Below are 272,273 nucleotides of genomic sequence, written 5' to 3'. Positions count from 1 at the left end.
CAATTATACTGGTCTATAATAGGGATGCACCGATACCACTTTTTTGAAAACGAGTACGAGTACGAGTACTTGCAGTTCAGTACTCGCCGATACCGATACCGAGTACTTAATAAAAACATGATTTAAATTTACAGGTAACAGCTTAAGCCATATAATTTAACAAAAAACAAACAAACAAGGGACTAGTTTGGAATTAAGAACATTTATTTAAAATGAAAAGCATGTTGTATGCAACATATTACAGAATAAATAATTATAAAAAAACAAAATTTAATTTTAAATTTGTTCGTCTGTTTCTCTGTTTAGAAGTCTCACTAGCACAGTCACAGCTGGGATGACATCAGAGGCTAGTGCGTCGTAGCTGCTCACTTTTTTAGTTAGTTCCTCAAAGGGGGCGAGGACGGCAACAGTCGTCTCCATAAGAACCCATTGGTGAGTGGTGAGATAGTCAGGGAGTTCATGCTCGGACACCCCCAGCACTCGCTTTTGCTCTATGAGGGACTGGAGCATGTAATACATGCTGTTTCAGCGCGTCTGTACGTCCTGCTGCAGTCTCTTTATTGGCTGGTTGAGCTGTCCCTGAATTTCCTCGAGGCGGGAGTAGGCTAAGGCGGAATGTTTAAAATGCCCAACTATTTTCCGCTCCACTGCTATAGCATCAGCTATGCTCCTCTGTGCTAATAAGCCCACGTGAATAGCCAGTTGGAGCGTGTGCGCGACACACGGCAGACTTGGGAGCCCTGCGTCATTCATGGCTTTAATCATGTTTTTGGCATTGTCACGAAGCATAACATGTACTGATGTTTTATGTATACTCCATGTCTGGAGCATTTCCTCAAACACATGCGCTATAGCCTGGCTGGTGTGCGAGCCGCGGAATTGTTTGGCATGTAATATGGCTCGTTGCGGTGTGAAACTTTCGTCTATCCACTGGGAGGTTAGGCTAATTAGCGACACGGGGCTAACACTGCTTGTCCAAATATCCGTGGTGAAACTAAACGCAGAGGAGGCTTGCAGTAGGCTGTGGATATGTTTTTTCACGGACTCGTGTAGTTTAGGCAGCTCCGTGTCAGTCATGTAGTGACGGCTTGGGACATCATATCTGGGCTCCAGAACATGGAGGAGACGCAGGAATCCAACATTTTCTACCTCCGAGAGTGGCTGGTCACTCAATGCAATGTACTTGATAATTGCCTGTGTTATTTTCACAGCACGTGGATTGTCTCTGGACATTTTCTCTCGTCTTGCAAGAGTTTGCTGCAGCGTGGATTATGTTGGTTTAGAAGTGTGGGTAAACTCTTTGTACTCGTTGTCGTGTTGGGATTTTAGGTGCTTGATTAAATTGCTTGTGTTAAATGCGCTACCTTTTGAGCCTCCTCTGGACAATTTCGCTGAGCACAATTTGCAGTCCGCCTTTGTTTTGTCGTCTTCATTCACTTTGAAATAGTTCCACACAGCTGACATGCCTCGCCTTCTCCCCCGCTCTGAGCTGCAGCCGGGACCTGGGGGCGGGCACTCGGTGCCTGCGATTAACCCCTTACACGCCGCTCAAACATAGACATTTCTCAGACCGTGGTATCGGTTCCCGGTATCGGGGAACTTTTAACGAGTACGAGTACTTTAGAAAATTTGGTATCGAGGCCGATACCAGATACCGGTATCGGTGCATCCCTAGTCTATAATTATTAAAACTATGTCTGTCTCCTGATTTATAAAGAGGGATAACTTTTGCCACTTTCACTCGGTCAGGAAATACACGCGTATAAAATGAGAGATTAAAAATATAACAGAGAGGTTTGATTATACAATCCAAGGTCTTTTTTACGATGACCATGTCTAACCCATCACAATCAGTGGATGTCTTGTTTTTAGATTTTGCTACAATAGCTATGATTTCTTTTTCAGTGATTTCCCCTAAAAACATAGACTGTACGACTCTGCTATCTCCTTTCCATTCATCATTCCATTCTGAATCATCCTGTTTTCTAATTAGGTTTGCCAGGTTAGGCCCAATATTCACAAAAACAAAAAAATTCATTTACCACTTCATTCATATCACTTACAACCTTATTTTTCTTATTAAAGTAAGTAGGTAAATTTAAAGATATATATTTATTACCCAATACGTTTTTTTTTTTAAAGATATTCCACGTAGACTTAATATTATTTTTGTTTTTGTAAAATAATTTTTAGGTTTAGGGCTGGAATACATGGCTGGAACGTGTGTTACCGTGGGACCGTCATTCCACTGGAAATCATCAATAACCGTACCATAACAACGCAGAAGGTCACCTTTCATGTTCCTCAGGAATGCCACGGGAGGTGACAAAACGCCCCGGGAGTGAGAACGGGCTCGTCCAGATGAACAGAATCAACTTTTTATGAAAGTCTAATGTTTATCAGTACATTACAGGAAATAATGAACTTTATCACAATATGCTAATTTTTTGAGAAGGACCTGTAGTGTTATATTTAAGTCTGGTCTTTCACATTTATTTTGAAATGCAGCTACTAAAATTATTGCAGTTTTATATCACATGTATTGCTTTTTAAAAAGGTCATTTAAATGACATTGTGTTTTGATTTGTTTATTATTTATTTGCAGGGCTATTGCTGTCTGTGTCTGTATTTTGGTTTTGTATTTCTAGATCTTGGTCCCATATGTTCCCTCTGTTTTGAAGTCAGTCATGTCCCTCTGTGAAGCCTGTGTCCTTGAGTCTGTGTACTTCCTGTTTTACTTTGGGTAGTCGTCAGTCTGTGTGCATCAGGATCTGTTTTGCTCTCCTCCGACTCGTCTTTGTAATTAGTGTCAGCTGTGTCTCCCAGGTGTTTGCTCTTTGTATTCTCAGTTTAGTTCAGTTTGTATACAGCAATAAAGCTGTTTTTCAGTTCACTTTCCGCCTCCGTGAGTCTGCATATTGGGTCCTTTTAATGCCTGCCTGCACACAGCCATGACACTAAGCTTTACTGAGAATGGTCCAAAAAATAGAAGCTATCCAGCGAGCAGCAGTTCTCTGTGTGAAAATACATTGTTGGTCATGTATGTGAAGTTGCCAAGTCTGCAGCAACTGTCTAATATTTTCATTTCAAAATAGTGAAGAAAATATCTGAGGAATGTTTCCTTGTTAAAGCTATGCTACAAAGAATAACTATTTTAACCATTTTAAATAGCAGCCTTACCTCAGGTGTAGTTCTAACGAATTTCAAAGATGCAATTGTGCAACCACTTCTTAAGAAACCTGGGCTAGATACAAATGCTGTTGAAAACTTTAGACCAATATCTAAGCTGCCATTTTTATCTAAAGTCTTGGAAAAAATTGTATATGACCAATTGATCCTGTACTTGAATGCGCAAAATGTTCAGGAGATTTTCCAATCTGGTTTTAAAGTAATGCATAGCACTGAATCAGCACTTTTAAGCATTTTTAATGATATATTTTTATCATGTGATTCTGGTGAAAGTGTCATTCTTATTTTACACGCTGCATTTGACACTAGACCATGAAATTTTAATCTCATGTTTGGAGCTGTGTTGGTATAACAGGTGTGGCTCTGAAATGGTTCAGATCTTACTTAACAAATCGAACCTTTTCAGTTTGCTTAGGAAACTGTCTGTCCTCCCGTGCTCCATTGTCTCTTGGAGTAAATGGCCTGTATTTGTATAGCGCTTTACTTAGTCCCTATGGACCCCAAAGTGCTTAGGTACCACAGGGTTCCATTCTGGGCACTATCCTGTTTTCGCTTTATTTACTTCCCTTGGGCTCAGTTTTTAGGAAACACAGACTCTCTTTCACTGTTATGCAGATGACTGCCAGATTTATGTTCCTCTTAAAAAAAAAGATGGGTCGTCTGTAAATCGCTTGCAAATATGTCTGGAGGACATCAAGTCGTGGTTGGCGCTAAACTTTCTTTGTTTTAATGATTCTAAAACTGAAGTAATGGTGTTCAGACCTGCCTCCACTGGTGTTCCGTGCGTTAATTTGCAATCCCTGAAATCATTTTGTAAACCAGAGATTGTATATCTGGGTTTTAAAATGGATCCTGAACTTAAGCTTGAAAGCCAGATCGGGTTGGTTGTGAGGTCTAGTTTCTTTCATCTGAGGCAGCTGGCCAAAATTAAGTACTTTCTTGCGCGACGGGAATTTGAAACAGTAATCCATGCCTTTGTAACCGTTCAGCTGGATTACTGTAATTCTCTTTATTTTGGGGTGAGTCGATCTTCTGTTTTTCAAATGCAGTTCAGAATGCTGCTGCACGTCTGTTAACTGGCGCTGTAGATGCGAGCATATCACCCCAGTTTTATATTCACTTTATTGGCTGCCTGTGCATAGGATCCATTTTAAGCTGCTTTTATTTGTTTTTAAATGTTTGTCCAATGCTGCCCCTCTGTACCTCTCTGAGCTTCTTCATCCATTCATACCTTCCTGGTCCCTCAGGTCGGCAGACCAGCTCCTCTTGAGTGTGTCCAGGACAAATCGTAAGCTGACAGGGGATCGGGCGTTTGCTGTGGCAGCACCAAAATTGTGGAATGAGTTGCTTTTACATGTTAGACAGGCACCTTCCTTATCTGTTTTTAAATCACGTCTTAAAACATATTTATTTACCTTGGCTTTCAGCACAGCAGGACTTGATGTCTCTTAATATGTTTCTTATTAATTATATTATTTTTTTTAATTTTAAGGTATTCTATATATAACTGTTTTCTCTTTGTTTTATATTTGTAGGACTTTGGTCAACATTGTTGGATGTAAAGTGTGTTATAAAAAAAGATGCTATGCTATGCTAAAGGCAGTTCTGGAGGAAAAAAGGGGTCCATCCGATTAGTAGCAAGGTGAACCTAATAAAGTGGCCAGTGTAATAGTAATGGCTTGTTTGTAAAAGCCAAAAATAAAACGATTTCAGCATTGTGCATTGTAATGTTTGGGTCTCCAAATGATAATGAAGAAGATTTATTTTGCATGTATAACTGCGTATCCAATTCTTGGTTGAGGGATGGTGGATTTAGGCCAGCTTTCATAGAACACAGTTTTGTCAATTCTTGTCTGTACAAGTGGACATCACACAAAAAGAAACAGTTTTGGTGTGTTTTCTACTAGTTGGGATGACTCTGGAAGAATATGCTGACAACATGTTTTTGACAGTTTTTGGATATTTGCTCGCTAAGTAAGACATTTTCCAAAATTAAAAAGAAAAAAAAAGTGAATTCCATGGTGTTTATGAGTGTATTGTTTTGTATGGTAATATATTGTTAAAGTTCATTTTAAGGGTTTCTCAATTGTTTCGTGTTCTTGTATTAAAATGTAAGTTTAATGAAAACAACTCAAAAGCAAAAACCAAAATGATTATCACTGTATGAAGACAGTTAAATAGTGAAACATATATTATGCAAAGAATTATGTGGTACGTACTTAGTAATTACTTGGGCTTCTACAATATTTAAAATCATTTTTCTTTCCCTGTAAAATACCTAGAAGTTAGGCAAGATTAAGTAACTCCATAATACGGCCCGCACCTCAGAAAGTACAAGGTACTTACAGTGTAATTGTTTCAAGGTTTCAGCACTTTTTTGACCACAAATTGCACGTAAAAGCAGGGTACTCACACCTTAGTGGCAGGTTTTACAGTGTACTTGCTTCACTGATTCTTGTAAAAACCAGACTTGTTGCCCATAAATTACATAGCGTGCTTGCCCCTTATTTACAGGTCATGTCATGTCAAGTGTTATCAATCCTGTGACCAACTTAAGTCATGAAAACATAACAGCCATTGCACACCAACCAAAACTGCTATAGAAAGCCATCATAACGGTAACATCTCCTGGGTCTAGGTGCGATTTCCTCCTCTGGGGGCGAGGGTATCTTGATCTGGGGTATAGAGTATGTTTGGGAGGTGTGATTGTGTGCAATGTCCATTTGTGTCTGTCTTTACGTTAGGTGAGTGCTGAGTATTTGTATATGTGTGCATGAGGGTAGGAATGCATGTTTGTGTCTGTGTGTGCCTGTTTGTCTGTGTCTATATGTCAGGTCGGATCTCGGAGTCCACCTCTCTGGCACCATCTCAGACCCTCCAAAGTATGGAAGCCTTTTTCCCCTCACCACACTCCCTGCTGGTGGCTGATGGTATCCGGTGCTGGGCGCTCAGGTATATACCGGCTAGATGGCGGGACCTGACGCCTGTGGCTCAGTCGGGCCTCTTCTGGGGTGCGGGGGCCCTCAGGCCTCTGGCTTCTGGGCCTATGGCTCGGTTCATTCTGGCATAGCTGGGAGGGTTCCAGGAGGGTGGCACGAACGGCCCTCCGGTGGTCCTCCTTGGGCTCTCGCACTCTGGAGCCTCTGGATGTCTGGGGCCTTGATCTCCTCCATCCCTGCTTCATGCCCTGGGGGACGGGGCTATGGCTCCCTACACGCTCTAGCAGACCGTTACGTGGAGAAACCTTTTTAATACAAGCACGCTGATCCACACAGGTGTTCACTGTTCATAGACACAAACTACACCTTTCTTGGTTGCTCCTTCAATGCACATTACTGTCGGTCCTGCGTGCTGCACAGCAACATTCAGTATTTAGTATTTACTGTTATTTACTGTTAGCTAGATTAATGCGATGGTGTTGTGTTTATTATGTTGCTTTTTTTTTGCTTGTTTTTTTTCTCTTTTTCGTTCTCTCAACAAGTGATTCAGGAGATTTTTCTCGTTTTAAGTGCCCTTTCTCACTGTCCCTCTTCCACTCAGTTTTTCATTAAAATAAAACTATACTTATGAAGTTTTGGTACTATCTTGCTGTGTTTTAAAATATTATGTGTAAATGACATATCCACACTTTTTTATTTTCAATGGGTACACAGTAACCATAACGCATTATAATTTTGATAAATATTCAGTAGTAAATTACTTTACAAGCAAGTTTCCCTAAATCTGACATCTTCACTATCCTCCCTACCATACTGTATTTTCAGTGTCTGAAGTAATATTTTTATATTTTGTAATATTTTTCCCAAAATATTGACTCAAAAAGTGTCTGTTGCAAAATAAAACCAAAGTTTAATGTAAACAAAAAGACGGTTTGAAGGTGCCCGTCCCTGACAAGGATCAAGGCAGCATAGGACAATGTTTCGCATTCTCATAAAAAATACAGGTGGCAAGTAAAGTTCAACAGTTTCATGATTCCTTAAAACCATCTTTCCTTTTTTTTTCACCCCATACTAGAAAAATCCACAGACAGTTTTCAAATTTCACCCTATGGCTCTTGGAACAAAGTCACTTATAAAGAAATAATGATTTTTCACCTCTCCAGTTGCTTATTATCCAGGCCCCGTAGAGTATCATGACCCAAAAGACATAACGGGGTATTTTTGCTGCAGTAAAATGCCAAAACAGACTAAATTTGACCTATTTTCATGTTTTGGGAGAAATTTAAAGTTTTAAAAGGTTTATTTACAGAATTAATATTTTTGATGAATAGGAGGTGAGCACCTGGGCAGGAACTATTTCCATCAGGAGTACTCAGGACGGGTCTGCTGTGAGGGAGGCATATTATTAGTGAGGGCGAGCAAGCAAACGTTTGCAAAAGCAATGAGATAAGAAAGTGAAAGAGGCAGAAGAAACTCAATATTTAACCATTTTGTGTAAAGAAGAGAATCTATTAACAAGAAAAAATTGTAGTATATTAGATAGATTTGGTTCAGTCCACTGCAGTGCAGTACCTGTAATGCCTACATGATCTAATCAGTGTAATAAAATATTATGTTTGCAAAACTTGTTAAAAAAAAGTATATATTTACAAGTTATATACTATTGCATTTAAACTTGTGAAAATTATTAGTTAAACATGTGCATGGTTTTTACAGTAAGAAAAACTTCTTGTTTTCTGTGTAATTTCCACAATTGTTTTTATTAAGAATCATACTGTATTTTGAAATCACTTTATAGGCAAATCTGGCACTTTTACTGAGTCTGGCATTATCACTACCCTTCCTATACAGTACCTTTAGCATCTGAAGAAATATTTTAATATTTTCCCCAAAATACTGACTCAAAAAGTGTGTTACAAAACAAAAAAGTAATGTAAATAAAAAGATGGCGTGAAGGTGACAAGCCCCTAACTCAGAGGCAGCACCGGTCCATGTGTACATTCCTTAGTGACATACTTTAGTTTCAGTTTCAAATAACTGTTTTTATCCCCATGGGACAATTAAGAACAACATATACAGGTAAACAGATTCATACAAAGCGTGGTGTATAAATGCCAGGGATTGAAATAGGTAAATGTACAAGTTTCAATATTAATATCTACAAGAACATGTGAGTGCAGCACTATGGACAATCCCTACTGAGGCCATCATTGAAACCAACCAGTTGACATACAGCACAGCAGTAGTGATCAGTGAGATTCTTGTCTACAAGTTGAGCCACAGCCACAAGGAGCAACACTAACTATTGTAGCTGCAGAAAGGTGCAGTGAAGAAGGAGCCTAAGAAGTACAGCAAGCTGCCTATACCTAAGCCTTAGAATCTGCCAAACAAAGACTCACAGCCTTTGCCAGCCGCTTGAACAGGTATACCAGAGACCTAAAAGGCAAGAGAAAAAAACAGCTCTACTCCACTGAACCATCTAAAGTATACTCCCAGGGGCAGGTGAACAATATGAAAACAGCCCAACCAAAGCTGGAGACAGAGCAATACTGGAAGAGCAAATGGGAGAAGATTCAAGATTAAAGGACAGAGACAATACAAAGTGGAATGTGCAGTAGGTATTGAATATCAGTTTCAAGAGAAGCATGCAACTCATAATGGAAATGCTTAGTGGCTAGTGGATCTAAAAGTAGACCACAGTAACTTCTTTGTACAGGGTCCAGTAACCATTACAGTGGCAGACAGCCAAGACAGGGTCTTCAGTATGAAGAGTTCGACAGCACTGTGCCCTCACATTAGTCACGCTTACTGGCTGAAGAAGCTTGCTGCACTCCATGAGCAAATGGCAACACAAATAAACCAGCTGCTAGTCAACAAAAGACACCCAGAAAGGCTAACTGAAGGCTAGACAGTCATGATCCCCAAGGAATACCAGAAGAGACTAGTCCCATCCAAATGCTGTCTGATAACCTGCCTCCGTACCACATGGAAGCTCCTGTCAGGTGTCATAGTGACTAAGATGAACAGTCAATAAATCTGTAGGGAATAAAATGGAATTGGCAGGAACAACAGCGAAGCGAAACACCCGTTACTTCCTGTTCCCAAAAAATAGTGGATTCTATTCATCTGGACATGGCAGTGGGAGAAACGTTTCAATACTCATCCAAGTGACTTCTTCAATCTGAGAAATAGAATCCACTTTTTGGAGATTTCCTTACCCAGATGATTGAGCATGCATCAAGACCAGCTACTGGTAGACAGAGCAGTCACCCGAGGCTGTAAAAACAGATTGACCAACAAGTGCACCTCCCAAATGACTGCAAGAAAGCCTATGACTCAGTAACCCCCCAGATGTATCCTTGAATGCCTCCTATACAGGATCAACAGGGAACAGAAGTCAAGAGCTCAATAAGGATGTGGCAAACAATACTAGAGGCCAACTTCCAGCCATTAGCACAAGTCACAATGAAGTGCAGGATCTACCAAGGAGATGCTCTATCCCCATTGCTGTTCTGCATAGGCCTGAATGCCCTCAGCCAGATCATTGACAAGACTGGCTACAGATACTCACTACAGAATGGACTTGAGGTGTAGTCAGATGGTGACAAAGAAGTTGTCACCATCAAAGAAGTTAGTTATGCTGCAATAGGTGTAGGCTGCTGGGGGATTCCCAAGATGCTGTGTATTTCTTCTTTAGTCACCTTTCTCATTCACTATGTCTTAATAGACCTTTCACCAAAGTGCTTACTCATAGGGGGTCAAATGATTGTTGGATTTTTGTTTGTATGTATTATTGTAGGGTTTGCCTTACAATATAAAGTGACTTGAAGTGACTGTTGTTGTGATTTGGTGCTGTATAAATAAAAATTTAATTGAGTTTCTCCCATATTGCGTTATCTTCGTCTGCTCCCTGTTACATCCAGAATTTAATTTACAGACAAGGTTCACATATGCCTCACATACAAGGTTTTGAATAATTAGGCCCCATCTTGTCCTTAACATGTTATAGTACTGTATCACCCCAATAGAGCACTTTGCTCTAATAATTTGATAAATGGACTGGTTCTAGGATTTTTTTACTCCCACCGAGTGCCCAAAAAACATTATAAGTGCTTTCTGTCTAACATCCACACTATGATGGCTGTTTTGGGGTGAAACTTGTGGTAAGTAGCAGATGGGGATCAAACCACTAGCCATCCGATTAGTAGCTTTCTGCTCTACCTACTGAGCTTAATCACTTACTACCCATTGCTTACTTCTTGTTCCTGGGATATATATTATTTAAAATACCTTACAATATTATGCACCTTGAGGCAATTGTTGCTGTGAATTGCCACCATATTAATAAAACTGAATTGGAACATAGAACAGTGAGACACTTTGTATTGAAAATCTTAGCTTTATTGAATTAGTTTGTTCCAGTTTACAAGGGTTAACAAGCTGTCATTGCCTGATTTGAAAGAAGTCTATAAAAACAATAAAGATAATTATCTTGTTGTCCGGATTTTAATTCATATGAGCTTTATTAAAGAAATCAACAAAAATTCACATTTACATTTGTTTTACATCATCTACCAGTAGAAGATATCGACTCACACAGTGCTCTATCTTTACTTAAAAGAAAAACAATAGTTTCCAAATACTTTAAGTTATAAATTCTTCTGGTCTTCGAGTATTGTGTTTACCTTCTCCATTAGTTTTTCAACCTGATCAGAACCTGATTTGTTGTTCTCAAAGAGAACACACCTGTTTCCACACTTTTCAACCATTTTCTTCAGATCAGGTTGACAAGAATGAAGAAAATCCTCCAAACCAATTCCTGCCTGCTGCAAGTCGTTTCCTCGGGTGAACAGGATGATTGTTTGTCCACTGACTTCACTCCCAAAATCTTCTTCTAACTTTTCCATTATGTCTCTTTCACCATCTGTAAATCTGCTCACATGCATCACAAGTACATACACACATGGTCCTGACTCACAGAGTTCTTTGCATCTATTCATATGTTTGTTCCTAACTGATGACCCAATCTCATCATCAAAGATATCTGGGGTATCAATCACACGTACATGTAAGTCATTGATCTTAGTTTGTCCATTCTGGCACTTTGTGGTGACCGGCTTTGAACTGGGTCTAGATATGAAGTGTTTCTTTCCAAGGATGGTGTTCCCACTGGCACTCTTTCCGGTCCCAGCCGCTCCCAAAAGAACAAAGTTCACTGTAGTGCCAGTGTGTCTTCCTGCATAGATGACCAATAATAATGTAAATGAAAAATCTTATTATGCTACATAATGCTTTATATACAGGAGTGCACATAAGTGGTCCGCAGATAGGAAGTTGCAACGCGACTTTCTGGAGGAGGACAGACATTTGTTTAGAACTCTTAAATATGTCGAAGAAGCAAGCTCCTTTAAGCAATTACTTTGGTGTTCCTCCACCTCCAAAGAAATGTCAGAAGGAGTCCAAACCGCAAAAGAAGCGCATATTTTTGGAAAAGTGGTTGCAGGAGGTGAGCTGGCTTCAAACAAATGATGAACGCACAGAGATTTGGTGCAGAATATGCCGTGAAAATCCCACTCTAGCGGACAAAAACAGTGCCTTTTATATGTACGCAAACGGGCGTTGCAACTTCTTATCTTGTGCGAGTCTTTTATTTTGACAGCAAATGCGCACCTGCGGACCACTTATGTGCAGCCCTGTTTATATAGTACTTAAAAGAGATTGTGGTTTACCTGTCTTTGCTTCATCAGTGTGCTGTCTTCGTATACAGTGTAATCCATGGGCCCAACAACTAGTTAGTGACAGCAAAAATACAAATTCACCTGGAAGCTGGATCTTGTTTGAAGTTATTACTATAATTGTATGCACACATTTCAAAGCATCACTATAAACTACATTTATAAAATATTTCATAGCATGTATGTACGCTATGCAAAGACACTATTCTCACAATTAGATTTAACATTTAAGCCAAATCAAAAGTGTTCCACTTTAAGCTTTACCTCATATTGGCTGCCACCAGTTGTCTGTCTTTAGTCACATTGCTTCTGTCTTGCACTCTGCTGAAAAAGCTTCCCATGATGCAGGATTTAAACGAATAATCTGTGGGGGTTTATATGTCAATGCCAGTACAACTCTGAACTCTTCACTTTTGTTTATGCTAATGTAACAATTTAGTATGTCTCAGTTTACTTCAGAAGCTTTTTGAGATAACTCAGATAAATCTTAAATCTATAGTTAACAATGCTCTCTTAAGAGAGTTATCATGACAGATGTAAAAATATTTTTTTCTATAAGAAATCAGAAACCTTTTCTCTCATTACTAAATTAAAACTGTTTTCTTTTAATTGCTACAAAACAAAGACCATACAAGGACAACTTACAGTGAGTGGCAGTTCTTTGGTCTGTTGAAGCAAAACTCTGTGTGACACTGTCTAAAGTCTGCAGACTCTGCTGTTCTCTGACTATAAAATACTGGAGAAGGCGTGTCATCTGTTGAGCTATAAAAAGCAACATGTTGCAGAGCAGTTTTAACATTCATCTCTCAGCTGTGCAGTGACAACGGTGAAAAACATGGCTTTAATTCCAGCAGGTAAGACTTATTATTAATCATTGTTTTTTAAATTGTTTTCCCAAAGTGTGAAAATTTCTCAGTTTCACTTTGGTTCTTGTTACACCCTTCTCTATATGGGTTAAATCATAGTAGTGAATTGTGTTTCAGGTCCTGATTTGAGGATTGTGACGATTGGAAAAACTGGTGTGGGCAAGAGTGCTGTTGGGAACACCATCCTGGGATATGAGCGTTTCAGATCTTGTCCTTTATCTGTATCAGTGACTGAGTTCTGTCAAAAAGCTTGGGTACAGTGGGGAAAGAGAGTAGTTAGCGTTGTAGACACACCAGGGATCCTGGACACCTCAAAATCAGATGAGTTCATCAAAAGTGAAATCGTCAAATGTGTTGAAGTCTCCTGTCCCGGTCCTCATGTGTTCCTGTTGGTCATCCAAATTGGCCGATTCACAAGAGAAGAGAAAAACTCAGTGGAAGCCCTGCAGGAGCTGTTTGGCCCCGAGGCAAACCGGTACATGATTGTGCTCTTCACCCGTGGTGGTGATCTTGGAAGCACAACCATAGAGCAGTATGTACGTGACGCTGAGCCAGGGCTTAAACGCATCATCCAAAGCTGTGGAAACAGGTACCACGTCTTTGACAACACCAGCAGCGACAGAAAGCAGTTGGTGGAGCTCATCAAGAAGATCGACAAAATGGTGTCAGCAAATAAGGGCACGCACTACACAGACGCCATGTTTCAAGAGGTGGAGGAAGCACGCAAAAAGGGAGTAACACTGCAGCAGTATAGGTTCACTGAGTCTTTGTGTAAACGTATCAAACTTTTTCGCATCATTCTTGGGAAAGATTAAACTGTTGTGGTTAATTGTAATTATTCTATTCTAATCAGGGCAGCTTTTATACCTACATGAAATATACAGTTTGTTCATGATGACACACATTGTGTAGGATCAATTGATGTTTATTTCCCATAAAGAAATAATAAAATAAACTATTATTGATTATGTGAGTTTATCTTTTGACTTTGAAGAAGAACGTATTTAAAAGTGAAATAATGATCATATAATCATCATCATTATATGATATTCATAATATAAGCTGTGCTATTAAAGTATTTATTGTCTCTGTTGCATCTATTCTGATTTGTATATGGGTATCAAACAGGGGCGATTTTAGCCCATTTAAAGCACCCCCAAAGATTTCTTACTTTTTTTTGACAATATTTGCTGTTTGTGTGACACACTATTAAAAATATAAAAAGCATACAGTACTTGGTTGAGACGGAACATTTTAACAACAAAAGTATAGATAACCCCTCCCCCCTCCCAAAATGGTTTGTTCCAGCTCAGCTACTCTGGCTCTAGGGTCGTTGCTGCCAGAGCGATGGTAGCTGAGACGCAGCGGAGCGGAGGTGGAGTGGCTGGATTAAAACAGGACATATTAGCAGCATTTAACCTTCAGTTACTCTTTATGTAGTTAGATAGGAGTCATGTTTCTTTTTAGCTGAAAAACCTTACACCCAGGTAACCTGCTGTGTTGAAAACGTGTTTTCCCAATGATGTTTGCTATCCTACAATCCGTCCTACTCTGTAGTAAATTCAGCGACATTTGACCGTCCTGTTGCTCCCACTGAAATGTATACAGCCTATTTAAAATCTAAAACTTAAAATTGTCCGTAGCCTGCTGTTGTTACCACTGTCCTGTTTGAAATGGATACTAACTAGCTAACTGACTGAATGCCCATTAACCTTATAACTCCTGTTGTGTGTGTGTGTGTGTGTGTGTGTGTGTGTGTTTGTGTACAGAGAGACAGCCAGGTTCATGATGGATATAAGGAAGTTTTTTCAAAAACAGGAGTCACATTCAGGTAAAAGTGTAAGAACAAATGATCCGTCAATCAAGGATAATGTTGGATCAGTGTTTCAATATTTTATATCTTTTATTAGATGTTCATGTGGTTTGGTTATTTGCCTTTTGGTTGAAAGTACACTGAGAGAGGACTTTTCGTTAGTGATCTTAATAATTTTTTTTCATATTAATGTAATTTTTTCATCTAATTGAATACAATCTATTTGTGTATGATTGTCAGTCCAAAGAGGGAGAGAGGAAAGAGGGGAACGTGAGGAGAAAGTACAAGGTCAGCAAGAACCAGGTAAGAAAACAAACAGGGAATAGTGACAGGCAAAACAGAAACTATTAAACTGACGAAGAGAAAAAACCTGATTTTACTCATACAGTCTGGAAGTTGTGTTCTCCCTATATTAAAGCTGCTATACAGAATCTGCAAAGCAAACTGGGTTGAAACATTTTTAACCCTCTTTAACAACATTCGACATAACATTATCATTAATTGGGGAGATTAAAATTAATGATATATTTTTATGTGATTCAGCCACAACTCTACTAAAACCTCAGCCAGTAATAGGTAGGCCAACTTTTGGACCGTCCAGTTGTCTGTATGACTGCCGCATACAGACTTATGCGGCAGAGAAACACTTATCAGTGTTTCTCAAACTTTTTACAGTGTGTACCACCTCAGAAAAATGTCAAGCTCTCCCAGGTACCACTATGAGAGCATGAAACTCATAAATCTTACAACACAAAATTAGTATTATTAAATTAGTCAAATTAGTATCTGCAGTAAAGATTTTTTCATACATTGTATACATTCTACCACAGGCAAAGTTGCCTCCATTTTTATAGTTTTTTATTAATATTTTGTAATAATTTATTCTGTTTTGGGAGTGTTTTTTATGTATCTGTATTATATTATACATAGATATTAAAAGTGAATCTCTGTCCAAATGCACTCAGTTTACTTCTTACTCACTATGAGCATCATTTAAATAACCTTTATCAGATTTGATGGTTTTGTTACAGACTTCTCAAAAAAGTGTTTTGCCTTTCTTTCTCAAATGTGGGGATTAAATTGTGTTAAAATGTACAAAATGGTGATGTCATGTTTTGTGACGAGGACCCAGGCACAAAGAGACTTGATGAATTTAAGAATCTTATGATTTAATAAAGAAATTTGCAGATTTGCACAGAGAGGGTAAAATTATGATGACTGATAGCGGAGATGAAGACAACAGACGACGAGGACAGGGAGGAACAGGGGTTTAAATGCACCAAGGAGACAGTCAGAGAGAACTCGGGACAACTGGAGACATTTAAGGATGCAGGGACTGACAGAGACAGGGAAGAAGTCTCATCGTAACGAGTAAAGTTTATCTTGCCTGGCTGGGCAGCTCTCTGGGTGCTCAGCACCCCCAAAGCTCTGATCCTAGAATCGCCCCTGGTATCAAATCATGATGGTTATGTCTAAGATGAAAGATTTAGTCAATTAAATATTTTATGTATGCCTACATTTCTGATCTTTTAGAACCCAGGCTGCGAACCCCTCTCGCAGCCTGAGATCATCTAATCAAAGGCTGCTGGTAGTCCCACGAACACGTTTTAAGACCAGAGGTGATAGATCTTTTAGAGCGGTGGCCCCCAGGTTGTGGAATGCTCTCCCTCCATCATTACATTGCCTTGACTGTATTTATTCTTTTAAAAAGTAGCTTAAGACTCATTTATTTAGATTGGCTTTTAATTAAATTTGTACTGTATGTTTGATTTTTGTTGTATTTTATGTATTTCGGTTTTTATATTACTGTGAAGCACTTTGTGGTTTTTATCCTGTGAAGTGCTATATAAATTGAATTGAATTAAAATTGAATTGAATGTAAATGGGAACTGTGGATTGTTGTCTGATTTTAAAAAAAATATGAATTCAGTTTCTAATGAGAAGTTTTTTATTTTGGGTCTGGTCTGCTCTGGCTGTTTGTATTAAAACATATTATGAAAAGTTATCTTTAGGCTCATTATTATTTGACAATTATTCATTTAAAGCTTCTAGCCTAATAAAAACCTATAATCACAACACTTTCATCAGTTATTTCTGATTCTAAGACACTGTCAGAACACAACTGTTATGTTCTAAGTCTAAGCATGCATTGAAAGCAACAAGAAATTGGCCCCCACTTAAACACCACCCAAGAAAGAGCTCAAACAGTAGTACCTTTTAAAGTGATAAGCAGCCATTTATTTGCTTCAGCAGTGAGCAATGCCAAAAATGCTAAACAAAACTCCCTAAAGGTCTCTATGTTTTCTTAAAAACAAAAGAAATCCAACCGAAAAACAATTCACTTACCTAACGGCCTAAATGAAAAACAGGAGTAAACTTAATCAACAAAAATGACTTCTCACGCCTCCTAGGCCACTGCAGTGAACAATATATAAACAGTGAAAAAAAAGGTACACAAATGCTACTTTACAAATCTATTTAATGATAATAATAATGATAATAATTATTCAAATCTATTTACAACTAATTACAAGATCAAGGCTCTAACGCAGGGGTCAGCAACCCTGGGCACGCATGCCAGTTTGTTTGTTTGGTGGTGGCTATGGTGGAGCTTCCACAGAGGCCAGCAGGTGGATGAGGGAGAGGGGAGGCAGGAGGAGGAGAGACCCGAGGCGGCCAGTTTAGGTGGAGTTTATTTTCGTTGTGCTGATTTTTTACAGTCAGTTACAATAACTCGTACTGCGTACTAGCTAGCATGACAGAGTTTCTATACAGCTGGGTGGGTGCTATGATGTTACTGCTAGTGAATTTTATTTTATTCATAAGGTTAGTTGGTAGAGTTGCCAACCGTCCCGTAAAAAACGGAATCGTCCCGCATTCAGAGAAATTATTACACATTTCGCATTGAGCTGAAAAGGAACATATTTGTTTGTCCCGTACTTCAGCTAGAATGGAAAAAGACACAAAGCTGGAGTTCTTCTGTGTCTTTACACTGTCAGCTGCCTCTTCTCTCATTCTCTCCCCTCTCTCTCCTGTTGCTACTTCAATCATGAAACTGATCAATGATCAGCTAATCGACTTTTCTCTCTTGTTTGTTTATCGCCCACTTTGCGCCAGAAAGAGAAAACCAGCGGATGTCGGCTAAACAACAGCAGCACATTTAAGCTTGATCAGCTGTTAGAATTTATTTAATATTATTCTCTAGTATCACCTGATGTTTGCTGGAGCCACAGCTGTAAAAGCTGCTGGTCATGATATCGGTTTGGTTATCTGGTGAGAGGGAAACATGAAGATGAAACCAGGAGATGTCCTTACTGAATCATCAGAGCTGAACAGGTGATGGAGAAACAGGTTTACCTTTTAGGTGACATGAATGAGTTGAAGGGGATTTATGAACTGTTTCTTAGAGACAAATAACACCAGGATCTTTTTCTATGTAGCTGACAGCTGGTAACTGTGCAGGAGCGGGTCTAGCAAAGTTTTGCCAGGGGGGCCAGGTAGGGCATTAACAAGGAAAGGGGGGGGCGGCACAAAGAAATACTTTTCTTTCTTATTCTCATTTAAAATGTCTGGCTTTTATTAAATAATTATGTGAAGCTTACAACCAAATTTTTTATCTGACGTAAAATGTATAGAAATCATACATATATGGTAAATGGGCCTGCATTTGTATAGCGCTTTACTTAATCCCTAAGGACCCCAAAGCGCTTCACACTACATTCAGTCATCCACACATTCACACACAGGTGATGGCAAGCTACATTGTAGCCACAGCTGCCCTGGGGCGCACTAACAGAGGGGTTAGTATCTTGCCCAAGGATATTTGGCATGCAGCCCAGAGAAGCCTGGGATCAAACCATCGACCTTCTGGTTAGTGGCTGACCTGCTCTGCCACCTGAGCTACAGCCACCCCATATACCAACAAGATAGCATACATCACTGCCACAACAGTGTTTGTTTTCATTCAAAGGCTTTATGGCTTTAATACCTGATGGGCCGGTCTCTAGTCAAAATGCCTGGGCCGAGTTTTTGTCCCAGTCCAGCCCTGGGCACAACACACAGTGAATTAATCTGAGAAGGTTCATTAAAAAATAAATGGCGGTGTACATCACAAATAGCTTGCATAGACACATTAGTTGTGCCGCTTCTTAATGACAGTATCTTACCTAACAACCCCAACTACCAGATTCAACTTGTAATTGGCTAAAAATAACTTAGCCTACCGGTGAGAGGGACGTTGCTAGCTGGCAGTTTTTTCAAGCGATGTTGAAATTTCCACATTCCGACACCTCAATGTCTGAGCTGAGCTGTCCGCTCAGCGCAGCATCAGCACCACGGAAATACACGGATACATCCATAGACTCGAGACAGAATTCACAATGGGTTTTCGGGACTTTCAGGTGTATGGACCAATGTTTTCTTTTCTAATCAAACCAGAAAGCTTTAATGAGCAGCTGGATTTGTCTCGCATTAACTGCCTGGACACAGAGGACATCGAAATGCAGCTGATTGAACTGAAAAGGTCGACTCTGTTGGGGTCAAACACAACTACAGACGCAGCTGGAATCCACAGCTGTGCGTGTTCATGGAGCTTGCATTTTCACCTGCTGGACATCACTACCTGACAAGTTTAACTGTCTTCAGAACATTGGAGAGGTCTTATTGACAGTATTTGGCTCTACATATCTGTGTGAGCAGATTTTCTCTCACATGAAGGGTGTCCTCAGGTGGCTGTCTGAATGCTGGACACTTGGAGACCTGTGTCTCTGAGTGCGAGAGGCGAGATCACATTAACATGTGTATCTCTGTATTAACAAACTTGCCATATTGGCCCAGTTTATCTTTCTTATTATATCATTGTTGTGAGGAGACCATAAATAGCATTTGCATTTTCTGTTGTACAGTTCATTTGCTGTTATGGAGTTCTTGTTATGGATAAAAAGTGTCCTTTTTTTTTTTCAAAATAGCTGATAATTATTCGTTTATAGGTACCAACATCTGCGAACAAATATAATTCTATAATGTTTTTCTATATAGTGTGTAACTGTTAGTATAGAGCGTTATTAAATTTATTGCTAATGCAATTATATGACACATTGATTTCTGAGGAAATTTTAGATGGCACTCGTCATCAGAAAGGTTGCCTACCCCTGCTCTAACGCCCCACACACACATTGGGTTATACATCAGGGCACGCAAAATTTCAAAATCCCTGGTAGCCCAGGGTAGGGTTCTGATGGGGTCTTCCTTAAAATTAATGGTCCCAGTAACAAAGGCGCTTGTCGACTCAGAAATTGAGGGAAACTCACGACACACCCGGCAGAACATTATGTTATTTAGCTTACCATATTCCAACCACAGAAATTCTTTTGTCCATGAAACCAAAAAATCTGCATTTTCTTTTTGCCTCATATTCTGATTTGTCATAACTTTTCAGTTTTGTGATCGGCTTTTCTTTGGCTGTCCCTTCTTCACCGTGATCTATCTTATTTGGCTCTGCAGAACTAAAATACCAGCATAAATCCTGCTGCTTTCACACACGTACTTACATAACAGTCAGCGATTCTCTGCGCAATCAACCTCTATGACATGTTTAAGCTTGCTGCGGGAGATTTCACTTGTCACGTTTGAATAGTAAGCTAACGATTGATAAGACGATGCCAGAGGAATTGGTGCGCAATTAATCTGTCACTCACCAATCAGTACTGCCGCTCTCTATATACAGTTCGCGCGATCGCAAAGTGAAAGTGAAAGCAAAAAACAAGCGCAAATTCAAACGTGATTTCAATATGTCACATATTGACAGTGGCTTGGGTCTACTCCAATCAAAGTGGGAGGGAGGAGTCAAAGAAAGAGTTGCCTCGATCAGAGCCAAAGACTATGATCCTGCCAAACCAGCTGACGGAAGATGACAACAAAGCCCTTGGCCTTGGCTACACCATCAATGATGACAAACTTCATGTCATGGTTGCAGTGAACTTTTCAAAGAAAAGGAGGAAAATGCGCCTTGGTCAAGACCTGCTCAGAGAAGAAGTCGGAGAGCAAACACCTGATCCACTAACCAGGCGAGAACTGCTAAGCCAAGTCTCCGGCCTATATGACCCACTCGGTCTTGTGACGCCTGTCAAACAGAAGGATGCCATCCTGGTAAGGAGAGCTTTCCAAGAAGCAAAAGTAAAGTACCGCCTCGAAGACACATGGGACGCAGCCTTGTCTGAAGGTCTCCGAGAAGACGCCATAAAGCTTCTGGAAGAGTATGCTGACCGGAAGAAACTGCATTTTACTAGAGCCCTGACTCCACCAGATCCTTGTGCAGAGCCCAGTGCCATCACGTTCTCTGATGGCAGTGAACACGCATATGGCGCAGTGATGTACCTTCGCTGGAGCTGCAGCCATAGTGTCATCGTGAGACTAGTAGAGTCTAAAGCCAAACTGACGCCTCTCAACCATAAAGGCGATCCTGTTAAAGCAGAGATTTGTGGCGCCGTCTTTGCTGCCCGTCTGAAGACCTACTTCCAGAGACACTGCAGAATCCAGGTCAAAAAATGGTACCACCTCGTCGACAGCCAGACAGTCTTGGGTGCAATCCAGCGTGAGAGCTGTGGTTTCCAGACCTTCTTCGCAAACCGCGTTGGTGAAATCCAGAGTAGCACTGATGTCCAAGATTGGTGGTGGGTTCCCGGGTCAGCAAACATTGCAGACATTCTCACCAGAGGGGCCAGTCCAAATGCCCTAACCGAGGACTCCAAGTGGCAGTCGGGTCCAAAGTTTCTCCAACTTCCTGAAGATGAGTGGCTGAAGAAATCTGCCGGAGAAGTCGCTGCCCAAGCTCGAGAAAAGGTCACAAAGCTACAGAAAAAGACTTTTGTTGCGGTCCTTACCAGAATCCACATGAAGGCAGCTCAGGACTCAGCACACGTAGAGTCGAGAAGACCACTGGCAGGAGTAGCAACCCAACAGCTAATCGACGAAAGGCGATTCAGCAACCTGAGAAGGCTGATTGGGACCGTGGCGTGGGTCTGGAGGGTTGCCAAAAAGTTCATGAGATCCATAACCAGAGACCAAGAAAAGTGGGAGGTAGTACCATCTTCGGGTGTCCTCACAGTCAGTGAGAGACGAGATGCTTTTCGAGACCTTTGCCTAGCAGCACAAGAGGGCATCAACTTCCCAAGCACCACAACAGACAGACTAGTCGTTTACAGAGACCAAACAAGTGGACTTCTAGTTTGTGGTGGCAGAATCCAGACCTTCAAAGAAGACCGCAAAGCCGTTCCCCTTCTACCATTCCAAGCCTGGTTATCCACCCTCCTTGCCAGAGAAGCACACAGCGAGGGACATGACGGAGTGGCAGGAACCTTACTGCGGATGAGAATGAAGGCTTGGGTTGTCAGAGGAAGAATTATTAAGCCAGGGACCAGCCCACCTGAGTGCGATCTTTCCAGGCAGTGCTGAGCAAAGATCGAGTGGGAGGTGTCGCGCTGACCTAGTAGGTGTGGCTGTTGCTCTTCTCTTTCTCCTCCTGCCCACTACCTGCTCTGTGCTGCTGCTGATAGACCTTGTGTGCAATCTATAACTAAGTGCGGCCTGGTGTGCACCGCTCCGCCAGGTGAGCTGAATTAGAGAAATCAAGGGCGGGCGTGCCTAGTAGATCTTAAAATGCATGCAGCAGTCATTTGACCCGTGTGCGACATACTGAGAGGACAGCAAACAAAGCACAATCCACTTTCCACTGTGAGGAAGACTTTGAACTAGACGGGCTATCGGTTTTTCACCTAGCCTAGCTACCTATCTAACTACCTTACTGACTGCATGAGCCTGAAACTGGTCAAAAATAAATTTGAGTGAAATTCAAAGTCTGGTCTTTTTCAAGTGTGGGCACCTCACAGACAGAGAACACTTGACAGATACCAATGACATAATTACCCAGCTGCATTTGCGAAAGAACGCAAAAGCATGGACACATATTTTTCCTTCCTATGATAGCCCGCAGGGCTCAGATGGATTTTGGTAGCCCCACTGGAAAAATCGCTAGGGGCTAGCTATTTTGCGAGGTCTGTACATACTAATTTGCCAAGCTCTCAGACAAAGACACGCTAAGTAACACTCGAAACACGGGCTATTTGTTGAGTGGTGGAGACCGGGAGAGAGGGGGCCAAGTACTTCTTCTTCTTCTTCTTCTTGTAAGTATGATACATTACCGCCACCACTGGTATGGCGTGTGGAGAGGAATCACACTCAAAAAACAACAACAACAACAAAAAAACCTACTTCATATCCTTCCAAACAATCTTCCTTCTCTCAAAAACTGAAACAAAGCCCGACTCCTTTTGCAAAAACTTAATAAGATCCAATTTCATGTTAATGTTACTGAGACTGTGGACCAGTCTCGTCTCTACCTTATACTTCCGACACTGCAAAATAACATGCTCCAAAGTTTCCTCCTCTCCACAATAGTCACATTGCCCTGAATTATGTTTCCCTGTCAAGAATAGTGTAGAATTCAATCCTGTATGCCCAAATCTCAGTCTTGACACCACCACCTGCTCTCGCCCACTCCTTCCGGTGGCTCTCCTCACTCCCACCCCCCTTTGAATTTTATATAACCACCTTCCCCTCCTTTCTTCCTCCCACTGTTTCTGCCATCTACCCCTCATTTCTAGCTTAATAATACTCTTAACTTCCGCTTGACCAAAACTCACCGCCAGATCAACTATCCTATGATTAGTAGTTTCGCCTGCTTCATTCCCCCTTACCCCATAGTGAGCCAGGACCCATACAAACACTACTGACAGACCCATCATATGTATTCTGAAAAGAGATTGCTGGATCTCTATTAAAATATCTGATCTACCTTCCGAATGACCGTTCTGTAGAGTGACCAAGGCTGCTCTTGAATCTGAACAAATAATTAACTCTTCCACCCACTGAACTGCTAATAGAATTGCTGTAATTTCTCCTGTAAACACAGACAATCCATCATTTATCCTCTTCCCAATTTCTACTATAAAATCCGGAATTACTACTGCTACCCCCACTTGACTAGCTGGATTCTTTGAAGCATCCGTATATATTTGCACATACCCACAATACTGTTCAATATAACCCTGAACTGAATTTGAGTCTAGACCGCCTGCTCTATCCTTACTCTTCTGGTACAATAATGCAAAATCTACAGCTGCTTCAGGAAGTATCCATGGAGGAATTGCACTCGCTGACATATATCTGAGGGGGCCAGGTAGCTGTCATCTGGTGGTTAAATAGTGGGGGTGATCAACCAATTATCCAATCCCAGGACAGGAACAAAATCCACCCAACAGCTCAACAGGTACGCCCAGGTGTCCATCCCCTAAGAAAGAAAAGGAAAAACCCGCAGCCATCGTATGGTGGGAGGAGTCACACATAAAAGACAAACACTGACAGCATTGAATCATAGCAATGTTCAACCGCTTCAATCATTATTATTTTTTTGCCGGTGTGAATTTTAGATGACAGGTATTGACAGGTTTCTAATTATCCATCTATGTACATAAAGATCACTCTAACATTGTCATAGACCGGCTGTGTGCATGCAGGTGAGGACCCAAATGCAAAGTTCATGGGAGCAGGACGTGAATTCAAATACACAACTTTATTGCTGGGAAAAAGGAAAATGGTGAAAACTAAACTAGGTAAATACTTATGGCGTTATTTTTGTGCCACTATTCTGACCGCACGTAAAAAAAATTGGAGCGCACGTAAAAAACATTTGCAGGTGCAAGTGTTGCATTTTGAGGAGAAATTTATTTTGAGCGAAGAAAAGCTAAATTTGAGTGAACAAAATTCATTGCTGCATGCAAAAAATGTATTTCAGTGTTTGCTATTATCCATACACACACACAATAGCAGCCCCTCTCGCTCAGTTTTTGCATTTGCGCTTGCTCGCAATGTGTTGCTTGCGCTCTCAACATTTCTGCCCATGCATGCTGTTACGGTCGCTGACCTCTGGTGGCTCTCCCTCTGTGAGAGTTTTTTTCTCCTTTTCTTGTGTTGCAGGTCTGCCTCATGAGCCACAGCTGAGGTGTGTTCCAGCTCGTCAGCCACGGCATATAGTCTGCCATCCTAAACTGCCACACCCCTGCCATTTCCCCCAGGCCTTTGTGTGTGTGTGTGTGTGTGTGTGTGTGTGTGTGTGTGTGTGTGTGTGTGTGTGTGTGTGTGTGTGTGTGTGTGTGTGTGTGTGTGTGTGTGTGTGTGTGTGTGTGTGTGTGTGTGTGTGTGAGAGAGTGTGTGAGAGAGTGTGTGAGAGAGAGTGTGTGTGTGTGTGAGTGAGAGAGAGAACTTAAGCTTGGTGAAACTTTGGTTTTCTTTCTTTTATTGTAAGCAAAGGTGTGCCCTTACTGTGTTAATTAGTTCATCGTTGTGGAAGCAGGTAGGGGTTCTCTGCCATTTTTGTTTCAACTGTTTTCTCCTGTTTTTGGTTAGACAGGGAGCTCAGCCATTGTATTTTGTTTTGGTTAGAGAGTTCTTGGTTTGATTTTTAGCTAAAGGGGTGTTTTGTTTGTTGTTTTGGCCTTGGAGACCCTGAAGAAAAGAGCTTCCCTGTGTTTATTTTTTACTGTAGTAGTTTTGGGCAATAAATCATGTTTAATGACATCTATTTTCCAGTAGTTCATGTTTTCTTTTTCACTTTGTGTTACTCCCACCCCAGTCAACACTTTGTTTTTAAGTGGGGAGTAACATAAGTGGGGGCTCGTCCGGGATTAATTTTGGATATGGCACAGTTTAGCCTGGGTGATTTTATAGCTAAGCCTGCATTAGACCAGCTTGATGCATGTAGGAAGGAGGATTTATGTGCTGTTGCTGCGCATTATGAAGTCCCTGTGGCTAAGTCCATGAAGAAGAGCGAGTTAAAGTCTCTTGTTGTCAGTGGGTTGGTTGGGAAAGGTGTGTTCCCTTTGGACGTGGACTCGGGGGATGCCGCGTCAGTCCTTGAAACCTCTGATCAGCCTGAGGTTTGTGCTGAAGAGGGGGCGGGGACACCTACAGTGGTCAAACCAGGTGGGGGAAAGCCACCAGCCTCTCTTCCACAGTTTGAGCCCTTCTCTGTCGAATCCAGTAATCCCAGTGTTGGTGCACGCTTAAAGGTACGTTTGGCTCGTCTTGAACTTGAAGCCAAAGAAAGGGAACGTAAGGATGAGCTTGAGTTCAAGCTAAAGTGTTGGCTGCTAGAAGCTGAGACATCTATTTGGTTGCGTCAGCTGGAGTTGGAAGCTAACAAATTGTCTCCTGAGCCCTCTGCTCCACCTTCAGTGAAGGATGAAGATAACATTAGTAATCCTTCAGATAATTCTCCCCCTGCTTCTGTACCTCCGACATTTGATGTAGGCAAAAACATTGCCCTAGTTCCACCATTCAGGGAGACTGAGGTGGAGGCCTTTTTTAATGCGTTTGAGCGCATTGCTATGGCCTTACATTGGCCCAAGGAGGTTTGGTCCCTTTTGCTTCAGTGCAAATTAATTGGTAAAGCACAGGAAGTATGCACAGCTCTCACTATTGAGGACAGTCTTGTGTATGACAATGTCAAAAGTGCTATACTCAGAGTCTATGAGTTGGTGCCTGAAGCTTACAGGCAGCGTTTCAGGACCCTGAGGAAATCCACTGCTCAAACATTTCTTGAGTTTGCAAGGTAAAAAGGGATACTATTTGATAGGTGGTGTCAAGCAAGCAAAGTTTCAGAGTTTAACGCACTGCGTGAACTGGTATTGTTGGAGGAATTCAAAAACTGTGTTCCTGAGCGTACAGTGCTGTACCTGAATGAACAAAAAGTTGCCACTTTGCAAGAGGCAGCTGTCCTGGCAGAAGAATTTGCTTTGACGCACAAAAGCGTGTTTGTGGGAACATCTGAATCACCCTATCATGAACAAATGAAAAAGGGCACAAAGCCGCACCCTCAACAACTTAGGGGTTCCTCGGGTTCCAAGTCTGATAGACAATGTTTTTACTGTCACAAAGTGGGGCATATAGTTTCTGAGTGTTTGGCTCTTAAACATAAACAGGTGCCCCAGCAATCAAAACAAGCTAAAGGGGTTGGCCTAGTCAAGTCGCTAAACTGCCCCTCTCATGTGACCACGAGTGAACCTGATAAGTGTTTTAAACCCTTCATTTTTGATGGTTTTGTCTCCTTAACAGGGTTCCCTGGGGATCAGAAGCCCGTGAGAATACTGAGGGACACGGGTGGCTCAAAATCATTTCTATTGGCCGATGTTTTGCCAGTCAGTGATGAGTCATCTTGTAACGCGAGTACAATAGTGCAAGGTATTGGGCTGGCCTACATACCTGCACCATTACATTGTGTTCATGTGCAGTCGAAGTTAGCCTCTGGTTTTTTTCAAGGTTGCGGTGAGAAACTCGTTTCCTGTTCAGGGTGTTGAGTTTATAATGGGAAATGATATTGCTGGGGACAAGGTACTCCCTGTTCCTAAAGTGGTGGATAAACCCAGCTGTATCCCAGAAGAGGATGAGCTGTTGAAATCCCACCCTGATGTGTTTTCTGTCAGTGTTCTTACCAGGTCACAAGCTCGTAAGCTGGAGGAAGTGAACTTGAGTGAGGCTGTTCTTGGATCTGTTCTAGCTGGGGACAGAGAGCCGGCTGCTAGCCCTTCTAAACCAGCACTCAATAACCAGGGTCTGACTACTCTGTCTGAGGTTCTTCCTTTGCCAGTCTCACGTGAGTGTTTGAGCCATGCTCAGGAAAAGGATGAGTCACTCGCTAAGTGTTTTAAGGAGGTAAGCGAGTTAACAAACAATAAAAAGGCACACAGGTTTTATCTTGAGGATTGGTTACTGCTAAGGAAATGGGTCTCAAGACCTGCATTACAGCAGGAAGGAGGTGATGAGGGTTTGGGGGGGTGGTACGCCAAATAGTCATTCCTAGGGATTACCGCGGTGGCATATTGCAGCTTGCGCATGAACACCCATGGTCAGGTCATTTAGGAATCACTAAAACCTATGACCGCGTTCTTCAGCACTTTTTCTGGCCAGGTCTGAAGAAAGACGTTGCCAAGTTCTGCAAAACATGCCAGGTTTGCCAAATTGTGGGTAAACCTAATCAGACGGTGCCACCTGCTCCTCTTAAACCCATCCCGGTAGTTGGGGAGCCTTTTGAGCGTGTTTTAGTGGACTGTGTGGGTCCTCTACCCAGAACAAAAGCGGGTAATCAGTTCCTCTTGACAATCATGTGTGCCACAACCCGTTTTCCTGAAGCCATACCACTTCGAAAAATCACCGCTCCCACTGTAATTAAGGCTCTACTTAAATTCTTTTCAACATTTGGTCTGCCTAGAGTTGTTCAAACTGACCAAGGCAGCAATTTTCAGTCAAAACTGTTCAAGCAGACTTTACAATCACTTGATATCAAACACATCCCTTCCAGCCCTTACCACCCCCAGTCACAAGGTGCACTAGAAAGATGGCACCAGACCATAAAGTTGATGATGCGAAAATATTGTCTGGTGACTGACAAGAACTGGGATGAGGGACTGCCATTTCTACTGTTTGCAGCTCGTGAAGCAAAACAGGAGTCCCTTGGTTTCAGCCCTGCTGAACTAGTTTTTGGGCATAGTGTGAGAGGGCCACTAAAAGCTCTAAAAGAACAGTTTTTATCTGATGTGCAGCCGCAATCAAATGTGCTTGAGTTTGTCACGCAGTGTCTGGAATGTTTGTACCATACTTGTGCAATAGCTAAAAAGTCTCTGTCAGCAGCCCAAGGGAAAATGAAGCGGCAGTATGACAGGAAGGCAGTGCAGCGTTCTTTTAAACCTGGTGATCAGGTACTCATGTTGGTGCCCACATCTGGTCCATCTCTGTCAGCCCAATTTGCGGGACCATATGTGGTAGAGAGCAAAGTCAATGACACAGACTACATTGTTCGCACTCCTGATAGAAGGCGCAAAACACGGCTCTGCCATATAAATAGCTCTAGCTATTGGAGCTCTCCATGTCTGCTGACACCAAAGTCAGATGGTTCTCCTCGTTTTTGTACTGATTTTAGGAGGGTAAATGCAGTCACAGTCCCTGACTCATACCCGTTGCCTCGCATGGAAGACTGCATAGACAGTATTGGAGCCGCCACCTACATAACAAAGCTAGATCTGTTAAAAGGGTACTGGCAGGTTCCTCTAACTAGCAGAGCCTCTGATATTTCAGCATTTGTTACTCCAGACCATTTCTTGCAGTACACAGTGATGGCATTTGGCATGCGGAATGCACCAGCCACTTTCCAACGACTTATGAACTTTGTGTTAGCGGACATTAACAATTGTAATGTGTATTTGGATGACATTGTGGTATATTCTTCTTGCTGGACTGATCATGTGAGTACTCTGAGGGATGTTTTTGCTCTTTTAACCCAGGCTTCCCTAACTCTGAACCTGGCAAAGTGTGAATTTGCCAAGGCAGTAGTGACATACCTCGGAAAACAAGTAGGACACGGCCAGGTGCGCCCCGTGAATGCAAAAGTGGAGGCCATACTGAGCTACCCGGTGCCCACCACAAGACGGGAGCTCAGGCGCTTCTTGGGTCTAGAGGGCTACTACAGATGTTTCTGCCGGAACTTTTCGACAGTAGTGGCTCCCCTGACTCATCTGTGCAGTCCAAAGGAACCCTTCGTATGGACTGCTGAGTGCCAACATGCATTTGACTGTGCCAAGTCTCTCCTTTGCATTCCCCCTGTACTAGCTGCTCCGGACTTCAGCAAGGCCTTCAAGCTGGAAGTGGACGCAAGCGCTGCTGGCGCTGGGGCAGTACTGCTACAGGATGGAGTTGATGGCATCAGTCACCCGGTTTCCTACTTCTCAGCTAAGTTCAAGCCTCATCAACTCAACTATTCCACCATTGAGAAAGAAACCCTGGCCATGTTGCTTGCTCTGCAGTATTTCGACGTGTACGTGGGGTCAACCACCACCCCTGTTATGGTTTATACTGACCATAACCCTCTGGTATTCCTAAAACACACGTACAATCACAACCAAAGATTGATGAGATGGGCGTTGCTTGCTCAGGAGTACAACATAGACATCCGACATCAGAGAGGTATGGGCAACGTGGTGGCTGATGAACTGTCGAGGACCCAGTATTAACCCCAATAACGGACTTGGTGACAGTTGTTAAAAGTGTGTCTGCTTCACTATATGTGATATTTTATGTGGGGGGGGGGTGTTACGGTCGCTGACCTCTGGCGGCTCTCCCTCTGTGAGAGAGTTTTTTCTCCTTTTCTTGTGTTGCAGGTCTGCCTCATGAGCCACAGCTGAGGTGTGTTCCAGCTCGTCAGCCACGGCATATAGTCTGCCATCCTAAACTGCCACACCCCTGCCATTTCCCCCATTTTGCCAGAGCTGTGAGCTATAGTGTTTTGGGCAGCAGGCCTTAGTGTGTGTGTGTGAGGGAACTTAAACTCGGTGAAACTTAGGTTTTCTTTCTTTTATTGTAAGCAAAGGTGTGCCCTTACTGTGTTAATTAGTTCATCGTTGTGGAAGCAGGTAGGGGTTCTCTGCCATTTTTGTTTCAACTGTTTTCTCCTGTTTTTGGTTAGACAGGGAGCTCAGCCATTGTATTTTGTTTTGGTTACCCAGATAGCAAGGAAACATTGAAACAATGTTGAGTCAATATCAGGCGACGTCATTGAAGCAACGTTGAAGTGTGACGTTGACCCAACGTCACTCTTGCACCCATTTTTAACGTTGAAACAACGTCAGGTTTTGATGTTGAATCAATGTTGAAACCTGACATTGATTCGACGTTATATTTTCTAACACTGTTGACATTGAAACAATGTCAGATTCTGATATTGAAACACTGTTGAGCTATGGTATTGATTTTCCACCTCTTTCGTACAGTTGCTTTTTATTGAAAAAAAAAACAAAAAAACAAAAAAGGTCAATAGACATGTATCATTTGCAAAATACTTTATTAAAAGACAAAGTTTCCTATTTACATTTCTATGTTTCACGTCACTTTTTATTATTTACTCCGGGATGGGGATGGATGATGTGCGTCCTGCGCGCCACCCGTACGATCTGGAGCATATCTGAGCCATTTCTGGACTGCTTGAGCAAAGACCAACTCAGACATAGAGTTCGCCCCTACCTGCTGCGCCAGGCCATCTAGGACAAAAATAGACACACACACAAAAAAAGGGAATTAGAGCACATGAATAAGCTCTTGTTAATTGTCTTCAGCAGGGAGAAAGTATGTAAACTCCTAGGCTGATAAACATGAAAGTCACCAGGCGGAAATCAGCAAACTGCCGCATTTGATTCCCAAAGAGCTATAAGCTGAAAATGTGATATGTCTCAGCATGGTGTGCCGTGTATCCTTTAAAAAAAAGAAAAAAGAAAACATGGGGTCCCCGGGCTGTACAAAGTGTACAACCCGAGGACAAAACAAGCCGAAGACCAAAGACTCCATCTCCAGATTAACCGGACATGAAAGTCTTGTTAAGAAAGACAAAGTAATATAGCAAAAAACATACATAGGAAATGTGAAACGCACCCAGCACATCAATTGATCCCTTTATTGTTCACTTTAGGCTCATAAAACTACAATAAACGGTAAAACTTACCAAATATGCATCTGCACAGCGCTGTCTCTTTAAATGCCCTTTGCTTTGTCTGGTCCTTGGTTTTTTTCCCTGCCCAGTTGAGTACAGAGGCCAGCTCCTTTGTAATGGCATAAACCATTACACGGCGGACTCGCACCTCCAGTGTGGTCCAGCAGCACCAATCAACGCAAAGCGTCTCACCTATAGACACATTTTATGAGATGGAATTAGCGTGTCTCATGTCTTAAATGTGTATGCAAGTGCTTGTGTGTTTACTTCATGTAATTGATGATAGAAACATGTCATTTAGTTTTCCCTAAAGCCTGATTTTCAAGTCATACAAAGAATAAACCAAAGTATTGGCAGTACAATGTATTTCTATTCCCTTTTGTTGGATATTCATTTGTTAGTTCTTGTAACTGCTAAAAGTGTTTACTAGTTTTTGCCTGTCACATATATTTGTTATACCATGTAAACTGTGAAATTCCAAGATTTTCAAACTTGCCTTGTAATAGTGGCCTCACAGAGTCTCTGGAATCTACAGAATAAAAAAAAATCACAACAAGATGACATTCAGGAGTATAAATTGGGTTTTTTTTTTAGATAAGAGTACAATGACATTGTGATGCAGCTTTAAAGCTTTTTTTAAAAGCATACCATCTATAGGGAAGACATCAGACTCTGCATGCTGGCGAGATCGCAAAGCTGTGTCGGTTTGTGCCGGAGTGGCGAAAGGTGCCGGAAGCTGGGTGGGGCATTATGATGGTTGCTATCAGTGGGCTCGGGGGCAGACTGCGGAGTGATGAGGGCTGTTTAGAAAAGATAATTTTTAAGTATTTAAGAATACAGACAACTTGTCAAAAAAAGTTTCCTCGTGTCAGACACAGATATGTACACAGACACTAGACAGTATTTTATTACCTGGTATTTTCACTCGAGGGGCCTGGGGAAACTGTTTTTTTGTAGGCTGCTCATCCTCTGAGTCCGTATATGTGTACAGGGGATTTGGTCTAAAGAAAAGAAATTAAAAACGGTCTTAAGTAATTGTAAATATGCTTTTGGCATATTGTTTCCTAAAGTTAGTTTGATTTCTAACAACACACACAGGAAACAGAGACGTGCAAGAAGGTACAGTATACAATGAATTTTTGAAGTGCACAAGTGTACACGGCTTTGCATTTTTAAAAAGTTTACAAACTTCCACTTTTTGGACTATATTATGTGGTGATATTGCAGTATGCATGCACCACAGATATGTATAAAAGACAAGATCATAAATTCTTAACAATCAAAGATATGTTTGTGAATAAAAGGGTTTTACTTGTGCTTTCTTTTAAGACTGGTCTGGGTTTCTTCTTCGGACTGAAGGTCAGGCGTATCACAGCGTTCACGTGGATATCTCTGAAGACTGCGTTCTGCTTCGTGAAATGTGCCTGAAATACAAACACAATGTACGGCCAGACATACATTACGTGTGGACAAAAGGTGCAAACGCATAGAAAAATCAGTGGTTTCAAAAATACGCTGGTACGTGTGGACGTAGCCTTATTCATTATTCAAGGCACAAACGGAAAGTCATGTACGCGTGCAACGGAAAGTCACGTGGGCATGCTGCGTGAGCATTCAAACTGAGTCTAAAGTTTTCGTGTGCGAATTGAAGCGAGTGCTCTCCAATCATCAAAAGTAACAAAGTCATTGAACACGTTTATACAGTTAACTTTATGTTTATCAATCATATATCACAGATTTAGAATTTTTTGTAGTACTAAGCAACTACAGAGCGAAAGTCTGGGTCAAGCGCCGAGGCGACGGCAAGAACAAAGGAAACCTCGAAGCGTTAAAGCTAGCCTTGTAAGGGAATATAACGAAGAAATTATGAAACGAAAATGTTTTCTTTGTTGATATACTTTGTTCGCAGTGCAATTTATTTGTTGCCGGACTGTAAGAAGTAGACACAATTTCCGGCTCAGTAAATAATAGTAAAAACTCGTTAATGTACAACATTAACGAGTTTTTACTGTTATTCAAATGCAAACATGGAAATAACGAGTAGGAAAAAAAATCATTCATTCTTACCTTATACTAATCGTGGTGCAGGCCAGTGCAGTGCATGACCTGATGCCTTCTCCGGTCAATTCCGCTGAGAGTAAATCAAATGTCCCGCTACTGTAGAAGACAATGAATACCTGGGGGGATGTACCAATGTGAGAGGGGTGCTGCGGAATAGTCCAAGTGATCGCTGCTTTAATTTCGGTCAACTATACATAAATTGCACGTAGACACGATTTTTTAAAGCTGGTGAACTAGACCAAGTCATTGATAACAAATGAACAATAAATCTACTTTTTCTGGTACTTTATACCCGATCAGTTGCAATGCAATTTAATGCTCAACTACAAATCGATGGTTTTGATGGTGACCGGAGCGAATGATCGTCAACTATAAATAGAGCGTTTTCTCGACGTTGTTGTTGTCACCTGGTCGACTATAAATAGATCAAATATCAATGACAAAAAAACAACGGTGAATCAACATTGTTACAACGTCCCTATAGTAAGACCGTCGGTTTACCACAGTATTTCAATGTTGTTACAACATTGGCATTTCAACCCCGACCATATACGACGGTTCGGATGAAAAATCAACATAGATTCAATGTCGTCTTGCTATCTGGGTAGAGAGTTCTTGGTTTGATTTTTAGCTAAAGGGGTGTTTTGTTTGTTGTTTTGGCCTTGGAGACCCTGAAAAAAAGAGCTTCCCTGTGTTTATTTTTTACTGTAGTAGTTTTGGGCAATAAATCATGTTTCATGACATCTATTTTCCAGTAGTTCATGTTTTCTTTTTCACTTTGTGTTACCCCCACCCCAGCCAACACTTTGTTTTTAAGTGGGGCGTAATACGCGCTCAACTCTTTCTGTACACCGTTATATTTGTGCCACAAAACCAGCCAACACAGACTTGGATGCAAAAAAATCTGATTGGCTGTTTTGTTCTCCAATCAGCTCGAAATGACGAAATGCAATATCCCAGAATCCATTTCGTCCAAAACTCAAACGAGGCAGTGGCGGAGGAACACAGAGTGGCGGAGTTTTTGCGTTTTCGTTTTAAAAAAAAAAAAATCCTGTCCACACTAGTGATGGGAATTCCGGCTCTTTTTAGAGAACCGGCTCTTTCGGCTCCCAACCGGCTCTTCAGGTTGTTTTTTTGCTTTAATTAATGTATTATCAACAACAATATAAACTTATGCACAAAAAGAATTACTAATGTAAAAAAAACGTGGTTTTATTTATATATGTTTATATATAAATATATACGGTGGCCCCTAGAGACAAAGCACGTACAAACTCCAAAACACGTACAAACTCCAAAAACCACGTGCAAACTCCGAAGCACGTACAAACGAAAATACTTTGCTAGCATTAACTGACCTTCCAAAACAGAGCTACCGAGCTCACTTAAATTACACAGTTGAAAGCATATGTGTATTGTTTGTATATTTACACACAAGCACTCATATTTATTCAGATAATTAAAAAAAAATGTTCATTTACCTGTTACTACCACACACCAAATCCGGTCAATGGTACTTCCTGGCTTGTGTAGCCCCGTAACAAAAGGTCAACACTGCCCCTAGCATCCTGGAGCACTTGTGTTTTGGCTGGGCCTTGGGTCCTGGTTGGTGTGTCGCCGGGGTTGTGGGCGGGTGGGTGTATGGGGGCTCAGTCCTGGCGCAGGGGGAGGCTAGGGAGCGGGCCCCACACTTTGGGATCCTCTGCCCTATAAGGACAGGGGGAGGAAACTGCAACAAAAGGAGCTGTGTGAGGCTACTAAAGGCAGTGGATACCTCACCAGCTGGATTACAAAGAGCACAGGTAACAATAACACATGTAATACCTCTGCATTGTAGCGGTTTCAAGTATAACAATAATAATAAACACAATTGCAATGTTTTGGTTCTGTAACATTTTTCTATCATTATTTTATTATGGATTAGGTGGAAGAGTTGTTCATTTTCCTTAGATGGACAGCAAGTGGAGAGTGATAGATGAGATAAGGAGATGAAAGGAGGAAGAGAGGTAAAGAGTGATTCACAGGCAGAGTCCAGTTTATTTCCCACACTTTTTTGAATCTCTTGCCTTATGGTTCAAAGCGCTGTCACCAATCTTTGCATTTTATTATTATCTCATAACACTTGTTTAATCAGCTACCATCTCTCCTATAGAATTTTTAATGTCTACAGTGTCAGATCAACACAGTGCTGGAGGGCAGCACTATCAGCAGCAGGAGCAGCAGTAACCCCTCAACAGCAACATTGTAACCATCAGGTAAAACATAGCCTACGTTTGCTTTGCATTGTCCTCGCCTGATTACAGTGATATAGTATGATGAGATTCCATATTAAATTCTTGATGAATGTGGGTTTTTGTTATTCAGCCTGGTTCAAGCACAGCGGAAGATTATAAAACTGATCATCGACCTGTGGTGTATGTTCAAAGATGGTGTTTGTTATAGACAAACTGTGGTCTACACAGAAGGTCAGTAAAAAAAAAAAAAACATCACTGGTGTTCAGATCTGGCAAGGCATTCCACCCAACACACACCCCTGCGCCGTCTTCTGCAGGTGGTGGGTCCCCTCTGTGCACAGCCGGGCTGCATGGACTAAGGCTTGGCCACCAGGTGCTCGCCTTGAGGCATCCTCACTAGTGATGTGTCGGTCGCGAACGAAACGGCTCTTAGAGCCGGATCTTTGTCGTGAACGACGCGAGCCGGCTCCTTATTGGGAGCCGTGGGTTTTTTTTCTTTCTCTCACCCTCTCTCTCGCACTTTTTTTCCGCTTCACTCTGCACGCGAGCCTTGTGCTTTGCGCTGGGCAGAGGGGGGAGGGGCGGTAGTTACATTCGCAGTAGCACAAGAACAGAGCGGGAGGGAGAGAGAGAGACAGAGAGCCAGGGACAACAACGTCACATTAGAAAGGTATAGTAATCATCCATAACTATTTTCAGTTGCGGATGATAAAGGAATGGCCATTCGATCCCTATACAACCGTTGCAAGAGTTTGGTTCGCATTGCCGGCAATAAGTCGGACTTGTTTCCGGTGGGCGATGGGCTCCGCCAGGGCTGCCCTTTGTCACCGATTCTGTTCATAATTTTTATGGACAGGATTTCTAGGCGCAGCCAAGTGGCGGAGGGCTTTCACTTCGGTGGCCTCAGAATCTCATCTCTGCTTTTTGCGGATGATGTGGTTCTGATGGCTTCATCGGTGGGGCCTCCAGCTCGCACTGGAAGCGGTTCGCAGCCGAGTGTGAAGCAGCGGGAATGAGGATCAGCACCTCCAAATCTGAGGCCATGGTTCTCAGCCGGAAAAGGGTGGAGTGCCCACTCCGGGTCGGGATGAGTTCCTGCCCCAAGTGGAGGAGTTTAAGTATCTCGGGTCTTGTTCGCGAGTGATGGGAGAAGGGAGCCGGAGATCGACAGGCGGATTGGTGCTGCGGCTGCAGTGATGCGGACGCTGCACCGGTCCGTCGTGGTGAAGAGGGAGCTGAGTGTAAAAAGCGAAGCTCTCAATTTACCGGTCGATCTACGTCCCGACCTCACCTATGGCCACGAGCTGTGGGTAGTGACCGAAAGAACGAGATCGCGGGTACAAGCGGCAGAAATGAGCTTCCTCCGAAGGGTGGCTGGCCTCTCCCTTAGAGATAGGGTGAGAAGTTCGGCCATCCGGGAGGGGCTCAGAGTAGAGCCGCTGCTCCTCCACATCGAAAGGAGCCAGTTGAGGTGGTTCGGGCATCTGACAAGGATGCCCCTGGGCGCCTCCTGGGTGAGGTGTTCGGGCATGTCCCACGGGAGGAGGCCCAGGGCAGACCCAGGACGCTGGAGAGATTATATCTCTCGGCTGGCCTGGGAACGCCTTGGTGTTCCCCGGATGAGCTGGAGGAGGTGGCTGGGGAGAGGGAGGTCTGGGCTTCTCTGCTTAGGCTGCTGCCCCCGCGACCCGACTTCGGATAAAGCGGATGAGGATGGATGGATGGATGGATGATAAAGGATTCAGAAAGTTTATTCATGCAGGCCCATATGACAGAGAATATGCATCTTCTTTTTGTTTTCATATTTTAATTTATATTTTATTGTGTTGTGGTTTGCAGTGTTTTGTGTTATTTCACTTTAAATTTGTTTAAAAGGAAAAAGCTGAAAATTTAAATAGTTAAAAGTTGAAATGTAAATAGTTGGTTTTTGTATTATATGATTTATTTATTACATTTTATGTGGAGTGACTAAATAAAAGTATATTTACGGTGGCCCCTAGAGACAAAGCACGTAAAAACTCAGAAGCACGTAAAAACGCACGTAAAAACTCCAAAAGACGTACAAAACACAACAGAAGTGCTCCAGAATGCTAGATGCACTGTTGAGCTTTTGTTACCTAGTGGCTACACAAGCCAGCAATTACCAACGACCAGATTTGGTGTGTGGTAGTAACGGGTAAATGAACTTTTTTTTTAAAATTATTTGAATATATGTGTGTTTGTGTGTGTTTGATATAAATCCACAAACAACACACATATGCTTTCAGTTGTGTAATTTAAGTGATCTAGGTAGCTGTTTTGGAAGTTCAGTTAACGCTAGAAATGTGTTTTGGAGTTTGTATGCTTTGTCTCTAGGGGCCACCGCATATATTTATATATAAAATATATAAATAAAACCACTTTTTTTACATTAGTAATTCCTTTCATGCATAATTTTATATTGTTGTTAATAATAAATCAATTAAAGCAACAAAACAACCTGAAGAGCCGGTTGGGAGCCAAAAGAGCCCGCTCTTTTTAGTGAGCCGAGCCGAAAGAGCCGGTTCTCTAAAAAGAACCGGAAATCCCATCACTAATCCTCACCGGGCCTGGCTCTGGTATCCCGAGCAGGATGAACTGTTCCCTACAAAAGGGCAAAAACCCCTGACAACATAGCCCATGGGAAAGAGCTCCATCCGTCCCCATTATTATTTATTATACTGTTATTTATTATTATTATTATTATTATTAATACATTTTATTTTAAAAAGCGCCTTTCAAAACACTCAAGGACACTGTACACAGCAGAAAAGAGGCAAGCAATAACAACAACAAACATAACAATTTACAAAATTATAAAGATAAAACGTAGAGCAAATTTTAAAAAAAATAGCAGAATGGAGAAGCTTATGTGGAATAGGCTGTTGTGAACAGGTGACTTTTGAGCCTAGACTTTAAAAGAGAGAGGGAAGTGATATTTCTTATATCAGGAGGAAGGGAATTCCAAAGTCGAGGAGCAGAGCAGCAGAAAGCCCTGCGCCCCATGGTAGCTAACCGAGGCAAAGTGACGGAAAGAGAGAGAGGAGGAGGGTCTGAGACACCGAGAAGGAATGGTGATCTGAACCCGATCAAAGAGGAGGTATGAAGCGGCAACACATGATGAATAGCCGTAAAATGTGTACAAAAGTATCTCGAAATTGCAGCAGCAGGACAGGGGTGATGTGGTGAATAGAAGGGGTCCTGGTGATAATATGGGCACCAGAGTTCTGGACACGTTGAAGCTTATGGATAGATTTTTGACCAAGACCGAAAAGAAGAGAGTTGCAGTAATCGATCCGGGAAGTGACCAGGCTATGAACAACTATAGCAGTGGCATGTGGGCTGAGAAAAGGACGGAAATATGCAGACCAAGTAACATTATTAATGTGTAAGTTAGAAAATAAAATAAAAGAAAGAGATCAAGGATGAAACCCAAAGTTTTCACACATGGAAAAATGGAGACCGGCAAGTTATTCATTGTAATAGAAAAGCTATTAGTTCTGGATAGTGTTTGTTAAATGCCTACCAGGAGAAGCTCTAATTTGTTAATATTGAGTTTAAGAAAATTGGAAGAGAGCCATGAATTTAGTATAGCAAAACAGATGGTGAGGGAGTACGGGGAAGAGCAGAATCAGGTTTAGTAGACAGATAAAGCTGGGTGTCATCAGCATAACAGTGAAACTGAATATTGTATTTACGAAAAATATGTCCAAGAGGAAGAAGGTAGATAAGAAAAATAAAGGGCCGCAGGGCAGTTCCCTGGGGCACGCCAGCGACCAGAGGAAAGGGCTGAGAAGTCGAATAAACTGAGTGCGATCAGACAAGTAGGATTTAAACCAGGCTAGTGGAATATGGGAGAGATCGATGGAGGCTAACCTACTGAGGAGAACTGAGTGAGAAATGGCATCAAAAGCGGCAGTCAGATCAAGAAGAATAAGAATGGAGAGTAAACCAGAGTCAGCTGCCATGAGACGATCGTTGGTTTATTAGTCTTTTATTTATCCATGTAAAAAATCTCATTGAGATTAAAAATCTCATTTTCAAAAGAGACCTGGTTATTTTTATAAGCACTGTTTCAGTGCTATGGAAGGAGCGAAAACAAGACTGGAACTATTCATACAAATTATTATTACTTAAGTATAAGTGAAGTTGTGTGGCAACTATCTTTTCGAGAATTTTTGATACAAATGGTAAATTGGAGATAGGACAAAAATTATCAAAATTATTGGGATCTAAACCTGTTTATATGGCTTCAATATCACTGCACATGGGCAAAACTGTAAAAGCTCCTGTCAAGCATGTTTTGTTCTCAGTGTCAGACCTGTTTGACTGCATGCTACAGAACAAAGAGTCGCATTCCTTCCGAGACACAGACACAAACATTCTATGCAGTTCTTCAGTTACAGCTTCACATGTTTTTTGTTTTCATTAGCTTTGTAAATAAATTCTCTTGAATAGATTTGTTAGATCTCTTAGAATTGTTTTTTGGTTGTTTTCTTCTTCTTCTTTTTTCTAAACCATGAAAGGTGGAAACTTTAAACATTCTTTAAAAACTCAGGACACTCCTACTATCTGTTTACCACGATCTCAGGAATCTTCCTATCATGATGACATGTTCCAAAAACCTGATTTGTCAGCAGATTTTTAATCAACCTCCTATCTTGTTTAAATAGACATTTAAATATATTTATTTATTTTATTTTTTGTATTTGCTGGTTATTTTATTGTTGTATTTATTTTAATAGTATCTTAATTTGATTATTGGTTACTATTATGCAAGAAATGTATTTTTAACATAATTAGTTAAAAAAAAAACTATGCATCTATTTCTTTTATTTCGATAAAATGTGGGTTGGGTTTCATTAAAAAAGTGTAGGGAGTTGGAGAGACTCTGAAACTATAAGTCTAGAAAATTTATTTTGTTTTGGGATATTTAAAGTCATATTTTATTGGTAGTCCTGGTATAGATAATATTTACTTAATGCTGATGTACGGAAAAATGTCTGAACACTGAATTTTCAAATGTACATTCTGGCTCCTGGTGCATCAGTAAAAACTTCACTATGGAAACATCAGCACTTGCAAATACTCAGTCAAAACACACACATCAGTTAAGACAGAAAGTTAGCTCAGATGTTTAGTTATATTCAAGCATTATGCACAGATGTAAAATTATAAACACATTCAGCGAAATTAAAACAGGCTGTAAACTGTAAACAGACTGTTTTTAACAGACTGACATGCCTCATTGCTGCATTTCACCTTCGCTCAGACAGTCTCTGCTCCTGATCAGGACAGAGCCAAAGTTTCATTCTCTGTTTTCATTTTTTATCGTGTAAATGACGATCAGCTCCCGTAGTGTCTTCAGACACGCCCTCTGTTTATGTCGCTCATGAAACCTGACACTATTAGAGAAATTATATCAATTATCAATGAGAGGTTTCTTATTTCAATCCATTCGGCATATATGTTTAGTCTTTTTATTTGTTTATTCATTTTTGCAAATGATTTGCATATATAAAAAGTGCATGTAGCGTGTATGGGCTCTAGAGGGCAGTCTTGTATCAGGACAAGATTCGGAACGGTTAAAAATCCTCATTCGTTCTCATCATTTACAACAATAAGACTCTGATGTTCTCCAGCAGGTTTATGTTTCACAGTTTTAGTTTCAAAGAGATTATTATATCATCAGGCTTGTTCTGTATTAAGAAATGAGTCTACAGGACACATACAGTTGTATGAAAAGGGAAGCTGAACTCATGGCTCTAAAGAGATATATATCTGATCAGAAAATGTAGAAGATTATCAGTTTTAAATATGAATTTAATTTAAAATGAAGTTTTTTTTCTGTTTTATTATTCTTGCAGAATCAATAAATTATTTTCCAGATTGTCAGAAGTTAATGAACCAAGTGTGGTAATTTAAACACTAACCCCCCTAACCCTAATTTCATAATGTCTGCTTCCTAAAAACTATTAGGTTTTACACAATAAAGTTTTTTTTACACTTTACTGTTGTTGCTGTTTGTCACTGAATTGTCTCTCCTGTTGTGTATAGTACTGCAAGTATTATAACTTATGTTTCATTCTCCACTTGAGTCCCAGGTTTCGAGTTTCTAAAGGATCCATAAAACAGACAACAGCTGAAAATTTTGAGGAAATTTTCAGCTGTTGTCTTGTCTCACTTTTATCTTGTTTCTAACTTGATTATCTTGACTGCTGGCTCCTGTTGTAACCCAGCTGTTTCTTCTCTCTGAGTTTATTAACCCTGGCATGAGTCAGTTACTTGGGTAACAGAACCTGTGAATTAAACCTGAGTGCTGACAGGTTTACTTTACTAAATTCTGAGTTTCTCTTTGACTCCTCCCCTCCAGCTGCACCTGAACCAGCTGACCCATGCTCTGATCCCTTTCCTCATTCAAAAAGTTGCTGTCAAACCTCAGAGGAAAGTCATTTATTTTGTATATGTTCATCCAAAAAATGAAATCACTGTTAGATGTAAGTTTGCTATTTTGTGTCCTTAACCTCAGAGCTACTGTCATCCTGTGGTCAATATAAAACGGACCACTTATTTTCAGGTCAGATCAAAATCTGTCTACATCTCTGTGACTCTGTTGACAGTAAAGCATGTGCCAGACTGCAAGTTTCTTTGAACTGCAAACATTTACTGTACACGACCAGTGGCGGTCCTAACCTGTTTGGCGCCCCGGGCGAACACTCCCTCTGCCGCAGAATAAAGTATTCTGATTCTGATTGTTTCAGGATGACCTGCCATTATCCAATGACACATCTGCTTACCTGTATCTTTTACTCGTTTCTCTTCCTCTTTTCTCTTTTTTCTAAAATGAGCACCTGATGGCTTTGAACTTTTCTTGTCCATCTTCCATTGGTTTTAATTTTGCACTCCAGTATGAACACCCATCCCCCAACCCGAGGATCAGCACAACATAACCTAATAGACCTACACCTTAGTTCAGATTCATTTTGTCTAAGGTGTATTTCTGGGATTTCACACAACTCAGGATTCAAATCATGAATACATAATGGGCTTGGATTTACATCATTATGAATGAAATGTGCACTATTTGGAAGCAGCAGCCCCCCTCCCCTTTCGACAGGTTGTGTGCGAGACTTTAAATCATCAAACTGTAAATTATACATTTTAAATTGTTATTGATCTCTATACCCCTAGTCCTAAAGTACAGATTTATTTTCTTACTCTTCTTATATTTATTGTTTGTTTACTTGCACTGCTGTAACTGGAGCCTCGTCGTCTCGTCTCTCTGTATACTGGAATGTAGCAGAGATGACAATAAAGTTTACTTTGACTTCAGCAGCGAGCAGGCACACCGAGGGCTCTCGCGCTCACTTTTCGCGTATAGAATTTCGAAAAAACATCCGTGCAAATTATAAATCTGTATCATAATGTCTGGTGTTTTCATGTTTGTTGTTTTGTGTGTGTGGTTTTTTTTTTTTGTTTTATTTTGCGAGTTGGTTATTAGATGCTGCTCCAGCCAGCCAGAGAATCCCAAGAGCACCTGGCTGCAGCCACTGGGGAGCGCCATATTGCGACCTCCACACTAACCGGAAACACGTGACCGCCACAGTAACCGGAAACACGTGACCTCCACAGTAACCGGAAACACGTAAATTCAGTTAAATCGACTTTGACAGCGAAAACTAAATTGCATTTTTGTTACTATTGATGCTGCTGAGAAATAAAAATGGTTCTAAGTGTTTTTTCAACACTCTGGGTTTGTTAAAAAAAATCACCATCCCCTTAGCTTGTTCGTGGCCAAAAGTGTCCATGTGTTATGTTTTTTGTATTTGTATCTTTGCTACTTTTTCTGCATAAAGGTTTTTTCATAAGTATAAAATAGTCATTACTTTTTACATTTTTAATCCTTCAAACACCCTTTTCTGGTACAATGCATTTGTTTGAAGACAACCTCAAAACTCACCATCTCAAATATCAGCAGTGTTACTGGAAATTATTGTACAGTGGTCCCTCGCTATAACGCGGTGCACCTTTCGCGACACTCGCTGTTTCGCTGATTTTTATTTTATTTTTTACAGCACATCGTGTTGTGCGTTCTGATTGCTGTAGACCATTGTCAATCAATCTAGTCCCGTGTCTCCTGTACAGCAGCGGTCCCCAACAGGCCCACGGACTGGTACCGGTCCGTGAGTCGTTTGGTACCGGGCCGCGAGAGTTGAGGCTCCGGTGTGAAATGTATGGTTGTAGTTGTGTGTCTTATTTTGAAAGAACTATTTACGCGTTACCATAGCGACCAGAGAGCATTAAGAAGCAGAGAGGAGGATGTTACTCTCATTGTTGTTGGCGCACAGCTGAATTCACGTTTATTATTATATTTACAAAATACCACCATTTTTTTCTTTGTCTGTATCATTTTATTTTGTTGTATTTATCCGCGACACCTTAAAGGCCGGTCCGTGAAAATATTGTCTGACACTAAACTGGTCCGTGGTGCAAAAAAGGTTGCGGACCGCTGCTGTACAGTAAAGAATGCGTTTAGCTTGTCGAATTTATATAAATCTTCGATCGCTAGCAGTGTAACCCTGAAGTGCTGCACTGTATGTTTGTAAGTTTTCTCCCAAACAAACACAACAATGCCGACGATACGTTTCATTCCCTAATACTGGACTTATGTTTCTACGAAGGTTTGAACTCTAAGAGTGTTTGAACAAAAGAGAAAAGTGTGAAAATGTTCATGCCTGTCTGAGAAAAGTGTATAAAGCATGTAGTGAGGGGTTTTACAGTCTTAACATCTATAATAATTGTAAAAAATAAAGTTGGCTGCTTCGCGGATTTCACCTACCGCGAGTTATTTTTAGAACGTAACTCCTGCGATAAACGAGGGACTGCTGTATTATTAATAGTAGAGTCTGGGACATCTAATTGATTAACATCAACATTGATTATTATGAACTGTTATTTTTGTTCAAGGAGAGCAAAAAATATAAAACTCTCTCAGCTTGTTCGTTGCCAAAAATGGCCACTTTTTGTGTATGTTCACAAAATGCTATAAAATGTATATTTATTAAAACATTTATCTACTTTTACCAACTTGACTCTTTAAATTAGCACCAGTCCTTTTCATCAAAATCAAAATTGTATCTAAATTTTTTACTCTTTATAGCCAGTTAGGTTATATATTACCAGTAACTTTTCAGATAAAACGGTGATAAAGTCCTAATGTTTTCATGAAACTTCCTTTTTTTTTTTTCATCTGAGCATCGGGGAAAAGGCTGTCTTGCAATTGTTGAGGTCACTAGTGTGCGCCCCATTTCTTCCAGGATCACTCTCTTTATAGGTTTTTGTGGACTCCTACTACTGTGAAGTAGTTTCATGGGACAAAGGCTTGTATTCCAAGACTGTAGAGATTGTAGAGATGAGCAGTGATGCCCTTCTTGCCATCTTTCCAGAAAAATAAGTGATCTGGAAGCTGTTAGGCTTACTTACAGCAGCAGCACTTTCTGCACCTGCATAAACTCCAGGACACATTTACTAACAGTGTTTGTTGCTGTTTGTGCTGCAGCTTTGAATTTTTTTTTGAGAGTTAATATTTTGGCTATGGTGTCTTGTTATGAAATGTACAAGAGTAAAAGTGTTTTTAGCAGGTGCTTCAAAGCTAAGTTTGACTGGGAAACTCAAAGCTCAATAGCCCGTATCAACAGAAATTCACTGCAGCCTGTGTAATATTTGATGCGTCATAATTTATTTCAGTCTATCTTGCAAATACATATTTGTGTGGCAATGTCATGCACAAACACACACAAGTATTAGATCCTTAAGATCAAACCTGTGTCATTCTTTTGGTCCACTGCAGTGTGGTAGTCAAAAAAAAGTGAAGTGGCCACAAATGGACAGGATAGAGATCAGAGGGTTAATACGTAAAATGTATACAAATATTATTGATTACAGGGTAATACATTAATGTTAATATCAACAATAAGCTTTTTACTCTGAAGTTACAAGTATAAACAATGCTGTTATATTTACACTTAAATTTTTTACTATAAGTATGGATATGGAAACAAGTGAACATTTTATAATAACTTTAACTGGAATTCTGTACACTGAAAAACAAACAACAACACATAAAAAACACAAATACGGCCAGGGCCTTCATCTGTCCATTAAATGTTAAACATCGCATTGACCCGTAGTCCCTGCTGATCAGCACAAGCTTTTAAAAAGAGCTCCATGTCCTCTGCAAACTGAAAAACAAAGAGGAAGAAGTCCCTCTACACAAAAACACTGCAGATGACAGGTCAGGCAAACATCTGTTGATCTGTTTGAATGCCTCCTCATCATGTGAGCCTTGAAGTTGTTTTTTTTTTAAGAAGACTAAGTGAAGGCATTTCATTTTCATGGACTTTCCACAAGCCACAGTTTCATTTAGCACAGAGGGTAGAGCACATGAATGTTCTACTGAAGATTCAGAAAATGGTTTAGACGCTGGAGACAAGACATCGAGAGGGAGATGGGGCTCCACGGAGAGTTCAGCGGGGAGCAGTCCTAAACGCTGACATGAGAAAAATTGCCTTGCCATATCCCCACGCTGTATGACTGTCATGTTACAGACAGGGCAGTGAAAGTGCACCGGCATATCATTTTGTCTGTAAGAGAGAGAAAAAAGAAAAAAAAAAACAACAACATGTAATTTAAATGTAGTTGTATTGAATGCAATCAGTTTATCTAACAATCAGATTGTACATATTAACAAAAATATCCAAGCGATCCTCAATAATGAAAGCAAAATGGTGTGGATCACAAAAGCTGTCAAGAAATATGGTGAACAGGAAAAAAAATATTGAAGGAAAACACACTTTTTTCTCTCGCTGATGAATGCGCTGAACTGTACAATGTGAACAGCAACTTTTAAGTCAACAAAGATACTGCAGAAGTGCTGAAAAAAGTGCATATTCATAACTATAAAGTATATTTAATACAAACATACCTTTGAAAGGCAAAGGATTTTTTATATGCACATTTAGATGCTCCTCAATCTTTGCCCTGACAGTAGGGCTGAAAGTGGGGCACAGAGGGCAGTGAAAGAGTCCCCCTGCAACACGTGTTGCATTCCTGCAATTCTGGCTTTAAGCCTGAATGCCAGATTGATATGTGCATCTAAAACAGAGAGAAAAACAGATAAACACCATATACACATTTAAGTTCAGGTTTTAGCAGAAATAACACGTTACAGTTAGCATGTAAGAGATTTGGGAAGAAAATTCTTGAAAAAAAAAAAACCCATAATTTACAAGACACTTTAATTTGTGAAATATGATTCTATTGACATATAACAGTCAATTGAACAGAGGCTAACTAAAATCTGGGCGACAAAATGCAGTACAGAATAGAATAACGAATAGAAGTATTGATAAATATATAAATCTCTTTGTGACGAAATTTACAGTGTTGACGCTAACCAGAGGTGTCAAAGTACACATAGTCCTTACTACAGTTTAGACACCTCTGTTTAAAAATAATCGAATAAAGGTATAAGTATTGACTTATACCTTTATTCGGCTCTAAAATATAATTTATGTACAAAATTTTGAAGCAAACTTGCGTCCGAAGCACGCCGGCGGGGGACTGATTTAAAAATGTACGGATTACAAAGTACAGATACGCGTGCTAAAATGTGAGAAGTAGAAGTATAAAGAAGTATAAAGTAGGCACAAAAAAGTACAGCAGTAAAGTGAAGATACCAGAAAATTCTACTTAAGTACAGTATTGAAGTATTTGTACTTCGTTATTTTGCATCTCTGACGCCAACAATAAATCATATTCTAATGCAAAATGTGTTGGGTTTTTTTTCTTCTCGCCCACAGAAGCCCTTAATCCAGCTCTCTTACTTAAACCAGGGCCAGAAAAAAACATAGCTGTGTGTTCCTCTGCCATGGAGCACGATGAAAAAAAAAATTTAAATAAGAACGAATGTTGTTGTAACGCAAAAAAGTGGCAACATGATCAGTGTAAGCAAACTAGACGATTCCTAGAATTATGAAATTACTAACGGCAAATTTATTTAAGAAAGACTCTGTCCCAACCTTTGCGATCCACTTGCAAGTCTTCCACGGTATCCATGCGTGTTGTAGGTTCCATTCTCTAGGGCAGAAATACCGTGGTAACTCGCACTTCTCATGGAGGAATAAACCACATACACGTTGTTAGAGTTTTACATCAGAGGCACACGCCCTCTTCTGCGCCATCATTTATTGAACACACACTTCCGTATTTATACCTTTCAGATTAAGAGCACATACATATATGATAGGGCAACACCCCCACTTGCTCTTAACACTGTACATTACACATTTACATGATATACATATTTACATAACATTCACAGATTAACATTTATGTTCCAAACAAAATATGCGTAAACTTATCTATTTTCACTTTACTTACAGACTTAGTCATGATGTCTGCTACCATGTCTTCTGTTGCACAATATTTAACTTGTACTTCCTTCTCAGTTATAGCAGACCTAATAAAATGATACTTGACATCAATGTGTTTACATCTTTGACGGTTTATAGGATTTTTGGACAATGCAATTGCACCTTGATTGTCTGCAAGAACGGTAACTGGTGAATAGTGCCTTTTCATGTCCATGCCATTAAGTAGCTGTGAGAGGTATAAGCTTTCTTGTACTGTGGCGGTCATCGCCATGTACTCTGCCTCGCACGTTGACAAAGCTACTGTAGCTTGCTTCCTGGTTTTCCAGCAAATGACTTGCCCATTTTTGGATAGTACAAAACAATAACCCGTTGTACTTCTCCTATCACTCAAATCTGTGGCCCAATCTGCATCGCTGTATGCTATAAGATTTAAGTTTCCTTCTGTCCTTTTATAGCACAGCTCTTTGTTTAGTGTCCCCTTAAGGTAACGTAACACATGTTTTGCTGCTGTCCAATGATGCTCTTTTGGCTCAGACAGAGATTGTGACCGTTTACTCACTACCCAACTCAAATCTGGTCTTGTACATGTCATTAAGTAAATCAAACTGCCCGCCAATTCTCTATATTTTCCTGAATCAACTGATTCACCATGTGCATCAAAGTCATTTTTGAGTTCACAAGGAGTAGAACGTGGCTTACAGTCAGACATTTTGAACTTTTCCAGGACTTTTGTGACGTACCGTGTCTGGTTTAGTCTTATCTCATGGTTCTCTTGTATACAGTCAATACCCAAGAAGTGTTTGAGCTCACCAAGATCCTTCATTTTAAATTTCTCATTCAACATTTGTTTCACGTTTTCAATAGCGTCTTCACTGTTGGCAGCTATGATTACATCATCAACCCAGATGATAAGAATCACTGTCTCACTCACTGTCTGTCTGGAATATACACAATGGTCTACAGGATTTTGTTTGTAACCTTTTTCACATAAATGGTCATGTAACATCTTATTCCAGTTCCTGCCAGATTGTTTCAAACCATATAGTGATTTGTTTAGTTTGCAGACCACTTTTTCACCTGTGTCTGATTTTACTTCAAAACCTTCTGGTTGCTGCATATACACCTCACAATCGATTGGGGCGTGCAAATAAGCAGTCTTCACGTCCATTTGATGGAGTTTAAAGTTGTACTGTACTGCTAATTGCATCAGAGTACGCACCGATGTCATATCTGCAGTCGGCGAAAAGGTTTCTTTGTAATCAATGCCTTGAACTTGGCTATAGCCTTTAGCAACATATCTTGCTTTAAATGTTTTAGTCCAATTCGGGTTCTCTTTTATCACATACACCCATCTCCCTCCCACTGCATTTTTACCTTCTGGCAGCGTGGTTAGAGTGAACGTATTATTGTCTTTCAAAGATCTCATTTCATCTTCCATAGCATCTGACCAACACTTAGAGTTCGATGACTGCATAGCTTCTTCAAATGTCTTTGGTATGTTATACATCACCCTGTAACAGTAATCTACAGTCAGCGATGTTTGGTCATCTTCTGCAGTTTGGACATAGTCTTTCAAGTAATCTGGCCTTCTCCTGTTTCGTTTAGGATATTGTTCAGACTCTGTTCTGTCACTCTGTTTGTCTGAGTTTTGTGTGTCATTTATGCCATTGTCTTGAATGTCACTTTCAGGTTCAAGGATCATACTTTCATTTGATCTCTGGTCATTCCCTGTTTTGTCCATTCTAACGGGGTACTGCAAGATGTCCCCTGGAGTCAAATCATTATCTCCATTGTCATCATCCTGAATAGTCTGGGTTTGGTGCTCAACTACACTTTTAGTGGGGAACTTGACCAACCTATGTCTAAGAACTCGTCCTGTTTTAGGGTAGTAGACTAGATACGACGGACTGTTTTTATCGTAACCCACAAAAACCCCTTCGTCACATCTCGCATCTAACTTCTTTTTGTTGTGTCCGTAACCGTAGCAAACTGATCCAAAAATCCCCATCCTCGACATGTCTGGCTTCTTTCCTGTCAGCATGTAATAAGGGGTTTGCTTTGTGCGTCTGTTGTAACACCTATTACAATTACTACGGCAGTCATAACAGCATAAGTCCATAATCTCTTTGGCAGGTTACTTTCAATCAACATACACCGTGCCATTTCAAAAAGTGTTCGCCATTGTCTCTCGGCAGTCCCATTCTGATGAGGCGAATACGGCGCTGATGTCTCATGCTTTATCGTGTTTTTATTTAACAGTGTCTGAAACTCTTTAGATGTAAATTCAGTTCCATTGTCTGATCTAATTCTCTTTACTTGCCCATAGGGGCGACGTCTGCCAAAAATCTTTCAGTTGCTTTTACGGTGTCACTTTTAGCCTTTAAAAAGTACACAAACATTGTGCCTGAGTAATCATCAGTAAATGCTAACGTGTACCTGAACCCGTCTTTAGCTTCTGGTTCTATCGGTCCAGCCAAGTCAGTGTGCACTAGCTCTAATGCTTCTTCTGCCCTTTCGTCAGGCTCTCTATTCCTGGTTTGGATAAATTTCCCTTTTATACACACTTCACAGTCTTGATAATGCTTAGCTTTACCTTTTATTTTCATACCCTCGGTAATGTTCTCTAGTTTAACCAAGTCTTCATAGTTACAGTGGCCGAGGATTTTGTGCCAAGTTTCTACATCATGACAGCCATTGCATTCGTCGTTGTCAACATAATGATCAGATGTAACACTGTTCAAATAGTATAGGCGCTCATATTCACTTATCTGAAACCTTGTCCCGTTCTTATGGATAAGCTGGTTGCAGCCCTTCTTGAAGGTTACTGAGGCTCCTTTGGCCGTCGCCGCCTGGACCGAGAAGATATCTTGCGGGTAAGAGGGAATGTAAAGTGCCCCTCCAGTGTCGCCTTCACCTTTCGTCCCTTGCTGTCTTGTAGATAGACCTCCACATCTCCCTCTTCAGTGCGCGACCCACTCGTCCTCGCCCCGTCAGCTAACTCCATGAAGTGTCTTCCAGGTGTGAATGTCTCATCAAAACTTTTGAATCTCTGAATGTCCGTAATAATGTGAGAAGTAGCCCCTGTATCAACCATTAGGCCTCTCTGTTTCAGCCCTTGATTTCCACAGTCTTTAGCTTTGAACGCGAAACTATGATCTTCTGCATCAGTTACGTGTTTAGCAGTAATCTTCTTTCGTCGGCGACAGTCGCTGTCCTTATGCGTTGAGCTTTTGCAGTAACTGCACCACTGCCTCTCTTTTTGTTCTTTCCTTTCGGCCTTTGTGTAACACTCACGTGCTATATGACCCTTTTTCTCACAGTTGTAACATATGATTTCTGCATTGTCTCTCTCTTTCTTCCAGTTATTTGCCTTCATCACATTATCTTCAGAACATGTGGCCTTTTCGGTGCTCTCATAGCTTCTTAATTTAGCTTTAAATTCGCTAAATGTCATTGCTTTGTCACTGTGGGTTACGTGTATGGAGAACGGCTTGAAAGATTCAGGCAACCCTTTTAACACCATTGCAATAAGCAGTCCATCACTTAATGTCTCTTCTGCATTCCTCAGAGCTGTAATGGCAGTCTCAGCCCTTATCATATAGTCTGTGACGCTCTCACTGGGCATTTTCTGTAGCGACGTTAGCTCCGTGTACAGGCTAATCACACGTGGTGTCCCCTTACCGGCGTAGTGCTCTCTCAGGATTTTCAACGCTTTCCGTCCGTCATCCCTGGCATCTCTCATCACGAGTGAAAGACTTCTATCAACCAATACTTGGATTAGCTCTGCATAAGCTACTTCATTTTTTTCATCCAAGTCCTTGTCTTCTTCCTCCGAGTCGCCGGGCTCGTCCAAAATGGCGGCCCTTAGCCCAAGTAGCCGCAGGTATCCCAGGAACTTTGTTTCCCACAATTCGTAGTTTCTCTCGTCTCCGTTGAAGCACAGACGGTTCCACCGGCTTCCCACATCCCTTCTGGGCCCATAACCTGTTGTAGGTTCCATTCTCTAGGGCAGAAATACCGTGGTAACTCGCACTTCTCATGGAGGAATAAACCACATACACGTTGTTAGAGTTTTACATCAGAGGCACACGCCCTCTTCTGCGCCATCATTTATTGAACACACACTTCCGTATTTATACCTTTCAGATTAAGAGCACATACATATATGATAGGGCAACATTCTGGCTACTGTGGAGGTCACGTGTTTCCGGCTACTGTGGAGGTCACGTGTATCCGGTTACTGTGGAGGTAATATGGCGCTCCCCAGTGGCTGCAGCCTTCTCCCTTCACTCAATACAGACGAGTGAGAGGGAGAGCTGCGTGTCTGTGCCGTTCTTTCACCTCTCCTTACTATTTCCCCTGTTTAAGGTAACTGCCATGCACAGAACTGTACAAATGTGTGTTACTGTTGATTATTACGTTGTTATCATTGTTCAAGATGTGAATTGCGGACTGTTTTTGGCTGAGAAGTTCCAGTTAAACGCTGTTGCCGTGTATGCTAGTTTTCGCTAGTACTCCGCCATGTTGTGTGAATATTTTTCTGTTACTGCCTGTATAGGTTTTTGTCCAGTGTTAAAGTTAATGTTGTCCAAAGTATTTTTATAAACTCAATACAGACGAGTGAGAGTGAGAGCTGCGTGTCTGTGCCGTTCTTTCACCTCTCCTCACTGTTTCCCCTGTTTAAGGGCACAACAGTAGCTCCAGCTGTGTCTGGGAAAGAGAGGTTTGTCTTTTGCCCAACAGAGTGAGATCCATGATTTCTTCTCCAAATAAGAGGCTTTTAAATGTAAGGAGCTCATTCATTGATAGGATATCAGGACCTGTTCTCAGCAGTCTGATGGACAAACTCCTGGAGAAAGGGGTGATGGTTGATGGTGACAGGGAGGAAGCAGACGCAATGCAAAGCAGGAGCGATAGAGCTCGTTTTGTTATCGACACTGTGAGAAGGAAAGGTGAAGCTGCCAGTTCACAGATGATTGAGTTTCTGCGTGAGCTTGACGCCTTCCTCCACAGAAATCTTTTTTTGATTTGACGCATCTGGCAAATTTTGTTATGTTTGCCTAGATCTGATTGAGTCTTTCAGGCTTCAGCTACAACATCAATAACCAGGAGTGATCCAGTGTCACCCATGTATCACACAGCATTGTGTTGGAGGTTGATTTTAGTTTAGTTGTCCAAATAGGACTAATGCAGCTTTTTTTGATGTTTAAGTAAAGCTTAATCCAGACCTTTATCTTCAGACTGAAATCTGGTTTGTACCTTGTGGTGAATCCTCTTGGGGGTTTTTGTTTGTTTGTTTATTTTGTGAAGGCTCATGTTTACCAAGTAAAATTCATGGTGGTATTGACGATACTGATCCGATGCCATAGTTTGTACAAAAACCTATTTTATTTATTGTATCTTTTATTATATCTTAAATTATAGATTCATAATGATAACAGGACATCAGATTACTTGTTCTTATCACTTAATAATGCAGACTTATAATCTAGAAATAAAAACAACAACTAAACAACTGAAGCTGTGCGCTATTTGAACACGCTGCCACCTGCAGCACTAAAGGACTCCATGAGAGACGTCTGTCTCGCCCTAGCAGCACCTGTCCCCATCCACTCCTCCTCTTCAGGTCGCCTCAACATACACTCGTCATATTCTGTGATATGATTTACTCTGAGGTGTTTGACGAGGTCAGTGGTGTTGCCACAACACCTCATTTTCTTGCCACATGTATCGCAAACGACGTCTCAGCCGTTTGTGGAGGTAAAATACGTCCACACATGACTCCGTTTACGCTCAGCCATTGTTGTGAGTACGCACGCCAGGGGGCTGCTACACATTTATACAGCCGTATTTCACACATGACTATGAAAGGCAGAAGAGGAAGTAGTTTCTTCCAATGTAGACAATCCGAATGATATAGTTTCTTTCCACTGTGTTCCTGTTAATGATAAACTACAAATTTACCCTAAATTACTAAAATATCGATATTTTAATATGAGAATCGATTCTTGAACATAAATGATTGGTATCGGAGGAATCGATATTTCAGGCGTGTTTAAATGTTCAGCTGGCATTTCAGAATTATGCTGCATTTTTCTGACTTTTTCTTTCAAGTCCCTCCATCTCTCCTCCACCTTTAACCTTCTTCCGTCACCCAATTTCATCAGTCAACTTAAGTTGTCATCAGAGAAGCAGGGAGACCTCCTGTAAGACCCTGCAAACAATTAACAGGTGCTTAAAGAAGAGCATGGAGGAATCCTGAGAACTGCGTGGGGTTGTTCCTCTCATTTAATTCATGATGTTATTGATGGTTCATGCAAATCCACTGGTGAACAACACGAGACGGTTATTGTCACGTTACTTAAAGTTTTGCTGACAGTTGTGGTAGTCTGTACGCCACAATGTATACATGTGCGGTCTGTTCAAAACTAGTTAATGCCATCAATTCCAAAAAAGAGGATGTGGTAAAGAAAAGCACAGACAACCAACCAAACCCCGATTTTAATCAGAGAAAAGAAAAAATAAATAAATGTAATAGTAAGGATTTGAACTGTACATTTGAGAAGCTATTTTAAAAACATTTAGACTATATATGTAGTTATTGCTCTCCGCTAATACTTTTAAATTCTCCATAATTATGCTTTGGGTAAAGCTTTAATTTGACTTGATTTCCCAGCTGCACCTGTCCAAGTTATGACTCCAACTTTGCTCTGTAAGGTTTGTTGAAAATAGTAAAGAATAATAATAAAGGCCTTCAGGAAAAAAGTTATTTTTAATCATCCATCTTTATCCCATGTACAAGTCAGTTATTATGAAAAGTTTCTGTTTACGGTAAACTTAAGTTCCTACCACCGCCATCATCGCCGACATGATGCGTTTTTGGAGTTTGACAGGTTTTTTTGTCCCATGAATAAGAGAACAAACAAAAAATAATAAAAAGTTTTACAGAAACTTTTATCATTTCGTTTGAGAAAATAACAGAAAATAAAGAAGCGCAATATCATCATATATTTTCCTCTTTTTTCACAGTGAAAATAAAAACAAAATTGTAATCGCGGGACATATGAATGAATCTGAAAGAAAAACCATGACGTCTGCTGTTACGTATAATTATATTGTTGGTGAAACGCTTTCGTTTTCTCCACTTTTCGGCTATTTCACTCAATTCATTTAAATTCCCTGGTAAACAGCTCTTTGAGAAGACTTATGTTCTGATATTTCAGTGTCAGAAATGTGTGCGGCAACATTGCCGCCTTTCTCGCTCCATTATTTAAGGGCTTAGACTCGTGGGGGAACCCTAAGTTCCAGTCTACCTGAGGAAATCACTCACTTTAAACTAAGTCGTGTACATTTTGAGCGCCAGCAGATTTTCTGTGCAGACAGATAGTGATCAGATTACTTGATGATGATTTCTGATTTTTTTTCTACTTTTTGCCATCTTTGTACATCACGTGGCAAACGGAAACAACTGTTCATCTTGTCCAGTTTTTCTTTAAGTGAAGTATTTCATGTACTGGAACAGTTTCACTCTCGGTAAGGGTGGACTTATTCCAGGCCAGGAATTTGACAATAAGAGCAAATATTCAATGTTGTTTGTGGGATTTGAACCCACACCACCAGGGAAAACTGCAATCTGAACACAGCGCAATAAGCCGCTCGGCCATCCTGACACACTTCTGCTGAATAATCGTGCACAGCTACTGATGTCCACTCAACCACACTGAGTATATAAAAAATAAATAAATAAATAAAATGATTCTTCATGTTTTTTTATATGAGCCGCAATTTATTTTTGCATTTCAGCATTACACCTTGACTGATGATGGACACAAACCTAAAGATCTCACTATCTCTGTCTATCTGTAATAAAAATCATTACAAAGAAAATGTAATGAACCTTTTTGTGTGTTTTGTAAGTTGGATAGAGATAGTGCCATCTGACTCTAAATCTCGGTGGAAACTGAGTTTTGGGCTTTGGGAGTGAGAACGTGTTGGTTTTGGGAGGTGAAACCATAAGACATGCACTATAATGCTGTGTCATGTCGCATTAAATCCGTCTTTTACGTCACTGACACAAGACAGACGCCAATTATCAGCGCCGGAGAAGACATCGTGAACGCTTCCTGGCCATCCAGTGTAGACGTCAGTGAAACTGTTGGGAAGACAACGTTGGAGAAACGTGAACATTTTATTTGTACTGTATAATCTGCAGATTCTGACAGAAATCTGCAACTATCCTTTGAAGCACCGCTCCTCTAAAACAGCAATAAGGATCATTATTAGGTTATCTACATTATTATGTAAATAACAAAATAACTTAAAGCAAAAATTGGGAAACGTAAAGTCCGAAGTTTTTATATTAAGGGCCATCAGTCAAACAATATTGTTTGGTCTGGGTTTAGACGTCAGGCACGTTGTGTGTGACGTCTTCTTTTGCGCATGCGGGCCGCTTTGAGCGTTCACACTAGAGCGCGTTTGCTGTCGCATTTTATTTGTAGTGTGAACAAGCAGACAAAAAAATCAGATTTGATCAAAAAATCGGAATTGAGCATTAAGAGCTGCAGTGTGAACGTAGCCTTAGAAAGCACACTCATAGAAAAAAATGCTTGTATGAATGACACTAGTTGTATAAAGTGCTTAGTGTCCAGGTGGTGCAGAGAAGCATTATATGAGAACCAGTGCATTTACCATTTTCAGTGTTGGATTTCAGGCAATTTGCAGTAAGTTGTGTGCCACCGACATTGTAATTCACATTTACATGATTCATTTAGATATTCTCCTTAAATTCATATGCCATAAGGACAGCTGCAATATTACTCGAGTTCAAACTTTCAGCCACAAACACTAAGTCTCATCAGTAAATTCAGCAGCTTTAGCTACAAGAAAGGCCCTGCGCTGTTGGTAAATCTGACCCTAATGTTTCTTATTTAAAATAGATCTTTGTACAGAAGATATTTTTTTCACAGGGCTGTTCTCATTTAAACAGCCTTAAACAACTGGACACAGTTGGAACACTTTTTGGTGACTTTAAAAAAAACAGAGTGAAAAAGAATTGTTTAAAACAAACTGAACAAGTCAGATATGGAGTGATAATCTATTTATTGATTACATTCTAAACTTGTTTTCCAGTTTCAGCTAAGTGATGGGTGCCAGTGGAGCTTAGGAGGAGACATGAAGAAGCTTTAAGCAAGTTTTAATGGAGATGCATAAAAGATAACAGAAGATGAGTAGGAAGACAACGACCAGCCTCCAAAAGACAACAGACTCAAAAGAGGATACGGAAGGCAGAGAGGAATCAATAGCAGACAAAGACATAAACAGAACATTGGACCCATCTCCTCTTACGCCTCCAATTAAGGAGCCAAAAGTAGCTCTATTTAGTTTTTATAGGTCACCTTCCCAGAAACTTGATCAAAGCCAATATAAGCCAGAGCAACACAAGGAACATTTTAAATTTTCATCACTTAAAGAACAAACTCCAGCTTCCACTACCGCTACCTGTGGAAGTCCATTTTACCGGTCGGTGAATCGTACCACACCAGGGTTTTTGTCTACGTCACCCTATGGTGTACAAACTCCACCCTCCAACTCCACAAACTTTCCATGGCATCATCCTGTTATTGAATCTGGTAGTTTGGAGAATCATGTCACACCAGGGTTTGTTTCTACATCACCCTATCATGCACAAACTCCATCGTCAACCTCTACGACCGTTGCACACCATGTTCCTGTTATTAAATATGTCAGTTTGGAGAACGGTGCCACACCAGGGTTTGTGTCTACATCACAAAACGATTTACAACCTTCAGCCTCCACCTTTACAAACGTAGAACACTATCCTAATAGTATTACATCTGTCAGTTCAGAGATCCTTGTTCCAACAGGGTTTGTGTATAGACATCATGAACCAATTCCAACCTCCACTACCTTGGCATGTGAAGTTTTCCCTCATGCTCACAGTTTGGAGAAATGTGTCCCAACAAAGGAAACTGAACAATCAATGAAGTTAGAACCACTTCAGCACGGTACTTTTTCCAGTTCTAATCTGCCTTCTTCAACAGTGCACCTTTCCACCTTGACCTCCCCCCTCCCACAACACAAGGATATTAATCTGCATGGAAATATATCAAACTGCAAACCTGAAAGAATAATAATATATAGTAAGAGTCTCTCAGACAGCTTACCTCCATCCACCAGTGACAGCACAGTTTCAGATCATTTACAGCCATCTCTATTTTACCCAGTATATTCACACCGTACATGTGGGAAAGTTGACGGACCATTGTTCCACCTTAAAGATGAACTAATAAAGACAACAGGAACTAGCAAGGGATTCAGACCAGCAGAGTTTTCTGTGGTGACTGGAGATTTTCAAGATGAACAAAAACAGCCTCAGAAAATTTTTCCAGAGGGATATGACAAAATCACTTCTCTCTCCCACCCTGCTTCATCTGTGCGTACTCCTCTTTCTCTTCATCTTTTAGCTTCGTCTAGTTCTAGACTTCATGAGCCTTTCATAGGTAAATCTGATTTAAATCAGCTGCTTCCCCTGGGATCTAGTAATTTTAATAAAAGGAGAAGAAATCATGACCATGGACACTCAAAGGTCTTACCATCACCAACAGTTTTGAATCAATCATGGTCACGAGATGAGTCATTTCACAGATCTGCTGGTTTTCCTGAATCTCGACCATTTTTATTATCTGATTCGTTAAACCTTCACCAAGGTCTAAAACCAAAGCGCATTAAAAAACAAACAATAGAGGTAACCGATGACCGAGGACCAACTATATCCAGAAGCACTCATACTGCACATCCCCCTTGCTCTCAGTTCAGTATCTCACCTCTTACTGGTCCTTCTGAATGTAGCAATGAAGAAAGACTAAAAGAGGAAGAGACTGTAGTTTCCGTTTTTCAGAAGGAAAGCATTCAGGGCGTTGACCCTAATGTCTCTGGAGAGGAAGATCCACCTATCATAACTGAAAGGCTCTCAGTAACTCACATCCTTCCACCCAATTTTCATCTCTACTCCTGCTCAACAGATTCATGCTGCCTGACTCGCTCTCACAGCCTGTCTTCACTGAGCAAAATACCAAAGAAAAACTTAACACGAGCATCAAGCTTACCTGAAATGAGATTAAAGGAGTTTACACCTGATATCACTGCTGATGATTTTAATGATGAAAGCTGCCTGTTCCAGTGCTCCAGTGCAGGTCTGTACCAGTGCAGTGTGACCGGTCTGGTGTTTGTCATGCAGGCAGAAGGAGACGTGGTTTACAGGACTGTCCCTTGGAACAGGAGGCTGCTGGCCCAACACCACAAGAAGCCTGCAGGACCCCTGTTTGACATCAAATGTCAGCAGCAGTCTGTGTGTCAGCTTCATCTCCCACACTGTGAGGTCATCTCCACAGGTGGAGGTCAGTTCTTGCAGGTCGCTCATGTGAATGACGAGGGCATCGAGTTTATTACCCCTCACCAGATAACAGAAACTCATGTTGTTATAAACATCACAGGGTTTTCTGGTTATGGTAATGTGAAGGATGAAAACTCTCCCCCTGACCCAGTCCGAGCTTTGGTTCTGCTCTTCTACAAACCTCCAGTTGATCCTGATCTCACATCCTTCCTCAGTGTGCTGTTGTTGCCTAAAAATGTTGTTCTGAGAGATGTGCTGCACAGCAGGAAGAAACTAGTTGGACATGAGAGGTACATAGAGACATCTCCTCACTGTAAACTGCATCCAAAGCAGGTTTACTCTCTGTCTGCTGTTCCTGAAGATGACTCTGTTCTAGTTCAGCCAACAGACGCTGAATTTGATGAAGAGTCCTATGACAACTACTTCCCATCCTTCCAGGTGATTTTAGAGAAAATCATGAAAACTATTATGATGACTCTTACCGACAGCACCAGCTCCCACAATGTATGGCAAAGACAAGTTTACCTGTCCTCTTCTGGAGTAAAAAAGTGCCGTGGGCAAAAGCCTCTGAACCTTTCTCCCAATGACAGGCTGTTCAATGTACGGAGCTGTTTCATCGATGGGATATCAGGACCTGTTCTTAACAGCCTGCTGGACAAACTGCTGGAGAAAAAGGTGATAACTGATGCTGAGAGGGAGGAAGCAGACGTCATGCAAAACAGAAGCAGCAGAGCTCGTTTTGTTATCGACACTGTGAGGAAGAAAGGTGAAGCTGCAGGTTCACAGATAATTAAGTCTCTCAGTGAGATTGATTCCTTCTTCTGCAAAAGTCTTGGGTTGATCTGAAGGATCCGGTCAATCTTCCTTGATTTATTAATAGTTTCCTTTAACGTCAGGTTAAAATATGTAAGCTGCCTAGAGAAGGCTTTTTCTTACGGCTTCCTGTTCCATATTAATACCACAAATTTTATTTAACTATTTAAGTGTGACAGTAATCTACTGTCACATATATATCTGACGCCCATGCATTTTGTGCATTTTCTTTTTCTTTTATCACATAGCTTCAATGGTCCCTGCCCTGCGATTGATTCTCCCAAGTCTCTAGATGGAGTTGTGCTTTATCATGAGCACAACAGTTTTTTTTAATTCTTTATTTTATATTTAGTGGTGAGTCCAACAAAAATCTGTCATGAATACAAATTTTAGTTATCGTTAAGTAGGGATGGGTATCGTTTAGGTTTTATCCGATACCAGTACCAAACCGGTACTTTTGAAACGGTGCCGGTGCTTAAAGAATGGAAAGCACAAAATTGGTCCAAAAACCTCTCATGTTCAGCTGTTTTTTTGTAAAAAGATAACAATGTTAGCCTTTTCTGCAGCTATAGGGCATATATGGTCTCACTCTTGGCTGGAAGCAGTGCTTAAACAATGGAAAAAACACAAACTTTGTCCAAAAACCTCTCATGTTTAGCTGTTTTCCACTTTTTCTTTGGTCATTTTAGTCTTTTTGGCCAGGGTGAAGGGAGTATCTGCCATCAAACAAGAAGACAGCCGCATGTAACTACGACGGTGTTTGCTAGTTCACCTTACATGCATTAATTTAATAACATGGTTAGCCTACTCAACGTAAATTACACACGAACAACATGAAGCTACTCACGCAGAGGACAACGGCTGCTGCTGCCATCATCATCCGTCATCATTTCTGCTACACTGGCAGGGCTAGGGGCCAGGACTCTCCTCTTCGGGTTTTTGGGGGACGTTGCTAACTCCGGGTCCGATAACAGGCACCACACCCACAGTAGATGTGCTCAGTGTGAGGTCTCGCAGCAAGCTATCAAATACGGCGCATTTCTCGGCTTTTTAAAAAAACGCTATGCGTCGCCAGGTGTTTCATCAGATTCGAGGTGTTACCTCCTTTGACAGTATCACAGTATCAGCTTAAAGCGCTTGTTGCAGGCAGCTGAGTTTGCATCTTTTGCTGTGAAGTACAGCCAGACTTTTGACCGCTTCGCTTTGGGCATTTTTAATCTGTAGCTCTGCTCTAAAAGAACGTACGTACCTGGACCCGCCTACTATCTTCGGAAACGTAAAATGATTGGCTAGAATCTAAAGTGTACAGCTCAGGAAAAAAAGCACCGAAATAAAGCACCGAAATGTGCGCTGCTTTTTGGTCTGGTTACTACCGTTTATGTCAGAACCGGTGCCATGATGGCACCGGATACCGGTACCCATCCCTACCGTTAAGTTATCCACCAGTGATGTAAGTTGAAAATGATACATGAAACAAACATAAATAGCGAACCTGACATGACAAGGAGATGATGGAAATGAACATAATATGAAAGTCAAATTAACAATGTTTTAAAAAATCATATAGATGTTAATAATCACTGTATGTGTGACAATGTTTACACAAAGGTCTGTTCAGATTGGCTGACCTGTTAAGGACACGGTACAAACAGACATATATATGGTATAATTACAGTCAAGAAGATGTACAGAATATATAATTATATTCTTCCTGTTTTTTCCTTTTCTCCTCCTCCTCCTTTTTCTTTTCATGTTCAGCTTGGACCCAGTCTTTGATTTTATTTGTTCTGTCATGTGTCTAATGTTTTAAGTACAGGATACTAATGCTGAATTGCTTGCTGCTTGTACACTTCTGCATCTAACTAGTTGCATCTGAATTAGCCACTGTTGTGAGTTCTGATATATTTCTTATTTTTTATAATTGAAATGTTTAAGGTGAAATTACTTGAATAATGCATTTACTCTTTTGGGGGGTAAGGGTTCTTATTGTATACTATAAATCTGTGATGGTATTTTGTGTGTGTGTATTCCAGTATTTTTGTTGTTTTTGTATTTTTTTGGTTTACCAAAAGTGGGTATTGAAACACCATCAACTGTTGAATCAGGCATTTGTACTGCTAGCTATTACTGGTATATACTGGTTGCCAGATACCATTTGTAATGCAAATGTAATGTAAAAGATCTCTTAGCAGAACAGGCAGCAGGCTGGCAGGAGAACAGCAAGTATGTTGTTGCATTATGATTTACCTTTTGTAAGTACACATGCTAACGAGATCATTTCATTGGCATTGGATTTAGCATAGGCATTTATGCTCCTGTCCTTCAAGATGGCGCCTGTGTGTTCGGCACGCCGTCTATCGCTCTCTTTTATTTGTTTTGTTTTATTGTTTTTAGTTAATTTTGCGTTACATGTGTGTTGTACTTTTTTCTATGATCGCCAGACATTATTGGAGATAGGTTTATCCATCCGGATGTCTGACCGGCCTGAATATGACAACCAAGGCTTTTTTCCTCCTTATCTGGAACCAATACCACCATATTGGCGTTCCCTACCACCGTCACCGGTTCTGCGGAAGCGACGCAGGAGACGGGGTAACCGTGGAGGTCGTCTTGTGAAGCTGAAATCCTGGATTTCTCATTTTCCCCATGAGCTCCGCTGCATCCGCCGTTTTTGTCCGCGACTCTTGGTGCCACTGCGTGCCTTGGATCCGGTGGACTCTTGGCTGGTTCCTGTTGTTGGGTCTTTCGAAAATGGTCCTGCAAAACTCTCTCCTCTACGACATATGCGCTGGCGTGGAGTTGACAAGAAAAACCTTCGACCGGTGGATCTGGTTGCTAATGCCTCGGAAGTTTTGGACCCAGTTCCTCTCAGGCTGGGTCTAATAAATACCAGGTCGGTGGCAAACAAGACCTTCATACTGAAGGATTTTTTTCTTTCTCGTGCTCTGGATTTGCTCTTCCTGACTGAAACCTGGATTTCTCCCGGTGAGTTAAGCGCTTTCATTAAACTAGTACCCGCTGACTGTACCTTTTTTAATGTTCCGAGAGCTTCGGGTCGCGGAGGAGGGCTTGCTGCTGTTTTTAAGGCTCACTTGGACTTGAAGCAGCTTTTCCCTTCGTCTCGCTACACCAGTTTTGAACTCTGTTTATGTAAACTGGGCCACTCGCCTTCGTTGTTATGTGCGATTGTTTATCGCCCGCCGAAATATAACAAGGTGTTTTTATGAGTTCTCAGAGTTTCTTGCTGATTGTGCATCACGGTATGACCAGATCCTCCTGCTTGGTGATTTTAACATATCTGTTTGCAATGTACGTGTTGAAGATGCAGTATTCTCTGATCATATGCCTATCTTATTTGATATTGCTCCTTCTAATGCTTTTGCAAACCAGGCTGCACCTGTTCGATGTTATCGTGCCTTTGGCTCTGATTCTGCCGAACGGTTTTCTATACTGTTTGACAAATTAATGTCTTATGCCCCTGAGTTGCCCACTACAGATGACCTACTTTTATATTTTGACTTTGCTTGTAAATCTGTGCTTGATGTTGTTGCCCCTTTGAGACTAAGAAAATGTAAATCTAAGACTAGTCCATGGTTAACAGATCGTACTCGAGCTATTAGAAGACAATGTAGGAAATGTGAAAGACAGTGGAAAAAAGATAGATTGCATGTGTCCCTGGAAGCCTTAAAGATTAGTTGGAAAACTTATCAGAGGGCAGTTAAGGCCGATAAACACTCCTACTTTTCTCAACTTATTTCGGCCAACTCTCATAACCCTCGTGTTTTATACAGTACGATAAATTCTGTGCTTAACTTGGAGGGTAACGACCTTTTGCCGTCCTCTGAGGCTATGTGCAATAAGTTTATTACCTTTTTTGTGGACAAGATTGCTAGCCTGAGGCCTCTGATCCCACCTATTGTTGATCCGACCATGCATGCGCCTTGCTCAAGCCTATTTCCTGCTTTTGCACCGATTTCACTGCGTGATTTAGAGGAGTTGGTGCTACATGCTAAGCCCTGTGGCTCCCCGAATGACGTTGTTACTCCCCGCTTTCTCCAAAAAGTATTTCCCATCATTGGATCTTATATCCTGAAAATTATCAACACTAGTCTGTTAACCGGTCAAGTTCCTAGTGGGTTTAAATATGCAGTCATACACCCCTTACTTAAGAAACCTGGCCTTGATAGTTCTACTATGTCAAACTTTAGACCTATCTCCAAGCTTCCTTTTTAAGCAAGATCTTGAGAGGATTGTACATACCAGCTGTTGGATTATTTGAACGACTCGCAACTGTCTGAAATCTTCCAATCTGGTTTTAAGCCCTTTCACAGTACGGAGACAGCTCTTGTTAAAGTTATGAATGACATTCTTGTTGCGACTGATCGTGGTAAATATGCTGTGCTTGTGCTATTGGACATGACAGCTGCATTTGACACAGTGGACCACGACCTGCTGATCTCCCGCTTACATCACTGTGTGGGAATTTCTGATTTGGCATTGTCATGGGTAAAATCATATCTTTCCGAAAGGAGTTTTTGTGTCAAACTGGGACTGGCCGCTTCCTCTGTGGCCCCTCTGCTTTTGGGGTGTGCCCCAGGGATCTATCCTTGGGCCATTATTTTCTCGCTGTACTTACTCCCCTTGGTGCGATTTTTCAGTAAACACGGAGTGTCATTTCATTTGTATGCCGATGACTGTCAGCTTTATTTACCTTTTAGTCATTTGGATACCTCCCCATGTCAATCATTGCTTGACTGTCTTAGTGATATTAAATTATGGATGGCAAATAATTTTTGAATTTTAATGATCGCAAAACGGAAGCAATTTTATATGGCCCGCATCGCTCTACTGATACCCCAGATGTTGATTTTGGTGATTTGACCTCTCATCTGAAAAGTTCAATCACTAATCTTGGTGTTAAACTTGATTCCGCGCTTACTTTTGAAGGTCATGTAAATGGGGTGGTAAAATCTGCTTTTTATCACCTCAGACGCCTGTCAAAGGTTAAGCCTTTCCTTCCAAACCCAATTTGGAAACTCTTATTCATGCTTTTATCACCTCACGTCTGGACTATTGTAATTCCCTTTAATAGGGGCCGGTCGGGCACCTTGTCACGCCTGCAGTTAGTGCAAAATGCGGCGGCACGATTTTTAACCGGTAGTAGGAAATTCGATCACATCACTCCGGTTCTGGCTTCCTTGCATTGGCTTCCCATTGAATTTAGGGTTCGTTTTAAAGTCCTTTTATTGGTTTTTAAATCTTTAAATGGTCTGGCCCCTGTTTACTTATCTGATTTGCTGAAGCCACATGTTCCTCCTCGCTCGCTCCGTTCAGCTGAGCAGCTGTTGCTGTCGGTTCCGAAGTCGCGGCTGAAATGCAGAGGAGACCGAGCTTTTTCAATTGTGGCTCCGATGCTCTGGAATAACCTTCCCCTTCATATTAGACTAGCGTCATCAGTGCAGGTCTTTAAGTCCAGATTGAAAACCTATTTTTATTCCCTGGCTTTTAACTCTGTAGGAAACTGACACCTTCTTATTTATTTTATTGTATGTAATGATTTTATCGTATTTTTAAACTGGTAGTTGTTTTAATCTGTGTTGTTCAGCACTTTGGACTGCCTTGTGTGTTCGTAAAGCGCTATACAAATAAACGATGATGATGATGATGATGATGAAGGACCATATGGCCTTCGGAGTACGCGCAGTACGCGTACTACGTACGGTGCGTACTACAAGTACGAGAAGTGTGGAAGTGAGAGGCTTGTGAAATGGGACGGTCTAGCCTTCATCGTGCTGCTCAGGTTGCCTAGCAACCATGATACTAACCGCGAGAAATGTTTCATACAGCTTTGTTTGACAGAAATGAAGGAGAAAAAATGTTTTGTTGGTCATTCATTTTTGTCATGACATCACTTTGATTAGTTGAGACCACGGGACTGTAAAACATGATTGTTGGGCTTCATTTCTGTACTGAACAGTCATTTCAAGATTAGTTAGTAAATAATAATTAGCTAATGTTGTTCATGAGACTAAAATCATCTCACTGTGGTAATGTTAATATAATATGGCCAATATTATTGTCAGATCATTATTATTATTATTATTATTATTATTATTATTATTATTATTATTAGCTTAACGAGTGAACCGTCAGCTCGTTCAAACACACGTTAAAGTCCGTTTGGCTCGACACCACCGAACAGAGGCAGCAATATAACATAGCTAACATTAACAGTGCAGTGAATCCTGCTTGTGCCGTCATATTCAGGACTGCAAACCGAGCAGCATCACTGACTTTCAGCTTGTTGTGATTGTGGATATATGACTGACTTTAATTATCCATAAAATCATCACATTCTCGCTAAGATTAAGGTCGACTATTGAACGGCGTATATTTTAAAGTAAAGGCTTTAAAACAAAGTTAACGCTGAAAGTACAAACATCGCTAATGTCACATAACTTTGCCGACATGTGGCCAATAGTAATGTTTTTATGTTTTTTCATTATTAAACATCTCCTCTCTCCCCAGTGTGACCATTACTTACCTGACCAGATCCAGTTGTCCTTACGTTCATGCCACTCTAATAGTTTCACAGCTACGCTTCCACGCCACAATTTGCCACGTGCCTGTGTTTTCACCTGTATTGTACATTCACTAATAAAAACGCTCCCTTGCCTCCACTCTGGGTGTCTGCGTTTGGGTTCTGTTCAAGTTGCTGGCCTCCGTCCAGCGTGACACGAGCATTACTAATAAACAATGTGATCACTACATAAATGAAAGAAATTCTAATAAGGCCAGTAATGTTCTGGGTGTGGAGCTGGACTAAAGGTGGTGTCAGAGTCGAATGTTGTCCAAGATAGAGACAATCATGATACCTCCCACCCAGTCCATGATGTGCTGGCTAGCCACAGGAGCACATTCAGTGAGAGACTGAGATTACCAAAAAGCACCACTGAATGACACAGGGAATCATTCCTGCCTGTGTCCATCTCCCTGTACAACTCCATCCATCTGTGAACACTGCTATAGTTAGACCGTTTTTACACACACTGTTTTCTACTCTGTAATGTTCCTGTCTATTTTCTTGATATTTATTTATAATCACATCTGTCACATCTTTGGGTACCTTTATTATTTGGTGATTTGTAAATATTGTCCTATTCCTTATATCTTAACATGTTGTATTTCTAAATAGTGTAATCTGTTTTTGTTAATGTTACTGTACTGGAGCAACTTTGACCCATATAGTTTCCCCACGGATTAATAACGTCTTCTGATTCTGGTTGCCCAGCCTGGCTGCTTTGGTGTAAAGAAACCTGAGTAATGTGGCAGGTCAAATCTAATCAGTCACACTTGTCATTTTAGCTCCCCTCTTGATTGTGTCGCTTGTTAACACTTGTTTAAGAAGTCTGGACTGCAGACTCCAAGGGAAGAAATTGCTTAAAAAAGGCTAGAGAAACCAATCAGAGCTATTTGGAGGAATAAAGATTAATACTCAGATTTATTCCTCTAATGTTTCACAAAGAGTTAACAAGTGAATGTCCACAGTTTACACTTTATTTGCAGATCTTGTTAAAGCAGTTTGGCAGGAACAAAGCAAAAAGGAACAATAAGAACAATCAAATAACATCAATTCTACTTATTTAATTAACCCACTCTAACCTAATGCAGATTTTGTTCTTATATTTGGGGGAGAGAGCTTGCTGGTGACATAAACACTTACAGCACTGAACATGTGTTCCACCTCTGTGTTAATGGAAGTAATCAGGCTTCCTTGATAGAGCCCACACTTTCTTAAATTTATAATCCATGGGGAAAATTGAAAGTCTCAAGAAGCTGCAAGCTACCCGTCAAATAATGGAAGTCAAAAGCTTTCTCCGAATTATAATTCAACACTGTGATGATAATGACGATGATGAGCAGAAATAGAGGGAAAATCCAAGTCCACACTGATACCTTTCTTTCAAAAGCACCAGATTAATGCAACCACAGAATACTATCATATGTTGCACTATACAAACGTACTGTCCTCACAGTTCTGGTCACTTACACATGTCACTGGAAAATGCATGAAATCTATTGGAACTTGCTAATAGGACCAAATCTAATACATTTTCTATTGTTTGGAAGATTGACTTTATCACCATGTTGTCTTCCTTCAACCCTCTGCAGTTACCCTTAACAAACACAACACTTGACAACAAACCAACATAACTATAGCACAAAATAGACATTTAACAATGGAATCATTTCATATTATGTCAGAATAATAAACAGTTTGTATTTACTGTGTTACCACCAAAAAGTCACGCTGAACATGGCTGAAGTGTTAAGGAAATTATAAATATCTTCAAAAGCGTCAGGCTTACTCTGAATTATTTTAAATCTGAGGTTTTCCTTCCTCGTCCTGTTTTGCTTCCTTCACCTTTAGCTAATCGTGGCAGGTGGCTGCCCCTCCCAGAGACTGGTTCAGCTGTTGATTTCTCCCTGATAAAATTGAATTTTCCTTCCTATTTCCTAACAAGTACTAACTGACAGGGGTCGTCTAATTATTGAGGTTTCTCTATCATTTTAGGGAATTTACCTTACAATTCAAAGACAACTGCTGTGATTTGGAGCTATAAAACTGTATTGAATTATACATGCCTGCACTCTAGAGGACACCTACAAGATATAATATGTGTAAAAATGTGAAGTAAAAGAGATAATTATATACTAATTATACTTTTCAAATTGCATGGTTCATTGGTATAGATACATTTACATATTCATCAATTCTCCAAAAAAGCCACTAATTTCACCATGAATTATAGAAATGTCATAGTACAGTACTGTTTACACTGAATCCCACCGGTTCTACGTCTATGAACAGCCAAACTTAAACATGTTACGTTCATCTTCACCTCGCAAAAAATCCACAAATGCATGAACCAGGAAAAGTACAGACACAATGGGAAGAAGGGTTGAAACAACTCATTATGTTAAACTGGTTTCCATCATTTGTTAAATCAATGAAAACCAAATGAAATCTGAAGTGAACTGTGATTTACTGGCTGCTCCAATGGAGCAACATTTACATGGATGCTTCAGACCAACCCAAGATGTTCACAGAGTAAGAGGTCAAGCTCACTGAGAAACTCAATCATCTGTGAACCTGCAGCTTCACCTTTCTTCCTCACAGTGTCGATAACAAAACGAGCTCTGCTGCTTCTGTTTTGCATGACGTCTGCTTCCTCCCTCTCAGCATCAGTTATCACCTTTTTCTCCAGCAGTTTGTCCAGCAGGCTGTTGAGAACAGGTGCTGATATCCCATCAATGAAGCAGCTCCGCACATTTAACAGCCTGTCATTGGGAGGTGTTTGCCCACAGAACGATTTTACTCTAGAAGGCAAAATATAAACCTGTCTTTGCCACATGCTGGTGGAGCTGATGCTGTCTCTAATAAATAACTGAATATTGTTCATGTTTCTTTCCAAAATCACCTGGAAGGATGGGAAGTAGTTGTCATAGGACTCTTCATCAAATTCAGCCTCTGTTGGCTGAACTAGAACAGAGTCAACTTCAGGAACAGCAGACAGAGTGTAAACCTGCTTTGGATGCAGTTTACAGTGAGGAGATGTCTCTATGTACCTCTCATCTCCAACTAGTTTCTTCCTGGTGTGCAGCACATCTCTCAGAACAACATTTTTAGGCAACAACAGCACACTGAGGAAGGATGTGAGATCAGAATCGACTGGGAGTTTGTAGAAGAGCAGAACCAAAGCTTGGACTGGGTCAGGAGGAGAGTTTTCATCCCTGACATTACCATAACCAGAAAACCCTGTGATGTTTATAACAATATGACTTTCTGTTATCTGGTGAGGGGTGATAAACTCAATGCCCTCGTCATTCACATGAGCGACCTGCAAGAACTGACCTCCACCTGTGGAGATGATCTCACAGTGTGGGAGATGAAGCTGACACACAGACTGCTGCTCACATTTAATATCAAACAGGGGTCCTGCAGGCTTCTTGTGGTGTTGGGCCAGCAGCCTCCTGTTCCAAGGGACAGTCCTGTAAACCACGTCTCCTTCTCCCTTCATGACAAACACCAGGCCGGTCACACTGCACTGGTACAGACCTGCACTGGAGCACTGGAACAGGTAGGTTTCATCATCAGAATCATCAGCAGCGATGGCAGGTGTAAACTCCTTTAACTTCATGTCAGGTGAGCTTGCTGCTCGTGTTGAGTTGTTCTTTGGTATTTTGTTCAGTGAAGGAACGCTGTAGCAATCTGTGGAGGAGAGCTGGAGATCAGGATTATATGGCAGAGTTAAAATAACTGTACAACACAAATTAGAATGAAGGGTAAATTTAGCAGGATGTCTTCAGTTATGACAGGTGGATCTGCTTTTCCTGGTTTGTCTTCTGTCCATGAAAGGGAAACTCTGCTTGTATCTTCTACTATTTCTTCTTGGCTGCACTCAGCTGAACCAGCAACAGTTGGGATATTGGACTGGGAGCAAGAAGGACATGTGGAAAAATCATATCTTTTTCTGCCACTAGTGGACAAAGCAGAGTCCTGGAAGGTGGAGAAGCTGTGATACAGCAGTAAAGTAGCACTGTATTGCTGCATCTTTATGCTGCCTGGTTTCATCCAGGTGGATTGTGAGGAAATCCTTTTAAGGCAATGAAAATCAGGGGATGAAAAAGTAGCGGAGGTGGAGTCTGGAGTCTTTAGCTCTGGTAACTGTAGCTGATTTAAAACAATTCTGTCATTCGTGGAACAAGCAGAGTCCTGTGAGGTGCAGAGACGGTGACACAACAAGGGTAAAGGTTTCCTGTCTCGTTCCACAGTTGTGCTGCTGGGTTTTGCCGAGGTTGACTGTGGGGGCAAAGGATCAAACTTTGGACGAGTACAGAGTGAAGAGTTAATGAAGGTGGAAGCTGGAGTTTGTTCAGTTTTACGTGATGATAAAAACGGTGCATTGTGCTGCCTTGACATACAAAGGTTTGGATTATGGACTGAATTGATTATGGTTGGTATATTTAGCTTGAGAAAGTGTCTGTAAAAGGTAGAGATAGAGGTGAAAAGCTGGAGCTCTCTAATAGCAGATGTGTCAAAGGTGTCATTTCTCTCCTTTTCTGTTTCTTTTTGGCTTTTTAGATCAGCTGACCCATCTCTGTCCTTTGGTGAGTCTGAGCTTTCTTTGAATGCATTTCTTGTCTTGTTTCCGTGTTTCATCTTTTACTGTATTACTGTTAGAAGTTGTTTAATGCGTCTCCTTCATTGCTTGATTTGCACTTCAGTGTTCTCCATCAGCTGAGACTGGAAATCAAGAAACAACTGTAATTAGTGATCAGTAGATGCATCATCGCTTGATATCTGATTTCAAATAACACAAGGTTTACATTTTTAAAAAGACACTGTTTTTAAATTTTACCTTGAAGACGTTTTGTGCGTTTTTAAATTTAATAATTTTATTGCACAGTTCTTTTCACTGTGATGATGCTTCTGTCTTTTCCATGGACTTTCAAAAACAGCTATACTTTATGGTTTAAAAGGTCCACGTAACTCAACATTTTTTATCATGCATAGAATAAATGACATGATACTGTATACTTTAATTCCATTTTTGATTTTTATTCTTCCTTCTCCGTGCAAATCCAGATGTTAAAGCCATCATGTTTCTGGATAGTGCTGCCCCTTAACAATCCTCTTCATTCATATTCCTCTCATTCTCATTTTCTTCATTCATCGGCCTCTCAGATTTCTCTCTGTCTTCTCAACACACTCTCTTCACTTGTTAGTTCCTTAATTAACATAACCTCCCTGAGTCGATCTCTCCCTCCTCTCAGAAGGCTGGTATCTTTCTACTGCCTAACTTAGGTTTTCTTTCTGCTTTGATTTTTGGTTGTCTTGTAGTTATTTCTAATTTCAGTTACATGTGGGTTATAGGTTAGAACGTAACTTACTGTTGTCCTCTTTCTTCTCAATTTTATACTCAATATGTGAATCCAGTATTATTCATATATTAATGAAATTACTTTTTGGTGTTTTTAGGCCACATGCATAAATCTACACGTTTCTGTTTTTCTGCAGGTATTTCTAAAAGTGAGCATTAAGTCTTGTAACACTCGGACATTCAGGGTGATGACTCAGAGAAGTGCTACAGCCCAAACCCAAAGCTTGACAGCACGCAAACCTTTGAGCCAGCTGTTGCAGCAAACACCGCAGTGATGGCCGCAACAGCCTCACTTGTTCTCTTTCAGCGGGCAGCTCGCAGTAACAGCGCGCTGTTGTGCTCGCAGTTGTTTTGCAAAACTTCAAAGAAAGTGAGCGCTGAGAAGAAGTAGTGGATTGTGTGCAATGAATTAAATAACGTGACGAAAGTGTGCTTGTAGTCGACCTGGCAATGAATATGAGGGTAGCACTTCTACACGTATCTACATGGAACAAAAATGCTGTTTTTTAGGGAAAGGATTAGTGGCATTTCAATTATCTCCAGTTGGGAAAATTAATTTGACATACGAATAATTTGAGTTATGAGCTCCGTCACGGAACGAATTAAACTCATAAGTCCAGTGGCGGTCCTAGCCTGTTTGGCGCCCTGGGCGAACACCCCTCTGCCCCCCCCACACACACACACACACACACATATGAAGAGAGAGAGAGAGTATGCATTGTATGCAAACAGCTACCAAACACACATCATAATTCGTCATACAATGAGAACAGGGCAAATCAACAATTCACAATGACTAATTAATATTATTATTGTATATATTGTTTGGAGTTTAGTCTGTTACTGTTACTATTTTTACCATTTCTTCTTGGAGGAACTGTAACCCACATAATTTCCTTAGGGATTAAGAAAGTATTCTGATTCTTAATGGTTTAGGATACATGACCTGCCATTATCCAATGACACATCTGCTTACCTGTATCTTTTGCTCGTTTCTCCTTGTAGGAGCCATAATTAAATGTATTGAATTTTAATGATCACTGGGTTTTCATTTGTTTGGTTGCTATGGTGATGTGTAACGGGAGTCACGTGGGTGCTAGCGGTGACATTAAGAGGGCGTTGTCAGCCTGTCATTCACTGGTTTGATTTTGACAGAGCAGGGCTGGGTAGCCGTAGTTTTTGTTGACCGCAGCACAACGAGTTTCCCCTTGTTACATTAGAGCCTGTGATGTTTTAAGAGTTTGAATCGCGAGCCGATCACATTGCTCTGTAAACTTTTCAAGCACTTTAATAAACAAGCAAGCAATTCCACCTCTCGCATTATTGCGTAAAGTTGACAGCGCGTCAGGCAAATAGGCAGGCTCAATCCCCGGCCTCTAGCGACTGTGGAAGTCGCTACACTCCTCTTCTTTTCTCTTTTTTTTAAACTTTAAAAACGGGTTGTGTGTGAGACTTTAAATCAACAAAATATAAAATATACATTTTAAATTGTTATTGATCCCTTTACCCCTAGTCCTAAAGTGTATATTTATTTTTTTACTCTTAAATATTTATTGTTCGTTTACTTGCACTGCTGTAACTGGAGCCTCGTCGTCTCGTCTCTCTATATACTGGACTGTATGTAGCGGAGAAGACAATAAAGTTTACTTTGACTTCAGCAGCAAGCAGGCGCACCGAGGGCTCTCGCGCTCACTTTTCGTGTATAGAATTTTGAAAAAACATCGGTGCAAATTATAAGTCTGTATCATGATGTCTGGTGTTTTCGTGTTTGTTGGTTTGTTTTTATTTTGTTTTATTTTGCGAGTTGGTAATTTTTGCTGCTCCAGCCAGCCAGAGAATCCCCGCCGCCCCGCCCTCTCCTCCCTGTGTGCAAGCAGCAGGCGCACCTCGCAAACGGAGGACGCCCTTACTCCCAGCAAATGGGCGATAGAAAACCGATCGGTGCCTATGACATTCCCAATATGCGCTGGCATGATGTCGGGGCAGCATGAGTACGAGCAATTTTTTTTTTTTTTGCCGATGCCCGTGATGCCGCCCCCCACCACGATGCCGCCCCGGGCAACCGCCCGTGTCGCCCGTATCTAAAACCGCTACTGCATAAGTCAACCACAGCACAATGCAAACGCTTTGGAGGGACGTTACCCAAGACTGAGACGCCTCCATCAACTGTGAGTTATTTCTTAGCCTCCTTAATCTGTCCCTATAAATACCACCCATATTAAAATAATCAGAAACGCTGAAACTAATAAATTTTAAACGAATAATAAATGAAAATAAACTCACCAACTGAAACTAGACTGAAAATAAAACTTTAGTAATAACAAAAATCTGCAAAGCTCAATTATTTGCTTGTCCAGTGTGATCTCTCTGTTGACGTTCAGACTTCAACTTATTATGTTTTCATTGAATTACTGACTAAGTTTGATTAACCACAACATGGATAATGCAGATTACTTCTGAAAGTCTGCACTGATACTTTTTCTCTTCGTTATAAACTCCTGTCTGTCATCAGTATCGTCTTGCATACGGAAAGTGTCCGTAACTTCCTCATTGTCATTAAAACAGGAAGCTGTCAATAACTTCCTGTTGTATTGTCAGTGTCAGCGATGCCAATGAGCACTTCGGGAGAAACGAGCAGACAGTTCACTTGTTAAGTTAAAAGAATTCACAGGAGACAAACACTTTGTCAGTCTAACAACTTAACCACTTTGTGGTTAAATTTAGCGCTCGTCTTATTTAGTACCCTAATAACACAAATACTAACACAAACAGGAAATACTCCTGTGCTATTTTTTTGTAGTACTGAATACCACCTGAGCCCGTCATCTTTCTCTCTGTCCTGTTCTTTCCCCTCCTCTTTTACTTTCGCTCTTATTGTAAAATACAAAGTATGAACATGTATTTAAGTTGAATTTGTGTTTTAATCCTGCAGCTTCAACTGCAACCTTCCGATTACAAGACAAACTGCCAACTCACGATTGGCCTAGCACTTGAAGTATATGTTTATTCAAAAAATGAAATCACATGTAACCGAGGACAAGGTATGAGTAAACGGGGCAAAGAAATAAATTGATCATTTATTTATTACATTAAACATGCAAATTCTCCTTATTTCCAGACAGGACTTACAACACATCCTGCTGATATCCCAGCTGCACATGAGACTTACCACACTAACTGTGCGAATATAACACTGCAACCCGTCACACCCCGCTTAGCGACACTGCAATTGTGACACGCACTGCAAACAATTCAGGTCTCAGCGCAGCTGGGACTCAGCGCTATGCATGGCCTGCGATCTTGGAGACAGAGGGAGGTGGCACAAACAATTAAACAAAAAAAGGGAGGTTAGTCCGCCCTTACACAACTCACTCTCAATCAATAACCGCCTTTACGGCTGGACGGACTAACCAAAACAAAATTACAAATCAATCAAAAGAACGAAAAAAGGACAGCAGAGACAGCACAGCTGAAAAACAAACAACATTATCGATTAAAATATTACCCAATAAAATACCAATTTTATGAAACCATTTAAAATCATGAAGCTAAAAACAAACACTCAATATACCTACAATATTGATCAGTTTCCCTACGCGCAGTCGATCTAGGGCTTGAGCAATTCTTCTATTAAAATTGGTGGTCACACTAAAAAAGTCCAACGACACATTAAAAATAGGCACATACAATAGCAAATGATCCAAACAAAACGGCAAAAGTCTCTTACCGACAGTGACTTCACCCCACACACCCACTTTTCACAGCTCTTTCAGCCAATCACCTGGCAGAGGTGACACTTGTTATACACAGTTAGATGTAAGTTTGCTATTTTGTGTCCTTAACCTCTTTTACTGTCATCCTGTGGTCAATATAAAACAGACCACTTACAGATTTATTTTCAGGTCAGATTAAAATCTGTCTACATCTCTGTGACTCTGTTGACAGTAAAGCACGTGCCAGACTGCAAGTTTCTTTGAACTGCAAACATTTACTGTAGACGACTTTAGCAATCACAGTTCAAATCAAGCTTATCTAATAGATAAGGCTTCGTCAGTTGTTGTTTTGTAATCGGTGGAATGGAAAACTGCCAGACAACCTTTGTTCTAATGCAGAGGTGGGCAACTCCAGGCCTCGAGGGCCAGTGTCCCTGCAGGTTTTAGATCTTTCCTTGAACCAACACAGCTGATTTAAATGGCTAAATTAGCTCCTCAACATGTCTTGAAGTTCTCCAGAGGCCTGGTAACGAACTAATCATGTGATTCAGGTGTGCTGACCCAAGGTGAGATCTAAAACCTGCAGGACACCGGCCCTCGTGGACTGGAATGTGGACTGTCAGTGTAATGTCCATCAGGCAAGCGTCACAAAGGTTTCTCCAACTGCAGTGATAGTTCTACATGGTTTTAAGAAAATGAATAAAATCGCTTAAAAATAGAATATAAATAATGTTTGTTTTAAATTAATGTAATAATAATAATATTGTGTATTTCTTAACAGACCCGTTTTTTCTTTGTTTCACGGTCTCTAGGTCACGTGGCAGCAAACGTTAATGCGTCAGATGTCTCATGGTGTTACTTTATTCGACAATTTTATTTATTCTTTGTTTAATAAACAACCCAAAAATCACCAACGAAGAAACAAATCAACACATCCTTTAAAACCAAGAGTTTCTTTTTAAATTAGGAAATAAATGTTAAATGTTTAAACAAAGTGTTACTTTGAAGAAAAAAAGAAAAAGAATCGAATCTGAAAGAAAGGTGGGCGGGACTGTTCATTTCCGGAGTTTTTGAAGAACTGGAAAAGATTACAAACGTGTACGTCTTTACCTGAGTAGCATCGATAGAGTAACTGGCACTTTTTAAATTTTATTTAATTATTTGAATCGAATAAGAAAATGCCAGATTGGATTTAAAATGTGACCTTCAACAGCAGGTACGGTAACAAGAGAGCTGTCCCTCGCAAATTTACCTGTAAACGTTGCATTTTTAAATTGTATCAATGTCTTGAAGGATGGTCTAACTGGGGGTTGTTTACACGTATTGCCTGTAGACCTGATTATTTGAAACTTCGGCCTTGATTAATCCTAACATTGAGACCTAGAGTGAGAAACGGAAAACAAGGAAGTGTAAAGCAGATGTCTGTACTAATGAAGAACCATTACGGCTTGTCGAGCTGAACGTCAGAGTTCCCGGCTAGGATATATGGTCGTTATGTTTAGAGTTTCGGTTTAAAATCGGCTCGAGGTAGTCTGTAGTTTCTGCTTCTAAAGGCTGACTTTGGTCCAAGACAGCTTCAGTGTGTGTGGCTTGCCGTTTGCCTCTGTAAATTGCGTTATTGTTTGTTTTGTTTCTTACAATTTGTGCAACCAAAATCAACTCACTCTGGTGTATGAACGCCCAAAACGTTTGGATCATCAATATTTTGCCACTAATCAGAAGGATGTTCCTGCTTACTACGCGGTGCGCTTCCTCCTGCCCCATAGACGCCGGGGTAAACGTGCCGGTCAGCTGGTGAAGCTTAAAGCTTCAGCGCCTGCTCCAGTTGATTACGGTCGGTTCCATCGCATCCCAAGACGTCTTCTAAAAAAATAATATCTCATGCAACCCGCTTGGGTCATTTATCAAACATGCACTCTTAGAAGGGATGTGTTAAAATTCACACAAAATGTGTTAATAGTGTAACAACACATTTTTTGTGTCATTTTTTAACACATCCTTTCTAAGAGTGTGATGTCACAAATCTGGGAGTCATTATAGACTCGGATTTAAATTGAATAAACATGTTAGTTCTGTCTAAGAAAAAAAAAAGAAGCTTTTTCCAGTAAAGGCAAATGACAAAACTGACGCCAGTTTTTTCAAGACATGACACGGAGAAAGTAATACATGCCTTTATTTCATCTCGGCTTGACTACTGTAATGTACTTTATGTTGGAGTCAGTCAAGGATCTCTTGCACGTCTTCAGCTCGTTCAAAATGCTGCTGCCCGCCTCTTGACTGGTACCCACAGGCACAAACATGCCTGTCGTCTCTTCATTGGCTTCCTGTTTATGATAGAATCATTTTCAAAGTCCTAACACTGGTTTATAAATGCCTGAATGGGCTTTCTCCCCCACACCTTTCAGAGGTACTTCAGCCTTGTATTCCTTTGCAGGCCCTAGGTCAGCTGATAGGCTGCTTTTGGTTTTCCTGAAAACTAGGCTGAAACTTAGAACAATGAGCTTTTTCAATGATGGCTCCCAAACTTAGGAATATGCTGCTATTAGACAGGCATCTTCGCTTCCTGTTTTTAAGTCACTTTTGAGAACACACATATGTGCAATAGTTTTTAGACTGGGGTGAGTTGATATATTTATGTGTGTATTATTATGTGTTTTTGTGAGTGTCAGTGGTTTTGTCTTGTGTTTTACCCTTTTGTTTCTGTACAGCACTTTGGGCAAACTTTCTGTTTTTAAATGTGCTATATAAATTGAATTTCGATTCTTGTTCAGTTGTTGCTTTGCATGAATAACATAGATCTAAAAGAATTAGGAGTTCTAATAGCCTATCAAAGTGTGTTTAATGTTCTGTATAATAAATTTGTATTATTATTACTTTTTAAATAAATAAATTATATTTCATTTTATTGGCATCTGTCGGTGAAGGGCCACGCAGGTGAAAAAAAAAAAGTCTACAGAAGCTGCTATTTCGGTATGTCCACAGTTCTGGTTTGCTAAACTCCCATCTCATTTGTTTGTTTTGTTTATGTAGCTGGGCTCGAGTGTTCTGTTGATTGTGTGTCTTGCTGGTGTTCACTTACTTCTGATTTTTGTACTTGCATGTTTGACTCGCTCCATAGGACACTCATTCCTTTCTTGAGTGTTTGTGCTAGGATCAAATGTCATGACAACCATCACAAGCACAGGTGACAGTTCACCTGTGACATGTATATGACTTGTGTACTTTTACATTCTTTGTGTTTCATATTATTTTATGCTTGGAGTAGGTTTTGTAGTTTGACTGTGAATAATGAGCCTGGTGCTAAATGTCCTATTCGATTTTTGTGACTTAATGTTTGTTTTATAATTGCAGTGAAACGAGGATAAGCCAATAGCTGTTGGACCTTTTGGTGAGTCGTTTTTAACACTCCTTTTGTTGTACAACCAACTTTACACCTTTGGGAGTGGCTGTAGATCATCTAACTATTAGGGTGATGGATGCTTCTGGCCAAGTATCCTTGGGCAAGATACTAACTCGAAGTTCCTGAATGTTAGAAAGCATCCACCCATCCATCCATTTGCTTCCACTTATACTTTCTGGGGTTGCAGGGGGCCGCTGGAGCCTATCCCAGCTTTCACCCTGGACAGGTTGCCGGTCTGTCGCAGAGCTAACACATAGAGACACAAGCTGTATCCCAGTTCAGGGTCTGTAGCCTTAAAGTACGCAGCCTTAACGGTCTACAAGGGCCGCGTACTCAAAGATCACTAAGGCTGGAAGTGCGAGGCTTGTGAAATGGGACGGTCTAACCTCCATTGCGCTGCCCAGGTTGCCTAGCAACCATGAGACTAACAGCTGGAAACATCTCATACAGCTTTGTTTGACAGAAAGGAAGGAGAACATATTTTCATTTGTTTTTTTTATATGAGCTTTGTGTGATTTGATAAGTATCTGAGACTTCTTACTTTGGTAATGTAAATATGATATGGCCAATATTACAGTTATTATATTTATCATAATTAGTTATTACAGCAGTGAACTTGAACTCACCTTAAATCTTCACTCAAAGACAAGTATCTTTGACAGTGTATATATAGATGTTTTATATATAAGAGACACATTGTTCGTTTAATATGTTGGCATTACTAAATTTGGCTCAATGCTTACATATATGTGTAAAAACAAAATGTACGAGCTGTGATAACTGTGTCTGATAGAATGAAGAGTAGACTGATATATTAAATATCCCTTTATTGGGTGAGAAAATCAGACCATGTCATAACTGCTTTAAGTCATACAGAATAGATATCAGAGCCTTAAACAGGCTGACTTCTGCTAAATGGGTCAAACTGGGCAGAAAGTCTACAAACACATAACATCCTTATAGAATATGATGTAACACTATAGATCAACTTACCTCAGAATATATAAAGCATATAAACAATTACAGCAATATGATGCAACAAACACAGCAGTACTACTAATCCAAAATACTCAAAGCTTCATAGAACTGAAACAAACATTTATTTTTAGCTCCATTCTGCTGCTGATACATACTTTAGGTTTCTGAATATTAAACTTGTTGCTGCCTTTCATAGTGTGTAACTTGAAGGCCCCGAGTACTTTCTCCCACACTGAAAACACTGGAATGATCAAATTATTTGAACATTACCTAATAAGACTGATTCAGGACAGACAATTAGTTATGTTAAACTTTCCTAGCAGTCCTTCACAAACAGGGAACAGTCTGTCTATTCTCTCCATCTGTCAGCTGCTGCTGGCTCTTCCTCCTCCTCTTCCTCACACACTGCTGAGTTTGTCCTGGTGGATCATCAGGGGTGCAAAGCCTCACAGATGATGTGCAGCAGTGGGTCCCTCAGTCTGTCCTCACTCTGGACACTTGCAGTTGTCACACATGGAAATCAAATGTGTGATAAGCTGCAGGATTCAAACACAAGTGTAACTTATAAATACATGTTCATACTTTTATTCCACAATCAGAGAGAAAGAAACAGAGAGAGAGTGCAGGACAGACAGACAGGTGACAGTCTCAGGTGTATACACTGCTACACAGCTTTTTTTTTTTTTCAGCAAAATTATCCACACCTGACACCGCGCTATGAAGTCTGGGATATGTTGGGCCACGAAGTCTACACCGACTCATCCTTACAATTCAGGGAAATGAAGGACTCAGTTGAAGGCCACACAGAAAGACCCGATGGTGGAATTGAACTCAAGACCTTCTTGCTGTGCAGCAACAGTGCCAACCACCGTGCTGCCCAGTTAGAAAGCACACTCATAGAAACAAAGTGCTTGTATGAATGACACAAAGTTGTATAAAGTGCTTAGTGTCCAGATGGCGTAGAGACGCACTACATGAGAACTAGTGCATTGACCATTTTCAGTAGGGATGGGTATTGATAAGATTTTCACGATTACGATTCCATTTTTGATTCTCTTTAACGATTCGATTCTTTATCGATTCTTTTTTTTTTTTTTTTTTTTTTTTTTTTTAAAAGGAGAACACTAAGGTCGATTAGCTTAGAACTTTGTTTTATATCTTCTCTTGGAACAAGATAGAAATTTAGGAGTAACATGGCCTTACAAACCCAACAGTGAGATCTTAAGGGATCCACAGCTCATGGCTCTTCAAAGTAGTGTCACAGGGTCCCCAGGAAAAGAAATTGTAAATGTAAAATAAATATTCTTCAGTACCAATAACAAAGTATAACATAAATTATTCTGTAGCAATTACACAAGAATATCCAGTAATGTCCCTGCCTACAATTAAACACATTCACTTACTGAAAATCGGGGGCATCTGCTGTGACAAATGGGTGCAAGCCTTTGACCACAAACTTAGTCACTGCTCGGTGACATTCGTCTATCCTGGCCTGAAAGGAGACGCTACCGGTTGACTGCAGCGAGAACTGCCAGCATCTGAGCCAGCCAGACTCTGTCTCTCTCATCACGGTCACCTAAATGCACAGTAACGGCAGGTTTTGTAATAAGGCAGATCGCGCTAACATAATATGCACCGTTAGTTGATTATTTACCTGCCACATTAACGGGAGAGGACGTGCAAACGTTACCGCTGCTGCTGGGTTGAGATTCACGACATTCATTTAAGGTTATCGCGTGTTTTGTGAGCAAATGCATTTGCATATTCGTAGTGTTTCCTCCCTTAAATGAAATATCTACTTTGCAAGTATTGCAAGTCCCCCTGTTATCATCCGTTCTAGTAAAGTATAACCAAACTTTTGAGCCGCCATGTTTCCTGCCAGGTAAATGACGCTCCGCAACGTGGTGACGTCATTCGGGGTGACTGGAATCGATAAGGGAATCGTTTGCAAAAATGGCAAACGATTCCAAGGAATTGAAACAGTGGGAACCGGTTCTCAACAAGAACCGGTTTTCGATGCCCATCCATAATTTTCAGTTTTGGATTTCAGGCAGTTTGCAGCAAGTTGTGCCACACTGTAATTCACATTTGCATGATTCATTTAGATATTCTCCTTAAATTCATATACCATAAGGACAGCTGCAATAATACTCAAGTTCAAACTTTCAGCCACAAACACTAAGTCTCATCAGTAAATCCAGCAGCTTTAGCCACAAGAAAGGCCCTGCGCTGTTGGTAAATCTGACCCTAATGTTTCTTATTTAAAGTAGATCTTTGTACAGAAGAGATTTTTTTTCACGGGGCTGTTCTCATTTAAACAACCTTAATTGGTTGGTAATTTAAGATTTAACATTTTGTGGTCCATTTTTGACATAATGGAATGGTGCAAGATCCAATGTCACATTGTTCAGGAGACTAAAGCAAGCTTGTTTAGTTTCTCAGTACCTCGCTCCTTTTTTTTCCTTTTAAAAAAGTCTTTAGGAATTATCCTAAACACTCCTTATTACTGTGATCTAAACAAATTTAACACATTACATTCTAATAATTATTTTCTTGTACTCACACATGCTAGAGCTTTGAAGGTTTTTCTGACTGTTATGTCCCCACCAAGAGGTCTAGGGCTGTGAGTGTGGGGACCGGTAACAAATAGGTCCAGAACGGAGTGAAAGGAAAACAGACAGAGGTGTTTAGTTAATAAAGCAGTTTTTATTATAGATATAACACAAAGAGCCGGCAATGCCGTTTTACCAATAACACTAGAAAAAGAAAAAGGTCGCAACAACAAAGAACACAACAACCTAACAAAAAACCCCACACAACGAGGAGGCACTTCCGGAGGTAAATGAGGCCAATGAACAGCAGCTGTGTCCTGGGGAGAGAGAAGAGTGAGAGAGAGACAGAGGGGTGGAGCAAGAGAGGAGGAGGCAGAGACAGACCACCACACCCACACGAGTAGTTTCAGGAGGCCCTGCTAGAGCCCTAACACTGACTTTTATGGTGTTTCTCACATATATAAGCCAAAATGAAAAAAGGAAAATTTAACAGTAAAACTGTTCCTCTTCATTTACATAAACAGGTCATCACCAGAGGAAATCTGCATTTAAAAACTGACAGCTGACCTGTGCTGTGGAAATACAAGAACCAGCTAAAGCTATAGAGTTTTCGATATAGAATGCATACCTTGCAGTTTAAGCAGCACAGCACATGGCATTCATACTTTCAGCTGTAACTGTCACATTGTTGTAGTATTGTGTCAGATTTATATTGATGTTTATTTCTTTTAGGATTACAGTTAATCAAACATTTACCATTTTAACATTAAAATAAGCACAAAGGAATAGTGTTTGAAACCATGAAGCACTGATTATTTTATAAGGGTTTTAATTGTTTGTTGTTGTTGTTTTTATTCTGTTTTCCAGCAGGGGAAAACTACAAGAGCGAAAAAAAGGTCACGAGGGAATAATTCAAAACATCTGACAGGAAGCAGTGAAAACCAAGATGAAACGCAGTGTTACTGGAAAAATGGATATACTATTAAACACAAAATCAAGGAGAAAAAGTGGGAGCAGGAGTGACAGCACTAAAGAAAAAGAAGACACAGATGTTAGTATACATCATTCAGTGATCCAGGGTACACCTCGATTGCGTTCTAGACGTCATAGCCATCGTCTTCTAACAGAAATAGAAAAAGAATTACAGTTAAAATTGGAAAAAGACATACGTGAACGAAAAGAATTACAGTTAAAATTGGAAAAAGACATACGTGAACGAATGTTTGATCCATATGACACCAGCTTTGAGTCAGGGTTTGTGTTCCCGTCCCCTGGGACTTCAAAAGCAAGCACTAAAGGAGTGGAACAAGAAACGTTTGATCATCATGTAAAACTATCTGGGCCAAGTAGAATGCATACGTTAATGAGTCCTATGTTAATTCCTTGTGTTCAACACAAGCAAACACAGACAGAAATAACAGGAAGCTTCCTTTCTAACACTTGTGAACATTGCATACACGTGCCTACAGGGGAAATAAAACAAAAGTTTCCAGCTCCAGGTGATGGGCTGAAAGTTAATCACATCAGAAGAGTTCCAAAACCAAGCCAGTCTAAATATCCTCCTTCCTGCTCCCTCTCTGTGACCTCTTTTGTTGATGAATCAGCAGCAGGTAGCAGCACAGCAAATCCTGAGAGTGAAGAAATTGTGACACACTGTAATATGAAATTAGAAGCCATGCCAGATGATTATAAACTTCAAGGAACATCTGGATCTAGTGGGCTGTGCAGCAGATCCTGCCTCTTGCCTTGTTCTCACAGCATGGTCTCATTGAGCAAAATACCCTGCGCAAAGAACAACTTCACACAAGTAAACAGCTCACCTGATATGCTGTTAAATGAGTTTACACCAGTTATCACTGATGATTTTGATGATGAAAACTACACTTTCCAGTGCTCCTGTCCAGGCCTGTACCAGTGCAGTGTGACCGGCCTGGTGTTTTTAATGAAGGGAGAAGGAGACGTGGTTTACAGGACTGTCCCTTGGAACAGGAGGCTGCTGACCCAACACCACAAGAAGCCTGCAGGACCCCTGTTTGACATCACATGTCAGCAGCAGTCTGTGTGTCAGCTTTGTCTCCCACACTGTGAGATCATCTCCACAGGTGGAGGTCAGTTCTTGCAGGTCGCTCATGTGAAGGATGAGGGCATCGAGTTCATCACCCCTCAGCGGATAACGGAAAGTCATGTTGTTATAAACATCACAGGATTTTCTGGCTATGGTAATGTGAAGGATGAAGACTCTCCCCCTGGCCCAGTCCAAGCTTTGGTTCTGCTCTTCTACAAACCCCCAGTTGATCCTGATCCCAGTTCCATCCTCAGTGTGTTGTTGTTGCCAAGGAACATCGTGATCCGTGATGTACAGCGCACCAGGAGGAAACTAAATGGAGATGAGAGGTACATAGACACACCCCCTCATTGCAAACTGCATCCAAAGCAGGTTTACACTCTGTCTGCTGTTCCTGAAGATGACTCTGTTCTAGTTCAGCCAACAGACGCTGAATTTGATGATGAGCACCGCGAAAGTTACTTTACATCATTCCGGGTGGATTTAAGAATAGTCTTCAGAGATGTTAACCTGAGTCTGAAAGATAAGAGCAGCTCCACATGTGTTTGGGAAAGAGATGTGTGTCTTTTCTCCCCTACAGTGGGAACTTTGAATCGTCCTCCTTCTGAGAGGCTGTTCAACATACGAAGCTGCTTCATTGAAGGGATATCACAACCTAATCTCAGCAGCCTGATCGACAAACTGCTGGAGAAAACGGTGATAACTGATGCAGAGAGGGAGGAAGCAGACACGATGCAAAACCCAAGGGTAAAGGCACGTTTTGTTATTGATACTGTGAGGAATAAAGGTGATGCTGCCAGTTCAGAGTTGATAAACATTCTCCGTGAGCTTGACAAAATCCTCTTTGAGCACCTCAGGTTAAATTGAACAGATTTTTTTTTGTAGCATTTGTGGGAAGAAAGTGAAGCAATTACCTGCATGTGTGTCAGGTGAACACACATCGTTTAATGACATTTTGGGGTTTTTGATAGATAGTTATTTTTAAATGAAGCTACTTTTAAAGTAAAATGTACTCAATTCGCTTTAGAGGATAAAATGTATTGATAAGAAGCCGTACACCAAACTTAAAGGGAATTGTGGGACATTTTGAATAAAAGACAAGTTTTGGGGAGAAAAGCATATTTCCCGAGTCAGGATTCTACGACAAGAAAATGTTTGATTTCTTTTTGATTTTCTTTTTGTAGGCTTTATGAAACAGATATTAAATAGATTTATTTCTAGGGTAAAGGAGAGCTTGTTATGAGAATGTTAAAAGTGCCTCTGCCCCAAAAGGAATAGGTTATACACAGGAATGATTTCATACACATTGCATTTAGTGCTTATTAAAGAAATGTTGCTCAAGTCAATAACTGAAGGTCAGAAGCTTTGTTTGGCGCGATGTCCAAGCAATTTATTGTGCAAGATGACAGAGCATTGAAGGCCGCGCACGCTTACAGACATATAGAGTCCATAAACACACATGACAGTATTGATTCCAGGCCAAAGGCCTCAAATCCATTTAGCATCTAACTGAATAGGAGTTTGGTTGTGACTAAACGGTGTGACATGTAAAATATTGAGATAACACATGCAGCTCTAGATTAGTCTTATTATATAAAATGCAGTTATAGAATAACAAATGCTTGTTGAAGTGACCAAGTTTTTTTGCTTTAAAACAGAAGTAAAGGGAGAAAGCTTAGATATTTTGGTTAAGTCTGATAAAGTATAAATTAGAATGTATCATTACATTGCAGAGCAGCAAAATGAAATAAAATGTTATATTAAAACAGGTTATAACACAGGAAATGTGAGTTTAAAATGAAGTTAGAGTTAACACACAGATGTTGTTTTTAGGCAGCTTTTAGCTATGATGAAATTTATTCAGGAGCAATTGATTATATGTTTACACTTACTTGATTAAAATGGTTGTTTTTTCTTTGATCCTTTAGTAGAATAAGTGTTTATGATGATTTCTCTTGTGAAAGGTGATTTTAGGTCAGAGCTGTGACAGTACAGGATGTTGAATAGAGTGAACAACAGGAAAAGTATGACATCAGTGCTTTAAGACTGTTAAAATGCTGTAGATTGAGATGAGTGATGTTTAAGATTATGTAGGAACAAAAGTCAGAAAGTCAAAACATAATTAGGTTCATGCTTTTGAATAAGGAGAAAATTGATGGACATAAGTGAGGGGAAGAGCATAGTAAGTGTTTTTTTATCCCTTACAGTTAAGGTGAATCCAGTCTTAGACTAGGATCTACTCTGTGAATTATTAGTTTCGGTCATGCTTTTATTTGTTTTGGTGACCTCATGAGAGGAATTGTTGGGAAGGAAGTATTATTTTTTGTTATTTTTATTATTTCCATTTATTATTTTATTTTTATTAATTCTATTTTTATTATTTTGTTATTACTGTTATTACTGTCATTACTGTTGCATCATAATCATACAGCAAGCCTTTGCATTGACACATTTATTGAAGTATTGATACTGCATTCATAGGTGTAAATATATTAGCCTTTAGTACAGGTCTAGTAAGAATCACTTTCAATTGCTGAGCTGCAGGGACAGGAAATATACTCTGTTCCGAAAGGAGACAGGAAACACTTCTGCAAGGCTTGCAGAAGTGAAACTGAAAGCAGAGTCTGAGTTGGTTTGTCATTTTATTATGCATTTATATCTCTGATTAAGCTTTGATTAAGTTTTAAGTAGTGGTATTAGATTGAAACATTTGTTTTATACATTTTACATAGAAGTTAAGATCATCACAACACAGGATGGCCTTAGCCTGGTTGCCTAAGCCGAGGTCAACTAAGGTGCAGAGAGCATATGCACACTCTGTGCAGGCACAGACAGACATACACACACATACATACACATACTGTTAGGGTGTAGGTGAAAGTTGAGCATACTTCCTTTGACTGTTTGATGAAGAAGCAGGTGCACGATGCGAGAGCTGAGCTGGCTTGTGGGAAACCACCGGGGAGAAGATGGAAGCCAGTGTACTTTTAATTGTGTCACAAGTTGTCAAATAGAACATTTGTGGTTTTGAAACTGATGTATGTGATGACGCAATGAGGGGGCGTCACTAAATATACTCTGATGCATATAAAACTGTATTTTGATGTTTGGAGGATGAGATTTTGGGGCTGTCTGCTCGTAGAGTCCGCTCATTCTCCCACGCGTGTCATTTCATTAAAATCATCGTCTTTACCCTTTGGACCTTTGGACCAGTGTGGTTACTTGCATTTCGCCTGTATTTACTTCCCTATATTTTTGAACCTTAAGAGTGTAAATGGTAAAATTGCCTGTATTTATATAGCGCTTTACTAGTCCCTAAGGACCCCAAAGTGCTTTACACATCCAGTCACACACACATTCACACACTGGTGATGACAATACATTGTAGCCACAGCCACCCTGGGGCGCACTGACAGAGGCGAGGCTGCCGGACACTGGCGCCACCGGGCCCTCCGACCACCACCAGTAGGCAACGGGTGAAGTGTCTTGCCCAAGGACACAACGACCGAGACTGTCCAAGCCGGGGCTCGAACCGGCAACCTTCCGATTACAAGACCATATGTGTAGGGTCAGCATATGGTGGAGGTAAAAACAAAAAACAGTTTGTTGGTCTGAAAATTGTTTGATAACACACTTTAAATATACACAACCAGTCAAAATTTGGACACACGTTCTCATTTTTCTTTAGTTTTACTACTTTCTACATTGTAGATGCATACTGAAGACATCAAATCTATTAAGCAAAATATATGGAGTCATGTAGCAAAGAAAAGAAAAAAATATCTGAATATGTCTTATAGATTCCTCAAAGTAGCCCTTTGCTTTGTTGACACCGCTGTAAACCCTTGGCCTTCTCTCAAAGAGCTTCATGATGTAATCACCTGAAATGGTTTTCACGTCACAGGTGTGCCTGTCAGGGTTCATTGGTGACATTTTTTGCCTTCTTAATGGGGTTGGGACCATCAGTTGTGTTGTGCAGAAGTTTTGTTGGTACACAGCTGACATCCCTATTTGACAACTATCAGAATTCATATTATGGCAAGAACCAATCAGCCAAATAAAGAGAAAGGACAGTCCATCATTACTTTATGAACTAACAGTCAGCCTGGAAAATTGCAAAACCTTTGTGACTGTACTTGGGGACCAGTGTTGGTCAATTTACTTGAAAAAGTAATTAGTTACTAATTACTGATTACTTCTTCAAAAGTAATCCCATTACTTAACTGATTACTTGTTTTCAAAAGTAACTAGTTACATGGTTACTTTTTTAAAACATGATGCACAACCTGAATACGTAGTAAAGCAATAGGCCTGTCAGCCCAATTCATTTTTCTCTGCATAATCCATCGTATAAAATTGAATCAAATGAAAAAGTCTCTTTTAAAAAATTATTTTATTAGTGTTAATCTTTTAATTTTATGCACATTGCATCAAGCAAAAATGAAATCGTATACAACAGTCTTTGACTTCAAGAAATTGTTTGACATTTAATCCTACTTAAAATTGCTGTAATATGCATAAAAAAGTTTTGGTCACTTTTTACGGAATAAAACTTAGTACGTCCAACCTTTAAACGCTTCATGGTCGTACTCTCTCCCACACTCTATATTACCCGTTGTTGATCTACAACGTCTGTTGCTGTCACGGACGTTGCACGTGCTTGCATCATTGGCATGAGTCACTCTCACTAGCAAAATCATGACAGCTTAGTAACACAGTAACACAACGTGCTTATGGGACAGTAACAGTAATCTAATTACTTTTTTGCATTAGTAATCTCTTACATTACTCGTTACTTGAAAAAAGTAATTGGATTACAGTAACACGTTACATCTCCTTCAAGACTGTTTGAAAAGCATTTCAGGTGACGACCTCATGAAGCTCATTGAGAGAACGCCAAGTGTGTAAAGCAGTAATCAAGGCAAAGAGTGGCTACTTCGAAGAATCTAAAACATAAAGTGTGTTGTTATTTCACTCTTTATTGTTTACTACTTAATTCCATATGTGCTCATTCATAGTTTTGATGCTTTCAGTGAGAATCTACAATGTAAATAGTCATGAAAATAAAGAAAAAACATTAAATCAGAAGGTGAGAACTTTTGACTGGTAGTGTAGCTGTGCAAGTTTTAGGACTCTATAAAACTTTGACCAGTGTGAACACACAGTACTGAGCATAAACCTTGATTTTAAAAAGAAATGTGTGAGTATTACTTCAATTACAATTTTAAACATGCCTTTCTGAGATGCATCTATTTTTTTAGTTTGTTTTTTTCCTAAGAATATAATAACATGAATAGGACAAGTAAATAAAAAATAATGCACATTATGCGACCAATATAAGAGTTTAACCCTGTCACTTGTAAATTAATTCATATAAGAAAAGATATATAAAATAATTAGTTTTTCATCTTTTCTGGGCAAGCGAATATGCTTATTTATGGCTCTTATTAAGTTAAATAACGCATCATCTGTCATAATCTTAACAGCCTCTTTATGTTGCACTTTAGTGTTGATTTTTAAAGTTACAATTGTAACTATGGCAGCTGAAACACATAAATGCTGGTTTGGTGAGATTAAAGAAGCAAAGAGACCAAAAGCTGACAGACACAGGTGTATCTAGTCTCGACTGTTTAAATTCTCTCTCCTATAAGGGCAAATTTAGAGTGGGTTGTTTTAACGACCTTCATCCTCATTAATTTTCCATCATAAAATATTTTCTGGGAGCCAAATCTTTGTAAAGACAGACAAGTGTGAAATAAATCTAGTGAAGTATCTATGTAGTTATCACAGCTGTTACGTATTGCATTAGCACGTTTCCTATACAAGCACAATGAAAAGGGAGAAGTTATATATTTTATCGTTTCCACTCAGTCTGTATAATGTGTTTCTTTAATAACACCAAAGTCATTTTTATCTTTCTTTGACAACTGAAGTGAGCGAAGTAACGTTACTCTGAAACCATATAATTTAAACACATCATCAAATATTGCAGCTGCATTTATTTTTTTATTCAGCATTTTTTTTAGAATGAGTGTTGTTTTAAAATTGCCTGATGCTTTTGTACGCTTCCTTATGTTATTTTACCTTACAGTAACATGATATAACTAACAATAGCATGACCAATATTTTAGGCTTCACACAGTAAAACTGGTCATTTCAGTGACTTTTTGCTTTGAAACTTTGCACTCTGTCACAGACGTTAGACTTCTTCTGTTAAGTTGTTGTGACTGTGTGGAATGAACCAAATCTGACAAGTGAATATAATTCTTTGAATAAATTTGCATTAAATCAAACTTGATTTGATTCAAACAAGTTCTGTAAAATTAAAAATGTTTATAAATTGTGTTTTACTGCAGTTCTCTGTACGTTTCTGATTAAAAATCCACAAATGCACCTTTTTGTAAAGACAGCTGAATGATGACATGATGACAGTGATATCAACATCTCAGTCTGAGTTTAAATAAAGTGAATCTGTTTCAAACAAATCTGACAAAAAGAAGCAGCTAAACACATTTACCTTTAAATTCCTGCTTTGTTATTATATTGCAATATTGTGAACTGGGTTTTAGTCTGCTCTTTAGGCTATTTTTTAGTATTGTTTATTTATTCTCACTTTTAGTTTTAGATTTTCACTATGCTTTCTTAAATACAATAACTTGTATCCATGGTTATTTAACTTGTTTACAGTAAAGTAAATTTAATTCATGATGTTGTATTGTACCTTAAATTACATTAATTTACTTTGAAGATTTTTTTTATATTTCGGCAACTCTCCCAACATTGATCCAAGGCCCTGAGAAATCACTTGAATCACTATGGGTTAAAGATGAGGACTTAACCTATGTACCCACGTAATTGGTTTTTGGTCCTATATGGTGATGAATTGTGAAGTAACAATTTTTGTATGTTAAAAAAGCATTTTTTTTCTTTTTGTACATAATTAAAATGTTGATGTTGTGTGATGGGATTGTGTGTCTCAGTTTTATTTATAATGCGCCAGATAACTACAACTGATGGCTCAAGGCAATGCCTTGTTAGACACAGTGTTACTAAGAATTTTACATCCGGTACGATGACCTCAGTTTCATCTGAATTTAGAAGCACATAATAATGAGCAATAAAAGTATGTGAAAATGTATGATATGCCTTCTGAAGCATGGATAATATAAACCAAAATGGTCCCAGCACAAAACCCTGTGGAGCTTCATAATTAACCTCAGTGTGTGAAAAGGACTTTTTTATTTTAATAAATAAATAAATATATAATAAATCATTTAATAACAGCTGTAATAAAATATGGTCAACAGTATCGATGCTGCTCTTAGGTCTAGCAGGAAAGATTTCAACATTTCAATATGAATGAATGCTGGAAACTGATTAAATTCATGTCTGATTATCTTTTCTGTGTTTCTTCAAGTTTGTAACAGTTTTTGCTTGTATTCTTGCTTCAATCACTGACATGTTCAATATAATCACTATGTCAGATGAGAAATTAAACCCTGTATAGTTTAAAACTTTAATTTAATCAACTGAAATGTTGCTGAACTCTGATGGATGTGTTATTTAATCTTGTCAACAAAATCAGAATCAGAAGACTTTATTTATCTCCAAGGGACAATTAAGAAACAACAGAGCAGCATAACGTTGAAGATAAGGACAATAAGAACAGGCAATGAGAGTGAAATAATAAATATACAGTATAAACACTTTTAAAATTACACAGTTTTAAAATTAAAGTGACTGAAAGGTGAATAAATAACTGTGACTAAAAGTGAATAAAGTGTCGGTAGTAGAAGAAGTGTGTAATTTATGTTTATGGGTGTGGGAAATGGTCTTATCCGCTGGAGTTAAAAAGCAGAGTGGCTTTGGGGACAAAGGTGGCTATGACAAATCCTTAATCATCTAAATCTGACATTAACCTTCTTTTAAAATGCTCCCCTGACACTCTCTTCTTCACCTCTCCTGTGCAGCTGGTCCAACCCCTGCCTCTTTAAACTGGTGTATTTAAATCTCTTTACCTCTCAATTTCCTTTTTTGTTAAATTAGACAAGATTCTCTCTGGGTTCATTTGGAATAAAAAAAACCCCTAGAATACGCAAGACATATCTTCAAAGACCGAAAAAGATGGGGGGGATGGCTTTACCAAACCTTATGTTCTACTATTGGGCATGTAATATTCGTATTCTCAGGTACTGGCTACAGGGGGAGGGCATGAATAATGCCCCGGCGTGGCTGAGCTTGGAGATTTCTTCTTGTGCCTTATCCTCTTTACCAGCCCTGATTTGTGCCCAAAAGCAGTCTCCGAGTGCAGGCTTTTATAATAACTCTATTGTCAAAGTTACCTTGAAAACACTCCTAATTAGCCAGCCCAGACTTTATTCTATTTTATTTTATCTTATGTTTAACTGTACAGACTCTATTGTGCCTGCGCTTTATTATTTTTTATTTTTTATTATTTTTTATATATGATTAATTTTTTTATTTATCTACTTTATATCTACTTTATACATATTTCTTTTCTCTTACAGACTTGACTTATCTCTACAACTAAGCTGACCACTCATTATGTTTTTGGGTTTTTTTGTTTGTTTTTTTGGTTTGTTTGTTTTATTTTTTCTGTGTCTGTGTGGGGGTGTGGGTTCTGAAACTCTCCACATCTCTCTTGTACACTCAGGAACTGCTATCTTGTACCCCAGGGTTTACTATTCGTATTATTAGATTGGATCCTTTCTTTTTTCTTTTTGTACACCCACTGGTACTCCTATAAGAATGAGGTGGGAGTGTATGTTTCATATTGTTTTATGTTCTTCAAAAAGAAAATGGCACATTGTTCAATTTGTCTTCTGTAAAAATGGATGCAGAAAATTAACCAAAAATATCTGGGGAAAAAAATCTCTTTACCTCTGTTGTGAACTTCACACACAGTTTGTGGTAACAAAATCAAACTGATGCAGATCTTCTTTGAAAAATTGACACGCACGAGACAAAATAAAACAGACTGCTAAAGTAAAAGCAGAGCTTTCTGTGCCCTCTCTGTGCTCTTTAAAAAGCTGATTGTACAAAACACAGTGGCAACGTGTGTATTAGATACACTCACTCCAAAAGCATAAATATAAAAAATGGAATCTGCAATAAAAGTATCCTAAAAACTGGCATTTCTGGGGGATGTTACAGTGAAATAAAGAAAATAAATGCAGCCAAATTTTCATCTGAAAATGTTGAATTTTAGTAAAAACAATGCTCTGTAGTTTGGTACTGTCATCAGACAAAGTGGATGTCTAAAGCCTTTGGACGTGCATTTGGAATGCAGTAAGTCTCCTTATCAGCTGGAAATATCAAAGCCATAAAATGACTTTTGAGAGCAGCTAAAAACCATTAAACAACAGCAATGTTGAGCCTGTTCCAAAATTTGAATGTACACGTGCTGAAGGCGCAAGCTAAACACATTTACCTTTAAATTCCCGCATTGTTTTCAAACTGTACAGTACTGTGAGTTACCATTTACTCTACTCTTTAGGCTATTTTTTCAGCATTATTTATTCTCACTTTAATTTTTGGATTTCAGTTTCTAGTTTGATTTATTAAATTTAATTTAAGGTACTCTTTTGTACCTTAAAGTACATTAATTTGCTTTGAAACGTCCTAGAAAATAATTTCCCTTAAACTGTTTGTACCTTCATCAGCCAGCAGGGGGAGGCATTTGCTCAATAAGAGTGCTCTTAAACTCACTGCAGGTGAAACCTGAAGAAGGCACAGTTTGATATCCTGCACAAAGGAAACCAAAAGCAGCACAATCACAGAATCTGTGCCGACATCTTTGCATTTACCCGATTCACACAGGACAGCTAAATTTCACCCTAAGATAGTGTCTGTATGTGTGAAATATAATAATAAATGATTGTACAGCTGCACTCTGGTGTCCACATTAATTCCGTAATGTGTAATGTGAGTAAAACGAACTAACATTTGATCTCAGCATTTACAGGTTCGCAACAAATGCAGATGGAAAAGTTTAATTGTATATAGCATTTGTATTCTATTTTTATCTTATTGTATATTTTATTCTATTTTATTCTACTGTATATAGTATTTTATTTTATTCTATTCTGTACAGTTGTGTACTGTATTTATTCTTATTTTATTTTATTCTAATTTTTGCTTCATAACTTTTGCACTGTCCACTTCCTGCTGTGACAAAACAAATTTCCCACGTGTGGGACTAATAAAGCTTATCTTATCTTATCTTATCTTAAAAATAAGGTCATGATTGTTTCCAGATGAGCAGTTTGTATCTTTTGAGCTTGTTTTATTGAGACATGATAATGTAAGAAATATTTCTCATGACAGTTGGACAGTAACCTAGAGTGCAAGCACTCTCTGTCAGTATATCATTTGACTGATTAGCACACTATAGAATAGCTTATATTACATAAATCTGAATAAGTTAAACCCAGGATGTCTGAGAATGTAACAGACTGATTCAGCTTCATCTCCACAAGGACAAAGCCTACAGGAAGTCTTTCAAACCACATGCAGGGTGATGTATCACACCAGGGGTGTCTAACTCCAGGCCTCGAGGGCTGGTGTCCTGCAGGTTTCAGATCTCACGCTGGGTCAGCACAAATTCAAAATGATTTCAGTGAAGTCAAATTATTATGATTGGGAAACAGACTTCGGATGCAGTATTTCTCTTCATGTAGGTGTAATTCCCATCAGGCAAGCGTCACAAAGATTTCTCCAACTGCTGTGATGGTTCTACGTGGTTTTAGGAAAATGAATAAAATCTCTTTAAAACAGAATATAAATAACGTTTGTTTTATATTACTGTAAATCTCTCTATATTGTGTATTACTTAACAGACATATTTTTTTTCTTTGTTCCATATTCTCTAGGTCACATTGCAGCAAACGTTAATACGTAAGATGTCTTATGGTTTTACTTCATTCAACAATCTAATTTATCCTTTGTTTAATAAACAACCTGAAAAAACAACAAAGAAAAATATCAACACATCCTTTAAAGCCAGGAGTTCCTTTCTAAATTAGGAAATGAATAATGTTTAAATAAAGTGTTTGGTCTGGAATAAAATAAACTCACATACAGTGCTGGCATATGAGTTTAATATCAAAGTAAGGAAAAGGATCAGTGATGATTCAGTGTAAACAGTAGAAATGGTTTCAATACTGTTAGCTGTCCAGTGGATTGAAGATGCAAACCTGCTGAGATCTGTGTTATGCTCAGACTCGAGTTCATCATTGGCCAGTTTATAAGACAGTCCCTCAGACTGCAGACCTGACATCCTGATAGAGATCCAGCAAACGTTAAGGCAAACGCATTTGTTTGGGAGGATTTGATTGATTGATTTTTACGTTTCAGTCCAGACTCCACACCAGTTGGTGGCGGTAAAGCACTATTTTGCTGTTTGCAAACCGTCAATAAATAATAACAAGAAGAAGAAGAAAAAGAAGAAGCACCTGAAAAAAATGTGGGCGGGGCTATTCATTACCGGAGTTTTTGAATAACTGGAAAAGATTACAAACGTGTACGTCTTTACCTGAGTAACATCGACAGAGTAACTCGCACTTTTTAATTTATTTATTTAATTATTTGAGTCGAAGGAGGAAATGCGAGATTGGATTTAACATGGGAGCGCCAGCAGCAGGTAAGAAACACGAGAGCAGCATCTCTAGCAAATTTATCTATAAACGTTACACTTTTAAATTGTATCAAAGTTTTGAAGGAAGGGTCTCGATGGGGTTTGTTTACACGGATTACCTGTAGACCTGATTATTTGAAACATAGGCCTTGATTAATATGAGCAGATCTGGTGTGACAGACAGAAAGCGAGGAAATGTAAAGCAAATGTGTGTACTATGAAGTACCATTAACCTCCTAAGACCCGAACTCTTCCATGGCATGCATTTTTCATTTCTCTTTGATATTCGGGCATATTGGGACCCGATAAATGTAAAAACAAAGAATTAGCAGATTTATTTATTTATTTATTTTACCTAATTTTTGTTTCTAAGAAAAATGAGAGCCACATATGAGGATATTCGTTTAAAATTTCGATAGAACAGTAGTAGTATAATGTCCTCGTAAGTCATTCAGTTTCGGTTTAAAATCGTCTGATTCTTTTATTTACAGCATGTTTCATGCGCAGTAGTCTTTAGTTTCTGCTTCTTGTTCAGTTGTTGCTTTGCATGCCCTGTACAGGCTCTTGGTAAATGCATTGAGGAAATTAATGACTGGTTGTGCCACAATTTTCTCCAGCTAAACAAAAACAAAACTGAGGTAATAGTCTTTGGTGCCAAAGAAAAACGATTACAGGTCACCAGAGAACTCTATATATCTAAAAACCACCAACCAGGCGAGAAATTTGGGTGTAGTGATGGATGCAGACCTAAACTTAGAAAAACACATTAAGACAATAACAAAATCAGCTTACTATCACCTCAAGAATATTTCAAGGATAAAGGATCTGATGTCTCAACAGGACCTGGAAAAACTAGTCCATGCATTCATCTTTAGTAGGCTTGATTACTCTAACAGCATCTTTACAGGTCTACCTAAAAAATCAGTGAGACAACTACAGCTCATTCAGAACTCTGCTGCTCGAGTCGTCACTAAGACCAAAAAAGTGGACCACATCAGTCCAGCTCTGAGGTCTTTACACTGGCTGCCTGTCCGTCAGAGGATAGACTTTAAAGTTCTGATGCTGGTCTATAAAGCTCTGAATGGTTGAGGACCAAAATACATCAGTGACCTCCTGACTAGGGCTGCACGATTAATCGTTAGAAAATCGCGATCTCGATTCATACTTATGTGCGATCTCATTTCCAAATGACAACGATTTAAAAAAAAAAAAAAAAAAAAAAAGACGACGACGTTTTGATCCGGGACGTAATCTGCATGAAAACAAGCGCTCACTCTTCCTGCTCAACAAATGACAAGGGCGGAGCCTTATACCACGTGATACAGAAGCTGTGCCGTGATGCTCAAATTGGCAGGGAAAAACAACGGAGAACAACGGAGAACACGTCAGGGATGACGAGAAAGTGACAGGAGAAAATTCGTCCCGGTCAACCACCCAAACATCAATAACGGGAACCTTATACAGCGCTTCCCTATACACGTCGAACTCCCGCAGGCACAAAGAAATTACGGAGGCTATTACTTATCACCTGACCAAAGATATATCAACACTGTGCAAAACGAGGGATTTAGGAAAATGATCAATACTCTAGACAAACGCTACACAGTGCCGTCCCGCAACTATTTTTCTATTGTTGCACTACCTGCTCTATACACGCAGTGTCGAGCAACGGTGGAGACAGAATTTCAAGCAGTACAACATTTTGCGGCAACGACAAAATGTGAGGCATTTATTGTTTTTATGTTTATTTATTGTTTTTATCTTCAGTTTCAACTGTTACGAAGTTGATGTGCAGTTAATAAGTGCAATAAATATTTATATTGGAAAAGAAAATCGTGAGAGAATCGTGATCTCAATTCTAAGCAAAAAAATCGTGATTCTCATTTTATGCAAAATCGTGCAGCCCTACTCCTGACCCAGTATGAACCTTCCAGATCCCTCAGGTCATCTGGATCTGGTTTTTTATCAGTTCCCAGAGTCAGAACCAGACACGGAGAAGCTGCATTCAGCTTTTATGCTCCATATATCTGGAACAAACTCCCAGAAAGCCTCAGATCAGCTGAAACACTCAGTTTATTTAAATCCAGGTTGAAGACTCACCTGTTCTCAGCTGCTTTTGAATAAAGCACCAAATCCACACTTTTAAGCTTAAATTTCAAAACTTATATTTTAACTACTGATTTTATCTACTGTTTTTTTAAATCAATTTTAAATCATGCTTTTTATTTGTTTTTGTTTTTTAAAGTCTCTGTAAAGCACTTTGAATCACCTTGTTGTTGAATTGTGCTATATAAATAAACTTGCCTTGCCTTGCATGAATAACATAAATATAAGATAAGATAACCTTTTATTAGTCCCACACGTGGGAAATTTGTTTTGTCACAGCAGGAAGTGAACAGTGCAAAAGTTTTATAGCAAAAATTAGAATACAATAAGAATAAAACACTGTACACAACTGTACAGAATAGAATAAAATACTATATACAGTAGAATAAATAGAATAAAATATACAATAGGATAAAAATAGAATACAAATGCTTAATACAACTGAGTAAAAATACAAGGAGTTCTAATAACTTATCAAAGTGTGTTTAACATTCTGTATAATCAATTTGTATTATTATTGCCTTCAAATGACTTCAGCTGGGATAAGTGATGGATGGAGCGAGTTTTACTGCGGTCCGGGATTTTCCAAACAGGGGGCTGGAAAGGAATTGCACTGGAGCACAGCAGGTAAATATAAGAAATAAAATGCATTTCATTGGCTATGGGACATATTTGTTAGACAAAACATGCACCTACAAATGACATGATGTTACTTTATTTGCAATATATATTTTATGCTAAATAAAAAAGCCTGAAACTAATATACAAATACAAAAAGCAAATCAAAGTAAAACTGTTCCTCATTCACATAAACGGGTCATCCCCAGAGAAAATCTGCATAAAAACGGACATCTGACTTGTGCCATGGAAATGCAAGAACCAGCTAAAGCTGCATATTTTTCTTTGAAAAATGCATACATGGCTTGCAGAGTTTAAACAGTATTAAGATGGCACATGCCATTTACATTTTCACCTGTAACTGTTGAGTATTTGTAGTATTTTCTATGGGCTGTGTCATATTTGTATTGTCTATACCACAGGAGTCGAACTCCAGCCCTCGAGGGCCAGTGTCCTGCAGGTTTTAGATATGTCCTTGCACAGCTGATTTAAATGGCTAAATTACCTCCTCGACATGTCTTGAAGTTCTCCAGAGGCCTGCTAATGACCTAATCATTTGATTCAAGTGTGCTGACTGGCGTTATCTAAAACCTGCAGGACACCGGCCCTCGAGGCCTGGAGTTGGACACCCCTGGTCTATACTGTTGATTGAGAGTTTTTGGGTTTGTTTTTTTTTTTAAGGTTACACAGTTAGTAAATCATTTACCATTGTAGCATTAAAATAAACACTGTGAGGCACTGTGTTTATAAGACTTTTAATTAGTTAATGAATTTTATTCTGTGTTTTCCACCAGGGGAAAACTCCAACAGCTAAAGTTGCTGTAAAATGTTTTGAATAGTTCATAACATTTTCAGTGGTCATTGAAAACAAAGGCAAGCTCAATTTCCCTTGATGGAGGAATTTGGATATACCACTTAACAAAAAAAATCAAGAAGTGAAACTTCGAGTGGAAGTGAAAGCACAGGAGAAAAAGAAGACGCAGAAGTTAGATCGTAACCTAATGATCCAGAAGAAACCCATGTCTCAGCCTCTAAACCAGTGTTTTAGAAGTTCATCCCTAAATTCTCAGTAAGCTTGTTTTTCAACTCTTGTATATCATTGGATGTTCATACCTGGGTGCATAACAGCCACTAGAACAAGATGTACAGTCCAACACGGAATAGAACAGCAAGAGCTGAACTAACTTCAGTTCAGGCAGCACAAGATGCCCTTCGACCAACACAAGATGCCGTTCAGCCCCTTCGACCAACACAAGATGCTGTTCAGCCCCCTCGGCCAACACAAGATGCCGTACAGTTCTTTCGACCAACACAAGATGCCGTACGGCCTCCGCGGCCAACACAAGATGCCGTACAGTTCTTTCGACCAACACAAGATGCCGTACAGTTCTTTCGACCAACACAAGATGCCGTACAGTTCTTTCGACCAACACAAGATGCCGTACGGCCCCCGCGGCCAACACAAGATGCCGTACGGCCCCCGCGGCCAACACAAGATGCCGTACGGCCCCCGCGGCCAACACAAGATGCCGTACGGCCCCCTCGGCCAACACAAGATGCCGTTCGGTTCCTTCGACCAACACAAGATGCCGTTCGGTTCCTTCGACCAACACAAGATCCCGTTCAGGCCCTTCGACCAACACAAGATGCCGTTAGGGCTTTTCAGCCAAGACAAGATGCCGTTCGGTTCCTTCGACCAACACAAGATGGCCTTCAGGCCCTTCAAACAACACAAGATGCCCTTCAGGTAAAACAAGACGCCCTCCGGGCAACACAAGACGCCCTCCGGGCAACACAAGACGCCCTCCGGGCAACACAAGATACCTTTCGGGCAAAACGAGATGACCTTCGGGTCCTTCAGGCAACACAAGATAACCTTCGGCTCCTTCAGGTAACACAAGATGACCTTCGGGCAAAACAAGACGCCCTTCGGGTCCTTCAGGTAAAACAAGATGCCCTTCAGGCAAAACAAGATGCCCTTTATGCAAAACAAAATGCCATTCATGCAAAGCAAGATGCACTTCGGGCCCTTGAGGCAAAACAACATGCCATTCAGGTCCTTCAGGCAAAACAAGAAGCCCTTCGGGCAACACAAGATGCCCTTCAGGCGAAACAAGATTCTCTTCGGGCAACACAAGATGCCCTTCAGGCAAAAGAAGGTGCCCTTCGGGCAACACAACATGCCCTTCAGGCAGCACAAGATGCCCTTCGGGCAACAGAACATGCCCTTCAGGCAACACAAGATGCCCTTGGGTCAAGACTAGATATCCGTCAGCCTCTTCAGGCAACACGAGATGGTCTTAATGACACTTGTTCACCTTTTGTTGACGAATCAGCAGCAGGTAGCAGTTCTGACTATGAAGAAATCATGAAACGCATTAATATGGAGTCTGAAACTGTGTTGGATGATGATTAAATAAACTTTAATGAAAATCTGCTCCACTCTCAGCTTATCCCCTCTTTCACTTCTCCAGTAATTTTAGTGGGCCCTGGTGGACACCCTGCCTCTTGCCTTGTTCTCACAGGATGGTCTCACTGAGCAAAATACCCTGTGCAAACAACTTCACACAAGTAAACAGCTCACCTGATATGCTGTTAAAGGTCTTTACGCCTGTTATTAATGATGATTTTTAATGATGAAACCTGCCTGTTCCAGTGCTCATGTCCAGGTCTGTACCAGTGCAGTGTGACCGGCCTGGTGTTTTTAATGCAGGGAGAAGGAGACGTGGTTTACAGGACTGTCCCTTGGAACAGGAGGCTGCTGACCCAACACCACAAGAAGCCTGCAGGACCCCTGTTTGACATTAAATGCCAGCAGCAGTCTGTGTGTCAGCTTCATCTCCCACACTGAGGTCATCTCCACAGGTGGAGGTCAGTTCTTGCAGGTCGCTCATGTGAATGACGAGGGCATCGAGTTTATTAACTCTCACCTCAGGATGAAGACTCTCCTCCTGACCCAGTCCAAGCTTTGGTTCTGCTCTTCTACAAACCCCTTGTTGATCCTGATCTCAGATCTTTCCTCAGTGTGTTGTTGCTTCCAAGGAACATCGTGATCCGTGATTTACAGAAAACCAGGAGGAAACTAAATGGAGATGAGAGGTACATAGACACTTCTCCTCACTGCAAACTGCATCCAAAGCAGGTTTACACTCTGTCCACTGTTCCTGAGGATGATCTGATTGAAGTTCAACCAAAAGAGAGAGATTTTTATGATAAGTACCACGACAGTTACTTTACGACATTCCAGGTGATTTTAAGAAGAATCCTCACAGATGTTAACCTCAGTCTGAAAGAAAAGAGCAGCTCCACATGTGTTTGGGAAAGAGATGTCTTTTCTCCCCTACAGTGGGAACTTTGAATCGTCCTCCTTCTGAGAGGCTGGCAAACACACGAAGCTGCTTCGTTGAAGGGATATCAGGACCTGTTCTCAGCAGCCTGATCGACAAACTGCTGGAGAAAACAGTGATAACTGATGCAGAAAGGGAGGAAGCAGACAGGATGAAAAACAAAAGGGAAAAAGCACGTTTTGTTATTGACACTGTGAGGAGTAAAGGTGAAGCTGCCAGTTCAGAGTTAACTTTCTCCATGAGAATGATCACATCCTCTGTCAGCACCTCAGGTTAAACTGAATGGATATTTTATGGATCATAATGTGTTTCTTTAATGACGCCAAAGTCATTTTTATCTTTCTTTGACAACTGAAGTGAGTGAAGAAAGACATTTTTTAAATGTTATTCTGAAACCATATAATTTAAACTTTTCATCAAATTTTGCAGCTGCATTTATTTTTATTCTGCACTTTGTCACAGACGTTAGAGTTCTTCTGTTAAGTTATTGTGACTGTGTGAACCAAATCTGACAGGTGAATATAATTATTTGAAAAAAGTTGAATTACATTCAATTTTGATTTGTTTCAAACAAGTTCTATAAAATTAAAAATGTTTATAAATTGTTCTTTACTGCAGATCTCACATGTTATTTATGGAAGGAAGCACGAAGTTCTCTGTATGTTTCTGATTTAAAAATCCACAAACGCACTTTTTATAAAGACAGCTGAGTGGTGACAGTGATTTCAACATCCTAGTCTGAGTTTAAATAAAGGGAAACAAACACTAAAGTGTCTTTAATCTGTGTTTGAACCTGTTTCAACAAATCTGTCAGAAACCAAACAGCTAAACACATTTACCTTTAAATTCCTGCTTTGTTTTGAAATTATGTAATATTGTGAGTTAGCTTTTAGTCTGCTCTTTAGGGTGTTTTTCAGCATTATTTATTCTCACTTTTATTTTTAGATTTTCAGTTTCTTGTTTACTTTATTAAATATAATAACTTGTCCCCATGGTTATTTAACTTGTTTAAAGTAAAGTGAAACAATGTTTTGCTTTAAGACGGCCTTTAATAACATATCAAACTAATTTACTTGAAAGTGTCTTAAAAGATCATTTCCCTTAAACTGTTTGTACCTTCATCAGCCAGCAGGGGGAGGCATTTGCTTAATAAGAGTGCTCTTAAACTCACTGCAGGTGAAACCTGAAGAAGCCACGGTTTGATATCCTGCACAAAGGAAACCAAAAGTAGGACAATCACAGAATCTGTGCTCACATCATTAGACAGCTAAATTTCACCCTAAGTTAGTGTCTGTATGTGTGAAATATAATAATAAATTATTCTACAGCTGCACTCTGGTGTCCACATTAATGCCGTAATGTGAGTAAACCAAACTAACATTTGATCTCAGTATTTACAGGTTGGCAACAAACGCAGAAGGAAAAGTTTAAAAATAAGCTTCTGATTGTTTCCAGATGAGCAGTTTGTATTGTTTCAACTTGTTTTATTGAGATATGATAATGTAAGAAATATTTATCATAAAACAGTAACCTAAAGTGCAAGCACACTCTCTCAGTATATCATTTGACTGGTTAGCACACTATAGAATAGCTTATATTACATAAATCTGAATAAGTTAAATCCAGGATGTCTGAGAGTGCAACAGACTGATTCACCTCCACAAGGACAGACAGCCTACAGGAAGTCCTTCAAACACATGCAGTTTGATGCATCACACGGTTTATTCAACTTTGCGCTCACAACACTCAACATGGGCTTTAATAATCATCAGATTGTTGTACTGGCAGACCGTGGTGGTGGTCCTCATTTTTAAGAAGGCAGTTGGAGGGTGTGTCCCAACTATAGGGGATATCAGACTCCTCAGCCTCCCTGGGAAAGTCTATGCCAGGGTGCTGGAAAGGAGAGTCCGTCCCTTAGTCGAACCATGGATACAGGAGAACAATGGGAGTTTTTCCCAACCAGTCTGGTTGTCTTTATTCTCAAGAGGATAAAGAGCTGGTCCAGTGTTCCACGACCAGGACGAAAGCCACATTGTTCCTCCTGTGTTGTGTGGACTTGGAGAAAGCATATGACCGTGTCCTGTGGGAGGTGCTGCGGGAGTATGGGGTGTCTGGCCCATTGCTACGAGCCATTCAATCCACATACAACCTTTGCAAGAGCTTGGTCCGCATAGCCGGCAGTAAGTCAGTCTACTTCCTGGTAGGTGATGGGCTCCGCCAGGGCTACCCTTTGTCACTGATTCTGTTCATAATTTTTATGGACAGAATTTCTAGGCATAGCCAAGTGGCGGAAGGCTTTCACTTGGGTGGTCTCAGGATCTCATCTCTGTTTTTGCAGATGATGTGGTTCTGTTGGCTTCATCAGGTGATGGCCTCCAGCTCGTCTTGGAACGGTTCGCAGCCGAGTTCGCAGCAGTGGGAATGAGAATCAGCACCTCCAAATCTGAGGCCATGGTCCTCAGCCGGAAAAGGGTGGAGTGCCCTCTCCGGGTCAGGGACGAGACCCTGCCCCAAGTGGAGGAGTTTAAGTATCTCAGGGTCTTGTTCACGAGTGACAGGAGAAGGGAGCCGGAGATCGATAGACGGATTGGTGCAGCGGCCACAGTGATGCGGACACTGCACCGGTCCGTGGTGGTGAAAAGAGAGCTGAGTGTAAAAGCGAAGCTCTCAATTTACCGGTCGATCTACGTCCCTAACCTCACCTATGGTCACGAGCTGTGGGTAGAGACCGAAAGAACGAGATCATGGATACAAACGGCGGAAATGGGTTTCCTCCGAAGGGTAGTGGCCTCTCCCTTAGAAATAGGGTGAGAAGTTCGGCCGTCCGGGTGGGGCTCAACTTGGGCTGCTGCCCCCGCGACCCAGCCCCGGATAATCGGAAGAAGATGGATGGATGGATGGGATTGCTGTACTGAACTACTCAGTGTCATGTCATCTTGATTTTGCTTTATTTATTTATTATTTTGCTGCATTTAGGAAGACATTTTCGGCTCTGCTTCTACTTTGTTGACTTATTAAACATATTTCAGTCTTACCTTACATCATACTGTGAATTGTGCTGACGTTTGTTGTGTTTAAATTAATATTCATGTGTTGGAAGAACACAACAGTTTCTCAAATCTCAAATTAATAAAATCTACATCTTACAGTATAAAGCGCCTCGAGCGGACTGTTTTTGCAATTTAGTGCAATAAAAGTGTATAAATAGTGATTATTTTTTTTTCAAAAGATACAGTAAATAAAGTAATGTTAGCAGTGGGTGATATGTAAACACTGTCATGACTTTGTGTAAACATTTTGTCTTTTATAAACTATAAATGACATGGATTCTACATTGTAATGGATGTGATGTTCTATAAAGTGTTTTTAATAAAAAAATAAAAAAAGAGGCAAAAATTAGTTTGTTTCTTTATTCAATTTTTGAACAGTGGTACTCAGTCAGTACATATTCAGTAAATGCAAATTATTTACATGGCAGCGCACTTCAGGCATAAATCTAGACCCCTATATAAAACATTATGGCATTATAGCAGTGACAACTCCTCCACAGTAGCAGGTGGGATTTTTCTTTTTTGAGGACGGCTCCTTTTACCTTTCAATACGGATGGTCTGTTTATGTTTTGATCAAGAGTCTTTTTTTGGGCAGCTGAAGAGGAGAAGTCTATCTTAAGGCCAACCACTGACTGTATCTTGGTCATATTACCCAGCAAAACCCAGTATGCAGGTTCATCTGTAACAGGCCTTGTGCCACGGATCCGCACTGTTGCTTCTACTTTAAACAGAAGAGCAGCGACATGGCTGCAGGTCTCCGCGACTCCGGCCATACAGGTGCAGTGGGCGGCTTCAACCTTCCCTGTGATGCTCACAGTGACCCATGGCTGCAATGCTGGTTCATGCAGTCTTTGAGAGTGCAGCACCTGAAACACACACAGACAAAGTTAATTTAAAGACAAGAACTATGAGCCAAGGCCGACATAAATGTGTTTTATCTACTTTATCATAAATGTGACAGTGTTTAGAAAGTTAGCACATACATGTAATTTTTCATTTTTTTATGCATCCATCTATAGAACGCTGCATGTTATATTCTAAATCTGCCTGTTCTCTCTCAGAAACCTGCCTGCAGAAAATGAACCTAAAGTATGTAATGCAAGGATGTAATCACTTTAGAGATGGAGAAAGCATAAAGTGACAATTATGAATCACTTAATATGATAAGGAGATTCTGCAGGTCATTAATCAATGTATAAAACTAAAATAAAATGTATTTTTAGTGACACAAGATACAAATATTGAAGCAAGATGTATAATTAGAATTATTTATAATAAATATGAATAAATCAGTGCAATTTCTTTAACCATAAAGAATAACTAAATCCTTCAGGACAATGTCACATCAATGCACTGAACTCACTATGTTATCCACCTAACAGCCTCCACATGTTCTCACTGTAATTTCACCCTCATGAATGAATTTATGCTGCACTAATCTGAATGTTTGCAGGGAAATCAAACGCATTTCACACGCAGTACTCGAGCTGACTTACCTTTGTTTGAATGACGACTTGTAGCGCTGACTCCACAGATAAGGTACGAAAATATGTCAGGCTACGTCAATAGCGGTTGGTCTTCAGGGTTTCTACTCCACAGCCGTATTTCATACGGGTCCACATTTCCAATGCACGCTATTTTCTGCAAGTACCGCTGCTTCGCCTCTGGACGCAATCGGTCTCTATACAGTCCATTCTCTTTTGAGCTGCTTTTAAGCATCTTGTAATCGTGTTCCAACACAGTGTGTTTGTTTTGATTCGTAGACCCCGAAAATGGTGCCGCGCTCCCACAATGCATTGCGGCGTGACGTCAACTCCAAAGCCCTATATAAAAACTGAATATAAATTTAGGCACTTCCGCCCTGGCTTCACTTTTATAACGGTGTCTTTGACTTTGAAAGGATCGTAAACCCGCTTCCTGTGTGCGCTCTGACTGCCGCTGGCTTGCGCTCTCAGATGGAGTGATCGGTCCCAGCTCAGCATCCAGCCTTCACACCGGACGGTGCGCCTGTGAGAGGAAGAGCAGAGCCGCTCTCTGTCGTTCAGCTTTTCAGCTTCTTCACTGAGTTTACAGCCTCGCAGACAGAACTTTGGCCTTTTTGGAGCTTCGGATCTTCGTTTTACAACATTTCATCCCGGCGTAAACAAGCGGAATTTAAGCTTTGGAGGAGAGCGCAGCGGAGGTCTGGAGATGAACCCCCCGTGTGCCCGCTGTGGCAAGATCGTGTACCCGACGGAGAAAGTCAGCTGCCTGGACAAGGTGGGAACTTTTCTGTGGGGGCAAGTCAGACGTTAAACAACTCCTGCATGATGAAAACATTCAGTTTAACACAGAGAAATACGTTTAAACTGGAGGTCACGTGAATGGTGAAGTGAGGAAAACTCACCTTTAAAACAGTTTCTAAGCTTCGTGCTTCCAAAAACACAGGATCATTATATATATAACTACCTTTTAATGAGTGCAACCCTAGTGTGGGCTATTTAAGATGGTCTAGTGACAAAAGCTGTGTTTACACCTATAAACCGTTGTAGAGACCAAATGTGTGGGTTTGCCGTTTAATTTACCAAATTTATTATATCTTAGTTCCTCTGTTATTTAAATTTATCTAAAACAAATAAACAAATTAATATATTTTTGTTAATTTAGATTAAACCCAGCTTGCTATAAACACAGTTTACAGTTTTTTAATGTCATCGGTCAGCTCACTTCAGTTGTTTTTCTCTCTATAGTTTTGTAAATAAAATTATTAAAGTGTCACAATTACAGATCCAGAAATATTGTGACAGCCAGCTGTTACCATAGCACAGACTTCCTTATAAATAACTGCTCGAATGGCTCAATGATATGATGAATAATGGCTGTAACAGGAATGTTTTGGACCATCTTTGCTCTTAAATTCCGGCGTAAAACCACATTGTTAATTTGTGCATTTGCTGGTAACACCTCTGTAATAGTCGCTTGCATAATGGTGATAAATTATTAAAATATCTTCAGCAGCCTCATGCATTCACTGTCAGTCCTGTGAGGCATCAGATGACACAACAGCATGTAGGCAGCAGCGCACATAATATTAGCTCCTCGTCTTTCATCACAAAAGACTCTTGTTTTAGGAATCAGCAGCAGATAAACAGTTTTTGATTGTAGAAGTAGGAAGAAAAGATCTGGATCCAACTTTATCATAAGAGCTCAACAATGAGGAGAGTGTGGTTTAGAAAGAGAGAGCAGTCTGGACCAAATGCTGCCTTAAAGTCTGGGTTATAATAGAACTAAAGGCAGTGTTGGAGGCAGTCATTTAGAGAGGGACGCAGGCAAAGACAGAAGTTCAAGAGAGACATAAAGACGTTTGCTATTCGAGGATGTCCCTGCTGTCCCTTACAAAATAACCTTTAATCAGATGTTTTCACAGGTGTCACTCATTTTACATTTTTGACACAAAGTCTGAAAAATAAAACTAAAGAAATAAAAAAAGAAATCCAGGATTTCTGTTTATCATCTGTGTTTTAAATAAAAACTCCTGCAGAATCAACATTAAAAATAACAGCAGAAATGTTTTAGTGCACAGTTCCTATTCTTGCCATGAAGAGTATTTCAGAGTTAACAGCTTTTTCTAGATCCAGTACGATTCTGATACCTCGTCTTTGGTCATTTTTCATTATCAACTCCTGATCCAGTACCAGTGTTAAATATACATATATAAGCTGTATTACTCACTAAGGAAGAGACTGGGAATCGGTCATGAAGTGTGAGGCAACAACAGGGCAGAGTTAAAAGCTGATGTACCAACTTTATTTTAAAAAATTAAATAAATGTGACCAAGAATTTAAATTTACAGAACTGGGGTTTGTTATTAGAATATTAACAGGACCAAAATCAAAATCAAAAAGGTACATTTAAGATTTAAACTCAGTGTGGAAGTCTTTTCTGTACTTTTCATTCACAGTCTTGCTAGTTTCTGCTTTCCCTGCTGGCTGTGTCCCTTTGAATGCACCTCCTCACACGTGGATGGAGCTCACAGAGAGCGGTGAAGTAAACATTAAAGAAGCTGAAGAGAGCACATCAGGTTACAGTAACGATGCAATCAGTAGCGGTTTTAGATACGGGCGACACGGGCGGTTGCCCGGGGCGGCATCGTGATGGGGGGCGGCATCACGGGCATCGGTACAAAAAAAAAAAAAAAAATGCTCGTACTCATGCTGCCCCGACGGCAGCCAGCGCATACTGGGAATGGCATAGGCACCGATCGGTTTTCTATCGCCCATTTGCTGGGAGTTTGCTGCTCTGCTCTCCACAGTAAATAGAGACGGGAGACTCTCTCTTCAAACGCTAGCTCGACAGCTGCGATCTAGCAAAGATACCGTCTGGCACAACTTCCTCCCACATTTCCGGTTCACGCGCGTCAAAATGGATTTTTCTTGGTGCGAATGTGCGAATGTGCACGCGTCAAATTAGGGGCGTTTGGGGCATTTTCGCTCGCGTCTATCGCGTTCGGTGTGAACACACCGTAAGGGCGCCCTCCGTTTGCGAGGTGCGCCTGCCGCATTCTGTGGCTGGCTGGAGCAGCATCTAATAACCAACTGGCAGAATAAAATAAAATAAAAACAAACCAACAAACACGAAAACAGCAGACATTATGATGCAGACTTATAATTTGCACCGATGTTTTTTCGAAATTCTATACACGAAAAGTGAGCGCGAGAGCCCTCGGTGCGCCTGCTCGCTGCTGAAGTCAAAGTAAACTTTATTGTCATCTCCGCTACATACAGTCCAGTATATAGAGAGACGAGATGATGAGGCTCCAGTTACAGCAGTGCAAATAAACGAACAATAAATATAGTAGAGTAAGAAAATAAATATACGCTTTAGGACTCGGGGTAAAGGGATCAATAACAATTTAAAATTTAGAATTTACAGTTTGAGGATTTAAAGTCTCACACACAACCCGTCGAAAGGGGAGGGAGACCTGGTGGGAGTGTTCGCCCAGGGCGCCAAACAGGCTAGGACCGCCACTGGATGCAATAAATCTTTAAAAGATAAACTGAAGTTAACGAGTGTGTGAGCCACAGAGAATCTGACGGGAAAACGTTGTCATAATGACAAACAAAATAATTACAAAATTAACTTTGTGTTTTTATTTTCTTTGACTTGAAGCTCTAGATTGTGACCAAAAACCCACGAGGAAAGTGTTCATGAGGTCACAGAGCTCAGGAGCTCAGGGCTGTTTTATCATAGATTCTTATAGTACTGAAGTCTTTTTGAAATCAAAGGAGTCGCCCCCTACTGGCTATTACAAAGAAAGCAGGTTTAAGGCACCTCTGTAGCGGCTTTGCTTCTCTGGTTTAGGGAGTTCCCTGTTTACTGCACATCTAACCCAGTGAACATACTTCAAATGGTTGCATCACGCCTGTCCCAGCTCACAGTCTTAGCAGGAAAAACAAACAAAAAACTTTAATCTGAATTTTAACAAAATACTTTGTACAGAAAGATAAAAAATCTACGCAGACAGTTAGCAAAAGAACAGAACAGAAGAGAGATCCAGTTATAACATAAATACACACCAGGGGAGGAAACTAAGGAAGAGGTGAACTGAAAAAGAAAACCATTTAAGGAGGGAAGTCAGCTGACTTTCAAAATAAAACAGGAAGTGAATTGAAAGTGACTGTCCATGCAGATGCTAATCTGCAACCAAAAAAATATTCTGAAACACGTGTGCTGGTACATATCTGCCTCTGTTAGCCTGTTAAGGGTCCGAAATTGAGGACGAGAGTAAAACAACAATGGTCCAGAAGAGCATATCAATATCAGCATGGATCTCCACCCAAAATACACTTCAGATTGCTTTTTATAATATCAGGGTATTATAACGCCCCCTCTTGCGTTTTCAAGCACATAATTTGCATCTTAAGAACATTATTTGCCTCTTCTACAGACAATGATCAATTTTAAGAGATAAATGCAGACACAGAAGTTCCCCTTTCTGGCATCCTCTTCCAAATATGGTGATGATCTCAGGCCTTTGAGGTCCCCATGGACTTATCCTCCTTCTGTCACCTGTTGTCAAGTAAACTCAAGTGCAACATGTTGCTGAATACACTCAGGCCTTTGCTCCGCTACTATTTTTACTGTAACCATATAATCAGCATATAAGCTTTTAAGATTATAGATTTAACTCAACGATTTAAAGTGATTATAACTGCACCTGGAATAAAAATATTAACATGTGATTATGATAACACCTGTAATACAAATTATAACATAATGCCAGCAGCTTCAATAAATGCTTTGATGAATTGATAATTAATATAATGATAAAGATGATGGTTATGAACAGTAACCGTAAAATAATTTCTTTAATCCTACACCGCCTAGCTGGTGTTGGTGTCAGTCTTGGAGCTGGAAACAGCTTCATGAAGTGATTTCTAGTCAAGATGGAGATAAATACAGGTGAGAAATGTAGAGACATTCAACTTCTTACCCATTCAGGTTTTTGTTGTGCACTTTCTGTAGCCTTTAACCTAAAAGGGAGCCTCTTGAAAATGGCTGCAGCTGTTGTTTAGCCAATCTTCTTGAAGTACAAAAATTGTAGGTAAAAATAACAGATGAAATATTTGATTGCTTGACACAGAGTCAAATATCAGCCTAACTGTGTATTAGTCCGTTTCTAGTTCTTCCTTTACTGAAACTGAGTGTGTGCTCTGTGCAGTGAATAAAAGTTTGACCTGTTACAGGTTCACTGAGGATTTGCATTTCAACACATCCTGCTCTTTGACTGCACTTAAGTAGAGGATTAATATAGAACTCATATGACCATGTTGACATCTCGAACACAAAATGCAGTCGCTTTCTAACTCATTTGACTTTGAATTTGACTAATCCCAGAGCGGGACAGATGGAGGACGATCTGTGCTGGATATTAAAATGAGTAAAACAGAATCATATCTGTCACATTTTCTTCTGAACAAATATCAGTTTCCTTTCAGCTTCATACTTCATGTAGAAATTTTCTGATTTTTGTAGCAACATAAGGTGGAGCTGCTCAGTCAGAGTGTTTGTGGTCTGGTGGTTGTTATCATGTGATCTAATCATTGATAGTCTTGTGATAACAGGTAGCATAAGAAGCAGGAGCCTCCCACTGGGACTCTCAGATTTTGGCACATGCAGCCTTCAAAAGGACTCTGTGCAGACGAGGTGTGAGATCTTAGATGTGACTTGTAGTGTGGGGAGACCTTCACAGGTGAAACAAAGGCAAAAATAGCTGAATGCAAACATCAAACTAAAACCAGTGACCTTTCAGGGGTCAAGAGTCAGTGACCTGGAGTAACTCACATACCTGAGGCATCTCTCGCCTGAGTGCCTGAGAACGGGGCAGCACCGAATACCATTTTAAGGCTCCGGTTCTTCATCAGCTATTAAACAGCCAAAAGTGAGAGACCGAGCAGGTGGGAGGTGCTTGATTTTTTCAAAACTTGACAAAATGACCATACAGGAAATAAAAACAAATAACTGTCCTGAGCAGCATGGGGTCAGTACTGTGGCTGCAACAAAGGGGTGTGGCTATAGAGGTCTATGATAAAGACCAGCATGACCACAGTAAACACTTCCCAGAGGACTCAGTTTTCAGTGTTATTTAATATATTATATGCTTATTTTGTATATTAAACTTAGCATCAGAATCCAAAAGTAGAATAAAGAAGGGTGGAGGGCTTTAGGGTGGATCTGTCCTGTAACTGACTCGTTTTAAAAAGCTAAGCTGATGATGACCAAAATGCTCAACTTAAGACTTTAAAAACTGGACACTGCAAATGTTTGGGTGACATTATCATAGCTGCATCTGTCTTTCATATATAGCTGTGGTCACTAGCTGCTCTCTCACTGTGTGATCCAACAGAGAGCAGTGCCAGCAGCCGAGATCAAGCCTGTTGATTAGCAACTTTTTTTAAAAGAAAGTTGGTAAAGAGCCAGAAAAACAGACTGAATCTAGAAACAAAGTGACTCAAGTGTAATGCTCACCTGTGAGTGAGACGGACTTCAGGCACTTAAGCTGAGCTGATATGCATTTCCACATTTAAATAAGCAAATAAATAGGCAAATGCATCCCTACCCATGCTTACCATCTGCCTTTAACCACATCTTATTACATGAGCAGAACTTCCTACAAGCAACTAACCACAGATAATAGTAGAGCCTGAGTGATATACTGGTGGGGCCGATGTTAGCTATCTGCCGATTATATTGGTATCTACTTTTATAATATGACATACATTAAAATTAAAAAGTAAGCAAGAGATGGAAGAATCAGAAGTTGTCTGCATATGCTTGTGCAACATCCCAAATGGAAACATGCATGTGTGGTCTGCTACCAACACGACAGCCAGCTGATCCTTACAGAGTTGGGCAGGAAAGTAGTAATCGTGGACTTGATGACAGAAATCTATTTATGTTTGGTGTGTCTGAAAGAAATAGATAGATCTTATTTTTAAATGCACAAATATCGGCACTGGTCCTAAAAATCCAAAAACAATCGGGCTCTAATTTAAGAAATTAACATAAAGGAAGGCAATGTGGAAGTGCCTTAAACCTGCATTCTTAATGACCACAGGGAGGATGAAAACTGTGGTTCTGAAATCAATGCCCTGACCTCTGTAACAACTTTACAGGCGAGTTTAGAGGTTCAGTGGCTCGTGTCATGTCACAGTAAATGAAAAATGTAGTTGATTTAGTCATTTTTTAAGTTTCAGAAAGAAACATGATCCACAACTGCGTCTTCACATCCAGTTTCAAAATACCAAGACAGGCAAAATGTAGTGCTTGAGATTTCATGTGACATCATAAAACAATGGGCGATGGCTGTAGCCATCTTTTGTACCATTAATGCATCGTAGGCATTACTGTACTAACCAGGAAGTTCAATGAGGAAAACCACAGAATGAAGCTTGAAAAAGTCTCCATGAAAAGGACGCAGAGATTTCAGAAACAAACTCCAGACTAATTCTAAACAAACACAGATCAGTTCAAACCTCAGTTTTTCTTCTGAGGGGATGAAAAAACACTAAATGACAAACTGGCCACATCATCATGAAGTATTTATTCTCATATACTTCCAGTTCTCCATTTTCCTCTACATCTCTATAGATGACATCTTTCACCAGCGTAGCATGTTTACTGGGCATTAATGGTTCCACGAGGGTATCACTGAACTATGGAAGCATTTGAATCTATTGATTCGAGTGTGAATCTGTGTGTTTTCAGAACTGGCACAAAGGATGTTTCCACTGCGAAGTTTGCAAGATGACGCTGAACATGAAGAACTACAAAGGCTATGATAAGAAACCCTACTGCAACGCGTGAGTCCCCAGTCTCTCTCTCTGTTCATGTAGCACTGAGGTCTCTCTCCTTCTGTACATTATAAATAACTTCAAATACTCTCCAATGTTTTGCATGTTGTACTTCATAATGATAGGTTTGCAGAGTGCTTATCTAACCTTGCCTTGACTCAAGTGTGACGATTATACATGAATGTTGTGCGAGTATAAACAGCATCGCCTGGCTGTAGCTGCTGTGTTATTATCTGCAGGCGGCTCATATCTGTGTGGTGATGCTTCCAGGTTTTTATAGCAGTGCTGGTTTCAGTTTTTGGTTGGTTTCAGTGGTTTTGGTTGCGAGCCCAGCCCAACTTCACTCCACTACTGTTGCTCCTCCCACAGAGCATTTCACTTTTCCGTTAGCATGTTCTGCTTGTTATGATCTGTGCAGATTGAGACACAACAGTGCTGTTTGTAGCCAGTAGAGAATACTTACTGTGTGCTGCCAGACCTTCATAGACGAGATTAAAAACTCTCCAAGGATTCAAGACTTGGATCTGCATTTGATGGAGGATGGGAGTAAATTACAGCTTGTGCTGCAGACATTGTTGTAGTATCTTATTGGGAGGTTGTGCCTCTGACCTTTGACCCTGTTACTGTTAGTTGTTTGATGATCTGAGTGTCTGTCCTTGTTGCAGCCTGCTCTAACAAACAGCATCGACCAGTAAAATAAAAATCCAACACTCCATTTATTCACTCAGCTGTTGTCTACTGCTTCCTGCTAAATGTGCAGCTGTTTGGTGTTTTTTTGTTTAAACTGTTGACAGTTAAACAGATTCCAAAGTAGATTAAGGAGACGAGACTTTCCTCAATCAGGGCGGACTAATGTTTGAAGCTCTGAGGTCAGAGGATGTCACATTTATGCATTCAAGAGTAGTAGTGGACTATTACTGGTTACATTCAAGGGTTCAGAGACTTTGTGTGGCTTCTTCTATGTTGGCAACAGAAATGCTGAAGTTAGCTGCAAGTTTTCTTGAATTCGACTTACAGGTTGTCAAACTCGACACACTCATCAGCTGTTATAAGTGTTTTATGTTTGTTGTTGCAGAGACCGTTGTCTATGGTGTAATCACACCTGAGACTACTATTTGAACGGGTCATGGTGGTGATCTGATGACATGGCGTCTCTCTTTCTTCCACTAAGCCAGATGTGCGCTGGTACCACTGTTGTTGGCGTCAATCTTACTGGACATTGTTCTCATTAACTACACATTGCAACAATTAACATCCATTAAAGCAGAAAATTAGAAAACTCTCCACCAGTTTGTCACTTTTAATACTTTATGTAATCATGTGATTATTTAATAACAGTAAAATTAAAAGTTTCCAAGTTGGAGAATAAACAAGAAATCCCCTCAGAGTAGAGCTGGGCGATATAAGATTTTTTCATATCACGATATGCTTTTTTCATTTCAGGCGATAACGATATATATCACGATATAAGCCAAATAACTATATATGTAAGATTTAAATGTGATGTTGCTCACAAATAAAATGTGAAATAATCAGCAGCTTGTTTTGATTTAAATATTTATTTCCCATAATAAGTTCAACAGGGCAGATGTACTTAAAATGAGGCTTCAGTTTTATACAAAATGAAGGCAAATATTACAAACTACACAAAAGGCAGCCGCTAAAGCGTTTAAGTTTCAAAATAGAACAAACAAAACAGACTACTAAATTGTCAGTTCCACTTAGAAACAAAATATTAATTCTAAAAATAAATCTTAGTTTATTTTACAGAAAAAAAGACAAAATTGACCAACTTACATAATATTGCTTTGGAAGCGCTGTCTGAGAGAAATGTTTATGTCCAGGGAGTCGGTAACGAGGATCCATTACCTTAATTAGCTGCTTGAATCCTTCATTTTCGACCGTGTTTATTGGTAGCATGTCTTTAGCAAGACGGTAAGCTATGGCATTCGCTATGTGGCTATGGCTCTTACCTTTTTTGTCATATGGTAAGACGCTGGTGAAAGCCGACTCAATTGACTGTTGCTGCTTCACAGGGATTCCCCTGGTTGTTTTCGATGACAAATTAGCGAGCGTGCTCCAGTGGGTGGCACTGCTTCAGGTGATAAAAAAGGTTTGTTGTATTTCCAGACTTTGTGAGAACATGCTTTCGGCACAATTTACAGTGCGCGTTACTCTGTTTTTTGTCAGACTTCAAATAGCCGAAATACCTCCACACTACGGAACTTCTCTGGCCTTTCCTTTCGACAATCTCTCCGACATCGGAACCGTCATCTATGTTCTCTCCGGTATTCTGGTCACCAAAAACCCGGCACGGCAGCTGGCTGCTTCCCAAACAAATACACACGCGCGCCTTGGCACTTGAGCTGTACGTAACAAGTTACGTGAGGTGACGCTGCGGCTGTGATTGGTTCGGCTCTGCGCTACTTAATTTTTATTGGCTATTGGTTTTTTTATAAGACAGGAAGACAGAGACCAGGTCTATCGCAATAGTTTCATTTTTCTATCGAGAAAAAGTTATTTCGCAATACATATCGTTATCGTTTTATCGCCCAGCTCTACCTCAGAGTTATTAACGTACAAAAAAAGGTAAATATTTGGACGATGTCCAGAAGATTTAGAGTAATGTTGCAAATTCATGTATTGTGAATCATTTATTGTTTTACAGTGTAACCATTAGTTACTGTCCTTGCAGACTGGCCTAAACTAGTAAGAAAAGCTATTAACAAAAACAATAAGAACCTGGTTGATGCATTTATATACTGGAAGCAGGTATCAGTGTGTTTGTAGCAAAGTCTCTGAAATGAGCTGAATATTTGTAGTAGCTTTATCAGAAAGTTATCTTTTGAATGGCAGCCAGCTGTGAAGAGAACAAGTACACTTTGTCCACCGCATCGACTTACTGGCCTCACACACAAACACAAACTCACAACAGGGCTTAAAGTCAGAGGCATTAAATCGACCTTTGACTGTGGTTAAAAATATGTTTCCTGGTGTTGACCTGGTCAGTGTTTCCTCTCAGAGATTTCTTGTCCTCCTGTAAACAAACAGCACTTTAAGCCTGAACAGGACTCAGAGCGATAACACTGGTGACTTTTTCACTCAGACGTCTTACTCTATGAAAGTGTTTCATCTTTGGGGTGGGTGGTATCCTTCTGTTTTTCATGTCCTCAAACCTTCCTGACATTCCTCTGTGGTACAATGATGTCACAGCATTTGTGTTAAAAATACGTTAAGGCTTAGATACTCGTGACTTAAGTCGTTGTAGTGCAATCAGACAACTACATAAACAGAAATATCAGGTGACTGATCCAATTATTGTTGTTTGAATAATGTTCAATACTGAGTAACAGCATGGTTAAGGAGCTCCAGACTCTCCCCATGCTAACGTCTCCATGTTGTAAACGAGTGTGACAGACAACATCTGGTAAAACCAGCATGGTTTGGCAGGATTTTCTTGCATGAAAAGTCATTTGTATGCAAGCTGTATTATACATGCAAATGTCTTCTAAACACTCCATGAGTACAGGGAAACACCCAGAGCTAAAAATGCAAGTGTCAAAAACTGCAGTTCCTGCAGGCACCACTTGAGGTGCACTCCTAAAATGAATCAGTTCCTGTAGACTCACATGTTAAAATGTCAAACAGACACTCTGGTTTTGCCCTCTGTGGGTTGTTTCCCCTCAAAACAACTGTGTCAGGTGGATGTTTTACAGCTGGCCCCCTGGATAACTAAATTAGGGACACGGCTGCATTGATTAACAGGCGTCCCTGCCCAGGCAGCTTCTGGTCTTTAAACAGGGCCTTCTCAGTTATGTGTGGGTGTGTGCTGCTGGTGCCTTTTGGAGCATTTTAATGGACTCACTAACAATATGATTTGCTGTGATGTACAGATGATCTCAGAATTCACATATTTTATTAGTCTTTCCACGAATTAGCTGATGTGTCTTCACAAACATTGCACTGGTGTGTCTTATGAATGCAGCTGATGAATTATCACTGCACTCTTTTATCCATACAAAGTAACTAAAGACTAAAACAATGCGATGGCTTCCAGAACAAAAATGTTGACACTGACTTTTAAAACAAACTACTGAAGTCAAAGTGGAGCTTTGCTTGTGTTACCTTCCCCGAAGTGGGCTAGGGCAGGGTGCAGGTTTTAGATCTCACCCTGGGTCAACACACCTGAATCAAATGTTTAGTTCATTACCAGGCCTCTGGAGAACTTCAAGACATGTTGAGGAGGTCATTCAGCCATTTGAATCAGCTGTGTTAGATGAAGGACACATCTAAAACCTGTGGGACACCGGCCCTCGAGGCCTGGAGTTCGATACCTTTGGGCTAGGGGATCAAGAAAGTAGCAATAGTGTCCCATAGTGGGGTACTAAATCTGCCAATCAAAAGAAAAATGTTCGCTGGTTCACCTTCATCAAACTCAAACTGCTTTTAAACAGGGACAGAAGCATTTTTGGTTTTTGTCTTGTTAGTCAAGTGGTTTGTGCATGCTATCACAGCTGAGGCTGCTCTGTAGTCAAACGCAGAAGATAATTTCAGTTCAGGGTCCTTGCCTTTATTTTATTACAGTACTGAAAATGATGGCCTTGGGATTTCTAAATACCCTGGTATACCATAATATCATGATAACCCCCATGTCTACTCACCATCAAATGAAATGAGATTTACAAATGTTGCGTCACTTGCTAAATGAGAATGACTCACACTTGTTTTCTACAAGCACCTTTAAGGTGTTTTTGCCTCTAAGTTTCTGCTGCACAAAACGCCAAGTCTATGTTTTCTGTCATATAACTTGTATGCATAGAGTTTAACCACTGCCCGTAACATTGTGTGTTAATTTAGGTCAGCCCTCACTACACTTTCACACACTCTAATGGCTTTAGTGTGTGTTTTTCCCATAAAACACATTAGAGTGTGTTTGCTCTCTGCTGAAGAAAGTCACAGCAGGTCAGTCATTAAATCGGTCCACTTACCACGGCAGCTTTAAAGATTGGAAGTCTTACATATATCTGAGGTTTCATGTTAGCGTTCCACATTTGGTGCTTTTGGCTTTTTAATTAGAAAGTACTTAACTCACAATCACACCTTCCACCTCTCATGGCCTGGGAGGACCTTTCAGTCTGTGAGAACAAACACATGAGAATGATTTCTGGATTAAGTGAAAAAAAGTTTATTTTTTTAGTAATTTTACCCAGTTAAAAACATTTGATATGACAAATAAACCCAGACCATAATACCTGTGAAATGTTTATCTTTAGATCTACCATATATGTACAGTTAGTAATAGAAACTGTCATTTAGCACTTTTATAGTCTTGCTGATCACTAGAAGTTCTATAGACTACAAGCAACATGTAACCGTATATCAAACTCTATTGGCTTTACCTACCTCACATCCATGTGGGCGTAGCCCAAGTCCAAGTTTCATTATTGAACAAATGCATCTCTTTTAATCTTTATAACTGTTCATTCTTGGGCTTAGTGATATTTGATGATAGAATCTAAGTTTCTAATTGGATAATGGATTCAGCCTGCAGGACTGATTACCTGACAAGTGTTGGATCTGTCTGTATACATTCTTCTTTTCCCTTATTTGTACTTGAAGGTCCAAAGGACAGGATGTAAATCATTGCTGTGGCATAGTTATCTCCATCCATCAGGGTGGGACAGTCAGGACACGCTGCCAGTCCATCACACGGCTGTTATTTCATAAACGATTAATGACTAGAAGAGTTTGAAAATGATGCCCACAGCACTCCAAGCAACGGTCCTCCCTCCAATAAAAGTCCCCCCTCTTGCAGCAGCAGGAACATTTTGTTTTCATTTACAACCATGAACAGTATTTTCTTTTTGGAGATGATTTGCATATTTTTTTCCAAAGCAAAGCAAATTATGATTTTTTTACAGGATAGTTTCAATTAAGATTATTTTTTGGAAAATGTCTTACTCTGTTGATGTCATATATATAGATGTACAGCATTTGTTTCCAAGGCTTTAATTCAAAATGCATAAAATTAGTAATGTTGGAAACTAACAGATAGTTCCACTAATGTAAGTTGCTTTAAATGCATTAAATCATTGCTCATTTTGAGGCTTGTAATTAACATGTGGTATGATTGTTGTTAATGTTTCATTTAATGTGATCAGATGTAATAAACTTAGTATCAGCTGTCTCCTGATGGGAGGAAAAAAGCAAAACGTCAAAGAAAATTCACAAGAAAAAGGCAGGTGTCTGTTTGTGTAACGGTTTAAGTATTAACAGGTCATGTGACAGAGACTCCTGTAGTGATCAATGAGTCCCAGTCAGTGTGTAATGTCCAGGGTTGTTGTTACAAAGTAAATAAAACCATTGCTTCTGTAACCGTGCGGTGTATGGGGCACAAAAAACAAGCTCTGTCTCTCAGCACAAAGTCTAAAAATATGGTAACTTCAACTTTTGTATGAATTTTGTCTTTAAATGCAGGAAAAATCAAAGATTTATAACTACAGCCTAAAAAAATACAGAGTTCCAGCAAAAGTCTTAATGGTGAAAAAAGATGAAGGAGCCATTTTTCCCTTTCTTGCCAGTTTTTTGAATCGCTGTGTGTGATTGGTTCCTTCCACTGCTGCCTGGCCTGCTGTCTCTGTCTGTTTGTTAGCCTGTCAGGTTTGTTTACTGTGCAGAAAGTGGCTGCAGACTTCCTGCAGGGAGTTCTTACTCATCAGTGAGAGTTTTGCTTTTGTACCTCACTGTTACATGTAGCGCTCAGTGTACAAACCAGCATCCTGTAATTACAGCGTCTCTGTGAGGCTGCGACTCCCTCTGACGCGCCTTGTTTTTAGTGCTGCTGTATATAACTGCTGTCTATTGTGCAAAAGCCCGGCAGCGATGTTTTTCTTGGCTGCTTGTGTCATCCCTCACCATTGTTGAGCTGTGGCTGAAGTCAACACTATAGTGACAACAATAACATCTGAATTGATGGCCTCATTTCTTATTTTTAGCTTTTTTTCTATCACTGCTTCATTTTATTCATGATGTTCTTTGTAAAATAGCAGGTTTGATCATTAAAATTAGTTAAATCAACACCTCCTTATTGAGGTTTTTAAATGGAGGAAATGGAATAAATGCTAGCTTTTAACTTTAAACTGTGAGAGAGTATTTATCATCAGTGGCAATGCTGAGTCCTGACAGTTTCTTTTAAACATCCATCTGCTCTTTGAGTTTGCACTTATTTTACAGTTTCTTCAATTAAATATCAGCTTCATTGCTATAAAGTACTACATTAGTCACATAACCTCAAATGATGGGAAGAAATATTTTTCTCCCACCTTCACTGAAGCTTCCATCCACATGCAGTTTTGCAGCTTTTTGCAAGACTAACCCAATCCCAGATCGCCTGTTAACTTCAAATGTTTTCCATTGCTGTGTGTCAGCAGTGCCAGTCATTGGTCACTCTTCAGTGAGCTAATAAGGTTTTAATGCCAAGGATCCTGAGAATTTAATCACTGTATTCATACCAATTTTCATCACCACCTCCTCAGAATCCTCACTGCTGCAATCTACAACAGTTGTGGCCAAAGGTCTTGGCAGTGGCACCAACACAAGCAAAAACTCTACCAGTTCATGGGTGAACTGAGTTAACTTTAATGTCATGATGCTTGGTCTAAAGGTTAAATGGGTTTCTTACAATAGATGTACATCTAGTGGAATTCTGTTGAGGCGCTTCATGAGTTGTTAGCATGATTTATATGATATAAATATGATGATACACATGACAAACATGATAAAGACACATGATACACTGAATTGACAGTTTGGCTAATGCGAAAAGATTTGTAGAAAAATGGATAATAATGTGAATGTGTGTGCTGCTGATGTGAGACAGTATGCAAATTTAATGTGCATGACACAAAGATAAAGAGGCCACCGCTGAAAATTCTTCAACCTTCAACCTTGAATTAATGCACTATTGAAAGAGTCCTTTTATGGGCTTTATTGACATCCTTGCTTGACCTGTCTAATTCACACACATGGGATACTGTCAGGTGTGGATTGTTTGGGATTGATTTTTCACTTATCTGGGAGCCAAGGTGCAGGACACAAGAGGCAGAACATTCAATAATAAGTCAGCCTTTTTATTGCAGCTGATAATAAAATAAACAAAGTTCAAATCTAAAGAATGTCTACAAAGACAAAAATATAAATGCAGAATCCAAAAACTCAAATATATTAATTAAGAATACCAAATTTAATTTGGGACCATGACATATGTCCTTTTTAACATGGACAACATTTATATTAAATTATTATTGGAGTATAAATAAAGAGACTATCCTTTATGTTTGACTTGAGGACAGACACAACTGACCTCTTTTTGACTTCAGAGGGAACCTAAAGGTCTGCAGCTCTAACGACCATAGTCCCGTGCTTTTCAAAATCCTATCTACACTCCAAAAGGGGAGGGGGACAAAAAAGAACAGGGGGGCAAGTAGGGACAAGGATTACAGAGGCACATGAGAGCCAAAACTCAAACACACAATGCCTACTGACTTTACTAATGGACTAATGCAACCAGAAACTAGCTTTCACAAGTGTAGAGAAACCTCAAGCTGTCGCCTCTCACACACAGGGCTCAGTGTTTTCTTCAGGCAAAGGCACACGCATGGATTCCTGTGGCAGGTCATGGGTTGAGTTTTAATCTGTCGTGTCTGAACCAGGACAGCGTACGACCTCTGAGCTGTTTCATTAACGAGGCTCTGCCACGCCGAACCTTGACCACTGTCTGCAGGGACTGAGAGTCATCGTTTGTCAGCATTGTCAGATTAAATTTGTCTCTTTAATTCTCAGACGCGCTACATGACAAATCATTAGCTTTATATGCAAGGAAATTAAATTTGCATGACAGCTGCTCTTTCTCAAATAGCTGTCTTTGCTGTAGATATAAAAAAAAACATTAGCAAGCAATTACAGAAGGGGAAATTTTGGTTTTTGCACAATTAAAACACAAGGCATTCTCTTATTTCTCTTCAAACGTGGAGATTTGTTTTTGGGGGTTTTTTGCTCTTTTTTTGTTTATTAGGATCAGCAATAACTTAGTGAAAAAAAAATACTGCAGTTCCTCTAATGGCCACTAGAGGCAGACTACAAAAGTGAGTGTCACAGAGGCTGTACCCACGTAACCACCATGAACCAGACCTTGGATCATGTTAAATGAGACAGTGTAAACTTTTTGGAGCCAGACGTGACCGTATTCAGAGAACATGGAGTGTCGAGTTAGAGGTTGATGCTCACCGGATTCAGTAGCAAGTTGCATTCATAAATTGTAGCAGCATAACACACAAATCCAGGTATCTGCTAATTAGCACTACACTACACTTTCTTTCTTCTTTTTCTTAACAAATTTAACATAAAGTAATTTGTTATGTTTAAGTAAAAGTCTGTTATGAGACTTGATTGCTTGTTACACAGTTTTATTTTCAGACTCAGTATTGACTGTCTCTCCTCTTAGGACATTTTATTTCTGACCACAGAAATTTATCTTCTGATTTGAATTGTCTTACTGGTCGTCATGTAATTATCTCTCGCATTTTTTATAAAGCCTCTCTGCTATTTTTAATCTCAACAAATCTTATTTTTCTGAATAGTGATGTAAATTTCACCATGAATCCTTTTAATCATCACTGTTTTAATCACATAATTTCATTTCATTAATACTGTAAAGCATTTTACATGTTTTATTCTTGAAAAGTGCTACATACATAAACTACTTACTATGTAAAATATCAGAATTTCTTTTTACTAAAATTGGAGCACAAACTTTTTGGAGGGGCTGCTCCTCAGAGCCAGCCGTGTTATTTGTCCAAATATTCCTTTTAAGATGTAGTGGTCGAGTTCAGGGAATTTAAAAGGTCTCGGCTTCGGCTGATTGGCTGTAGCTGTGTTGGCGTCCAGCTGTCAGTATAAGTGGCTGTAGTTCAGAACTATTGTTGTGAAAGGGAAACTTTCCACAGAGACCAAAACCATTTTTGTAGCAGCCGTAAACACGAACATTTTAAAAATAGGGCTTGAACTTCAAAACTGCAGATTCTATGTTAAAATGTTAAATTTTACTTTGCCTCAAATATTCATGTCTGGCTCAGGAAAAAATGAACTTACAACAACCAGCAGGTTCTCACCTGTTTAGTTATATTCAGGTTTTTACTTTTCTGGTCGGGCAGTGTGTGTGTTGTCTCAGAATATCACACATTTATGTGAAAATTCAGTGATTCAGGTGGAGATATTTTACAACCCTTATCCAAATGCAAATGTTTTGGCTTGTTCAAATGTTTTGAGTCAATCTCAGATTATATTGCAGTTGATTAAAGACCAAATTAGTGACACGCTTCCAGGATTTCCTGCACATCGCAGCAGAAACAGTCTGCTGACTGTGTTTGTCGGAGGAATCTTCCTGCATGAGATATTTCTGTTTAATTAAATGATCCTTTATGCAAATTAGTATTAATCAAAGCTGGTTATGTAACACTGCACACCAGCTGCTCCTTTGAACAGGAAGACACATGGAACAGATCACACTGAAGTCCAAAAGACGGCTCTCATTCACTCTCGTCCTCTCATCAGTGTTTCTGATCCGTGCATGTATTTAATGTTAACATTAGTCAATTTATTCTCCATGTGTGCATCTTAACAGTCTTTTATCAGCTCAGATTGTTGTAGTTAAGACTGTGTGCTTATGTAACGCAACTGCCCACATAACCCAGATACTCGAGTCTTATTGTGCTCCTCACAGTGCAGAGAGAAAATACTGTTCGTTTCTGTCTCTGTTTCTTCACCGAGGCGATGGAAATGAAAGTAAAACAGAGACAATTTATGTTTAATTCATGCATCTTATTCAGCACAGCCGAGTTTACAGAGTAAGCAGGTAGATGATGAGCATCTCCTCCAGGTGTTTGTGCAGAAATCGGTCACAGAAGGAAATGCTTCCTTTAAGATCTATTAAAAGCTTCACTGCTCTGTTTTTAGATGTTTGTGCATTATTAATTTTGAATTTGAGTGCACTGGAATCTTTAATGCAGGAGCAGAGACCTGCACCACAGATTACAAGAGTTAAATAAGTGTTACAAGTCTGCTTGTGTTTTTTTTAAAAGAGTGAAAGGCACAAACACATGAACGGGACAAATAACGACCGACATCTAATAATGTTATTTGTGCAAAAGCTTAGCACTAACTCACTGAGCACGGGCTGAAGATTACATGTTTTTTATCATATATTTAAGGTTTATAATTGACTATGCCTGAACTGATTGTTTGAACAAGCAAGCTGATTTAAGTCATAAAACCTTACAATCGTACAATAACAGTAGCAATATAAAACATAGCAAAATAAAATTAAACATAAGGTTAAAAAAACTGTAGCAGTTTAGTTGAGTATCAAGTAGTTTGTCTCCGTCAGCAGGTGAAAACTAATCAGCAGGACATTCATCTCATGGAGGGATCGTGTCATTTTTTGGAACATAATGAAAAGTTGTCTATTGTCTGGTTAATTCCTTCTAATGTGGACAAACTCCAAGCTGTCTCATGCAGTAAACTCCTGTACTCAGTGGACAGAGTTAAGCCATTTTCACATTTACTTTAGCAGCTCACTTTATGAACGAATCATTTTCTGATTCATGCAGTGTAGTCAACTTACACCTAGCTGGTTACATTTTCATACAAATTGCTTTACCAGCTAATGTCATCCATGATACTACATGTGCAGTCTGGTCCTTTAGTATTTGGCCTCTAGGCCACCACGGATTTTTATCAAACGGTGAAGATGCTGGCCTTACTCTCTGGATGACACATGGTGTGCAGTCATGGCTCTGCACAAACGTGAGCAGGTGGTAGGCGCTTTTTAACTTTTTAAAATTATCCATGTAAGTGTTCCTGAAGTGCTTCCAGCTCCCACAGTGATGAGGCCCACTTTAGAAGCCAGGTGGGGGTGGTGGAGTCACGAAAGCATGTGGATTCAAACCTACTGAACCACTTTATAAGTTTCTTTTTCACTTGGTATTCGGTTATGTTTGACACGTTAAAGTCCTTGAACAGGGTTTTAATGTAACTATATTCAAAATAAAAGCTTGGAAAAAGAACCATTTGAGTCACTGATGTTGGAAGAAAGTTCACCAGTTTCCTCTTTGCTACACACGGATCTCTTTTTGTCCTCTGTTCCAGTTTGCTCCATCATTACACAAACTTTTCCAGCCTAACGAAACACAGGATGGACTTACTTTTTTTTTTTACTGTATTTTTAGAATTTTTTTTCTCAATTTCTGTGTTTCTCTTGGGGTTTTCTGCACAAATTCACAATACACATGAAAACAGGGCAGAGAGCTCAGTGCTGTGACACAAACTAACAAGTCTGTCGCTCAGAGAGAGAAGCAGAAGAGAGCGAGGAGAATAAATCCGACTGTGAGAAACAGAGACGTCAGTGCAGTTCATTGAGAGACGAAGCTGTTGAAAAGATATAACAAAACTTATGTAACCCTCCATCTGATCTTTCATGGTTCGACCCAAGAGTCTGCCGAGACGGGACGAGGAGGGGAACGGCAGAGGAGAAGAGAGGCAGATACCGAGACAAAGACCGAGTTAGAGACAGTTTTAAGAAAATAAATCAATAGAAATGTGAAGGATTAGAGAAGCAGAGGGCGACTGGGAGGCTCAGCGATCACCATGAAATAAAATTAGAGGAAGAGAGGACAGAGGGATGAGCAACGGCTCTATTGAAGGCCGGCTGAGAACGTTACGCATGAATGAGTGAACAGAAAGACGAGGGACAGTGAAGAGAGATGACTAGAGACAGTGTCCGGGTGCTAGAAGTGCTCTGTCTCTATACACAGCCTTGTGATGAGATGGAGCTCTGAATTCATTGCAGTTTATGTTGTTGTTGTGCTTTCATCAGAAGCTGTGTCACAATACAAAGAGAGTAAAAAGCTCTCAGGAGGCTGAGTTAGACTCACTGTTCTCTTTCTTACTTTCTTTTTCTGCTCTGTTAAAATCGTAAATATCTTCTTTTATTTTTTTAAGTTTTTGTTGTATTATGTTTGTTTTTCCTGCCCTCTATTTCCCTATCCTCCCTCACCTACATGTTTTCTCTTCACTCTTTGCTTTGTCTTTTTCCTCTTCCTTTTATCCCATCTCATTTTGATTTATCTTCATTTTTCATGATTTGTTCTTTTGTTTTTCACTTGCTGTCCGGCTTATTTTCTTTACGTTTCGTTCTTTTTACTCTTTCTTTCCTGTTTCCTTTCTTTTATTCCCTCCCTCCTCTCCTCTCCTCTTTTCTCCTCAGCATAATAAAGATGTAGCGTTAAAGCCACTGAGGACAGGGTAGTCTTTTGTCAGCTTCTTAATAAAGATATAAAACACCACCATTTGCTGACTGAGACTCATCTCCATGAACCAGAGACAAAGGTCCTGTCTACACAGCAGTATCGCTCAATGACGGGGACATTTTTTTAAGTTTCTGCGATTGTCTGCAACTTTTACACCAAACTTTGTGGCACAGACCGCTCCTCTGTGGGTGAAGGCAGAAGCAGGAGTTATGTGCCTGGAAACTAGAGTTGGTAGTTTGATCTGGAAGATTATTATACTTATTGGTAGAGGAATCAACGATCAGGAAACCAGCACAGGTTCTCACCAATGCATTTATTCTTAATCCTGTGTTGGTGTACCCGAGTCAGGCAGAGTTTTGTTGTCAATTAAAAAAAGATTTTCTAAGGTCTCATTAGGTCAACATAAAGAAAGCTGAGACTTCTTTTAGTTGCAAAAAGGCCTTAACTTGCTTTTAGTGAACTACAAAAATCTGAGGGATGCACTACAAAGGACGTTCAACACAGCAAGACTTCCTTGTGTTAGCTGGCCCGGCGATAACGGGTATCACGACGGTAGCTACAGTGCTTCAAGCTGTATGTTCACCAGTGTTGGGTAAGTTACTTTAAATTAGTAACTTAGTTACATTACTAGTTACTTCTATCAAAAGTAACTCAGTTACTTCAAGTTACTCGTTACTTTCAAAGTAACTAGTTACTAGGGAAAGTAACTTTGGTTTTACTCATAATTCTCTTGTTAATGTGTTGCTTCCGTAACTGGATACCCAGCCAGACTGCCAGTCTTCTAGCTTGCTTACTTGCCACAAGTGCACTGTGCCACCTACCAACAGAAAGGAAAAAATAATGTGCACATTTCCACGAGAGAAATCCCACGCCTGGACCGTCATTGACCGCCGCCATGATTCTAGCCTACGTCACAGCGTCATGTGCGCTTTTTACATTCAACATGAAAACTGCAGTCGTGGTGCTTTTGATTGTACTCAGAACTTGGAAATTCTGCCTTCTGAATAGGAAGATGTAGGTAACACCAGACTGCAGATGAGCTGCATACAGAGCTGGACTGGGACAAAAAAAAAAATCGGCCCGGCATTTTGACTAGAGACCGCCCACCATTATAGGAAAAATCATAAAGCCTTTGAATGAAAACAAACGCTGTTGTGACAGTGATGTACACTGTTCTGATGGTATATATGTATCAATCTATCAATCGTTTGTTGTAAGATTCAGATAATTATTTATTAAAAGCTAGATATTTTAAATGACATAACAAAGAAAAGTATATCTTTGTGCCCACCTTTCTCTGTTAATGCCCTACCTGCCCCCCTGGCAAAACTTTGCTAGACCCGCCCCTGCACAGTTACCAGCTGTCAGCTACTTAGAAAAGGATCCTGGTGTTATTTGTCTCTCAGTAACAGCTCATAACTTCCCTTCAACTCATTCATGTCACCTAAAAGGTAAACCTGTTTCTCCATCACCTGTTCAGCTCTGATGATTCAGTAAGGACATCTCCTGGTTTCATCTTCATGTTTTCCTCTCACCAGATATACAAACCATCATGACCAGCAGCTTTTACAGCTGTGGCTCCAGCAAACATCAGCTGATACTAGAAATTAATATTAAATAAATTCTAACAACAGCTGATCAAGATTAAACGTGCTGCTGTTGTTTAACGTGACATCTGCTGGTTTCCTCTTTCTGGTGCAAAGTGGGCGATAAATAAACAAGAGAGAAAAGCCGATCAGCTGATCATTGATCAGTTTCATGATTGAAGTAGAAACAGGAGAGAGAGGGGGAGAGAATGAGAGGAGAAGAGGCAGCTGTGCAGCAAAGACACAGAATAACTCCAGCTTTGTGTCTTTTTCATTGTAGATGAATTACGGGACAAACTGTTCCTTTTCACCTCAATACGAAACACGTAATATTTTCTCTGAATACGAGACGATTCCGTTTTTTAGGGGGTTGGCAACTCTAATAACTAACCTTATGAATAAAATAAAGTTCAACATCAGTAACATCATAGCACCCACCCAGCTGTATAGAATCTCCGTCATGCTAGCTAGTACGCAGTACGAGTTATTGTAACTGACTGTAAAAAGTCAGCACAACGAAAATAAACTCCACCTAAACTTGGTTTATATCTGACCCAGATAGACTGCAGGTCATAACTTCTGAAGTTCAGTTCACCTGATACTCGGACCGGCGGCCACCTCAGGTCTCTGCTCCTCCTGCCTCCCCTTCCTTCATCCACCTGCTGGCTTCCACGACTTGCTAATGTTACTGAATCTGTGGAAGCTCCGCGATAGCCACCACACGAAGTAACGAATAACGAGCCTATCTAAATCCCAGTAACGGTTAACGCGTTCCTGGTTTTGGCATAATAACTAGTTACCGTGCTCGTTACCACAATAATAACGTAGTTACTGTAACGCGTTACTTAATAATGCGTTAGTCCCAACACTGATGTTCAATCACATAAAGACAGATGTTTCACACATCACATGACTCTTCCTCCACACAAAATGATCCCTGTGACTGCTACCTTTTCAAATTAGAGACTCTATTAAATATGATGATGATAAAATGGTGGTAAAAACATTTTAAAACTTACAGAAAAATGTAACACTGCATATAAAACAGTGGTAAAATAAAGTTAGTTATTTCTGTCATGAAAGCCACATGTTAGAACTCTAAAACACTGAACTGGAAGGATTTAACTCTTTCCCCTGTAATGATGGGTTTTGACACCTCAGTATACATCAATAGAGACGTGGTGTGAAGACCATTAGAATAGTTTCCAGGTTTACAGTCAAAAGAGATCACGCTCACTGACTTCTGTTGCAAACCAAGTCATTTTTTTCTATAGGAAGGCCTGAAATATGACAGAAACCGCTCCATTTAGAAGAGAGCTCATGAGCTGCTTCTAATCAGCTTTCAAAAGGGTAAAACGTTAAACATTAAAGGTTACTGTCACTCAATAAAGGAGACATTTAGAGTGTCGTAGAGCACAGTGGTTCCTGATTTTGCTGTTGATGCTGCTAGTGTTTGTGTTAGTGATGATATTATTATTGATGGTGCTAGTATTGATGATGTTGCTGGTGATGTTAGTGGTGGAGGTAGTGTATGTGGTGTTGCTGTTGGTGCTAATGGCGGTAATATTGGTGTGCTGGTGGTGGTGCTGTTAGTACTGATGATGTTAGTGGTGATTTTATTGGTCAAGGGAGTGTGTGTGGTGTTGGTGTGTGTTAATATGTGATTTCTCCTAAAATGAAAAAGCTAAAATCATCCGTCATTAGTTCTTTTTTACATCTTTCTCTGTAGCCCTCAGTGTTAAACTCAGACTAATTCTAATCTCAGCTGTGGATCTTCCCAACAGGCTGCTATTAAATCTTCTGACTGATAGTATCTCTTACTTAAATAAGCGCAGCCTGAATTAATTCCCCTCATTTCTCGTGGCCTTTTATCTGGGCCTGCCACCAACACAAAGCCATGAGGAGTGGTTAAATGGTGGCAATGAAGGTGAACTAATTAAACTGAAGTCGACAGAAGCTATGGTTCAGCAGCTTTATCACTCCACTGTAGCAGAGGATTCAGCTTAACTCTATTTAAATAGTGACACAATGGGGGAACTTTATGAAGCCAGCCTGTTGAAGTAATGGTAGTTTGTCAAAGCTGCTGGCCCATCACCTTTACACATGATGTGTCCATCGGGTCGTGGCAGTCTGCCGTTTTTGAGTGACACCATTATCTGTTTCTGGGTCCTAATGCTCCTTTGGTTCCCAAAAGCCAACAAACATCGCTGACATTTAAACGTCCTCCAAATAGTCTTGAAGTTGAATTTCATATTTATGCAATTTATTATCTAATTTATGCAGATTTTTACTGAATAAAGGAATTTTGGAACCTTCCAAAGTGATTTTATTCAGAGCCAAAGAAATTTCTGCCCAGGATGCCAAAAAAAGCCATTTAAAGATTTTTACTTTGTGGTTCATTTACACAACCATAAAGGATATTTTTGTCATTCTAGTGATCATACATAACACAAAAGTCCAACTCAGAGCCAAAAACAGCTGTTATATTGGCTGTTTAGTACATCTTCAGTCTGCATATCTAACAAAATGAAAATTGTCTCATTTAATCAACAATCAACACAGAACAAAAGTCTTACATGCATGTTGGGATCTTATTTCATCCAGGGATCAATTTCAGCCTTTATCCCTCAAATTTCTGAAGTAGGTGATACATCTTATTGTGACACACGATTCTAATCTGACACTCAGTTCGGTGCTCAGTTGAACTGTCAGATTTACAAACATATAAACGATTGTGGGATCCACACATAAAGACCCTGGCCTGTTGGTGGGATGGCCTCACAGCAAGAAGGTCCTGAGTTCAATTCCTTCTTGCTGTGATGCAACAGTGCTAACCACTGTACCACCATGCTCCTATGCTGTTATGTATTTTTTTGTTTATGCATCCTGATTTTGACGCTTTTGAGTTTCACAATTGTGAGTTAAATAATAAAAAATAAAAACAGCCTCGTCTCTTGGGAGACTTTTGAAATACGTTAAGTCTCCATGCCCCATCTTTATTCGTACTTCCACTTTCTATGTTAGCGGGTGAATAACTGCCTTACAACAGTGAGTCAGTGACACTGATGCTATCAAACGTGCTCTAACAGCAGAACAATGTTGCATCGTTTTTCATCACTTTAGTAAAAGGCATATCTGTTTCAGCCTGAAACTGGGAAGCTTTGGAAAACTGCTTTTTGCTTGTGATCATTTATTAGTTCAAGTTGATTTTAGCCCACTTTCTCATGTACTTGACCCCAGAGACCACCAGAGACCGCCATTACTGGTTGGTGGCATCAAATATGTGCAAAAGCACACAATGTGCCAGAAACATGCCCGCTGGAGTTTTTTCATTTATTGATTAAAGTTAAATATTCATTTAATATTCATTATATTCAATATTTATTTAAATATCGGTCAGGTGAAGCTCTTCCATAGCTTCATGGATGTGGATATCTGAGTTTGAAATCAGTGGAATAGTCCTTTAGTAGATCTGCTACTGGTGGTCCCAACATGAGACCAGCTGTGACGTTCAGACCTGAGCCGAGCCGAGCCGAGCCAGCTCAGAGAGAAGCTGTTTATGGAGGATGACGCTGCAGCACCTCAGAGTGTGACATGTGTGTGAACTGGGATGTAATGAAGAGGAGTGTGTGTGTGTGTGTGTGTGTGTGTGTGTGTGAGAGAGAGAGCGAGAGAGTTTCTGTATCTATAGTGTTGGACTGCTGTTCCTCCTCCTCAAGTTTTGCATTTTTCAGAGTATTTTCATTAATTTAGTTTGATGTTGACTTAAGATTTTCCAGGAATCTACAAGAAAGAAAGTAACATATACCGTATGTTTATATTGATGGGTTTTTTTTTACCTGAGTTTTAATGTTTTTAATTATTGAAAATCCATTTATAACATCTTTATCTTCCTTTAATGTTTGTCAGGCTGAAGCGTTTGAAGCTCTGCACTCTGGCTATGATATTTTGTGTCTTGAGCTTTCTCATGTGACATCATACGCACATTACTCAGAGTTATCCACGATATTGGACATGATACAACTGCTGGTTGCTAGGGAAACGTGTGTAGTCACCAACTGGTTGGCAGTGGTTCGTGGAGGTTGGTGGCTCTCGCTGGGTTAAATGGGTTGCAAAGAAGGAGCTGATCACTTGTAAACCTTGAGTGTGGCACAAACTAGAAAGGGAGGCAGTTTGCCTTCAAAGTAAAAGTTGCATCCTTAGAAACATGTTGGCTGCAACGTTTACTTTGAACCCAAACCTTCTCCATTTCCCGTCTGTGCCACTTTGTGCAGTCAGTAATTCACCGTACAGCAGGCACAGTATTTTCCCTGCGTTGCATATTTTATGCTGCTGGACACTGAGCGAGGTTTGCAGCAGCCAAGTCTGTCCTGAGCCCACACTGAGAGTTTCATCAACACCTAAGCAGGAAGGTGGACCGAGGCCAGGCTGACCGGCGAGCGTGCACACACATTCAGCCGTCAACCCTGCCCTCTCTTCTTCCTCTTCTTCTGTCTCGCTTCCACTGAACAAAAAAGTGTTCTGACAGAAACTTCAGTTTCTCTTTTCTAACCTGTCAGTATGTGAGCACGTGGCACCGCCCACCTGTCCATTTGTTGTTTGTGTTGTTGATGTTGATGGGGGGAGCTGAGGACTCTGCCTCACCCTCATCACGCAGAAAGCCTGGATGACCTACAGTGACAGCAGGCATAATAACAGCTATGTCCTCTGCTCTCTTTGTGCTGTATGTAAAGACCCGACAATATTAGAGAGAAAACTTCAATAATTAGATGATAAACTGTAAGCAGGCACTTGGTGATTGTAGGGAGGAAGAGCTCTCATTGAACAGGAAGAGATCTCCTGCAGAACCAGGTTCATGGAGAGGCAGCCATCTGCTGTGACCACTTGGATGGTAGAGGGGATTAGGAGAAGAGAAACAGGACAAAAACACAAACTACAGGAGAGGGACGGCGAAATGTAATGGTGTAATAAAATAAAATATCAGAATTGAAAAAGATGAGTGGAGCAGAAGTGCTCAGTGCATCCTGAGAAGTCCTCCCTAATCTCAGAGGTCGAGGGTGTCTGTCTCCTGAACTAAGCCTGCAGTTCTGTTGGGATAAAATGACACTATGAAGGCTTTAAGATATAATTTAAGAATAATTCCTGATTGTTCAGGACTTTGTATGTGAAGAGAAGGATTTTAAATTCTGGATTAAAATAGAGCCAAACGAGAATAGCTATGGGGAGCAGTTTTGTCCAGAGAGATAACATTGCTGTTTTACTCGTTTCCTGGGTGTGGTCCCACTCAACCACCCGATTTAAAAGAATTACAGTAGATTCACTTTTTCACAGGATGTTCCTCATTTCTGCAATGTTGCACAGATGAAAGTCCAAGTAAAGAATAGTAGATATCATGTTTCAAGAGTAATCACACCTCAAGAATATGTTCAATCAACCTAATCTTTGCTGTGATAACCATCCCTGACACTTCAGCTCAGTCTGTAGATTATTCAAGGAAAAGGGGCATCGTTCTGAGAGCACAGACTATACTCATTTAGTTTTATTTAACGGTGCGACAGGACCGAGATTTATATGTAAATCCAGTCAATAAATGAAAGCAAACCTTTTTGTGTAGATGTTGGTGTGATGACGTCAAATAACATTTCTTGTGAAACTATTACACTTTAAAAAAAGTGTGTGCAACAAATAAACCTCCAGTCCTTGTGTTTAAATGTGAGAACATGATGTAGCGTTTCTTTCTGGGGATCAAACACACACAGACACACAAACACACTGTGTCTGAATGCTGAGTTAGAGTCGTGTGCGTCACTGCTGCTGGGAGAGTGAGACTGTCGCTTGGCAAATGCCACTGCAACATCATAGACAATGGTAAATCTAAATCTGTATCCACAACACACCCACTGCATCTCTCAGACACACACACACACACACACACACACACACACACACACACACACACACACACACTCCAGTGTACTGTAAATGTGGTGTCTTAACTGAGCAGTAACAGAAAGGCAGGATGTGTCTGAGGGTATTATTGGAAACAGTTTAAAGGACACTGTGTGTGTGTGTGTGTGTGTGTGTGTGTGTGTGTGTGTGTGTGTGTGTGTTCTTTATGTGGCAGAGATTATTTTTAGTCCTTACATAGACGAGAGCGGCACAAACACCTCAGTGTTTGTTTAGCACTGTGTGTAGTTTGTTGTTATCCTGAAAATTGTGTATCTGTGAATGAGAGAGAAACACTCCATTTCCACCTTTATCTCATGGCCGGTCTTGCCAAACTTCACTAAATCACTGCACCTGAGTTCTGCAGAGAAAAAAGGGGATTTCCCTGATACAGCCATCTCAGAAGCTCCACCCACCTGCTGCTAGAAAAGCCTGTTTGTGAGGAAGAGCCAATCAGGAGCTAAAGCGAGTTAGATGGAAGATGAGCTGAGGGGCTGCATCATGCCCCAGTATCAGATAAAGAAGGATTATTTTGAACAGTGAATAGTGCAATCAAATAAAAGTGTGGAGTTTGAAATGACCAAAAAACTTCATGTATCGCAAATTATCTGCAGCTGATGTAGATCCCAAAATCTAACAGGTGTTCTTGAAGCTGTGGGGTGAGGGATGATTAAAGCAGTAATGTCAAACTCATTTCAGATCGTAGGTCACATACAGTTAAAGAAAATGTGTAAACGGTTATGCGGAAAATGTTTGTTAATTAACAAGAAATATCAATTTTATTGTTTATTTATCCATTTAATTGATTTGTTTTACTGTGGAGAAATTGAAAGATAATTAAAAAAAACAGATTTTTTTATGGTTTAAAATGAAAGACGTTTTCTGTCATTTAATTGTTTATCATGTACATAGTTATGTTGTGTATGAACGGTATTTATGAGTAGGAAAAGCTGTAAAACATTTAAAAATATAATTAAAGGTCCAGTTGGCTGGATAGGACTCTTTGCCAGGCTGACTCTGGCCCCCGGGCCTTATGTTTGACACCCCTGGAGTAGAGTGTGGTCAGTAGTCAGAATTCTAAACGGTAACACAGTTTTTACTGAATAGGAAGTTTATTTATTAGTATCTTTAGTTTTCTTTGTTTTTGTTTTACTTGGTTACTAAAAAGCAGAGCTTATGTGAAGAACAGAGCAGACTGCTTGTCTGCTGCAGGCGTCTGGATGTCCACTGGCTGTTAATGACTTCACACAAACAGAGTTTTTGTCCTGGGCTGCTTGTCCAGCCAGAAGCTGTGTGTGTGTAAGTGTACGCGTGTGTGTGTGTGTATGTGTAAGATATCCCACAGAGCCAGTCTTTGTCTCAAAGGATTGGGTTGCACCAAATGAACAAAGCATTCATGGTTGCCAGTAGATACGGGAGCAGGTGAAGTGAAACTTAATGCCGAAATGTGTGTGTGTGTGTGCCTGTGTGTGTGTGTGTACCTGTGTGTGCCTGTGTGTGTGTGTGTGTGTGTGTGTGTGTGCGCCTGTGTGTGTGTGTGTGTGTGTGTGTGTGTGTGTGTTATTAATAAAGAAGCAGATGTGAAACACACAACAATGTTTCCAGAGCTTTAGGCATTATTCGTTTGCCTTACAGTGATGTCCTGGAGCCTGTTCTTGGCCTTCACACTGAGTTTTTATTGTATATTCTCGCAAACTAATCCCCTACAGAAAGCATGTTTCTCTCTGGAGGGGTTATAAGAAATATTCAAATAGATCCATATAAGGTAACATGCACTGACCTTTTTGTGGCCTGAAAAAATAGTTTGATACTTTTTTAACTGCCCTTCGTTAAGCGAGGACATCTCAATATTCATCACTGACAGGAGCAACAGGAACAAGTTTGTTTTCAAAAAGAAAAAAAAAGAGTCAAGTATTGAGCCAAGTATTCCTTTAATCTTAAATAACAATGACTTTATGAATTGTTGTAATCGTTTGAGGAAAAAAAAGTCACAGCAGTTGTAGATATATCATTAAGTACATTAATTTTATTAACTCTTTTCTCTCTTATACATGTTTCTGAGCTCAATTTAACTTCAATAATGTCTTCCTCTAAACCATCAACATACCTTTTAGACCCCATTCCTACAAAACCACTCAAAGACATCTCACAGTTAAGTAATTCTTCAGTTTTAATTTTGATCAGTCTCTTCATTAACAGGTTACATACCACAGGCTTTTAACATGGAGGTAATTAAGCCATTACTTAAAACCTCTTACTTCCTGTCTAGTGAACAGAAACCATAGAAGCAGTACGGTCGAACGTAGTTAGCGTCTTTGTAACACGAAGTGGGCGGTTCCCAAGTTAAATTGTGTAACTGCTGGTTACAATGAAGAATACCACTGATTCATTTGTGAGCCGGTGGTAAATAAATTATAGGGTTACCTAGGCAACCAGAACCTGGAATGTGTACTAGCGACTGACTGTAAGCAACAAAGTGATGCATAACGAGGAAATTGCTTCCTGTGTGGCCCTCCGATAAGTCAGCAGAGTAACAATGACTTCAGAAACTGGGACATTGAAAAAATTGGAAGAAATTGTTTAAAAAGAAACGATCACCAGTCCAAGGATCTGGTAGATCAATGTGAGGACTAAATGCATTCTTGAAAAAGCTGAGGTGTTGCTCTGAAGCACACACACAATCGAACAAAAAGAAAATCCTGTGCGGTACTGTCATGGAGCCAAAGACTTCAAATGTCACAGAAGTTTCAAAACAGAAAGTAAGACAAAGAAAATCAAATGACAGGAGAAGAATCAGAAGCAGTGACTGGTTTGAAATAATGCTCCTGTTTGTTGGTTTGTGCAGCTGTTCTAGATTCATACAGGTGCTACACTTCTGAGTGTAAAGAAAACACAGTGAGACAGCCCACTAAGTAAAGATGATGATGACTGTTTATGTCCCTGTTCAGACCACAGCACAGTTATGCTGTAATTACAAGGTTAAACTGAGACACAGAAATAAAGTGATGCTGTTCAGTACTCAACAACATGCTTTTCATGTTGTTCAACTACAGCGCAGAAACACAGAGGGGAAAATAAGCGTGCTAATATCACTTAACAGTTTAGTATAACTACTTAATTTATAGCAAACAAACAGGAAACATGCATAAAAGTATTCACAAGACATTATCTGTGATTCAGTTACTGATGGACTCAATTAAAAATTACATTATAACTGTGAGGAGTGTAACACAGGAGCAGGCTCTCTCTATGTGGATATGAGAGAGAGTGTGTGGGAGAGGAGTGAGAAAATGAGAGTGGGAGGAAGAAAGAGGTGAAGTAGGAGGAAGAGAGGAGTGAAGGACAGTTCGCTGAAGTGGTCAAACTCAGCTGCTGAATACGCTGGTGGCAGCGATGATTCACTCACGCTCAAAGAGAGTTACGAGGCTTCTCTCTGAATCAGCAGCTGAGATCGACTGGTCGCTGGGCTCCTCCGGGGTTTCCAGCCTGCTCACAGGGTGCTGTAGTCAACAGCAGATACATTACCTAAACCTGGACTCAATGTAGAGACAACCTTTATGTTGTTATGGCTGTATCTCTTCTTGTGAAGCACCACAGTATTGCCACAGACTGTATATAAAACATGGACACCAGTTGCATATGATCTGACTGAGAAAACTGGACACTGAGGAGCAGCCACACCTTAAAGCACACCCCTCATCATCCATTTTACTCTAAATTTGACGATAATTTCAACAGCAAACATCACATTATATTCAAGAAGACCTGAAAGTAGCAGTTGACATGATAAACTCATCAGGACAATATTCACTGAGATCAGAACTGAGAAGTGAGACTTGGGGTAATTTTCCAGTTGATTTCTCTGCAGTCTGACTTCTATTGAGTCGCCCTCTGTTGACTGTTATAAACAATGCAGGCTGTGGCCCTTCACCTGGAACCTATATCTTTTGTATATACTCTAAAAACACATGTATATAATGTCTGTATAACTATAAACTGTTAACAAAATTACCCCAGTCTAATAGAAATATTATTTCTTCCTGGAACCAGCAGGTTTAACATGTTAGCATGTCACATGTGGGCCTCTATGTTCCACACTTTAATCTGATTCATCTCGGCTGAAGTTGATCTCGTAGTAGCTATGATCTAAATTTTCCAACTGCAAAACAGACATTGGATTTCATAAATTAGACTCATCTTTGCACTAACAGATTGTTTAATTTGATTTCACATAATAAAATGCTGTTCCCTTTATAGAGTGTTTTAATAACTTTAAGGAAACATTATAATAATAAGAATGAGAATAATTAAATGTCAAGTAAAGCTGCAAGAGTTTATCAGCACCACCATTGCCAGTGGAGGATTACCATGAGCAGTGGTTAACATCTGGTGTTGGCTGACTGATTGTGAGATCAAGACATTGATGAACACAAATATGACTTTAAGTTAGACAGAAAATGAAAAGGATGAAGTGGTGATGGTGGGTTGCCAAGTGGTTTGTAGATGTAGAACAATTATAGTCAGGCTTAAGCAGTTAAAATGGCTAACCCACTTTTTCCAAGTTGGATTTGTAGAAACCTGATGTGAGCTGACACTGACCACATTTATTTCACCTTTTTTATTGTATTTTAATTTTAGATCATTGGTCAGACAAAACAAAATATTCAATAGACGTCAGGATTCAACTTGTGTTTTAAAAGTTAGCTTGAATGATCTGTTCAACCAACAATCACAAAGTTATCTATGAAGAAATAATTGTTACGTAGTTTTGTTTACTCAGTGTTCAATCGGTGATTTTTACAGCGGGTCGAGTGTGTGATCAGGTTCAGGACAGTCAGGGTTTGTATCAAACGCTCAGTTTAACTTAGTTTAATATATTTTGTAAAACTGTCAGAGGTGTTGATTAAGTTGGAGTTTGTGATGGCGTGTTCTTCCTCTGCAGTGTTTAAGTCTAAAAAATGTTGTTAAAGCTTTCAGAAATGTCCTTAGACATCTCAAACTGACTCATGTTTGCCCGTGGCCTTTGTGTCCGTGATTCGGTTCTCTGTGTGCTGAGTGTCGTTTTTCATGCCGTGTTTCGGTTTCTTCCACCCACTGCGCGTCACCGTTACAAAAGCAGCTCCACGAGTGAGCCTTGGAGCTGAGCAGCAGCTATCAGCATGAGACAGCTGTGACAGTTTGCTGACAGTCAACAGTTTAGAGGGAGCTTCTTTCAGGTGGCACGAGGTCACTCAGTGAAGTTCAAACAAGCCACAAACTAGAACTTTTGATTCATCCATTTTTCTGGAAAATGGTTGATATTTTTGATAATTAGTTGCCAAAAAATTATTTTCTTTTGTTGCTTTTAATATCAAAGCATTTCCTCTCTTAAATATGGATGCAGAGTTTCATCAGTGCTCCAAAAGGGAGACCTCGCTGTCACAGCTGCTTTTATGTCAGTTATGGTTGAACTAGTGCCATTACAGGAAGTAAGCAGCAAACATGGGCATATGTTAGTTTCTCATTTTGACATTTTTTAACATGCAGGGGAAGGGGCATATTTTAACCAAAACCATGAGAGGATGAAGGCACAAAAACAAACAACAAAAAAGCCTTACATATGATGAAAGCTGTAGGGGAAAAAACCTATGAGACAAAGGAAGAAGCCAAGACCAGGTTATTTATACACATAGGTACACGCTGATTGAGAAATGAGTCACAGGTTTTAGCAGCTAAAGTCGGGCTGATAATGTGGAAAGGAGGCAAAGACAGGAAGTACAAATACAATGAGGCATAGACAGATGAGAACTAGAAACACAAATGAGAACAAAAAACTAACATTTCAAGGTCCATGACAAAATCAAGTAGATTTTAGTGCCTACACCAGCAAACTAAATGAATCAGCAAGAACTTAAAGGACCAAACAGGACATGAACCAGGACATTGTACAGCTAATGACACCATCACCCCTCCAGCCTCTTGAATTGAACTGTGTATGTCACTAAAAGTAGAACAATACAGACACCAAAAAACACCAATGTTATAGAAGTGAGGGCAACCACTTGTCCAACTAGGTTTTGAGGACCTGGAGCCTATCCCAGCTGACTTTGGGCACCAGTCTCTCCCATTTTGTTGCTTTTGGATTTGTTAGTTTCCCCTCTCAGATTGTTAGTTATACCAGTTTTTGTGACATTAGCATCTACCATTTTTCTCCCCGGGACACTGGATCGCATTTTGAATCCAGAAGCAACAAACATATTCAGGGTTTCATAGAAAAATAACATCCTGTTTTTTGAAGAGCATTCATCATGAAAGATGCAAAATGAGGAATAAAAGTAGCAAAGAAAATGTTAAAAATTAAGTCAAGCCAAAACATGAATTCCTTCAAATAAGAGGAACGAGGTCGATGATCGATGACCTTTACAGAGAAACTTGCTGGTTGAAACTGTCCAAGGATTTGTTTGAGGAAAAAGCTGTTACATGAAGCTTTTGATATCAAGTGTAGGAGTGTGAAATCTCTGTTTTGTGGGGGATTTGGTGAGTTCTTCCAATAAAACATTACATAGATAAGAGAAGGCTCGAGGTTTTGAGGGCGATTTGAGATTTTAAACCACTACATTTATGCTCACTGGTCCTTCCTTTACAAAACTATCCTTAAAAGCTCACAGAGGGTTTCTCTTTGTGGGCTAAACGCCAGTTATACTAAAAATATATCCTCAAAGGTTGTTGGAGGTGGTGTGTGGGAGTGTTTTCCACCTCCGTCTCCCATCCACTCTCTTCATACGGTAGTTACTGAAATCCATTGTCCTACATGCTGTGGGTTCCTGCAGACAAAAGCTTCAAATTCAAACTCTGTTCTTAGATACGGAGAAATGAATGCACCAAAGGCTATTAATAAGAGATGGAAAGGTCAAGTGAGATAACTAGAGTAATAGCACAGTGCTGCTTTTTAATTTTACGTCCTCTTAATGGGTCATTGTTTCTGCTAATGTCACCGTCCTGGTGGGTCATTAACTCATTGAGGTGACTCACAGGACACAAAGGGCTCTGACATTTTTCAGCCCATTGCCTATATTATTAAAGTGGGCTCAACATTTGTATTAAAAATGTTCTTCGCAGTGACAGAAACAAAGATGTGAGTGGTTACAGCTACAGGTGAGGACTATCGAGGATAAACAAACAGCTTCGAGCACATTCAGTAGAAATGTATCATTAAAAGGTGCAAATGTGTCAGTGGTGAGTTTACAGCATTTCTGCTGCTTCTAAGCACTCAAATATTTATTATTGTGAATTTTCTGTATTAGCATCATGACTGTTTGATGAGGCAGATTGCAAACCTTTAATAAGATGTTTAAATGTCACGCAGTATTGGCTTTTGTCAGAGTAATTCAGATATTATTGTCAATCTCAAAACTTTTTAAGGATTTCTAAAACATGCGTGCTGTAGCAAGCAGCATATCCAGGATTTTTTTGGCTCATCTGGCTTCACTTATCCGATTCTTTCCTTTTTCAGACATTCTGTTGTAGATGTGCTGCTGTGCTGGGATCATTGTCCTGTTGCATGACTCAGTTTCAGCCAAGATTTATCTGTCAGACAGACGGCCTCACACTAGACTCTAGAAAACTTTGTTATACAGAGGAGTTCTGGGTCAACCCAGTGACTGCAAGGTGCCCAAATCATCACCCCACCATCACCTCGCGGACAGCTGGTGTTTGCTGATATTGTGTGTTTGTTCTCGTTTGTCCTAATGAGATTGTTCCAGAAGTGTTCTGCTTTGTTCGCAACTTTGCAAACCTAAGATGTGCTTCCATATTCTTTTTAGAGAGAAGAGGCTTTCTCCTGGGAACCATTTCAAACAAACTGTAGTTTACTGTCATGAACTTTCACCTTTCATGCATGACCATGCTCTCTGTCTCATTTCAGACATTACCCCAAGACATCATTCACCATCGTGGCCGACACTCCAGAGAACCTGAGACTGAGACAGCAGAGCGAGCTGCAAAGCCAGGTAAACACACACACACACACACACACACACACACACACCAGGCCTCAGATGTGTGTACGATGCAGGAGAGCTGCCATCATCTCTGACCTGCTTTGATGATGATGGTGCCATGTAGTGTTCGTCTGGTTGGTTTTTCCTTTTGAATCATGCCAGGCAGGCTCCTTGTTTTCCCTGCAGCTCTGATTCGCACTCGGGTACTTTGACTGTGATCAGAAAATGTATATAAAAGCCAAATGCAGTGTATAAATAGACGAACTTCCATCACATTCTCCTCGTGTTGCCTTCGGGAAGCAGAGCTGCGCACCTGAGTGTTTGTTTTCATCTCTGTGCCGTGCCAAAGGGGAGGAGACATGAAGCTAAGAAGGTTTCACCCACATCAGGGCTTCATAGCGTGACCTTTCAGTCAATTTAGGTTTTGACTGGAGCTTTTTCCCCTTTTCTTTCTTCAGTTTTTCTTTTCTCAGTGTGCCCAGTCCTATGGTCCACATTTTCTTTACCCATTTTCTGGAAATGGGTTTAAATTTATGCTACATTTGGATGGAAACTTGGCAGCTGAAACCCGCAGATCGGCCTGTTTGCCCAGATCCACTTCAGTCATCAAATCAAGAAACATAATTACTCTTTCAGCAGAGGCTGGGACAGCTGGTACTCTACAAATGACTGCTGTATAGTTTGGTCTTGAATAAAACTACATCCATTGTTTTTAAAATGACAAATCCTCGTAGATTAGGTCAAACTGTTTGATGCCCTGATGTGGTTGAAACCTTCTTAGCTCCTCCTCCCCTGTGGCACGGCACAGAGATGAAAACCAACGCTCAGGTGAGCCGGTAGAAGCTGTGCCGGCAGTTCTGCTTCCCGAAGGCGAGATGAGTCACTGTGCTGATTTACTGACACTAACTGATGCAATGGACATGTGAGAGAATCAGCCAGCTATCTGTGCCATATGTCCTCATCCAGTGTGTGTGTGTGTGTGTGTGTCAGCCCAGCAGACTGCAGTACAAAAGGACAGATGTCCACTCAGCAGTCTGCTGGAGGGGGCATGCTGTTTGGCATGCTCATGTGTGTCTGTGTCCTGCTCTGTGCCAGTAAAGACCCCTCCATCAAATATTTGTCATTTACAGACCACAGTTTCACACATTCGTGTATTCTGTCCCGTCTCCTGCTGCCGTTTATTCTTTTCACTCATTTCCATCTGCTTTGATTTGTGGAAATTGTAAAAACCAAATATTTTACATCAGTGATTTTGATTTTAATGCCCTGTTAGTGCAGGCTGCTGACATCATCACGATTGCAATGTTGTTTTGATGAGGGGATCCAAATTCTCCTACACACATGTGAGAAGGGCTTCTTCCTACTCTGCCTTTCATAATAAGAGTCTTTGAAGTATGCGCTGGTGTCGTCAGAGCTGAATGCAGGACTCAGCAGGCTGAAATCCAGTCAAAGATGAATGTTTATTTAGGCAGTAAGCAAAGTGGAAAATGTTAAGCTAGTCCAGAAACACAGGTGAACACACAGGGTAGCACAAGGAGAAGCATAATGGAAACTGAAAAGACACTTTATTAGGAATACCTGCTCAATTGCTTGTTAACACAAATATCTAATCAGCCAATCACATGGCAGCAACTCAGCGTGTTGAGGCATGTAGACATGATCTGGGCAAAAATGGCTTGTTGATGGCAGAGGTGAGAGGAGAGTGGCCAGGCAGCTACTCAAATGATCACTCGTTACAAGCGCAGTATGCAACAGAGCATCTCTGAACACACAACACAAAGAACGTCTGTTTAATCTGTGCCAGTTAAAGAAGTTCTGAAAGCAAAAGAGTGTCCAAGCCAGTATTAGCATGGTCTACCTACCAGTATTACCAGTATTAGCATGGTCTACCTACCAGTATTACCAGTATTAGCATGGTCTACCTACCAGTATTACCAGTATTAGCATGGTCTACCTACCAGTATTACCAGTATTAGCATGGTCTACCTACCTAGGGTGAGGAAGGAGGTACAGCTGAGTATAACTGACACAGGTAAAACAGTTACGGGTGGGCTGACAGACATGTAGAGCGAAGAAGACAGGAAGTAAACCAAGAACCTAGAAAAAAAACATGAAGCTAAACTTCAAAGTAAAACAGAGACAAGACTCACAGACACGACAGCAGAGACAAGCTCAGAGATGAGGCAGAGGGGGGAACAACAGGGAAGCACTGAGGGAACTAAAACTACTACAAACAGAACAAGGACATGAAACCAAACACAGAGCGGCAAAAAATTCAGCACTTAAAAAAAAAAAACGTAAATAAAAACAACAAAACACTCAGTAATATCACAAAGGATTAGGAAACTATGATTAAAGTAAAAAATTATCTTTGTTTCTTAAAGTTATGAAATGGAAGATTAACTTATTTCTTCTGATTTTTGCTAATAATTACATTTTTAAAAAGTCATTATTATGTCAAAATTATAATAGATGCTGTTTGGGTTCATACGAGAGCATGAAGCTGCTGCACAGAAAGTACAGCTGTTCATCCAGGATAACTAAAACACCGCACAGCTGCATGTAGCAGGCATCACTAAAGCTAGAGACAGAGTAGGGCACTTCCTTGTATTTCAAAATAAAGCACATCCTGTGAGCACTTTCCATAAGAATACTAAATTATTATTATTATTTATCATGATCTTTATTTAGGTCTAAACACTTTCACATAAACAGCGTGCTTCAGAATTCCTTTGATAAATATGTGAAACCAAATCATCTAAACCAAAATAAACACTTTTCCATCTCTTGGCACTGGTTGGCCTTTTACATACAAAAACATTGTCAATATCATAAAACCACAACTGACCAAAGATACAGATCCACATCGACTGAGGGGAAAATAAATGTTTTATTTTGTACAGCTACACAGACCCCACAGGTCTGTGTAGCTGTACTATAGTCTCCATGGTTTGTACACTGGATTCATATCAGCAGAAATGGGTTAAAGATCCACTAACATCTCATACATCTATGCAGCAGGCAGATGTGGAGTGGGAACCACTCAAATAAAGAAGGTGCATCCCCAAAATTTCAACAGTGGTGCGTTTGTATCTTCTCCTTTTTGGGTGTGGAGGTTAACTGAAATAAACCTGGAATAAACTTAAATCAGCATCAATATAGATGTAAAAACTTTAATGTGTCATTTTTAGCATTGTCTTTGTAAAAGATGCTTTTTAAAATTCCTGCCCTATTCCCTTGTGCCGTGTAGAAGGTGGAAACAAACCCTCTTCTTCCTCTTCTTTATTCCTGCCCACTCGCCTGCTCTCACTGTAGGTCATGTTTAAGTCTCTTTATATTAGCTCTGACGCTCACAGGTTCTGCTTCAGGAAGCTGATTGTAACAAACAGTGACACTGTGTAGCATCAGTGTGCTTACATTACACACACTGGGAAACCCCACATATGTTCAGCACTGACCTCGTTGTGTAATGGCACAGAGGAAAGGATGAGACATGATCGTGTGACCTGGTTATGGTTGGCGCTGTCTGTCTCAAGCATGTGGATTACATATAGGAAAATCACAATATAAAAATCTTCATGTTTTTTTCCCCTTGGAAATTGCATAAAATCACCAAACAATGATTTTGCACTGCAAACCAAAATCATTTGGTTTTCATTAAAAGTTATTGTGAGATCAAATGAACAGCTCCTGTTTTATTTGGTCCGTCTGAAACTGCAGTTTTTCATCGTTCGGTCCAGCTGATCACTCATAAAAACCTAAACAGCCTCACAGACCATCTCACACAGTCCTGAATGATCAGCCTCAGCACATTTTAAAGACCTCGTAGTATCTTAGTAACCTAATAGAGCACTTTGCTCTCAGACAAGCTGACTTGTAAATGGTAAATGGTTCTTATATAGTACTTTTCTACTCGACCACTCAAAGTGCTTTGTACAACATGCCTCATTCACCCATTGACACAAGTACTTTTGTCTATGTTTTTTCTGTGCAAGTGCTTCCGAGCTGTTCTAACTCCAGAGCTGCAGCCACCCCGATGTGGTTCTTTGACTTTCTAAAAGTAGACTGGGATGCAGTGGAACCAGCTCCCAGTTTATGTACCCTGTGTACTTCAAGGATTAGCCTTAAAACATCCAGTATTGATAAAGCTTATTTTGAGGGTTGGATCAGGTGACCCTGGTCATCCCTTAGTTATGCTGCTTTGGTTCAGGCTGCTATGGGACAAACCCTGATGCATCTTCACTCCCTGTTTTCACCTTTTGTCTTCTCTCTGTTGGAGTTTGTTTTGTCCAGTTTGTTGTCCGTGGTCTCTCTATGCTCCATTTCTCTCTCCTCTTTCTTTCATCCCCCTGACAGTCGAAGCAGATGACTGCCCCTCCCTGAGCCTGGACTTCTCTTCCTGTTAAAAGAAGTTTTTTTCCTTCATTTCATTACCAAGTGCTCCTCATAGAGGATTATTCGATCATTGGGGTTCTTCTTATAATAGTTTAGTAATAGTTTTAATTGAAATGCGAAACTCTGTCACCTCAAACCGGACTCATACAGGACACAGAGATCTGTGTTCAGCCATTTCTGTAACTTCCTGAAACCAGTGAAGCAGATGAAGTAACCATGACCATATAAAACTATAAAACTGTTCCACTCCAGTCTAAAAGGAGGAGGTAATGTTACAGGCTACAAAAAAGGGTCCCCACATACAGCAAAGGACAATCAACAGTGCATGAAGTTGTGCTGCTGTCAGTTGTGATTTAGTGCTTTGCAGATGAGATCACTGATTCGTATCCACAAACTCTGTAAAAGATTGATGCTTTTCCATCGTTGCCATCTCGGTGTTTTGACATCAGACATCAGAGCGCAGGTGAGAGACTCACAGAGACTTTTTTTCACTCTAATATCCAAAGTGAAACCAGCGATCGTGACTGTAAACTCATCGGGAAAGTTCACAGATTGATGATGACAACTGATGGTTGTTCTTAGATTTCTATTCAATCACACTTTGCTTTGAAACCAAACAAATCGCCCTTTGTTCATCGTTAGCTTCATGGTGACTTCAGTGTAGAAGCCACATTAGTTTTATTATATACAGTCTACGGTCATAACTGTGGAGAAGACGTAGCAGTCTTACCAAGTTAAGCAACAAATAATTTTAATTAATTGAATGTAAAAAAAAATGATCCAGACTGGCTGAAATTAAATGCACTCAACCAATCAAAAATGGTCAGCCATGCAAGCCCCACCCCCACAGTCTACTTTTGTCCAGTTTCTCGAGTGTGTGTGTGTGTGTGTAGTTTAGCTCATTAGCTTGTCATATTAGCTCTGCAGGGAGCCTTGGACTGATGAATGGGGATTTAATCTGCTTTGTAATGAGAATGGGGGCAATCACTGTGAGAGCAGAATAACAGAACACACACACTAACGCTATGAGTCATATTCCTGCATTTTATAGCCTTATGCAACGCTGTTCTGAGGGCTAATGGACTGTTACTGATGACTGATAGGCACCAGCAGGATGACATTAGGTCCAAACGAGCTGCAGAGTGTTTCCTCTGAAGGTCGAGCTGAAGTGCGGGCGGGACCGGAGAAAGAAATGACCGCCCGCTTGTTATCGTTGTTGTCTGTGGGCTCTAAATCATCCACTCTGCCTGCTGCTTGGCAGGGACACAGCACTGGTTTGGCTGACCCTGACTCATTTACAGACCTGTGATCAGAGTCAGCCTGCCCTCATAGAGAAACAGGGTCCTGCAAACTGAAAGTGAATGTGTTAAACTGTGTGGAGAATCCTGAACATACAACATGATTCAAAACTAAAATGTAAAAGTTTTAAAGAGCCGATTAGAGTCTGTATCCAAGGATAAAACAGAAACACCACAAGAAATCATTCTTTTAAAACGTATCTGCTCATTTAAATGCCAGCAGCGCACTTCAGAAACGCTGAGTTAAGGGCATGTTTACCGCTGAGTTGCATCACCTCTTCTTTTAACAAGACCCTGCAAGTGTTTGCCTTTTAAAACTACAACAATTGGTCTCCCGAGTTCCCAGATTTTTTATCCCTGTTGTTTGATTTCAGCTGCTGGGTGACAGGACGGACGACAGGCGGACCAGTTTAACAGCTGTGCTGTTGGAAAATGTGGAATATGTGTCAGTGTGGAATAAGCAAGTCTTTTCCTGAAAAAGATCTTGTCTGGATGGCAGCACATGTTTCTCCAAAAGCTCAGCATTAATGAGGCCTCCACAGATGTACAAGTTACCCCTGTCCATGTGTGCCGATGCCCCCTCACTCTGTCATACAGGCTTAAGATCCAGTCCCACCTCTCTTTATTCCACGGCTTGTTGTGATTGGTCAGACTGGAGTCAGAAGGCGACAGTGTTGCTGGATTTGGATCTTTGCACAGTTGAGTTCAAACTTTGTGTGGATGCAGTGATGAGTTCACTGACAGTGGTTTTTAGCAGTGTTTCTGAGCCCATGCAGTGATTTCCAGCACAGAATCAGGTGTGTTTGAGTTCTGCCTGAGGGCCTGAACATCAGTTACTTCTCTGGATCTTTGATGATAATAGATGATGAAACCTTACATTGAGAAGCATGATTGTTAAATCGCTGAACTATTTGAACATGCTGTCTGTCACAGAGAGGTGAACTCCTCCCCATCGTCCCTTCTGATAGTCTCAGGCTCTTTGGGATGTCCTTCTTATACCCTGTCATTTTACTAATCAACACCATCAGTGTTGGCATGGTTTTATTTTAGCTCTGCACGACGTTTCCGGTCTTTTGTTTCCAAAAATCATTGCATTCTGTTTTTATTTACGCCTCTCACAGCGTCTCGCTCTCACTTTTTTGCAGACTGGGCTGTATGAGTCTGAGTTTCATTCATGAGTTGTTTATCAACCTCTCAGTGGAAGATGTGGCTTCAGAAGAGATCCATGAAGTGAAGCTTTCTGAAGCCACTCTGGATGATAATCTTGTCATCTCGACTTGTTTGCAGCCATAATGTCCTAATCTTCAAGACTGTGTCATTCGCAGCTTTATCTCAGCACAAGGCAATTTTAAAAGAAGTTTTCCAAAGTAGCAGCTCTGCTTTCAGTCATTAAATAACCATCAATCAGTCAGATAAACATTATTTTAGGTACACCTGTGGGCCTGAAATAACTTTTCCAGATCATTAGCCAAACTGTCTCTGTGGGACTCTGTGAGGAGCGAGAATAGTCAAGCAGTGAAAATCAGCTTCTAAAGCCAGAAATAAAAACTTCTTTTCTTTTCATATCCTGCAGATCGAGTTCCAAACGTACGCGGGGCAATTACAGCATATTTAAAGTCCTTTTCACTCTGTGTGAAGTTGATTGTTGCTGCGGCCTATCTGAGCGCCGAGTGGTGTAATTATTTCTCACTGTGTGGGCTCACTTACAGGTGAAATCCACCTTCAGATATCATTACACGTCATCACGGTTTTGTTGCTTTCATGAGACCGTACCTGAATTATGTAGTTAATTAGTTCGTGAACCACATCGTGATCGCAGCCGTCTGCGGATCCTCATCCGTCTTTTCTCCCAGAGGAAACCGAACCACTGCTCTTCTTAAAGCCTTACTACATAATGAAAGAAAGTTATACACTGTCTCTGAGTTTGGATACTTCTGTTAGTACACTTCCACACAGTCCTGTTTGTACTCTCTTTTTGACAGGCAAGTTGTGCAGGTATTGGAAATGACTGTTGGAAGAAGTTCTGAGTTGTGACTCCCTTGTGTCGGTTTTCTGAATGGATTTTTGCACGAGGTCTGTTGTTGAAACTTTCTTTCAGGGTGCTGATGAAGCTCATGAGGCTCAGCAGGTGAATCTCACGCTGTAAGGCTGCAGAGGCCTGAGTTTGAATCTGCCCTGAGGCGGTTTACTGCAAGTCTTTCTCCCACCTCTCCTGTCTTGTCTAACTAAATAAAGCCTTAAAACACAAACTTTATAATATTTTTCATGTTTTGTTTTTCAATGTAAAACACAGACATAACACATACATTTTAAAGCTAAGCGGGGATAACTTGTGCCACAGAATAAAATGTTAAAAACATAGTATTGCACCATTTAACTGCTTAATTGTTGAGTCAGCTGCTGCTTTTTGCAGACATTTGCAACTTGTCGGGTGTCTGACTACATAAAACTGAAGTCTAAACTAATGTAATCCTCCTACTGGCTGAAAATAGTTTCGTGGTTTCCATGATTCTTCGGTGTGTCAGTGAGTGAGGCTGAGAAATGCAGCTCCAGTGTTTCATGTTCATCCTTTTGACCGTTATTTGTGCACCACCTGCGTACTTGCTGTGCTCGTCATGTAGCCGCACTTGTCAGTGTGAACACGCTTGTGCACTGAAAATAGCAAGTGTAAGTGTGGAAGTACTCGACTGGAGACGCCGAGCTGGTGTTTGTCTTTGTGCAACAGTCTGACAGACGTGGACGAGCTAAATATTGCAGCACATCAAATATAGATAGAGTCCTGTCAGTCAAACTGCCACATCGCTGAGAGATGCTTTCATATGATGACTGTCCCTTTGATATGAAGTGTCTCGTCCCCTCTGCTCCTCCTGCAGGTGAAGTATAAGAAAGACTTTGAGGAGAGCAAAGGTCGAGGGTTCAGCATCGTGTCCGACACTCCGGAGATGCAAAGACTCAGAAGGACTCAGGAGCAAATCAGCAACGTATGAACACACACACTGATACACACTAAGCTACTGTTTGTCGCTCTGTATATGAGAGTGTGTGTGTATGTGTGTGTATGTGTGAGGATGCACTCTGGTCGGTGAGCACAGTCTCTTACACGCACACACACAAAATGCCCTGCAGCGTTTTGACGTCAGCTGTTTGAAGAGGAGCATCTTCTACAGCCATTAGTGTAAGTGAGCACGACTTCCTATTTACTGAATGTAAGCAAAGTAGGTTACATTATGGATGTTTCTGACAGGCAAAAGAAGAAGAAGAAGAGAGGTTTCTGGGAGAGAACAGAGGCAAAGGGGAGCGTGAAAGGCCAGAGTGCACCACTGCAGGTCCATTCAGGGCGTAAAGAGGAGAACGATCTAAATGACTGAGTAATAACACACAAGTCTTCAGACAAGCTAGAAAAAGGGAAGACAGAGAAGTTTGTGGATGTTTGAATGTTGTAGAATAAATTGAATGAAGTTTGAATTTATTACCAATAAAGATTAAAAACTATTGATTGTTTTTACAGTAAATGAATGATTTCAGACCTGCAGTCCAGAAGTTAGTTTGTCAGTAATGCAGAAGTTACTACTGTTGTGATGTTGAGTCGTTTAAAATCAACATTTAATGAACTTTATTGTTTGTGATAGTTTTCTTTTTGTGGTGTGTGTGAGAGTGTGTGTGTGTTTATGCACACAGATGTTCTACAGATGTGTCCTGATGACCAGACGACACTCGGTGGATGATGCTAAGGTCTGTTTGTTCTCCTTCTTGTTGTCGTTTTCTGTCTCCTGTTTTTAAACCAGTCTGATTGTTTTACTTTTGTATTTCTGCATTTATAAAACATGTAAAACCAGAAGTCGTGTCTTAGAGAAAATTAAAAAATTGGTCATGAAGTTAGGATCATGCACTTCTGCTCCTAAAAAGCAAAAATCATCCAGCACTGCTGCACTTTTTACTAACTTTACTGTTGCCAATCATGCTGGATCTCCTCCACCGATTCAAAATATTCAAAACCATTCAAACAATTAAATAATAAGCTCATAATAGTTACATTGTGACACACTCAATAAACTATAAAAAAGCGTGCTCTGACTTATTATCTCTCTTTATCAGTCCAAATATATGTTAACATATAAATTATATATATTCTTGGAAGACTGGTGGACTCTTTGCCTTCATGTTCTTCTAGAGATTTTCTTTAGTTTTGTCGTTAGTGGGTAGTGAAGTGCACTTGTGAAGTTGTGCTTTTGTGGATTGCTGGGAAAAGTCAGTGTGGAATATGTTTGGTTTCATGTAAGTGGAGCAAACTAGGAATTGGGAAAATGCTACTTTGTATTTGCAGAGCTGACCTTTGTGATTTTGGTTTATATATTATTAGATCTTGAATGGCTTGTATGGTTGATTTATTGGAACTCCATTATATTTTTTCCATGTTTTATCCTGGGAATCAGGGATTGTGTGATTAAGGAATTACTGGATCCTTTGTGGAGTCTGATTCTGTCTTTTGGGTCCGTTTTGTGCAGATTTGCCCTGTTTGAAACCAATGTTCCCTCTAAGCTGCGCACGTGCGCAATTGCGCACTGCTGGCACGGTCTCTGCGCACAGAAAATCGGCGTTGCGCACAAAAAAAATCTAACCTGAATTGAAATTAAAATTAAAACTTTAACAATTCTGTTTTGCAGTGTTAGTCAGTAAGTGACTGGCTGCTCCTGTATGGGATTAGAACGATGCCACCTTATCCTATAGTCCAGCCAATAATGCGATTCACATTCGTATATACGCAGCTAATCAACGTCGTTGACAGGCTATGACAGCGTCCTTATGTGCCGACACCGGTGTTTTAGCTAGCAAAGCGGCGTGGCTGATGTGCAGTGAAGCCACATTAATGACAACATGTACAACCATTGGAGATGTGAGCAGGACAGACGGAAAAAGTGTGGACTTTATACCAGTTTTTAAATTATGTTGATAGGCCACGTAAAACCAGAGTTATGATAAAAATATCTGCAATGTTTGGTTTTCTTCCTGAATACTATCGTTGTTTATATTTACTGCGGGAAGAAACGGTAAAAACGGCATTTTATAAGGAAAACGCTCGAAAGCCTGTGAGCAAAAACAAAACCAACCCCCACCCTTTCCTATTGGTCGAAAAAAGTACCGTGTCGACCAATCAAAAAATGATATGGCAACGTGGCATCTAGTTGTTAAGAAACGGGAGGAAGTTTTAGGAGTGACGGCGGTGTTTTGAGATGTGAGAGATTTGAGACGTTTAGCGCAAATCTTGTGTAGTTAGTGTGTAGTTAGTGTGTAGTTAGTGTGTAGAGTAGTCAATAGTTTTGTTGTGTGTGTCAGAACAATGAGGCGGCTGCTGAATGTTACAGGTGTTACAGCAGTGATACATCTCCTGTTGTCAGGCCTGCAGGTATCAGGCTGTTGTTCTCCTTTATCTCATAGTGGACAGAAATTATTTTTGGAGTGGCACAAATAATTTGTGTGGCATCAGATTTGATGCAGAACAGCTGATTGTTCTGTAAATAGTTTGAAATGTTTATTTAAAAAAACGCCTTGGCTGCATTAAAAAAAATAAATAGCTGCAAAAAACTTTGTTTGCCAAACTGAGTTATTTTTTTTGAAGTAGTAACTATATAATTAATTGCCCAACATTGGTCATTATATCCTGTATTTTACAGACAGAGAGTTACAGACTCTCCCAGACCACAGACTCATAATACAAGTCAGAGCTTTATGAAAAAAAAAGAAAGAAAGTTGTGTTTTCAAAATTGGAGTTCAAGTTATTTTTACTTCCAATAGTGTTAACATATTACACAGGTCATGAACAAGATTTTTTAAATTTTCATTGTAAGTGGGCTAAAGCAGTTAATTAAAAGTAGTCTAACATAAATGTAAATGCTGTAATTTGATTACTTTAATAAACCATGTAACGTGGATGGATTAGATGCCGGCGCGACCGCAGTGCACACGTCTGATGTCGCTCACAGTGGTCCAAGGGACCGCTCAGGGAGTTTGTGTGTTCACTCAGACACATGGAAAATTAGAGGGAACATTGTTTGAAACGCCCAAATGGAAAACCTCTCACTAACAACAACAACAACAAAAAAAACAATCATTTGAAATGTAACATATAGAAAAATTTGCATGTATATTTTATGGCTAAAACAAAACCCAACTTGACTCTGTGCATGTTGCCAGTGACCTGTTAGGTGTTAAGAGGTTAAATAGGATTTAGTAAAAACTGACATGTGTGCAGAAAATTCTCAGATTGATTTATATTCAGTTTCATTTTCTGACCTGTTTCCATCCACAACATCTGAATGACAGTAGATGGTTGAGATGTGTCATCTGTTGGGAAACCCGCTCACTGTGCAGAGGAAAACCCCTCAGATTCCCTGATGTAGAATCTGCCCAGGCTCAGGCCACTTTAACCAACCACCATCCATCTATGAATCCTGTCATGTCAAGTTTAGGTTCAACGCTGTTTGTAAACAATTTGGAGAAAGGAAAAAATGACGTGTTAGAATTGTAATTTAGATTTTTGATTTTCATATATAGAATGAGAGGTGAGGTATGCCCAGCACGTGTCCTCGGTCCATCACAGGACTAACACACAGAGACGTGTGAGCAGTGTGGCCCTTACATTACCCTGAGAAACTTGGGAAACAGTTCAGTTGTGTGGAAATGAGATTGAACAATGTTGGACACTGAGATTCACGTTAATCATACACTACATATTTAACCATTTCTTTTCCCTCGTCTCTTCTGCATTTTTCATTTATTTCCAGCCTGTCGATCTTCGGCTCTGCCTCTGCTTACCTGACCGAGTGATCGCATCATTCCGCTCCGTTAGCACAAACTCTCTCTCCTCACTTGCTCTGCTTTAATTAGGACACACATTGGCTCTCTCGCTCAATTGCTGTGACCTTTAACAGCCCACATTTTATTTTATTACTCAGCTCTTTTCAAGGTTGACTTGGCGAAAGAAAGATGAGGGGGATAAGTGTGAGGAAGAGGAGGTGGACAGAGACGGAGAGAAGCAGTTCCATTTGATTTGAGTTGAGTATGATCAGCAGCTCGTGTTTTATTAGGAAAAATGTTTCATGCTAACCGCTCGTACACGCTGATGGGCGCCGTGGTTCGTCGTCTGTCCTCGAGTCTCATTGCTATGCTGAGGGAATCCAGATGATGTTAATGATGTAGCTGTGGTGATTAAAATGAGAACTTTTTCATGTTCCTCACGTCAGGCTTCAATCTGCTTCCATAAGTGCGTCTGTCGTGTGGCTGAGGTTTGAAATTCTTTCTCAGCTTCCCTCAGTTTTTATTACCCGCTCTGATGCTGCTGTCACCTAACGAAGAGTAATTGGCCTGGAAGGCGGCGCGAGCGTCTGTTTTGGAATTCTTACACTCAGTGATGGAGATCCTGTCACTCCTGGAGTTCTGACGAGCTAAAACTTTATACAGCTCCCCCCTGTGGGATCGAGCACCAGCGCATTAGCAGGAGATCATCACATTTAAAGTGCTGAGTTGGACCTGCTGCGTATCACTTGCTTCATCACACCCCTCCAACACCCTGCCCCCAGCTGACAGCCTCTAATCACCACCTGGCCATTTTTAGAGAAGCTCCAATAAGTTTGTCACACAGGTCTTCACACCTCCCACATCCAGCATCTTCCACTCAGGGTTCACTTCTTCAGCCCCGACTGTCACTTGGTTTCAGCTTTAACCTCATAGTCAGACTGAGACCTGTGTTAAATTAATAAGTGACTTTTACATGTAAGAAACCATCAGGTTTGACTTGATGACTTGCTTTCCTGACTTTATTAAAGTAATTATGCTGTATTTTATATAGTAGTGAAATAATTGATGACAACTGGGCCGATGCTGGTGGTGGTATAGATGAAGATGGAGCGCTGAGTGACTCGGGTGAGGCGGAGACGGGGAGGAGGGGGGTCGCATGAATGAGAGTCTGAAATGAAGGAAGTGAGATTTAGTGCGCACAGAGCGGAGGCTGACTGGGTAAAAGAAGAGGATTAGACTAAAGTAGTGAGTGTGACAGTACTCAGCACGGACATACGTGGGAGAGTGGAAGTGATGTAACGGACAGAGATTAACCTCGACCCTGCTGTCCTGCATGCCATTATTATGTTCAACATAACAGGTAATATTAATAATCTGCAGCTATTTATCCAGAAGGATAGAAAAAGCCTGATTATTGCTCAGTTTAAGCTCCAAAATTACGCTGTAAAGCAAGTACAGTGGTGTTAAGATGAGTCAGTTTATTTTATAAGTGTGTTTAAAAACTCTAAATGTCAAAATCAAAACTCAGTTTGGTTTAAAAGATAAAGAATAAAAATAGTTTTTTAAAGGATTTAAAAATGTTCATAAAGGGGACGTCCATCCCAACATTTAGGAATAACTGCTGTGCAGTTTCACCTCTGTGGTGCATCAGCTCGGCAGATCTCTGTAGAGTAGAGAGAATGTATAAATATAAAAACAACTATAAAGTCTGAATCATTGGAAACTGTCAGACGCCACCAGGGTGACATGGCCTTGCTTGCGTGTCCCAGCAGAGTTCAGTGCAGCTGCAAAAAACTGAGCAACAGCAGACTGGCACCTGAATGAAGACCATTACAATAGTACAATGGGAGAGCTGGGACCAAATGAAGGCATGCTGAATGAGAGCTTCCCCTGCGTGAGTGCCTTCACGTGCATGAAAGTAATTTTCATTTAAACTGAAAGTGTTGTCAGCGATCGCTGCCAGGTTCTTTGCAAACAGCAGATCCTTAAAGAGTCGAGGTCAGGGCATCCAGAAATAACACAGCTGGTTTTCTGTTTGTTTAAATTAAGAAAGAGTGATGTCATCCGCACATCACAGTGAAGGCTAATTAGAAGGAAAAAAATCATCTGCAAAAAGCTGCAGACGAGACGCGCTTCAGCTTCACAGCGCTGGTATGACATAGTTTCTGCTGTCAGGAACAGCAGCAGGATTTGAGTTTATCTGTAGTGAAGTACAGTATTTCATTAAAAAATCAACTGTTGAAAGCCTGAAGAGAAATGTGTTATTTCTGCTGAGCTGTGGCTGGCAGCAGCGCTGGTTCACATCAGGACGAGATCACAGGGACTTCTCCCAGGAACAGCTTTGTGTTTCAGAATTCATTAACAAGATCTGAGGAAAGACACAAAGAGAGAGGGAGAGAGCTCCTGGTCAGTGAGGAGGCTTCCTTTTCTTTTTTACCACCTAGAAAAACTCCCAATTTAGCTTCAAGACGAGACCAAAGCAGCTCTTTCCCAGAGAGTCGTGTTTGCTGTGATTCTGGGTGAGGCTGTGATGACTGCAGGCCCAAAGCCAGCCAGGACTCAGCTGTTTCTCAGGCCACTGAACCACTGATGTGTTTAAAGACCTGATTTACTGTTTGACCCCTGAAGGGTTTGGATTTCTGTGAGTGCTGGTAAGCACAGGAATATCAAGTAGAAGGATAAATATTGTGAGTATTAAAGAGAAAGTGCCCCAAGCCGATGGCATCACCAGTTATGAAAGCATGCTGGTCTGTAACAGAAGTCAGCAGTGCATCTTCTTGCCAACATTATTCAGTTGTCATGGTAACTGATGCATTTGTATATTTTTTTACATTTACAATTAAATGTGGGAGGAAAATGCTGTTCTTGGAACAAATACGTCCAGGGAACTGATCCTGATTTCTAACACAATCCGATAGTAGAGTTTTGCAGTTGTATTTTCTTCACCGCGTTCACAATAAAAACTTAAAATAACAAATTTCTTTAATGTGATTGGGCAAAATAAATAAATAACAGATTGTTTCTTGTGTAAATGGAAACCTCCAAAGCTGAAAAAAGAAGCTGAAGTGCGAAAGGCTGCAGTTCCTCTAGTGGCCACCAGAGGCTGGCTCCATCAGCGAGTCAGTCCTCAACTTTACAGCAGAAATAAACTTGCTTACAGCCTGCTGCAAAAAAGATTTTGGTTTCTATCGATACTTTCCAACATGGTGACTACAGTAAAGTGCGTGAATTCTATTATAGCTCACTGATTTGGAGACTGTCATGAGTTTAAAATTAGGGATGCAACTGCACTGACTGACAGGTGGAGCTGCCAGTGTGTGTCCATTAGCCCTCACCTCTGCTAATTTTGTACTGTAGTGGCTTCTCAGCTATCTTTGTCTTACTGTTTTTAATGCATTTATATGGAAATTATTTGTATGACTTGAAGCAAATCTCTTAATAAGTGGAAGATAATCACTGGTAGGATGGATTAGTCTATTACATGGCATCGATTAGCAGATATGTGTGTCTTTGTGTTGCAGCTTCCTAACCAGGCTTGCTCATGTTATCAGAAAGCTTATTTCCTCACCTCCTCAGCAGGGAGGGGTGGTGCAGTGAGCTCAAGGGCCAGTGCCAGGGAGGTTGGAGGTAGAGGTGGACATGATCTAACTAATGTGGTTTCTCCCTGTTTATAGTGAGGTCGGAAACCAGGGACAACAGAGTGCGAGACAGGTGGAAACCTGGTGGCGCTTGTGCTGAACCCGGGAAACAGTGTTTATGTGTAAAGTCATTAAAACAATAAAGCAAAACGGGAACAGTGTGTCGGGTCACGGTCCTTTTACAAAATCCTAACATGCAGCAGCCAGTTCAGACTAACTGCTGTAAAAGCCTCAGAAAGCAGAGTGCACAGGCAGTGGGTGAGGTGTTTGTGGCTACAGTCACTGTCATGTAGTTTACAGGCTGAGCTGGTGATTGTGTTTTAGTACCGTTCAGGCTCTGTGTGGATCCTCGGTAGACAAGTAACAGTTTTATTTGCTGGCTGTGAAACCTTTCAGTTTTGGGCCGTGCACATTCCAGTACAGAGATGTTTTTACCAGTTTGTGATGTAACTTTTTTTTCATATAATCAACAACAATAGCATTATCTACAATAAAAATCATTTGTCCACATTTTATTATTTTTTGCTTGATATGCATATTTTCTTAATTCAGAGTCATTTTGCTGTTATATGTGGATGATTCGGTGTTAATGGTGATAAATGAACCCTTTGTTGTTGTGTTGAGCTGTGATTAGTCTTTGTGCAGTCTGGTAGCAGATGGTCACTCGGTGCCTACGCGGTCGGATCTGCTGCGGTCGGTCTTTATAAGGTCGACGTCCTGTTTACATGGACAGCCATCTGACACCCATATCCCAGAGCCAGATCACCTGCAGTCTGCGGCTTGATTTTGGAAAATCATTCATACCAAACGATGCTGGATTTGAAGGAAACGGTTGTTACACAGTTTAATTCTGCACCTGTATACGGTTTGATTACAAAAGAAAAATAAACAGATAAAGTATTTAAATTCATTAGTGTGTAATATCAGATAATAGTTCAGTAATAAGCTTTAGGGTGTACGTGATTATTTTATTTTGGAAAGAGTCCCAGCATTAAAACTTCAAATGTAAATATAATATATAACAGTCAACACCAAACTTAAGCCTGTGACGACCCAGAAATCTTCTGTGGACCATCCAGAACTTTAATCAGAACTCTGAACATCACCTAAAATAAACTATGTTTTTATGTTTTCACTGATTCATTCTGAGCAGCTGCTTGATGGCGTTTATCAAAAGTAGGGCAGAAAATTAACAATAATATGGTTGTTTTAAAATTTCATACCTTTTTTTAATTAATTATTTTTATTTCCAAATATATTATTCTATGCACTTCATTTCTTAATTACTTTCCAGTTTAGCATTGCAAACAGGCCAATGCCTGTTTAACTGTCATGGAGCGTAAGGCAGATACACCCTGGACAGGTCAAAGGTCTATTGAAGCACCACCAGATCTGAATATTTAAAGACATTAAGTTGTTTGACATTAAATACCAGGTGAGGCGGGAACACACGGGCTCTCACTTCTGGTGTTAATTTATCATGAATGACTTCTTGTTGTCCAGCTGTTCTCTTCTGTGGCCACGTGGGCCTTGCTTAAATGTTCCAGCAGAGTTTGATGTTAGCCGCAGACCACGCTTTGGGAATCAGTGATAACATTATATTTTCACTGTCATGGATTTATATTGATTCTTTTTCATGTATGAAAGTCATTGATGGTGTAGCTAACTCAGATCTTTTTGGTCTTTTCCTGAGTGCTGCATGGGTTTAGATTTTGTTTGCAGTCAGAAAGCTGCACATCTGCACATCTGCTCTGCAGAAAAATAAAAAGAAGTCAGCTGGAGATGGTAAATGGACTGATTCTTATATAGCGCTTTTCTACTCTCCCGGAGTACTCAAAGCGCTCTATACAACATGCCTCATTCATCCCATTCATACTTCTAAACTCAAGTGCAAACTAACCAACATCCACACTCTGATGAACGCATCGGAGGGCAACTTGGGGTTAATATCTTGCCCGAGGATATTTGGCATGCAGACTGGGGAAGCCAAAGATCGAACCACCCACCTTCCCATCAGTAGCTGAGCTGCTCTACCACCTGAGCCACCAGGATGGTTCATCTTTTTAGCAGCTACACGGTTGGATCTTTATCTCAGGGCACCAAATGCAAAGCTAAATGAAGCCATGAACTTGGACTTACACTCTTCATTAAAAATCTTCATTAATCTTCATTAATAATAATAATATAGACTCCTTAAATAAGAAATTTCCTGACAACTGATATATATGTATATATATATATATATATATATATATATATATATATATATATATATATATATATATATATATATATATATATATATAATGTACATAGACATTTTTAAATGAATATGTCAACGCTATGCTCGTAGTTAATCAGTTAATGTGGGGACCAAGGCAGCATGGCCCAGCTGATTAATATTTGTCTGTTTGTAAGTGGTGAATTCCTTCCAGCATACGACACCTTCATCCCTGAACACACACAGACCACAGTCACACAGTCACACAGCTCTGGTGCCCCTGTCTTTGTTTCTGGGCAGCACACACTGTACCCACAGCTGGCACCGTGACTGGGATGAGGGGCATGGCGGTGATAAGGTTCTGAGTAGTGGGCTAAATGTAGAAGGTAAAAATGATAAGAGGGCACTCGATCAACATGAGTCTGAGAAGACATTCAGCCATCGCAGGAGACTAGACGAGGCAGTGCAGTCGCTCACAGGTTTCACTGAATATATAGAGAAGCGAGAGGCGAACACGACATTACAGAAACTGAGTGAGTGTGGAAGAAGCTCAAAGTTTGACAGCAAAGAAGGTTTAAAGGACCTGGAGTGGAGGAGTGAAGTGTTAGGAAAAAAGTGACAAAACTGAGTTATCACTACATCGGAGAAGGTTAATAAGAAGCAGTGAGTGAAACCTGAAAGACCGACATACGCAGAGGAAGCCAAGAGCACAACATGGAAAATCAGCCACAGGTTGAAGGTGAGAGAAAAACGAGTGAGCTGAATGTGAGGTGAAGGTCTGAGGACGTAAAGTTGGAGATCTTTGGTGTCTAAATGAAAGTAACAGCACACAGTAACCTGCAGCATTAGGAGATGACTTATCCTGTAATGTAACTGTGACTGTTATCTTATTCTGAAAAGCCAAAATTCAACCTGTTGTCCAGTGAGCACAAAAGATGACCTTGATCACAGGGTGAGGATGACTTTGAGGAAGCTGTGAGCACCAGATGAAGGACGACTGTAAGATGGAGGACTGTGACAGGAGGCTGCGATCAGCCTCTGAGCAGGCTCGTCTTTGCTCTATGACGCAGCTCCGATGTGTCTTTACGGCTTTTAAAGCAAACCCAGATGATCTGCTCGGTGTTTTTCTTCCACTCCACCTGAAATCAGACCAGTTGTGATGTTTGTATTTTAGCTAGTTTGTGTTTATTAAATTATATTTTATTTAAATAAACTTCTTGTGTGAACTCTACTTTGAGCCAGTTCATGATGAATAAAATCTGATCAAATATTTTTGCTTTACTTCCTTTCTGATCTTTGGGTACAGGCTACATTGACTGCAGAGTTATATCTGGTGCTTTTCAGCAGAGTTATTATTAATTCTGTCCCAGTGGTAACTATTAGTGTTATTACAGTTTGATGTTACACAGAAGTTGTGTTGGTTTCAGGGTTTGTGTTGTGTTTGAGTTTAAATTTCTGTTTGGTTGTCATCGTCATCGCAATGCTTGAAGTTTTTGGATTATTATTAGTTTTGGGTTCCTTTTGTTTTGAGGGTGACTTTAGTGATGTCGAGGTTTATTTTTTGACTAATTATTTAAGTCGTGGTTCCTCAGGGAGCAGGTGGATGCCTACAGAAGTGGAGGTCTACACTGGAAATAAGAGGAATGAAAGTCAGTAGAAGAAAGACAGAATATCTTTGGGAATGAAAGGGAGGCATGGAGCTGAGGTATTGAAGGTGAAGGAGTTTAAATCTCTGTGTTCATTTCTGGGAACATGCAGTACACAAGAGAGGTGAAGAAGAGAGTGCAGCCAGGGCGGAGCGGGTGGAGATGAGTATCAGCGTGATTTGTGACAGAAGGATCACAGCAAGAGTAAAAGGGAAAGTTTATAAGGTGATGTGTGGTTTGGAGACATTGACAAAAAGGCAGGAGGCTGAGCTGAAGATGTTAAGTGACCAGAATGGACAAGATCACAAATGAGTAGAAATGTCAGACGGACAACTCAGGTCGAACAGTTTGGAGACAGCATCCAAGGACAAAGCTGAGATGTTTGGACATGTGCGGAGGAAGGATAGTGGACATACTGGGCGAAGAGTGTTTGGATGGAGCTGCCAGGCAGGAGTGAAAGAGGAGGACCTCAGAAGGAGGAAATTGATGGATGTACTGTTGGAAGACATGCTGAGGGTGGTGGACAGATCCCTGTGGTGACTCCTAAAGACAGCAGCCAGTAACGATTGAGTTCTGGTTCCTGTTGTGGTGCCTGCTTGACTTACTCTGATGTTTTAGACTTTCACTTTCTGAATACTTGGTTTTTTTTCACTGTGAGTTACAAATTGAGTTTATTATTTCTGCTTGGTTTTAGTGTGAGTCTGTCTAGTGTTGTTCCCCACCTTTGGTATCATGTTTGTGTTTCTTTTGTCATTTGTTCCCTTTGTCCTTTTGTTGTCAGTGTTTAAAAATAAATATAATTTCAAGTTTATTTCTTCTGGAGTTCAACATGAACCCTTTTTTCCCTCAGAGCTGGCTGGGGTGGAGAATGAGGAGGCCTCAGCTGCTCCACTGTTGGTTGAAGAGACAGGAAAGGTGGTGACAGTGGAGGAAAAGGAAGAGGAGTCCACGGTAACATCAGCGACCACTGTGGGCACGGTTGTTTATACAACTACTGAAGGGCTGCATGAAGAGGCTGAAAGTCACAATACAGCAGAGGAAGTGGAGGAGGAAAAGATGGAGAAGGAAGATGATGACGCAAAGGTGGAGGCAGGTGGAAAGGAAAAGGATGAAGATGAGGATACAAAGGCAAAGAAGTTGCTGGGATCGTGGGAGTCAGAGGTGAGAACCTCGAAATTTGACTGATTTATAAACTCTATCAGAAACAACTGAAAGGTAATAACTGGAGAATAATAAACATTTGACAAACTGATCAAAGTGAAATGAGGAGCTGAAACTGAAACAAACCTGGATTCATGCTTTAATTATACTAAAAAAACAACGCAGAACAATTTGGGAGAACACTAAGCCTGCTGCTCACACAATAGAGGATCTATAAATTTCTGCTCTCTCATCTCATCAAAGATAAAAGATCCTCATCTCAGTTCTTAGAACTCATTTTTTAAGAATCAGAGCTAGAAAAAAATAAATAAATAAATAAATAATGTTTCCCATAATTTTCTATTGTTAGAAAGCTTCCATGAAAAATCAGATCTCTTCACAAATCTTTGGTCTGAATGGTCTTAACATTGGTCCAACTGAAACAAACATAATGTGTTTTATAATTTGAGCAGCAAATCCTTATTTAATGTAAGAAACAGCTTCTCGAGGCAGCATTCGACCTCTTAGAGACCAGACAAGTTCTGCTTATTTGGTTATTCTTTGAGTGATTTCCCTGTTAACTACAGCATCATCCCAAACTACCAAACACTTTCAGTGTCTTCCCGTTCTCTGATGAAGTCTGTGGAGCAGCAAATGTTTTTAAGAGGAGTCACCCACCCCCACCCTCACCACCCCACCCCCACACCTCCAAGCTCTGACTGTGAGTCTTTCTGTTGACCTTGGCGCGGCCTTTGTCTGGCACTGCAGGTTTTTATAAAGGCTTAGAGAGGATTACTGAAACTACAAATGAAAATGTGCCATTATTAGCCTTTGATAGTGGGATTTTTTGGGGCTGAATACAGCCTGTTAAAAGAGTCAAAGGATTAACAATGCATGAATTAGGGAAGTTTCCAGTGGTTGACTCACAGCTTTCTCTTGCTCTGGATCATTAGTGAAGTCAGTTTGTCCATCAGTTTCTACTTCAGTCAGGAAGACTTTATTGCTCTTTGCATAAAGTCTTCCATTGCTGTTTTATACCAGTGGAGTGGATGGGGGGGTTGCAAAGAGGCTTGCAGCAAAACATCCATTTAGCAATTAGATTTGTAGAGATCAGCTAATTTGGCATGATTGTGGCTGACCTTGACTCTTTGATGTGCATGAATAAATGCTATGTTTAACATGTTGCCTGCAGCCTGGTAACATGCAGAGGTATCATGAGAGACACTAGACTTCTACCTAATGTTGCTCTCTCATTTCTGCTGTGAGGTTTCATGTAAAACATAAAATCATCAAACCTGCACATTTCCTGTTAGTTTTAGCGTTAGTGGCCCCTCATGTAAATTTTGGAATTTTCCTACATCCAAAGATAATAATGGTTTTTCCTGGTTTCTGTCTATATAATGTCAGAATTATTTATGGCTCATTCTTATATGTCTTCTCATGTTTTTCAGGCCTCCTCTGATGTGAAGCCTCCGCTGCCAGACCCGGCGTTTAACAGGAGGTGCAGCCTGCTCGCCAGTGACGTGAGTTCATTCAGTGTCACCTCATTATTTTAATGTCACTGTTCATGCTTGTTGTCTAAAGTTGTGTCTACAACTCTGTGATGCTGCACTTACTGTAAGCACATTAAGTTACTTGCACAAACACACACGTGTGCGCTAACACGCTAACGCTCAGCAGCTATAATGTCGTCATTTTCTCCTGTTTAGCACGTTAGCTCAACAGCTTTGACTACTTTTCAGTCCTTCTTAGGCAGCTGGAGAAGATTTTATTAACTTATAAACTGCCTGGTGGTTTTATCTGTAATTCAGAATCACAATAGTAGCTCTATATTTTAAAATCTAAAAATCAGCAGTAAGTATAGAAAGCACAATGTTTGTATTAAAATATAGTTCAAGTGTCAGTTTGTTTGTTTTTTCAAATTTCAAAAACTTGCTTTAGAAATAGAAATCATCAGAATATAAAAACATTCAAATACATTTCACGTATAATAAAACTGTACTCGAGTAAATGTAACAAGTGACATTCCACCGTTGGTCCGATCGATGCTCCTGTCCAGTGACACTGAGAAGTGTACAATGCAGCAGGTGGGAGCTGATGCCATGCTTTCCTTCTGGACATGACTTGAAGTTTACGGGATGTTTCCTTGAAATACTTTGTTGCTCGACACATGAACTCATAGTTTTAACAACAGCCCAACTGAGCCTCATCCTAAAAAAAGAAAAACCCTGTTTATACAGTTTTTTTTTTATATCTGGAGGCCATTGCTATTGCTCTGTTTTTTTGTTTTTGCTTTTTGCAGAAAGAATCATGCACTAGTTGCCAAAATATTCAAATCTAAGTCAACATCATCCTGCTAATTTCACTAGAACCTATAAGGTTCACTGGAGAGAGTGAGCTCCTGAATGTACCAGTTTTCATGAGAGAGAATCATGTGAATATCTGTAAAATAATTCATGGATGTCAATCTGACAGTTGGGAACACATTGACACAAAGTGGTGTCATCATGTTCCAATCTCTATAAGCAGTCTGTTTAAAAGACTCTGAAGATGAGGGATTAGAAACCATAGATTATCATCTGATTTAGATTAAATGCCTCTGCAATTGTAAATGTTCCCGTCACAGAAAAGCAAAAGTGGAAATTTCGGCTCGTATATGCACCACCTACAGCAGAGGCCCGAGAGGCTACACCCAGATGGGCTCTGCTGGCGCCGTGCTGCTAGCTCGGCTAAATTCTCCAGCTGAAATGTCATCACCGTGAAGTCCGACGTGGTGCGTAACACCTGCTGCTGTTTGCTTCAGCCTGATTTGTAACTCATGAATAAAATGTGAACTTCTCGACGTGTAAGACAGAAATGTGTCATCCTCTCTTCCAGCACGAAGAGCGTTGCCATTAGTAACCAAAGTGCAGCACTGCCCTTTATTCAACATGGAGAGAATATAAACTCAAAGGAGAAAAAAGTGCTTTCTGACTTCTAAAACAGCCTTTCGGAGTAAAACGCTGAATGAGGCTGAATGTTGCTGTTGGATGTGGGAGGGTGAGATATTGATTCCCTGGTGTGAGACAAACTTGGCAGCTTGGCTGTTAGCAACAGCAGAATGAGTCATCAGCTACAGTGGAAGCAACTCAACCCACCTGATGAAATCATTTTCACTTTTATTCCTCCAGCCACTCTCTATATGGGAGAAAACCTGCCCTCAAACGTCATTATAAGAGGTGTAACACACACTAACGACTTTGCCATCCTTCAGCAGAATCTTAATGAATTTGCACAACAGATGGTGGAAAAAATCAGATTTTTCTTTTTTTGGTTCATTCTATAAATGCTAAAGCTGACATCCACCAAAAGACCCATTTGGAGTTGTATTTGTGACAACTTGAATGAAGACAGCTACATTTATGACAGCCTCAGACTATTTCTAAAATATGGATGTAGCTACAGCTGCTAGGTCCAACCGCTCGCACCGAGCACTAATAATAGAAGAAGTTTCGCCTCTCTGCAGTTGTTATGAAAGGTTAAATGTGCCCAAGAAAGCACAAACTTTTTCTGCTTTACAGTTTAATACTGAAGTTTATGGCTAATGGACTAGAACTAAGAATGCTTTTCTACTCTTCAAATGGTTTTTTCTACATCTAAACACTTTTAACATAACATACACACACTTGTACTTTAGTGAACACATAAGTGGCAATTCAGGGTTCAGTATCTCACCCAAAGATTTTACATGCGGACTAGAGGAGGCGAGCCTCAAACCATTAACCTTCCAATTGGCAGATAGCCTGCTGTACCTCCTGAGCCACAGCCACCCCGTATGGGGACTGGGTCACTGCAGGATTGCTCTCCCCCCACTTCAGGACACCTACACCAGGAGATGCCGGACTAGAGCAACGCAGATACTGAAGGACCCGTCCCATCCTGGCAACAAACTGTTCCAACTTCTACAATCTGGTAGAAGGTTCCGCATCATCCGGGCAAGGACAGAGAGACTCAAGAGGAGCTTCTATCCTCAAGCCATCCGGACCCTAAACCAACCCCCCCCCCCCACACACACACGCACACACCCGCCATCTCACATCATCTATAATTGACTGAGACTCTCCTCCAGACACTCAATTCCTTTAACTTTAAATATGTTTATAGTGTCCATTCTGTAAAATAGTCAGATGTCTATTCATATTAATGTACAGAATTCACCTGCTGCTGCTTCTACTGCACATTCACCCAATGTATATACTATATATACATATATATATATTTATAATGTTATTCCTCTACCCCCCCCCCCATGTTTTTGCACATGTCGAGGAGCGTGTCAGGATACATTTCACTGTGTGTTATACTTGTATAACTATGCATGTGACAAATAAAGAACCTTGAACCTTTAACCTTATAGCAAGCCTGAGGTAGCTTTGGTTAACCTCGGTAACGAAGGACATGTCTGCGAAGCTTAACATTGGGTAGGAGTTTAAACCTAATCGAACAAGAGCAAAAGGAAGAGTTTTAAAAAACATAAAATGAGATGTAAATAAACTGAAAGAGGCTCAAGTTCAACATCAACACAAAATGTGTTCCCGCCTTCCATCAGGACAGTGGGTGTGGGAGTTTTGTAAGGACAGTGTGCAAACAGGACTCTGCTGCTATGCTTGCCTTTATTTCTCTAAAACTCAACTTTCATCCTTTCTATTGTTGATAATAAATAAAACTGTTGGAGGATGAACTATGTTTGGCTTGTTTGAGAGCTACTTTATAAAAATATGGTGAGAATAGGTGTCTGACCAAGTGTTGGTATGTGTCGAGTTGGAAGTGAGAATGTGTTGTTCTGCTTATTCGTGTTGATTCTGAAGTCGGCCTCACGTGTTCCTGGTTAGAAGCCAGTGAAGCTGTATTTAGTACATTAAGCACCTATCGCTTTTTGCCCACACTGACTTCCTGTCACAGATTGGCTGCGACAGATTGTCGTCTGTGGATTAATTCTATTTTTCTCCAGGGTCTCTACAGAAAATCTGCCAGGCTGTTATTGGACCGAACAACCAATCAGATTCAGACAAACACCAAACTGCACATTGTGAAAATATATGGTGAATTATGTGCAGGTCACTTCATTAGCAAAACACCAGGATACAGAGAGTTTGCATTGCTTTAATCCGTCTGGGATCATGAAGTTAATAAAAGAGACGTTTTGTTGAACAGAGAATAAAACTGAGAATAATCCAGAAATCAAGAGACATTAAGAGAAACTGTAGATATATGTGCATTATTTAACCATTAATGATGAAACTACCTTTGGTAGAATTTAAAGGAACATATATGTATACAACAATGATGAAATCCCACAAAATTCCCCAAACGTACAACCAATTAATCAGTAGCTTTCTGAAGAACTGCAGCTCTGGAAACACACAAACCCCGCCCACCCGCTAAAACCTAAAGCCAAACAGAAGAGAGGAGATTTCAGTCAGACAGGAGCCAATCAGGAGAAGGTGTAGCAGTGATACTTCACCTGGAGTTCATGTAACGGGGTCGGCTTGTGCTGTCACTGATCCCCAGTGTAAGTTACATAATGCAGTTAATGTATTTCAATCCTCTGATGCTAATTAAAAGGTAGACAGCTGAGAGAAACTCACAGCCTGAAAGGGTGAAACTTCTGTACGGCTGAAAAGAAAAACACAACACGCCGTCCTCGTGGGGACGGAGCTCAAGTTCACGAGAAGTTCAGCTCAGAAACACGTTAACGCTCGTGTCTCATCCTCCAGGTCAGATATAAAGACGACTTCGAGAAGATGAAGGGACAGAGTCTGTTTGTTCCCGGAGCCGAACTCATCCACGCCAAGAACATCAGCGCTGTGATCTCTGAGGTCTGAACACACATGTCGTGCTTGTGTTTGAATATTAAGTGAGGACCAGGCCAAACTTTCCCACTTTGTCTAACATTTCCTCATCTTTAGGGTCTAAAATTGGCCCTACGATGACTCGTTCTCTCTCTTTTAAACATTGATCGAGGTGTCTGCTCATAGTGCTGAAATGTGACTGTTTCAGTCTAAGTATAAGGAGGAGGGGAAGAAGGAGGCGGCTGTTTCTCTGTACTCCATCCTGCCGGAGACTCCAGAGACGCAACATGCCAGAGAGGCTTCAGAGCTGCAGAGCGAGGTAGTTCAACTTCAGTACGGCCAAATTTTATATGACTAAAACTCTGAAGACAAGACCGATGTCTTAAAAACAGGATTTTTTTATTTCCCATTAAAAATGTTTCACTGATGAGGCGAGACTGTAGCACTGACAGAGTCATGTGTGTTTGTTTTTCAGATTAAATACAAAGGAAACGTGAAGACACAGATTTCCTCGTCCCTTTATTCCCTGCTGCCAGAAACCACAGAGACCCAGTTTGTCAAAGAGCTGTCTGAGATACTGAGCGAGGTCAGACCTGACGGATGGATTAATGAGTTCAAATGTTAAAATGGGTGGAAAATAAATGAAGATGAGTGAATGAAGTGTTATGTCAGCACCACTTGTCCCTCTGAAACTCTCTCTGCTCCTCAGAACAAGTACAAGGAGGAAGGAAAGAAGGAGATGAGCAGCAGTTTGTACTCTCAGCTTCCTGAAACCACCGAGATGCAGCTCGCCAAGACTGTCCACGAGTTCCAGAGCGAGGTACTCGGCTGTTATACAGCAGCTCTGTTTCAACATGTTTCAGCTGAGCCCGCATCACAGCTGCTCACACTGACTGTGGTAGATTTATGCAGCAGTACAGCTCTGAAGACATCCGCCACACTGACCTTAAAGTTCATTTGTAAGGAGCTAGAAGTTTGTGTCTTGTTACTTCCTGGTCTATTCTGATTGGTTCTGATGTCGTTCTGTTTCAGAAAAAGTACAAAGAAGACGGGAAGAGGAAGGCCTCCATCTCCATCTACTCCCAGCTCGCTGATACTCCAGAAATACAGCACGCTCTGGAGGTGTCCCAGCTGCAGAGTGAGGTACACACACACACACACACACACACACACACACACACACACACACACACACACACACACACACACACACACCGTTACTACTCCAGTAATCTAATTCAATCAAATGCCTAAAACTGTGTAAATTAATGACTAAACTGTATCCATGATCCTCTTTTACAAATATCTGTCCTGCAAAATTAAATCCGCCTGCTCGAGACTCATTTCCACCTTCGGTCTTTCAGATCTGAGTGAATGTAAATGTAAAAAAATTTGCAACATACATTTTTAGAAACAGCAAAGAAAAAGCAAAATTACACCAAAGTTGACAGTGAGACATGAAGGAAAGGTAGCGGGAAGGAAAGAAGGAAGAACGGAAAGGACAAAAGAGAGAAGAAGAAAGGAAGTGGAAAAATGAAAATAATAAAGACAGGACTGAAACAAAAGAGGAAGAAAGAGATGAAAAAAGGAAAAAAAAGAGAGAAGGAAACGGGTGAGAGGAAAGAAGAAAGGAAGGAAGAGAAGAAGAAAGAAAGTGAGAAAGTAAAATAAAGATAGAACTAAATTAAGAGAGAAAGAAAAATAGATGAGGAAGGAAGGATGAAAAGGAAAGAAAGAAGGAAGGAAGGACTGAAGAAAGGAAATGGCGAGGAGAAGAATGAAAGAATTGAAAAAGGAAAGGATAGGAGAATGGGAAAGACGAGGAAAGAAAGTAGAGCAGCAAAAGAAGGAAACGGTAAGGAAAGAGAGACGGAGGAAGGAAGGAAGGTAGTACTCCCAGCCGGGGCTTTACTGAGCGAGCAGCAGAGGCTCAGAGTTTGAACAGATCGCTCTTAATGTGAAATCTTTCTGTTTTTTGCTGTTGTTGTCTTCTGTGTTTTATCTGTCAGCTCAGTCTCTCCTGACTCGCTCTCTGTCCCAGGTGAATTATCGCCCTAAGACGATGGTTAGAGGAGCTCCCGCCTCTCTCTACTCTCAGCTGCCCGACACCACAGAGATCCAGTTTGCCAGAGAGATGACTGAGATGCACAGCGAGGTACGACGCCGACACAGGCGCACGTTTACGTTCACTGTGTGCAAACAAGCTGAAAATCTCCACCAGCACTCGTGCTGTCTGACTCGGCAGCAAAATGTCATAAAAATATTCTTGAGACCCAAAAGAGGAAGTTCCCATTTCTTTTCACAGCGTTGAATGAGGAGCAGAAGAAGAAGAGTTTCCTTTGATAGATTACTGGCAATCAGTCATTTTTACAATTTCAAGATTGTAAAATTCATATAAGACATAAAAACTCAGCGGTGGTTCAAAACAACAAGACTCTGTTTAATTTTGGTTCTATGTTTTTACATCAGTGACTCACAGGATCCCCACTGGTCTGTTATAAACATCTGATGGATTATTTTGTGTTGTCTCCCCTCAGAGTAAGTACAAGGAGGGCGGCAGGAGGAGCCTCTCGCAGAGTTTCTACTCTCAGCTCCCAGAAACCGCCCAGACTCAGTTTGCTAAAACAGTTGCTGAGCTGCAGAGCGAGGTGAGCCAGCCTCACAGCCTCACAGCTACATGTGCAGATATAATCACAACTCGTACGTAATTAGTTCTAAAAAGGGAAAATTTCTCGTTTCCTATGTGAGAATAAAGTGTCTCATTGTATGTTTATGGGTGCAGTTTGTCCCCTGAGGTGGTGCCGCTGTGGTTTGTACTTTACAGAAAACCTGTTTTAAAGCTGTGGTGAAAGTTTCATTCCTGTTACACTGCTCAATGGACCCTTTAAATTCAGTGGAAGGCATTTACTACAATCTCAAAAGTCTCATTCTGCTTCTGTCTTTTGCTGTACATGGGTGGAATAAACATCAGTGGGAAGGTCCACACTGTGGCATCGAGAAGGCTCAGTGCGCAGCACCTTTCCTCTTTCAGTTTTCAATGGTTATGTTAACATTTCACATAAATCAGTCGGTGCAGAGAATAACAGTTTATTAGACCAGCTGTTATTAAAATAAGGAAACACAAATATTTCAGAAATCTGTTGTTGTTTAAGACTGAAAATGATATTGTTATTTATGAGACATGTAATAAACTGAATTCACAATTTTGGACCCAGATCTGAGTCTTCACGCTGGACCTCTGTGAGTCAGAGAAATGAATCGAGCATAACAATCAACCACTGAAACAAATGTTTCTGTTCAGTAAATCCAGTAACTGTCATTTGGCATCTTTATTTAAAAAAGCACATTTGCTTTGATTTTTGTTTCAGCTTTATTTAAAGCTGAAATTGAAAATTCCTGGATAACAACAATAATTCTGTTATAGCATAAAAATACGATTTTAAAGGTTTTGTGAATGCTGCTGGATTAATAATTACAGAAACAGTAAAAATGATTTTGGTAATTACCAATAGTGTTAATTTAGGTCAGCTGCGAGGAGGGGAGGTAATTGATTTGTTAAGCACTTACCTCTACACCTAATTTTGCACCTTTCTAAAAAATAAACAGTCATGTATTGCTCTTGGATTTTTTTTCATTACTCAGAAACATGTATTTGTCTTCTTGGCCTTTGAAAGTTGCACATAGAGACCTGGAGTTAGCTTTCCCTGCAGTTTTGTAGGTTGTACCTGTAAGCACAGACGTGGACTTGACTGCATATTTATATTTCATGTTTGTTCATGTTTGAAGGCTTTTATGAGCTGATGCTGGATTAACATTTGTCTTTGTTTTCAGAGACGCTACAAGGAGTCGGGGAAGAAGGGCGTGAACTCGTCTCTGTACTCTCTGCTCCCGGAAACGCTGGAGACGGCTCGCGCCAGGGAGGTGTCAGAGCTGTCCAGTGAGGTGAAGTAACTGTCACAAAGCCAGAGAAATGTTCGTGTGAATTATAACTGTAGGTGGAGATTTTTTGGACTTATTTAATCCAATGATGTTTTGTAATTCTCCAGAGTTACTTCCGTAACGTTTGGGATCATTTCAGGAAAAACGTGCAGATTTTTGTAGAAGTATTTTCTGTGTGGCTGAACTTTGCTGTGATCACAGGTGAAATATAAAGAAGACGGTAAGAAGGAGATGAACATCAGCCTGTACTCTCTGCTGCCCGAGACCATCGACACCCAGCACGCCAAGCAGGTGTCACACCTGCAGAGTGAGGTACCCAACAACCAGTTTTTAAAAGTATAAATAAGACTATTAGTAAAAAAGACATTCAGACGCTGTTCATACAATTTTTCAAGGATAATGTTGTTGTTCTTTAATGTCGAGCTCATCCTCGTCCCGTCTCCTGCAGGTGAAATATAAAGAAGGTCTGAAGCAGAAGATTCAGAGCAGTTTGTACCATCGACTCCCAGAGACCACAGAGACACAGCTGGCCAAACAGCTGTCTGAGCTGCAGAGTGACGTACGCGGCACACGATGACACATTTTCTTTTGTTAAAATATAACTAAAAAACATGTTTGAGGTAAGAAAGAAGATTAGAAGTGAAAATAAGTGTTTCAAAGTGAAAGAAAAATATTAAAAATGGAGCCTTTAGTCAGTAAGGCTGTCAGATATTTGAGCTTGACTTCCAAATGAGCGCGTCGACCAGCACATGGCACGGCCGCTGCCGGGGTCACTTTTGGTGACACGCTCCTCTGTGTTCGGTTCTGCCTCCTTACATTTGGACGACTCTGGTTTTCCTGCTACTTCAGAGCAGCACTTCCTTTTTTCTTGATATGAAAACCATCCCTTCATCTTGTCAGTCTTTGGGTCTTTCCTTGAACTGTGGCAGGAAAAAACATTTTCACATCCCTGACAGGCTGAATAAATCATTTCAAATCTCATTTTTCAGTTAAATCTTCAATATTTACTTAGTGACAGAGAATCAAAGCTGAAAAATGGAAAAAGCAACTTAGACGTGATACTGACGTGTAAAAATGTGAGTGAATTAGAGCTGAAAAGAATCTGTTTCCACTCGTTTTTTAGATGTCGCAGTAACAGCGAGTGAGCGTCAGCCGCGGAGCAGCGTGAAGTCGAATTTTCATTAAAAAATGAAGAGGCTTATGCTAAATATACCGCTGCATTGTGAGAGTGAGCTGCTCTCAGTCAGAAAGCTACTTTAACTCCCCGAAGCTTCACTCCTCACTCTTTTGAAGCTTCCATCAAAAACCAGTAAAATGGTTTCCAACAGCAGACTGAGTGCGAACTGTAACGTCTATTAACATGATCACTGACAGCCTGATGATTCAATTCAAAATTCATGTCATCTTTTGTTTGTTGAAGTCATTCAGAGGACTCAGATCAGCTCCCTGTCCCAGACCGCAGACACGTCTGGGTTTAATCTGAGTGACGTGTCGGCTCAAAGTCTCCGACTTGGCTGGACTTTGTGTGTTTTACAGCAAGATTTGTGGGCCACGTGTGAGGCAGCCACCCTGGATCAAATGTGTTGGTCAAAGCCCAAAGGAGACTGTAAATAGGGGACATCTGGACCAGACAGTTATTGCTTTCTGTGTTTAGTGCTGCTCAGGCAGCTCTGACCCGACGGAGCGTGATGACGGGATCTCTGGGGGTGTCGTGTGGTGTCTGACATGGGACGCTGGCAGTGGATCCTTTGGGTCCCGTGCTTTCTGATGCATCCAGCAGATGCTTGATCGGATTGGCATCTGGAGAGGCACCTGAAGGCTAGGCCTGTGCCGCGGACTCTTTTATACCTTTAGAGCTTTTCCCGCAATTTTGTGGTACGGCAGGACGCACAGTGCTGACGGGATCAGCTGCAGTTATCCATCAGTGTTCTCGTCACCTGTCGGCGGTTGGTACAGTGCTAGCCACTGTCCAATGGCTACAAGTACAAAGAAGAGAGGCATTGTCTAATAATATGTTGCATGTGGGTTTGGTTATGTGACTGTCTCTTTCTCGTTTAATTAAAAAAAGCTACAACTAATTTGATCCCACTTTTTCTTCTCGATCGCCTTTTTCACAAAGGCTTCTTTGACTGATTCACATTGATCCTGAGGAGTGTAACAGTGATGGCAGTGGTTTACTGAAAAATGATATTTATTAGTTTTTGTTGACGTCTGCAGGTGAAATATAAAGAAGAAGGAAAGCAGAAGGCGAGCGCCTGCCTGTATTCTCTGCTGCCTGAAACTCTGCAGACACGACACGCTAAAGAGGCCGCAGAGCTGCTCAGTGAGGTGAGAGTAGCCTTTCAGCTTGTGTTGCTCTGAAATAAGAAAATAGATCCAACTGCTGAAAATTACTTGTGTTTCCTGTTGTGGATTTAACCAGATTAAATATAAGGAGGGTGGGAAGAAGGAGCTGTCCAGCTCGCTGTACTCCACTCTGCCCCACACTTCAGAAACCAGCTTCGCCAGGGAGATGAGCGACATGCTGAGCGAGGTACTGCGATTAAAAGTGATGTCATGACCTCTGCTCTGGTCTCCCATGAGTTATAATAAAGCATGTAGTTTTCTTCTTTTCGTTTTTAACAAACTCTGATTGTGAACCTGAGTCTCATCACACTGAGAAACAACCTAAAAACAAAAACAGTAATGTGATAGTTCTTCTCTTTGAATAAAAACCTCAGTGTTAATGTGCCACACAGACAAATGCAGGCTGTCTGCACAATCTCTGCTCTGTGGCTTCTGAGGAAGAAAACAAACCGTTTGGCTCCGAAGCATCTGCAGAATCTCAGTAACTGCTTGATCTGTTCACGTGGACTTTTTATGCTTTCATGTGAATTTCTGTCACATGTGTACGTGTACAGTGGTGGATGTTCACACTTCGCTCACCCACAGGTTCTAATTAGGTGGGAGAGGTCAGTGTGTGTACATAGTAATCAAAGGTCAAAGTTCAGAAAGCTCTAAACACCCAGTTTCAGGCTGGTTTTTTTTGTTGTTTTTTTTACTTTTGGCCCCATGTGTTGTCAGCTGTGAGCACAGAAGCCCCACCCACCTGCTGTGCAAACCCTCTGTTTACAAGGGGCAGCCAATCAGAGGGAGGTTTGCTCCTGAGGGACTGACACCAAAAGTCCAGTATCAGAGAAAGGAAATAAAAATGTAGAGCTGGAAATGAGCAGAATAGGTCCATTTAAATAAGAAGCGTTCAGTTAACTGCATTTCAATATAGATTTATTTATAAAGCTGCAAATGTCAGCATAATTTAAATAATAAGGTCACACCTTTAAAGTAATTAGTGTAGAAGCCCATCACTCTGGCGTGCACTAATGTGAGAGTGATGGAGGGAAAACTCAGAACAAGAAGAGCTGAGAAAACAGCAGAGAGAGGAAAGCTGATCGTTTAGAAACACAGAAAATGAACACGTGACAGGAGCAGACAGGTCAGAGACACCTGCAGAAAAACCCAGACAGAGTAAAAGTGAAGAACACAGCGATGTTTCACAGGAATAAAACTGAAGGGAAAAAAAATCTCAGTAATAATTAAGAAGCTAAAACTCATGTTTTTACCAAATCGGGGGCTCAGATTAAAAGTTTAATTAGTTTTTAATCAAACTAATGTTTGTTTTTAACTTTAGTAATCACAGTTAATATCATCTGTAATTAATGACAATGAGCCAGGAAATTAAAGCAAAACTCATAAAAACCATCAGGTTGAAAAAAGACTGAGAAAAACTGACATATAGGATTTAATGCAGTGGAAGAAAAGTTAGAGAAGCATATAAAAGCACATATTCACAGTAACATCAGCTCTGATAAAAGCACAGGGCCGACGTAGTCTCCTCTTCTTCTCTTTGAAGTTCTGCCTGCAAACACAAGCTGATCATGTTACAGCGGGCACAGGTCAAAGGTTTATCAAAGACTTATCTCAGCAGCAATCAGTGAATCATAAATAAACAGGACAGCATGTAAGGCTGAAACAGGAGCAACGCCATCATGTCTCCTGTTCCTGTGTAGAAGCTGCAGAGAGCTGCGCTCGTGTCAGCTCATCGTTACTGATGTTTGTGTCTGCACTGCTGCATTTAATTAGCATTACAGATGCAGTCTGCACTGCCGAGGCTTGGCTCGCTGTCACTATTGATCTGTGAAAGCATAAATATGCATTCATTTAACACAAATGATGAAAAAGCAAACAACAACAAAGAGAAATAAATACAGAGAGAAGTGTGGCTAATCCGTATGGCTTACAGATACTTGAGTCCTTTATATCTAATAGATCTGAAGAGTTTATCACCGAACAGAAGGAAGTAACTCTTCCTGTTTTTGATGTGCTGTCTTTAACAGATTAAATACAAAGAGAGCGGGATGAAGAGCCTGTCTAAGAGTGCCTACAGTCAGCTACCACAGACCGCCGAGATGCAGTTTGCCAAAAATGTTGCTGCGCTGCAGAGCGAGGTGAGGAACAGGTGTCTTTATGGAAAATGTTTTCAGCTGTGGCAGAAAAGAACTTCTTCCTCTCGAAGTAGCAGAAATGAAACATTTACAACAGATTCTAAAGCAGCAAAATTAACATTTTTAACATTTCAGTTTTATCATAGTTTAATAATATTATTAATACTACAGTAAAATCTCCCTGAGAAGCTGCTTTGTCAGGAATACAGAAGAATGAAAACCAGTGTTTGTGTTTACAGTGAATTCCTCATCAGTCAGTATTAATTACACTAACAGACCACACAGTAAAGAAAAAGTTCAGCTCTTCTTCTGCTGCTTTGTGAAATCCATAATATTTTTCTGTGCACCTCATGGATTTTTCAAAATAAAAGCCATCTTATATTTTTCCATTTGAAGTCTTTTAATGTGAAACAACAGCAGGAAGAACTGTTGCATTAGAAGTGATGTAATACAGCATGAGCCTAGAAACCACTATAGGAAATATGGATATACAGAGTGCTTATTTGATATTGTGGGCGTTGACATTTTAATATTTTTGTGAATTTGACATTAAACTGAACCCACTGATGCAGGTAGATTACAGAGATTCAAACAGTTCATTTAACTATAGAAGATGCAAACTGTGAAAAGCCACTGAGGTCATGTTTAATGAATTACTGCCAAAGTCTGTTCCTTGAACTGTTATAAAATCAAAAGTACAATTTCATCAAATCATTTTCAGATGAATTACAAAAAGGGAAAGAAAGACGTGTCGAGCTCTCTGTACTCCACCCTGCCGGAGACTCTGGAGACGCTGCACGCCAAAGAAGCCTCTGAAGTGCAGAGTGAGGTAAAACCCTTTACTGCTGTGCACACAAGAAAATAAACCTCATTTCTGTTGGATCTGTGTAAGTAGAGCATACATACACATCTGTCAATACATACAGATATTTGAATTTACAGTAAATAACACTGAGGCAGAGCAGGCATACACAATACATAAAACACAGCAGATTAATTCAAATACAGTTAATAAAATAATTCAATTTTGTGTTTGTTTGATCCTAAATGTTACAGTAGTTCAGTTAGCTGGTTTGAATAGTTCATATCATTGGGTAGATAGGTTGGTTATTATTTGACAAATTCAAAATATATATATTACAAAACATATGAGAACTTATTGGTGAACCCTGTGGAACACCATGTGCAGTGTTAGAAGTTTGCTCACCATCACTGACATTTTCTCATAGTTTGATACTCTGCATGTGATCCTGTTTGTGCTCAGCTGAAGTACAAGGCCGACCAGAAGAAAAATCTTTCCTGCAGCCTCTTCCACCTCCTGCCAGAGACGTTAGAGACGGCTCACGCTAAAGAAGTCTCCGAGCTGCTCAGTGAGGTAACGCAAATAGAAGAGAAAAAAAAACAAGAATTACTTTAAAGGGCAGAAGCTGCCGATTAAATCAAATATTTTTTCTAGGTGAAATATAAAGAAGACGGTAAGAAGGAGATGAACATCAGCCTGTACTCTCTGCTGCCCGAGACCATCGACACACAGCACGCGAAAGAGGTGTCGAGCCTGCAGAGTGAGGTACTTTAATCCCATTTTAATGGGTTTTTCTTTCCATCCGCTGGCTTTGCACGAAGAGAGACGTCAATCGAGATAAATAACCTGTGGATCAGTACTCTGAATGAAAAAAAAACAGTACACATAAGTTTTTATGAGAAAGAGAAAAGTAGGAATAAGAAAGTAAAAGTACAATTTTATTCATCATGATAAATATTACAAAGTGTTTCACACCAAATAAAAAAATTTGGGAAATGAAATTTATATATTCTGGGAAGACTGCTGACTTTTGTGTGATCTGAGGTCAAAGGAGTTGAAGTGTGGAGTCGATCACAAAACAGATATCTGCCCTCAATTTGTTAAATTATACAAAAACATCAAATCCAATTAAATTTGATTCTGGACAGGAAATGAAAATTTGTGCTTCTTCTTTGTCTCCTGCAGGTGAAATATAAAGAAGGTCTGAAGCAGAAGATTCAGAGCAGTTTGTACCATCGACTCCCAGAGACCACAGAGACACAGCTGGCCAAACAGCTGTCTGAGCTGCAGAGTGAGGTACGCAAAAACAGGAAAGGGTTGAAATTTGTGGCTGTTTGTTATCAGAATAAGTTATTATTTTATTATTCAGTGTAGCTTTAAATCCCCCTCCCTCAGGCCAGTGTTCACTTATTTGTAAACCCCCCAAAAAAACAAATACACAACAATCTGTTCAAAATCTACTCCTAACATGCAAATGTCTTAAAACATGAACACTAGTTCTGTTGTTTCCATGTACAACTGTTGTGCTTTGTGTGTGATGTGCACCAAGATAACTACTCAACCTGGCCAGGCAGAAGCATAGCATATTAATGGCAAAGATTAGCTCCATGTGGGGTAAAGTAGTAACTACAGGTTGCAGAGAGTGCTGCACAAGCCGCCACTGATGCTAACGGTTCATTTGAAATTGCAGACCAAGTACAAGGAGGCTGGTAAGAAAGAGGCAAACGCCTGCCTGTACTCCCTCCTGCCTCACACCATGGAGACGCAGCATGCGAAAGAAGCTGCAGAGCTGCTGAGTGAGGTAATGTGTTGTTTTCGTGTAGTATTACCTGAGGACTAGTTATCCACAGAGGGATGATTAGGAGCAAATAAAAGATTAATATATGACAATGGGCAAACATGAAGACAGAGGCAAGAGAACAGATGGCAGGAAGGAACGGGCGTAATAGGAACAAAGAAGTACAAAGAAGAAACCCAATAAATACGACCAGCACACAACAATTAAAGCTAAACTGGCAGAAAGTAAAAACAGAGGCAAAAATAGCATCAATATGTAGCATGATAAACATTTTTGGCTCCACAGGTAAAATACAAAGAGAGCGGGAAGAAGGAGATGTCCAGCTCGCTGTACGCCACTCTGCCCGACACTTCAGAAACCAGCTTTGCCAGAGAGATGAGCGACGTGCTGAGCGAGGTAAATAAAACATCAAAGTATCCCACAGTCACCTGATGATGACCAGAGCAGAATCTAAAACTACTTCAGTGGTGAAATATGACGGAAATATGATGGAAAGTCATCAAACCAGGAAACAAGAAAACAACATTTCTGTTGCAACTGTGCACCAGCAATAGAGCAAACAGTGCCCAGAGCTGACGACAACAGAGTTTGGCTGTAAAACGACATTTACCACCCCTCTGTGCTTCCCTACCAAAAGCTTTTAAAAACATGAGAGTGACGCGTACTGTTGCACAGGCTGACGTGTTTCCTGTTACAGAACGTGGTAGTTTAGTGTGACTCAGTCCAACATGCCACAAATACTCACTGTAGAGCACAAGATGTTGATTTATCCACACTTGAAAATGCACTTTTTACTAAAAAAACAATGATGGGTTTGGATAATGGATGGAAACATGACACATCAGTACTGTTGCTATAGTTACCTGGTTTTAATATACTTGATGCGCAGATTTAAACGTCGTGGTTAGCCTGTTCGCTGGTTTCCAGGTTATCGTTACATGAAAGTCATCATCCAAAACAACGTCCCGATCTTAAAGTCTTGTGTGAGATTAGGTCAAATATGCTGTCTCGTAATTTGTTTCGAATAAACACCAGAGCTTCAACATGCAGGAGGGATTCAGGCTGTGCTTCAACTGAGAACTGAGAGCAAAAATAGGGAAATGCAGAGAGAGCTGCAGTAAGAATGCCCTATGATTACTTATAAATAATCACTACCCGGATTATTCACCGCTCTCTGATGTTTCTACCTTAGACGCTCATCAGAGCGCAGATTAGCATCAGAAACAGGATCAAAGCATCGCAGGCTGTTTGTAGCACGTACTGGAGGGGAGTTAATAACAATATCTGATCTGTAAGTGAGGAAAGATGGGAAGACAGATTTGTATTTCAAGTCTTTTTAAGGATACAGATAAAAGTGACATTTTTGCATCTCACTTATTACAGTTTCAAAAAAGTCATTATTTCCACTAAGTTAGTTACACAGCTAATAAAACTATCACCATGAACAGTCCTCTAACATGTAAATTATCGCATTTAAATGTGAAAACATGTTGGTGTTTGGGCCATATTGCTCTGCTTTTTACCGTAGGCAGACTTGTTCAGCTGTGCAAAAACAGCCTCTGTTTATTATTCCTACAATCACCTTCTAAAGAATCTTGACCACATTTGTGGGAGTCAAAGGACTGTGGGACTGTTTTTAATACCTTTTCTTGCAAACAACAGACTGGTTGGTTTGTGAGCAGCTGTAGACTGTATACAGTATATACAGTATGTGGCTTTTCACGTATGTGTTGCAAATCCCTGCAAACCGCCAACTGCGACACATATTCTAAATGTGCTTCATATGTGCTCATAAAACTTTAGCAGTGTCAGCATATTCCACATGTCTTAGTCTTATGACAGAATATCCAAATAGAATTTGCTGTTTACACGACTATGACCTGGAAGTGGAATATTTCTCCAGTTTTCTCTGGTTGTGCAGCATTCAGGCCTTTTAAAACCCTTAAAGGTATTTTACCTTACTTGTCCATCTCTTCCAGAACAAGTACAAGGAGGCTATGAAGAGGAACCTCTCTCAAAGTTTTTACTCGCAGCTCCCAGAAACTCTTGAGACTCAGTTCGCAAAAACAGTTTCTGGGCTGCAGAGCGAGGTAAATGTTTCTACAAACCTTATCTGCATTATATTCCCAGGGCTCCATGCAAATTCTGTCCAAATGTTTAAATGTGTGGTTTACAATATAATAATATATTACATCTATGTAGATGACACACAACTCTGTTTCATTTACTGTTTGATATGATTCAGATTTTGTTCAGTGGTTAAAATGACAAAATAAATTTAGTTGCACAGGAAAGAGATGGAGACTGAGCTTTTTTGGAAACTGAGATATGTATATCTGGAGATATCTCCCCTATGTTTGTTTTTTTAAATTCATTTTTCTTTTGTGTTAAGATGAAGTACAAAGAAGCAGGAAAGAAGGGCGTGTCAAGCGCACTCTATTCAACTCTACCTGAGACTCTGGAGACGCAGCACGCCAAAGAGGCCTCTGAGCTGCAGAGTCAGGTACCTCAATTCACTCATCAGCCAAATGTCTCAAACCAGTATATATAAACAGAGGAATTGCTATTCTCACATGGTGCAAACATGGAGGAACTTTTACTATTAAGTACTAACTATTACTTAGCAGTGGGTATTAAGTGAAGCTTAGGACATTTTCTGCATCTATCTTGAATGGATTCCTGTGCAGAAAAGGATATGGATGTTCTTACTAAAGTGATTAAAGTCATTGTACATAATGTTCTTCATCTACATCTGTTTTAGCTGAAGTACAGGCAGACTTCAAAGAAAGATGGGCCCAGCCTTTACCACCTGATGCCAGAAACCAACGATACACAGTTTGTTCGTCAGCAGACAGAGATGCTGAGTGAGGTACGATTTCTACCTGCTCTCAGGTAGAAATGTTTTTCATCATCAAATGAACAAAGTACCTCGATCAGCTCTGGTATGTGAGTCTGTTTGTCTCTTCTCACAGAGAATTCAGTCTCCAGATTTATTATGTGATAAGTTCAATAAGCTTTCAAATAAAACGTGACCTGTATAGACAAGAAGTCTGTATGATGTGATCCTGCTGTAATAATAAAAAATATCTGTGTGAATGAAGAACTCTTTGTTCTCATCCTGCTGGCTCTGTTTTGCTTCATTACAAGGTCAAGTACAAAGAAGATATGAAAGAGATGAGTTTCAACTTGTACTCTCTGCTCCCCGACACCCTCGACACCCAGCATGCTAAAGAGCTGACGGAGATGCAGAGCGAGGTGAGTGCTGGGAATATTCAAAGTGTGGTCAGGTCTCACAGAATCACTCGGAGACGATTCACTGAACTGCTGTTAATTGTTATCTTTATAGAAACAGAACTAAATGTAAGATTGTGGTGATATTTACGATTTCCTTTTGTTGAATTTAAAATTTGTTTTACTCACATTGCATTCAATTTTTTCTTAGCATACAAATCTCTGCATACTTTATTCTATGAAAAAGCTGTTACCAAAGCAAATACAACTTTCATATTTGTAATTTCTAGCTGAATTCAATAATGAGGTCTTATGAGGTCTGGCTTCCATAAAATAAGCCAGATCAACTTTAAGGTAAATGCACGTCAGACCATGAATGTCTGGTTTTATATACTACAATTAAAAATGTTAGAGGGTTATTTCAGCATTTCTTACATTTATAGATAATAATATAGTAATATAGGAAGGAACCAGAATTTTATGTATTTCATTATTAAGGCACTGAGGAGGTATTTTCACCTTGAGAATTAAAATAGTAAGTGTAATTTATAGGAATTTATTATAATCAGTCTAAAACCATCTCAGCCTGTATCCAGTAAAAAAAGCTATATTTGTAGCTTTAAGTGAATGCTAAGCAAATAATAAAGACAGTAGTCCCTCGCTATACCGCGGTTCACCTTTCGCGGCCTCACTGTTTCGCGGATTTTTTTGTGCCATTTTGCCTGCTGCTTTTTTTTTTTTTTTTTTTTTTTTTTTTAACAGCGCATTGTGTTCTGCATCCTGATTGGCTGTAGACCATTGTCCAATGTGACTCTAAAGTGCTGTACTGTATGTTTGTAAGTTTTCTCTCCAACAAACACAACAATGTCGACGAAACGTTTTGTACCGTCAAAGGTAACCGCGGGTGCCTTTGGTTTTATTCTGTAATACTGGACTTATTTTTCTACAAAGTTTTTAACTTCAAGAGTGTTTAAACAAGAGAGAAGTATTAAAATGATCATGCCTATATGAGAAGATCGTATAAAGTGTGTAGTGAGGGGTTTTACAGCCTTAAAACATCTATAATCATTGTAAAAAAATAAAGTTGGCTACTTCACGATTTCACCTATCGCGGGTTATTTTTGGAACGTAACTCCTGCGATAAATGAGGGACTACTGTATAGATAATTAGCTATATTTAGTATTTTCTTATAACAAACCAGGTTGGTTGTTAACAGTGACACAACTAATCTTACAGACATATTTGAATATCCCGGATAAGCCCCCAGCTGTCACAAGATTTTTCAGGCTCAAAGGCCCACGTTAATTCTCCCGTATCAGCCAGTTGCTCTCTAATGTAGGCTAACACTACTTTCAAGAAAGTGGAAGAGCAAAACATAATTTGTATACATTTTTCATATTCTTCTCTGTATCTGTGGTAGGTAGGAACCTCAGTGTAGAGTTACCTGCACATTACTGATGCTTGTCTCTTTAGTGCTAACTGCACTTAAAACTTCAGTGCAAATTGTGTCTTTCAGGCAAAATACAAAAAGGCCAGTAAGAAGGAGACATCAGCATCTCTGTACCACCGACTACCTGAAACTCTGGAGACGCAGCACGCTAAAGAGGCTTCACAGCTACAGAGTCAAGTATACAGGAATATTTACACACTTGAGTACTACTAAAAACTTTTGCTAACATGAAGTTTTAACCTTGAAGCTAGATCCAAACTACCAAACTGAGAAGTAGCGAGTGGTGGTAAAGCTTACTTTGAAAAATGGTACACAAAAAATCCTGAAAGTCTATTTGTGAAAGTCTGTATTTTGTCTCCTCTGTGTCATGTAGGTCTCATACAAAGAGGCTGTTAAGAAGTACTTGTCATGTCCAGTTTACCACCTGCTCCCTGATACTCTGGAGACCCAGTTTGCCCGAGAGGTCAACGACCTGCAAAGCCAAGTAAGTGCAGAGAAACACGGCAGTGATGCTTTAGACCAACCTGCAGATTCAATTCTTAAAGCTGCCATAATACATAAAATTATGACACACACATGCAGGTCTGATGCAACTCTTGTTAACTAACCAACATAGCACTTACTCTCTCTAATAACGACTAAAAGAAGCATTAATTCAAAACATAATCAGACATCATATCATGAAGTATCAATAGCCTGCATGTATTGAACATGAGGTACAAAACCTGTGACTGCTGTCCCTGCTGTGTGTAATCAGGATGAAACTATTACTTAAGTGGAGACATATGCAGACTAATCCAGCTAAGCACTGCTGATGTGATTAGCTCAGTAAATGGTAAAATAAATAATTAGTTTAGTTAGTTCAGTAAAATATTTAGTAAACTATCCAAACTCCCCCATCCACACTTCAGTTGGTAACTTTGCAGGATGAAATGACTAACAGTTATTCAGTGACGTTCACACTGTGATTTGAGTGGAGTGGTGATTGGCTTCCCCAGCGTAGCTCTGACTAATCCCAGTGTGGTACTGGTATGACTTCAGCCTTACTTTATTTCTTTTAATCAAGCAAAGCCGACTCGGCCCACTGCAGACATGTGGGAGTATTGGACTATGTATTCACTGTGTGGCATTTAGAGGGGTGCTGTTTCACTCATTGTGCTTTACAGTCAAGTCCTCAGTGAGGATTGAGAAACACAGAACAGCAGCACAGATAAATGCTGACAGTGTTAAGCAAATTATTTTAAATAAAATGACAATAAAGTCTGAAAGAAGGCTCTGATTGGCCAGACGTTGATCCGTCTTCTAATAATTTCTTTAGATAAAATTTCTGAAGCTGTTTTTTCTTAATTCCATGTTACAGATCCTGGTTTCTGTTTTGATTGTAGAACAAGTACAAGGAGGGGATGAAGAGCATGTCTCAGAGCATCTACTCTCAGCTGCCTGAAACCGCTGAGACAAAGTTTGCTAAAACGGTGTCAGAGCTGCAGAGCGAGGTGAGCTGAAGGAAACTTGAGAGGATGATCAAAAAACACTAAAATGTGTTGATGAAAGATAGAAAGAAGCTGTAAGCTTTACATAAAGGTGCTCTGCAGTGAATGACTAAATTAATTTGGACAAACATGATGAATCTAATTTAGTAAGGTTGGTGGGACTGAGAATGTGAATGTTTATGCTGCAGACTTAGACGTTCGACAGCTCAAACCAGTAAAGCAGTAAAGAAACTGATGCGATTCTTTATGGGATTTTCAGACAAAGTATAAGAAGTCGGGAAAGCAGGAGACCGGCAGCAGTTTGTACTCTGTGATGCCCGAAACTCTGCAAACTCAACATGCCAAGCAGGCCTCACAGATGCAGAGCCAGGTACTGTTTACTGTTTTTATGAGATAAGAAACATATTGTCAGGAGGTAAGACACACCAGAGATTCCTTCAGTTTATTAAAGTCCAGCGGCTTCCCTCACCGTCACAGTCTGAAGACTCAAGTTTGTAATTCAACACACTTTAAGTTAGCTGTTGTATCATAAAAGCCTGGTATTCATGTTTTCACATTTATTTACATATAAAAACTGTAAACCAAAGTAAACATTTTGAAAATATGTCAATATGTTGGTTGAGAATAGTTCAAAAATGAAAGCTGTGCTGATGTTGGAGACCACTTGCAGATTAGCAGCTGGAAATCCTTCTGGTCTTTCTTCTTAGAACGAGTAAAACAAGCAAAATATTTCTGCTTATAACAGGAAATGTAATCCACGGTGACTCAGACTCAAACTGTGGATCTTTTGCTCCTCTTGTCCATTTCATGTCCCACTAATCTAACCAATCAACAGTGAGAAATCCACAAAACAGGTTTATAATCCTACGAGATGCTTTGCAATTTTACACCCTTAGAAATAGCTTGAGAAAAAAGAGAGAAAAGGGACAGAAGCACGAGGGAAATCTTGTGGTTTGTGGTAGTTGTGTCCATGTACAATAAAAGTTCAGTCAGATCGTGTCTTACAAAGTGAGAATTAATGATTGCAATTAAGAAATCAAACATCTTTCATTTTTTAAAGTACAACAACATTTGATTGACAGTTTATTTGGTTGCTAAATGGTTTTGAGCAGCCACACAACGTCTTCTTCACGTGCAGGCTAGCATTACTCCCAAGTTTTTTTTTAAATACAACAAAATCTTCATGTAATTTACTCGTATCTGCATGCAAACTGTCATTGTCTCACTGTGTGCTGCATGGTGAACTGTCACAGCCATTGCCTCTCTGCCTCCTGCTGTCAGCATTATACCCCTGTTATGCTGTCAGATCAGGGTTTGCATCAGTTAGCTTAGTAGAATTTTAAAAATGTGAGGTTTCAGGAGTGAAAGGTCACCAGTTTTAGTCTCGCTCCCCTTTCATGAATCGTCAAACCTCATGGAAAGGGAGGCAGAGCTGGCAGATGGTGCAGTGAAGTCTCCAACTTTGGCATCGCTTTCATTTTGAAACAATTTTTCAGCTAAAACTAGAACAAAACAGTGAGGCGACAGTTATTCAGTGTAAAGAAATAGGATAGTTTAATAGTTTAATGCAAACCAAATCATTCATCACTGGATGTGAATGGTGGCAGCTGCACCTCGAAGCTCTCCTGCTGGCAGTACAGTCATTTCTCTTCATGCTGGAAGCAGCACGTATATAAACATGCGCTCTTCTGTCTGTCTAACAGCTCTCCTGACTCAAATCTTTTCACTACTCAGTTTAGGTTTTTCAATAAAAGTAACAAGAAAATAAAAGAACATAAAAACGGTTCTGTTGATCCTGCAGGTGAAGTACAAAGAGGACGGGCAGAAAGAGCTGTCGTCCACTTTGTTCTCCAGCCTTCCTCAGACCCTGCAGACTGAGCTGGCCAAAGAAGTGACGGAGCTGCAGAGTCAGGTGACACTTTTCTTCAGCAGCTGTTTGTTCATCCAGCCACTGCTGTGCCTCAACACAGAGGCTTTCACTGAGCAGGAAACTTTTCAAGTCAGTGTCTGAATCGGTTAACTTTCCCAACTGGTCTTTTCTTTAATCTGATCTCTGTGAACGCTCATTCTGAGGTTCCTCTGAATTAAAGACTTTGGTGCTTGAAGAGCGAAGAGCTGCAAAAGCTCAGAAAGTTTGGGAAACTATTTCAATTAAATTTTGCTTGACATGAAATGAAAGCAAATCTTTCTCACTGGATAACAGATGAGTTGAAAGTCTAAGTGAACGTTAAGATGATGCAGTCCATGTTTTCCTGCAGTGCTTGTTGATGTTGATGATGTGACTGAATAGAAGTGCATGTCCAGTTGTTCCTGGTGACCTTTAAGGTTTCCTCCTGTACGCGAGTTCATGCTGCCGTTCATGCTGTGCCTGTCGAGCTGTCACAAAGTGTTTCTGCTGCAGCTTCTATTATCTGAGGAGGAGGAGGGTTTTCCAAAAATAAGACATTAGTCAGGCAACAATAAAGGCTGACTCGGCCAGACTTCCTCTAATCACTGCCGAAGTCGCCTTTAAGAAAACTTTTGCTGCACTGAAAATAACTGAACTTAAAGTGGAGTTATAAAACTGAAGATGGGGGCAACGTTGAGCCTCGAGAAAACCAAGTGTTTTATTGCACATTAACAGAGATGTGTTTGTTTGGTTTGCGGTGCAGGTGAAATACAAGGAGGGCTGTAAGAAGGAAACGTCCTCCTCACTCTTCCACCTCATGCCTGAAACACCAGAGATGCAGTTTGCCAAGCAGATGTCGGAGATCCAGAGCGTGGTGCGCCTCTGTTCTCTATCATCACACACTGATATCTTTCATTCTCCTGTGCATTTCAAAGTTCTCTTATTTCTGTTCATTGATTTGTGTTTATTCCTCTATGAAGGCAAAGTACAAACAGGACAAAGAGGATCTGCCCAACACTTTGTACTCACTGCTGCCCGAAACTCTGGAGACTCAGTTTGTTAAAGAGATGGCTGAGACACACAGCGAGGTGGGAGCTCTGAGCTTACTGAGCTACAGCACTCATCATGATTTTAAAGATTTTTCTCCTCAGAGTGAATCCTCTTAAATGTCTGAAATATTAGGATGAGATAAGGATGACTTTCACACCTTGTTGAGACTGACTGGAGTCTAAAAGCAGGAGACCAAAGCTGACGAGATGAACTAAATACAAGTCTTTATTTTTTGCTCAAGCCATCAAACTGCAGGAGTACAAACAGGGAAGTATAAGGGACAAAGACTGAAGAGAAGACAGGACTATCTATACACAAAGAGTAATCAGGGAAGTTAAAAAATCTGAGGTCATGAGACAAGTGAGACATAGATGGTTCCAAGAGACTGTAAGTCATAGCAAGACACCAGAGACAACAATTTATCAAACTAAAAAAGGAAAAATCAACAGCAGATCTTTTTCTAATGGCTGTATTTATTACATCATTGTAGAAATTTCAGACACAAAGGATTGAAAATAGAAGGGCAATAAAGGTTTTTTTAAGCATGTAGGAAAACCTATCAAAGACCAGTATGGTATGGGAGCTGCTGCTGAGGAGTCCTGCAGAGTGTTGGACAGCTCCGAGATAAGGACAAAGTCTCAGTTTAAACCCTTAAACTTTTGTATTTTTCAGGTAATAAAGATCATCAGCACCCAGTAGAAATAAACTAGAAAACGGTAAATGAAGTCCAACATAAAGTGTTGCTTTTTTTTACTTTTCCCACTCATGTCTAAGCCCTATGGGGTCAAACAGTTCATGAAGCTGAAATCCTATTGGATAGATGCAGCTGGTGATGTCACAGTAGTTGCTATATCAACTAGCAGTCCGTCTCTAAAGCTGATAACACTGCTCAGTGAAGGATGAGATATTTCCAATCATGAGTAGCTGGAAAATAGTTTGAGGTGGGATTGACGGAAGTGGTGAGAGTGTGAGTCTGTGGTGATTTAAAGTGTGTGTGTTTGTCTGACAGGTGAAGTACAAGCAGGCGGGTAAGCAGCACACGGCGTCGTCTCTTTACTCCAAACTGCCCGAAACTCTGGAGACCAAACACGCCAAAGAAGTGACTGAACTGCAGAGTGAAGTGAGTGAATCCTTCTGTGTGTTGTACTGTCTCTCTACCTCAGTCTGTTTTTCCAGTGTTTCCCACTTTTCAAGTTTAGCTTGGAGAAAGCGTTAGTTCTAAGTGTTGCAGAGTTTGGGTGAAAAACACTCGAGTGCAGTTCAATATACAGCTCAAAACAACAGGCGGCAACCCAAAGTGTCTTCCAGTTGGAGTGAATATATCACCCGTCCAAGCTGAGGAAAATATAAGCACAAAATAAAAAAGCCACACACACACGAGCAGATTCATATCCACAGACCAACTGAGACCTTTGTATGGGCTCAATTGTGGTCATAAATATTTTGTACTTGTAAATCAGGATTTGTATGTGTAAAAAGAATTTGTGTGTGTGTAAAAAGTTTTGTATGTGGACTCTGTCTTCCTGTAGCTGCGTGCGATCTCATCAGGTACTCCAGGTTCCTCACATAGTACAGAGACGTGTTCGTGGTTAGTTGGTGATTCTAAACTGGTCGTAGACGTGAATGGTTGTCTGTCTCTCTGTGTTCGCCATGTGAACGACTGGAAACTGTCCAGGGTGTATCCCACCTCTCCTCCTGTGACACCTGGGATTGGTTCCAGGATAGATGGGTAGAAGTGAAGCTAAGAAAATAATACTGAATAAATAGGTTTGGAATATCGTAAATAAAAAAATTATTATGTTAAACAAATCTACAAGTAAAAAAAAATACACTTGATACAAACCGTGAGGCACCTCAGGCTTGACTGAAAGCAGGGACTGATTTAAAGTTGTCAGCTGTTTGACTTTATGTGGGATGACAGATTAATCCAGAGCCAGGAGGCAAGAACAGAGAAGACCTGTCACCCTCAGTTTTTAGGTTAGAGGGCGGCACTGAGGCAAACTGCTGAGGATGACTCCAGTGAACTGGCAGCAAAATGTGGAGTTACTAGATCTGCAATATACAGCTGAGCTGATCCATGAAGGGCTTTAAATGTAAATAAAATAAAATAAAATAAAATAAAATCTGATTCCACAGCTAGCCAGTGCAGCTGAGCTGAAACAGAAGTGATGTGTTGTCTTTTCTCTGTACCTATTAAAAGCCAAGTAGCTGCCTTTTGAAAGAGTGCAGTCGGACAAACCAAATGTACTCGAGGTTAGAAAACACAGCAGCATGAACAACGCTTTGCTTTACATATAAAACCTGTTTAATTTATCAGTGGTTCTATGTCTGGTAAAGGCTGCTCTCCAAAACACTCAAATTAATGTTAAAAGTTAAAGAAGAATACGTAAAAACTCCAAGATTTTTATTTATCGTTCAAACTGGATTCACACTTAGCAGCGCTAACGTTGTTTGAGCTCAGGGTCCAAAAATGCCATTTCCGCTATAATTTAGTTAAAATACATTGTTTTTTTTCCATCCATGACTTCAAATCATCCAAATGTAGAGGTTCAAGGTCACATGTGAGTAGATAAAACTCAGTATCATCAGCATAACGGTGATGCTGAATATGGTGTTTTTGGTTAATGTGTGTAGAAGAAAGAACCTAAAACATTTATAATAATCCTTGAGAGATGAACTGAAACTGAAAACCAGCTTTGTGAAAGAAATCATGGATCGAGATGAATCTCCTTTGTCATCTCTGTTTTGTTTCCAGTAAGCAGCAGAGTAAAATGCAGCTGAACTGATGCTTAAAGACTTTTCACAGGAATTTAAAAGCAGCACAGAAACTGCTGTGAAGTGATCAATCTGTGCCAGTTCTGAAACAAGAGGAAAGTTGGCAGGTAACCCAGCGAGCCTCTTTTTAAATGCAAATCAAGATGGTGGTTTTTCTTTCCAATCATTTCTGGCACAGCTGTAAACAGCTGTTATCTGCTGGGAGTCAGTGAGGATTTCAGCTGTTACCAGAGGTGAAGATTTCCTACAATGTTGTGTTGTTTGTTTTTATTACATCTGCTGAGGACGTCTTTCTGTCTGTAAACACAAAACCTGCTGAACTCCTGGAAACTTTGTTTGGGTCGTGTTAACAATCCGTTAATATTTGCCTTAAATCCACCAACGTCTTCAAGGTCAGCTGAAGGATTTATTGGTAGAAAATTGAGGAACAAAAAATTTTATACTTGTTTTGAAACTAGGATTGTTACAAGTGTGCTGTATGTGTAATGTCAACATGCAGAAAGCACTGTTTTAAAATATCATGTCACATTTGACCTCTGACCTCTCCCTCAAGGTCGATAGATTTATCTGAAGGTCAAATTGATGTTAATGCTATTTTAAACTACTTTTCTTACTGCCTCTGCTTTGGGGTGGCTGAAGCTCAGCAGGTAGAGCACGCCATCTACTAATAGGAAGGTTGGCTGCATGCCAAACATGCTTGGGCAGATACTAACCCCAAGTTGCTCTGTGATGCATCCATCGGATCATCAATGTGTGTGAATGTTGGATAGAAAGCAGTTAAGCAGGAAATAAAGCGCTTATATGAATGAGGCGTGTTGTATAAAGTGCTTTGGGTTCTCCAGGAGAGTAGAAAAACACTCATGTTTATATTTCACATCTGCCTTTCTTTCAGTGTGACCTCAAAATGTGTTTCATGTTTAAACAGTATTGTCAAGAGAAAGAGAATGAGCTGCCTCGTTACAGTAGTTAGAAGTGTACAGTAGGACAATATCATTTAATAAGCTTCGATTATTCATGTCCAGTTATAGATACTTGTTATCAATACCTATTATCCATCACACACACTTGTTTGTGTAATCAAAGTAAACTGCTGTTATGTTGCCCTAATCAGATTTTTACTGCTTTACAAGGTACATTTATTTAAAAAATAAAGAAAATATATTTTGTATGAGTATATAAAAAATACAAAAATACTCCCTTAAAAGTAAATGCTGCCCAGAGCGAGCTGCCTGTGATTGCACACCTCAGCCTGCCTCTTGTTTATTTTAATTCTTTGTTTCCAACAGAAAAAGTACAAAGATGAGGGGAGGAAGGAGATGATGTCGCCTCTGTACGCTCAGCTCCCTGAAACCACAGAGACCCACTTTGCCCGCGAGATGACTGAAGTACTGAGCGAGGTACAGTTCTGCTGCTATGATCCATTAAGGATTACAAAGAACAGAAAGTGTAGTAAGTAAGGCCACAACATTAAAACCAGCTGCCTGATATCGAATAGATCCCCCAAAACACTTTAACTCTTCAGGACTTGGATGTGAGACCTCCAGTGTGGTGACTTTGTGTTTTGAGTAGAGGTCGCTGACATGACGTCACCTGTTCTTAAGGTGCTTGGAGAAAAACACTGGAAGTTGGCATTTGATTTTCCGGTTCCTGTTCCTGCAGATGTTGGGTTGGATTTGTATCTGGAGGATTTAGAGGCCAGATTTACACTTTGTGCTTCTCACCTTCATGTCAAAGTAACATCTGCATGAATGCCAGGTTGTCACACTGATATCAGCAGTTTGGTGTGATTTCTGCTTCCAATAAGGCAACTGCTGGTTGAGCAACTCCAACGCTTTAAGGCTGAGGACCCGTAAGATCTCTGAGACTGTCTGTATGTAACATGTCATATACAGAATATGTAATAAAGGACTGAAGGATTGTGTCTGAGTCCAGCTGTGAGCGTTAGCTGGAAGTGAAGAGAAGAAAAAGTGATCCTTATATCATTTCCATCTCTGTGAAACTGCTGCCTCCAATTACTGAGCTCATCTCACAGAAGGATGAAGACAGTTCAGATTAGTTTTGTAGTGCTTCCTGTAGGAAATCCCTCTGATTCCACTCATCTGCACGTTTGCTTTGTTTTGGTTGGTGTAATATCTGCTGAGAGACAGGAGACCAGAGTCTGATGCCACATGTTTGTCTTCATTTCTAGAACAAATATAAGGAAAGTGGGAAGAAGAGCCAGACTGTCAGTGTGTATTCCCAGCTGCCACAGACCAACGAAACCAGTTTGCCAAAGCTGTATCTGAAATACAGAGTGAGGTCCGGGAACATCGTGTGTTTCAGATCTGTTTCAAAGTCAAACCTCAGTCACACTGTTTACATTCGATGCCTTTATTTATTATTTTCCTTTGTTTGTTTTTTAGAGCAAATATAAAGAAGCGGGAAAGAAGGAAGCGTCCAGCTCTCTGTACTCGAAGCTGCCCGAGACTCTGGAAACTCAGCACGCCAAAGAGGCGGCACAGCTGCAGAGTCAGGTACTCATATCACAGACAAGAGAGAAAATACAAACCAATGTTCTTCTTTAGTTTGAATTCTGGCTGTTGTTTGGTGTCTTTGTAGGTGAAGTATAAACAGGACGGTAAGAAGGAGGTGAGCAGCTCTCTGTATCATCAGCTACCTGCAACCACAGAGACACAGCTGGCCAAGGAGCTGAGAGATCTCTGCAGTGAGGTGAGAAACACAGAGACACACTCTGAATGTGAAAGTGTCCCTGCTGTGTGTCAGCCGTTTAAAGTCAGTGTGTGTGTGTGTGTGTGTGTGTGTGTGTGTGTGTGTGTGTGTGTGTGTGTGTGTTTTAGGTGAAGTACAAAGAGGAGGGTAAGAAGGAGATCAGTAAGAACTTGTACTCGCTGCTCCCAGAGACGGCAGAGACACAGTTCGCCAAGCAGATGTCAGAAATACAGAGTGAGGTGAGGACCCTGAACACACCACACAGGGTTATAGTTTCATCAGATCTCAGAGGATCTGTGTCTGTATAAGAAATCTACAGTTTGCAGCACTAATTCTATACGACCACAATAACTGGAAGCTTCATTCAAGACTGTAAAACATAAGTGTTTTTAGGTTTTTCATGTAGGATTAAAAACATTTTTTTTTTTTTTTAAGGCAAACTACAAGAAGGACAAAGAGGATCTGCCCAACACTTTGTACTCACTGCTGCCTGAAACTCTGGAGACTCAGTTTGTTAAAGAGATGGCTGAGACACACAGCCAGGTGGGAACCTTTAGTGATCATGACTCTCCTGCCCTTTTTGGACAAAATGTTGTTCCCGACAATATTCTGGGTTTGAAGACTGAATGTGGTCGACTATCAAGTACTTAAGTTGCCCTGCATTGTGCAGAGACCGTATAAAAGAGGGAGACGACACTCGAGGGTCCCAGAATAAACAGCTTTGAGAGAATTCTGTAACTTCAAACACTTGGAGTAAGAATAAAGTCCAAATTCAGATATTCTCAAAGAATTCAAAATTCCCAAAACAATGAAAATCCCCAGACTCTGAATACTGAATGGACTGCGGTTATTGTTTCATATGTGAAGCTGGTACATCTAAGCATTCATCAAATGAGGCTGCTTTTGTCAGCTCTGATAACACAGAGCTCCTGTTTTTCCTGCTCCGTCATCGTTCATTCTGGCACTTTGGATCAGTCCAGCATTTCCAGTCTGTCACAGCTCACATGTCACTCAACACATAATCACCTGACAGTTAATTCAATCGTTGCCAGTGAACTTCTATATACAGGCGTTATCCAAATAGTAGCCCATAAGTCTTGATAAATAAGGGCGTGTTTGGAGCAATGTCTCATCTGCGTTTAGATGTTTCCAGCACTCTGCTGTGTTTCTAAGGTCATATCAACACATCCTGTTCTGGATTTATTAAGTCAAACTGGAAATTTAGGACACAAAACATTAACAACAGAAGACCAATAAACATTTTTAGCATGTTGGAAAACACTTCAAAGACTGATATGGTCCTTAAATGGCAGCAGTGAGAGACGCAGCCCTGCAGCGTGTTGGACGGCTCACAGATACTCTGACCTTAAGCCTGTTAAACAGCTCTTCATTAATAAGCTCCAGCCGCAGCACACCACTGCAAATAAACTTAAAACAGTAAATAACCTCCAACAGAATTCAGTCAGCTCTTTCCGTTTTCCCACATTCATGTCATGTCTTAGCTATACAGGGTCAAACTGGTCACAAAGCTGAAATCCTATTGGATAGATGCAGCTGGTGATGTCACAGAGTGGTTACTAAATTAACTACCAGTTGCCTGCAGAGCTGATAACACTGCTGAGTGAAGAATGAGATATTTCCAGTCACGAGTAGCTGGGAAACAGTTTAAGGCAGGATGAGGTTGTGAGAGTGTGATTGTTCATGATTTAAAGTGTTTGTTTGTGTGTTTGTCTGACAGGTGAAGTACAAGCAGGCGGGTAAGCAGCACACGGCGTCGTCTCTTTACTCCAAACTGCCCGAAACTCTGGAGACCAAACACGCCAAAGAAGTGACTGAACTGCAGAGTGAAGTGAGTGAATCCTTCTGTGTGTTTTTCATGTTTCCCACTCCTCAGGTTTCATTTGCACAAAGAGTCAGCTGACACTGTCACAGAGGTAGTTTGGTTTTTACTTATTCAGGGCTGGAGATGTCAGACTGTACGATTACACACAGAACAGTGTATGTACAGTGTATAAGACTAAACAGCAGGAGCTGACCTACAGTGCCTCCAGTTGATTAGATACCATCAAGTACAGGAAATCTAAACACAAAGGACCAGAGTCACATAAACACACAGCAGGTAGAACAGTTACAGAGATTTTAAAAACATAATTAAAATGAAAACTGAGAATGAAGAAGAGAACAATTAGCTGCACAGTGGTGCGGGACAACGCCTCAGCCCAAAGTATCCGTGGTTTAAATCCAGCAGGCGTCTGGAGCTGTCTCTGTGCTCTGTATGTTCTCCCTGCGTCTGCGCGGCTTCTCTCCACACAGGCCACACACCTCATCCAACACTTCTTTCACAAAGCTGGTTTGCAGTTTCAGTTTAGTGAATCAAGTCCGGATGGAGGCGAATCACCTGCGTTTCCACTGTCTCAAGGGTTTCTGTTATTACTGTGAAGTGTTGGCTTTATCTTAGTACAGCGAGCTAAAGAAACTCAGCAGGTGACCCGACGAGCTTCTTTTAAATGCAAGTCAAGATAGTGTTTTTCTTCTGTCCAGTAATTTCTGGAACAGCTGTAAACAGCTGTTGTCTGCTGGGAATCAGTGGAGTTTGTTCTTGTTCACAGAGATAAAAAGTTTTTGTTTCTTTTTGTTTACTTGAATTCTTTGTTTCCAACAGAAAAAGTACAAAGATGAGGGGAAGAAGGAGATGATGTCGCCTCTGTACGCTCAGCTCCCTGAAACCACAGAGACCCACTTTGCCCGCGAGATGACTGAAATACTGAGCGAGGTACAGTTCTGCTGTAGCTCTTCCATCTTCTGTGAGGGACTTTTTAATCTGTCATTAAGAGACTTTTTTTGTTTCTGCAATAATCCATTAAGTATTAGAAAGACTAGAGAGCATGTACCAGTGACCCACAACATTAAAACCACCTGCCTGATTTCGTGTAGGTCCTCAGATAGGTGTTCAGGACTCCGGGGACCTCTGGGGGTGTCCTGTGGGGGCTCGATGTTTTGAGTAGAGGTCTCTGGCATAACTGCACCTACTTCCAAGGTGCTTGGAGAAAATTACAGGGACGTTGGAAGTGTGGGTTCTTGCGGAGCCTTTGAGCAACTCCAAACATTTCAAAGCTGAGGACCCGTAAGATCTCTGAGACTGTCTGTATGTAACATGTCATATACAGAATATGTAATAAAGGACTGAAGGATTGTGTCTGAGTCCAGCTGTGAGCGTTAGCTGGAAGTGAAGAGAAGAAAAAGTGATCCTTATATCATTTCCATCTCTGTGAAACTGCTGCCTCCAATTACTGAGCTCATCTCACAGAAGGATGAAGACAGTTCAGATTAGTTTTGTAGTGCTTCCTGTAGGAAATCCCTCTGATTCCACTCATCTGCACGTTTGCTTTGTTTTGGTTGGTGTAATATCTGCTGAGAGACAGGAGACCAGAGTCTGATGCCACATGTTTGTCTTCATTTCTAGAACAAATATAAGGAAAGTGGGAAGAAGAGCCAGACTGTCAGTGTGTATTCCCAGCTGCCACAGACCAACGAAATCCAGTTTGCCAAAGCTGTATCTGAAATACAGAGTGAGGTCCGGGAACATCGTGTGTTTCAGATCTGTTTCAAAGTCAAACCTCAGTCACACTGTTTACATTCGATGCCTTTATTTATTATTTTCCTTTGTTTGTTTTTTAGAGCAAATATAAAGAAGCGGGAAAGAAGGAAGCGTCCAGCTCTCTGTACTCGAAGCTGCCCGAGACTCTGGAAACTCAGCACGCCAAAGAGGCGGCACAGCTGCAGAGTCAGGTACTCATATCACAGACAAGAGAGAAAATACAAACCAATGTTCTTCTTTAGTTTGAATTCTGGCTGTTGTTTGGTGTCTTTGTAGGTGAAGTATAAACAGGACGGTAAGAAGGAGGTGAGCAGCTCTCTGTATCATCAGCTACCTGCAACCACAGAGACACAGCTGGCCAAGGAGCTGAGAGATCTCTGCAGTGAGGTGAGAAACACAGAGACACACTCTGAATGTGAAAGTGTCCCTGCTGTGTGTCAGCCGTTTAAAGTCAGTGTGTGTGTGTGTGTGTGTGTGTGTGTGTGTGTGTGTGTGTGTGTGTGTGTGTGTGTGTGTGTGTGTGTGTGTGTGTGTGTGTGTGTGTGTTTTAGGTGAAGTACAAAGAGGAGGGTAAGAAGGAGATCAGTAAGAACTTGTACTCGCTGCTCCCAGAGACGGCAGAGACACAGTTCGCCAAGCAGATGTCAGAAATACAGAGTGAGGTGAGGACCCTGAACACACCACACAGGGTTATAGTTTCATCAGATCTCAGAGGATCTGTGTCTGTATAAGATTCAATTATTAGTATTAGTATTGTTCCCAACTGAGTAAAAATAGCTGTTTTTAAGTTTTTCATGTAGGATTAAAACACTTTTCCTTCTTTTGTTTGAAGGCAAAGTACAAGAAGGACAAAGAGGATCTGCCCAACACTTTGTACTCACTGCTGCCTGAAACTCTGGAGACTCAGTTTGTTAAAGAGATGGCTGAGACACACAGCGAGGTGGGAACTGTTTTAGTGTTGTTACAGAAAATATTCTGGGTTTTAAACAAACAGCAAAAGTAACGTTAAGTAGAGAAAATTGTGGTACAGGTATAAATTCCAGGTTAAAAAATCCTGTGGTGCAGCATGGTGGTGCAGTGGTTAGCACCACCAAGAGAGTTCCTGCAGAGTTTGCATATTTCCCTGGTGCCTGGAGGAAACCCTGTGTGTGCTCCAGCTTCCTCCTAAATAAAAGCATGTTAGTGTAATTGGTGATGGATGTGAGACTGATGCAGCACTTTAATGCTTAAAATATGGCACTTTATGAATGGATGGTTAAGTGTGGCTTGTTGTCTAAAGTGCTTTGAGCGGTCAGTAAGTTTAGAAAAGCAGTGAAGCAAACAAAGTCAGACTCAAACAAATCTGTAGAAAAGGTTTAAATGTCTTCAAGTAGGAACTGAGGAGCTCTGAGCCGAGACCCACAGAAGGATAGAGAGGCGTGGCCGTATGTGAGACGTTATCAGCCTGCAGCGAACGAACGAATGTCAATGCAAAGTCCTTAGAGTCGAAAATAGGTGTGTGCCCGTCTCAGACACTCCATCATGTTAACACAGGGCAGATAAACTGGCTGCTGTTGTCTATTCTGGTCTTTTTATCAGTGTTATCACATTCAGAGCTCCTGGGTGCCTTTCTGTCCTCCTTCTGTGCAGCAACATATTCACACTGATTTTATTCTCTTTAAAGAACAGCAGAAGCATCCAGTTCTTCCTGTTTACTTGGGTTTTAGTCCATATCCAGTGCATACAGACAAAATAAGCACAATATTAGTCTGGAGTAGATGGTGCTAAAAGCTTTTTCCAACAGTAAACACACATCTTCTCCCATAATGCTGCCTGAGACAGAATGTAAAAACTGTGATAATGAATGTAACATTTTCTTGCAGGTTAAATACAAAGAAGCAGGGAAGAAAGAGGCCAGCAGCTCTCTGTACCACCAGCTCCCTGAGACTCTGGAGACGCAGCACGTTAAAGAGGTTACTGAGCTGCAGAGCGAGGTACACACATCCATTATTCACATTCACTTATCCACTTTTCATGAAGTGGAATATTAGAGCACCAAAACATTAGAGAGCGATTCCCTCCTTTCCATTTACAATCTAATATTTAGTTTGAGCTGGTCAGTGTGAGCATCGTCTCCGTTTGCCTCGCAGCTGTAAAGATGTGTTTAAGGGCAACGGCGTGAACGGTTTTTCCTGTAAAGTCAGGTCTATGAGAACGTCGTGTCTTCGCTGCTGTCGTGCATTTTTTAAGCTGAGAAAAGCTCACACTGAGTGCAGCGTTACTCCTCAAATATTTAATAAATGAGTCATATTTTGCACTTTGAAGACGCTCAGCTGAATGTCTGGGATATTTCCAATGCTGTTTGTAACAGTGAGAGCTTGTCTGCATTATGTCACTGAGGAACAGAAGTCTTTGTAAAGAAACTCAGATATTCAGCAGAAAAACAACAACTTAGAACTGAGAGTCTGTAAACAGCAGAGTTTATGATTAATTCTGTGGTTTGGAGGTTAGATCTCTGTAATCACTGCTGAATTTGTTTTCATTTTATAGTATAGCAAATAAGTTAAGTCACACGATCAGTCAAAGCTTATGTTCAAACTTTTTAGAGTGCATCTTTGAACTGCTGTAGTGCAGCTGTAGTGCAGTCCTGTAGGACAGTGATTGATGAAGGAGAATAACAAGAGTTGCAATGAAAGTGTCATTGCAACTCAGGAAGTCAAACGGAGGCATGAGACTCTTCCAGAAGATATTCCCTTTTCCCGGGTTGTTAAGATAGAAGTGGAGCAGGTGGTAGAACATACTGGTCCAAAATCGATTAGGATGAGATCATTGACTGTATTTAAAAGATGGACATAGCCTCTATGATGTCACCCAGAGACTGAAGCCTCAGCATTAGTGTTTTGGATGCCACCATCTTGTTTTTGGGTTAACAAAAGTGCTTATATTTAAACAGCAGGATGGGCTGCCAAGTAATTAACTGGCGCTAGCATGTTAGCAAGCTAGCCATACAGGTGCATTGCACAGACAGAGTTACCTGCTAGTTAAACTGCACCACAGCCATATTATTTATCAGATAATTGCATGAAAAAGCCCCAAAAGGCTCAAGTTCAGTGATTCCAAATAGCCGAGGTGAGGGCCAGTAGACAGCTTGCAGCTACACATCTGTCAGTCAGAGCATCCAACACTACATAACTTTCAGCATTCATGAAGTTTAAACAAGTGAGTTAAAAACCCTCTACAGCTGTGTCTATGTCTGTTTCTATGACGTCTATGACGTTGTCATCCTGTCATTGGATTATTCCTTCAATTTGTCACTAGTTTGAGATTTTCTTTATAGCAGTTTCTATCATTTAATTGAGATGTATTTATTTAGCACCAAGTCACGACAATGTTAGCATCGAAGCACTTTATACTGTTAGGTAAAGACCCTAAAATCAGAACCCCAAAAATCAAGTGACCCCCTGTGAGCAGGCACATTGTGATTGTGGGACAGAAGAAGTCCCTTTTAAAGTGAAAGAACCTGTGAGTGGGTGTGACGAGAAAGAGAAAAGAAGACAGAGCAACAGTTGGATACTTACCTACATATACTTTCTGCAGTGAATAGAGCTGGATGTGCATAACCAAGGAAGGAAACTCACTTCCATCTTTATCTTATTGCAGACATAATAATATTATCATTATGAATCCCTTTCACTCGGCATGCCTCCCTCTGGTGCTGTATTTTATTTATGATGTTTTTATTTATATTCTGAATAATGCACAGCTGCTTCTTTTGTTTCCAACAAATGAACAGGTTGCATTTTATTTTAGTCGAGGTCAGTTTTCCTGAGTCACGCTGTAACGTTTGGAGCTGTGCAGCAATAAAGCTGTCATCCTGCACTTAAATTAAAGGACCTTTGTTTTATTATCTCTGGATAATAAAACTGTGTTAGTGATGCAGGAAGGATCCAACATCAGCAGCTCTGTAGGACCTGAAGTTAAACAGTTTTTACAAACTTTACAAACACTGCAGCGCTCAGTTCTGTGTAAATGAAGCATTTCCATAAAACTGAGACACCAGCTGCTGTTCAATCTGAGACCAGCGAGTGTCTCACAGAAAAATGACATTGAACAAAAAAAAGAAATGAAGTTCTAGACTTTATTATCCATCAGTGGTTTGGACTCACTTTCAGCTAGTTCAGAGTTCCAGTTTCACAATAAAAGTTAAAACAACAATAACCACCAAACCAGGCTGAGACTAAAATATTTCTTTATTACAATTTTTTATGTAAACTTTATTTCTTCAGAGTTCTTGTTGTGTTTGAGTAAAAGTCAAGATCTCAGATATTTAGTCAGTATGAGAGTCGTTCTCATATTCTCTCAAGCTCAAGTCTGAATCCATCTCTGCCTGTTTTGCTCTCCCTGCTTTCTAGAACAAGTACAAGCAGAGCGGGAAGAAGGCGATGTCGTCCAGTTTGTACTCTCAGCTGCCGCAGACGGCCGAAACGCAGCTCGCCGCCAAGGTGTCCGACATGCAGAGTGAAGTGAGCTCACACAAATACCCCAGAAGATTTCACCTGCTCTTCCCTCAGTTTCTTCTTCGCTCCTGGTTCCTCCTTATGTCTGACTTAGTTCAGGATTGGGGGTCACTGGGCTTTAGGTCTTTCTTTTTCCCTCTGCAGTGTAAATACAAGGAGAACGGCATCAAGAGCCTCTCTCAGAGTCTCTACTCACAGCTCCCAGAAACAGCCGAGACTCAGTTAGCCAGAACTGTGTCTGAGCTGCAGAGTGAGGTGAGGACAACGAGAGCATTTCATTTTTAGTTAACAGGATAATAGAGTTGTTGTGTCTGACCATGACTGTTAAACTAAGGGATTTAGTCATAAATCCATCCAAGTGTTTTATTATTAACTACACATTAAACACAGGTTTAGGAATAAACTCACAAATTTAACTTTCTAAGAATCAGTGACTCAGTAGTTATTATCATTACACCTGCAGACGCTGATTCAAAAGTAAGTCACTGTCCAACAATGTGGCTTTTTAATGTTCAGTGATGTCGTTTTGAACCTGCAAGCAAATATTTCTGACTGATGTTTTTTTTAGGCCAAGTACAAGGAGGCGAGCAAAAAGGAGGCGAGCAGCTGTCTGTACCATCAGCTGCCCGAAACACTGGAGACTCAGCATGCTAAAGAGGCTACTGAGCTACAAAGTCAGGTACACAGATGAAGTGTGACTGTCAGTGAAAGCAATTAATGAGGGAAAATCGAGAGATTTATGGCTCTTTATTGACTTTGTGCAAGCATAACTAAATTATAGCAATCTCCCTCACATGTCACATGATAAATACCTGACATACATATGAATACAACATGCTGACATGTATTATAAAGTATATATTTTCCAAAGTGTCTATATCCATACCAAAATCAGTGCTGTTATTCTCATTTATCTGTGAATTTTATCCACCTTTCCAGGCAACCAGGGTTTAATTTTTTATATGTTTAAAAACTGCAGTTTTTTGCCAAATGATAATCCATCTGTTTTGAGAGGACTGGAGTGAGGAGCCAAATACAGACACCAAAGCAGATGGAAGTAACAGAAGTCAAGCTTTTATTTCAGTTTATAGAAAAAAGTTCCAAAATTATCAAAGTCCAAAAGGTGAAGTAACACAGAAATCCAAGAAGTAAACATGAAGAAACATGGAGCGAATAACAGCAACAAACAGGGCTGCGCATACAGACGCCTCAACAAGAAGGAAACCTTTGTACTGTCGATGGTCTGGTACACAGCTGCCCACACCCTTCTTTGAGGGCTGGCTGCAGCTCAGGAGGTAGACGAGGTCATACTGATCAGAAGGTCGGTCCTTCGATTCTTGGCTCCTCCCAAGTTGCTCTCTGATGCATCCTTCGGAGTATGAATGTGTGTTAATGGTAGTTAGTAAGCGCTGAAAAGCAAAGAAGAAAGTGCTTGTGTGAATGGGTGTGACTGGATGAATGTGCGCTTTGAGTACTCGGGGAGAGTGGAAAAGCTCTATATAAGAATCAGACCATTGAGCATTTACTGATTATAACAAGGAGACGCAGGTAGAACACAGGTTAAAACAATCAGTGACAGGTGAGGAAGGTTAGTTACAACATAAAACAGAGTTATTAAAGAAAGAAAACAACAAAATCCACAGGCAACAAACATTTACACAGAAAAAGGGAGGAAAAGACAGAACTAAGAAACTCAAGACGTAAATATGTACAAAAATGTTCACGCACAAAGGGAGTATTTGGCATTACACTAAACAAATTTATGCAATCAAATCAAATTTGTTACCACCAGTGTCCCATCACCGTTCTGTTTATTATATGAAAAATAATTATTTTTTGTGGGGTTTTTGTAAAAGTATTGCAGTAGTTCAGACGTTTAAACTGACATTTAAAGGATAAAGTCCTGAAAATAATTTCATGTGTTGACATTTTGAAAAGGTCTAAAGTTGGTGAAATGATTTCTGACGAAAAAGAAATAAAAATTAATATTGTTGTGTGAGGATTTATGGCAGATTTTGTTTGTGTACATTTAAAACATTTAATACAGTATTTATGTGTTTACAATTGTATTAAATTATTTGCACATTTAATTAATTATTTACTTGTGTTTGAAATGTTGGTATCTGGTTTTCATTTGGGGGGTGTTTGTTTTTAGCAAGTTCAGGATCCATTTTTGATTTAGTTTTTGTTCGGCTGAGTTTGAGTAGTTCTTAGTTTAACTCCTGATTTTCGTATCATGTCTGTGTTTACCACTTTTTCTGCGTTGATGATTTTTTTATTGAGCTTGACTGTGATCATTCTTCCAGTCATATAAAAAGTCTGTAGATAGATCAAATATCGACTTTTTTATGTAGATTTGTTTTTCTGTTACAGTATATGATTAACCGAGTATGTGTACCTCTGTGCTCTCCAGGTGAAATACAAGGAAGGTAAGAAGGAGCTGAGCACCAACCTGTACTCACTGCTGCCTGAGACAGAGGAGATCAAGTTTGCTAAAGCAGTGACGGAGCTTCAGAGTGAGGTGGGTGGACGTCCGCAATGTGTAAAAACATGTTGGTCCAATAGTTTCACTGCAGCTTGTTCAGCGATTCCTCGTGTTGATGTGGTTGCAACATCCTAATTTACTGTTCTCATTTTTTTCTGGACTGCTTTTTCGTCATCCCATCTCACTCTGCATGTTTGTGTGCTGCAGAATAAATACAAGCAGAAAGGCAGACAGGAGATCAGCAGCAGTGTTTTCCACCAGATGCCGGAGACCAAAGAGATGGAGTTTGTTAAGCACATCTCAGAACTTCAGAGCGAGGTGAGCTGCAACACGCACCAGGTTTACTGAGTCATTTACACCTGTTTGGGTCAAATTTGACAAATTCTGCTCCAAAACTGCGGAGTGTTTAGAAACTAACAGCCCTGTATATTTATGTTCATAGTAATTTATGTCAAGTACTTTTCTGTTCATAGCATGTAATTTACTGCTTCTCTCAGAGATATAGCATAAATATCTCTCAATGTGTTTTTTCCTCTGTGCGTCTCTTCTAGTCAAAATACAAGAAGGACAAAGAGGATCTGCCCAACACTTTGTACTCACTGCTGCCCGAAACTCTGGAGACTCAGTTTGTTAAAGAGATGGCTGAGACACACAGTAAGGTGGGAACTGTGCTTACAGTTTGATTGCACATTGAAAATTAAGCATGGATTTAAAAAATAATCCTGTTTAACTCAAAAGCTGCAAAATGTTTCTGTTTTTGCTGGTAACACTTTATTAAAGTCTGGCTTCATGAACTTACTGTAAATGTTATTACAGAGGCTCCAATAGCCTAAAAATCATAAAATTGGAGGTCTTTCATTTGAATTTAGGCTGATTTTCTTTCTGTATTTGTCAGAGGGTTTTTCAGTTTTAGAATTGAGTGTTATCTGCAAACTGCTGTATATTCTATACAGCCTTTATGCCCTGCACTCCGTGCCGCATGCTACATACTTCTGTTATAAAGATGTCAGTGCAAGCTCCAAATCTATTCAAACACAAACGAAATCAGATGCACTGTGAGGCGCAGGTGTGTGTTCAGGGTCACTGAGCAGTTATTAATCTCCTGTTTTGTTTTCATCACCCAGAATAAATACAAAGAGGCGGGTAAGAAGGAGATGGTGAAGTGTCTGTACTCTCTGCTGCCCGAGACCAAAGAAACTCAGCATGCCAAGGAGCAGAGCCAGCTGCACAGTGAGGTACGTTTAAACATGCAGTCACTGCTCTCTGAACACATGGCTTTCATGAGCATGTTGTTAGTCAGCAGCAGTTCTAAGCTCAGGGACGCAGGTTCGCTATACAGGTGTGATTTTAAACCACAAATATGACGGCACACGTCTTTTGAAGTACGGGTGTCTTGATACAGAAGTGCTGATGTTGTATTTATAACACACACTTAATCATTTTGTGAATGTTTGTGCAGCTCTAGTTGGGGACTCTGTCGCCACCTTTCAGAATCTTATTACAAATAAGTTAATAGTGAGATTTACCTGCACGAAAACTGCTGCTTTTCAGATTTTCTATATATTACAATATAATTTGCATAAAGGTTTTTTGCTATGATAATCATTTAGCAAAAATCTGATATTTTAGAGACAGTATTGTTTCTTATAAAAGGGATGTTTGTGTAGCAACAGACTTTAATATCAAAAAATATATTTAAGGTTTTATGATTGATCATTGAGTCCATCCACAGCACGCTTTCAGGCAGGATTGCTCCAGAATTTGCTTTATTTTTGCCTCATGGGATCATGGGACACCATTTGGGAATGACTGCTGTTCAGCAAACCAACAGGGCATTTCCATTTGTTTACCTGTCACATGTGCTGCTGCACTTTCTGATGGATTTTATGTTGTTTTTTAATCAGTCTGTAGCTCGGTGCAGTGTTTCCAGTTTAAATGATTAAAATCATTAAAATCAACTTAACTGCAAGTTAGGTAGGCATCATTACATTCTGTTAGACCTCAGCATACTGTTGTGATCAGATGTTTTGAGCAGATTTATAATGCATCAGCCTCATAATAATAAATATTTCATTATGAAAATCTCTAATTATGCAGAACTTGAAAATAAAAGTTGGTGAGACAGCAAAGCAAAATGCTGCACTGCTTTTTTAAAAGACGTCCTGATGCGGTCGGTGTCTTTTGATGTGGTTCACGTGTTTGTGTTGCAGAAAGCTTACAGGGAGGAGAGCAAGAAAGAAGCCGGCTGTAGTCTCTATGCCCAGATGCCCCAAACCATCGAGACCGTGTTTGCCAAAGAGCTGAGCAAGACACAGAGCGATGTGAGTCTGACGCTGCCTTCACAGCATCAAGTCAGAGACACCAAATCGATATTCGCGCTCTGTTTAACGAGCAAACGGAGCAAATTTGAGATATACAAGCTGAGCTTTTGAAAGAGCAACAACAGAAAAATATTGAACTTCTCTGCATGTTTTTAAGCAGCAAAGTGATGAAATGTGAACATGTTTAGACAGATGTCACACCTCTGGAATAATAATCTGCTCTGAGTTCACATTTCTAACTAAAGAGCAGATGGGAGGCATTTAAACAGCAACGTCCCGCAGTCCACCGTTTAACACACACACACACACACACACACACACACAAACACACACACACACACTCATGGGAAATGTTTTGTGAATTGGTATCATTTTGTCTGTAGAAGCGTGAAAACAGGGAGCAGCTGTGTGGTGCTCTAGAGCCTGAGGACACAGACACTGACCTACTGTCTACAACAGACACAGACACACACACACACACACACACACACACACACACACACACACACACACACACACACAGAGTAAAACAGCAGTGGCAGATTGAAGCTGATAAACTGGGACAGACACACACTTTTCACAGACTCACTGCTGGAAACTGACACATGTGACAGAGATTTTACAAACTGTCCAGGAGCTGGATGCTGCTGGTGTTTATGAGCATGTGATGGTGAATCTGGAGAGAGAAAAGATGACCTGTCAAGGAACAAAATGCAGTGAGTCCGTTTGTTTCACACCTTTCAACAATTCCCAGAAGAGTGCTTTGGATGAGAGATGAAGGTGTTAGGACAAGATGGAGAAGATGCACGAGGAAGTATAAAAAGATAAACAGGATTAAAAACAGAAGGAGGCAGCTGAGTGTTTAAAGGCCTGTCCATGTCCCGGGTGAGGTGTGTCAGGCTTGTCCTGCTGGGTGGAGGCTCAGGGCAGATCCCGGACACTGGAAAAGTTGTGTCTCTATAAGCTTGTGAACACCTTCCAGAAAAACAGGGCATCTGTGCTTAGACTCCTGCCCCGTCACTAATGTAGGTGGTTTTAAAAGACTCAAAGAGCACCAACAATTAAAAAGTAGATTTTATTTCAGTGCAAGATATGAATAAACTGCAGCAGAGAAAGATCTTCAGCAATCACTGAAAGCTGCACAAACCTCAAATTCTTTTAAGGTTAATCCAGATGTTTGGTGTTTGGTTTGGGGCAGTTTATAACACAGCAGCAGGACACATGTCCTAAACACCAGGATGTGACTGATGTGATGCACAATCCTGGTCTTAGTGAGAGCTGTGAAGAAGCTGTAGCTGTCTAAAGACATTTGGCACAAAATGCATGACGCAGCCTGCTCTCCTATCTTTGTACTGGCTGTGTTGAGAGCCTGTCTGCTCCAACTGATTTGCACATGCTCACAGACAGCTCCACCAGCAGGGTAGCAGGAAACTTGTAATTGCTCATGATTGTACAGAGACCTGCTTTTGCGGTTTTCTACATTAAGCTGAGCAAAGACTTTAAATTGTTGATCATATCGTATTCAAACTGTTGCTGCATCTTGCACTTGAAAAGCGGTATAAAAATAGTCAGGGGAGGAAAATATGTTCACTTTAGCTAAAAAGGGAATTTATGATTCTCCAGGAGAATCAGAGCTCTAAATCCAGTCTAGCTGTCGTGTTTTTCATTTCTGGTAACCATGAGTGATGTTTTTTACAAGTGTGAAACGTCACACATCGTTGGCGTAGTGTCAGTGTGTGTGTCAGTGTGTGTGTCAGTGTGTGTGTCAGTGTGTGTCAGTGTAAATGGAGCAGGTGACGGTCCAGTGCATTTACTACTACAGAGTGGGCGTCATGTGTTCCACCCCCTGGACCCTCTGCCCTGTCAGTGTGTTCGTTTTTTCCCCCCAGTATATCAGTGTGTCTGAAGTGGACAGTTTTCAGCTGTGTGCTACATGTGAGGAAGCTGTGGACAATGTGCTGACCTGATTCTGCTCGAACTGTCTAAGTTGCTGGTACAGAACCTGAATTTCTCTGTTTATTGTACAGATGTTACACATGAGGGGAATTGTTTGGTGTCAGTCAGGCCTGGGGGCAGAAAATCAAAGCTTTGGGTAATCTGGGACGCGGGCCTGATCCTCCTCTGGTTTCATGTCTGCTGACCGAGCAATGCAACACTAATTGGAGCGCGTAACGTAGACCGCCTTTACATCAGCAGCCCAGACAATCCCAGTGTCTGTAAAACCCTGAAGGAACCAACCGGGACAATAACGTTCAGTATCCTGGTTCCAATATGAGCTGTTTCATATAAAACCAGTTTATTGACTATTACCTACTCAAAGTGTCCAGTTTGCAGCCAATAACAGAGCCGGCTCGGTGTCATCAGCTCTGATTCAAGTCAAATCACACTGTGATGCCACGTGTGCCGTAATAAAAATAAAATGAAAAGAAGAAGCTAAGAAGATGGTTCACCTGATTTGACAATAATAATAATAATAATGATAATAATACATTTTATTTGCTTAAAATCTATTAAATGTATTAATGTGTTAAAATGTAATATTTATTTATTAGTCCTAATTATTTACTAGTTACTACTCTACTGCTAAAACTTCATTTTGATTTTCATTTATATTGTAATTTTTTCCCCCCAGTTGTGCTCGTGATGACTTATAGTTAAATTAATTAACGTATATTTAGTAGTTTACATGAGTGGTCTATGAGAGTGTAAAAGCTCTTGAAAGTGCATTACATCACTTCCTGTCCTTATACTCCTGATATTATATTACAAGTTTACAGGTATGCAGCTGTTTATATGCAATATATCTAATGTTTGACAGTCTGCAGTAATTATTATTTTCTTCACAGATTCATAGACCTTAAGCATTTTTTTAAATGTAGAACTCTTATTTCTTTATAAAGAAATGACACATTAGCAATCAGTTGGTTTTTGAAACACGATTAAAGCAAAATCCAAACAGAAGGCAGCCGGTTTATTCTGCAGGCCTTTTAACTTCAGTCAGTTTTTGTATCCATTTGCGCATCACGCTGTGAATTCCTCATTTTCACAGTTGGAAGTCGGCTCGTCTTATTTTTAGACAAATGAAGAAGTGCGTTTTCAGTCGCAATCCAGCACCAGGATGAATTAGTCATCCGATGTTTTCCTCCCTAAATTTATCAGGCTTCTGTTTTTCTGCGTCTCTCTTTTCAAATCCTCCACTCCTCCTTTTCTTCACTTATTTCATTATTTTTTTCTTCCTCAGTCCTTTTTGACTGTCCTCTCTCTTCTGTCTCTCTGTAGAAGTTCTATAAGGAGAAATATAATCGGGAGAAGGGGAAGTCCAGCTACACCAACATGAAGACGCTTCCTGAGGTGGAGCACGCCATGGAGGTCAACAAGAAGCAGAGTGAAGTAAATATGTGCACTCACACATAATATTTACCTGTCCGTCTGAATCAGTGATACAACCAGCTGTTATGTAACGTTTGTTCGTGTAACTGTGCCGACAGCAGTTCATCAGCAGAACTTAATAGTTTCTCTTTTAAATTACAGTAAAAGACAACAAATAACTGTTATTTTGCAGAATGAAATGACGACACTGCCGTCAGTTCTACTCGTTTCGTTAGAGGAGAATATTTGTGCATTTCCAGAGTGAGTGTATGGAAACATTCTGTAAGGTACATCAAGGAAACGACAAACTTCTAGATACTGGAAGTATTTTTGCATCCAGAGAAGGCCCCACCTGCTGGCCATTAGAAAGAGTGCAGTCTATGCACAGTCTATGACATTAGACCAGGGTTGTCCAACTCCAGTCCTCGAGAGCTACTGTCCCGCAGCTTTTAGATGCTTCCTTGTTCCGACACACCTGAATCACATGACTGGCTTGTTACCAGGCCTTTGCCAAACTTGATGGTATGCTGAAGAGGTAATCCAATCATTTGATTCAGCTGTGTTGGAGTAGGGATGGATCTAAAAGCTGCAGGACTGGAGTTGGACACCCTGTATTAAACCATTAGCTGTTATTTTAGTGTTTTTGCTACTGTGTCCTTCAATTGTTAATGCTGTAAAATATAGTCTTCACCTGTTTAATATGTAAAATACATTACATGAATAAATATGTTGGCAAGAGACATGATTTGTGGTGCCAGAAGCCTTCTGGTTTCCATTTATAGTCCATGATTATGTCAGAGCTAATAATAAACTGGAATAAAAGGTGGAGGAAAAAGAATCAAAGCTACCAGAGACAAACAAAGATAGTTATCATCAAGGTAAAAGAGCAAGTGGAAAAAGCCCCACTGAGATCTGAGACACTCAAGGAAACACAGGAGCAACTAGGAAAAGACTTAATTATATGATTTTTGTGATAAAAGTGAACACAGTGGAGCTGGATCATCATAAGTGGCTTTACTCATAATGTAGGACCTTCTGTTTCCCGACAGCAGTTTTCAGTGAATTCAGCTTCTTTTCTTTCCGTTTTTATGACCAGTGTGTTTAACAGCTGCTTTTTATCTATGTTTGTAATTTTGAACTTGACTGCACTTTTGTTTATGTTGGTTTTATTAGAGTAACTCCTTCTTTTCTTCTTAACCTCCTCTGCTGGTCTCAGGTCAGCTACAGGAAAGGTAAAGAGGAGCTTCATCACTACAACGCGGTCCCAGACAGACCTGACATCGTGAACGCCACCAACGCAGCTAAACTGGCCAGCGATGTAAGCGTGTGTGTGTGTGTGTGTGTGTGTGTGTGTGTGTGTGTGTGTGTGTGTGTGTGTGTGTGTGTGTGAACATGTAACCACGTTCCATCTAACACTCATTTCCATGACAACGTTCCTGTTCAGCGGCTTCTCTCTGAGTGGAAATGCTGATTAATTATAGAAAATGTTCTGCTCTTAACACTGAACTGTCATTATGTAAGTGTGTTTTGTAGCTTCATGGGAAAGTGTGACACGCTTGTATTTCTATCTTTGTGAGGGCTTGTTTTGGAAAGTGGGGACATTTTGACCTGGTCCTGTCTTCGGGACAGACCAGGGGTCTCTTTGAGGGTTAGGACTTAGTTTCAGGGATCCAATTTAGATAAAGACTTAAAAGTACAAAGTATGTGTTTGCATAACATCCAGTTAGCGTTCTTTGTACTTTACAAACAGGAACCGCTAACAGCTAATTCAGCGGTTCACTAACAAGAGGGTTTGTAGAGGGTACAGCAGACGTGGCAGTTTGTGTTGATACAACAACAATCAAATGATCAATAATATATTATTGATTGATTGATTGATTCATTCATTCATTCGTTGTGTGGCCCTAATACACTGCAGCAGTTTTTAGTTTTTATTGGGGTTTTTTGTTTCTGATTGTTTTCAGTTGGGTTTTCTTATTTATTGCTGAATACCTGGTTTTGTTAGTATTAGATGCTATTATTATATATTATGTGGATGATGTGTACCAAGGGCAAAATGTAAGGAGTTTGGAACAGTTAAATCTCTTTACTCATGTAGACGTCTCAGTCTCGATAAACTCTGCTCCGGCGCCTCCTGATGCTTGTGAAGTTGACAGATTTATCAAATTACCTAAAAACTAAAACTAAAATAACTAAGTTTAACTAAAACGTCTTTTCACAGCTGTTTTAATATTTTTGTATTTGTTTTATTTAGTTTTTCTTGTGTGTTTGTGACATCTACAGGTGACCTATAAGAGTTATACTAAGCAGCCTGTCTACAGTGACGAGTCTCTTCTGGCCAGAACCGACATCCAGCACGCCAAAGAGGTCTCAAAACTGGCCAGCCAGGTAACACACAGCCTTCCCAGCATGCACTAGTAGCCACTTTGCAGGTCAGCACTATAATGTGTGGTTAAAAGACTTGGAAAAGATACACTTACATTTTACAACTGATATCTCCAGTTAGCCTCTAAAATGTTTTCCATTAATGTTTATCTCGCTCTCCTGCAGGTGAAGTATAAGGAGAGCTTTGACAGACAGTTAAAGGGGCAGAAACCTCAATACAACCCGCTGGAGTGTGTTTCCTTCAAACAAACGCAGGCTGCTTCTGCTCTGGCCAGTCAGGTAAGTGAACCGTGGTCACATGATCAGTCACACACAGGTTGAAGTTCAAATAAAGCACATGATGATCTTTCATCAGGTTTTTTTCTGACTGTAGGTCAGCCTAGTCTAACTGGGTGAGTATGAAAGTGCACTACAAAGGAAAGCTGTTAAAATGCCTGCATGTGTGTGCTGTATAGTTTAGTGTGTCCATAGTTTTCTATAAAATTCCTTGTTTTTATTTTATGCTTAATGGGAAAGCAGTACAGAGTGGGAACAAGTTTTTACTCTTCGACTTCTGTGGGCTTCATTATACTAAAGTTAGTCAGGTGTTGTTCAGATGTGGTTGTTCGGCTGGTGAAGCAACAGTATGGTTTCCCCTTCAGCCTGAAGTCCTCCCACTCTGTTTGAGAAAGTGAATAAAAAACAATTAGATAGTTTTATGGATTACAATAAAGTATTATTCTTTAATGTAATCATTTTTAGTACTCATAGTGCAAATATGTTTTTTTATATTCTTCAGAATAATCCGATTTTTTTTCACCTGGAGACATTTTTGTTTTTCCTTTTAGTCACTGAGATAATCGAGTGGAAGAGGGAAAAAGCAGCGTGTGTGTCGTTCTCTTTCACACACACACTCACGAAAATTCAGTCTGTTGTGTGGGCGTAACCATGGCAACCTTTCTAAGGCAAATGGAGAGGGATTGTGGGATGAAAGCTGGAGAAGTTGAAGAGGTTACACACACATACTGGTCTATCTGCAGTTGTGAGGACATTTATTGATATAAGCATTCCTCGTTCTCTCACCCTGAACACCATTATCACTATTAAATATTAAACACAAATCTAAGCCAAATATGAGCCCAGCTCTAACACAAAACCTAAAACTACATCTGAACCTCGGGCAGCCTGCTGGAGGTCAGATGTCTTTACAAAGTCACCATAAATTTCACCCCAGACAAACAAAAAGAGAAAATAAGAGCTGAACAGTGAAAAGAAGCAGCATACAAGCACACACACACACACACACACACACACACACACACACACACATACACACACACACACAGAGGCAGCCGTTTTAGTCCACTCACTGCCCACACAGCTGCAGAAAAGAGCCTCCCTACTTCACCGCGTTACATAACAGCTTGTTGTGTTGAACGCTGCCCGGTGTTCAGGAATGCTGCACGTTCACACAGTGCTGCATTTTTAGAAAAGCCTCCCTTTGAGACGCTCAGCATCATGATACATAGGCGGATCTCTGAATGCAGGTTTTTAGTAGAAGAGGTTGGTGAAAGGGGGCTGAAACTGGAACCGATTTTGGCAACACAACTGAAGAAAACATCAAAGTAAATTTTTATATGTGGAACTCAAAGGGAAATTTCTGTTTTTTTAATACTTCTCACACTTTGCTGTTTCTGCAGACGGTAGAAAATGTGGCTCATGTGATGTTCTGACCCTGAGATTTGGGTTTACTGTTTGCCGTTATCTCTGTGATTAACTGAAGCCAGAACATCTTCATATGGCAGAGAAGCAAGAGAGCGTAAGAGAGCTTTACAATGACTGACCCTGATGGACATTAATGTCTGTAAAAGACCATAAAAATATCTGCTCATCTTTAACCTTTAACCAGGAAACATAATCACCACACGTCATACTGAATCACTGTGATGCTGGATCAATTCTGGATACCAAAGACCCCTGGAATTCCCGAGCAAAATTGGTCCAGTGATTTTTTTTAAACATATGCAAACATACATGGAAATACGGCATATAAGGTGTAACCAGAGTTTGTACTCACTTAACAAACCACCTCGGCCACCTTGTTCAGCACAGCCTCAGGCACCTTTCGTGTACTTTTCTTGGACCACAAAGTTCTTCTTTGGATGTTTCTGAATTTTTTTCCTCACTGCTCAATAATGTGAAGTTTCAAAGGTCAGTTTAAAAAAACAACTCTGAAAATGGTCAGATGCAAAGACTGAAAATGAGTGAAAAAAAAAACTGTTTCCAAAGTAAGATGTTCAAGATGCCTGGAGAGCTCATTACAAGAAGGTCTGGCTCCTTGAAAAAAAAAAAGAGGTGTGGGTTAAGACTTTTACACAGTAAAACATCTTTGGGAACTTTTTTTATCCCACCTTCTGCAGATTTATCATTGACTAATTACAGTCCCCTTACTCTTATTTTGATAGTTGAGCTACAGCTCACCAGCTATTAATGAGGCCTGGCCTTTCACGTCATGTTTCTTTACTGTGGTCTGCAGAGTCTCTGTGATGGTGGAGAAGAATCTGCTTCTCTAGAAAGAACCTCGTCCACATTTAGCCAAACCTTAGACTTAAACATTTCTATATTGTGAGGCTCAGTTGACTTTGTGAAAAAAGTAGCTGGTAGAAATATCCTCAAAAAAACTACTTTTTACTTTGAGTACATTTCAGAGCCTGCACTTTGTCACTTGTACTTGAGTAGAAAATTTGCATCTGTTCTTCAACTTTTACTAGAATATCTTTTAACACAAGTATCTGTACTTCTTAAGTACAGAATGTCTGTACTTTTGCCACCTCTGGCAGAGCATCACTTAAAGCTGGACAGAAAAGTGAGTAAAACCAGAGTTTAATCCAAGTGATTAACGGGAACAAATAAATCTCTTTGTTTTGTGCTGGCAAACGTTGCCATTCCTTAAAGAAATCACATATGCCCTGGAAATCATTTTAAAATCCCTGGAAAACCTTCAGTGCTTATATGCATTCTTCCTCTGTCTTCCAGGTGAAGTACAAAACCAACCAGAACCAGAAACCAGAAGGTTCCTCAGACCTCCCGAACCTCCTGCAGCTGGAGCACGCCCTGCACGCCAGCAAGCTTCAGAGCAATGTAAGCCACATGCTGTTAGACAATAATTAGATATGTTAGACTGTCAGAGAAAAAGTAGCTATGTTTCATAGAATAATAACAAAGATTATTATTTTTATTAAAGCGCTAAGCTTCAGCCTTCAAAATAAAAGTCTCTGCAAAGCCCATGCAGATGTTGCAGGAGTTAATAACGAGTTTGGAGATACACATCTTAACATTCGCTACCGACACACAATTAAAATAAAAGTCCTGCATCCTGCTCGTGTGTCTTTGTCATTTTATTTTAGTTTGTTGAGTGAGGACATTGTTGGACTGGACTCAGGCTTATTCAGCCAGCCTTCTGCTTTTGTGCTTATATAAATAGTAATCATGTGTAATAGTGTCTGTTTGTGTATATGTGATCAGGTAGAGTATAAGAAGAAGTACGAGCAGACGAAGGCTCATTACCACATAGCTCTGGACACGGCTGAACAGCTCCACCACAAGGAGAACGCAGTGCTGCACAGCCAGGTTACACACACACACACACACACACACACACACACACACACACACACACACACACACACACACACACACACACACACAGACACACAGACAAACAAAGGCTTTCAATGTCTGATCATTTATAAACTTCACACTGTGTAAGTGCGTCTGATGGGTTTGTGTGCTTTGTTGTTTTCAGGTAAAGTACAGAGAGGAGTATGAGAAGAACAAAGGTCGCTCTCTGATGGAGTTTGGAGACACTCAGACCTACAAGGTGTCCAAGGAAGCACAGAAGATGCAAAGCGAGGTGAAACGTCTCTGCAGCTCTGACAGAAACAGACTGTATGTGTTTCTTTAGCTTTACACTCTGAGTTTTGGATCCAGCTGATGAAGACTTCAGGTTTGGCGTGTTGTGCATCTTTGGTTCTAACTTTTAAACTTTTAATGTGACATGCAGCAAATAATCCAGACAGTATTTGGCCTGCAGACTGGAGTGAACTGTGGTTAAAAATGAGTTTGAAAAAATTTGAGCTTTTTTATTTGCACAGAACACAACAAGCATGTATCTTTACTGCCTATTAACTAACTTTGAACACTGATTTCACAGCTGAGAAAATCTAAACCTAAAATAAATCATAAGTCATATAATAATATGACTCCAGCTTAAATCAAGGAAAGCTATCATGTTGTTCAAAGTCCTGAGTTTAAAACAGAGTTTAAAGTGCATGATTATCCTACAGAGAGCCTGCAGGTGTGTTCACAGCACAGCCATGGGTTACTAACGCTCTGCTCGCATCATGAAAAACTGACACTGGACTCGACATGAACGATGCCGCAGAGTGGTGTCACTTCTTTTTCCATCAATCATTACCAACATGAAAACAAATCTGTTGTATTTTAGAGAAACTGAGATCAGCGTGTGCCACCTGCTGTGGATCTGTGCCCCACAGTTTGACCAGTTAGACTCCAAATCAGGAAAAACCAGTGAAGCTCCGGCACGATGAAGCAATCACACTTTTGTGGGGGTTTACAATTATTAGTTGTACAAGTATGAGGGTTATCGTGCACCTGTGCCTTAAAAAGCTACAAATATTAACACTGATCACATCTATCTGTGTCTCATTGTTCTCTCACTGTGCTGTGTGTCTCTTACAGAAGGAATATCGGAAGGACTATGAGGAGCAGATGAAGGGCAAAGCCTTGGTGGACGTCGACCAGACGCCTGGATACCTGACAGCGCGCCATGCTAGCAGCCTGCTGAGCGAGGTGACGTAGCCTCAGAGGGATGAACTATTTAAAGCCATGAGGTTTTATCAAGCTGTGCTCAAACCTGGAAGTGCAGATAATCTATAATCCATTGATTTCCAACATCTTTGGCTTGTGAAACACTTGCACTGTGGATTTTGGTGATTGCTCCTTTTTCTGATTCGTCCTTTTCAAATGTCTTTTATTATCTGAAAGATTGAAAGAATTTTTATACAAAATCAGTGAACAGTATCCACAGGTATTTATTTTAAAGAGTTTTAATAAAAGGAGGAGCTGAACATATCAGTTATTTTGCTTATTTACACAATATTTGGCAAATTCTAAGGATAGAAGCAAAGAAATCAACACATTTTTAATCTATTTATGTGAAACGAAGCACTTCACAAAGAAAAAGAATAAACATTTGGCTTTAATCAATCAAGCATTAAATTAAAAAAAAAATCATATTCATTTTCAGTTTCCCTGTTTTTGCTTTTCTTCGCTCTTTCCTTGCAGAAAGAGTACAAGAGGGACCTGGAGCAGGAGGTGAAGGGGCGGGGCTTATCTGGTGTTGGTCTTGAAGAGACACCTGAGCTGCTGAGGGTTAGAAAAGCCAATCAGATACTGAACCAGGTAAACTAAACACACACACAGATTTCTGAAAGTTTTAAGTGGCCTGATCTGATCTGGAGTTCCAACTGTGCTGTTCACAGAAGGAGTACCGCAGAGATTTGGAGAGGGAGATTGTGGGGAAAGGCATGGAGCTGAGTGCTGATGTGCTGGAGATGCAAAGAGCCAAGAGAGCCTCACAGATCCAGAGCCAGGTTTGTGTCATTGGATTAAAGGAGAACTAAATGGAAGTTCTTTCTCAGACATCTTATTTTTATAGAACATGCAGCCTGCGAACATTGAGCTGATGGTTTCTGTCTGCCTGATGCAGAAGTCGTACAAGCAGACGGAGCAGCTCAGAGAACATTCATACGGGACGGTTACAGACACTCCTGAGCTGCTGCACGCCTCCTACCTCAAAGACGTCTACAGCCAGGTCTGTGTGTTAAAACAAGGTGCTTTAAGTGAAACGACAAGTTCGTCCCTCCGATCTAAACACCCCCCACCCCCACCTCCACCTCCCCCGCCCCCCTCTCTGTAGAAGAAGTATAAAGACGAGGCGGAGCGACTGAAGGGACGCTACAGTCTGGTTTCTGAAACCCCCGAGATGGAGAGGGTCAAAGCCAACCAGAGACACATCAGCTCTGTGAGTGCTCGGTGTCCACACGATCTGTTCATTTTATTCCTGTAAATTATGATCGGTTAAAAACTTTGAAGTTTTAGTTCCTGTATTTTTCATGTAAGTTCAGAACAATAAAACAGTGTAGTAAATGCACAAGATTGTTTTTAATCTACTTTTTATTATTTTTATTGCAGTTCAAAATAACGTTTTCTTCTCATTTTAGTGTTTTTTTAAATGACGACTTGGTGAGCACAATTATTCTCTAAAAATGAAAGTTTTGCGAGCAGCATGAATCATAGGCACAGATATTGAGACCAGACTGCAGGTTTTGGGCACGTACACAGTGAAGTCTCTTATTCAATATTTATGTATAAAAATTTTACACTACTGCCACAAACACCAAGAAGAAAGTGTGCAAATGTAGAAACAGACACACCGTTCAGGTCAGTCATTATTTTGCAGGGTCATTGTAGTCAGCAGTCAAAGGCGGGGATGTGTCCAAAAAGGTTGGATGACATAACTCTAATCAACACACTTGTTACAGCAGCGTTTTCTTTCCTTTTAGCTGCGATACTGCTGGGACTCAAAGCTGATGAGAAACCTGACGTCATCGGTCACAGAGACGCCGGAGATCGTCCTCGCCAGAGAGAACGCCAAGAAGATCAGCGACGTACGTTTACGGTTGGAATCAACAAACTTGTTTACACTGAGCTTCAGAAAAACGATCCACTTTTTTTATATGAATGAATGTTAAGCTCAGGGAATCAATCCTCAGAACACCGAAGTAAAGTGTGTTTTTGAGTGGGTGTGGAGTTTAAGTAACCGCCACCAACAAGCAGGCTTTAGAGCTGCAGATGACTCACCTCCAGCTCTGTTCAGGTCCAGTACAGGGAGGAGGTGGGTTGTGGCACCGCAGTCATGGACACACCTGAGATGGAGCGAGTCCGACGTAACCAGGAGAACATCAGCTCAGTGAGTACACAGACAGCGGCCTTACAAAGTGAACAGCGCGGCAGTCAGTGAGTCATGATGTGTGGATGAGGACTGAGTGTCGCTCTGGGGAAAGTGGAGCAGGAAGCCAGAGTGTGAGTGAGTCAGCTAATAAAACAGAACAATCATACATTCAAAGAGTGTCTCAAAAACACACTAAATACAGGATGGAGTCAGTGCTGGTTGGATACTGACAGTTTGTGAGTTAAATAAGTTCATAGCAGCTTATAACAGCATTTCAATGAGGAGCTCAGTGGTCAAAGGAGGGATGCTATTTCCATCTGCAGTAGTTTATATTTGGTTCTTTGGGTTTGTTACACAGACGACAGCAGCAGGGAGATATGACACTGACTAAGTCAGACATCTGACCTGACATTTCTGATTTTGCCACCAGGTCAAATACAAGCAGAGCGCAGTGAAGGCCACCAGCGTCGGAGTGACTCCAGAGCTGGAGAGAGTCAAGCAAAACCAGGAGAACATCAGCTCGGCAAGACACACACACACACTTTTACCCCTAAAATAAACTTGAGTTAAGTTTTATTTATGTTTAACACACATAAAAACAGAAGCCTTGGTTTGCTTTTGCCTAACCTAAACCCTAAAACCAAAACAAACCCTCAGTCAGTACCTCCAAATTGTGGATTATCAGAAACGTCCTGGTTTTAGTGGGAAGGAGGCAGACGGTCAATCTGAATCACACAAACTTTTTATTTACCACCACCACACTCAAATTGCTACTTCAACTGCTTGCTGAGATCAGAGGTTTTTGATAGGACGCACTTCAATCAGAGGACAGCTGATGAATGAAAGAGGTCAGAAGTGATGACTGGTCCAAAGTGTGCATGGAGTGAAGTAGAGAGGAATTTTTCACAGTATCCAAAGGCTCTGAAACAAACTCAGACACGCACACACACACACGCATAGACACACACGCACCTCAGGGTATTATCTGTATCTGTAATGTACGTGTGTGTGTGTGTGTTAAATAGGTGAAGTACCAGCGCGGGCTGCAGGAAGTGAGGGGGCGGAGCTGCAATGAGCTGGACACACCTGAGTACAGACGTGTCAGGAAGACACAGGATTCGGTCTCCATGGTAGCAGCCTGGTTGCTGTGGTTCCCACCTGTGCAGTGGGAGGAGCTAACACAAGTGATGAGTGATGTGGCACCAAGCGTGTGACCGCCGCACGGATACTAACAAACACCAACAAGCTGACAGCACGGAGGACAGAGCAGTGTGTGTGTGTGTGTGTGTGTGTGTGTGTGTTTGCATGTGTGCCTGTGTGCAAGTGACCTTAATGAGTGTGGTATGTGTTAACAAATAAAGATTTAAAACCACTCCCTGTGTGTGTTTGTTTATTTGCTCACCGACTACATGCATCCTGACCTGTGTGTGTGTGTGTGTGTGTTGTGCTGTCTAACACTAGTGTGTGTTTAACCTGTGTGTCTCAGTCACTGATACTGACTCCTCTGCTCTTCACAGGCAAAGTACCACGAGGACTTTGAGCGGGCGCGCGGCCGAGGGTTCACGCCGGGGTTGGACGATCCCAGCATGGAGCGCTACCAGAGAGCCAATCAGATGATGGGAGAGGCGGGCTACAACAAAGGCATGCACCACCAGGTGACAGAGATGGACAGACGACCAGGAGGCATCATCGTAGGTCAGTGAAAGAGCCTGTGTGTGTTAAGGATTCAGCGGTTGCTGTGTGTGGTATTGCACCAAACAAGGGATTTTTTTTAAGTCTATTGGCCAGCAGAGTCACATGACACAATCATCTGATGTTGTTTAGTTGTTGAATTCTATATTCTTCTTGGCTCTAACCTTGAACTTTGGACCTACAAAGAGTGTGATTCCTCATCAATAACTTTTGTCTCCTGTAGTTTCTGTTATGTGTTATTCATATAATGTTTCACAATAAAAGCCTCCACATGAAGTCAAAGACCCCTGAAATGACAGCCACTTTCCGCTCTGTCAATCATCGCTTTGTTACTTTCTTTTCATATTTTGTTTTTTAAGTGAACAGATGACCTATGATTTTGACTTTTTCTGGTATCACAGTCATGTTTAATTTTACTTCAGCCCTCTGAGTTTATATCTGTTAAGGTCAAGAACAAAGTCAGAGACAAGTCGGTTCAAATGAAGTCATGGAATATTTATCAACTTAATAATAATGCTGAATTGTTTCAGTCACTGCTTCTGTCCAAATCTTTTTCCTTCCTGTCTGAAGACCTGAAGGTGTGGAGGGCAGACCCAGGCTCCATCTTTGACTTTGACCCTCTTGAGGACAACATTCAGTCCAAAAGCCTGCGCAGGATGTCTGGTAGCTCTGGATCCTCAAGAAATGTTTTCAAGCTAAAATATTTTGCATATTTGCATACAACATCTCTCATGACCCTGGTTTTACAACTATTAATGATTTTTTAAAGTCACGTTACCCTTTTACACACTAATAAACATATTCACAAATTATCTTCTAGCTTGCTGCGTGCAACTTTGATCCTCAGGAGAAAACTTGCAAACATACAGTAGAGCACAGAGTCACACTGCTAGCATCTATGATTTATGTAAATTTGACAAGCTGAACGCATCTGTACTGGACAGGAGACACGGCATGAGATTGACTGACAATGGTCTACAGCCAATCAGGACGCAGAACACAATGCGCTGTAAAAAAAAAAAAAAAAATGCACAAAAAAGAAGCCCACAAAACAGCGAGGCCACGAAAGGTGAACTGCGATATAGTGAGGGACTGACTATGGTAAATCAGTCCATTTACCATCATTTTTAGTAGCCTGAAGACCTAAACATTAAATTAGTTAGAATTCATCTTCAGCAACACAAAATTATTTCAATATAATTGCAAATGTACACAGAAGAATTAATGCAGGTGTGGACAGCTACAACAAAACTTTGTGGGAAAATGCTGCCAGCTGATTGGTCTGTACAGGTTTTCATTCCTTTAGATGGCAGCCGTCTTATGAACTCTCATCAGAACTCTTCAATTCTCCTTCGGGATGACAGGTGAAAGAAGCACCTAGAAATAAGTCCAGCTGCCTTCAAGTCAAGCTCCACCTCATGATGAAAGTTTTCTTGAAGTTTTCCAGAGTTTTAACAAAAAGTAGCTTTAAGGAAGAGTCTGGTTATCAAATTACCAGCACTAATTTGATCCTGTTAGCCAACATCCTGACTGTTTCCTAAACTTCGTCGGTGCCATGTTGTGCAAAATGCATTGGAAAAAATCCAAGTAACTATAGTTGATGGAAACGCAACTAAACCCAAAATAAGCATTAAAACATTTCAGTTTACTGTAATAAAAACACGTCTGAAAAGCAGTGGAACAATATTTTGTGCTTATGAAACCAAATTAAAATATCATTTGGGTGAAATTTGGTCCACGCAACAAGCATAAGGAAACTTTTTTTGCATGTAGCTTTTTGTTACTAGAATCATATGTGTCGAGTGTTGACACTGTATGCTGAACTAAGTAACCCCCCTTTTGGAAACTAACTGAAACTAAACTGAAATAAAAATAGCAGTGGGTGGCAAAAAAAAGAAAACTAACATAACCATAAGTTATAATTTGAAATAGCTGATATGCTCATACTGTTACGTACTGTGTTTGTTTTTATTAGAAATGTTTTCTTTGTTTCTCCTCCGTTGTTACTTCTGTCCCGCGCTGCCCTCCGGTGGTGGCCGGCTGTTAGAGCGAGCTGACCGCAGGCTGAGCAGGCAGCACTCCCAGCAGTCTCTCACCCACAGCCAGGCTCAGTCTGTCAGCTCGCTGACCTCTGACCTCTGGGACCGCAGCAGCGCTGAAACTCCGGGTATCTTTCCTCCTCGGTTTTGTTTCCTCCTCACAGCAGGGTGAACGCATGGGCTGACTCACGTTTCCCGTCTCTGATCCACAGAAAAAACTAACTCACTGTCTCCTCGCAGGATTGTGCATGAAGGTCACTGTGGGGTTGTTATTGTTAACGTTTCACAAAGAGTTTCACAGCAACGAGAGGAAAACTTTTCCAAAGCAGAAGCAGAACAGAGTTTTCAGTCTAACTTATTTGCGCTCACGCCTCTCTCTCTCTCTGTGTTTCTGTGTCTCTCGCCCAGCTCCTGTGCTCCCTGGAGCATACCATCAGGGCGTCCAGATGCAGCAGCAGCAGCAGTATCACGGCTACATGCATCAGACCAGCATGTCATCTGTCAGATCTGTCACCTCTCCTCCACACTCAGGCACCATGGTACACTCTTCTGCAACGTGAAAGTTTGGGTTTTTTTGTCTAAATGTAAAGGTTTTTTTCCCTGAGAACGACTGAAACAATTATACACCAGTCAGTTATTAAAATACTAAATTTGCCCAATTTAAAAAGATAAAAGGAGCTAATCTGAAAGTCTAGCCCTGAAATCTCTCGGTCTTTTTCCAGCGTGTTTACCGGGCGCTGTATGACTACGCGGCTCAAGACCACGATGAGGTGTCATTCAGGGACGGCGATGTCATCATCAACGCTCAGCCCATCGACGAGGGCTGGATGTACGGCACCGTGCAGAGAACCGGCAAGTCCGGCATGCTGCCGGCAAACTACGTGGAGTGTTGCAACTAAAGCGGAGAGGAAGACGAGTTTGTGAGAGACAGCGGAGGAGATGAAGTGAGACGGGGCTGAAGTTCACAGTTACATCCACCTTCAGCGTTATAAAAGCCGAGCTGGTGATGTTCTTTGCATTTCAGGGCTCATTTATATTTTCAGTGTTATGGGAAACGGGAAAGACAGGTGATAGATTGTTAAGCTGTTCTGGTCCATTTTAAAAACAGGAAATTATGTTTAAAATAATAATAATAATAATAATGATACATTTTATTTAAAAATAGCACCTTTCAAAGCACCCAAGGACACTGTACAACGAATAAAAACACAAAAACTGGAAATGTACACAGTAATAAGAATAACAGATAAAAGTTAAGAGCATACAGAGGTTTAAACATAAGCAATTTTAAACAGATGAGTTTTGAGGGTGGACTTAAAAAGAGGGAATGAACTAATATTTCTGAGGTCAGGGGGTAAGGAATTCCAAAGTCGAGGGGCAGAGCAACTAAAAGCCCCGCCCCCCATTGTAATCAGACGAGCGGAAGGAACAGAGAGAGAAAGAGAAGATGAAGATCTGAGGCACCGGGATGGGAGGTTCATCTGTACTAAAAAAGTAAGTTTAATGGGTTTTAATTAGATGTGATGGATAACAAAGCTGCAGCTTCTTTCAGAATAAACACATCTGCTCAACAGCCAATCAAAGAGCAGTTTCTACACTTAAAGGTGAAGGAAACGGACCAGGATGCAGTGCAGCAGAGCAGGGTGGGCTATGATTAAAGAGGGCTGCTTGGGGAAGGCCTTTCCTGTATCTGATGGACACAAAACTCCACTGATCAGATCCGTCTATCAGGTCCATCGCTTATTGGCAAATACATCTATTTCAGCTCCATTCAGGCCTTTTCTACAGTATCTCCAAAATTATTCTTCTTGTTATGTAAAATTAGTATTTATGTAAAAAAAAAAAGAAAGAAGAAATTTACAAAAAATCTACACAAAATATTATGAAGCACTGTCCAGAAATATGTGCAAAGTCATGGAAACCAATTTCACTTTTTTTGACTGGCACAGCTCTTAAATAATTACATGGAACTCAAATCTGTAAACTCCTGGAGTTTCATCCATGTCAGTCCAAAAGCAGCTGCAGAATCAGCATCAGTAGTAACCTCGAGGCTCTGGTCACGTCTCAAAGTTACTGTATGTGGTTTGAAACAGAGTGAAAGTGCGCAGGAGGAAGGTTTAGGATCTGAGCTGGAAATGAACCACAAGCAGCTTCATGGTTCTTCTTTAGGTGGCACTGAAATATATATTTTTTAATTTAGGCATTAAAAGAATCTATTGGGCAGAACTGTCTGGTGTAAAAAAATTAATAGATAGAAGATAGATAAACCTTTGTAATTTGACACTAAGCGCTGCAATGCACTGAACATCATGAGCTGGTGATATCAGTTAATAATTGACCTGACGGGGAATTTTCTTTTGATGAGCGGTGGATAAAGAGAAAAAAGCAGATGGAGGGATAAATCTAGCATGCTGTCATGTTTTATGAGAATATAGAAGAGGAGCAAACGACAGAAGGATGCATGAAGAAAAGCGGTGAGAGAGACTAGAAACAACTAAAGTGTAACTTTTTAATCACCTGTGACAAACTAAAAGAGGAAATGAAGAAGGAATGAGCAGTATTAATCTAATTTATAATAAAACAGGAATTCAGACAAGACTCCTAAACTGCAGCTCTGGGTGTGGTCTGTGTTTTTAATACTGCCAACAACGCCCAGGAAAAGACCACAAAACCTCGTTTCAGCTCCACATGTCGATTAATCCACAACAAATTCACTGTAATCTCACTACATCCACATAAAAGACTCATAAATGTTTCATACTTCAAATGAACGTGTGATAAGCCGAATCAAAGTCCTTGTTCATTGTTGAAAACTGCTAATTAGACTCATAAACTCATGATATAAGTCACTGCTTGGCAAATTATCCTAACAGGCACTGCAGTCAGCTCACACTGCAGATGAGAGGCTCCTTAAACATAAAGGCAACCAAATCTGAGAAAAGTTCTTACTCGGGTCATTTTTTAAATATTCAGATTACATTTGTGCCTTTTACCTACTATGAAATGTTTCAGTTATACACTTTGCATTTTTAATTTGCATTTTTTTCCAAAATGTTTTAAGTTTAAAAGACCCAAAGTAACAGAACAAACCTATTCCACCCTCACAAGACAAAATCCCAGATGAACAAAAACAGATCAATAAAAAAGTCCAGCAGGAAATAACAAAACCAACAATTGCTGCTCCATCGGCAGGTTTCCCCACCCTCAACCAAATTTCCTCTCATCAAACGCGGTGTCCCTGTGCTCTGATCAAACTCACTCACTACAGAGTGGATCTGATGGATTTCCTATTCTTATTAAATTCGTGTTCAGATGTGAGAAAAACAGTTTTAGTCTTTATTCTTTAAAATAAAAGGAAAATGCTGCCTATAGCTTCCCCCTTATTCAGAAGGGTCCCCACAGCAGGCAGCGGGTTTGGTTTGGAGGGTTTTCCTGGTTTTGTGTCTCTGGCTGGAGTTGAACTGGGGATCTTTTTAACTGCTTCACTCTGGCACCACCAGAATAAAGAATACAAATGAAAACTGAATTCAAATGTTGGCATAATGCAAATTTGATATGATGTCAACAAGTACAAAGAGTTGTCCTGTTTTAAGGCCATTATTAAGATGCATAAAAGAATAAGTGCTGTAAGACCTCTTACAGTCCGCAGGTGCTCATCAGGGAGAGACACCCATAAAACAGACCCCCTACTATCTGTGCACTGAGGTCTGAGGGACCTCCCAGGAATGCTGACACTATTTTTCACATTCCAGATATCTCTTGATCTCTAATGTAGAACATGACCTGCTCCAGAGCAGGTCTGTGGTTCTGAAAAGCCAGGATTAAACCAAAGTTACCTGGACGAGCCCAAATACTGCTCTGTCAGCCATCGATGCCACTGATGAAACAAATATGGTCACATGCTGACACGTTTATGTGATCTGAAGGGAATCCAGAAAGCACAGAGAGATGAACTGAGACACTGATGGTTTTTGGTCTTTTTATGGGTTTTGTTGGCATTAAGAAAACGACAGATTGTCAGCAGACTTTTATTTGAAAGGATGCAGAAAAAGAAGAAGAGGAGCAGGGAATGAAAATAATTAGATCTGTCTTCTCTCTAGACGTGAGCCCGAGAATGAAAAGGAAAGAATGAAAAGTCAGAAAATACTTTTTTCTTAGCAGTGATGCAACCAAAAGGAAGGAGTGAGGGCAGGCGAATAGGAACAAGGTTTAGAAACCTCTCGAGTTTGAGCATTTATTGATCCCGGGTTTAATTCATGTTCAGGTGAGTGTGGTTTGGTTTTTGACTTCTGATGTACAGTAACCTGTCGACAAACCACAGACAGATCATCGGTTTAAACAGCAGCAGTAACCTCTGTGTTTGTAAAGGACTTAACTAACACACTGTGTCTTTCTGTTTCTCGTGTCATGCTGTCTGAATATTTTAAGCGTCATCTCTGCACACAGTAAAAGTTTATATTTACTGAAATCTGAAGAGACTGTTTAAGTACGTCGGACTGGAGATTTCTAGACGTTGCAGACTATTTTGATACACGGGCTCCTGTCCACGTTTGGGAAGGTTATATTTTACTCTTGTGTGTATCCAGTAAGTCGTGTTTTTGGGGTTTCTTGTCTTGCTGTGTGGATTGCATCCCAGTCATGTACTGAATAAATCTTCACTCAGCCATGATTTGTCATTCTAGCTGGAAACCATTTTTGCATTTTGTATGTTTTATTTCATAAAAATAGATGCAATAGAATATAATTTACTGAATATTCATGTGTTGATTGTGCGCTGTTTCTTTTGTTTTTGGTTCATGCCTTGATGATTTTTTGCTTCTAATGTCACAGTTTTTTTCTTATTTACTCAGTATATCATCACAGATTTTACTAAATTTATTTACATATTATTTGAAATTGTGGATCATTCAATCTCGGCTATGTTTGGCCATGTGATAATTGCAGTGTGCTCCATATGGGAGAAATAAAAAACAAATAAACAATCAACAGAAAAGTTCATCTTATTTAGAAATATGACTCAGATCCTGTTGATGTGTCTCTGAAAGTGAGACATTTACTGATGCTAAAGGCAGATATTTATCTGTTGTGTCACATCACCTTTTATGGGACAAAAATGTTTCTAAAAATGTGCAATGATGATTTTTAAAATCATTCCCCACACCTGGGGAAAAGAAGCACAGGTGAGCAGAATCTAACTATACAAGGGGACACTGAACTTAAAGCATGTGACATGAAGGAAAGTAAGACAGGAAGTAACAGAACACAAGACTAACACAAAAAAAAGGGTCAGAAGATGCACAGAAACGAGGCTAGGAGACATCAAACAAGGAACTAAGGAATATAAATACCTAAGTCAGAAGCACTAGAAATGCTATACCCAAAAGACTAAATAATATAACACTTGAATGTAAGCTACCTAATAAACCCAACAATAAATCGTGAAAACCACAAAACTCAAAACACGAGGTCAAAGATCCATGAACCCTGACACCGTGCTTCTGCAACCTTTTTCCAAGAGCTCTGGTTTATCTTGCCATTGAATGTGTGCTGTAGTTGAATGCAAGGACACTCTTGAAAAAAATCAAAATAAATAAATCTTGATGTCAAGAGTTTCACTTCTGGTTAAAGTACCAGGAGATGATTTGGAAATTTTGAAATGGTTACAGAATATACATGCATACAGTGTATTAGTAGTGGTACTGTTTTTGGTTTTTAACTTTTGTCTGTTTTTGTTTTATACTTTATTTCTGTGTGAAGCACTTTGTGATCTTTTATCTAGAAATAAATAAAACAAAATTTTACTTACTAACTGTTCAGCACCTTTCATCCTGGTTAGTGAAGTTCAAAGTGCTGCACAGATGACTGACAGTCTGATAATAAAACAGAGGAAAGTCTAAAGTAGCAAAACAACATGCAGTGACAAGGACTTTCAAATAAATTGTAATAAAAATAAAATTATTTTTTATAAGTGACATTAAAACGTAACAAATCTTATAAACAGTCAGATTAAGAGTTTGCCATTAAAAATATGAATAAAAATAATTAGCAGTTATTTTTTTAATAATATAGCTAATTCATAAAGAAAAAAATACTTTATTTACTTTTATTATTCTTTTCCCATATCTATTGTGGAACATAACACTGAGTATACAACAGGAAAAAGTGCGCACTGACAGAAAGAACATTTGTATATATTGCATATTGGGATTTGGATGTATACGTGACTGAATTGTACGTGTTTGAACGCAATTTGTGGCTACAATAGCAACAACAATAACAATAATAATAATGATAATAATAGTTGGAAATTAGCAATATGTGCAGAACATCAGTTTTATACTTAGACTACGTCAAACTGCACTGTCCCTTTTAAATAAAAAAATAGTATTATTAATAGAAAATATTTTTAAAAGATTAGACATTCATTTTAAAGCATCAGAAACAAATTTTCGTTCTAGCTGCATCTGCTAATTTATTCTGACATTTCGTAGAAACTCCCAGTTTGTTTATATCTGCAACAAGAAACAGTACTATTAATCATTCTTAGAATTAAATATGAAATGTAAGTTATGAAGAAAGGTCATTCTTTCAGCACTTGATCAATTAAAGTTAGTTTTCATTCTGTTTTTTTCTCGGCAGTGTTCACTTCCGGTTTTGTTTCCTTTCCATTCGTGCTTCCTCAACTTCCCCAACTTGAGCAGAAAGTCCACAACTCAGGTCAGCTGTTTTCTTTAAAAGTTATATTATTCTTAACAATCTCAACCGTGTCTAATCATTTTTATACCAACACAACTGCGACCTGAAAGGGGGCTGACACCACACCGCAGACGCCACCGTGACTTCTGCGCATGCGTCATAGTTAGAGTAACGGAAGCAGTACAGCGACGCTCATACAGCCTGACTGTCTGACCGACGCTGAATGAGAACGCACTGATTTCGACTTCAAAATGATGAAATTTCTGCCGAAACTTCTGCTACTGGTGTTGTTAGCCTTTCCGGCGACTCTCCTTATTAAAGGTAAGTCTGTAACGGCTCAAGATACGAAGAAAAGCGCAGCGATTTAGGAGAAAATGAAGTGTTAGCTATCGAGCTAAGTAGCTGCGGTGGGGAAAGGGGAAGGCCGCTCTCCATTAAGCGTGCTGGTTGAAGAGAAGCGTGTATATAAAAATGAAGGGATTCATCGTAAATGTGGGGCAATTAGAGGGATATCTCCATGGTGGATTTCGTTTTCGCAAATGCCTCTTGTTGTTTCGTGTAACTTAGTGTAAGGTAGCTCACGTGAAGGTACTTTAAACGCCTGGTTAGACTGACGTGTCCTTACTGTTAGCAGGGAAGCTAAGAGGCTCAGTTAACGTGCTGCTTTATTTCAGCTCCTTTATTTCTTCTCTGTGTAAACGGAGCCTCGGAGTTACCACACATAATATGATGTAATCATCAAAACTTGTGAAAGTTGCTGAAAAACTGGGTAAAGTTACTTTTGTTGCTACGCTAGCTTACTTAGCTTAACCCCGCAGAACTGAATCACAGTGACTGTTACTTCAAATGCCCGCTTAATTAATGTAAGTAGATCATTAAGTCTGTAAGAGTATGGCTTATTTACTCAATTGGTCTGCACACTGTGCAGCTGAACGGGTGTTTGAAGCCGATTAAGTTATCTGGATTGTATCCTGTTGGCTGTGATTGTAAGCTGTGGGTTAGTTCGGCGTTTACATGACGAAACGGACGTGTTGGCTTCCTATTTCTTTTAAGCAACACTGTTTTTACATCAGGCGCCTGTAGGGATACGCTTTTAGAGAGCTTAACAATAGCAGTTTTATATTAGGGTATTGATATTTGTAATCATAAAGTCTAACCAAGAACTTGGTATTGTGTGGATATTATGCATATCATTATTACCACGGTTAATAATGTTGTAATAAGTTTCATTTTAATGCGTTCCTTAATCCCTGGCCTTGTGTATATGCAGACAGAGTGAGCGGAAGTAGTGGGACTAACCTGACTGTGTTATTGGGTCGCTGTCATGAGTCATAAAACTAGGCAGTATGGTGGTGCATTGGTTATCATGGTTGCAAAAACAGCAAGAAGGTTCTGAGTTGGAGCATCCTGGATGGAGAAGTCCGCAGCCCAAATAGATGCATGTCAGGCAAATGTGTGACTCTAAAATGATCTTGTGTGGGTTAGTGTCTGACTCTGTTAGCTGGGGTATGCTGCCTTCATTTGGATAAGCATTTAAACAAGTGGATAGCTGCACCCTAATTGACAGGGTGTGACTGCACTGATGAGCTGAACAAAGGTATTTGCTTTCACGCAGAACGAAATGTTAAATGTTCAAAAATGTTTGCATGCTAGTGTTATTCGTCAGTTTTCTTAACTCTTTATCCAGTTCAGCGCGGGCTCCATCCACACTGAACTGGACAACTATTCCAGCTGTCATGGGGCGAAAGGTGTGGTGCAGCCTAGGTTATGCTCTCCATTGTCATCTCTCTGTGCAACGCAAGCCCAAACTGACGTCACAACTGCTGGCATGTGCCACACTTTGGCATCATTTCAGTTTTTCATGCTTCTCTTAACTGTTGTAATGTGCCATGTGCAGCCAGCTGAGTGGAAGACGAAACTGTTTTGTTTTTGTTTTGTTTTTTTAAAACAAAGTTTTTAGTTGTATATCAATACCAGAGTTCAAAGGTTCCCTGATTACAGCAGATGTTGAAACTTCTACACTTACACCAGCACTGATGCAGACCAGTTCAGGAGAGAACTGTGGCGAGTACCGTGTGCCTTCACGTTCCATGTAAACGATGACTGAAATCTGGTGACGTTACAGTTTGTGCATGATACAACCAGTGAACCAGTGTGGTGACCATAAATGCCAGTAAGGTTTAAATACATGTGTCTCGCCACCATTTAGTTCTAGAACTAAAGATGGCTCTTGGGTGAGAAGTGAAGTTCAGTTGCCTTCTTCACTTGATTTAGATCTGAGATGATGGCCGTCTTGGAAATTATATAACTGTTTTTGTTTGTTTAATAAATATTTACATGGATGGCTTCAGAGAGGCAAACATGGAGACTTTGATGCGTGTAGCTACCTTTGAAAGCTTGTGTGATGTTACCTTAACAAAAGCTATCATCCCAAGCTTTAAACCACCAAAAGTAGACTTTGTAATTTCCAGGTTTTTAGGTTGTAGTGAATGCTGCAGCTCGGTGTTTAGCTTGGTCTGGATCTGTTCTCCAGGCTTCGCTTGGATTGTTCTTAAGCAGACCATGCAACAAGTTTGAGAACCATGTAGTCTTAGGTACCAGAAGAACATTTCATGGAGTACAAAGTCATATCTCTGTTGTGGTCAATTTTATGCTTGCATCCATTTTTCCAACCATCATGGAGCTCATTGGTGAACTGAAGATGTGCTTTAAATATCAGACCTCTGGGGGTTTGAACCATTGTGCTTTGTAAAAGTCCATTACATGAAATAAAGATTGTGTTTGTAGGCTTGGTAAAAAATTCCCTTACTTTCTGTCTGTCAGGACCAGTGGCAAATGCCCAGGATTTGACTGAGGATGAGGAGGCTGAGGCTGTGGATGAAGACGTGGTGGATGATGTGAACGAAGAGGATGATGAGGCAGAAGTGGAAGATGATGAGAACACAGAACTGGTAAGTGACGCAATTGGCTGTAGAAATGTGTTTCTGAAGGCTCATAGATGATGCAGGTTTTCGCTGTTTACTGTACCATGATGAACGTGAACCTGTTCTTCGTCCTGTTACCTAAACCTGTGCGCTTATCTAGACGGAAGAAAAAGAAGATGAAGAGGAGGAAGCGTTGGTTGGAGAGGTGAAGGCTTCCCCCAACGCTGACACAACCATCCTGTTTGTCAAAGGAGAAGGTGAATGTCTTTGTGTATCCGCCCTCTTGTTTTCATTCAGCAGTTTCTAGATTTTCCTAGATTGAAACCCCCGTTTGATTCATGTCATCCTTCCTCTAGACTTCCCAGCCAATGACATCGTTAAGTTCCTTCTTGGCTTCACTAACAAAGGGTCGGAGAACTTCATCGTAGAGTCTCTGGATGCTTCTTTCCGTTACCCACAGGTAAGAAAATGAGCTGTAACAAATCTTCATAGCTGTAACTTCATCTCTCTCTAAATCTGTCCTGTTCTCCCCTTTCAGGATTACCAGTTCTACATCCAGAACTTCACCGCTCTCCAGCTCGGCACCGTGGTTCCTCCCAGCAGACAGGCCACCTTTGAGTACTCCTTCATCCCTGCAGAGCCAATGGGTGGGCGGCCATTCGGACTCGTCATCAACCTCAACTACAAGGACAGCAGTGTAAGCATGACTGGTTTAAACTCTTCTAATGTCAGCGATGTAACAAATCAGATTCTGTGTGGAAATTTGGGACAATAAGTAGGAAAAAATCATCTGTAGCCATTATTTTTCACCATTGCGTTTGTTTCTTTATTTACATTTCTCATCCATTCTTTTCCCACCTACAGGGAAACGTTTTCCAGGATGCTGTGTTTAACCAGACTGTCACCATCACTGAGAGAGAGGATGGGCTTGATGGAGAGACGTAAGCATGCATATATACACACCCAGTCTGGCTTTCTTTTCCTCCCCCTTTGCCTGCATTTGTCCATAAACCCACCCTCTCTCTCTCTGCCAGGATCTTCATGTACGTCTTCCTGTCAGGTCTTGGGCTGCTCGTGGTTGTAGGCCTTCACCAGCTGCTGGAGTCCAGAAAGGTGCAGATACCATCAGATGAAACTGTTTTTGACGAAATGGGTAGTTGAGGGGAAAAATAAACACTTTGATGTTTTAGCTAGTGGGTTTTTTTTTTTTTTTTGGTTTTTTTTACATCAGCATCTGCAGGTGTTTGTCACAGACTTAAACTCTTTGGAGTTTTTGGCCAAAGCATGAGCTACATGAGGCTGAGTTGGTGTCGTTAGCAAAAAAAAACAACAGACGGCTCATTCTGTGTTTGTGTTTGTAGAGGAGGCGTCCAGCTCCAAAGGTAGAAACGGGAACTTCGAGCCACAACGACGTCGACCTGAGCTGGATCCCCACAGAAACACTGAACCAGATCAGTACGTACTCCTCACACACACCCTGTGATCTCATCAGCTCGCACACATGCTTCTTTTTTATGTACTTTATTATCTGCAGACACAGTACAAATCCAGTTGTTTATACACCACAAGTCTCAGATGAGATTGTTGTCAGCTTCATCCGAACACTCACTCTCAGAGCACCTTTTAAGTTTTTCTTCCTCACAGAATCAGCTGATTCACGCGTACAGGTGAATCTTTTGCAACATTGAAAACATTCACCAAAATTACATTTAATTCCTTTAATTAAACAAAACACTACACGAGCTTTAACCATTTAAATATGGAAGAACAGTAGCATGTTGGCTGTTTTAGAGTAAAGTAACACACGAGCACTGGACCACATGGACATCATGTGTTTGCAGTGAGCCACACGTTTCAGTGATATTTAAAATAGAACCTGATTATAGAATGAGGAAATTTCAGGTTTCAAACAGTGTTTGTACAGATGGTGTTTAATTTCATTTCTTAGTACATGCTTAGTTTAGGCAGTTGGACTACTTTTAGATTCATAGATTTCTCCAGGTTAAACGTCTTAGCTTTCATTACGGGTCCCTGCAACCTGCTTCCTGTGCAGCTCTTGAGGTTGGCAGACGTCTGTAGAGCTGCTGTTTCTCTCCGCACCCAAACATTTTCGAGTTTATTATATGAACAGGTTCAGGATATTTGCTGCTGGTGCTGCTCTGTTCTTTCTTCCTGCTTCACCTGCTGTTTCAGAATGATCTTAATCCTTGACTGAGCACGAGGATCACTCACCTTCTTTCTCCTCCTCTCTGCTTTCCTTGCTCTCATGTTTTCCTGCGTCTTCAGTGCAGAGTCGCAGAGGTGAGGTCTGCTGCATGTTGTGTGTTTGTGTGTCTGTAACAAAACTTTGGTCCTGATGTTGGAGTGTTTAGTGTTCTTCTCCCACTCCTGGTGCTCCAGATGTTCTGATCTGTTAATGAGCAACTGCAGAAAGTTAAACTAAACACAGTTAGTTTCCCATTGACATCACGTCACATTATTGGCATACATTCACCTGTTTTATGATCAGACCATCTGGTTCTTGGCATTCTTCCTTCCGTGTGAAAGTTGGTCTTCTTAGAGAGTGATGGTCACAGTAAGCAGGGTTGTGGTGCAGCTGTTTGGTTGGATGTTGGCTATAAAAATGATTTTCCTTCTTTCGTTTTTACTTAACCCAGCAAACTCCTCCAGTGTCTGGAAAACATGTGCAGCCTGGTTTGCACACAGCGTGGAGACGTTAGTGATCCCGTTGCTTGTTTTTATCATACCTGTGATATTTTCATTAAATACAGATGTTATAAAATCCTCTAAAGTCTTCAGTTACAACTTTCAATTATTTTTATACAAAAGGCAGTCAACCCAAGTCATCTGTCAGTCAAGTTGCAGGTGTAAAATAATGTTAGCCGCACATTACATGTGTGGTAATTTCCCCCTACACACTACTTGTAGGAAGAGAGTCAAAACCAAGTATCGCTGCCTGATGGTAGCAAAAATAACAAAGTAATTGAGCAGGACCATCTTTTTTTTTGCTTGCTTGAAGTTTTCTTTGGACCTTAAACAATAACTTAAAGGCAGTTTCTTTGGAATCACGTAATTCTTTCAAAATTCCTTAGTTTACTTGTCAAATGTAATAAAAAACTCAAACCTGTTAATGGAGTCTCCACTGTAAATAATACATGTGTGAGAAAGCTCCAAGCTTCAGTGAAATGTTTTTGGCAGACACATTTTTTTAGCATGTTCTGACTTCATGTTTGGCCTGATTCTGAGAACATAAAACCTGAAGGCGTGTGGCGTCACCACTTTGTTTTCAGAGGTAGTTTTTAAAAAACATTTAAAAAAAAAAAAAAAAATTAAAATTCACCTTCTTAACATCTTCTCCTTCTTCAGACAAAGCATCTCCCAAAAGATCTCCTCGCAAGAGGAACCAGAAACGCTCGGCCGGCTCAGACGAGTGACGGCTGACAAACGTCACTTCAACAAAAATTTCATCCACCCATCGAGGAAGAGGAGGAGGCGGGCTGAGAGCTCCACCGTGAGCACACTCTGCCCTCTGCTGAGGAACTTTAACCAGTGCCAAGCACAGCGATGGCTGGCTCAGCTTAAAAACTGTTGAACACACACACACACACACTGCAGCCCCTTTTGTTTGACGATTACTTTTTCTGACGCTGTCACAGAGAGAGAGAGAAGTGGGAAGGCTCATCCTCTAACAGGCATGTTGGGCGTTTATTGTTTTTGTTTTCTCTGAAGGTTGATGCTTTTCTTCAAAGATCAGATTCTTTTAAGCCTTAGTAAAACAACTGCTGACATTATCATTGTGAGACAGTATTGATTGTTGTTTGCCTCACACACTGGTGCAGGGCTGAAACGATCAGGATCATTTTTGTCTAATTCGACTCTTCTTCCAAGTTACTGGTTCAGAGTAGAAACACTGGTTAGTTGCAGCCCTGCTCTGATGTTGAGGAGCTCCAGTAACAGATGCAGTTTTTTGTTGTTTTTGACTTTTTTTTTGTATATTTTTTCTGTTCGTTGATTTTGTCTGCACATAATTTTTGGTTTTGTTGGGATTTTGTAGGTTTAATCTGCTTCCCTTCTGTCTGCTGTCCCTCTGTGTTTCGCCCTTTAGTCACAGTCACTCAGTTTCCCTTCTGCAGATACTCAGAGGTTTGTGGGGGGGTTGTGGTCTGATCCCGTCGGTCAGCTATCAGTGCCGTCCTTCTTAGACTGTAGCTGATGTTTTGAGCCAACGTTTCAATGTTCATGTTATATTTAGGGGGGGAAAGGGCCAAATCTTTGTCTAACAATGATGAAATATTGTTTTGATTTAGCACAGAAAAGAAACGGGCCGGAGTAATGCAGTGTGGCCAGTAGGAGGTGGTACGAGTAGATCTCCAGAAACTCACCAGGCATTAATCTCTAGTTTCTCCTTATATAATTGATTAACCGTGTATTTCAGCAGGCAGCTAATTATTGAGAGAGAATATGGAGATATTGATTATCTGCCTGATAAGACAGAGGGAGAAATGAGATCCAGCAGCTGCTGAGTTTCTTGTGCTACAGAGGCTGTGACAGGCTGCCCGCCATCATCACAGTCACTGTGACACAAACGTTCATACAGTGTGCTGCCTCAGTTTTACTTTACTGTAATATAGTGAAGAGCAGTCATGATCATGTTCCACAGGGTTTTTTGGCAACTAAATCAAATTTATGCAAAGCTTCAGTTTTACAGTGATGAACCTCCTCCGGCAGTTCTGTGATGTGCTGGACTTTTGAGCTTCTGAGCCAAATCATTTTTGCAGACGATGTGTTGCCGACTTTGTGCGTGAAGTTGATCCGTTTGTGGGTTTTTTGCTTGTCCTTCTACTTTTTGAGATTTTCAATTGCATTAAAATCCAGGGAGTTTCCCACCCATGATGCCGGGAGAGCGTCATGGGCTGGAAACGGTGACACGAAGCTCCATCATGTTAGAAAGTGTGCCAGTTGTTAGGTGGACAGACAGAAGCGGAGAAACGGATCAAAATGGATCTCTGATGAGGCAGGAACAGATCACCATCAATCAGCATTTGGCTCAGAAGCTGATATCCAGCACGTTTTGAGGAAGGGTGAACGCTGTAAACACAGAGTCTGCATGAATTTGATTTAGTTGGCAATAAATATGACCTTTTAAACTCATTTAGTTCTTATGATTTTTCTTCACCATATCATAGAGAAAATGTGCGAAAGACAAAATTAATGCCACTTAAATTTTTGGCCGGGATTCTTTCTCGACAAAGCTTCTGAGTTTTCTGTGCTGTGAAGCGTAAAGTCTGTTATTGTCAACAAAAATCGTCCAAGTCCTGTTTTTAGAACAGTTTTCATTTAGGAATCTGAAAAAGTTCATTAGACAGAAAATGTTTTGCTTATCCTTCTTTAAATCACGTGAAAAGTTTAACTTGGTCTCTGGGAGCCTCTGAGGGGAGTAACAATCATCCAGCAGGTTCATCGATAGCAAGAATAATCTAGCTACAGCCTTAAGCATTAAAATGCATGAAAGTGACTGTCTTTTCTCTTATTAACATGAGTATTTTAACATATGAGACGCAACTCATGGGGTTTTGTGAAATCAGATGTTATGGTTCTTCCGGCTCGCCCTGTGAAATATCTGCATCGTGATGTTACGTCAGACCTGCGAGTGGGGACCCGAGTGTCTCGTCAGGTGGACTCATCAGCACTGTCGCGCTCACTTTCAGGCTCTGGCTCAGAAGATGACGGGTAAAGACTCCTCATAAGAATTTAACAAGCTGAACGGTTTGGGTCCTCTCCACGTGTGCCTGTTTTCTACCTTTTCCGTTTGTACGTTTTTATTCACTTCTGGCTTCTCTCCTCAAGCAGCCTGTGCAGATCAGAAAAATGTTGAAGCACTGGTGTAAATACTGGCTGACTTATGCTGATTTCAGAGCAAACTTACCGAGCTAATTTATTCAAGACGAAGATTGGGATTAAAGGGGAGGGGGGTGGGGTTTGTATACTGTACCACTAGGGGGTATCAGATTCTGCAGGGCTTGAGCGTCAGATGAGGCTCCTGGTCTGCAGAGATGTCATTTCCTGTAAAGCTTTTTGTGGATATGGAAGTTGACAGCTGTTCACTGAGGCTCCCACATCCACAAGGAGCCAAGCTGACAGGTTTTTGTTATGTTTCTGTTTTTCTAAAATGACGGGGGGCTGTGATTCAGAGATCTGAGCTTGTTCTTTTATTTGCTTTTAAGTGTGCAGGAAATAAACTGAGGATTTGCTGTAGAGCTGCTGCTGCTGCTTTGTCGTTTTTATTAACAAAAAAGAATAAAGCGTAAGATTTTCTTCTCTCCATTAGTGCAGAAAAGTGAAGGATGAAGCCTGAAGGTTTCTACAGAGTTCAAAGGAAGCAGAAATGAGGTTTGGTAATAGTCAAAACAAAACCGGGTAGATGAAACAAGCAGGAAGAAATCTTACAGATGAGTGCAGGCAACGGTAAACCATACTACAGATTAATGCGAAGTAATTCACGTGTTTAATTTTAGTATATTTATTACAAAGTTTGTCAGTTACAGTTGGCGTATGAACGTTAAAGCTACAGAGGTTGCATGAGTACACTGCAAGCAGAATGAAACATACGCTCACCACAGTGTAAACGTGCGCGGTCCTTGGTGATGTCATTAACTGACTGAAAGGCCACCGCTGACTGTGCACTGGCTGGCCACTTCATTAGGCACTCCCGTTCAATTGCAACTGTCTAATCTGCCAATCACACGGCGACATGGCTCCAGTGGGTGGCGCTGAGGCACGATGAGTTGTTAAGATATAAACCTCAGAGAAGAAGAAAACGGCTTTTATTTTGAAAACTCACTCTCCTGCAGTTGGTAGGCTTTGCTAAATAGTGTTCCCAGCTCATCATGGCCTCGCCAGCCTGACTCCAGCGTTTTCCCTTCAGTCTTTGATCTTTTCTCCTGCACAGGTAACCAATCTCAAATCAAATCACTTTTATGGGTACGTCGCATTACTGGTACAGCATATGTGACTGAACACGTGATCAAGCTTGCGTTAGCCTTTGGCTAGTTATTTTAGCATGCTCATCAGCTGCTTTAGTTGCTGTGTGATAACACGAGGGATACGACTCCATACGACATGTGTACAAATAGATCCAATGATTTTTCAGAGGTGGTTTATGTGTTGTCCTTAGTGATTTAGTCTCATATGAAGGCTCATAGTGGGTGAAAGGTGGATGGTGTCCACATGTGATTGTTCCTCTCTTTGCTCTTTAAATGCTTTGCATCTTTTACTGATTTTTATGCTGATTTCTTTCCCCTTTTTTCCATATGAATTTACCTGGGATAGCTTCTGGACACTTATAGATCATTAGGACTAAAGTGTTTTTAACAGAAACCGCAACAGCAACATTTTATAGTTACATTATCTTCAGAGCTCCGTGTGTCTCCGGCCTACATACAGCTGAAGCCTGATTACAGCGTCTGGGCACCGAACAGCCTCAATTACAGATGAATATCCAACTGTGACAAACGTTGTTCTGTATACTGGGTCAAACGATGTGTCCAAACAACAGTCGGAGGTTCTGAAACGGGACTTTACTGGATCATTAAATACTGTAAACCAGGGGTAGGCAACCTTTCTGATGGCGAGTGCCATTTAAAATTTCCTCAGAAGTCAGTGTGCCATATGATTGCATTAGCAGTAAATTTAATAACGCTCTATATTAACAGTTACACATTATATAGAACCACTTTATAGAATTATATTTGTTTGCAAATGTTGGCAGCTATCAGCGAATAGTTATCAGCTATTTTGAAACAAAAAAAATACACTTTTTATTCATAACAAGAACTCCATAACAGCAAATGAACTGTACAACAGAAAATACAAATGCTATTTATGGTCTCCTCACAACAATGATAAGAAAAATAAACTGGGCCAATATGGTATGTTTGTTAATACAGAGACACACATGTTAATGTGATCTCTGGTCTCCCACTCAGAGACACAGGTCTCCCAGTGTCCAACATTCAGACAGCTACCTGAGGACACTCATGTGAGAGAAAATCTGCTCACACAGATATGTAGAGCCAAATACTGTCAATAAGGCCTCTGCAATGTTCTGAAGACAGTTAAACTTGTCAGGTAGTGATGTTCAGCAGGTGAAAATGCAAGCTCCATGAACATGCACAGCTGTGGATTCCAGCTGCTTCGATGTCGCATTAACTGGCATTAACTCAGCCAGTTAATGCGAGACAAATCTAGCTGCTCATTAAAGATTTCTGGTTTGATCAGAAAATAAAACATTGGTCCATACACCTGAAAGTCCCAAAATGCATTGTGTCTCGAGTCTATGGATGCATTTGGACCAAAGACCGCCCCCAGATATTAAAGCCATAAAGCCTTTGAATGAAAACAACGCTGTTGTGACAGTGATGTACACTGTCTTGTTGGTAAATGTATGATTTCTATTCATTTTACGTCAGATGAAAACTTTGGTTGTAAGCTTTAGATAATTATTTAATAACAGCCAGACATTTTAAATGAGAATAAGAAAGTATTTCTTTGTGCCCCCCTTTCTCTGTTAATGCCCTACCTGGCCCCCTGGCAAAACTTTGCTAGACCTGCACAGTTACCAGCTGTCAGCTACGTAGAAAAGGATCCTGGTGTTATTTGTCTCTCAGAAACAGTTCATAACTTCCCTTCAACTCATTCATGTCACCTAAAAGGTAAACCTGTTTCTCCATCAGCTGTTCAGCTCTGATGATTCAGTAAGGACATCTCCTGGTTTCATCTTCATGTTTCCCTCTCACCAGATAACCAAACCGATATCATGACCAGCAGCTTTACAGCTGTGGCTCCAGCAAACATCAGCTGATACTAGAAATTAATATTGAATACATTCTAACAACAGCTGACCAAGCTTAAACGTGCTGCTGTTGTTTAGTGCGACATCCGGCAGTTTCCTCTTTCTGGCGCAAAGTGGGCGATAAATAAACAAGAGAGAAAAGCCGATCAGCTGATCATTGATCAGTTTAATGATTGAAGTAGCAACAGGAGAGGGAGGGGAGAGAATGAGAGGAGAAGAAGATGCAGCTGTGCAGCAAAGACACAGAATAACTCCAGCTTTGTGTCTTTTTCCATCCTGGCTGAAGTACGGGACAAACTGTGTTCCTTCTCAGCTCAACACCAAACGCGTAATAATTTCTCTGAATGCAGGACGATTCCGTTTGTACCGGAGGGTTGGCAACTCTACTAACTAACCTTATGAATAAAATAAAGTTCACTATCAATAAAATCATAGCACCCGCCCAGCTGTATATAAATTCCGTCATGCTAGCTAGCACGCAGCACGAGTTATTGTAACTGACTGTAAAAAGTCAGAACAACGAAAATAAACTCCACCTAAACTTGGTTTATATCTGACCCAGATAGACTGCAGGTCATTAACTTCTTACCTGAAGTTCAGTTCACCTGACGCTCCGACCGGCGGCTGCCTCGGGTCTCTCCTCCTCCTGCCTCCCCTTCCTTCATCCACCTGCTGGCCTCCACCACTTGTTAATTTTACTGAATCTGTGGAAGCTCCGCCATAGCCACCACCAAACAACTGAGTTATTTTTACACACCGACCAGCGTCTGGTCAGTCCACCACCAAAAAAAATAAAATAATAATAATAATAATCGGGCCACCGAGCAAATGCCCTTATGCCCGATGGCCAGTCCAGCTATGGTCGTGCGTGCCATCAGTTAACCCTTCGCGTGCCAACGGTGGCACGTGCCTAGGGTTGCCGACCCCTGCTGTAAACTCTCTGAATGCACAGCGATAAAAAGAAACACAAAAATGGCAAGAAGCTGTTGTATTATTAACTGCAATAGCCGGTCGCATGATAGCAACGGGAAGCCGACGGGTAAAGAGATCGGATGTTATGGCATTACAAGAGAAATTGTTTAAGCCATGTTTTCGAAGTAACAAAGAGGGGACGGATGGCCTGGATCGCAGCCATTCGAAGACCAAATATAACGTCCCAGAACACTCCAGTTGGAGTGTTGGCTTTATTAAATGTTAGATCTTTAGCTGGGAAAACATTTTTAATTAATGATTTAATCACTGAGCACAGCCTTGATTTTATGTTTTTAACTGAAACTTGGTTGGACCAGAGTAACAGTGGAGCTGTTCTCATCGAGACGACCCCCCCTAACTACAGTTTTATCAGTGAGGCCAGGGTGAGGAGGAGAGGTTGCTGTCTTATTTAACGAATCATTTCAATGTAAGCAGCTATCTCCTGGAAGTTTTCAGTCTTTTGAACATGTGGCTTTACAGCTGAAGGCCCCATCCAGAGTTGTGTTTCTTAATGTTTACAGGCCTCCCAAATACTGCACAGACTTTTTTTTTAATGACCTCAGTGAACTGCTGTCTGTGATCTGTGTTGATTTCGACTGTGTAATTATTGTTGGGGATTTTAACATCCATGTGGACAACCCTCAGGACAAAGGGAGTAAAGACCCGAGTAACACTCTGGGCAACTTTGGGCTGACTCAGCATGTAACAGAGGCCACACATGATAGAGGACACTCTCTTAACCTACTGATCTCCAAGGGCCTGAGCATTTCAAAGGTTACTGTGTCTGATGTGGGCCTGTCTGATCATTACTGTGTTTTCTTTGAAAGTAAAATTTCAGCCCACACAAATATATCAACAGCTGTGATCACAAAACGGTGTATAACTGAACACAGTAGTGAGATCTTTAACCAGGTCTTCCCATTAACACCTGACCTGTCCAGAGGTTCAGTCAATGAGCTCGTCAATAGCTTCAATGCTAAAATGTTAAATGTAATGGACACTATTGCTCCCATTAAGCTGAAGGTTATCTCTGCAAGTCTCCATGGAGAAACTCCACACTGGTGAAAAAAGAGAGTGTAGGAAAGCTGAGCGCAGATGGAGAAAAACAAACCTCCAGGTTCATTATGACATCTATAAAGAGAAACTTCACAATTATAATTTACAACTGAGGAGTGCAAGGAGGTCCTACTTCTCTGACATCATCACCATCTGGTGCTCTCCAGACAGAACAAATAAAGTCAGACTGACGCAGCTGCAATTTGTTCTCCTGTCTAAATCATGGTCAAACGTGGTTTGAGAACATTTTATGTTGAGCGTTAATATGAATTGAGTTTTAACAGACGTCTTTTTCCTGTTATCAGGCAAAGCGTCCTCGGTGTGTTGAAATTAGCCTGTCCGATACCATGTGAGAACAATTAATGTAGCATTTTCTGTTGTAACCCACAAACTGAACGTAATGTACCAACACTCATCTTTCACTGTTTCACAAAAGTAAAACATCGCAGTAAAGCCCTACATTAGATCAAACTGAATTGCAAAATAAAGATGTGTTTGATGTCACAGGGGGACTGGCATTGGAAGAAGAGTCGGGCGGAGGAACAGCTCACCACTGCAGTTACAGGGTTCGTATGGGTGCTTTAAATTCTTGAAGGTGCTTGAATTTTTATGTAGTCTTGTCAAGGTTTGACAAGTGCTTGAATTTCAGATGTGGTGCTTAAAACAGCTTTGAACTATAACTGTTTTATTTACCACAAATAACTCTCTGATTGAATAGTTTTCTTATCAGATATAGAAATAAAATGAATTGCAAAGTCTAAAAGCAAAATTTCTCTGGCTGCCCAGACGGGTGCATGTCAGTCTGTTTCAGTGTGTGAACTTCAGGGAACTTGTGCTACCAAAGTTCAAAATTCAAAATGTGTTTATCATGAGCACCTACACATTAAACAACTTAAACAATATAAATGGCTTCAAGCTTACATTGAGGCCTGTGGGCCACTGTCAGCCACTGAGACAATAGACACATTTATATGTGACTTTAGTATATGGATATTTCATACTTTAAGGCTGCCTGTTTATTTAAGGGAGATAAACAATACATTATAATTGTACATAATAATAACACAGATGACAGTTTAAATAGATTTTAGATAGATGCTTGTGCATTCTTAAAGTCTTATATGTTGAATTGAACTGAGTATGTGATCTGTTTAAAGCCTCTCCCAGTCAGTGCGATTCTCCATGCCTGTCTTACTGTACATGATGTCATTAACACAAACACTTTAAAGGTAATGATTTAGGACTTGAACATTAATACAGACAGCAATGTAGTTAAACGTCTTACAGTTAGTTTAATTGGGAAGTAACTTAAAAAAAAATCAGTCTCCTATTTTTGTGTCATAAAGGAAAGAAGCATCAATATCTGAGAATACTTTTTCATTTGGACATACTGTTATTTTATGGTGTTTGGTGCAGTTTTCTTGTTTTGTGGAATTGTTTTGGGGTTTTTTGTTTGTTTGTTTTTTTTTTACAGGAGATGAATCTCTAACAAGTTGATTTGTTGACATTCCTTCATCTAAATTTTTAAGTAAAGTGTTTGGTTTGAGTTTTTATACTATACATATAAGGCCACCGTTTCTGTTGTTGGGTCTGTGTTTCCACAAGCCCCGCTAGTTTAGAGACTTATTCATCATGAAGAAAACAAGACAGTCAGCGATCGATCGATTTACTTGCAAGGGAAGCCTCGTCGGTGTCTACCACAAAATGACCCCAAATCCGGCTTCCGCTTGCTCCCTTTTATTGGGAAAACAGTTCACACAATACACATCACAGCAAAAGCACCGCCCACATGGTTCTAAGACGAGGCATTATGTGTGCATATGTGTAAACATCTGTATGCATGTGAGTGTGTGTGTGTGTGTGTGTGTGTGTGTGTTTGACTGAGTGTGTGAGAATGTGTCTCTCTCTGTGTGAGTGACTTCCAACTGCTTCTAACAGCATCCTTAGTCATAAAATGGCAATCTCCCCCACACCCAATATATGGTTCAATTCCTGTATTGGTTCACCATGCACAACACAGTGAAGCCATAAAAAGGCCATAAAAAGGGCAGGAAGCTTACCAAACAACAAACAGCCCTTCAGAAGGATGTGCTTGTGATAAAACACACCCCCCGAACCTCGAGAGGCTGGGGAGGGGGACAAAGGAATTCCTTTCATCACAGAGTTGAAACAATGTAGAGATGGTAAGCATAAAAATGACAACATTTAACAACTCACTTTAACATTTCCCTCCTGTTTTGTTATTTTTATGCTCCAAATTATTCCTGTGTAGTATATTCTCAGCCATGCACCACTTGCTTGACATTTTCAGCGCAGGCGTCATTTATACACAGGCTTCTGTCATGTCATTCACCTCCTATTGCAGCAAAACTTCACACTTAATTCATGTCAGCAGTTAACCTGTTTCTCATTGATCTCATACACAGTAAACTACAACTTGCAAGTAAACAACTGAATGTCAACAATCAAACAACAAGAATCAACTTTCTCAAAAATCATATGTCACTACAATTAGGGCTGTTCGATATAACGATATATATCGGATGACGATATAGAAACGTCTATCGTTTCATTTTACGCTATCGTTTGTTTCGTGGTGTCGCAAAATAAACTGTTTATGGCAATATTTTTTCATTATTTTGATGGTCACTGTAGTGGCTAAATTAATTTCCTAAAGTTCTCTCTTTCTCTTATATTTAATATAACCACACTACAGACGGACAAGCGCTTGTTTTTATGCGTTGTCGTTAGCAACAACGACGGTAAAACCACCTCGTGTCCGCTTGTTTATTTTCCACATAAACCTTTCACAATAAAGCTCAAGATCCTGTTGAGACTTTTAATAATAAACTGAATCACGTGAAAGATGCAGAGTATTTACGGATGAGAAGCAAAAAAGAGCCGCCAGGTGCTAAAAAATAAACCTTAGACTCAAACGTTAGAACAGGCTTTTCCCCGCAGCACGCTGTGTAATAAATACTCACAAAGAAAATGGCGGCCGTTACAACCTATGTCTAAAAATGTATCGTTTCATGCATCAGTTAAAACACTCGACTCCAGGTACGCGACGCCCAGCTGGAAACACTTCACGCAAGTCGAGCTGCCCGACATTCACAGAATTTACAGAAAATGTTACATTTTTGTGATTTATATCGTTATCGGATGATAGATGTCTTAATATCAGGATATGAGATTTTGGTCATATCGCACAGCCCTAACTACAATCCAACTGTATACAGACATAGGCATTCACACACATCAGTTGATTTTATTGTTTGTCCACGTGGCTTTCAGCTAACTTCAAAGCTGTAGCCTGGTCAACACTCCTTTTTATGACTCCTATCAACCCCCCAAAACTTCTCACTGTAGGCATCCTGTGGGGGTTAGAGTCAACTGGTGAATTATGTACATTTACAACACTTCTCCTGTCCTGTTGTCTCTGCAGAAAAAGATTTTTAGAAGGAAACTGGATCAAGCTGTTTTGATCTTCTTGGCTCAAAACCTCAACCAGCTATGTTCATGATGTAAATGTAGAGAAAAGGCTTCTCTGTTTACATCCCTTCTTGCAGAGGACAAAAGAATAGGTGACGTTGCACACATTCCATGGTAAATCTCCAACTTGGACTAATCCATTGCCCTTCATACACATAGGTAACTGGCCTGCTTCCAGTTTGTTTAGCTGTTCAGTGTCCTGCAGCGAGTCAGATACTTAGAGTCAGACTAGCAGGTCTGTCGTATCAGAGCAGTTCACCTTCCCGGCTCCTGGTGAATCAACCTTCCAGTCAGGTTCAGAGGAGTTGAAAATTTGGCAGTGTTCCAAGCACGTTTACTCCTGGGTGTGTTGCTAAGGCAACCAAACAAACTGTCTCGCTCTCAGTGATGCTATATGGCCACAGTCCAGAAGAATGTGTAGACAGTGGCATCACAAGCATAACCATTGGTCTCGTTGTTTATGGTAAATGGCCTGTATTTATATAGCGCTTTACATATTCAGTCATTCGCCCATTCACACACACATTCACACACTGGTGATGGTAAGCTACGTTGTAGCCACAGCCACCCTGGGGCGCACTGACAGAGGCGTTTATGTGAGCGGTTGTGTTCATCAACTGCCACCAGCAGTTGGTTGAAAACCCATGCGGGTACTGGGTGTGGTTGGCTCTGTCCCAGTGCGCTCCTGTCAACGCACTCAGGGCTAACAGGCTCATGAAGGTGCACAGCACATTCCTTAGCCATTCTAAATTGGGTTCTGGATCCGTTGGTTTCTTCACCAGGATTGAGACAAGAGGTCCTAGAGATATACTCCCCCCTTTGTACCGCTGGCCTTTTCACCATTACCCGGAGTCGGCCAGGAAGTGTGTTACCTTCTTGCAGTGCACTTGATGTATCCAAGTGTTTCTTCACTGCTTCACTGCTGTGGTCGTCGTCAGCAGCAGGTGATAGGGATCTTCCCGCCATGGATTGGACCAGCACTTCCTCTCCATGGCCTTTATCAGCATCCAATCTCCAGACTTCAGACTCTGCTCCTGCAGAGAAACAGAATCATCTGGCAGATCATTTGTTCTCATTACTTCTTTACTTTTAAACATTTTAAGCATCCAATCTGCTAATGTGTTCTCTCTTCTGCTTTTCTATCATCACTACAGAAGACTAGAACTCTAAATGCTCTACCATTTATAATCTCAAAGAGTCAGACCGTTCTCTGTTGGAGTAATCCTCATGTACATCTTAACTAATTCTATACAGTCTAACCATGTCCTGCCTAAGTCTTTTGATCTGAATAAGGTTCTAAGAATGCCATGTGTACATCTGTACAGTTTATGGGTTACTTCTTACCATAACTGCATTTGGTTTTCCGTTTTATTTCCTTGTCATTATAGGAGAGATGTGGGAAAGCAGGCCAAAACCTCAACACATTGAGGACATCAGCAAAAAACAGCCAACGCCAGCAAGCACAGATCCAGTTGTTGTCCCTTTGACCACTATGAAGCAGCCCAGAAGACGCCAGTGCATCGATAGTGGGAACAGAAGCTTTACCTGTGATCAGTGTGGAAAGTCTTTCACTCGGAGTAGCAGCTTGAAAGTACATCAGCTCATCCATACTGGAGTCAAAGCATTCAGCTGTGATCAGTGTGGAAAGTCTTTTAATCGACTTGGTCCCTTAAAAACTCATCAGGTCATTCATACTGGTATTAAGGCATTCAGCTGTGATCAGTGTGGAAAGTCTTTTGCTCTGAGTAGCAACTTAAAAAGACATCAGCTCATTCATGCTGGTGTCAAAGCATTCAGCTGTAAACTGTGTGGAAAGTCTTTTACTCTGAGTAGCAACTTAAAAGTACATCAGCTCATCCATGCTGGAGTCAAAGCATTCAGCTGTGATCAGTGTGGAAAGTCTTTTAATCGCCCTGATCACTTAAAAGCGCATCAGGTCATTCATACTGGTGCCAAGGCATTCAGCTGTGATCAATGTGGAAAGTCTTTTACTCAGAAAAGCGACTTAAAAACACATCAGCTCATCCACAGTGGAGTTAAAGAATTCAGCTGTAATCAGTGTGGAAAGTCTTTTACTCAGAAAAGGTACTTAAAAACACATCAGGTCATCCACAGTGGAGTTAAAGCATTTGTTTGTAGTCAGTGTGGAAAAGCTTTTACTCAGATTGGTAACTTAAAAAGACATCAAGTCATGCATGCTGGTGTTAAATCATTTGTTTGTGGTCAGTGTGGAAAAGCTTTTACTCAGATTGGCCACTTAAAAAGACATCAAGTCACCCATGCTGGAGTTAAATCATTTGTTTGTGGTCAGTGTGGAAAGGGTTTTACTCAGATTGGCCACATAAAAACACATCAGCTCATCCATGCTGGGGTCAAAGCATTCAGATGTGATCAGTGTGGAAAGTCCTTTACTCAGATTGGTCACTTAAAAAGACATCAATTCATCCACAGTGGAGTTAAAGCATTTGTTTGTGGTCAGTGTGGCAAAGCTTTTGCTCACAGTTACAGGTTAAAAGTACATCTACTCACCCACAGTGGAGTTAAACCTTTCAGTTGTGATCAGTGTGGAAAGTCATTTACTCTGATTGGTCACTTAAAAATGCATCTGCTCACCCACAGTGGAGTTAAACCATTTGTTTGTGGTCAGTGTGGAAAGGCTTTTGCTCACAGTTACAGGTTAAAAGTTCATGAGCTCATCCACCCAGGAGCTAAACATTTCAGCTGTGATCACTGTGGAAAGTCGTTTGCACGGCTTGGTTACTTAAAAGCACATCAGGTCATTCATACTGGTGTCAAGGCATTCAACTGTGATCAGTGTGGAAAGTCCTTTAATCAGAAAAGAGACTTGAAACAACATGAGCTAATCCACAGTGGAGTTAAAGCATTTGTTTGTGGTCAGTGTGGAAAGGCTTTTACTCAGAGTAGCGCCTTAAAACAGCATCAGCTCGTCCATACTGGAGTCAAGACATTCGGCTGTGATCAGTGTGGAAGGTTTTTCACTCGGAGTAGCAACTTAAAACAGCATCAGCTCATCCATACTAGAGTCAAGACATTCGGCTGTGATCAGTGTGGAAAGTCTTTCACTCGGAGTAGCAGCTTAAAACAACATCAGCTCATCCATACTGGAGTCAAGGCATTCGACTGTGCTCAGTGTGGAAAGTCTTTTGCTAGGTTTCATCATCTAAAAAATCATCAGCTCATCCACACTAAAGTTAATCCACTGAAATATGAGCAGTGTGAAGTCTTTGATCCATAACACAAACCTATTGAGTCATCAGCAAACCCAGAAAGTGTCCTGCTGTGACAAAAGTGGCAGACTAATAACTAAGGGACGATTCAGGGTCACTTGGTCCAGCCCTAACTATATGCTTTACCAAAAAGGAAAGTTTTAAGCCTAATCTTGAAAGTAGAGATAGTGTCTGTCTCCCGAATCCAAACTGGAAGTTGGTTCCACAGAAGAGGGGCCTGAAAACTGAAGGCTCTCCATATGAACACTTATCCTGTGAATTGTCTGTTTGTTACCTAAGCAACACTTTTTAGTATGATGTCCATATTAAAAGTAGCAGTGCTTAATTATGTAAGTATTCTAACATGAATTGCTTGTAATGAAAGATCTGAAGTGTAACAACTGGAAAAAGTGCTGTTGCTTTATTGTTACTGCAGTATGTATTTTTTCCACTGGAACCTCTCATCGTTGTAATGAGGTGGTGCTGTATGTGTTAGCCAACCGCCTGTTAGAGCTACACAGATTTTGAAATGTTCACAAAAGACATGGAAAAACACGCCTGTCTGAATCTGGCAGCCAGTGTGTAGAAAGATTTCCTTTGAACTGTTATTAATTTTGTATGTTTTCTAATTTTAGTCAAATCGTCCAATAAAAAGCAACAGAATTCTGCCAGAACCTCCTGATTCTTGTTTCATGAATTGCATTGCTATTTACTAAAAGTCTAAATTAAACTCACAATTAAAAGGCCACTGGTGCAACATGGGTTAGAAATCACGCATAACAAAGTGGATGTTACCTGCATCCACTTTGACCTGGATCTCCCAAGGCCCACACTGACATCCAGTATGTTGGGAATGTTGTCGAGCTTTCGAGAAAATTCCACTGCTATTAGTAGTAATATTTAAGCAATTATCATCAGCTGCAATTGCTGCCAAAGGACAACTCTCTTATCACTTTCCTGCGGCGAGACCTGCAGACACAGCCAGCTCAGAGTGTCTAGGAGTTTCAGGTCCTCCCTTTTGGAATCAGCTGTAGCTCATGTTTTGTGACCAGTCGCTTCTGGCTGACGAGGGATTTGAGGGAAAGCAATATGTTACGCCGAGGCACGGTCAGGGAAACATCAGACTTCACACTGTCTTAACTGAAGTAATTGCTTTATTGTCTCTTGCCAACATCATGCACATACAGACAGCAACTTCTCAAAATGGGCCCCCAATCCATTTCCTGCTCCCTTTAAATACTCTAAAGACCACGCCTTCTCAACTCAGACTGGCCTATAAAAGAGCTGCAATTGAGGCAGGCCACCTTTTTACTGGGAAAACAAGATGGCCACCACAGAGGTAACCTGCAAAACACTTTATTGCATGAATGCTTCCCAACATTACTCTCTTTAAAGATTGGAAGGCATGTTCACAGTCGTCATTCCACATCACTTTAGAAGTGTGTTTTCTCGTGAGATCTGTAAGAGGGGCTGCCAAGGTTGAGAAATGGGGAATAAACCTCCGAAACCAGCCAACCAAGCCCAGAAACGACCTCACTTGCTTCTTGGTTTTAGGTCTGGGAATTGTTTGTATAGCCTTTACCTTTTCAACTTGTGGCTTTATTTGTCCATGGCCAACAATGTAACCTAGATACTTCACTTCTTCTTGTGCCCAGGCACACTTGCTCACAATCAGAGTCAAATCAGCCTTCTGGATCTTTGCCATCACAACCTTTAGATGCTGCAGGTGCTCCTCCCAAGACTCACTGTATATCACCACATCATCCAGGTAGGCAGCTGCAAATTTGAAACAACCATTAAGGATAATATCCATCAACCTTTGAAAAGTTGCAGGTGCCCCATGAAGACCAAAGGGCAACACAGTGTACCTCGGCCATTTGACCTTAGAACTGAAGAAGCTTCTCGGATGAGAGGTGAAACGTCTTCAAGCAACTTAGAGAAGTCCAGACGCTTTTCTTTGCAAACTCCTTTGACTACGATGACCTGGATGACTGAGAACCTTCACAGACACAGTGTACTGAAATAAGCCCATTCCTGGAATTTGGAAGGCTGTGTATTCTTTACAGGATGGCTCTAAAGGCACTTGCCAGTAACCCTTACACAAATCTAAGGTTGTAATGTATCTAGCCTTTCCTAGTCTTTCCAGTAGCTCATCAATCTGTGGCATTGGATAAGAATCAAAACAGGAAATACTATTTAGCTTTCTCATGTCAGAACAAAATCGTAGTTGAGGGGAGTCTTTCTTTGGAACAAGTACAATGGGGTTTGACCATTCACTCCTTGATGTCTCAATCACTCCGAGTTCCAACATCATCTGAACCTCCTTCCTCAACGGTCCCATCATCCGTTCTGGTATCCTGTAAGGCTTAAGACGAACAGGTTTTGTCTTTCAAGATGATGTTGTGTGTTATGGCATCTGTTTGGCCCGGTGTGTCTGAGAACAAAGATGGAAAAGATTGCCTCACCTCATTCAACTGATGCCACTGATCTTCAGTCAGATGTTCAGGAGGGTCTTCAGATTTGGGCATGTCTCTGAATGGACTCATCTCAGCTTCTCCAACCTCCAAAATGCCACTGTCGTCAGGCTGAACATCTTGTACCATCAGGATTTGCTTCACACCTGGTTCTGGGGCCTTTCTTTCATGATACTCTTTTAACAAGTTTACATGTAGCAGTTGCTTTGATTTGTGTCTGTCTGGACAAATGACCTGATATGTCACTGGGCCGGTTTTTCTGGCCACAGTATAAGGTCCTTGCCACTTAGCCAGCAGCTTACTTGGTCCAGTAGGCAAAAGTACTAAAACTTTTTGACCAGTCTTTAGTTCTTTCTCACAGGCATGCTTGTCATACCATACCTTTTGCTTTTGCTGCATATGGTCTCTAACCTTTTCTCTGTATGTTTCCAGTTTGTCTCTCATCTGCAATATGTAGGAAACGATGTTGGTTGTCGAAGCCACTTCAGTAGACCCCAATGCCACTCCAGCCACCCAGTTCTCCTTCAGCATATCCAGAGGGCCTCTAACCTGCCTTCCATAGAGCAGCTCAAAAGGGGAGAAACCAGTTAAAGCCTGTGGCACTTCTCTGTATGCAAACAACAGAAAAGGCAACCATTTATCCCAATCTTTGCCAGTATCATCAATAAACTTTCTCAACATTTGCTTTAATGTACCATTAAATCGTTCCACCAAACCATCCGTTTCTGGATGATAGGGAGTAGTTCGAATACCTTTTACACCAAGTTGGTCATAAAGAGACTTTACCAAATCTGACATAAAACTGGTACCCTGATCTGTCAGGATCTCCTTTGGAATGCCAACTCTGGAAAAAAGGTCTACTAAGCATCGAACAATGTGTTTGACCTGCAGAGAACGCAGTGGATAAACATCCGGATATCTTGTGGCATAATCACAGATGACTAATGCATACTTATGACCACTACTGCTCTTAGGTAAAGGACCTATGATATCCATAGCTATTCTCTCATAAGGTACATCCATTATTGGTAATGTTTGCAACTGGGCTCGGTCTGAAAGTTTGGTGGGAGCCACTTTCTGATATTCATGACATGTTTTGCAGTAGTCAACCACATCTTTGTACAATCCTGGCCAGTAAAAACGTTGAGCAACATGATTATAAGTCTTTGCCTGTCCCAAATGTCCTGACCATGGTACAGTGTGGCCCAAATGCAGAATTACTGATCGGTACTCTTTTGGTACAACAAGTCTGGGTTTCTCCATGTCAGCTAGATACAGAAGTTTATCCTTTATTATGAAAGGTTCTCCAGTTACACTTTTAAGCCCTACAGCATTTTCTTTTCCGTCATCCACGCTGCATGCTTTCTTAAAGAGAGGTTTTAAAGATGGATCATTTTCCTGTCTTTCTCTAAAATTATTGGGAAGCTCCCACTGAAGATCAATAGGGGGAGACATTGGTAAGGTTGGTTCCAGAAGTTTTGCCCTACCACTGTTTTTATTTTTCTCCTGCCTACATTGGCGTTTTGTTTTTCTAATTTTACCCCCTCCTTCAAATAAGTCTTCATCTACATCTGGCAGTGGTTCTAAGCCCCTTTTCATTGAACGAGTGACAACAGCACAGGAATGGGCTTCAGAGTGAACCAAACTGTCTAAGATTGGTAAGTCTTCTTCCAGAATGACATCATATGCTAACTGATCCTCATTCCCCAGTATAAACAAAGCATACGGAGGGAAGAAGTAACCACGAGGGAGGTGAAACGGTGGTCTGCCCAATCAGAAGCTACGCTACGGGACGCACTCGACGACGTCGACTGGGACATGTTCAGAGCATGCGCAGTCGACATCAACGAGTTTACGGAAGTAGCAGTATGCTTCGTCAATATGCTAGCGGAGGAGATTATCCCCACTGCGAGAGTCACCACATTCCCAAACCAGAAACCGTGGATGGACAGATCGATCCGCACTGCAGTAAACGCCAGGACCACCACCTACAACGCGGGTCTCGCCACTGGCGATATGAGCGCCTACAAAGCGGCCTCATACGGCATTCGGCGCGCGGTGAGAGATGCCAAACGCCAGTACCGGGAGCGTGTGGAGTCCCGCTTCCACCAGGGCGACACACGGAGTATGTGGCACGGACTGCACACCATTACGGACTACAAACCCAGGGACACTGCGCCGATCAACGCCGACTCTGCATTCACCATGAGCTGAACCAGTTCTACGCCCGTTTTGAGGTTAGCCAGGCGGCTAATGCCATCTACCGCCTGACTACCGAGGACAGTGACGTCATCAGCGAGACCGGTGACCAGCCGCGGAGCATGACGTCCGAGCGGCATTGAGGAGAGTGAACACAAGGAAAGCGGCGGGGCCAGACGGCATCACGGGCCGTCTGCTGCGCTGCTGTGCTGACCAGCTAGCAGGTGTGTTCACTTACATCTTCAACGAGTCCCTGGCGAAGTCTGTGGTCCCCACATGCTTCAAAAGATCCACCATCATCCCTGTGCCCAAGAACAGCAAACCCTCATCCCTGAACGATTACCGGCCAGTTGCGCTGACCTCGGTAGTAATGAAGGTGTTTGAGAGGCTGCTGAAGAACATCATCTCCTCCTCCATCCCAGACACCACAGATCCGCTCCAGTTCGCCTACCGACCCAACAGATCCACTGAGGATGCCATCGCCCACGTCCTGCACACCACCCTCAGCCACGTAGACAAGAAACAGGGTAACTATGTGAGAATGCTGTTTGTTGATTACAGTTCAGCATTTAACACAATAGTGCCCAGCAGACTGTTCACAAAGCTGAGGGATCTGGGACTCAACAGCCGTCTGTGTGCGTGGGTGTTGGACTTCCTCACTGGCAGAACTCAGGTGGTGAGGGTGGGTAGGTGTGTCTCCGACAGCATCACCATCAACACAGGAGCACCACAGGGGTGTGTCCTCTCGCCACTGCTCTACTCCCTCTACACTTCAGACTGTGTGGCCACCCACGGCTCCAACACCATTGTAAAATTTGCTGACGACACAGTGGTGTTGGGTGCCATCTCCAACAGCGATGAGGCGGCCTACATGGACGAAGTGAAGAATCTGCCATCATGGTGCCAGGACAACCACCTCCAGCTGAACGTCGGCAAGACCAAGGAGCTGGTGGTGGACTTCAGAAGGAGTCAGCACAGAGACTACAAGCCCATTATCATTAATGGAGCTCCAGTGGAGAGGGTGCAGTCCTTTAAGTATCTTGGCGTCCACATCTCCTCAGACCTGACATGGGCTGCCCACATTCAGGTCCAGACCAAAAAGGCTAGGCAGCGCCTGTATCACCTACGACAACTGAGGAAGTTCAGGGTCTCTCCAAAGATCCTCAAGATCTTCTATACAGGCGCTGTGGAGAGCATCCTCACACAGAACATGACATCGTGGTTTGGGAACAGCTGTGTGAAGGACCAAAAAGCTCTCCAGAGAGTGATCTGTACAGCAGAACGCTGCTGCAGGATTGCTCTCGCCCCGCTTCAGGACACCTACACCAGGAGATGCCGGACTAGAGCAATGCAGATACTGAAGGACCCGTCCCATCCTGGCAACAAACTGTTCCAACTTCTACAATCTGGTAGAAGGTTCCGCATCATCCGGGCAAGGACAGAGACTCAAGAGGAGCTTCTATCCTCAAGCCATCCGGGCCCTAGATATAAACTTGGTTTATATAAACTTGGTTTATATCTGACTCAGATAGACTGCAGGTCATAACTTCTTACCTGAAGTTCAGTTCACCTGACACATGGACCGGCGGCCGCTTCGGGTCTCTCCTCTTGCCTCCCTTTTCCTTCATCCACCTGCTGGCTTCCACCACTTGCTAATGTTATTGAATCTGTGGAAGCTCCGCGATATCCACCACACGAAGTAACGAGTAACGAGCCTATCTAAATCCCAGTAACGAGTAACGCGTTCCTGGTTTTGGCATAATAACTAGTTACCGTGCTCTTTACCACAATAATAACGTAGTTACTGTAATGCGTTACTTAATAACGCGTTAGTCCCAACACTGGTTTTCTTAGTGTCCAAGCTTTCAACACTAGTCACCCCTGGAGGTTTTACCTCCCCAAACCTTGGTCTCCCCACAGTCATCTTTGACTTAGAAGGTTCACGATGAGCAGCTAGGTAACGTTCAGCCAGATCTGCAGCTTCCCCTCCTGTCTTTGGGTTGTTCTCCTTCACCCATGTGCGGACGTCTGGCTGCAGCACACGAAGAAACTGTTCCAAAATAATGGTTTTGCCAATCTCTTCTTTGCTCCGACTGTCAGGACGCATCCATCGCTTATAGAGTCCCTTTATCCGATTGTAGGTTTCACGCACACTCTCTCCCACTGGTACACTGGTGCTCCGGAACCGGTATCTGTAGGTCTCCTCTGTTACATTAAACTTGGATAACACTGCAGCTTTAATGGCATCATAAGAGTCAGACTGTTCTTCATCCATGCCAGCATAAGCTTCAAGGGCTTCTCCAGTCAATAACGTGACCACTCTAGCTGCCCACTCAACTTGTGGCCATCCCCACGTTTTAGCTATGCGTTCGAATCGTACAAAGAAACTTTCAGGATCCTCACCTTCCCTGAAGTCAGGTATTCTTGGCTTAGCATGGTGCATTTCTGCTCTCTGCACTGGAGCAGGTTGAACAACATGCATTTGAGGCTGTGCATGCAGTGGTTGAGATGGAGGAGGCAGCTCAGCTTGGTGCTCAGCGACTCCGTGAGGTGGCTTCAGAGCTGATAGTGGAGGCAGTTGCCCAGCCTCTTGCTTTGGGAAAACAGCTGCTGTAGAAATGTCACTCTGGACAGAAGGCTGAAGTTCAGAATGTACATCATGTTGCAGCCTTGGTATATTGTCACTCAGTTGTTTAATCTGTTCAAACAGTATTGCTTCTGTTCTTTTGGAATGCCGCATAAATTCTCTAATTTCATCAAAGATATCCGGTTCATAAAGTTCTTTACTCACGACACCAACTGCAGTATGCTTAAGTCGTACTACTGGTTCAAAATCATGCTCATCAGCCATTGCTCCTTCAGGTGGTGGATCTGGCTCAATTGTTTGTCCACCTTCTCTTTCTTCCATGTCAGCAAGGGGTTTTTTCCTTGTCCCACGGTTTCTTCCACGTCCTACACCCCTCATTCAGCGTATTCTCTCCCTCATTCACAGGCGTAACCAAATCCCACTGCTGCCACCACTGTTACGCCGAGAGGCATGGTCAGGGAAACATCAGACTTCACACTGTCTTAACTGAAGTAATTGCTTTATTGTCTCTTGCCAATATCATGCACATACAGACAGCAACTTCTCAAAATGGCCCCCAATCGATTTCCTGCTCCCTTTAAATACTCTAAAGACCACACCTTCTCAATTCAGACTGGCCTATAAAAGAGCTGCAATTGAGGCAGGCCACCTTTTTACTGGGAAAACAAGATGGCCACCACAGAGGTAACCTGCAAAATACTTTATTACATGAATGCTTCCCAACATACTAATTGTAACTAACTGTCCAGTAGACAGTGTTACATATATCAGTGAATGCTGGTATGCAACATGTTGATTTGATCTCTCTACATGCACTGCTCATACACATGAATGCTTAATTAAGGTTGAATTTTGTATCCTTTGGCAAAAACTGATCACATGTCTGTATGGAACTATTTGAGAATTTGCCAAAGATTATAAGTTATGGAGAGCAGTAGAAACAAAGGGAAGTAAGCTTGAGTAAAAGTTTCTAATGAATATCTCAGGCAATACAAGTTATTGACAGATAGAAGTCCGTCAATAACTTGTACTGCCAAATTGTCAAAGGGATTTTCTTTTGTGTGATAATGCTTATTGTGGTCAATTAGGATGAAGATGACCTTGACCATCCCGTCTGTTTCTTTTCAAAAAATGTATAAAACACCAGCTACATTACAGCACGATTGAAAAGGCTTTAGCCTTGCTGCTCACCTTGTAGAATTTCGAAGTGTATCTTGGGTCCAATCCTCTACCAACCAATGTATTTACCGACCATAGCAGAACAGCAACCAACGCCTCATGAGCTGGTCTTTACCTTAGCATTGAAATCCGTTAGAAGAAGGGCTTAGATCAGGGGTGGGCAACTCCAGGCCTCGAGGGCCGGTGTCCTACAGGTTGTAGATCTCACCCTGGATCAACACACCTGAATAAAATGATTAGTTCATTACCAGGCCTCTGGAGAACTTCAAGACATGTTGAGGAGGTAATTTAGTCATTTAAATCAGCTGTGTTGAATCAAGGACACATCTAAAACCTGCAGGACACCGGCCCTCGAGGCCTGGAGTTGCCCAACCCTGATGTGTTTTTAGGTCTGCCACACCAGAGGGTGGCGTAGTTGTCCTGTGTGATCTTTTTTTTTTTTTTTTTTTAACTAGGGAGGCAGGTAAGAAACCTGTATTTTTCTTTTAGAGTTTCCCGTGTAGGTAAGCCAGTTGCATTTCATTTCTAGAGTGTTGTGTTTTTTTTTTTTTTTAGTTTTTTTTTTAGGCCATGCTCACCCTGACACCCGCTACCTTTTGGGACTTCATAAACTGACTGGCTGTTGCAAACTCCGTGGCAGTTTTTTTTTGGTTCGTCTTCCTTGAGAGCAGGGAGTGTAGGGGCATTTTTCCTCTTTTTAAATTTTCCTTGTGTTGCACACCGGTTTCCCCTGGGCTGGGGTGTAACAGTTCCTTATAGGTCAATTTCTCAGATGTCCTCAATTGACAGTCCCACCAGACACATGACGCGCCCAGTGGCGTGTCTAGAAAATTTTTGTTGGGGGGGGCAGGTAGGGGCACAGATTTGGAGAAGGGTGGCAGATGTAATTGGCAGATAATGTTAAAAAAAAATTCTACCAACCGTTAACCATAATTCAATAACCATATAAACCTAATAACCGAATGCGCTTTTAACTCTTATTAGAATGAGATTTTAACCACTACGGTGCAAAGTTTTTAGATACTGCGTTGATAAAGTACAAGAGATACAATCAGTGCTTTGTCAGTGTTTACTCAGCATTCAAGGAGAGCAATATTTGCATAGTATTTTACTGACATATAGTGCACATGTGTTTTCGGCAAAAACATTTTCAAATATTAAAATACAAACATTTTTAACATACAATTGGCAAATTAGCCAATGCAAAACTTTATCTGCCTATTAAAAAAAGAAGATAATCTTATTACAAACTGGTGTTTGATTTTGAAACAGGAAAAAAGTGGGGAAACAACTGAAAAGACTAACATTTGAATGAAACCTGAAAGCAAGTAAATACTTTCTATGCTGCCTTATGGTAAACTTTGGTAATACTGATGTATAAAGAACAACACTGGCTGATGATGAAATACAGTCAGCTGGCATGGTGACACTGCCAGTATTAACCTGCAGGGCTGGACTGGGACAAAAAATTGGGCATTTTGACTACACACCAGCCCACCAGGTATTAAAGCCATAAAGCCTTTGAATGAAAACAGACACTGTTGTGACAGTGATGTACACTGTCTTGTTGGTGTATGTATGATTTCTATACATTTTACGTCAGATAAAAACTTTGTTCGCAAGATTCAGATAATTATTTAAAAATAAAAGCTAGATATTTTAAATGAGAATAAGAAAGAAAAGTATTTCTTTGTGCCCCTGGTGTTATTTGTCTCTCAGAAACAGTTCATAACTTCAACTGAGCCATGTCACCTAAAAGGTAAACCTGTTTCTCCATCACCTGTTCAGCTCTGATGATTCAGTAAGGACATCTCCTGGTTTCATCTTCATGTTTCCCTCTCACCAGATAACCAAACCGATATCATGACCAGCAGCTTTTACAGCTGTGGCTCCAGCAAACATCAGCTGATACTAGAAAATAATATTAAATAAATTCTAACAGCTGATCAAGCTTAAACGTGCTGCTGTTGTTCAGGAGAGGGAGGGGGGAGAATGAGAGAAGAAGAGACAGCTGACAGCGTAACGACAGAATAACTCCAGCTTTGTGTCTTTTTTTCATTACAGCTAAAGTAGGGGTCAAATTGCGTCTCTTCTCAGCTCAATACAAAACGTGTAATATTTTCTCTGAATGAGGGACCATTCCATTTTTTAAGGAGCTGTTGGCAACTCTACTAACTAACGTTATGAATAAAATAAAGTTCACTATCAGTAACATCACAGCACCCACCCAGCTGTATAGAAACTCCGTCATGCTAGCTAGTAGCAGTGCGAGTTATTGTAACTGACTGTAAAAAGTTAGCACAACAAAAATAAACTCCACCTAAACTTGGTTTATATCTGACCCGGATAGACTGCAGGTCATAACTTCTTACCTGATGTTCAGTTCACCTGACACTCGGACTGGCGGCCGCCTTGGGTCTCTCCTCCTGCCTCCCCTTCCCTCATCCACCTGCTGGCCTCTGTGGAAGCTCCGCCATAGCCACCACCAAACAACTGAGTTATTTTTACACATCGGCCAGCATCTGGCGAATCCACCACTTCTCATTGTTCATGCCGTTACAAAAAAAAAAAAAAAAAATGTCATCAGCACACCGGGCATTTGCCCGGTATGCCCGATGGCCAGTCCAGCTATCTTAACATATTAATCTTTCTCCGAAAAACTGTTTTCTGCGGTGCCTCTTTCATGTTTGGCTCTCCTACCTTTGCTAACGTGATGCTCATAGTGCAGAAGCCGATGCTGCATTCACTTGCACTCAGATATCTGAGCTTCACTGTGAAAACATAATCGTACATTTGACATTTCATTGAATTTTATTGTTTTAGCTTCGGGGTGGCACCTGGGGTGGCCAGTCTGGTTGGGGGGGGGGGGCTGCTGCACACGCCACTGGACGCGCCACTTGGCCCAACCATCTATTGTGTATACGGGAGGAAATGTTTCTTCAGGACTGTCGGGCTCGAACCCAGGCTTCTCGTAGGGAAAGAGAGCGATAAAGTGCAGCCGCTGTGAGGTAAGTAACTAAATCAATTTGGGCCCAGTTCTCCATTTGTAGAACATTTCAACACCTCATATGCTACATTAATATATATGTATATAATGCAGGGAAAAAACAACTGCTTTCCATCCATTTTCTTCCGCTCTATCCGGGGCCGGGTCACGGGGGCAGCAGCCTAAGCAGAGAACCCCAGACCTCCCTCTCCCCAGTCACCTGCTCTAGCTTGTCCGGGGGAACACCAAGACGTTCCCAGGCAAGCCAAGAGATATAATCTCTCCAGCGTGTCATGGGTCTTCCCCAGGGCCTCCTCCCGGTGGGACCTGCCTGGAACACCTCACCCCGGAGGCACCCAGGGGGCATCCTTGTCAGATGCCCGAACCACCTCAGTTGGCTCCTTTCGATGTGGAGGAGCAGCGACTCTACTCTGAGCCCCTCCCGGATGGCTGAACTTCTCGCCTTATCTCTATGGGAGAAGGAAGCCACCCTTCGGAAGAAGCTCATTTCCACCACTTGTTTCCGTGATCTTGACCCCTATGGCACCACCCGCAGGAGGTGCCATAGGGGTAGGGTGCATTGTGTGCCGGGCAGCAGCCAGGAGTGGAGGCCCTGGCACACCGCTCCCCGGCTACCAAGACTGGCAATTGGGACATGGGGAAGGAGCCTGAGTTAGTACATGAGGTTGAGAGGTACCAGCTAAATATAGTTTTGCTCACCTCTACGGATGGCTTGGGCTCTAGAACCAGTGTCCTGTCCAGGGACCAGACTCTGTTTCAGTCTGAAGTAGCCCCTGGTGAGAGGCAGTGGGCTGGAGTGGGTATTCTAATATCCCCTCGGCTTGCTGCCTGTACGTTGGGGTTCTTCCCGGTGGATGAGAGGGTTTGTTCTCTGTGCCTTAGGGTTGGGGAACGGGTCCTAACTCTCATCTGCGCTTGTGCGCCGAGCGGTAGTTCAGAGTACCCAGCCTTCTTAGAGTCCCTGGGTGGGGTGCTGGAAGGTGCTCCACCTGGAGACTCTGTTGTCCTGCTGGGAGACTGTGGGTAATGACAGCGAGACCTGGAGGGGCATGATTGGGAGGAACGGCCTCCCTGATTTGAACCCAAGCGGTGTTTTGTTATGGGACTTCTGTGCAAATCACAGTTTGGCCCTAACGAACACCTTATTCGAACATAACAGTGTTTATAAGGGCATGTGGCACCAGGATGCTCTAGGCCACAGGTCGATGATCGATTTTGTAATCGTATTGTTAGAGTGAATTGTTAAATGTTTGTCATTTTTATGCTTACCATCCATTTCTACATTGTTTAACTGTAGGATGAAAGGAATTCCACAGTCCCCTCCCCAGATTCTCGAGGTTCTGGGTGAGGGGCTGTAGTCTTTTATTGTAGATACATCCTATCTGAAAGATCTGTTTCTTGTGTTGTAAGCTTCCTGCTTTTATGACCCTTTTGGTCAGCAGGAGGTCACACACATACACACACACACACACACACACACACACACACACACACACACACACACACACACACACATTCTTACTTACATACAGAAGTTCACACATATACATACAATGCCTTAGAACCATGTGGGCGCTGCTTTGCTGTGTTTTGTGTGAACTGTCTCAAGTAATCGATCGAACGCTGTTGCCTTGTTTTTCTTTCACGGGAATAAGTCCTGGATACAGCGGGGTCTGAGTTTAGACCCAACACGTATCACCAGACCTGTGACCATATGTTCTGGACACTCGAGTAAAGAGAGGGGCTGAGCTGTCAACTGATCACTACCTGGTGGTGAGTTGGATCAGGTGGCGGGGGAGGACACTGGACAGACCCGGTGCACCTAAATGTATAGTGAGGGTGTGCTAGGAATGCCTACCGGAGGCCCCAGTCTGTGAGATCTTCAACGCACACCTCCAGTAGAGCTTCAACACCATTCCGAGCGAGACTGGGGACATTGAGTCCGAATGGACCATGTTCAGCATCTCCATTGCGGAAGCTGCTGCATTGAGCTGTGGCCGCAAGGTGGTTGGTGCCTGTTGTGGTGGTAACCCCTGAATCAAATGGTGGACACCAGAGGTGAAGGGAGCCAACAGACTGAAGAAGTACTATCGGGCTTGGTTAGCATGTAGGACTTTGGAGGCAGCTGACAGGTACCAACAGGCGGAATGTGGCTCGGGCAGTGACTGTCAGGTGTAGAAGGAGTTCGGCCAGGCCATGGAAAAAGACTTTCTGACTGCCTCTAAGAGATTCTGGCAAACCGTCAGGAGTCTCAGGAGGGGAAAGCAGTGCTCTACCTGTACTGTGTATAGTGCTGGCGGAGCGCTGCTGACTTCGACTGAGAAAATTGTCGGGCGGTGGAAGGAATACTTTGAGGACATCCTTAATCCCATTGACACGTCTTCCGAGGAGGAAGCAGAGTCTGGGGATGAGGGGGATGACCCACCAATTACCGTGGCCGAGGTCACAAAGGCAGTTAAACAACTTCTTGGTGGCAGAGCCCCTGGCGTGGATGAGGTCCACCCCAAGTTCCTCAAGGCTCTGGACGTTGTAGGGCTGTCCTGGCCGGAGGGTGTGTTCCAACTACAGGGGGATCACATTCCTTAGCCTTCCTGGGAAAGTCTATGCCAGGGTGCTGGAAAGGAGAGTTCATCCACTAGTCAAACCTCGGATACAGGAGAAACAATGTGGTTTTCGTCCTGGTTGTGGAACACTGGACCAGCTCTTTATCCTCTCAAGGATACTTGAGGACACATGGGAGTTTGCCCAACCAGTCTATATGTGTTTCGTGGACTTGGAGAAGGCATTCGACTGTGTCCCTCGGGGTGTCCTATGGGAGGTGCTACGGGAGAATGGGGTGTCTGGTCCATTGCTACGGGCCATTTGATCCCTATACAACCGTTGCAAGGGCTTGGTTTGCATTGCCGGCAATAATTCAGACTCATTCCCGCTGGGTGAATGCTCTGCCAGGGCTGCCCTTTGTGACCGATTCTGTTCATAATTTAAATGGACAGGATTTCTAGGTGCAGCCAAGTGGCGGAGAGCTTTCACTTCAGAATCTCATCTCTGCTTTTCGTGGATGATGTGGTTCTGTTGGCTTCATCTGTGGTTCTGGAGGCGATCGTGGCTCAAGAGTTGGGAGTTTGCCTTGTAATCGGAAGATTGCCGGTTCGAGCCCCAGCTCCGGCAGTCTTGATCGTTGTGTCCTTGGGCAAGACACTTCACCCATTGCCTACTGGTGCTGGTCAGAGGGCCCGGTGGCGCCAGTGTCCGGCAGCCTCGCCTGTCTCAGTGCGCCCCCAGGGTGGCTGTGGCTACAATGTAGTTTGCCATCACCAGTGTGTGAATGTGTGAATGACTGGATGTGTAAAGTGTAAGGCCCTTAGGGACTAGTAAAGCGCTATACAAATAGAGGCCATTTACACTTTACCATTCATCGAGTGATGGCCTCTAGCTCACTTTGGAACGGTTTGCAGCCGAGTGTGAAGCAGAGGGAATGTGGACAGCACCTCCAAATTTGAGGCCATGGTGCCCACTCCAGGTCGGGGACAAGTTCCTGCCCCACGTAGAGGAGTTGTATCTTGGGGTCTGTGGAATTACAGGGATTATTTTACATAACCATCATCTTATCATTGCATCAATTATCATTTCATCAAAGCATTTATTGAAGCTGTTGGCATTATGTTATAATTTGTATTACAGGGGTTATCATAATCAAATATTAACATGTTTATGACAGGTGCAGTTATAACCACTTTAAAATGATTGAGTTAAATATATATATCAAAACTCATATGCTGAGTATATTGTTACAGTAAAATAGTAGCTGAGCAAAGGCCTGAATGTATTCAGCTTCTTGTTGCATTTGAGTTTGCCTAGTTACAGGTGACAGAAGGAGAGGTCCAGTCCATGGTGACCTCAAAGGCCTGAGATCATCACCATATTTGGAAAGAGGATGCCAGAAAGGGGAACTGTGTCTGCACTTATCTCTTAGAATAGATCATTATCTGTAGAGGAGACAAACAATGTTCTTAAGATGCAAATTATGTGCTTGTAAACGCAAGAGGGGCGTCATAATACCCTGATGTTATAAAAGCAATCTGAAGTGTATTTTTGGGCGGGATTTACAACTGATGGTTTTCAGTTTACATCTCCCCACGCTGCGTGTATTCATTAAAATCAATTGTTTGATTGACCTCTTCTGGACCATCATTGTTTTACTCTCGTCCTCAATTTCGGACCCGTAACATTTGGTGCATTGGCCGAGGGTTGAGTAGAGAGAGTTGGAGGTTGAGACCGAGAGGGTCCGAGGCGCTCGAACGAGCAGACACGAGTCAGTGGTCGAAGTGAGTGGACATAAGCCGGCTTATTCAAAGGTAAGGCACTACCTGTTGAATTATTTCCAAATAGTGCCGGATTGGTTATGACGAAATTAAAAGTCTACTCACTGAAATTACTGGTAAAGGTCTGTTTTGATTTTGGTGAAAATCTCATGAGAAGTGAAGTTGAAGTAATGATAATGAAACGTTGAAAACAAGTAAAGAGTAAAGAGAATAAGTGTATTTAAAGCAGTTGGACTGCAGAGGTATATAGGTAATAGGTAATTGGTCATTTTAATTGGTGAGACGGTTGGACCGGCTTCGGTCATATACTTAATGTGAAGTTATGATGGTTGTTTTAAATTAAGGTAAATTTCTGTAGAACGGCAGTTGGACTGCTAAGAAGTGCATTGTTCGGAGGTGACGCTCTAAATTTACTGGCGACGGTCGTGAATTCCTTGGGAAGGGATAGTCCGATTGGCAATCGTGGACAACTGAGGACGGTCCAAAATAGCTACTGATTGGATCAGTTTACCGTTTGGAACGGTATTTGCACTTTTTTGGGTAGTAAAGCTTGGAGCTTGGGCGTTGGACGCTTTTAAATTGTGTTAGGGACCTTAGGGATTCGACCAGATACAGTTTAGAACTGATACTGTGTAATTGATAATAAAAAACTTGGAGTTTGTCCCTTGGAGGGTTAATTTAAATTTGTCAAAATTCTGTAGGTTGTGCAATTTCAGGCCTGATAATTGTTGTTATTGTAATTATAAGACGTCTGTGTATCTGTGTAATATAAAGTAAGAGGTTTGGTATCAAAAGGAGTCTGACCCAGCACTGAGCTGAAGTGCTGAGGCCATTTTTAGACGGAGTGTGTGTGAAAATGCAAATGAGGGAGCTGCGAGGTCCCTAGAGTTTTAGGAAGTTCATAGAGAGTGTTACACATTGCTGAATGCCTGTATTTAAGATGCTGGTTTTGTTTATTACAATACTGTAAGTAAAGTTTTTATTTCTTGCCATGACTGTATGACTTTTTGCTGGGTTTTGAGATAGGATACATAAACTGTTGATACTTAGGACCGTTATTTGGGTTCTGAGAAATGAAATTGACTTTGAAATAATTTCATTAATACATATGTCTGTAAGTGATGTCTCTTTTGGTGTCGAAGTAAGATGTTTTAGGATTTTTAGATGGGTTTTGTTTCTGTTTGAGATAATATATACAGTTAAATTTTCTGTGTGCGTGTTGTTGAGTGACAACATGTGCAGTTTAAATTGGGCGCTGTTCCTTCCTCTTTTTAGTTTCAAAACACAAAGGCTGTTAGATTAAAAATTACTGTGTGAGGAACGGTTTGACTTTTGACTAGGGAAATAATATGCTTACTTTTGGGTCTATGAAGATATCATAACATTTTGGTGGAGATGCCAGGGTAAAAATAGTGAGCTCAGACGAGGGAGTCTGAGAAAAAAAAAAACACCGTGAGATGAGCAAGGTGTTTAACTGACTCAGGATTTCAGAGAATCGAGTCAGCGGCGATCTTGAGTTTTAATGGTAAGTTGATTGTAAGAGAAAAATCAATGTTTACCATGTTGAAGTAATTCTGATGATATTACTAGAGGTGTTGTGACACAAGTGAAGAACAAGTTGTAAATGGGGACTCACAATTATGTTGATATGGATAAAGGACAGAAACAGTTTCTGAATTTTGAGGAGAATTTTGAAGCACTGAAGTTGAATTTTCTCTGTGCTTGGTGCCCTGTGTGGACCTATATTAGAGTTATAAGTCCAAAGGTTATGACCTGGAGGTCATTCATGGTGTTTAAAGAAGAACAGGAATTAGAAAAGATATTTAATGTCATATTTTGTGTAAATTGAGGGGGACTCACCACATATGTGTTCACCTTTTTAATTTAAAGTGACACAGACATTGACACACACATAAAGTTGTTAGGGGTGAGTTACTTCCTCTTTTAATTTTAAACTGCAACACATGTGTGCATTGGACTAGAATTTCATTTGGGCTAGTTAAAGATAAAGATGACCTGTGTCAGCCCCACAGGTGGGAAATTTCTTTTGTTAAAGCAAAAGCGCAAAGTTATGCAGTAGAAATCAGAAAACACTGGAAGGCCATAAAATAAAATAGAACAGAATGATGTATACAATTTACAATACAAGTAAACTTAAATCTCAGCCAAACCGGTTTACTCACGAACAAATAAAACACTGAAAAAAGCCCAACAATAACATTTTTAGGTTGTCTAAGTGTTTTATATATTACATTTAACCTGACTCATCCTTCAAATTCGGTGAAAAGGAGGACGCATTTGTCAGCTGCATTCAGAGGAGTCTACGAATTTGGACAGCCATCGGCGCATCGCTGTGACGTAATCGTCTACAAAAGTGCCCTCAGGAGGTTGCAGCCCATGACTTTGGATGTTGTTATCTGGCTGTGCCATTACCATGGTAACATGGACACCATGGCACAAAATACTTGGTGGATCTTACCTTACTTAAACCTTACTAGCAAAATAGTTTTTAGTAACATAGTATATAAATATCTACTACTATTACTATACTAATACTAACACAGCAACAGTAAAGTAATAAGGCACAAATTGACAAAATAACTTTTGATAATGATCATGAACAGTGATTAAGAACTCTATTTCTAATACAGTTAGTATTCCATGTGTGCTAGTGTGGCTTCCTAGAATAAAAGTATAAACTCGATGTCATTAATAGCATTTCTCTAATGTTTTATGTCTGCAGGTGGATAAGGCAGTGCTGTCCGTCATGACTGTTGGACAAATGGCACAATGCATTAGTACATATGGTGACAGAGTAGCTGTCCAGTCCTTCTGTCAACAAACTAAGTACAGCACAGATAAAGAGACTCTTCTGCAGAACCTAAGAGATAAAATTGCGGCATGGAAAGTAAGATCATGTTAGGGTTCAAAATATTTAAAGGAGGGAGGCAAGAGACCACTCAGAATAACACTCTTGGTACAACGAGATAAGGTCAAACGAAGATTTTAATGCACACGTGCGGGGGATGAATACTGTACGCAGACAGCATCGATCTCGAAATGATGGAGCATTGCTCAAACTCTTATAGCCTCTAGTGGCCCCCACCTAGTCATAAAAGCCTAAACATTCACATTCTTTCTCTCACACGGCGCCTAAGTTATGACCTCGGCTCCCTGTTTATCTGCTTCCAACAAGGTGGTGGGGGTAAAACTCCTGTAGAATGTGGTCTGTCTCCTCTGCTATCAGAACAGAAAGGCCCTGACTCACTGCACACAATATTCTCTTCATGATTCAGCAGTATGAAATGTCAAGAAACAGTGTAACACATTCACAGCAGATCGATGGTACAGGATAATACACACCTATCTAACAAATCTAATAATTGTCACATTCTTTTAACTCAGAAGTATAATGGAAACTAAACTACATAATAATTTCACAATCATTAATCAGGGGTATAACATGGCATAAGGTAATATCACAATCCCACAATCAAAAACCAAAGGAGTGCTGTGTGGTTCATCAGGTGTGTTCCACAAGCAAGCTGAGAAGACCTGCAGAAAAATAGAA

The 272,273-nt window shown here is 40.8% G+C and overlaps 8 protein-coding genes and 1 long non-coding RNA gene across 16 annotated transcripts; 7 read left to right on the top strand and 2 right to left on the bottom strand.

The window, feature by feature from the left end:
* Positions 1–10,507: 10,507 nt before the first annotated feature.
* On the bottom strand, positions 10,508–12,578 carry LOC116312778 (GTPase IMAP family member 2-like). Its single transcript, XM_031730261.2, has 4 exons — positions 12,509–12,578; positions 12,128–12,227; positions 11,858–11,916; positions 10,508–11,364 (listed from the first exon to the last, which is right to left on the bottom strand). Exons 2-4 carry the CDS (start codon positions 12,202–12,204, stop codon positions 10,778–10,780), a joined length of 723 nt encoding a protein of 240 aa, XP_031586121.2. The 5' UTR covers positions 12,205–12,227; positions 12,509–12,578; the 3' UTR covers positions 10,508–10,777.
* A 96-nt stretch (positions 12,579–12,674) lies between these two features.
* LOC116312779 (GTPase IMAP family member 7-like) lies at positions 12,675–13,854 on the top strand. Its single transcript, XM_031730262.2, has 2 exons — positions 12,675–12,717; positions 12,847–13,854. The coding sequence occupies exons 1-2, from the start codon at positions 12,699–12,701 to the stop codon at positions 13,542–13,544; spliced, it is 717 nt and encodes a 238-aa protein (XP_031586122.2). The 5' UTR covers positions 12,675–12,698; the 3' UTR covers positions 13,545–13,854.
* Positions 13,855–45,157: 31,303 nt separating this feature from the next.
* LOC120442009 lies at positions 45,158–47,803 on the bottom strand. The gene is made up of 3 exons (XR_005614458.1): positions 47,521–47,803; positions 46,425–46,594; positions 45,158–46,083 (listed from the first exon to the last, which is right to left on the bottom strand). It is a non-coding gene; the product is annotated as an uncharacterized LOC120442009 (long non-coding RNA).
* A 29,006-nt stretch (positions 47,804–76,809) lies between these two features.
* On the top strand, positions 76,810–86,305 carry LOC116321066. Of its 3 annotated transcripts, XM_039617789.1 has the most exons (5): positions 76,810–76,974; positions 78,683–78,728; positions 78,877–78,942; positions 79,110–79,146; positions 83,556–86,305. In XM_039617789.1, the coding sequence occupies exon 5, from the start codon at positions 83,635–83,637 to the stop codon at positions 85,618–85,620; it is 1,986 nt and encodes a 661-aa protein (XP_039473723.1). In that variant the 5' UTR covers positions 76,810–76,974; positions 78,683–78,728; positions 78,877–78,942; positions 79,110–79,146; positions 83,556–83,634; the 3' UTR covers positions 85,621–86,305. The 3 variants fall into 3 exon arrangements, with proteins under 3 accessions (XP_039473723.1, XP_039473722.1, XP_039473721.1); XM_039617788.1 differs by lacking the exon at positions 78,877–78,942; XM_039617787.1 differs by lacking the exons at positions 78,683–78,728; positions 78,877–78,942.
* A 9,900-nt stretch (positions 86,306–96,205) lies between these two features.
* Positions 96,206–103,245, top strand: LOC116321067 (histidine-rich glycoprotein-like). 2 transcript variants are annotated; one of them, XM_039617143.1, is made up of 4 exons: positions 96,206–96,415; positions 99,053–99,142; positions 99,928–100,449; positions 100,600–103,245. In XM_039617143.1, the coding sequence occupies exons 3-4, from the start codon at positions 100,275–100,277 to the stop codon at positions 101,547–101,549; spliced, it is 1,125 nt and encodes a 374-aa protein (XP_039473077.1). In that variant the 5' UTR covers positions 96,206–96,415; positions 99,053–99,142; positions 99,928–100,274; the 3' UTR covers positions 101,550–103,245. The 2 variants fall into 2 exon arrangements, with proteins under 2 accessions (XP_039473077.1, XP_039473078.1); XM_039617144.1 differs by having other exon boundaries at positions 99,928–103,245.
* A 4,209-nt stretch (positions 103,246–107,454) lies between these two features.
* Positions 107,455–230,385, top strand: nebl (nebulette). 2 transcript variants are annotated; one of them, XM_039617192.1, is made up of 8 exons: positions 107,455–107,790; positions 114,778–114,872; positions 143,663–143,747; positions 152,305–152,412; positions 223,503–223,680; positions 224,248–224,340; positions 226,125–226,255; positions 226,439–230,385. In XM_039617192.1, the coding sequence occupies exons 1-8, from the start codon at positions 107,722–107,724 to the stop codon at positions 226,613–226,615; spliced, it is 936 nt and encodes a 311-aa protein (XP_039473126.1). In that variant the 5' UTR covers positions 107,455–107,721; the 3' UTR covers positions 226,616–230,385. The 2 variants fall into 2 exon arrangements, with proteins under 2 accessions (XP_039473126.1, XP_031596688.1); XM_031740828.2 differs by lacking the exon at positions 224,248–224,340 and having other exon boundaries at positions 107,458–107,790.
* LOC116321060 (nebulette-like) lies at positions 195,875–223,357 on the top strand. 3 transcript variants are annotated; one of them, XM_031740826.2, is made up of 37 exons: positions 195,875–195,905; positions 196,010–196,120; positions 196,206–196,316; positions 196,445–196,555; positions 196,752–196,859; positions 198,055–198,165; positions 198,979–199,089; positions 199,780–199,890; positions 199,995–200,105; positions 200,191–200,301; positions 200,466–200,576; positions 200,747–200,854; positions 201,777–201,887; positions 204,306–204,416; positions 204,555–204,665; positions 204,979–205,089; positions 206,824–206,931; positions 207,103–207,213; positions 207,447–207,554; positions 208,020–208,130; positions 209,106–209,216; positions 212,496–212,606; positions 213,802–213,903; positions 214,869–214,973; positions 215,136–215,249; positions 217,986–218,090; positions 218,475–218,579; positions 218,755–218,862; positions 219,711–219,821; positions 220,317–220,433; positions 220,514–220,624; positions 220,741–220,845; positions 220,951–221,055; positions 221,597–221,701; positions 221,911–222,003; positions 222,416–222,508; positions 223,011–223,357. In XM_031740826.2, the coding sequence occupies exons 4-37, from the start codon at positions 196,535–196,537 to the stop codon at positions 223,197–223,199; spliced, it is 3,675 nt and encodes a 1,224-aa protein (XP_031596686.2). In that variant the 5' UTR covers positions 195,875–195,905; positions 196,010–196,120; positions 196,206–196,316; positions 196,445–196,534; the 3' UTR covers positions 223,200–223,357. The 3 variants fall into 3 exon arrangements, with proteins under 3 accessions (XP_031596686.2, XP_039473125.1, XP_031596687.2); XM_039617191.1 differs by lacking the exon at positions 221,911–222,003; XM_031740827.2 differs by lacking the exons at positions 196,752–196,859; positions 198,055–198,165; positions 198,979–199,089; positions 199,780–199,890.
* A 2,182-nt stretch (positions 230,386–232,567) lies between the features above and the next one.
* Positions 232,568–241,593, top strand: ssr1 (signal sequence receptor, alpha). Its single transcript, XM_031740825.2, has 9 exons — positions 232,568–232,733; positions 235,236–235,363; positions 235,497–235,593; positions 235,693–235,796; positions 235,875–236,033; positions 236,201–236,277; positions 236,371–236,449; positions 236,698–236,791; positions 238,703–241,593. The coding sequence occupies exons 1-9, from the start codon at positions 232,664–232,666 to the stop codon at positions 238,768–238,770; spliced, it is 876 nt and encodes a 291-aa protein (XP_031596685.1). The 5' UTR covers positions 232,568–232,663; the 3' UTR covers positions 238,771–241,593.
* A 431-nt stretch (positions 241,594–242,024) lies between these two features.
* Positions 242,025–253,608, top strand: LOC116321064 (gastrula zinc finger protein XlCGF57.1-like). 2 transcript variants are annotated; one of them, XM_039616960.1, is made up of 3 exons: positions 242,026–242,285; positions 246,723–246,781; positions 251,096–253,608. In XM_039616960.1, the coding sequence occupies exon 3, from the start codon at positions 251,101–251,103 to the stop codon at positions 252,961–252,963; it is 1,863 nt and encodes a 620-aa protein (XP_039472894.1). In that variant the 5' UTR covers positions 242,026–242,285; positions 246,723–246,781; positions 251,096–251,100; the 3' UTR covers positions 252,964–253,608. The 2 variants fall into 2 exon arrangements, with proteins under 2 accessions (XP_039472895.1, XP_039472894.1); XM_039616961.1 differs by lacking the exon at positions 246,723–246,781 and having other exon boundaries at positions 242,025–242,285.
* Positions 253,609–272,273: the final 18,665 nt, after the last annotated feature.

This window comes from Oreochromis aureus, linkage group 9, assembly GCF_013358895.1.
Source record: "Oreochromis aureus strain Israel breed Guangdong linkage group 9, ZZ_aureus, whole genome shotgun sequence".
Taxonomy (NCBI): Eukaryota; Metazoa; Chordata; class Actinopteri; order Cichliformes; family Cichlidae; genus Oreochromis; species Oreochromis aureus.
The sequence above is the reverse complement of the archived record's forward strand: the minus strand, read 5'-3'. Positions and strand labels throughout refer to the sequence as shown.

What these genes read in the sequence shown, in the direction of transcription:
- LOC116312778 (XM_031730261.2), bottom strand. Translation starts at nt 12,204, where the DNA reads ATGGGAAGCTTTTTCAGCAGAGTGCAAGACAGAAGCAATGTGACTAAA. An exon ending in CTGGTGGCAGCCAATATGAG is followed by an intron (nt 11,917 to 12,127) that starts GTAAAGCTTAAA and finishes GTCACTAACTAG; the next exon opens with TTGTTGGGCCCATGGATTAC. An exon ending in CACTGATGAAGCAAAGACAG is followed by an intron (nt 11,365 to 11,857) that starts GTAAACCACAAT and finishes TCATCTATGCAG; the next exon opens with GAAGACACACTGGCACTACA.
- LOC116321066 (XM_039617787.1), top strand. Translation starts at nt 83,635, where the DNA reads ATGAAACGCAGTGTTACTGGAAAAATGGATATACTATTAAACACAAAA.
- LOC116321067 (XM_039617143.1), top strand. Translation starts at nt 100,275, where the DNA reads ATGTACAGTCCAACACGGAATAGAACAGCAAGAGCTGAACTAACTTCA. An exon ending in GTTCTTTCGACCAACACAAG is followed by an intron (nt 100,450 to 100,599) that starts ATGCCGTACGGC and finishes GGCCAACACAAG; the next exon opens with ATGCCGTACGGCCCCCGCGG.
- nebl (XM_039617192.1), top strand. Translation starts at nt 107,722, where the DNA reads ATGAACCCCCCGTGTGCCCGCTGTGGCAAGATCGTGTACCCGACGGAG. An exon ending in AAGTCAGCTGCCTGGACAAG is followed by an intron (nt 107,791 to 114,777) that starts GTGGGAACTTTT and finishes GTGTGTTTTCAG; the next exon opens with AACTGGCACAAAGGATGTTT. An exon ending in ACCAGGAGGCATCATCGTAG is followed by an intron (nt 223,681 to 224,247) that starts GTCAGTGAAAGA and finishes TCCTGTCTGAAG; the next exon opens with ACCTGAAGGTGTGGAGGGCA.
- LOC116321060 (XM_031740826.2), top strand. Translation starts at nt 196,535, where the DNA reads ATGTCAGAAATACAGAGTGAG. An exon ending in CCAGCAAGCTTCAGAGCAAT is followed by an intron (nt 218,091 to 218,474) that starts GTAAGCCACATG and finishes ATATGTGATCAG; the next exon opens with GTAGAGTATAAGAAGAAGTA. An exon ending in TCAAAGACGTCTACAGCCAG is followed by an intron (nt 220,846 to 220,950) that starts GTCTGTGTGTTA and finishes CCCTCTCTGTAG; the next exon opens with AAGAAGTATAAAGACGAGGC.
- ssr1 (XM_031740825.2), top strand. Translation starts at nt 232,664, where the DNA reads ATGATGAAATTTCTGCCGAAACTTCTGCTACTGGTGTTGTTAGCCTTT. An exon ending in CTTCTTTCCGTTACCCACAG is followed by an intron (nt 235,797 to 235,874) that starts GTAAGAAAATGA and finishes CTCCCCTTTCAG; the next exon opens with GATTACCAGTTCTACATCCA. An exon ending in TCAACTACAAGGACAGCAGT is followed by an intron (nt 236,034 to 236,200) that starts GTAAGCATGACT and finishes TCCCACCTACAG; the next exon opens with GGAAACGTTTTCCAGGATGC.
- LOC116321064 (XM_039616961.1), top strand. Translation starts at nt 251,101, where the DNA reads ATGTGGGAAAGCAGGCCAAAACCTCAACACATTGAGGACATCAGCAAA.